This window comes from Somniosus microcephalus, chromosome 27, assembly GCF_052327205.1.
Source record: "Somniosus microcephalus isolate GS21.2 chromosome 27, FLI_Smic_1.0, whole genome shotgun sequence".
NCBI classification, from domain to species: domain Eukaryota; kingdom Metazoa; phylum Chordata; class Chondrichthyes; order Squaliformes; family Somniosidae; genus Somniosus; species Somniosus microcephalus.
The window spans coordinates 49,069,331-49,284,172 of NC_141013.1; the positions used below are offsets into that span (position 1 = coordinate 49,069,331).

The 214,842-nt window shown below is 48.7% G+C and overlaps 1 protein-coding gene across 2 annotated transcripts; it reads left to right on the forward strand.

Moving 5' to 3' along the window:
- The first annotated feature begins 23,866 nt into the window (after nt 1–23,866).
- On the forward strand, nt 23,867–186,359 carry ankdd1a (ankyrin repeat and death domain containing 1A). 2 transcript variants are annotated; one of them, XM_085968937.1, is made up of 15 exons: nt 23,868–24,036; nt 42,322–42,425; nt 45,505–45,603; nt 58,087–58,185; nt 59,134–59,238; nt 60,022–60,120; nt 66,174–66,272; nt 72,038–72,136; nt 74,040–74,138; nt 88,696–88,794; nt 100,745–100,843; nt 118,035–118,130; nt 125,485–125,686; nt 156,675–156,806; nt 185,767–186,359. In XM_085968937.1, the coding sequence occupies exons 1-15, from the start codon at nt 24,003–24,005 to the stop codon at nt 185,826–185,828; spliced, it is 1,527 nt and encodes a 508-aa protein (XP_085825063.1). In that variant the 5' UTR covers nt 23,868–24,002; the 3' UTR covers nt 185,829–186,359. The 2 variants fall into 2 exon arrangements, with proteins under 2 accessions (XP_085825064.1, XP_085825063.1); XM_085968938.1 differs by lacking the exon at nt 100,745–100,843 and having other exon boundaries at nt 23,867–24,036.
- Nucleotides 186,360–214,842: the final 28,483 nt, after the last annotated feature.

The window sequence follows — 214,842 nt, forward strand, 5'->3', positions numbered from 1 at the left end:
CACTCAAATCCAACCAACCTACTCAAATCCATCCAACCCACTCAAAACCATCCAACCCACACAAATCCATCCAACCCACTCAAATCCGACCAACCCACTCAAATCCAACCAACCCACTCAAATCCAGCCATCCTACTCAAATCCATCCAAGCCACTCAAATCCATCCAACCCACTCAAATCCAACCAACCCACGCAAATCCAACCAACCCACTCAATTCCATCCAACCACTCAAATCCATCCAACCTACTCAAATCCAAATAACCCACTCAAATCCAACCAATCCACTCAAATCCAACCAATCCACTCAAACCCATCCAACCCACACAAATCCGTCCAACCCACTCAAATCCGACCAACCCACTCAAATCCAACCAACCCACTCAAATCCAGCCATCCTACTCAAATCCATCCAAGCCACTCAAATCCATCCAACCCACTCAAATCCAACCAACCCACGCAAATCCAACCAACCCACTCAATTCCATCCAACCACTCAAATCCATCCAACCTACTCAAATCCAAATAACCCACTCAAATCCAACCAAACCACTCAAATCCAACCTACTCAAATCTAACCAACCCACTCAAATCCAACCAACCCACTCAAATCCATCCAACCACTCAAATCCATCCAATCTACTCAAATCCAACCAACCCACTCAAATCCAACCAATCCGCTCAAATCCAACCAATCCACTCAAATCCATCCAACCCACTCAAATCCAACCAAACCACTCAAATCCAACCTACTCAAATCCAACCAACCCACTCAAATCCAACCAACCCACTCAAATCCATCCAACCCACTCAAATCCAACCAACCCACTCAAATCCATCCAACCCACTCAAATCCAACCAACCCACTCAAATCCAACCAACCCAGTCAAATCCATCCAACCCACTCAAATCCAACCAACCCATTCAAATCCAACCAACCCACTGAAATCCATCCAACCCACTCAAATCCAACCAACCCACTCAAATCCAAACAACCCACTCAAATCCAAACAACCCACTCAAATCCAAACAACCCACTCAAATCCAACCAACCCACTCAAATCCAACCAACCTGCACAAATCCATCCAACCCGCTCAAAACCATCCAACCCACTCAAATCCGTCCAACCCACTCAAATCCGACCAACCCACTCAAATCCGACCAACCCACTCAAATCCAGCCATCCGACTCAAATCCATCCAAGCCACTCAAATCCATCCAACCCACTCAAATCCAACCAACCCACGCAAATCCAACCAACCCACTCAATTCCATCCAACCTACTCAAATCCAACCAACCCACTCAAATCCAACCAACCCACTCAAATCCAACCAACCACTCAAATCCAACCAAACCACTCAAATCCAACCTACTCAAATCGAACCAACCCACTCAAATCCATCCAACCCACTCAAATCCAACCAACCCACTCAAATCCAACCAACCCACTCAAATCCATCCAACCCACTCAAATCCAACCAACCCACTCAAATCCAACCAACCCAGTCAAATCCATCCAACCCACTCAAATCCAACCAACCCATTCAAATCCAACCAACCCACTGAAATCCATCCAACCCACTCAAATCCAACCAACCCACTCAAATGCAAACAACCCACTCAAATCCAAACAACCCACTCAAATCCAACCAACCCACTCAAATCCATCCAACCCACTCAAATCCAACCAACCCACTCAAATCCAAACAACCTACACAAATCCATCCAACCCGCTCAAAACCATCCAACCCACTCAAATCCGTCCAACCCACTCAAATCCGACCAACCCACTCAAATCCAACCAACCCACTCAAATCCAGCCATCCGACTCAAATCCATCCAAGCCACTCAAATCCATCCAACCCACTCAAATCCAACCAACCCACGCAAATCCAACCAACCCACTCAATTCCATCCAACCTACTCAAATCCAACCAACCCACTCAAATCCAACCAACCCACTCAAATCCATCCAACCTACTCAAATCCAAATAACCCACTCAAATCCAACCAATCCACTCAAATCCAACCAATCCACTCAAACCCATCCAGCCCACTCAAATCCAACCAAACCACTCAAATCCAACCTACTCAAATCGAACCAACCCACTCAAATCCAACCAACCCACTCAAATCCATCCAACCACTCAAATCCATCCAATCTACTCAAATCCAACCAACCCACTCAAATCCAACCAATCCGCTCAAATCCAACCAATCCACTCAAATCCATCCAACCCACTCAAATCCAACCAAACCACTCAAATCCAACCTACTCAAATCCAACCAACCCACTCAAATCCAACCAACCCACTCAAATCCAACCAACCCACTCAAATCCAACCAACCCAGTCAAATCCATCCAACCCACTCAAATCCAACCAACCCACTCAAACCCATCCAACCCACTCAAATCCATCCAACCCTCTCAAATCCAACCAACCCACTCAAATCCAACCAACCCACTCAAATCCAACCAACCCACTCAAATCCAACCAACCCACTCAAATCCATCCAACCCACTCAAATCCAACCAACCCACTCAAATCCAACCAACCCACTCAAATCTATCCAACCCACTCAAATCCGCCCAACCCACTCAAATCCAACCAACCCACTAAAATCCAACCAACTCAATCAAATCCAACCAACCCACTCAAATCCAACCAACCCACTCAAATCCAACCAACCCACTCAAATCCACCCAACCCACTCAAATCCAACCAATCCACTCAAATCCAACCAACCCACTCAAATCCATCCAACCCACTCAAATCCAACCAACCCACTCAAATCCAACCAACCCACTAAAATCCAACCAACCCACTGAAATCCAACCAACCCACTCAAATCCATCCAACCCACTCAAATCCAACCAACCCACTCAAATCCAACCAACCCACTCAAATCCATCCAGCCCACTCAAATCCAACCAACCCACTCAAATCCAACCAACCCACTCAAATCCAACCAACCCACTCAAATCCATCCAACCCACTCAAATCTAACCAAACCACTCAAATACAACCAACCCACTCAAATCCATCCAACCCACTCAAATCCAACCAACCCACTCAAATCCAACCAACCCACTCAAATCCAACCAACCCACTCAAATCCATCCAACCCACTCAAATCCAACCAACCCACTCAAATCCAACCAACCCACTCAAATCCATCCAACCCACTCAAATCCATCCAACCCACTCAAATCCATCCAACCCACTCAAATCCAACCAACCCACTCAAATCCAACCAACCCACTCAAATCCAACCAACCCACTCAAATCCAGCCAACCCACTCAAATCCAACCAACCCACTCAAATCCAACCAACCCACTCAAATCCAACCAACCCACTCAAATCCAACCAACCCACTCAAATCCATCCAACCCACTCAAATCCATCCAACCCACTCAAATCCAACCAACCCACTCAGATCCAACTAACCCACTCAAATCAATCCAACCCACTCAAATCCAACCAACCCACTCAAATCCATCCAACCCACTCAAATCGAACCAACCCACTCAAATCCAACCAACCCACTCAAATCCAACCAACCCACTCAAATCCAACCAACCCACTCAAATCCATCCAACCCACTCAAATCCAACCAACCCACTCAGATCCAACTAACCCACTCAAATCAATCCAACCCACTCAAATCCAACCAACCCACTCAAATCCATCCAACCCACTCAAATCCAACCAACCCACTCAAATCCAACCATCCTACTCAAATCCAACCAACCCACTCAAATCCATCCAACCCACTCAAATCCAACCAACCCACTCAAATCCAACCAACCCACTCAAATCCATCCAACCACTCAAATCCATCCAACCTACTCAAAATCCAACCATCCTACTCAAATCCAACCAACCCACTTAAATCCAACCAACCCACGCAAATCCAACCAACCCACGCAAATCCAACCAACCCACTCAAATCCATCCAACCACTCAAATCCATCCAACCTACTCAAATCCAACCAACCCACTCAAATCCAACCAATCCACTCAAATCCAACCAATCCACTCAAATCCATCCAACCCACTCAAATCCAACCAACCTACTCAAATCCATCCAACCCACTCAAATCCATCCAACCCACTCAAATCCAACCAACCCACTCAAATCTAACCAACCCACTCAAATCCAACGAACCCACTCAAATCCATCCAACCCACTCAAATCCAACCAACCAACTCAAATCCATCCAACAAACTCAAATCCATCCTACCCACTCAAATCCAGCCAACCCACTCAAATCCAACCAACCCACTCAAAACCATCCAACCCACTCAAATCCGACCAACCCACTCAAATCCGACCAACCCACTCAAATCCGACCAACCCACTCAAATCCATCCAACCCACTCAAATCCATCCAACCTGCTCAAATCCATCCAACCCACTCAAATCCGACCAACCCACTCAAATCCGACCAACCCACTCAAATCCATCCAACCCACTCAAATCCATCCAACCTGCTCAAATCCAACCAACCCACTCAAATCCGACCAACCCACGCAAATCCGACCAACCCACTCAAATCCATCCAACCCGCACAAATCCATCCAACCTGCTCAAATCCAACCAACCCACTCAAATCCAACCAATCCACACAAATCCAACCAATCCACTCAAATCCATCCAACCCACTCAAATCCAACCAACCTACTCAAATCCAACCAATCCACTCAAATCCAACCAACCCATTCAAATCCAACCAACCCACTCAAATCCATCCAACCCACTCAAATCCAACCAACGCACTCAAATCCATCCAACGCACTCAAATCAAACCAACCCACTCAAATCCATCCAACCCACTCAAATCCAACCAACCCACTCAAATCCAACCAACCCACTCAAATCCATCCAACCCACTCAAATCCATCCAACCCACTCAAATCCATCCAAACCTCTCAAATCCAACCAACCGACTCAAATCCAACCAACCCACTCAAATCCAACCAACCCACTCAAATCCAACCAATCCACTCAAATCCATCCAACCCACTCAAATCCAACCAAACCACTCAAATCCAACCTACTCAAATCTAACCAACCCACTCAAATCCATCCAACCCTCTCAAATCCATCCAACCCAGTCAAATCCAACCAACCCACTCAAATCTAACCAACCCACTCAATTCCAACGAACCCACTCAAATCCATCCAACCCACTCAAATCCAACCAACCCACTCAAATCCAACCAACCAACTCAAATCCATCCAACAAACTCAAATCCATCCTACCCACGCAAATCCAACCAACCCACTCAAATCCAACCAATCCACTCAAATCCAGCCAACCCACTCAAATCCAACCAACCCACTCAAAACCATCCAACCCACTCAAATCCGACCAACCCACTCAAATCCATCCAACCCACTCAAATCCATCCAACCTGCTCAAATCCATCCAACCCACTCAAATCCGACCAACCCACTCAAATCCGACCAACCCACTCAAATCCATCCAACCCACTCAAATCCATCCAACCTGCTCAAATCCAACCAACCCACTCAAATCCGACCAACCCACTCAAATCCGACCAACCCACTCAAATCCATCCAACCCACACAAATCCATCCAACCTGCTCAAATCCAACCAACCCACTCAAATCCAACCAATCCACACAAATCCAACCAATCCACTCAAATCCATCCAACCCACTCAAATCCAACCAACCTACTCAAATCCAACCAATCCACTCAAATCCAACCAACCCATTCAAATCCAACCAACCCACTCAAATCCATCCAACCCACGCACTCAAATCCATCCAACCCACTCAAATCAAACCAACCCACTCAAATCCATCCAACCCACTCAAATCCGACCAACCCACTCAAATCCAACCAACCCACTCAAATCCATCCAACCCACTCAAATCCATCCAACCCACTCAAATCCATCCAAACCTCTCAAATCCAACCAACCGACTCAAATCCAACCAACCCACTCAAATCCAACCAACCCACTCAAATCCAACCAATCCACTCAAATCCATCCAACCCACTCAAATCCAACCAAACCACTCAAATCCAACCTACTCAAATCTAACCAACCCACTCAAATCCAACCAACCCTCTCAAATCCATCCAACCCAGTCAAATCCAACCAACCCACTCAAATCCAACCAACCCACTCAAATCCATCCAACCCACTCAAATCCAACCAACCCACTCAAATCGAACCAACCCACTCAAATCCATCCAACCCACTCAAATCCAACCAACCCACTCAAATCCATCCAACCCACTCAAATCCAACCAAACTACTCAAATCCATCCAACCCACTCAAATCCAACCAACCCACTCAAATCCATCCAACCCACTCAAATCCAACCAACCCACTCAAATCCAACCAACCGTCTCAAATCCAACCAACCCACTCAAATCCAACCAACCCAGTCAAATCCATCCAACCCACTCAAATCCAACCAACCCATTCAAATCCAACCAACCCACTGAAATCCATCCCACCCACTCAAATCCAACCAACCCACTCAAATCCAATCAACCCACTCAAATCCATCCAACCACTCAAATCCATCCAACCTACTCAAATCCATCCAACCCACTCAAATCCAACCTACTCAAATCCAACCAAGCCACTCAAATCTAACCAACCCACTCAAATCCATCCAACCCACTCAAATCCAACCAACCCACTCAAATCCCACCAACCCACTCAAATCCATCCAACCCACTCAAATCCAACCAACCCACTCAAGTCCAACCAACCCACTCAAATCCAACCAACCCACTCAAATCCATCCAACCCACTCAAATCCGACCAACCCACTCAAATCCAACCAACCCACTCAAATCCAACCAACCCACTCAAATCCATCCAACCCACTCAAATCCATCCAACCCACTCAAATCCATCCAAACCTCTCAAATCCAACCAACCGACTCAAATCCAACCAACCCACTCAAATCCAACCAACCCACTCAAATCCAACCAATCCACTCAAATCCATCCAACCCACTCAAATCCAACCAAACCACTCAAATCCAACCTACTCAAATCTAACCAACCCACTCAAATCCAACCAACCCTCTCAAATCCATCCAACCCAGTCAAATCCAACCAACCCACTCAAATCCAACCAACCCACTCAAATCCATCCAACCCACTCAAATCCAACCAACCCACTCAAATCGAACCAACCCACTCAAATCCATCCAACCCACTCAAATCCAACCAACCCACTCAAATCCATCCAACCCACTCAAATCCAACCAAACTACTCAAATCCATCCAACCCACTCAAATCCAACCAACCCACTCAAATCCATCCAACCCACTCAAATCCAACCAACCCACTCAAATCCAACCAACCGTCTCAAATCCAACCAACCCACTCAAATCCAACCAACCCAGTCAAATCCATCCAACCCACTCAAATCCAACCAACCCATTCAAATCCAACCAACCCACTGAAATCCATCCCACCCACTCAAATCCAACCAACCCACTCAAATCCAATCAACCCACTCAAATCCATCCAACCACTCAAATCCATCCAACCTACTCAAATCCATCCAACCCACTCAAATCCAACCTACTCAAATCCAACCAAGCCACTCAAATCTAACCAACCCACTCAAATCCATCCAACCCACTCAAATCCAACCAACCCACTCAAATCCCACCAACCCACTCAAATCCATCCAACCCACTCAAATCCAACCAACCCACTCAAGTCCAACCAACCCACTCAAATCCAACCAACCCACTCAAATCCATCCAACCCACTCAAATCCAACCAACCCATTCAAATCCAACCAACCCACTCAAATCCATCCAACCCACTCAAATCCAACCAACCCATTCAAATCCAACCAACCCACTCAAATCCAACCAATGCACTCAAATCCATCCAACCCACTCAAATCAAACCAACCCACTCAAATCCATCCAACCCACTCAAATTCAACCAACCCATTGAAATCCAACCAACCCACTCAAATCCATCCAACCCACTCAAATCCAACCAACCCACTCAAATCCAACCAACCCACTCAAATGCAACCAACCCACTCAAATGCAACCAACCCACTCAAATCCGTCCAACCCACTCAAATCCATCCAACCCACTCAAATCCAACCAACCCACTCAAATCCATCCAACCCACTCAAATCCAACCAACCCACTCAAATCCATCCAAGCCACTCAAATCCAACCAACCCACTCAAATCCAACCAACCCACTCAAATCCAACCAACCGTCTCAAATCCAACCAACCGTCTCAAATCGAACCAACCCACTCAAATCCAACCAACCCAGTCAAATCCATCCAACCCACTCAAGTCCAACCAACCCACTCAAATCCAACCAACCCACTCAAATCCATCCAACCCACTCAAATCCAACCAACCCACTCAAATCCAATCAACCCACTCAAATCCATCCAACCACACAAATCCATCCAACCTACTCAAATCCAACCAACCCACTCAAATCCAACCAACCCACGCAAATCCAACCAACCCACTCAAATCCATCCAACCCACTCAAATCCAACCAACCCACTCAAATCCAACCAATCCACTCAAATCCATCCAACCCACTCAAATCCAACCAAACCACTCAAATCCAACCTACTCAAATCCAACCAACCCATTCAAATCCAACCAACCAACTCAAATCCAACCAACCCACTCAAATCCATCCAACCCACTCAAATCCATCCAACGCACTCAAATCCATCCAACCCACTCAAATCAAACCAACCCACTCAAATCCATCCAACCCACTCAAATCCAACCAACCCACTCAAATCCAACAAACCCACTCAAATCCATCCAACCCACTCAAACCCATCCAACCCACTCAAATCCAACCAACCCAATCAAATCCAACCAACCCACTCAAATCCAACCAACCCACTCAAATCCAACCAACCCACTCAAATCCAACCAACCCACTCAAATCCAACCAACCTACTCAAATCCAACCAACCCACTCAAGTCCAACCAACCCACTCAAATCCATCCAACCCACTCAAATCCAACCAACCCACTCAAATCCAACCAACCCACTCAAATCCATCCAACCCACTCAAATCCAACCAACCCACTCAAATCCAACCAACCCACTCAAATCCATCCAACCACTCAAATCCATCCAACCTACTCAAATCCAACCAACCCACTCAAATCCAACCAACCCACGCAAATCCAACCAACCCACTCAAATCCATCCAACCTCTCTAATCCATCCAACCTACTCAAATCCAACCAACCCACTCAAATCCAACCAATCCACTCCAATCCAACCAATCCACTCAAATCCATCCAACCCACTCAAATCCAACCAGCCCACTCACGTCCAACCAGCCTTACTTCTAGCCCACCTATATCTACCCACATCCCGTCTACCTACATTCAGCCCACCCACATCTTTCTCCAGTTGGGGAGGGTGAGGCTGCCGAGACCGTTACCCTAACAACAGCCGCTTTCACCCCTCAACACAAGTCAGCACCTCAGATCTGGGGCTTGGCTGATACGGTAATACTGCAGAGTGTTGCCAATGTTCTAGTTTCCTTTTTGCCACCAGCAAGTGTGAATTTTTTTCCCACCAAACCCTCGGTGGACGCCTATTGTCCCTATTACTGCTGTAGTTTACCATTCTACCAGATCCTCAACAACAACACATGAGATTGCGGAATCTGAGCAGCAGAAGAGTTCAGAGAGATGGCTGAAAGCACGGTTGAAGAATTAAGTTGTCAAGAGACTTTGAACTGGGGATCGATTAGGAACCTTGTCTGCTGGATCAGACACACCTTCACTCTTTAAAATAAAAACCTTCTTTTAATTTCTGCTTCCTCACACATACATCAATACAACCTAGGAATTTGTTAATGCACAAAATATTATTAAACCTTGTTTGACTGCTTTCTTGTTCTTTTTCGTCTCGTTATTTTAAATGCCAGATTACACACACACTCCGTTGTAGCAATGCAGGATCAGGACTTTATCGAAACCTCATACCATCCACAACCAGTATGTGCTTTGTGCGACATACTTCACGATTCCAGTGCGAGCTCACAGGTCTTTTCATACTTCATAAAACCAATGTGAGCGCTCAGGTCTTTCCATACTACACCATTCCAGTATGAGAGCGAGCTTCTAAAACACAGACTCGCTCGCAATCTTATACCATTCTTTACCTTTGATCACTACATTCCATGCATACCACCAATAAATCATAGCACATCAAAGATACATACAAATGCCAAGAGAATAACAACATAAACCCAACAAATATCCACTTAACTGTTCTAATTATTTTTATTGCCATGAAAGCGTCCTAATTGCTGTCATAAACTCTTCCCATCTTTTTATTACCATAATAGACACAATTGACCTGACTTCCAACTTGACAGGCACACAGGTCAGCCCTCTGATCTGTGGAGATACATTTGCCTTAAAATCCCAGTACACAATTTACAACCCATGCTAAGCAGAAAGCTGTTTTAACTTTTAACTCATCGTGTGTGCTGGTCTCACAGGCTGCCCAGAAAGAACATTTGAGGTACCCAGGTAGTGGGAACTTTTGCTCCCACAAACCTCAGGTATGATGTGGAGACACTGAATATAATAAACTCTAAGTAATAAACCTGATTGCTTTTAATCCTTCACTGATCTTTACTGATGTTGGTCTATGTACTCTACAGCAGGGTAAGTGGTATCAATTACACCTTAGCATTCCACGCCCCCTCTCCCTCTCGACTCACATTGGCCTGTAATTTGCAGTCAGCGATGAAGCAAAGGCGCTCACTGCTGGCCTCGAAGAAAGCTGTGGTGTGAAGTTTACCAATCTTGACGTGCAATTGATTGCTGTGCTGTGTAATGGGAAGCCCCAACCCAGAGCTGCAGTGACATCAACAAGCTGTCACAGGCAGCAAACCAGGAAATGAAAAGTAGCTCTTATCCACACCTTTTAAAAATGTTACAGAGAGCGACATAAAGATTGGGACTGTGTGAAGAAGCTGAAATATCACGAACAAACTTTAAAAAATATGTTTTTAAAGTTTTTTAAAATTGTAATTTTTATCATAACTGAGAAATTTGACACGCCACAAATATAGAAATTAGTTTATTGGGGCCAGAACTTTTGTTTATCAGACAATACGCTGTTAAAACCCCAGTGACACCTATTACAACAAACCTGTTAATGGGGTATTTAACGGTGATAGTATCACGGAAAAGTTTTCATCAGTTCCACTGATTTCACAATTGCTAGTATTGGGCGGTGGGTGTCCACAGCGCAGCTGACTGACTGCAACTTTACGATATCTGTGTTTAGTTGCGCAGGTGATAAATCCTGAAGTTATGGTCAGTTTCAGAGGGGTAATGACGCTGTCATTACACACCGCAAATTCAGGGCCATTATTATATCCACTGAGACACTCCAGGACTGCAGGAGACCCTCCCGCTTTTAGTGAGGAGTGGGGTTCAGGCCCCACGGTGTCAGGAGTGGGGTTCAGGCCCCGCGGTGTCAGGAGTGGAGTTCAGGCCCCGCGGGGTCAGGAGTTGAGTTCAGGCCCCGCGGTGTCAGGAGTGGAGTTCAGGCCCCGTGGTGTCAGGAGTGGGGTTCAGGCCCCGCGGGGTCAGGAGTGGGGTTCAGGCCCCACGGTGTCAGGAGTGGGGTTCAGGCCCCGCGCTGTCAGGATTGGGGTTCAGGCCCCACGGTGTCAGGAGTGGAGTTCAGGCCCCACGGGGTCAGGAGTGGAGTTCAGGCCCCGCGGGGTCAGGAGTGGAGTTCAGGCCCCGCGCTGTCAGGAGTGGGGTTCAGGGCCCACGGTGTCAGGAGTGGAGTTCAGGCCCCGCGGGGTCAGGAGTGGGGTTCAGGTCCCGCGGGGTCAGGAGTGGGGTTCAGGCCTCGCAGTGTCAAGAGTGGAGTTCAGGCCCCGCGCTGTCAGGAGTGGGGTTCAGGCCCCGCGGTATCAGGAGTGGGGTTCAGGCCCCGCGGTGTCAGTAGTGGGGTTCAGGCCCCGCGGTATCAGGAGTGGGGTTCAGGCCCCGCGGTATCAGGTGTGGGGTTCAGGCCCCACGGTGTCAGTAGTGGGGTTCAGGCCTCACGGTTTCAGGAGTGGGGTTCAGGCCTCGCGGTGTCAGGAGTGGGGTTCAGGCCCCGCGGTATCAGGTGTGGGGTTCAGGCCCCACGGTGTCAGGAGTGGGGTTCAGGCCCCGCGGTGTCAGGAGTGGGATTCAGGCCCCGCGGTATCAGGAGTGGGGTTCAGGCCCCGCGGTGTCAGGAGTGGGGTTCAGGCCCCGCGGTGTCAGGGGTGGGGTTCAGGCCCGCGGTATCAGGAGTGGGGTTCAGGCCGGCGGTATCAGGAGTGGGGTTCAGGCCTCGCGGTGTCAGGAGTGGAGTTCAGGCCCCGTGGTATCAGGAGTGGGGTTCAGGCCCCGCGGTGTCAGGAGTGGAGTTCAGGCCCCGCGGGGTCAGTAGTGGGGTTCAGGCCTCACGGTTTCAGGAGTGGGGTTCAGGCCCCGCGGTGTCAGGAGTGGGATTCAGGCCCCGCGGTATCAGGAGTGGGGTTCAGGCCCCGCGGTGTCAGGAGTGGGGTTCAGGCCCCACGGTGTCAGTAGTGGGGTTCAGGCCTCACGGTTTCAGGAGTGGGGTTCAGGCCCCGCGGTGTCAGGAGTGGGATTCAGGCCCCGCGGTATCAGGAGTGGGGTTCAGGCCCCGCGGTGTCAGGAGTGGGGTTCAGGCCCCGCGGTGTCAGGAGTGGGATTCAGGCCCCGCGGTATCAGGAGTGGGGTTCAGGCCCCGCGGTGTCAGGAGTGGGGTTCAGGCCCCGCGGTGTCAGGGGTGGGGTTCAGGCCCGCGGTATCAGGAGTGGAGTTCAGGCCTCACGGTGTCAGGATTGGGGTTCAGGCCCCGCGGGGTCAGGAGTGGGGTTCAGGCCCCGCGGTGTCAGGAGTGGAGTTCAGGCCCCGCGGTGTCAGGAGTGGGATTCAGGCCCCGCGGTATCAGGAGTGGGGTTCAGGCCCCGCGGTGTCAGGAGTGGGGTTCAGGCCCCACGGTGTCAGTAGTGGGGTTCAGGCCTCACGGTTTCAGGAGTGGGGTTCAGGCCCCGCGGTGTCAGGAGTGGGATTCAGGCCCCGCGGTATCAGGAGTGGGGTTCAGGCCCCGCGGTGTCAGGAGTGGGGTTCAGGCCCCGCGGTGTCAGGGGTGGGGTTCAGGCCCGCGGTATCAGGAGTGGGGTTCAGGCCGGCGGTATCAGGAGTGGGGTTCAGGCCTCGCGGTGTCAGGAGTGGAGTTCAGGCCCCGTGGTATCAGGAGTGGGGTTCAGGCCCCGCGGTGTCAGGAGTGGAGTTCAGGCCCCGCGGGGTCAGGAGTGGGGTTCAGGCCCCGCGGTGTCAGGAGTGAGGTTCAGGCCCCGCGGGGTCAGGAGTGGAGTTTAGGCCTCGCAGTGTCAGGAGTGGGGTTCAGGCCCCGCGGTGTCAGGAGTGGGATTCAGGCCCCGCGGTATCAGGAGTGGGGTTCAGGCCTCACGGTATCAGGAGTGGGGTTCAGGCCCCGCGGGGTCAGGAGTGGGATTCAGGCCTCACGGTATCAGCAGTGGGGTTCAGGCCCCGCGGTGTCAGGAGTGGGATTCAGGCCCCGCGGTGTCAGGAGTGGGGTTCAGGCCTTGCGGTATCAGGAGTGGGGTTCAGGCCCCACGGTGTCAGGAGTGGGGTTCAGGCCCCGCGGGGTCAGGAGTGGAGTTTAGGCCTCGCAGTGTCAGGAGTGGGGTTCAGGCCCCGCGGGGTCAGGAGTGGAGTTCAGGCCCCGCGGTGTCAGGAGTGGGGTTCAGGCCTCACGGTATCAGGAGTGGGGTTCAGGCCCCGCGGTGTCAGGAGTGGGATTCAGGCCCCGCGGTATCAGGAGTGGGGTTCAGGCCGCGCGGGGTCAGGAGTGGAGTTCAGGCCTTGCGGTGTCAGGAGTGGAGTTCAGGCCCCGCGATGTCAGGAGTGGGGTGCAGGCCCCGCGGGGTCAGGATTGGAGTTCAGGCCCCGCGGTGTCAGGAGTGGGGTTCAGGCCTCACGGTATCAGGAGTGGGGTTCAGGCCCCGCGGTGTCAGGAGTGGGATTCAGGCCCCGCGGTATCAGGAGTGGAGTTCAGGCCCCGCGGTGTCAGGAGTGGGTTTCAGGCCTCACGGTATCAGGAGTGGGGTTCAGGCCCCGCGGTGTCAGGAGTGGGATTCAGGCCCCGCGGTGTCAGGAGTGGGGTTCAGGCCCCGCGGTGTCAGGAGTGGAGTTCAGGCCCCGCGGTGTCAGGAGTGGGATTCAGGCCCCGCGGTATCAGGAGTGGGGTTCAGGCCTCACGGTATCAGGAGTGGGGTTCAGGCCCCGCGGGGTCAGGAGTGGAGTTCAGGCCTCGCGGTGTCAGGAGTGGAGTTCAGGCCTCGCGGTGTCAGGAGTGGAGTTCAGGCCTTGCGGTGTCAGGAGTCGGGTTCAGGCCCCGCGGTGTCAGGAGTGGGATTCAGGCCCCGCGGTGTCAGGAGTGGAGTTCAGGCCCCACGGTGTCAGGAGTGGGGTTCAGGCCCCGCGGGGTCAGGAGTGGGATTCAGGCCCCGCGGTGTCAGGAGTGGAGTTCAGGCCCCGCGGTGTCAGGAGTGGAGTTCAGGCCCCGCGGTGTCAGGAGTCGGGTTCAGGCCCCGCGGTGTCAGGAGTCGGGTTCAGGCCCCACGGTGTCAGGAGTCGGGTTCAGGCCTCGCGGTGTCAGGAGTGGAGTTCAGGCCCCGCGGTGTCAGGAGTCGGGTTCAGGCCCCGCGGTGTCAGGAGTGGGGTTCAGGCCCTGCGGGGTCAGGAGTGGAGTTCAGGCCTCGCGGTGTCAGGAGTGGAGTTCAGGCCCCGCGGTATCAGGAGTCGGGTTCAGGCCCCGCGGTGTCAGGAGTGGGGTTCAGGCCCTGCGGGGTCAGGAGTCGGGTTCAGGCCTCGCGGTGTCAGGAGTGGAGTTCAGGCCCCGCGGTGTCAGGAGTCGGGTTCAGGCCCCGCGGTGTCAGGAGTCGGGTTCAGGCCCCGCGGTGTCAGGAGTCGGGTTCAGGCCCCGCGGTATCAGGAGTGGAGTTCAGGCCCCGCGGTGTCAGGAGTGGGATTCAGGCCCCGCGGTATCAGGAGTGGGGTTCAGGCCTCACGGTATCAGGAGTGGGGTTCAGGCCTCGCGGTGTCAGGAGTGGAGTTCAGGCCCCGCGGGGTCAGGAGTGGAGTTCAGGCCTCGCGGGGTCAGGAGTGGAGTTCAGGCCTCGCGGTGTCAGGAGTGGAGTTCAGGCCCCGCGGTGTCAGGAGTCGGGTTCAGGCCCCGCGGTGTCAGGGGTGGGGTTCAGGCCCGCGGTATCAGGAGTGGGGTTCAGGCCCACGGTATCAGGAGTGGGGTTCAGGCCTCGCGGTGTCAGGAGTGGAGTTCAGGCCCCGCGGTGTCAGGAGTCGGGTTCAGGCCCCGCGGTGTCAGGGGTGGGGTTCAGGCCCGCGGTATCAGGAGTGGGGTTCAGGCCTCGCGGTGTCAGGAGTGGAGTTGAGGCCCCGCGGTGTCAGGAGTGGGGTTCAGGCCCCGCGGTGTCAGGAGTGGGATTCAGGCCCCGCGGTATCAGGAGTGGGGTTCAGGCCTCACGGTATCAGGAGTGGGGTTCAGGCCCCGCGGGGTCAGGAGTGGAGTTCAGGCCTCGCGGTGTCAGGAGTGGAGTTGAGGCCCCGCGGTGTCAGGAGTCGGTTCAGGCCCCGCGGTGTCAGGAGTGGGGTTCAGGCCTCACGGTGTCAGGAGTGGGGTTCAGGCCCCGCGGTGTCAGGAGTGGGGTTCAGGCCTCGCGGTATCAGGAGTGGGGTTCAGGCCCCGCACTGTCAGGAGTGGGGTTCAGGCCCCGCTGTATCAGGAGTGGGGTTCAGGCCCCGCGGTGTCAGGAGTGGGGTTCAGGCCTCACGGTATCAGGAGTGGGGTTCAGGCCTCGCGGTATCAGGAGTGGGGTTCAGGCCCCGCGGTGTCAGGAGACGGGTTCAGGCCTCGCGGTGTCAGGAGTGGGGTTCAGGCCTCGCGGTGTCAGGAGTAGGGTTCAGGCCCGCGGTATCAGGAGTGGGGTTCAGGCCCCGCGGTGTCAGGAGTGGGGTTCAGGCCCCGCGGTATCAGGAGTGGGGTTCAGGCCCGCGGTATCAGGAGTGGGGTTCAGGCCCCGCGGGGTCAGGAGTGGGGTTCAGGACCCGCGGTATCAAGATTCAAGATTCAAGATTCTTTATTTGCCATATGTAACTAGCACAATGGAATGCTTACTCCCCAATCACTCCCACAATAAAGCTGTGGGAGCTCACAGAGACACGTCAGCTATTTTTACAGCGCCGTGTTCAGAAAGTCAATTCTTTGGCATCCAGTGGCAGTGGGAGCACAATGTCCCTCAGCCGCTCCGTCCTCCTCACTGTTGCCGGCGCGGCTCCACGTGTGGTGGCCTGCTTCTCCCGCTCACCCTCTGGCCACCATTCCCGGCTCCCCTCCTCCCAGTCGGACTGCGAGTCGTCGAGTCTGCTGCTGCGTCCTGATGCGCTGTGCTCCTCCGCCCGACTCGCCCAACACATCCTCCGGTCGCCGCGGCCTCCACCTCACCGTCGCCGGCTCCACGGTCCAACGGCCCAGGCCTGCTTCTCCCGCTTCCGGTCCAGCCTCTGGCCGCCATGCTCAGCTCCCCTCCTCCCAGTCGGAATCCCTTCCCGCTGAGGAGCGGCCGGCCGACGTGCCCTAGCGGGTCGACGTGGCTGCTGCTGCTTGCCACGCTGTGCTGCCTCCGCCCGACTCGCCGAACACCTCGCTCCGGTTGTGGGAGCGAGCGGCGAGAGCGGGAGAGCGCGCTAGCACCGGACCGTCTCGGGCGCCATCTTGACAGGAGTGGGGTTCAGGCCCCGCGGTGTCAGGAGTGGGGTTCAGGCCTCGCGGTATCAGGAGTGGGGTTCAGGCTCGCGGTATCAGGAGTGGGGTTCAGGCCCCGTGGGGTCAGGAGTGGGGTTCAGGCCCCGCGGTGTCAGGAGTGGAGTTCAGGCCCCGCGGTGTCAGGAATGGAGCTCAGGCCCCGCGGGGTCAGGAGTGGGGTTCAGGCCCCGCGGTATCAGGAGTGGAGTTCAGGCCCCGCGGGGTCAGGAGTGGGGTACAGGCTCGCGGTATCAGGAGTGGGGTTCAGGCCCCGCGGGATCAGGAGTGGGGTTCAGGCCCCGCGGTATCAGGTGTGGGGTTCAAGCCCCCGCGGTGTCAGGAGTGGAGTTTAGGCCCCGCGGTATCAGGAGTGGGGTTCAGGCCCCGCGGTATCAGGAGTGGGGTTCAGGCCCCGCGGTGTCAGGAGTGGAGTTTAGGCCCCGCGGTATCAGGAGTGGAGTTTAGGCCCCGCGGTGTCAGGAGTGGAGTTTAGGCCCCGCGGTATCAGGAGTGGGGTTCAAGCCCCGGGGTATCAGGAGTGGGGTTCAAGCCCCGGGGTATCAGGAGTGGAGTTTAGGCCCCGGGGTGTTGTATGAACACATTCAAGCATAGTACTAGGCAGACAGGCTTATAACTGCGATGTTCTCTTTATTGGTAAAATGGCTGACTGCAGCTTTCCCAGGTAATTCCCATAATGCAATGCACATTACATTACCATATTGACTGGTGTCAAACTCGCAATCAATACACAACATCCCCCTTTTCCTTGGAAACAAACTTGCAGTTTACAAACAGTTGCTTACAATAACACTGCATAACTTATTTAGTTTATAAACTTTTTACAAACTTGTGTCTTACCACACAACTAAATAATTCTCAGGTTTAAACATTTAACATCTCCCATGCAGTTCTCGCACAGTTTATGTTGTGACATAATCAGACAGTCTTTGGGTTTTCTTTTAACCCTTTGAGGTCTGGCTGTATTGGGTATGTCTGACATGTTGGTGTCAGTGGATATTGCCTGTGTCACAGTGGTATGTGTGTCAGGGTCTACTATACTGTCCTCAGTCCCTTATGTTTCCTCCTGCTCATGGAGTGTCTCCTTTGGTCCATTGGTTCTGTATTTCTTCACAAACGTAGAGTTTCTCGAGTAGCGTACTCCGTCTGGAGATTCTACCACTACTTGATTGCACATTCTCCCCGTGTTTGCGTGGGTTTTCTCCGGGTGCTCCGGTTTCCTCCCACAGTCCAAAGATGTGCGGGTTAGGTTGATTGGCCATGATAAAAATTGGCCCTTAGTGTTAGGGGGGATTAAATACGTGGGGTTACAGGGTTACGGGGATAGGGCTTGGGTGGGATGGCTGTCGGTGTAGGGACCGGGTGCTAGGGTTTGGATGATCAGCCATGATCTCGTTGAATGGCGGAGCAGGCTCGAAGGGCCGAATGGCCTACTCCTGCTCCTATCTTCTATGTTTCTATGTTTCTATGTTTGACTCCCTGTTTTACTCAAAACTTTGTGCGGTGTGGCATTAAAAGGAGTGGTGAACTTGTCCACTTTGTCCTGCCGTACCAGCACCGTCTCGCCAACTTCCACCTCTGAATATTGTGTTCTCCGCTGTTCATCTGCGTACAGTTTGGACTTGCCTTTTTGTCCTGCGTCCCGGTCACGTACTTCCATGTCTGCGTGCGACTCTATGATGTCTGGCAGCTTTCCTCTCATTTTCCGTTTAAAGAGCAGCTCTGCCGGGCTCTTTCCTGTCGTGGCATGGTCAATGCTCCTGCACACAGCCACAATCACGAAGGAGCAGCGCTCCGAAAGCTTGTGATTTCAAATAAAGCTGTTGGACTATAACCTGGTGCTGTGTGACTTCTTACATTTGTCCACCCCAGTCCAACTCCGGCATCTCCACACCATATTTTCTAAGTTCACGTTTCCAATCTAGTCCTTCTGACTGAGCAATTCTGATTCTCTTCATCAGCGATGCATTCTGGCGCTCGACTCCTCCGTTAGCCTGAGCCCATTTTGCTGTCATTTTCAGGTGTTTGATCCCGTTGTTTTCACAGTATTCTTTGAATAATTCAGATCTGAATTGGGGACCATTATCAGATTTGCAGGTGATTGGCAAACCATGACGGCTGAAGATTGACTCTAAACTATCAATAACCTTCTCTGTTGTTGTGGAGGTCATGATGTCATATTCATAGTAGCGACTATAATAATCAACTACCACAAGAATGGAGTGGTTGGATGGTAAGGGTCCCAGTAAGTCTATAGCTACATCCTGCCAGGGGCCCTCCGGTAATGGTGTTGGTCTCAACGGTTCAGGTGGGTCGGGTCTGGCTACTATCTGACAGCCGTGGCATGCTTTACAGTGTTTTTCAGCTGCCTTGTCCATGCCAGGCCACCAAACCTTAGTGCTGAGATGTTGCTTTGTTCCAACTATTCCCAAGTGTCCTTCATGTGCTAACACCAGGGCTCGTGCATGTAACACTGTGGGTAGCACGATACGTGTTCCCCAAAGAACTAGGTACCCCACTACGCACAGCTCGTTTGCAATTGCTGCATAAGCTTTACAGTTCTCAAAATGTCCGTTTGTGATTGCCTTCCGCACCTCAATCAGCTCTGGGTCGGTAGCAGAGGCTTCCTCCACCTCTCTAGTAGTGAGTGCTTTTGGTGTCGCACTCACAGCTACAAATCTCACGTATTCATCTGAGCCATGAGAATGTCTCTCCTGTTTTGCTGTCTCCCCCAGCAATCGTGACAGTGGGTCTGCAATGTTTTGCTTGCCTGGAATGTGTATCACCTTAAAATCGTACGGCTGTAATCTAAGTACCCATCTCTCTATATGGGCACAGGGTTTAGAGTGTGGGCCGTATATCACTTGTAATGGCTTATGGTCAGTTACCAAGTTAAATTTTCGGCCATACACATATGGATGCAGCCTCTCACAAGCCCATACAAGAGCTAAGGCCTCTCTCTCTGTTTGAGAGTATTTCCTCTCACAGTCTGTTAAACTACGACTTACATAGCATATTGGCACCTCTTGTCCCTGTTGGTCCTGAACTAGTACTGCGCCTAAACCTACAGGACTGGCATCTGCTATCACCTTGGTTGGTGCGTCCTTATCAAAATATGCTAAAGTGCCGGCTCTGGCCAACTCTTCCTTGAGTGCACTGAATGACTGTCTCTGTTGTGATCCAAATTTAAATGGTGTGTCTTTTCTCGTCAGGCGTCGCAGTGGCTCTGATAGCGTTGCAAACTGCGGGATGAATCTGCTACTGTACCCAACGAGCCCCAAGAAACTCCTCACCTCTGTAGCATTCTCTGGTTCCCGAGCTTCTGCCACCGCTCGCACTCTCTCTGCTGTTGGTCCGATGCCCTTTTCAGACAACAGGATTCCCATGAAAATCAATCGGTCCATGTTGAATTGGCACTTCTCTGAGTTTAGTGTCAATCCACTTTCCATTAGTCTGGTCATGACAGCGTGCAGGCGTCTATCGTGCATTTCCTGGTCGTGTGCATGCACGATAATGTCGTCTGAGATGTTTTCAACACCCTCTATTCCAGCTAAGGCATTAGCTATCTCGTGCTGGTATTGCTCACTAGCTGAAGATACACCGAATATCAGCCTCTTGTACTTGTATACTCCGTTATGTACTGCAAACATTGTGATTTCTCGTGACTCAGGGGTCAGTTCTAGCTGGTGATAACCCCATTTCAGGTCTAGCTTACTAAACACTGTCGAGCCGTTCATACCTTGGAGTATCTCATCAACGGTGGGGATTGGATATCGTTCCCTCACTATTGCCTGGTTTGCTCGTCTCATGTCTAGGCATAACCTTACATCCTTATCCGCTTTTGGTACAATAACCACAGGATTTACAGATTTACCCATGGGGTAGGACCAGTTACAGGTTCGATAATGTCCATGTCCCTCAATTGTTTTATTTTGGCCTCTACTGCCCCCTTAAGTTGAATGGTATATGCCTGAGTGGCTGGGCCACAGGCTTCACTTGTGGGTCGATATACAAACTGATCTGTTTTGTGTTCAGCCTTCCTACTCCCTGGAACACCTTTGGATACTGCTATTCTAGTAGCTGTCTTACATCTACCACAGCTGAGACATCTGCGCCTATTTTTAAAACTCCCAGTTTCATGGCTGTCTCCCTCCCTAGCAACGGCTCTCCATGCCCTTTAACCACAATGAACTCCGCCTGCTCAGTTCTCTTACCTATTGTAATCCCACATGTGAATACACCTTTAACTGACAGTGGTCGGCTAGAAGCGTAAGAGAATAACTTTCTCTCTGTCTTAGGGACATGTGACTGACACTTAATGTGTTCTGACTTTAATCCTTCCCATGTATTCTCATCTATCACATTATTAGTTGCACCCGAATCAATTAACATTCTCAGGTTTACTCCCCCCACACAAAAGGTAAGTCTCTCTGTGTTGCCTTCCTTTAGGAATTTATGTTAGTTTTCCAGTTAATTCAGGGGTTTGAGTAATTTGGGTCGATTTCCATTGTGTGCTGCCACCTAGTGGATATTTGGTACCTAGCAAGTGCAGTAAAGCGCAGTAAAGTAAACTGTATAGCACAAGACCTGCAGCTCAACACATGGTCTGGCAGTTATTTTCTTGTTACGCTCCGGCCTTGGACGCTATTTGTCTGTAAGTACTTGAGAATGTTATAGATGATTAGTGTACACTATATTTTGCAGAAAATGTTTAGTTTGTTACCTTTCTCTGTAAGCAAACCTCGCTCTCTCTGTCTAGCTGGTTAACTTGTAGCTGTATTTTGATGCACTATGTACAGGGCTAATTTAAAGTGAATGTAAGAGAATGCCTTTCAGTTTGCTAAATGTATATTCACAGTAAGCTGTGTTTCCACGTGTTTTGGTAATTTACATGCCAAATGTACTGTGTTGCTCAGGCTTACCGAAATTTGTGTATGCATATCAGTTATGTGCTTGTGTACTAATGTGTGCTTCCATTTCTGTATTGTATTCCAGTTTCACAATAAGAATCTTTCAGTAAAGTTTACAAGAAAAGTCAAGCCTTGTGATTTTTATGGGAAGATATCAAGTTGTTAGCTACCTGTCTAGCTCTGCATAGGAACGTGCTGCAAGGGCAGAATACTCTCTGTCACGTTATTTCCAGTAACAGCAAATGCAGTTATTTAGTTCCTCTACATTGTTCACATTGTGTTTCTTTGCACCCTTTGTGCGGCACACTTTGGAGAAATGATCCTTTCCCTTGCACTTATGACACGTTTGTCCGCGTGCTGGGCATTTCGGATCTCTGCCCATCTGGTCTGTGTGTCCACATCTGTAACATTTCCTTTCGTTCCTATCGCCATTTCCTTTTGGTTTCTCTGTCGAGCTTTTCGCATAATACCCTCTTTTCTGTGTAACACGACGAACAGTATCTGTCTCCGCCTTCTCTGTACATGACATGGCTGACATCTGCTCCTCGACGTTTTCACATTGTGAGGCCAATTGTAATGTGCGGGCGAGCGTTAGACCATACCCTTCCTCTAGCAATTTCCTCCGCACATAGGCTGACGTGCACCTACTCAGGATAGCGTCTCTTATTTGATTATCCGCATCCCCCCCAAAAGCACAGTCTTTAGCAGCCTGCTGCAAGCGAGTAGCAAATTGTTGCACAGTCTCACCTGCCTTCTGGGGCAACTTATGAAAAGTCTGTCTAGCAAATGCTGCGTTGACCTGGGGCACGAAGTAGTGATTCAAAGCACTAACCGCCGCCGTGTAGTCTGCTGGCTCTCCTGTGTCCGGTAGAGTCGAAAAGATATCCTGGATATCTGGTCCTGCTAGGTGTAGAAGTAGAGCTCTTCTCCTCTGCTTCGTGGCAGCTGTAGAGGTATCGTCGATAATGAGTCCTTTGCCATCGGCATAAAGCTCAAAAGACATTAACCACCTCGTCCATCTTGGACCCAACGTGGCTGGCTCGGCGAAACATGCAAAATTTTGAATGCCGGTCTTCTCCATCCTACCTAACTAAAACTTGGGCAACTACATCTCTAAAAATGATTCCGGTCGTTATCCTCGTCGCCAATGTTGTATCTATGCTTTAATGCGTTCAATCAAGCATGTAGATACGTCGAATTAAATCAGAGTCAGGCAGGCAGGCTTATAATGGTGATCTTTACTTTATTGGTAAAATGGCTGACTGCTGCTTTCCCGGGTAAGTCCCATAATGCAATGCACATTACATTACCGTATTTACTGGTGTTAAACTCGCACATTACATTACCGTATTTACTGGTGTTAAACTCGCACATTACATTACCGTATTGACTGGTGTCAAACTCGCAATCAATACACGACACACAGTCTCAGGAGTGGAGTTTAGGCCTCACAGTATCAGGAGTGGGGTTCAGGCTCCGTGGTGTCAGGAGTGCCAGGGACTTGAGCACATAAATCTAGGCTGACACTCCAGTGCAGTGCTGAGGGAGTGCTGCACTGTCGGAGGTGCCTTCTTTTGAATGAGATGTTAAACTGAGGCCCCGTCTGCTCTCAGGTGAACGTAAAAGATCCCACGGGCACTATTTTGAGGAAGAGCAGGGGGAGTTCTCCCCGGTCTCCTGGGCCAATATTTATCCCTCAATCAACATCACTAAACCAGATGATCTGGTTATTATCATATTGCTGTTTGTGGGAGCTTGCTGTGCGCAAATTGGCTGCCGCGTTTCCCACATTACAACAGTGACTGCACTTCTCACTTCACAAATACTGCATTAGCTGTAAAGCGCTTCGAGACGCGCTGAGGTGGTGAAAGGCGCTGGAGGAATGCAAGTCTGTCTGTCAGGCCCCAGGGTTCAGGAGGAGGTTCAGGCTCGGCGGGGTCGGGGTTTAGGCTCGGCCGGTTGCTGGCTGTATCCCGTGCACTCAGGCGAGGCCCCGGTGCCGGCCTGTAGCTGAGGCCCCGGTGCCGGCCTGTAGCTCCTCCCCGCGTCAGTAGGCCCGCCCGGGAGCCGAGTCGAGTGGAGGCTCCGCCCGCGGTGGGCCGGGCTGGGCGGGAGGCGGGACTGGTGCCGGGACTGGAAAAGGGCTTCGCTCCCGCCATGGAGGACGATTCAGTGACTGAGGGCGACATCTGTGAGTGAGAGAGAGAGAGTGTGTGTGGTCAGTGTGTGTGTGTGGGGGGTGGTCGGGTCAGTGTGGGTGTGTGTGTGTGTGTGTGGGGGGTCAGGTGAGTGTGTGTGGGGGGGGTCAGTGAGAGTGTTTGTGTGTGGGGGGGGTCAGTGAGTGTGTGTTTGTGTGTGGGGGGGGTCAGTGAGTGTGTGTGTGGGGGGGGTCAGTGAGTGTGTGTGGGGGGGTCAGTGAGTGTGTGTGTGGGGGGGGGGTCAGTGTGTGTGTGGGGGGGTCAGTGTGTGTGGGGGGGGTCAGTGTGTGTGGGGGGGTCAGTGTGTGTGTGGGGTCAGTGAGTGTGTGTGTGGGGGGGTCAGTGAGTGTGTGTGTGGGGGGGGTCAGTGAGTGTGTGTGTGGGGGGGGTCAGTGAGTGTGTGTGTGGGGGGGGTCAGTGAGTGTGTGTGTGGGGGGGGTCAGTGAGTGTGTGTGTGGGGGGGGGTCAGTGAGTGTGTGTGTGGGGGGGTCAGTGAGTGTGTGTGTGGGGGGGGGTCAGTGAGTGTGTGTGTGGGGGGGGGTCAGTGAGTGTGTGTGTGGGGGGGGTCAGTGAGTGTGTGTGTGGGGGGGTCAGTGAGTGTGTGTGTGGGGGGGGTCAGTGAGTGTGTGTGTGGGGGGGGTCAGTGAGTGTGTGTGTGGGGGGGGGTCAGTGAGTGTGTGTGTGGGGGGGGTCAGTGAGTGTGTGTGTGGGGGGGGGGTCAGTGAGTGTGTGTGTGGGGGGGGGTCAGTGAGTGTGTGTGTGGGGGGGTCAGTGAGTGTGTGTGTGGGGGGGGTCAGTGAGTGTGTGTGTGGGGGGGGTCAGTGAGTGTGTGTGTGGGGGGGGTCAGTGAGTGTGTGTGTGGGGGGGGGTCAGTGAGTGTGTGTGTGGGGGGGGTCAGTGAGTGTGTGTGTGGGGGGGTCAGTGAGTGTGTGTGTGGGGGGGGTCAGTGAGTGTGTGTGTGGGGGGGGTCAGTGAGTGTGTGTGTGGGGGGGGTCAGTGAGTGTGTGTGTGTGTGGGGGGGGGTCAGTGAGTGTGTGTTGTGGGGGGGGGGGTCAGTGAGTGTGTGTGGGGGGGGTCAGTGAGTGTGTGTGTGGGGGGGGTCAGTGAGTGTGGGGGGGTCAGTGTGTGTGTGTGGGGGGGGGTCAGTGAGTGTGTGTGGGGGGGGTCAGTGTGTGTGGGGGGGTCAGTGTGTGTGTGGGGGGTCAGTGAGTGTGTGTGTGTGGGGGGTCAGTGAGTGTGTGTGGGGGGGGTCAGTGGTGTGTGTGTGTGGGGGGGGTCAGTGAGTGTGTGTGGGGGGGGTCAGTGTGTGTGGGGGGGTCAGTGTGTGTGTGGGGGGTCAGTGTGTGTGTGGGGGGTCAGTGAGTGTGTGTGTGTGGGGGGTCAGTGAGTGTGTGTTTGTGTGTGGGGGGGGTCAGTGAGTGTGTGTTTGTGTGTGGGGGGGGTCAGTGAGTGTGTGTGGGGGGGGTCAGTGAGTGTGTGTGTGGGGGGGGTCAGTGAGTGTGTGTGTGGGGGGGGTCAGTGAGTGTGTGTGTGGGGGGGGTCTGTGTGTGTGGGGGGGGGTCAGTGTGTGTGGGGGGGTCAGTGTGTGGGGGGGGTCAGTGTGTGTGTGTGTGTGGGGGGGTCAGTGAGTGTGTGTGGGGGGGTCAGTGAGTGTGTGTGGGGGGTGTCAGTGTGTGTGTGTGTGGGGGGGGTCAGTGTGTGTGTGTGGGGGGGTCAGTGAGTGTGTGTGGGGGGGGGGTCTGTGTGTGGGGGGGGGTCTGTGTGTGGGGGGGGGTCAGTGTGTGTGTGTGTGGGGGGGGTCAGTGTGTGTGTGTGGGGGGGTCAGTGTGTGTGGGGGGGTCAGTGAGTGTGTGTGTGGGGGGGTCAGTGTGTGTGTGTGGGGGGGGTCAGTGAGTGTGTGTGTGGGGGGGTCAGTGTGTGTGTGTGGGGGGGGGGTCAGTGTGTGTGGGGGGGTCAGTGTGTGTGTGGGGGGGTCAGTGAGTGTGTGTGTGGGGGGGGGGGTCAGTGTGTGTGTGGGGGGGTCAGTGTGTGTGTGGGGGGGGGGTCAGTGAGTGTGTGTGTGGGGGGGGTCAGTGTGTGTGGGGGGTCAGTGTGTGTGTGGGGGGGTCAGTGTGTGTGTGTGTGGGGGGGGTCAGTGAGTGTGTGTGTGGGGGGGGTCAGTGTGTGTGGGGGGGTCAGTGTGTGTGTGGGGGGGGGTCAGTGAGTGTGTGTGTGGGGGGGGTCAGTGTGTGTGGGGGGGGTCAGTGTGTGTGTGGGGGGGGTCAGTGTGTGTGTGTGTGGGGGGGGTCAGTGAGTGTGTGTGTGGGGGGGGTCAGTGTGTGTGGGGGGGTCAGTGTGTGTGTGTGGGGGGGGTCAGTGTGTGTGTGTGTGGGGGGGTCAGTGAGTGTGTGTGTGGGGGGGTCAGTGAGTGTGTGTGTGGGGGGGTCAGTGAGTGTGTGTGTGGGGGGGTCAGTGAGTGTGTGTGGGGGGGGTCAGTGAGTGTGTGTGTGGGGGGGGTCAGTGAGTGTGTGTGTGGGGGGGTCAGTGAGTGTGTGTGTGGGGGGGGTCAGTGAGTGTGTGTGTGTGGGGGTCAGTGAATGTGTGTGTGGGGGGGGTCAGTGTGTGTGTGGGGTCAGTGAGTGTGTGTGTGGGGGGGTCAGTGAGTGTGTGTGTGTGGGGGGGGTCAGTGTGTGTGTGGGGGTCAGTGAGTGTGTGTGTGGGGGGGGTCAGTGAGTGTGTGTGTGTGGGGGGGGGTCAGTGTGTGTGGGGGGGTCAGTGAGTGTGTGTGGGGGGGTCAGTGAGTGTGTGTGTGGGGGGGTCAGTGAGTGTGTGTGTGGGGGGGTCAGTGTGTGTGGGGGGGGTCAGTGAGTGTGTGTGGGGGGGTCAGGTGTGTGTGTGTGGGGGGGTCAGTGAGTGTGTGTGGGGGGGTCAGTGAGTGTGTGTGTGGGGGGGTCAGTGTGTGTGTGTGTGGGGGGGTTCAGTGTGTGTGTGGGGGGGTTCAGTGTGTGTGTGGGGGGGTTCAGTGTGTGTGTGGGGGGGTTCAGTGTGTGTGTGGGGGGGTTCAGTGTGTGTGTGGGGGGGTTCAGTGTGTGTTGTGGGGGGGTTCAGTGTGTGTGTGGGGGGGTTCAGTGTGTGTGTGGGGGGGGTCAGTGTGTGGGGGGGGTCAGTGTGTGGTGGGGGGTCAGTGTGTGTGTGGTGGGTTCAGTGTGTGTGTGGGGGGGTTCAGTGTGTGTGTGGGGGGGGGTTCAGTGTGTGTGTGGGGGGGTTCAGTGTGTGTGGGGGGGGTCAGTGTGTGTGTGTGGGGGGGTCAGTGTGTGTGGGGGGGGTCAGTGTGTGTGTGTGGGGGGTCAGTGTGTGTGTGTGGGGGGTCAGTGTGTGTGTGTGGGGGGGGTCAGTGTGTGTGTGTGGGGGGGGTCAGTGTGTGTGTGTGGGGGGGGTCAGTGTGTGTGGGGGGGGTCAGTGTGTGTGTGTGGGGGGGGTCAGTGTGTGGGGGGGTCAGTGTGTGTGTGGGGGGGTCAGTGTGTGTGTGTGGGGAGCGGTCAGTGTGTGGGGGGCGGTCAGTGTGTGTGGGGGGATCAGTGTGTGTGGGGGTGGATCAGTGTGTGTGGGGGGTGTCTGTGTGGGGGGTGTCTGTGTGGAGGGTGTGTGTGGGGGGGGGTCAGTGTGCGTGTGTGGGGGGGGGTCAGTGTGCGTGTGTGTGTGTGTGGGGTCAGTGTGTGTGTGTGTGTGTGTGGGGGGGGGTCAGTGTGTGTGTGTGGGGGGGGTCAGTGTGTGTGTGTGGGGGGGTCAGTGTGTGTGTGTGTGGGGGGGTCAGTGTGTGTGTGTGGGGGGGGTCAGTGTGTGTGTGTGGGGGGGTCAGTGTGTGTGGGGGGGGGTCAGTGTGTGTGTGTGGGGGGGGTCAGTGTGTGTGTGTGTGGGGGGGGGTCAGTGTGTGTGTGTGGGGGGGGGTCAGTGTGTGTGTGTGGGGGGGGTCAGTGTGTGTGTGGGGGGGGTTCAGTGTGTGGCGGGTTCAGTGTGTGTGTGGGGGGGTCAGTGTGTGTGTGGTGGGGTCAGTGTGTGTGGGGGGGGGTCAGTGTGTGTGTGGGACTTAGCGAACATAGCCTAGCGATCGAAAAAGGCAGACACAGGCAGACCAGGCTGCCAAGAGAAGACAGGATATGCTCTCACTGCAGTCAGGGAGTAGTTGAGACAGAGATGCACTTCCTCACAGCCTGTGGAAAATATCAGGGCATCAGAGAGAATTTCTACCAAAAATTCTCACAAATATGCCCTGAATTCAGAAATCTGACTGACAACCAAAAACTCCCATTCCTACTGGGGGAGGAGAGAAGCTGTGTAACACTGGCGGCACACTATGGTACAGCTTGCCATGAACAGAGGGACAACCAGTAAACTAAGACAAGAGTATATATAAACAAGGCGAATGTATATTTATAAACTCAGGGATATACCTGTTTATACACTGTATGAATGGAACCGCGTTTATGTGTTCAACCATAAATGTATTTTGATGCTTTGGCAACATAAGATGTACCTTATCATGCCAATAAAGCGATTTGTATTGTATTGTGTGTGTGTGGGGGGGGTTCAGTGTGTGTGTGTTGGGGGGTTCAGTGTGTGTGTGTCGGGGGGTTCAGTGTGTGTGCTTGGGGGGGTCAGTGTGTGCTGGGGGGGTCAGTGTGTGCTGGGGGGGTCAGTGTGTGCTGGGGGGGTCAGTGTGTGTGTGGGGGGGTCAGAATGTGTGTGGGGGTCAGTGTGTGTGTGTGTGGGGGTCAGTGTGTGTGTGTGTGGGGGGTCAGTGTGTGTGTGTGTGGGGGTCAGTGTGTGTGTGTGTGGGGGTCAGTGTGTGTGTGTGTGGGGGTCAGTGTGTGTGTGTGTGGGGGTCAGTGTGTGTGTGTGCGGGGGTCAGTGTGTGTGTGTGTGTGCGGGGGTCAGTGTGTGTGTGTGTGTGCGGGGGTCAGTGTGTGTGTGTGTGTGCGGGGGTCAGTGTGTGTGCGGGGGTCAGTGTGTGTGTGTGCGGGGGTCAGTGTGTGTGTGTGCGGGGGTCAGTGTGTGTGTGTGCGGGGGTCAGTGTGTGTGTGTGCGGGGGTCAGTGTGTGTGTGTGCGGGGGTCAGTGTGTGTGTGTGCGGGGGTCAGTGTGTGTGTGTGCGGGGGTCAGTGTGTGTGTGTGCGGGGGTCAGTGTGTGTGTGTGCGGGGGTCAGTGTGTGTGTGTGCGGGGGTCAGTGTGTGTGTGCGCGGGGGTCAGTGTGTGTGTGCGCGGGGGTCAGTGTGTGTGTGCGCGGGGGTCAGTGTGTGTGTGCGCGGGGGTCAGTGTGTGTGTGCGCGGGGGTCAGTGTGTGTGTGCGCGGGGGTCAGTGTGTGTGTGCGCGGGGGTCAGTGTGTGTGTGCGCGGGGGTCAGTGTGTGTGTGCGCGGGGGTCAGTGTGTGTGTGCGCGGGGGTCAGTGTGTGTGTGCGCGGGGGTCAGTGTGTGTGTGCGCGGGGGTCAGTGTGTGTGTGCGCGGGGGTCAGTGTGTGTGTGCGGGGGTCAGTGTGTGTGTGTGCGGGGGTCAGTGTGTGTGTGTGCGGGGGTCAGTGTGTGTGTGCGGGGGTCAGTGTGTGTGTGCGGGGGTCAGTGTGTGTGTGCGGGGGTCAGTGTGTGTGTGCGGGGGTCAGTGTGTGTGTGTGCGGGGGTCAGTGTGTGTGTGTGCGGGGGTCAGTGTGTGTGTGTGCGGGGGTCAGTGTGTGTGTGCGGGGGTCAGTGTGTGTGTGCTGGGGGGTCAGTGTGTGTGCGCTGGGGGGTCAGTGTGTGCTGGGGGGTCAGTGTGTGTGGGGGTCAGTGAGTGTGTGTTGGGTTCAGTGTGTGTGTTGGGTTCAGTGTGTGTGTGTTGGGTTCAGTGTGTGTGTTGGGTTCAGTGTGTGTGTGCGGGGGGGTCAGTGTGTGTGTGGGGGGGGGTCAGTGTGTGTGTGGGGGGGTCAGTGTGAGTGTGTGTGGGTCAGTGTGTGTGTGGGGGGGGGTCAGTGTGTGTGTGGGGGGGGGTCAGTGTGTGTGTCTGGGGGGTCAGTGTGTGTGTCTGGGGGGTCAGTGTGTGTGTCTGGGGGGGTCAGTGTGTGTCTGGGGGGGTCAGTGTGTGTGTCTGGGGGGGTCAGTGTGTGTGTCTGGGGGGGTCAGTGTGTGTGTCTGGGGGGGTCAGTGTGTGTGTCTGGGGGGGGTCAGTGTGTGTGTCTGGGGGGGTCAGTGTGTGTGTCTGGGGGGGTCAGTGTGTGTGTCTGGGGGGGTCAGTGTGTGTGTCTGGGGGGGTCAGTGTGTGTGTCTGGGGGGGTCAGTGTGTGTGTCTGGGGGGGTCAGTGTGTGTGTCTGGGGGGTCTGTGTGTGTGGGGGGGGGTCAGCGTGTGTGTGGGGGGGGTCAGTGTCATAGAGTCATAGAGTTATGCAGCACGGATAGAGGCCCTTCGGCCCATCGTGTCCGCGCCGGCCATCAAGCCCTGTCTAATCTAATCCCATATTCCAGCATTTGGTCCGTAGCCTTGTATGCTATGGCATTTCAAGTGCTCATCCAAATGCTTCTTAAATGTTGTGAGGGTTCCTGCCTCCACAACCCTTTCAGGCAGTGAGTTCCAGACTCCAACCACCCTCTGGGTGAAAAAGTTCTTTCTCAAATCCCCTCTAAACCTCCCGCCCTTTACCTTGAATCTATGCCCCCTAGTTATTGACCCTTCTACTAAGGGAAAAAGCTGCTCAGTATCCATCCTATCTATGCCCCTCATAATTTTGTACACCTCAATCATGTCCCCCCTCAGCCTCCTCTGCTCCAAGGAAAACAAACCCAATCTGCCCAGTCTCTCTTCATAGCTGAAGCGCTCCAGCCCTGGTAGCATCCTGGTGAATCTCCTCTGCACCCTCTCCAAAGCGATCACATCCTTCCTGTAGTGTGGCGACCAGAACTGCATACAATACAATACAATACAAATCGCTTTATTGGCATGATAAGGTACATCTTATGTTGCCAAAGCATCAAAATACATTTATGGTTGAACACATAAACGCGGTTCCATTCATACAGTGTATAAACAGGTATATCCCTGAGTTTATAAATATATTTTCGCCTTGTTTATATATACTCTTGTCTTAGTTTACTGGTTGTCCCTCTGTTCATGGCAAGCTGTAACATAGTGTGCCGCCAGTGTTACACAGCTTCTCTCCTCCCCCAGTAGGAATGGGAGTTTTTGGTTGTCAGTCAGATTTCTGAATTCAGGGCATATTTGTGAGAATTTTTGATAGAAATTCTCTCTGATGCCCTGATATTTTCCACAGGCTGTGAGGAAGTGCATCTCTGTCTCAACTACTCCCTGACTGCAGTGAGAGCATATCCTGTCTTCTCTTGGCAGCCTGGTCTGCCTGTGTCTGCCTTTTTCGATCGCTAGGCTATGTTCGCTAAGTCTGTACCTTGTCAAGGTTCTTCTCAGTTTGTTATCCTTTACCATGGTCAGGTAATCAGCTATGTTGTATTGTCTGTTTAGGGCCAAGTAGCAATTGAGTTTGCTTTGGGTTTTTGTTGTTTCTGCCCAATATGACAGATATTTTTCCTTTTGCTTAGCGACGATTGTGTTGGGTCGAATTCTTTGTGTTACCCTGTCACTGTCCTGGGGCTGGTTATTGTTAGTATTGTTATTAGTTACTTCACTGAGTCCCAGGACTAGTTGACTGAGGGTATTCTTCTTTATGGTCAGCTCTTGGCATTTCAGGGCGTCGTAGTGATAGCATTGGGGGTTGCTCATTTGTAGGTGATTCCAAAATTTGGTGGCTCTTTTTTGGATAGTGATTATTAATGGGTATTGGCCTAGTTCCGCCCTGCATGCGTTGTTTACTGTTTTCCTTTGAGTCCGGAGGATACTTTTACAGAATTCCGCATGTAGGATCTCAATTGGGTGTTTGTCCCATTTTGCAAAATCTTGTTGTGTTAGTGGTCCCCAGACCTCACTGCCATAGAGTGCAATTGGTTCAATTACTGATTTGAAAATTTTGAGCCAAATGCTAATTGGGATTTCTATTTGGATTGATTTTTTGATGGCATAGAAAGCCCTTCTTGCTTTCTCTTTCAGTTCATTCACAGCCAGTTTGAAGTTTCCCGTAGAACTGATTTTTAAGCCCAAGTATGTGTAGTGAGTGGTTTGTTCAATTTTGGTTGTTCCTACTGTGAAATTTATTGTGGGTCCATGTTGTTTGGATCTTTGCTGGAACACAAGGACTTTGGTTTTTTGGGGATTTATTGTCAGGGCCCAAGTCTGGCAGTACGACTCCAGCAGGTCCAGGTTCTGCTGTAGACCCTCCTTAGTTGGTGACAGCAGAACCAGGTCGTCGGCATAGAGGAGGAATTTAACCTTGGATTCATATAGGGTGAGGCCGGGTGCTGTAGATTGTTCAAGTAGTTTTGCCAATCCATTAATGTAAATATTAAAGAGTGTCGGTGAGATTGGCGAGCCCTGCGTCACCCCCCGCCCCTGTGGGAAGTATTTTGTTTGTTTGTCTCCAATTTTAACTGCACATTTATTGTTTGTATACATTGATTTAATTACATCATATGTTTTCCCTCCTACCCCGCTTTCGATAAGTTTCAGGAATAAACCGTCATGCCAGATGGAGTCGAAAGCCTTCTGGAAATCTACAAAGCATGCGTAGATTTTGCTTTTGTTATGGTGAACGTGTTTGTCAATTAGGGTCTGTAGGGTGAAGATATGATCGGATGTTCTATAGTTTGGCAGGAATCCAATTTGGCTTTTACTCAAGACATTGTGCTCTTCAAGGAAGTTTATAAGTCTTTTGTTTATGATGCTACAGAATACCTTCCCCAGGTTACTGTTTACACAGATGCCTCGATAGTTGTTTGGGTCGATTTTGTCCCCACTTTTGTATATGGGTGTTATGAGTCCTTTGTTCCAGATGTCAGGGAAATAACCGACACTCAGAACCAAGTTGAAGAGTTTTAGGATAGCCAGTTTCAGTTTGTCGTCTGCGTGTTTAATCATCTCGTTTAGTATGCCGTCTGTCCCGCAAGCTTTTCCTGGTCGCAGGTCCTTGAGTTTTTCAAGAAGTTCTTTTTCTGTTATTATGGCGTCTAGCGGGTTTTGGTTATCTTTTATGGCCATTTCAAGCTTTTCAAGTTTTTTGCGTATTTGGTGTTGCTCTGGTCCTAGTGTGTTTTTCTGGTATAATTTTTCAAAGTGGTTTACCCATGTGTCCCCATTTTGAATGGACAAATCGTCGTGTTGTTTTTTGTGTAGTGTTTTCAAGTTGTCCCAGAAACAATTCGACTCAATGGATTCCTCCATGGAGCTGAGTGTATTCTTAATAAATTGCTCTTTTTTGGTCCTGAGTGTGTTTCTGTATTGTGTTAGCGTCTGACAATAAGTAAGGCGTAATTCCTCGTTTTCTGGATGTCTGTGTTTTTGGTTTGATAGTTTTCTAAGTTTTTTCCTCATGTTATGGCAATCATGGTCAAACCATTTTTCATAGTTTTTTGTTTTGGGTTTGTTCTTGCGAGCTTTCAAGTTTGCATTTGTTGCCAAATTATCAAAAATATTGTTTAGTTTACTAACTGCCCGGTTTACGCCTTCTTTATTGTGAGTGTATATGTTATCCAGAAAGGTGTCTAAGAGAGCTTGAGTTGATGCATTGCTAATTGTTTTCTGGTATTTTTCCGTGTCGTTTTTGGCCCATCTGTACGATTTTTTGGTGTTGTACAGTTTACTGGGTTGTGTTTCTATGTTGTTTGTTTCTGTCTTTTTGAGAAACATAGTAATTTGACTGTGATCTGACAGTGTTGTTTGTGGTTTGACTGTGAATGCTCTGAAAGAGGATGGGTCCAAGTCTGTAATCATATAGTCTACTGTGCTGCAGCCAAGAGGTGAGCAGTAGGTCGATCTTCCTAGGAGGTCTCCTATGAACCTACCATTGACAATGTACAGACCCAGGTTTCGACAGAGCTGTAGTAGCTGTTTACCGTTGGTATTTGACTGCTTGTCGCAGTTATGCCTGTATGGAAGGGAAGGGATGTCAAAGTGGTTATTCCCGAATACGTAATTGTTTCCCTGATTATTGGTGAAGTCTGGTTCTTCGCCCGTTCTTGAATTGAGGTCCCCACAGATCAACACGTTCCCCTGGGCCTGGTATTGGATAATTTCCCCCTCCATGTTGGAGAAGGTGTCCTCTTTGTAGTACGGGGAATCGATTGGAGGGATATAAAGTGCGCAAATGTAAACATCTTGGGTGTTTGAGATAATCTCCCTCTCAAGTTTGAGCCACATATGGTTTTCGCCCTTTTTTATAAATTTGATGTAATTCTTAAGTTCTGTTTTAAACCAGATCAGTATGCCTCCGGAGTCTCTGCCTTGGGTTACACTTGGTAATTTATTGGAGGGGACCACTAGCTCAGTGTACCCTTGGGGACAGCCGGTGTGTCCTTTTCCTTTATACCAAGTTTCCTGTAAAATGATAATATCTAGATCTTTAGTTTCCTCTATGAACTCTGGGGTCCTACTCTTCACTTCTCGCAGTGAAGAGCGTAGACCTTGGATATTCCAGGTCGAAATATATAAGGATTTCATGTTAAGTTTTATCTTTTTCTATGATAGGTTAAAGAGTGGTACGTGTTTGTCGTGTCTAAGTGTGGGGAAAAAAAAGATCACCCCAGTTGTCTACAAAAGTTAATACAATTTGGTTACAGTTCTTTCTATTAATTAGTCCTTGATCCATAAGGCGGAAGTAGATGCTGCTGCACATCTGCTTATTGTCTCTTAATGGATTGTTTCTGTCTGAGGTATTGCGTACGTCCTGTGCATCTCTCCCTCTGTCTGGCTGGTAGCGGTCCTATTCCCCTGTGGGACAGGAGTGGTGCAGGTCTGATAATGTTGTTTTGCATGGGGATCCTCTCCGGTCTCGGTTGGTGTGGTGGTGGTCTTTGTAGTGTTCCTGATATGTACCCCGCTGATCTCTGGTGGTCGGGGGGGGGGTCCTCTTGGAGTCTGGGTATGGACCCGGTTAAAAGCGACGTCCTTCAGGGCTTTAGCAAAGATCGATATTTTTTGCCTTTGGATGTGGACGTGGTCGTAAAGACATTCCTCATCGAGGGTGGGGTGTTGGGCCAGGTGTACGTTGTGGTTTGATTCGCATTCTGTTGCTATGCTGGCATTTATCTCATGAATTGTGTTGTTGTTGAAGTCTGTTCTCGGCAATATTGTGGAAACAGTGATTCTAGTGTTTGGAAATGTACTGCTTGCCTTCCTAATCATTGCTCTGAGCGATGTTGCTACCTCTTTCTGTTTGGCCTTTAGGTCATTTGTGCCCGTGTGTATTATTATGTGTTGGGGGGAGCCTAATCTGGCTTTGGTCAGCCATCCCATGGCTCTGTCTGTTGTTGGGCACCAAATCTTTTCTACTTTACTTCTAGGGAAGAGCTTTTTCTCCCATAGAAATTTCCCATTTGAGTCTATGAGTATTACGACGTCAGCCTTGTTTGTGTTTACTGTCTGGTGGCTTTCGCCTGGACTCATAGTGTGTGTGCTGGGCTGGGGTGTCTGGTGTGTGCGTACCTCTTGTGAGCGGCTCGCTTGTGGTTCCATGGTGGTGGGGGAAGATTGCGAGTCAGCATGCTGGTCGGTCTGTGTGGCACCCCTTGTATTGTGTGTCTGTTGCTTTTGTTCCGTGTGGGAGTGCAGCCGTTCCGTCCGGCTCTGTCTTGTCTTATCTCTAGTCTCTGGTTGCTGGTCTAATGGTGTTTTCTCTCCTCTATGGCTCTCTTCTTTTTCCTGCAGCTCTTTCACCTGATTCTTAAGTAGATTCACCTGGTTATCAAGTCTATTCAGCTCTCTCTTGTGTCTCTCCCTCTCCTGCTTTTGTTTGTCATTCAATTTGAGGACCTCCTCTCTAAGTTTAACCATCTCTATCTCTAATTGATAAAATTTATCTTTTGGTTGTATCTGGCTGTGTGATCCCGGGGTATGTGTCTGGTCGGCCCTGGAAGGCTCACTCACTTCCTGGCTAAGCTGGTCGGCCCTGGAAGGCTCACTCACTTCCTGGCTATGCTGCTCTTCTCTTGGTGGGCTGGGAATGGTAGGGGAACTATGTGTGGCTTCCTCCGTGGTAGTTATGCTGGGGTTTGTCAGTTGTATCGTGTGGCTGTGGTTCCCCGGGGTTAGTGTCTGGTTTGAACTGTGTGGCTCGTTCATCCCTTGACCATGCAGATTTTCTCCTGGTAAGTTGTCAATGTTGGGGGGAGTGCGGGCCACTCTGGGGCTGTTCATTCCCCTCGTAGTTGATCTTTTCAGTGTCCTGAAGGCCGTTGCAAATTTGTCGAGGTTGCCTTGCACTAATATTGTTCCGGTATTGTACGCGTTGACAGTCGTGATTGAACTGTCTCCTGGTGTGTTAATTTTCATTATGGACCCATTTGCGGTATTTTTTAGCTTAACACTGGTATAGTGTGATTTTATTGCTCTGATCCAAGCCGCTGGCTGATCTGAGTAGAATATGAGGTTACTTTTTGTCCCATTGTTGTAACAGTCAGTAAAGAGAGTTTCTGGTTTTTCTCTCATCTGAGCATGCTTGATCGCTTTTATAGCTTTTTTTGTGGTGTTGGGGGGAATCTGGAAGCGGGGCTGCTGTGGATCTTCTGATTCGTTCATTTTTGGTAAAGTATTGTTGATCTTAGAATAAGCTTTTCTGGGGCCCCGGGTTTGGTGTTACCCTCTCCCTGTTCGCGAACTTTCCCGGTCCCCCTCTCTGACCCCGTGGTCCCTGGGCCTCGGCTCCTGGGTTCACCCTTCTCAGGTCTGAGTCTGTGAGCCACTGTTTCCCGGTGCCTTCGGGCTGTTCCCCTCCCCCTCAGAGGTCTCTGGGCCTCTGTTTCGGCCTGGCTCCTCGGGCCTTTCCCTGGGCCTCCCTCCCTGGGCCCTGTACTCACGGTCTTGGTTGCGAGCCTTCTGGTTGCTCTCCTTCTCCTCAGAGGTCTCTGTGCCTGCTGGCCTGGCTCCTCGGGCCTTTCCCGTGCTGGATTGTTGGGCTGTGGCCCGAGTCCCCTCGGCTGTGCTGATTGCTGGATTTCCGGGCTGCTTTCCGAATCTCCTCGGCTGTGCCGATTTCTGCGATGCGGCCCGAGTCCTCTCCGCTGTGCCGATTGCCGGGCTGCGTTCCGGATCTCCTCGGCTGTGCCGATTTCTGGGATGCGGCCCGAGTCCCCTCGCCTCCTCGAACTCGGTCCCGATGCCGCCGACTCAACCACCGCTGCTGAAGCCCCGTGTGGCTGCCGTTCACTGGTTTGTGTAGTTCTTCTCTTGTTTCTTTTTTTTTTTTTTTTTGCTTTGGCTTTTTTTTTCCTCTATTTTCCTCTGGTTTTTTTTTTTTTTGGTAGTCTTTCTGGCGGTCTTTTCCTTCTCTACTTTGTCGAGACTAATCTAAACTTAAACTAACCTAAACTAAACTAACTTAACTAGAACTAAATTTAATTTTAAAACCTTTTTTAAAAATTGAAATGAAATGAAACTTTTTTTTCCCCACTTTAGACACTAAAAACACTAAAATCTCAGCAGCCCATCTTCAGCATGTGTATTCACTCCGTCTGCAATTCTCTCTCCCCACAGCAGCAGGAGCAGGAGCAGCTGGCAACACAACCTGCTCCTCTCCTAGCATACAGTATTCCAGCTGTGGCCTAACCAGTGTTTTATACAGCTCCATCATAACCTCCTTGCTCTTGCCTTCATTAGCCGAGGCATAGAATATAAGTATCCCATATGCCTTTTTTACCACCTTATCCACCTGTTCCGCCGCCTTCAGGGATCTGTGTACTTGCACACCCAGATCCCTCTGACCCTCCGTCTTGCCTAGGGTCTTACCATTCATTGTGTATTCCCTTGCCTTGTTAGTCCCCCCAAAGTGCATCACCTCGCACTTTTCCGAGTTAAATTCCATTTGCCACTGTTCCGCCCACCTGACCAACCCATCTATATCGTCCTGCAGGCTGAGGCTACCCTCCTCGCTATTTACCACCCTACCAATTTTTGTATCATCCGCGAACTTACTGATCATACCTTTTACATTCATATCCAAATCATTAATGTAGCCCACAAACAGCAAGGGACCCAGCACCGATCCCTGTGGCACCCCACTGGCCACAGGCTTCCAGTCACAAAAACAACCTTCGACCATCACCCTCTGCCTTCTGCCACTAAGCCAGTTTTGTATCCAATGTGCCAAGGCACCCTAGATTCCATGGGCTCTTACCTTCTTGACCAGTCTCCTGTGCGGGACTTTATCCAAGGCCTTACTGAAATCCATGTATACCACATCCACTGCGTTACCCTCATCCACACACCTAGTCACCCCCTCAAAAAATTCAATCAAATTAGTCAGACATGATCTTCCCTTGACAAAGCAATGTTGACTATCCCTGATTAATCCTTGCCTCTCCAAGTGGAGACTAATTTTGTCCCTCAGAATTTTTTCCAATAATTTTCCTACCACTGATGTTAGGCTCACTGGCCTGTAGTTCCCCGGTTTTTCCCTACTTCCCTTCTTGAATAATGGTACTACATTAGCGGTTCTCCAGTCCTCTGGCACATCCCCTGTGGCCAGAGAGGTCCTGAATATATGTGTTAGAGCCCCCGCAATCTCTTCCTTTGCCTCACACAGCAGCCTGGGATACATTTCATCCGGGCCTGGGGATTTATCAATTTTTAGGCCTGCTAAAACCGCCAATACCTCCTCCCTCTCGATGTTAATATGTTCGAGCATATCACAGTCCCCCGCCCTATTTCTATGTCTACATCGTCCTTCTCCATAGTGAAAACAGATGCAAAAAATTCATTTAGAACCCCTCCTACATCTTCCGGCTCCACACACACATTGCCACTTTTGTCCCTAATGGGCCCCATTTTTTCCCTAGTTATCCTCTTACCCTTAAAATACTTATAAAATATCTTAGGATTTTCCTTTATTTTGCTTGCCAGTGTTATTTCATGGCCCCTCCTTGATCTCCTAATTTCTTTTTTAAGTATCCCCCTGCACTTTTTGTACTCCTCTCGGGCTTCCTCCGTCTTTAGCCTTTTGTATCTGCGTGTGTGTGTGTGTGGGGTGGTGGGGGGGGGGGGGTGGTCAGCGTGTGTGTGTGGGTGGGGGTGGTCAGTGTGTGTGTGTGGGGGGTGTCAGTGTGCACGGGGGGGGGTCAGTGTGCGCGGGGGGGTCGGGGGGGTCAGTGTGGGGGGTCTGTGTGTGCGGGGGGGGTCTGTGTGTGCGGGGGGGGTCTGTGTGTGCGGGGGGGGTTCTGTGTGTGCGCGGGGGGGGTTCTGTGTGTGCGGGGGGGCGGTCAGCGAGTGCGCGCGTGGGGGGGGTCAGCGAGTGCGCGCGTGGGGGGGGTCAGCGAGTGCGCGCGTGGGGGGGTCAGCGAGTGCGCGCGGGGGGGGGTCAGTGTGCGCGGGGGGGATCAGTGTGGGGGGGTCAGTGAGTGCGCGTGGGGGGGGTCAGTGAGTGCGCGTGGGGGGGGTCAGTGAGTGCGCGTGGGGGGGGTCAGTGAGTGCGCGTGGGGGGGGTCAGTGAGTGCGCGTGGGGGGGGTCAGTGAGTGCGCGTGGGGGGGGGTCAGTGAGTGCGCGTGGGGGGGGTCAGTGAGTGCGCGTGGGGGGGGTCAGTGCGCGTGGGGGGGTCAGTGAGTGCGCGTGGGGGGGTCAGTGAGTGTGCGTGGGGGGGGTCAGTGTGTGTGTCGCGGGGGTCAGTGTGTGTGTGTGGGGGGGGGGTGTCAGTATGTGTGGGGGATTTGGGATATGAGACATAAGAACATAACATAAGAAATAGGAGCAGGAGTCGGCCATTTGGCCCTTCGAGCCTGCTCCACCATTCAATAAGATCATGGCTGATCTTCTACCTCATCTCCACATTCCTGCACTATCTCCATATCCCTTGATTCCCTTAATATTCAAAAATCTATCGACCTCTGTCTTGAATACACTCAATGACTGAGCCTCCACCGCCCTTCAGACTGTTTGCCACAAGGCCCAAAGGTAGAGAAGCTCTGCTGGAAATTACATCTCAAAATGAGCACAGAATCTCAAATTCAAGCAACAAACCCAGCACAAGATGTCAGAAAGACCCACACCCAGAATGAAGAGCTTCACTTGGATTTTCTACCCAAGACCTCAAAACCCTTTCCCACAAATAGAGGCAAAATCTCAACTTCAGTGTTACAAACACAAACATTGGCCAGTCTGTTTTATGGAGGGAACACTCAGATATGAAGCTGATAGAACTTGCTCGCAGCTACAGGGGACTTTGCTGCTCGACTCAGCAAGTTTGGAGCAGGATTATCTTCGAGACTAAAGAATTGCCAAACTCTCCCGTGCTCACAGTGTCAGCTGTGGCTCAGTGGGCAGCACTCTCTGGGTGGGAGGGGCTAGGAGGGAGCAGGTGCTGCTGGTTGCTTGATTACTGCAGGGAGTTGGAGTGAGTTTGTAAAAAGTTGGTGGTGGTTTTTTTTTCAGGTTTTAGAGTCTTTTTAGTCCATCCTAGGGTACTTAAGGAAGTGGCCCTAGAAATAGTAGATGCATTGCTGGTCATCTTCCAAAGTTCTATAGACTCTGGAACAGTAGCAATGGATTGGAGGGTAGCTAATGTTACCCCACTGCTCAGAAAAGGTGGTAGAGAGAAAACGGGGAATTATAGACCGGTAAGCCTGACATCGGTAGTGGGGAAAATGCTAGAGTCCATTATAAAAGATGTAATAGCAGAGCACTTGGAAAACAGTGACAGGATCGGACAATGTTAACGTGGATTTACAAAAGGTAAATCATGCTTGACTAATCTGGAATTTTTTGAGGATGTAACTGGTAGAATAGGTAAGGGAGAACCAGTGGATGTGGTGTATTTGGACTTTCAGAAGGCTTTCGATAAGGTCCCGCATAACAGATTAGCGTGTAACACATGATATTGGGGGCAAGGTACTGACTTGTATAGAGAACTGGTTGTCAGACAGGAAGCAGAGAGTTGGAATAAACGGGTCTTTTTCTGAGTGGCAGGCAGTAACTAGTGGGGTACCGCAGGGATCGGTGCTAGGACCCCAGCTATTCACAATATATATAAATGATCTAGACCAAGGGAACTAGATGTAATATCTCCAGGTTTGCAGACGACACAAAGCTGGGTGGGCGTGTGTGCTGTGAGGAGGATGCAGAGAAACTCCAGTACGATTTGGGCAGATGCATGGCAAATGCAGTATAATGTGGATAAATGCAGGGTTATCCACTTCGGTGGCAAAAACAGGAAGAAAACGGCAATAGATTGGGAAAAGGGGAGGTGCATCAGTCGCTGAAGGTCAGCATGCAGGTGCAGCAGGCGGTTAAGAAAGCAAATGGTATGTTGGCCTTCATAGCAAGAGGATTTGAGTACAGGATCAAGGATGTCTTGCTGCAGTTGTACAGGGCCTTGGTGAGACCACACCTGGAGTATTGTGTGCAGTTTTGGTCGCCTTCTCTGAGGAAGGATGTTCTTGCCATGGAGGGAGTGCAGCGAAGATTCACCAGACTGATACCTGGGATGGCAGGAATGACTTATTAGGAGAGATTGGGTTGATTAGGCTTATATTCGCTAGAGTTTAGAAGAATGAGAGGGGATCTCATTGAAACTTATAAAATTCTAACAGGACTAGACTGACTAGATGCAGGAAGGATGTTCCCGATGGCAGGGGAGTCCAGAACCAGGGGTCACAGTCTAAGGATAAGGGGTAAGCCATTTAGGACAGAGATGAGGAATTTCTTCACCCAGAGAGTGGTGAACCTGTGGAATTCTCTGCCACACAGGGCAGTTGAGGCCAATTCATTAAATATATTCAAGAAGGAGTTGGATATATTTCTTGAGGTTAAAGGGATCAAGGGATACGGGGAGAAAGCAGGGACAGGGTACTGAATTTGGATGATCAGCCATGATCTCATTGAATGGCGGAGCAGGCTCGAGGGGCCGAATGGCCTACTCCTGCTCCTATCTTCTATGTTTCTATGCCAGAAGACGAAGTAGATAGATCGTGGTCTTTTATCATCTAGCAATTCTTGTGTATCTGAGCACTGTGGGCGCGGAGGGGGGCTCTAGGCACCTGGGTGTGGAGGGCTGCTTTGGGCAAGTGGGCTCTGGGCGTGGAGGGGGTGGGGCTCTGGGCGCGGGGAGTCTCTGGGTGCGCCATACTCTGGGTGTGAAGGAAAAAGCACCAACCACTCCCGATAGCTGTAATATTCTGCTGGAATATTGTAAGTTTGTCTGGTGCTAATATTTGATTTTTTTTTCTTGAAGTACTGCGGACAGAGCAGGACCTCCATGATGCAGCAAAGAGGAATGACCTGTCCAGGATGGAGCAGCTATTGAAGAAAGGAGTGGATATTAATGCCAAAAACAATGTAGGTAAAATATTAAATTTATTTTTCTAAAGCCAGTGATGTAGATCAATAGCCAGGATGAACAGTACCGAAGGACGATGCACCAAGTATTAACAATGCATCGCCCAGGTACTTTCAGAGCACAATGACCATTGCTGAAAGATGCACTCTGCAAACACTGATGTTTAGTGTGAGGGGCTGGAGCCAGCTGCATCACTGCTCAGTCCTGCCAGGCAGAGTCTGTACAAACAGCAAGCTCTTCATTTAGACACAGCTGCTCCTAGCATCAGAAACTGGCAGTGGTCCACAGTCATCACATCACCAGCAGGATTATCAACATGGAGGAGCAAAGGAGTTCTCCCCGCTGTCCTGAGCCAATATATACCCCTCAATCAACATCACTAAAAACAGCTGATCTCATTATCACATTGCTGTTTGTGGGAGCTTGCTGTGTGCAAATTGGCTGCCGCCTTTTCTATATTACAGGAAACTTTGTTATATCCGGCACCGACGGGACCGAGCTGTTGCCGAACTATCAAAACTGCCGGACGTACAAAGTTAATGTTGAAGCATACGGAGGTTTTCATCTCCGTATCTGACAACAAACACTGTTGCTTAGCAACAGCTTGTAAACAGTCGGCCCGTACCTTGGAAGCATCTCTGTAGCTTAGCAACAGCTTCAAAGACTTTCCAGAGCCCGACTGTTGAAAACAAAGCCACGAGAAGAAAAAAAACCTAACAAAACGGCTCCTGATTTCTGCCGGTAGATCAAGGTTTCCGGACATACAACCTCCGGATAAACCAAAGTTTCCTGTATATCAGTGACTACACTTCAAAAGTAGTTCATTGGCTGTAAAGCACTTTGGGCGCCTGAGGTTGTGAAAGGTGCCATATAAATGCAAGTTTTTTTTTAACATTACAAACTGTTTACACATCTACCAAATGGTGCAGGCGGACTGCAGCAGCCAGCGAGGACAAGCAGCTCGTCCTCGGCTGCAGTACGCAACAAATAGAAGTGTAACTGCTGCTGCCAAAATCTGCTTTCCCATAATTATTTTGTTGGATGAAGTAGAATTTCAAAAGAAAAGAATACTATTCGGCAAGGAAATTCTGTTAATCTGTATTTTTGGGGGCAGATTTTCCGGACCTTTGCTACATGGTGAATGCGATTCTCTGGGCTCAAAAGATCAGGAAAAAGTGGGTGGAGACCTATCCTGCTGGGACTCTGCCCCCTGTACTCTGCTCCCTTTACACTGCCCTGGATATCAGGGGGGGTGGGGTGGGGGGTTGGGCGTGCCAGGGGCGCGGCGGGGGGGTTGGGCGTGCCGGGGGCGCGGCGGGGGGGTTGGGCGTGCCGGGGGCGCGGCGGGGGGGTTGGGCGTGCCGGGGGCGCGGCGGGGGGGTTGGGCGTGCCGGGGCTGGGGCGGGGTTTTTTTGGCGTGCCAGGGGTGGGGGTGCGTTGGGCGTGCCGGGGCTGGGGTGGGAGGTTGGGCGTGCCGGGGGCGGGGTGGGGGGGGTTGGGCGTGCCGGGGGCGGGGTGGGGGGGGTTGGGCGTGCCGGGGGCGGGGTGGGGGGTTGGGCGTGCCGGGGGCGGGGTGGGGGGTTGGGCGTGCCGGGGGCGGGGTGGGGGGTTGGGCGTGCTGGGGGCGGGGGTTTTTTGGCGTGCCGGGGGTGGGGGGGTTGGGCGTGCCGGGGGTGGGTGGGTGGTTGGGCGTGCCGGGGGTGGGGTGGGAGGTTGGGCGTGCCGGGGGTGGGGTGGGAGGTTGGGCGTGCCGGGGGTGGGTGGGAGGTTGGGCGTGCCGGGGGTGGGGTGGGAGGTTGGGCGTGCCGGGGGTGGGGTGGGTGGTTGGGCGTGCCGGGGGTGGGTGGGAGGTTGGGCGTGTCGGGGGTGGGGTGGGTGGTTGGGCGTGCCGGGGGTGGGGTGGGAGGTTGGGCGTGCCGGGGGTGGGTGGGAGGTTGGGCGTGCCGGGGGTGGGGTGGGAGGTTGGGCGTGCCGGGGGTGGGGTGGGTGGTTGGGCGTGCCGGGGGTGGGTGGGAGGTTGGGCGTGTCGGGGGTGGGGTGGGTGGTTGGGCGTGCCGGGGGTGGGTGGGAGGTTGGGCGTGCCGGGGGTGGGGTGGGAGGTTGGGCGTGCCGGGGGTGGGGTGGGAGGTTGGGCGTGCCGGGGGTGGGTGGGAGGTTGGGCGTGCCGGGGGTGGGGTGGGAGGTTGGGCGTGCCGGGGGTGGGTGGGAGGTTGGGCGTGCCGGGGGTGGGGTGGGAGGTTGGGCGTGCCGGGGGTGGGGTGGGTGGTTGGGCGTGCCGGGGGTGGGTGGGAGGTTGGGCGTGCCGGGGGTGGGGTGGGTGGTTGGGCGTGCCGGGGGTGGGGTGGGAGGTTGGGCGTGTCGGGGGTGGGGTGGGTGGTTGGGCGTGCCGGGGGTGGGTGGGAGGTTGGGCGTGCCGGGGGTGGGGTGGGAGGTTGGGCGTGCCGGGGGTGGGGTGGGAGGTTGGGCGTGCCGGGGCTGAGGTGGGGGGTTGGGCGGGGTGGGGGGTTGGGCGTGCCGGGGGCGGGGTGGGGGGTTGGGCGTGCCGGGGGCGGGGTGGGGGGTTGGGCGTGCCGGGGGCGGGGTGGGGGGTTGGGCGTGCCGGGGGCGGGGTGGGGGGTTGGGCGTGCCGGGGGCGGGGGTTTTTTGGCGTGCCGGGGGTGGGGGGGTTGGGCGTGCCGGGGGTGGGGTGGGAGGTTGGGCGTGCCGGGGGCGGGGTTTTTTTTGCGTGCTGGGGGTGGGGGGGTTGGGCGTGTCGGGGGTGGGGTGGGTGGTTGGGCGTGCCGGGGGTGGGTGGGAGGTTGGGCGTGCCGGGGGTGGGTGGGAGGTTGGGCGTGCCGGGGGTGGGGTGGGAGGTTGGGCGTGCCGGGGGTGGGGTGGGAGGTTGGGCGTGCCAGGGCTGAGGTGGGGGGTTGGGCGGGGTGGGGGGTTGGGCGTGCCGGGGGTGGGGTGGGGGGGTTTGGGTGGCCTGGACAGATTTGCTGGGATCCTTTTGCTCGTTGTTTGATGGAGGGAGCAGTGATGAGAGTTGTTCTGTAGATTGGAAGCACCAGCCAATCCTCTTCAAATGTTGGTTTACAGATAGACCGCACAGCTCTGCACTGGGCAGCCGGGGCTGGACATGAACAGGCCGTGAAATTCCTTCTGGACCACAATGCCTCAGTGGATGATCAAGACAGTGTAGGTCACTCAAACATTCCTTGTTCACATATGGCAGTTTTGCAATTCCACTTGCAGCGATCTGCTCGCTGGTTTTAATCACAAGCACAACTGGGACACAGACACAGATACTGCAACTGGGCCACAGTGTCGGTGGCGCCAGTGTGATTGGGTCAGATTGTAGATAGAGCCGGTGTAGCTGGGTCAGATTGTCACAGAAGAGAGGGACGATGCAGACATTGTGGTTAAGGAGGAGAAGTGTGAAATATTAGATGGGATAAGCATAGAGAGATAGGAATTATTAAGAGATTTAGCATCTTTGAAAGTCAATAAATCGCCAGGCTCGGATGAATTGTATCCCAGGCTGTTGAGAAGCAAGGGAGGAAATAGCAGAGGCTCTGACCATCATTTTTGAATCTTCTCTGGCTACAGGTGTGGTGCCAGAGGACTGCTAACGTGGTACCATTGTTTAAAAAGGGTGAAATTGATAGACCGAGTAATTACAGGCCAGTCAGCCTAACCTCGGTGGTGGGCAAATTATTGGGAAAAATTCTGAAGGACAGTATTAATCGTCATTTAGAAAGGCACGGATTAATCAAGGACATTTGTTAAGGGAAGATCATGTCTGACTAGCTTGATTGAATTTTTTGAGGAGGTAACGAGAAGGGTCGATGAGGGCAGTGCGTTCGATGTAGTCTACATTGATTTTAGCAAGGCCTTTGATAAGGTCCCACATGGCAGACTAGTCAGAAAAGTAAAAGCCCATGGGATCCAAGGGAAAGTGGCAAGTTGGATCCAAAATTGGCTCAGTGGCAGGAAGCCAAGGGTAATGGTCGACGGGTGTTTTTGTGACTGGAAAACTGTTTCCAGTGGGGTTCTGCAGGGCTCAGTACCAGGTCGCCTGCTTTCTGTGGTATATATCAATGATTTAGACTTCAATGTAAGGGGCATGATTAAGAAGTCTGCAGATGATACAAAAATTGGCCGTGTGGTTGATCGTGAGTAAGAAAGTTGTAGACTGCAGGAAGATATCAATGGACTGGTCAGGTGGGCAGAAAAGTGGCAAATGGAATTCAATCTAGAGAAGAGTGAGGTAAAGCATTTGGGGAGGGCTAACAAGGCAAGGGAATACACAATAAATGGTAGGATACTGAGACGTGTAGAGGAACAGAGGGACCTTGGAGTGCATGTCCACAGATCCCTGAAGGTAGCAGGATAGGTAGATAAATGGTTAAGAAGGCATACGGGATAGAAACATAGAAGATAGGAGCAGGAGTAGGCCATTCGGCCCCTCGAGCCTGCTCCGCCATTCAATGAGATCATGGCTGATCATCCAAATTCAGTACCCTGTCCCTGTCCCTGCTTTCTCCCCATATCCCTTGATCCCTTTAGCCTTAAGAAATATATCCAACTCCTTCTTGAATATATTTAATGAATTGGCCTCAACTGTCTTCTGTGGTAGAGAATTCCACAGGTTCACCACTCTCTGGGTGAAGAAATTCCTCCTCATCTCTGTCCTAAATGGCTTACCCCTTATCCTTAGACTGTGACCCCTGGTTCTGGACACCCCGACCATCGGGAACATCTTTCCTGCATCTAGACTGTCCAGTCCTGTCAGAATTTTATAAGTTTCAATGAGATCCCCTCTCATTCTTCTAAACTCCAGCAAGTATAAGCCCAATCGACCCAATCTCGCCTGATACGCCATTCCTGCCATCCCAGGTATCAGTCTGGTGAACCTTCGCTGCACTCCCTCCATGGCAAGAACATCCTTCCTCAGATAAGGCGACCAAAACTGCACACAGGTGTGGTCTCACCAAGGCCCTGTACAACTGCAGCAAGACATCCTTGTTCCTGTGCTCAAACCCTCTCACTACGAAGACCAACATACCATTTGCCTTCTTAACCGCCTGCTGCACCTGCATGCTTACCTTCAGCGATTGGTGCACAAAGACACCCAGGTCTCGTTGCACTTCCCCTTCTCCCAATCTATTGCCGTTCAGATAATCTGCCTTCCTGTTTTTGCCACCAAAGTGGATAACCTCGCATTTATCCACATTATACTGCATCTACCCAATCACCCCACCTGCCCAAATCATCCAACTTCCTCACAGCGCACACGCCCACCCAGCTTTGTGTCGTCTGCAAACTTGGAGATATTACATCTAGTTCCCTCGTCTAGATCATTAATATATATTGTGAATAGCTTGGGTCCTAGGACCATCCCTGCGGTACCCCACTAGTCACTGCCTGCCACTCGGAAAAAAACCCGTTTATTCCAACTCTTGCTTCCTGTCTGCCAACCAGTTCTCATAGATACATAGATACATAGAGATAGGAACAGGAGTAGGCCATTCGGCCCTTCGAGCCTGCTCCGCCATTCAATGAGATCATGGCTGATCTTACCAGTTCAGTACCCCGTCCCCGCCTTTTCTCCGTAACCCTTAATCCCCTTAGCCTTCAGAAATATATCCAATTCTCTCTTGAAAATATTTATTGAATTAGCCTTCACAGCCCTCTGTGGCAGGGAATTCCACAGGCTCACCACTCTTTGAGTGAAGAAATTCTTCCTCATCTCTGTTTTAAATGATTTGCCCGCTATTTTTAGACTGTGGCCCCTGGTTCTGTGCTCCCCGGCCATTGGAAACATTCTCTCTGAATTCAGCCTGTCCAGGCCTGCCATAATTTTATATGTTTCGATGAGATCCCCTCTCAATCTTCTAAACTCCAGTGAGTACAAGCCCAAACTATTTAATCTCTCTTCGTAGGTCATTCCCGCCATTCCAGGTATCAGCCTGGTGAATCGCCGTTGCACTCTTTCCATGGCAAGAACATCCTTCCGCAGATGGGGCGACCAAAACTGTACACAATACTCCAGATGCGGTCTCACCAGCACCTTGTACAGCTGTAGTAAGGTATCCCTATTCCTATACTCGAACCCCCTTGATATGAAGGCCAACATACCATTTGCCGCCTTAATCGCCTGTTGCACCTGCATGCTCTCCTTCAGTGACTGGTGCACAAGAACACCCAGGTCCCTCTGCACTTCTCCATCTCCCAATCTATTGCCATTTAGATAATAATCTACCCTCCTGTTTTTACCCCCAAAGTGGATAACCTCGCATTTATCCACATTATAGTGCATCTGCCACGTATCCGCCCATTCCCCCAACCTGTCCAAATCGCACTGTAGCCTCCTGACATCCTCATCAGAGCCCACCCCTCCTCCTACTTTAGTGTCGTCAGCGAATTTGGAAATATTGCATCCAATTCCCTGATCCAGATCATTTATATATATTGTGAACAGCTGGGGTCCCAGGACAGATCCTTGCGGCACCCCGCTGGTCACTGCCTGCCACTCCGAAAACGAGCCGTTTATTCCAACTCTCTGTTTTCTATCCGCCAGCCAGTTCTCTATCCACGTTAATACTTTGCCCCCAATTCCATGAGCCTTAATTTTGCATGATAATCTTTTGTGTGGAACCTTATCGAATGCTTTCTGGAAGTCAAGGTACACCACATCCACTGGCTCTCCCCCATCTATTTTACCAGTTACTTCCTCAAAAAATTCCAGCAGATTAGTCAAACACGATTTACCCTTTGTAAATCCATGTTGACTCTGTCCGATCCTTTCCCCATTTGTCAAGTGCTCCGCTATTTTATCCTTAATAATGGACTCCAGCATTTTGCCCACAACCGATGTAAGGCTTACTGGTCTATAATTCCCTGCTTTCTCTCTACCCCCCTTTTTAAATATTGGGGTAACATTAGCTACCCTCCAATCCACGGGCACTGTTCCCGAGTCAATGGAGTTCCGGAAGATGATCCTTAGAGCATCTGCTATCTCCAGGGCCACCTCCTTAAGTACCCTAGGATGTAGTTTATCAGGCCCCGGGGATTTGTCGGCCTTCAGTCCCCTCAACTTACCCAACACCATATCCCTAGAGATACTAATTTCTGTCAGCTCCTCCCTCTCATTAGTCCCCATGTTTGCCGATATTCCTGGGAGGTTATTTGTGTCCTCCTTTGTGAATACAGAACCAAAGTATGAGTTTAATTGGTCTGCCATTTCCTTATTCTCCATTATATATTCTCCCGAATCGGACTGCAAGGGACCGACTTGGGATTTTACCAGTCTTTTCCTCCTGATATACCGATAAAAGCTTTTGCAGTCTGTCTTTATGTTTGCTGCAAGTTTACTTTCGTATTCTATTTTCCCCTTCCTGATTAATCCCTTTGTCCTCTTTTGCTGTATCCTGTACTGCCCCCAATCTTCCGGTCTGGTGCTTTTTTTTGCCAGTTGATATGCCCTTTTTTTTGATTTTATGCTGTCCCTAATTTCCCTCGTTATCCACGGTTGAGTCACCTTTTTAGGTTTATTTTTATGCCAAACCGGTATAAACATGTTCTGGAATTCTTCCATTCTATCTTTGAATGCTTGCCATTGTCTCTCTACTGTCAATCCCCCCAGAAACACCACCCAATCAATCTTACCCAATTCCCGTCTCATACCCTCGTAATTCCCTTTATTTAAGTTCTGGACCTTAGTCTCTGATTCAATTTCCTCACTCTCCATCTCGACTGAGAGCTCGATCATATTATGATCGCTCTGACCCAAGGGGCCTCGTACAAGAAGATTGCTGATAAGTCCCTTCTCATTGCACAATACCCAGTCTAAAATGGCCTGATCTCGAGTCGGCTCCTCGACATATTGGTCCAGATAACCGTCCCGAAAACATTCCAGGAATTCCTCCTCCTCAGAATTTTTACTAATTTGGGTAGTCCAATCAATATGTAAATTAAAGTCACCCATGATGACAGCTGTGCTCTTATCGCACGCTTCTCTAATTTCCCTTTTTATGCCTTCCCTCACCTCCATATTACTATTTGGAGGCCTATATATCACACCCACTAACGTTTTCCTCCCCTTGCTATTTCTCATTTCTACCCATACAGATTCCGTTTCATCCGAGTTAATATCCTTCCTTTCCATTGCATTAATCCCCTCCTTTACCAGCAATGCTACCCCACCTCCCCTACCTTTTTGCCGATCCTTCCTAAATATTGTATATCCCTGGATGTTAAGTTCCCAGCCTTGCCCACCCTGCAGCCACGTTTCTGTAATCCCAATCAAATCATACTTGTTTACCTCTATTTCCACAACTAATTCATCCACCTTGTTCCTAATGCTTCTAGCATTAAGATACAAAGCCTTCAGGCTTGCTTTTTTCACACTCTCATTATGAATTAGTTTGGCCCTTTGTGTTTCTCTCCTTTGCTTATTGCTTCTCACCTTTCTACCATCTATTTCTGACTTCATATGACTTCCCTCTTTTCCACTACCTAGGTTCCCATCCCCCTGCCAAATTAGTTTAAATCCTCCCGAACCGCCCTAGAAAATATTACCCTGAGGACATCGGCTCCCTCACAGTTCAGGTGTAGACCGTCCCCTTGGTACAGGTCCCTCCTCCCCAAGAACTGGTTCCAATGCCTCAAGAATTTAAATCCCTCTCCCTTGCACCACTGCTCAAGCCACGTATTTAGCTTATTTATCTTACTCTCTCTAAACTTATTAGCTCGTGGCACTGGTAGCAATCCAGAGATTACTACCTTTGAGGTCCTACTTTTCAATTTAGCTCCTAACTCCCTAAATTCAGCTTGTAGGACCTCCTCCCTCTTTTTACCTACATCGTTGGTACCTACATGTACCACGACAACTGGCTGATCCCCCTCCCCCTTCAGAATGCTCTGCACCCGCTCCGAGACATCCTTGACCCTTGCACCAGGGAGGCAACATACCATCTTGGAGTCTCGGTCTCGGCCACAGAAACTCCTGTCTATCCCCCTTACAATTGAATCCCCTATCACTATAGCCCTATCCCTCTTTTTCCCGCCCTTCTGTGCAGCAGAGCCAGTCATGGTGCCCTGAACCTGGCTGCTGGTGCCTTCCCCTGATAAGTCATCTCCCCCAACAGTACCCAAAACGGTAAACCTGTTTTGGAGGGAGATGACCGCAGGTGACTCCTGCACTACCTTCCTGCCTTTACCCTGCCTTTTGGTCACCCATTTACTGTCTGAGCTAGCCTTTACCTGCGGTGTGACCAACTCACTGAATGTGCTATCCACAAGATCCTCAGCATCGCGTATGCTCCAGAGTGAGTCCATTCGCAGCTCCAGCGCCGCCATGCGGTCCGCTAGGAGCTGCAGCTGGACACACTTCCTGCACACATAGTTGTCAGGGACAGTGTCCCTGATTTCCCACATGGCACAGGAGGAGCATGACACGGGTCTGAGCTGCCCTTCCATGACTTAACCCTTACAAGACCCTTTTATTTACTACGATTTAGCTTAATTATTGAATTCTACTTAGAATATGTTTGTGAAAGTACTCACCAACCAGTCACCTACCTGTTTTCTGGTGTTGTATTTTCACTGCCGCCTCCTGTCCTGGAACCTTTTCCACCTAGGTTAGGCTCCTGAAATAAAATAAATTGAACCTACCTTTTCAACTTCCCCTAACCCCTAAAAGGTTAGAGGAGGTGGAAGGGTGGGAGACACTACACTGTAGTGTTTCGGGTTTAGCAACAGCTCCACTTATATAAGAGTTACTGGCCTCCTGCTCTCCCGACTGCACCAGCTGCTCCCTGGTGACGTCACACACTGATTACTATTTACCCCTCTCCTCTGCTGTTGATTTGGTACGCCTCGCAACTGCCGCCGGTTTTTAAGCCGGGCTCCTCCTCGCTGCTCTCTGCTGCTCCAAGTGCTCTCGGGCCTCGCGGGTTTTTATACCCGACTGCTCCTCCTCTGCTCCCGCTGCTCCGAGTGCTCTCGGGCCTCGCTGGTCGTGGGTTTTTATACCCGACTGCTCCTCCTCTGCTCCCGCTGCTCCGAGTGCTCTCGGGCCTCGCTGGTCGTGGGTTTTTATACCCGACTGCTCCTCCTCTGCTCCCGCTGCTCCGAGTGCTCTCGGGCCTCGCTGGTCGTGGGTTTTTATACCCGACTGCTCCTCCTCTGCTCCCGCTGCTCCGAGTGCTCTCGGGCCTCGCTGGTCGTGGGTTTTTATACCCGACTGCTCCTCCTCTGCTCCCGCTGCTCCGAGTGCAGAGGAGGTGCATCCAAATACACCACATCCACTGGTTCTCCCTTACCTATTTTACCAGTTACATCCTCAAAAGATTCCAGTAGATTAGTGGCAGCATGGTGGCATAGTGGTTAGCACTGTTGCCTCACAGCGCCAGGGACCCGGGTTCGAATCCGGCCTCGGGCGACTCTCTGTGTGGAGTTTGCACATTCTCTATCCAAGTCAGTACCTTGCCCCCAATCCCATGTGCCTTAACTTTACACGCTAATCTCTTATGCGGGACCTTATCGAAAGCCTTCTGAAAGTCCAAATACACCACATCCACTGGTTCTCCCTTACCTATTTTACCAGTTACATCCTCAAAAAATTCCAGTAGATTAGTGGCAGCACGGTGGCATAGTGGTTAGCACTGTTGCCTCACAGCGCCAGGGACCCGGGTTCGAATCCGGCCTCGGGCGACTCTCTCTGTGGAGTTTGCACATTCTCCCCGTGTTTGCGTGGGTTTTCTCCGGGTGCTCCGGTTTCCTCCCACAGTCCAAAGATGTGCGGGTTAGGTTGATTAGCCATGATAAATTGACCCTTAGTGTTAGGGGGATTAAATAGGTGGGGTTACAGGGATAGGGTGGGATATGTGTTGGGGTTACGGGGATTGGGTGGGATATGTGTCGGTGCAGGCTCGATGGGCTGAAATGGCCTCTATCTGCACTGTGGGGTTTCTGTGATTCTGTGATTAGTCAAGCACGATTTACCTTTTGTAAATCCATGTTGACTTTGTCCGATCCTGTCACTGTTTTCCAAGTGCTCTGCTATTACATCTTTTATAATGGACTCTAGCATTTTCCCCACTACCGATGTCAGGCTTACCGGTCTATAATTCCCCGTTTTCTCTCTACCACCTTTTCTGAGCAGTGGGGTAACATTAGCTACCCTCCAATCCATTGCTACTGTTCCAGAGTCTATAGAATTTTGGAAGATGACCAGCAATGCATCTACTATTTCTAGGGCCACTTCCTTAAGTACCCTAGGATGTAGATTATCAGGCCCTGGGGATTTATCGGCCTTCAATTCCGTCAATTTCCCTAACACCATTTCCCTACAAATACTGATTTCATTCAGTTCCTCGCTCTCATTAGACCCTATGTTCCCCGACATCTCTGGGAGGTTATTTGTGTCCTCCTTTGTGAAGACAGAACCAAAGTATGCATTTAATTGGTCTGCCATTTCTTTGTTCCCCATTATAAATTCCCCTGATTCTGACTGCAAGGGACCTATGCTTGACTTCACCAATCTTTTTCTCTTCACATATCTATAAAAGCTTTTACAATCAGTTTTTATGTTCCCTGCAAGCTTACTCTCATACTCTATATTCCCCCTCTTAATTAATCCCTTTGTCCTCCTTTGCTGAATCCTAAACTGCTCCCAATCCTCAGGTAGACTGCTTTTTCTGGCCAATTTATATGTCCTCTCCTTGGAACTTATGCTATCCCTAATTTCCCTTGTTAGGCACGGTTGAGTCACCTTTTTTTTGCTTTTTTATGCCAAACGGATGAACAAATTCTGTAGTTCATCCATGTGATCTTTAAATGTTTGCCATTGCCTACCCACCATCAACCCTTTGAGTAACATTCCCCAATCAATCCTACCCAACTCGCGCCTCATACCATCGTAGTTTCCTTTATTTAAATTCAGGACCCTAGTCTCTGAGTCAACTACTTCACTCTCCATCTTAATGAAGAATTCGATCATATGATCGCTCCGCCCCAAGGGGCCTCGCACAACAAGATTGCTCTACAGGAAACTCTTTTTTTATCCAGCGTGGTGCCGGTTTATCAAAAAATCCGGATTACAGAGAGCTATAGTAAAAGGTACCAGAGCCCCATACACAGCCACAGATCCAGGCGTCCCCCATAGCAACAGGTGCAGGTACCCCGGTTACACGGCCACTAATATGAAGTAAAACTTATCTGAACCTGCTCCTGAATTTTGCCGGTTAACAGAGGTTTCTGGTTATTAAGGTGCCGGTAAATTGAGAGTTTCCTGTCGTTGGTTTCTTGACACATTGGTCCAGGAAACCATCCCGTATACACTCCAGGAATTCCTCCTCCACGGTATTGTTACTAATTTGGTTAGCCCAATCTATATGTAGATTAAAGTCACCCATGATAACTGCTGTGCCCTTATTGCACGCGTCTCTAATTTCCCGTTTAATGCCATCCCCAACCTCCGCATTACTGTTTGGGGTTCTGTATACCACTCCCACTAATGTTTTCTGCCCCTTGGTATTTCTCAGTTCTACCCATACAGATTCCACATCATCAGAGCTAATATCCTTCCTTACAATTGTGTTAATCCCCTCTTTAACCAGCAATGCTACCCCACCTCCTTTTCGCCTGTCTTTCCTGAAGATTGAATACCCCTGGATGTTGAGTTCCCAGCCTTGGTCACCCTGGAGCCATGTTTCCGTAATCCCAATCATATCATATCCGTTTACCTCTATTTGCGCAGCTAATTCATCCACCTTATTACGAATGCTCCTCGCATTAAGACACAAAGCCTTCATACTTGTTTTTTGAACACTCTTAGACCTTTTAGAATTATTATTTACTGTGGCCATGTTAGATTTAAACCGTTGATTTCTCTGACTACCAGCTTTGCTTTTCTCCTTCCTGTCTTTTGCTTCTATCCTTGTTTCCCTTTCCTCTGTTTCCCTGCTCAGGTTCCCAACCCCCTGCCATTTTAGTTTAAACCCTCCCCTAGGGCACTAGCAAACACCCCCCCCTAGGACATCGGTCCTAGTTCTGCCCAGGTGTAAATCGTCCAGTTTGTATTGGTCCCACCTCCCCCAGAACCGGTTACAATGTCTCAGGAATTTGAATCCCTCCCCCTTGCACCATTCCTCTAGCCACGTATTCATCTGAAATATCCTTCTATTTCTACTCTGACTAGCATGTGGCACTGGTAGCAATCCTGAGATTGCTACCTTTTGAGGTCCTATTTTTTAATTTACCTCCTAACTCCCTATATTCAGCTTTTAGGACCTCATCCTGGTTTTTACCTATATGCACCACGACAATTGGCTGTTCACCCTCCCCTTCCAAAATGTTCTGCAGCCGCTCCGAGACATCCTTGTCCCTTGCACCAGGGAACAACATACCATCCTGGAGTCTCGTTTGCGGCCGCAGAAATGCCTATCTCTTCCCCTTACAATAGAATCCCCTATTACTATAGCTCTACCCCACTTTTTCCTCCCGTCCTGTGCAGCAGAACTATCCATGGTGCCAGGAAGTTGGCTGCTGCTGCCTTCCCCCGATAAGCCATCCTCTCCAACAATATCCAAAGCGATATATCTGTTTGAGAGGGGGATGGTCACAGGGGACCCCTGCACTACCTGCCTGCGCCTACTACTCTGCCTGGCGGTCACCCATTCCCTTCCTGCCTGTGCAGCTTTTACCTGCGGTGTGACCAACTCATTAAACGTGCTTTCCATGATGTCCTCAGCATCGCAAATGCTCCAGTATGTATCCATTCGCAGCTCCAGCGCCGCAATGCGGTCTGCCTGTAGCTGCAGCTGGATACACTTCCTGCACACATGATCGTCAGGGACACAGGAAGTGTCCCTGATTTCCCACATAGTGCAGGAGGAGCATACCACGGCGCCGAGCTGTACTGCCATGACTTACCCTTTTAATTAATTCAAATTAAATTAAATCAAATCAATCCCACCAATTGCACTATAATTAAATGATATACTCAAGGGCCCTTGTTTACCAGCAGTCCCCACTACACAACAGAGACCTTAGAAACTATAAATCACAAAATTTAAGTTTGGAAAAAAGCGAGAAAGAGAGAAATACTCACCAACCAATCACATACCTGCTTTCTGGTGACGTCACACTTCGATTACTTTTTACTTCTCTCTCTCCTCTCGCTGACTCTGTGCCTCTCCCACCTCTCTTCTCGCAGGTCCGTCTCTCCCGCTCTCGGAGCTCGGTTTAAATCAGCCTCTCCCACCTCTCCTCTCGCAGGTCCGCCTCTCCCGCGCTCGGTTTAAATCAGCCTCTCCCACCTCTCCGCTTGCAGGTCTGTGAGACTTTCCTTTATTAGACAAGGCATAGAATATAAGAGCAGGGAGGTTATGCTAGAACTGCATAAAACACTAGTTAGGCCACAGCTAGAGTACTGTGTACAGTTCTGGTCACCACATTACAGAAAAATGTGATTGCACTAGAGAGGCTGCAGAGGTGATTTACGGGGATGTTGCCAGGGTTGGAGAATTTTAGCTATGAGGAAAGATTGGATAGGCTGGAGTTGTTTCCTTTGGAACAGAGGAGGCTGAGGGGAGATTTAATTGATGTGTATAAAATTTTGAGGGGCCTAGATAGAGTGGATAGGAAGGACCTATTTCCATTGGCAGAGAGGTCAATAAACATGAGGTATAGATTTAAAGTAATTGGTAGAAGGATTAGAGGGGAGTTGAGGAGAACTTTTTTTCACCCAGAGGGTGGTGGGGGTCTGGAACTCACTGCCTGAAAGGGTGGTAGAGGCAGAAACCCTCATCACATGTAAACAGTACTTGGATATGCACTTGAAGTGCCGTAACCTACAGGGCCACGGACCAAGAGCTGGAAAGTGGGATTAGGCTGGATAGCTCTTTTTCGGCCGGCACAGACACGATGGGCCGAATGGCCTCCTTCTGTACTGTAATTTTCTATGATTTTATGATTGTAGATTAATCCAGTGTAACTGGGCCAGAGTGTAGATTAATCCAGTGTAACTGGGCCAGAGTGTAGATTAATCCAGTGTAACTGGGCCAGAGTGCAGATTAATCCAGTGTAACTGGGCCAGAGTGTAGATTAATCCAGTGTAACTGGGCCAGAGTGTAGATTAATCCAGTGTAACTGGGCCAGAGCGTAGATTAACCCGGTGTAACTGGGCCAGAGCGCAGATTAACCCGGTGTAACTGGGCCAGAGTGCAGATTAACCCGGTGTAACTGGGCCAGAGTGCAGATTAACCCGGTGTAACTGGGCCAGAGTGCAGATTAACCCGGTGTAACTGGGCCAGAGTGCAGATTAACCCGGTGTAACGGGGCCAGAGTGCAGATTAACCCGGTGTAACTGGGCCAGAGTGCAGATTAACCCGGTGTAACTGGGCCAGAGTGCAGATTAACCCGGTGTAACTGGGCCAGAGTGCAGATTAACCCGGTGTAACTGGGCCAGAGTGCAGATTAACCCGGTGTAACTGGGCCAGAGTGCAGATTAACCCGGTGTAATTGGGCCAGAGTGCAGATTAACCCGGTGCAACTGGGCCAGAGTGCAGATGAACCCGGTGCAACTGGGCCAGAGTGCAGATTAACCCGGTGTAACTGGGTTAGGATGTTGACAGTCCCAGTTGGTTGAGTTCCCTTCATTTGCTCCCACAGTTTGGGATGAACGCTCTCCTTCTGGCCGCCTGGTTTGGTCATCTCCGAGTTCTTCGAACACTGGTCAATGTCGGAGCCAAGCTGTCGTGTGAAAACAAAGTAAGTAAATCTGTAGGTGAAAGGTCACTCTGCCTCAAGGTGGGTTGTGGGGGGGGCGTCACGGTCTCCCAGGAGTTCACTCTGTCCTGGGCAAGGGGGGTGGGGTGGGTGGGGAAGGTGGTGAATCAAATCCCACCACGGCAGCTGGTGAATTTAAATTCAGTTAATTAAATAAATCTGCAATTAAAAAGCTCGTATCAGTAATGGTGACCAAGAAACTACTGGATTGTCGTAAAAACCCATCTGGTTCACTAATGTCCTTTAGCGAAAGAAATCTGCCGTCCTTACCCGGTCTGGCCTATATGTGACTCCAGACCCACAGCAATGTGGTTGACTCTTAACTGCCCTCTGAAATGGCCTAGCGAGCCCCTGAGTTGTATCAAACTACTAGGAAAACACCACATGGGCTGCAGCGGTTCAAGAAGACGTCTCACCACCACCTTCTCGAGGGCAATTAGGGATGGGTAATAAATGCTGGCCTTGCCAGCGATGCCAACATCCTGTGACATAATTTTTAAAAAGTTATGTGACGGTGGCATAGTGGTTAGCACTGTTGCCTCACAGCGCCAGGGACCCGGGTTCGAATCTGGCCTCGGGTGACTGTGTGGAGTTTGCACATTCTCCCCGTGTTTGCGTGGGTTTTCTCCGGGTGCTCCGGTTTCCTCCCACAGTCCAAAGATGTGCGGGTTAGGTTGATTGGCTATGATAAATTGACCCTTAGTGTTAGGGGGATTAAATACATGGGGTTACGGGGATAGGGTGGGATATGTGTTGGTGTAGGGGTTACGGGGATCGGGTGGGATATGTGTCGGTGCAGGCTCGATGGGCCGAAATGGCCTCTATCTGCACTGTGGGGTTTCTGTGATTCTGTGATATAGTTTAGTTAGGGTGCTAGTTATTATGTGAGTATAGTTTAATTGATTTGATTTCCTTATTTTCCTGGATCAGAATGGCTTAAATTTACTGCTCTGCGCTGCCCAGAGAGGCCATATAAAGGTTCTGGAGTTTATTATGGAGGACCTGGAAGATGTCTGGCTGGACAAACCTGACAAGGTAAGTACCCAAGTGTGCAATATTGTCCAATTTTGATTAGGGTTAATTTTATAAAATCGGGTTCATAGAATGCAGCCTCAGCTGACGGGATCCAATATCAGGAATTCAGCCCTGGAATAGCGAAGGATAATGTGCCTCAATTCCCGATATCTGTCTGACTTCCTGCAGCCCTACAATACTCTGAGAGCTCTGTGTTCCCCCAACTCTGGCCTGTTGCGCATCCCCCACTTCCTTCGCCCAACTATTGGTAGCCGTGCCTTCAACTGTCTAAGCCCTCAACTCTGGAATTCCCTATCCAAACCTCTCTGACTCTCCGCCTCGCTCTCTCCTCCTTTAAGATAAAAGGAAATTAGGGATGCGCAAGAGGCCAGAGTTGGAGATATCTCTGGTGGGGGGAGTTGTGGTTGTGGGGCTGGAGGAGGTTACAGAGATAGGGAGGGGCGAGGCCATGGAGGGATTTGAACACCAGGGTGAGAATTTTTAAATCGAGGCTTTGGTGGACCGGGAGCCAGTGTAGGTCAGTGAGCACAGGGGTGATGGGTAAACCGGATTTGGTGAGTGTTAGGACACGGGCAGCTGAGTTTTGGATGAGCTCTTGTTTATGAAGTTAGGAGGTCGGCCAGGAGCGTGTTGGAATAATGGAGTCTGAAGGTAGCAAAAGCATGGAGGAGGATGGACATTCACCCTTTGATTGTGAGCAATCCCCTGCACCAGGAGAATATCCATATTCGTTCCATCTTTATTCTGTAATGCTTATTTCACTCTGTTTCTGCTATTTTACAGATGCAACAAACAGCATTGCATCTTGCAGCAAGTCGTGGCAACCTAGAGGTGGTGGAATTCTTAATTGGCTCCGGCTGTGTCCATGGCTTGAAGGACAAGGTCAGTGTGGCCAAGGTTGAGCTCTCTAAGTTCACAGTCGATGTTAATAGTCAATAGGGTTTTTGTACTCGCCATTATTACAGTAACAACTTCGAATAGCGCCTTTAGCTGAGAAAACCTCCCAAAGCTCTTCACAGGAGCATAATCAGACAAAAATGGGCGCCGAGTCAAAGGAGGAATATCAGGGTGAACATAAGATTGTTCAGAGGTGCATTTTAAGAAGGGTCTTAAAGGTGCGGAGAGACAGAGGGGTTTAGGGAGGGAATTCCAGTGACTGAAAGCTGGTGAAGGTTCTAGAGATAGGGTGGGGTAAGGATTCACACACCAGGATGAGAATATTAAATGAGGTGTTGGAGGATGGTGGTGCGGTCACCTATGTCCAGAGGGATAATGCGCCCAGGTCACTGTCACAGAGAATGTTGGGATGGACAAAACCTGATTGGAGGGATTCAAACAGTGGGAGAGTTGGGCAATATGTTCAAGGACTTTGGAGAGGCCTCAGAGCGTCAGCGGGCGAAATCTCGGTGGGAATCGCGGAGCGGCGGCAGTACAAAAAGCTCCAGAGACCAGGTAGGCCTCAGTTTACCAATCTCCAATCTCAGGGAAAGAAGTAAAAAGTAATCGAAGTGTGACGTCGCCAGAAAGCAGGTAAGTGATTGGTTGGTGAGTATTTCTCTCTTTATAAACTTTAACTCTGTGGTTTATAGTTTCTAAAGTCTCTGGTGTAGCGGGGACTATTTATAAACCAGGGCCCTTAAATATACTATTTAACGGTAGTGTAATTGGTGGGATTGATTTGATTTAATTTAATTGCAATTAAAGGGTAAGTCATGGTATGCTCCTCCTGCACTATGTGGGAACTCGGGGACACTTCCTGTGTCCCTGACAACTATGTGTGCAGGAAGTGTGTCCAGCTGCAGCTACTGGCAGACCGCATTGCGGCGCTGGAGCTGCGATTGGATTCATACTGGACCATTCACGAGGCTGAGAAGGTCGTGAATAGCACGTTTGATCAGTTGGTCACACCGCAGGCAAAGGTTGGACAGGCAGAAAGGGAATGGGTGACCAACAGACAGAGTACTAGATACAGGCAGGTAGTGCAGGGGTCCCCTGTGGACATCCCCCTCTCAAACAGATACACCACTTTTGAGTACTGTTGGAGGGGATGGCTTACCAGAGGAAGGCAGCAGCAGCCAACTTCCTGGCACCAGGGGTGGCTCTGCTGCACAGGACGGGAGGAAAAAGAGGGGGAGAGCTATAGTAATAGGGGATTCTATTGTAAGGGGAATAGATAGGCATTTCTGCGGCCGCAAACGAGACTCCAGGATGGTGTGTTGCCTCCCTGGTGCAAGGGTCAAGGATGTCTCGGAGCGGCTGCAGAACATCTTGGAAGGGGAGGGTGAACAGCCAGTTGTCGTGGTACATGTAGGTACCAACGATATAGGTAAAAAGTGGGATGAGGTCCTAAAAGCAGAATATAGGGAGTTGGGAGGTAAATTAAAAAATAGGACCTCAAAGGTAGTAATCTCAGGATTGCTACCAGTGCCACGTGCTAGTCAGAGTAGAAATAGAAGGATATTTCAGATGAATACGTGGCTAGAGGAATGGTGCAAGGGGGAGGGATTCAAATTCCTGGGACATTGGAACCGGTTCTGGGGGAGGTGGGACCAGTTCAAACCGGACGGTTTGCACCTGGGCAGGGCCGGGACCGATGTCCTAGGGGGAGTGTTTGCTAGTGCTCTGGGGGAGGGTTTAAACTAAAATGGCAGGGGGTTGGGAACCTGAGCAAGGGGATAGAGGAAAGGGAAACGAGGATAAAAGCAAAAGATAGGAAGGAGAAAAACAAAAGTGTCAGTCAGAGAAATCAAGGGTTTAAATCAAACATGGCCACAGTAAATAATAATTCTAATAGGTGCAAGAGCGTTAAAAAAACAAGCCTGAAGGCTTTGTGTCTTAATGCAAGGAGCATTCGTAATAAGGTGGATGAATTAGCTGCGCAAATAGAGGTAAACGAATATGATTTGATTGGGATTACGGAAACATGGCTCCAGGGTGGCCAAGGCTGGGAACTCAACATCCAGGGGTATTCAATAGTCAGGAAAGATAGGCAAAAAGGAAAGGGAGGTGGGGTAGCATTGCTGGTTAAAGAAGGGATTAACACAATTTTAAGGAAGGATATTAGCTCTGATGATGTGGAATCTGTATGGGTAGAACTGAGAAATACCAAGGGGCAGAAAACGTTAGTGGGAGTGGTATATAGACCTCCAAACAGTAATGCGGAGGTTGGGGACGGCATTAAAAGGGAAATTAGAGACGCGTGCAATAAGGGCACCTCAGTCATCATGGGTGACTTTAATCTACATATAGATTGGGCTAACCAAATTAGTAACAATACTGTGGAGGAGGAATTCCTGGAGTGTTTAAGGGATGGTTTCCTGGACCAATATGTCGAGGAACCAACCAGAGATCAGGCCATCTTAGACTGGGTATTATGTAACGAGAAAGGATTAATTAGCAATCTTGTTGTACGAGGCCCCTTGGGTCGGAGCGATCATAATATGATCGAATTCTTCATTAAGATGGAGAATGAAGTAGTCGACTCAGAGACTAGGGTCCTAAATTTAAATAAAGGAAACTACGATGGTCTGAGGCGCGAGTTGGGTAGGATTGATTGGGGAATGTCACGCCAAGGGTTGACGGTGGATAGGCAATGGCAAACATTCAAAGACCGCATGGATGAACTACAGAATTTGTTCATCCCAGTTTGGCATAAAAATAAAACAAAAAAGGTGACTCAACCGTGGCTAACAAGGGAAATTAGGGATAGCATAAGATCCAAGGAGAGGACATATAAATTGGCCAGAAAAAGCAGTAAACCTGAGGATTGGGAGCAGTTTAGGATTTGACAAAGGGATTAATTAAGAAAGGGAAATAGAATATGAGAGTAAGCTTTCAGGAAACATAAAAACTGACTGTAAAAGCTTTTATAGATATGTGAAGAGAAAAAGATTGGTGAAGTCAAGCATAGGTCCCTTGCAGTCAGAATCAGGGGAATTTATAATGGGGAACAAAGAAATGGCTGACCAATTTAAATACATATTTTGGTTCTGTCTTCACAAAGGAGGACACAAATAACCTCCCAGAGATGTCGGGCAACATAGGATCTGATGAAAGGGAGGAACTGAAAGAAATCAGTATTTGTCGGGAAATGGTGTTAGGGAAATTGATGGGATTGAAGGCCATTAAATCCCCAGGGCCTGATAATCTACATCCTAGGGTACTTAAGGAAGTGGCCCTAGAAATAGTAGATGCATTGCTGATCATCTTCCAGCATTTGATGGAATCTGGAACAGTACCCATGGATTGGAGGGTAGCTAATGTTACCCCACTATTCAAAAAAGGTGGTAGAGAGAAAACGGGGAATTACAGACCGGTAAGCCTGACATCGGTAGTGGGGAAAATGCTAGAGTCCATTATAAAAGATGTAATAGCAGAGCACTTGGAAAACAGTGACAGGATTGGACAAAGTCAACATGGATTTACAAAAGGTAAATCGTGCTTGACTAATCTACTGGAATTTTTTGAGGATGTAACTGGTAAAATAGATAAGGGAGAACCAGTGGATGTGGTGTATTTGGACTTTCAGAAGGCTTTTGAAACGGTCCCGCATAAGAGATTAGTGTGTAAAGTTAATGCACATGGGATTGGGGGCAAGGTATTGACTTGGATAGAGAACTGGTTGGCAGACAGAAAGCAGAGTTGGAATAAACGGGTCTTTTTCCGAGTGGCAAGCAGTGACTAGTGGGGTACCGCAGGGATCGGTCCTTGGGCCCCAGCTATTCACAATATATATTAATGATCTAGACAAGAGAACTAGATGTAATATCTCCAAATTTGCAGATGACACAAAGCTGGGTGGGTGTGTGTGCTGTGAGGAGGATGCCGAGAAACTCCAGGATGATTTGGACAGGTTGGGTGATTGGGCAGAAGCATGGCCGATGCAATATAACGTGGATAAATGCGAGGTTATCCACTTTGGTGGCAAAAACAGGCAGGCAGATTATTATCTGAATGGCAATAGATTGGGAGAAGGGGAAGTGCAACGAGATCTGGGTGTCCTTGTGCACCAGTCGCTGAAGGTAAGCATGCAGGTGCAGCAAGCAGTTAAGGCAAATGGCATGTTGGCCTTCGTAGCGAGAGGGTTTGAGTACAGGAACAAGGATGTCTTGCTGCAGTTGTGCAGGGCCTTGGTGAGACCACATCTTGAGTATTGTGTGCAGTTTTGGTCGCCTTATCTGAGGAAGGATGTTCTTGCCATGGAAGGAGTTCAGCGAAGATTCACCAGGCTGATACCTGGGATGGCAGGAATGACGTATGAGGAGAGATTGGGTCGATTGGGCTTGTACTCGCTGGAGTTTAGAAGAATGAGAGGGGATCTCATTGAAACTTATAAAATTCTGACAGGACTGGACAGACTAGATGCAGGAAGGATGTTCCCGATGGTCGGGGAGTCCAGAACCAGCGGTCACAGTCTAAGGATAAGGGGTAGGCCATTTAGGACAGAAATGAGGAGGAATTTCTTCACCGAGAGAGTGGTGAACCTGTGGAATTCTCTACCACAGAAGGCAGCAGAGGCCAATACATTAAATATATTCAAGAAGGAGTTGGATATATTTCTGAAGGCTAAAGGGATCAAGGGATATGGGGAGAAAGCAGGGACCGGGTACTGAATTTGGATGATCAGCCATGATCGCATTGAATGGCGGAGCAGGCTCGAGGGGCCGGATGGCCTACTCCTGCTCCTATCTTCTATGTTTCTATGAAAGAGTGGTTGGAGATTTTGGCTGTAACTTGGAAGTATAGAGGGGTCAAGGATGACTTTTTTAAGGAAGTCGGGGTGATGACGGTGGTTTTGAAAGGAAGGGGGACTGTGTCTGATGAGAAAGAAGCATTTACCATGTCCGCTAGCATGGGGCCAGGAAGGGAAGTTGGGTGATCAGTTTAGTGGGAATAGGATAAAGGAAGCAGGAGGTAGATATTCTGCAGGATATTTATAGCCAGTGTTAGTATTTTGTTGGTTTTGGGTTTCTGCAATCAGTTCAGTGCAGCACTGAGGAAGTGTTGCATTGTCAGAGGTGTCATCTTTCAGATGAAAACTTAAACCGAGTCCCTATCTGCCAATTCTAGTGGATCTAAAAAGGTTCTATGGCACTATGCAAAGAATAGCAAGGAATTCTCAGTGTCCCGACCAATGTATGTCCCTCAACTAATACCACCAAAAGCAGGTTAGCTGCTTCCTATTTGTGGGATCTTGCTGTTCACAAATTGGCAGCTGTATTTGCCTATACAAAACAACACTTACCGCACTTCAAAAAGTAACTCGGAAAGCACTTTGGGACGTCTCTGGTACATGAAGAGGGCAATATAACTGCAAGTTCTTCTTATTGCTGCTGAGCATCGCTAAGGACGACTCGCATTGTATTTTCATTTGTGAGTATCAGAGTTTTCCCACATGGACATCATCCTTCAGAATAAAAATCCATGAGCATCAAATTGGCAGCTGCTGGTAATTGGTAGATGGTGGTTAGGTGATGGTTAGTGGCTGTTTGTGGTAGTTGGTGGATCAACTCCACAGTCCAAACTGCTGGACATGATTAACTTGTTTGTTACAGTTTTTGTAAATTTATGATTTCCCAAATGCTAGTTTCTTTTTGTGCGTATTCTCTGCTGCACTGCTGTTTGCTGCTTAAATGTCATTGGCCTGGAGGTTTGGAAGGTTTATACTTGAAGATGCTGGCTCATTGGCAGTTTGAAACTTTTAGCAACCAATGAAGGAGCAGGTGAAACAGGCGAGGGTGGAGCGGGAATTGCAGTGTTGTGTCGCAGGGCAGACTGAGCCCGTGGCTCCAGTCAGAATATAGACCCTTCCAAATTCCAGAATATCTGATAGAAAAAGGATGTTGAAAGATTAGCAGATCCTGGGCCAACATCACCAACAGTGGTGCAACAACACGAATACTACTGTCTAACTCAGTTCATTGTAAATTCCATAGGAACAGAACACAGCCCTGCATTTGAGTGCAAAAAGTGGGCACACTGAAGTCCTGCAGAGAATAGTAGAAACTGCAGTGGATCTTGATGAGAAAAACCAGGTGAGATTTTTGAACTTTAAGTAAAATATCTAATGGCAATAGTTCCTAGAATGAACATTGGGGTAAATTTCCAGCTTCACTGCACGTGTGGTAATCTGGCTGATCGCCACACTGACCTGTTCTGGAACCGCCCGGTTTTCATTCCATTGATCTCCCTGGGTGCACCAGAGGAGAGGGATGTGGGGAGCTCTGGTAGAGAGCTCACTGAAACCATAAGCACAGTGAGCGGCAGCAGGAGCGAGGTGAATCGCACTTGGGATCCAGTCACAGGCATCAAGCGCAAGTCCCAGTGACTGATAGAGTCTGCACAAGGCACAGGTACCCCACACCTCAAGCACTGGGTACAATCCTGGGCACAGGTACCCCACACCTGGAGCACTGGGTGCAATCCTGGGCACAGGTACCCACACCTGGAGCACTGGGTGCAATCCTGGGCACAGGTACCCACACCTGGAGCACTGGGAACAATCCTGGGCACAGGTACCCACACCTGGAGCACTGGGAACAATCCTGGGCACAGGTCCCCACACCTGGAGCACTGGGTACAATCCTGGGCACAGGTACCCACATCTGGAGCACTGGGTACAATCCTGGGCACAGGTACCCACACCTGGAGCACTGGGTACAATCCTGGGCACAGGTACCCACACCTGGAGCACTGGGTACAATCCTGGGCACAGGTACCCACACCTGGAGCACTGGGTACAATCCTGGGCACAGGTACCCACACCTGGAGCACTGGGTACAATCCTGGGCACTGGTACCCACACCTGGAGCACTGGGTACAATCCTGGGCACAGGTACCCACACCTGGAGCACTGGGTACAATCCTGGGCACTGATAACCACACCTGGAGCACTGGGTACAATCCTGGGCACAGGTACCCCACACCTGGAGCACTGGGTACAATCCTGGGCACGGGTACCCACACCTGGAGCACTGGGAACAATCCTGGGCACAGGTACCCCACACCTGCAGCACTGGGAACAATCCTGGGCACTGATAACCACACCTGGAGCACTGGGAACAATCCTGGGCACAGGTACCCACACCTGCAGCACTGGGAACAATCCTGGGCACTGATAACCACACCTGGTGCACTGGGTACAATCCTGGGCACAGGTACCCACACCTGGAGCACTGGGTACAATCCTGGGTACAGGTACCCACACCTGCAGCACTAGGTACAATCCTGGGCACTGGTACTCACACCTGCAGCACTGGGAACAATCCTGGGCACTGATAACCACACCTGGAGCACTGGGTACAATCCTGGGCACGGGTACCCCACACCTGGAGCACTGGGTACAATCCTGGGCACTGGTACCCCACACCTGGAGCACTGGGTACAATCCTGGGCACTGGTACCCCACACCTGGAGCACTGGGTACAATCCTGGGCACAGGTACCCACACCTGGAGCACTGGGTACAATCCTGGGTACAGGTACCCACACCTGCAGCACTAGGTACAATCCTGGGCACTGGTACTCACACCTGCAGCACTGGGAACAATCCTGGGCACTGATAACCACACCTGGAGCACTGGGTACAATCCTGGGCACTGGTACCCCACACCTGGAGCACTGGGCACAATCCTGGGCACTGGTACCCCACACCTGGAGCACTGGGTACAATCCTGGGCACTGGTACCCCACACCTGGAGCACTGGTATCTGAGCTCTGAGGAGAGGGTGAAGAGCTCTTGGTCACTCCATGAATGGAAGAGACAGTTGTCTCTAAGTTTCTTCTCTTCTTCTGGTGTTCTAAATGTGGGAAGGTGTGGGTGGTAACTGGGGCAGGACCAGGCTGCACTGCGTCAAGCCCTTTCTCTGCCTGTCAGATAGACCGTCTAATGCTGGGCTGGAGTCATTAGGATGCCATGCCAATGAAGGAATTCCATCATCCTATGGGATTCCTCCTGTTTTCACAATGAGCATCACTGGGTGCATGGGATGTTTGTCCATTGTTGCTATGGGCATGCTAGGGATTTAAAATTTAAACAGTTGGGTGTTTCCTTACGACTTGATGAATTGCAGTACATTGGTGTGTTAAAGAAACGGGCACTTCGGAAAGTTCTGACAGGCTATCGTGGGACTTATGCCACAGCGAATTTTGAACTCGTCACCCGAGTCGGGCACCCCACTATCTGTAAATGGTGCCTGCACCCACTGGGAATAATGATATTCCGAGTATGCTGGGGAAAGGGGGTAAGATGCGGGTGCAGCTCCTGGGCCAGGGGACGGTCACTCCAGGAGTAGATGAATAGAGCCCTGAGAACACGCTAAAGATAGACAAATCTCCAGGACCCGATGGTTTGGGGCATGTTTGCCCATAATGACATAGAGGAATAAGCATCCACAGTGCTATTCTACATTAACAGTTGCGTTGAGGTCGTCACGACCCATAAAAATATCAGGACACACCCCAACCAGAAACCCTGGATGAACGGAGAGGTCTGCTCGCTGTTGAACGCACGCGACGCAGCATTTAAATCTGGCGACGCGGCGGCTTACAGTGCAGCTAGGACCAACCTAAAAAAGGGTATCAGGACTGCCAAAAGGAAACGGACACTGCGGATAGAGGATCACTTCCACAACAACTCGGACCCCCGGCGCATGTGGCAAGGCATCCAGTCCATCACTGACTACAAGGGCAAAAACACCAGCCCCCCAGTTAGCGATGCCTCCCTTCCGGAGGAGCTTAACAACTTCTACGCTCGCTTCGACAGGAACAACAGGGAGCCGGCTACCAAAGCCTTGCCACCCCCGGAAGACCAGGTGCTCACTCTGTCGACCTCCGACGTAAGGGGTGTTCTACGCGGAGTGAAAACACGAAAGGCTGCTGGACCGGATAGCATCCCTGGACGGGTACTCAAGGAATGTGCTGATCAGCTGGCTGATGTCTTCACCGCCATCTTCAATCTGTCATTGGCCCAGGCAGTAGTCCCTACATGCTTCAAGACCGCTACCATTATTCCTGTGCCAAAACAAACGGCTGTGATGTGCCTGAACGACACTCGACCTGTCTCACTCACACCCATCATAATGAAGTGTTTCGAGAGACTGGTCCTGGCTCACATCAAAGCCAGTGTTCCCGCCTCTCTTGACCAACACCAGTTTGCCTATCGTGCAGACAGATCAACGGAGGATGCAATCACAACTGCTCTACACTCTGCACTGAATCACTTAGATGGTAAGGAGACCTACATCAGAATGCTGTTCATAGACTACAGCTCAGCATTCAACACTATCGTCCCCAACAAGCTGGCCTCCAAACTCTTGGCCTGAACACTTCCCTCTGCAACTGGACCCTGGACTTCCTAACAAACAGACCCCAGTCTGTCAAATTAGGTAACCACACCTCTTTCCCCCCCTTGACCCTGAACACGGGGGCCCCACAAGGATGTGTGCTGAGCCCCCTCCTCTACTCCCTCTTCACCCACGGCTGTGTGGCTGTTCATGGTTCCAACACCATCATCAAGTTTGCGGATGATACCACGGTAGTAGGCCAGATCACCAACAACGATGAGTCAGCCTACAGGGAGGAGGTCCAGCATCTCGTGAAGTGGTGCGCCGATAACAACCTGGCCCTTAACATCAAGAAAACCAAAGAAATAATTGTGGACTTCAGGAAGTCTAAAGGCAGAAGTCACACCCCCATTCACATCAATGGGGCTGTGGTGGAAAGGGTGGACAGCTTTAAGTTCCTCGGAGTCCACATCATGGAAGACCTCTCCTGGTCCCTCAATACCTCCTCTCTGGTGAAGAAGGCCCAGCAGCGCCTATATTTCCTAAGGAGGCTGAAGGGATGTAACCTGTCACCCCTGATCCTCTCTAACTTTTACCGCTGCACAATAGAGAGCATCCTGACAAACTGTATCACAGTATGGTATGGCAGCTGTAGCTACTATGACCGGAAAGCCCTGCAGCGGGTAGTCAAAACTGCCCAACGCATTACCGGCACCCGGCTACCGACCATAGAGCACATATACCAGAAACGCTGTTTACGGAGGTCATGGTCCATCATCAAAGACCCTACCCACCCCAGCCACAGTCTGTTCACCCTCCTGCCATCTGGGAGACGCTACAGATGCATTCGCACCCGTACGACCAGATTTAGGAACAGCTTCTTTCCCAGGGCTGTCATCCTACTGAACTCCACAAATAAACTCTAAAGCCTGCACATCTGCCAATGCACTTTATTATGGTTATGTATATGTTAATGTATTACAAGCCAAATGTATGTTGAATGTTTAAATGTCTTAATCTAAATGTACACTCTCGGGAGCCGCAAGCCTACATTTCGTTGTAACTGCACTTGTGCACTAACAATGACAATAAAAAGTTGATTTGATTTGTTTCCACCAATGTTCCCGCTAATTCTTTTTGGGATACGTGGCCCCCTAAGGGGCTGCGCGGCCCATTCTAATTACCGTGCATGTGCGAGCTTTGCCATTAGAATGTAATTGAGCCCGCTGCACAGGTCGCTGCACGGCCACGCGGCTTAAAGAAAACATTGGTTTCCACCTCAGGGTATTAAAAGAAGTAGGTGAGGAAATTGTTGATGCTCCAGTCATTGATTCAATACTCTCGATTCAGGAATTGTCCCCTTGGATTGGAAAATTGCCAAAGTCAGTACATTATTGAAGAGTAGGAGAAATAAACGATGAAATTATAGGCCTATTAGTCTAACGTCTGTTGTGGGGAAGTTACTAGAATCTGTTATTAGGGACAGAGTGACTGAGCATTTGGACAAATCTAAGCTGATCAGAGAGAGCCAGTGCAGATTTGTAAAGGGCAAGTCATGTCTACCGAACCTAGGTGAATTTTTTGAGGAGGTAGCTAAAGTGGTAGATAAGGGAGTGTCTATGAATGTTATTTATATGGATTTCCAGAAGGCACTTGACAAGGTTCCACATAAAAGACTGTTAACAAAAATGAGAGTGCATGGAATTGGAGCCAACCTATCGGCTTGGATAGGGAGTTGGTTAGGAGGTAGGAGACAGAGTCGGGATGATGGGTATGTACTCATTATGCAGGTTCACCAGAATATTACCAGGGCTCCAAGGATTAAATTATGAGGAGAGATTACATAAACTGGACTTGTAGTCCCTGGAATATAGAAGGTTAAGGGGTGATTTGATTGAGTTTTTTAGGGTTTTGAAAGTAATTGATAGGGTAGAGAGAGCGACTTTTTCCGCTGGTGGGGGAGTCTAGGACAACGGGACATAACTTTAAGATCAGAGCCAGGCCATTCAGGAGAGAAGTTAGAAAAACACTTCTTCACACAAAGGGTGGTAGAAGTGTGGAACTCTCTCCCACAAAAAGCAGTAGAAGCGGGCTCAATTAGTTATTTTAAAACTGCTAGCCAAGGGTATTGAGGGCTATGGAGACAAGGTGGGTGGATGGAGTTAGGATACAGATCAGCCATGATCTCATTGAATGGCAGAACAGGCTCCTCTTGTTCCTATATGTCCACACACACACTTGTATATTTAAACCCCTGTCTCCGTGCCCTATAATCTCGGTGCTGCCTGTGAACGGGCTGGGTACCTGGACTGTACGTGTGTATTCAGAGTGAGGCACTGACAGGCTGTGGTTGATTGGAACACTCCTGTAGCGATATGAAATATTAAATTGCAGCAAAAGTGTACAAGAGTGACATTCCAATAATTTTTACCATCATCAAAAAAGTACAGGCCATTTGTTTCTCACCTAATCTGCATTTGTCTTTCCTGAGGCTGTCCGTGCTCTGTCTGTTTACAGGAAGGTGAGACTGCGTTGCATTTAGCAGCTGGAGGAGGGCATTCTGACTGTGTGAAAGTCCTGTTCAATGGTGCCTGTGATGTAAACGCTCAAACAAATGTGAGTGAAACTTCCCAATTTAAAACAATAATGTTTCTCTGAAATGTGAAGCATAGGAGGCAGAGACCGGTGATGCCAAGTCCGCTCCTCTTTCACCGTGCCCTGGCTCACTGGTGATGCCAAGTCCGCTCCTCTCTCACCGTGCTCTGGGTCACCGGTGATGCCAAGTCCGCTCCTCTCTCACCGTGCCCTGGCTCACTGGCGATGCCAAGTCCGCTCCTCTCTCACCGTGCCCTGGGTCACCGGGGTTTCCTGGCCCCACAGTTGGCAGGGTAAAGCCTGGAATCCTTGGGATGGGAGGGTTCTGGCTGCAGCTTTCAGCCAGGCCGGCAGCCCTTGCTGCTGCTACAGGAGCAGCTGGTTTGGTGTCAGTTCTGGGCACAGGGCTTGGCCAGGCGGGAGGGCTATGCTGGGGCATGTCATCCATGCCACTGACCTGAACCTACAAATCCAGGCAGGTTCAGCTCAGGCTTCGAGCATTTCACAGGGGCTCTACCAGCTGCAGGTTGGGGGGGATATTGGAACCTTAATATTAGTAAACGTGCTGATCTCATCTACACAGTACCCCTTGGCGACATCATCAGATTCCACCTGTACACTGACGACACCCAGCCCTCCCTCACCACCACCTCTCTCGACCCCTCCACTGTCTCTGATTTGTCACGCTTTTATCCGACTCTGGATGAGCAGAAATTTCCTCCAATTAATTATTTGGAAGTCCAAAGGCATTGCCTTCGGCCCCCGCCACAAACTCCATTCCCCAGCCACCGACTCCATCCCTCTCCCTGATCACTGTGAGGCTGAACCAGACCATCACAACCTATTCGGCACAGACAAGCTGGGCTGGATGACCTCCTGTGCTGGGCTGTGCTGTGGGTGTTTTGTTCCATTGGGCCCACAGAGCACTGAGGTGAGTGAGTCGAAACTTAAATACTGTTTCTGTCATAAAGAGGATTCCCCCACCCCCTGCCCAGTTTTAACCAATCAGAGGTCGGTTTGGTCACCCAGACTCCTTTCTAAGCTGTTACCCAGGTACACAGTCATCTTTGAAATTTGTAACTCAGTCTGTGGGAACTGAAGTAAAACAACAGGCTGTGCTAAGAGTCACAGAGTCCTCACACAATCCCCTCAGTCACAAGGCCATCTAATGACGATGCATGTAGTGATGCACAGCAGTAGGCCCAGCAAGCAGCCACTGCAGACTAGAATATGACCAGCCTTGAGGAGCCATGCATTATTTACTCCCCTGTACCCAACACCTGGGGCCACTTAACCCAAAGAAGAGTTTCTCTTTGTTTGGTGACAACACCTGCTCTTGTTTGTAATGAACGGCATTTGTCTGAAAACTAACAGCGGGAATGCAAAACTATACTGTGCTGTATAGAAAGCCGCCTCATCATGGCTCGAGAGTTAATCGGCTTTCAAAAGAATCCTTGTGCTGTTTGATTTTATCTTAGTTTGCCACAGGGTACTGAATTTGGATGATCAGCCATGATCGCATTGATTGGCGGAGCAGGCTCGAGGGGCTGAATGGCCTACTCCTGCTCCTATCTTCTATGTTTCTATCCACAGTGCACAAGGGAAATGTTTGGTCCTGGGCTGCCAGTGATGTTACTGCATCCAGCATGTTTTAGCAGCAAGTTAACCCACGGGTTACCACTGAAACTTAAGTAACTGTTCAATAACCTGAGGATTCTACATGAGTGGTCAGAACTAGCTTCCTGTTTAAGTGCTGAGAGCAATCGCAGTTACATCCCTTATCAGCATTAAAAACCCGTCTCCACGAGTTAAGTGCAGAACTTAAACCATTCTCTGCACTCTGGACGTTGCCCTCTCAAACGTTAAACATTAGAACAACCTTTGCATTTGCAGATTTTAACTCCATTTAGTGTTTTTCCAACAGAAGGATATGAGCGCTCTCCATTACGCAGCACTGCACGGCCAGGTGAAAGTGGCACAGCTCCTGATTGAAGCAGAGATAAACGTGGACACGCTTAACCATGTGAGTGTGGAAAGTTATGTCTGTAGAGGAGCGAGCTCCTTCAAGGGGCAGAGTTCTGACCTAGTGGGCGCGAGGCTCATCACAGTCAAATTCCAATGGAGGGGGGAATGAGGTTCTTCTTCACCCCCCGACCTCAGTACGGGGCCATATCTGTGACCTTTCCCAGATACACTGGGTTAACTTTGTAACATGAGGCTCTTAAGGAATATGGAGCAAAGGCAGATAAATAGAGTTGAGGTATAGATCAGCAATGATCTAATTGCACGGAGAAGCAGGTTCAAGGGGCTGAATGACCTCCTCCTGTTCCTATGTGAGCCCGAGGGGTGCCTTACTACAACAACAACAACTTGCATTTCTATAGCGCCTTTAACATAGCAAAACGTCTCGAGGCGCTTCACAGGTGTATTATAAGACGAAAAAATTTGACACCGGCCACATAAGTAGAAATTAGGGCAGGTGACCAAAAGCTTGGTCAAAGAGGTCGGTTTTAAGGAGCGTCTTAAAGGAGAAAAGAGAGGTAGCGAGGCGGAGAGGTTTAGGCAGGGAATTCCAGAGCTTAGGGCCCAGGCAACAGAAGGCACGGCCACCAATGGTTGAGCGATTTATAATCAGGGATGCTCAAGAGGGTAGAATTAGAGGAGCGCAGATATCTCTGGGTGGGGGGTTGTGGGGCTGAAGGAGATTACAGAGATAGGGAGGGGCGAGGCCACGGAGGGATTTGAAAACAAGGATGAGAATTTTGAAATCGAGTCACTGCTTAAGCCAATGTAGGTCAGCGAGCACAGGGGTGATGGGTGAACGGGACTTGGTGAGAGTTAGGACACGGGCAGCCGAGTTTTGGATGACCTCAAGTTTACGTAGGGTGGAATGTGGGAGGCCAGCCAGGAGTGTGTTGGAATAGTCAAGTCTAGAGCTAACAAAGGCATGGATGAGGGTTTCAGCAGTGGATGAGCTGAGGCAAGGGCGGAGACGGGCGATGTTACAGAGGTGGAAGTAGGCGGTCTTAGTTAGGCTGCGGATATGTGGTCGGAAGCTCATTTCAGGGTCAAATATGACACCAACGTTGCAAACAGTGTGGTTCAGCCTCAGACAGATGTTAGGGAGAGGGATGGAGTCAGTGGCTGGGGAACGGAGTTTGTGGCAAGGACCGAAAACAATGGCTTCAGTTTTCCCAATATTTAATTGGAGGAAATTGCTGCTCATCGAGAACTGGATGTCGGACAAACAGTCTGACAATTTAGAGACCGTGGAGGGGTCGGGAGAAGTGGTGGTGAGGTAGAGCCGGGTGTCATCAGCGTACCTGTGGGAACTGACGCTGTGTTTTCGGATGATGTCGCCAAGGGGCAACATGTAGATGAGAAATAGGAGGGGGCCAAGGATAGATCCTTGGGGACACCAGAGGTAACGATGTGGGAGTGGGAAGAGAAGCCGTTGCAGGTGATTCTCTGGCTACGATTAGATAGATAAGAATGGAACCAGGCGAGTGCAGTCACACCCAGCTGGATGACGGTGGAAGGCGTTGAAGGATGGAGTGGTCAACCGTGTCAAAGACAGCAGACAAGTCAAGAAGGACGAGGGCTGGGGCTGAACCACACTGTTTGCAACCTTGGTTTCATATTTGACCCCGAGATAAGTTTCCGACCACATATCCGTGCCTTCACTAAGACCGCCTCTTTCCACCTCCGTAACATCGCCTGACTCCGTCCCTGCCTCAGCTCATCCGCTGCTGAAACCCTCATCCATGCCTTTGTTAGCTCTAGACTTGACGATTCCAATGCACCCCTGGCTGGCCTCCCATAAAAATTACAGAGTACATTGCTCTCTACCTCTCTTTCCTCTTTTAAGACTCTTAAAACCTATCTCTGACCAAGCTTTTGGTCACCTGTCCTAATATCTCCTCATGTGGCTCGGTGTCAAATTTTGTCTGATATTCCTCCTGTGAAGCGCCTCGGGATATTTTATTACGTTAAAGGCGCTGTATAAGTCCAAGTTGTTGTTGTTCGCAGCCTCGCGTTCATACTGCATCCTGAGCTGAGCTTCCAACCTCGTATCCTCTCCACCACCAAGACTGCCTACTTCCAACTCCGCATCGCCCCTGCCCCAGCCCATTTGCTGCCGAAACCCTCATCCATGCGTTTACCGTCTCCAGACTCGACTATTCCACGCTCTCCTGGGTGGCCTCCCATCTCCCACCCTACATAAACTGGAGCTCATCCAAAGCTCTGCTGCTGTATCGTAACTTGCATCAACTCCTGCTCGCCCATCTCTCATATGAAGCAATATGGTGCAAAGTTAATGACTACAGTAGACAGGTCCACAGAGCAGTGCAATCAACAACACTACCATCCTGCAAGGAATAAGCCCAAAGGGAGGATGAAGGTTATTCAACTCATTCCGATGTTGCTCCTAAATCGGGTTCCACTTAATATTGGCAAGGCTTCCACATGTAGTAATCCTCACACTTTTACCAAACACTGTCAAGATTCGACCTCCTCTACAATAGTGTCTTTGGCAGATGCAATAAAGCTTCTTCACACAAAGGGGTGTGAGAATGTGGAACACTCCCCAGAGAGGCAGAATCAGTTCAACTTTCAATGGGAAATAGATGTCTATTGTGAATATAGGTATGAACAAAGGGCGGGATTGCAAAGATATAGTTAGTGAAATGGTAGAGCTGGCTCAATGGGCTTACTGCCTTCTCCCCTGTCTCTAGAATGATCCAGTGCCTCCCTTCCTGAATTATGCTGGTGTACTCTGGCCGTATGTGTACAATGCTTAAGTGAAGAGTAAAAAAATAGATTGTTGGATCTTCTTCATTCTTCAAGTAATCTGCACGCTCCACACCTCACAGTCCCACCCAACGATCTCCTCGGGCTCTGCAGAGATGTTGATTTAGGGAAATTGCTAATTAATCAGTTTCAGGTTTAGCTTCATGTCAAAACAAAAATGGATAGAAGGTATTGATCCTGGGCTGCTGTAGTGTGATGGGAACAGGAAATGAGGTGGAACAGGAAACGAGGCGCAACATTCCCAGACTATAACAGTGGGGTGACATTTCCATGTAGTCGGAAGCTGGGGTTAGTCCCACAGTGTGTGGAACGTGCATCTCACGCAAAGAAGAAAGAAGACCCTACAAAATGGGTAGTCTATAAACAGCTGTGATTTTAATCATGATTACAAAACTAACAAGGATCTGACTGGAATCAGAATTCTGCACTGCTGTTTTCATAGAATCATAGAAAGTTACAGCACGGAAGGAGGCCATTCGGCCCATCGTGTCCGCGCCGGCCAACAAAGAGCTATCCAGCCTAATCCCACTTCCCAGCTCTTGGTTCGTAGCCCTGCAGGTTACAGCATCCCAAGTGCACATCCAAGTACTTTTTAAATGTGGTGAGGGTTCCTGCCTCTACCACCCTTTCAGGCAGTGAGTTCCAGACCCCCACCACCCTCTGGGTGAAGAAATTTCCCCTCAAATCCCCTCTAAACCTTCCACCAATTACTTTAAATCTGTGCCCCCTGGTTTTTGACCCATCTGCTAAGGGAAATAGAACCTTCCTATCCACTTTATCTAGGCCCCTCATAGTTTTATTGATGTCTTACAAGACGAAGGACACTATTGCGAGACGGGCGAGGGGTTGTGATGGGCGATATCTGCTCAGCTTCCGATTGAAGTCAACAGAAACAAGAATGGGGGGAGGTAGAAACAGAAAATGCTGGAAACTCTCAGCAGGTCAGGCAGCATCTGTGGAGAGAGAAACAGAGTTAACGTTTCAGGTCGATGACCTTTCATCAGAACTGGAAAAGGTCGAGATGTAACAGGTTTTAAGCAAGTGTGGGGGCAGGGAAAGGGGGGAGGGGAGGAAAGAACAAAAGGGGAAGGTCTGTGATAGGGTGGAAGGCAGGGCACTTAGAAAATAATAATAGGATTGGGCAGAGTCAACACGGATTTATGAAAGGGAAATCGTGTTTGACAAATCTGTTTTTGAGGTTGTAACTAGCAGAATAGATAAGGGGGAACCAGTGGATGTGGTGTATTTGGATTTTCAGAAGGCATTCGATAAGGTGCCACACAAGAGGTTATTAAACAAAATTAGGGCTCATGTGATTGGGGGTAATATACTAGCATGGATTGAGGATTGGTTAACGGACAGAAAACAGAGAGTAGGAATAAACGGATCATTTTTGGGTTGCCAGCTGTAACTAATGGGGTACCGCAAGGATCAGTGCTTGGGCCTCAGCTATTCACAATCTATATCAGTGATTTGGATGAGGGGACCAAATGTAATATATACAAGTTGGCTTGATGATACAAAGCTGGGTGGGAATGTATGTTGTGAGGAGAAAGCAATGAGGCTTCAAGAGGATCTAGACAGGCTAAGTGAGTGGGCAAGAACATGGCAAATGGAATTAATAATGTGGAGAAATGTGAAGTTATCCACTTTGGTAGGAAAAATAGAAAAGCAGAGTATTTTTTAAATGGTGAGAGATTGGGAAATGTTAGTGTTCAGAGGGACCTGGGTGTCCTTGAACACGGATCACTAAAAGTTAATATGCAGGTACAGCAAGCAATTAGGAAAGCAAATGGTATGTTAGCCTTTATTACAAAGGGATTGGAATATGAAAGTAAAGAAGTCTTACACAATTATGTAGCCATGGTGTGGAGATGCCGGAGTTGGACTGGGGTGGACAAATGTAAAAAGTCACACAACACCAGGTTACAGTCCAACAGCTTTATTTGAAATCACAAGCTTTCAGAGCGCTGCTCCTTCTTCAGGTGAAGTGGAGAAATGCATAAAGACACAGCTTATATAGTCAGAGAATCATGTCAGATGTTTACAGGTAACCTTTCCAACTGCCATTAATCACACCTCGGCAGAGAGATAAGGATGCCCCGGAGCATGGTACATCGGCGAGACCATGCAGACACTGCGACAACGGATGAACGGACACCGCGCAACAATCACCAGGCAGGAGTGTTCCCTCCCAGTCGGGGAACACTTCAGCAGTCAAGGACTGCTGGGGGGGGTTTAAACTAACTCGGCAGGGGGATGGGATACAGAGTGGAGCTATAGTAGGGGGTGAGGTACAGCCAAATACGGAGGAAAAAACAAGTCAGCAGGGAAGGCAGAGCAAAGATGTGAAGGCAAAAGGGAATATGGCAGGGCTGGAATGCATTTATTTTAATGCAAGGAGTCTTGCAAATAAGGTGGATGAACTGAAGTTGTTGATGAACACATGGGAGTACGATATTGTGGCTATCACGGAGACATGGTTGAGGGAGGGTCAGGACTGGCAGCTGAATATTCCGGGGTATAGAATCTTCAGGCGAGACAGAGGGGGGGGTAAAAGGGGAGGGGGTGTTGCAATATTAATTAAGGAGTCTATTACTGCTGTAAGGAGGGATGATATATTAGCGGGTTCCTCTAATGAGGCCATATGGGTAGAACTTAAAAACAAAAAGGGGGCAAGCACCTTGCTGGGAGTGTACTATAGGCCCCCAAACAGCCAGGGGGAGATAGAGGAACAGATATGCAGGCAAATCTCAGAGAAGTGCGAAAATAATAGGGTAATAATAGTGGGGGATTTCAACTTCCCCAATATAAATTGGGATAGTCAGAGTGTGAAAGGCTTGGAGGGTGAAAAATTCTTAAAGTGCATTCAGGAAAGCTTTTTGAGCCAACATGTAGAAGGTCCTACAAGAGAGGGAGCGGTGCTGGACCTAATTCTAGGGAATGGAGACGGGCAGGTGGTGGACGTGTCTGTAGGAGAGCATTTTGGCAATAGTGACCACAATTCGGTGAGATTTAAGGTGGTCATGGAAAAAGACAAAGACGGCCCGGAAATAAGGGTTCTAAATTGGGGGAAGGCAGATTTTAATAAGATAAGACAGGATCTGGCCAAAGTGGACTGGGAGCAGCTACTTATAGGAAAATCCACATCAAAACAGTGGGAGGCTTTCAGAAGGGAAATAGAGAGAGTACAACACCAACATGTTCCTGTAAGGGTCAAGGGTGGGACCAACAAGCAATGGGAACCTTGGATGACAAAGGACATACAAAAATGCATTAGGAAAAAAAGGGGGGCTTTTGGCAGTTACAAAAGACAAAAGACGGTGGAAGCCCTAGAGGAGTATAAGAGGTGCAGGGGCATACTTAAAAAGGAAATTAGGAGGGCGAGGAGGGGCCATGAAATAACACTGGCGAGCAAGATAAAGGAAAATCCTAAGATGTTTTATAAGTATATTAAGGGCAAGAGGATAACCAGGGAAAGGGTAGGGCCCATTAGGGACCAAAGTGGCAAGCTGTGTGTAGAGCCAGAAGAAGTAGGTGGGGTTTTAAATGAATTTTTTGCCTCCGTGTTCACTGTGGAGAAAGATGATGTAGGCATAGAAATCGGGCAAGGGGACTGTGACATACTTGAACATATTAGCATCGAGAGGGAGGAGGTACTAGCGGTTTTAGCAGGCCAAAAAGTGGATAAATCCCCAGGCCCGGACGAGATGTATCCCAGGCTGTTGTGTGAGGCAAGGGAGGAGATTGCGGGGGCTCTGACACAAATTTTCAGAACCTCTCTGGCCACAGGGGATGTACCAGAGGACTGGAGAACAGCTAACGTAGTACCATTATTCAAGAAGGGTAGCAGGGATAAACCAGGGAATTACAGGCCAGTGAGCCTAACATCTGTGGTAGGGAAATTATTGGAAAAAATTCTGAGGGACAGAACTAGTCTCCACTTGGAGAGGCAAGGATTAATCGGGGATAGTCAGCATGGCTTTGTCAAGGGTAAATCATGTCTGACCAATCTGATTGAATTTTTCGAGGGGGTGACTAGCTGTGTAGATGAGGGAAATGCTGTGGATGTGGTTTACATGGACTTCAGTAAAGCTTTTGACAAAGTCCCGCATAGGAGACTGGTCAAGAAGGTAAGAGCCCATGGGATCCAGGGGGCCTTGGCGCGTTGGATCCTAAACTGGCTGAGTGGCAGGAGGCAGAGGGTGATGGTCGAAGGTTGCTTTTGTGACTGGAAGCCTGTGTCCAGTGGGGTACCTCAGGGATCGGTGCTGGGTCCCTTGCTGTTTGTGATCTACATTAACGATTTGGATGAGAATGTAAAGGGTATGATCAGTAAGTTCGCGGATGACACGAAAATTGGTGGGGTGGTAAATTGCGAGGAGGAAAGTCTCAGGCTACAGGACGATATTAACGGGTTGGTCAGATGGGCGGAAAAGTGGCAAATGGAATTTAACCCGGAAAAATGCGAGGTGATGCATTTTGGACGGTCAAATAAGGCAAGGGAATACACAATGGGTGGTAGGGCCCTAGGAAGTACAGAGGGTCAGAGGGACCTTGGTGTACATGTACATAGATCCCTGAAGGCAGCGGAGCAGGTAGATAAGGTGGTTAAAAAGGCATATGGGATACTTGCCTTCATTAGCAGAGGCATAGAATATAAGAGTAGGGAGGTTATGATGGAGCTGTACAAAACGCTGGTGAGGCCACAGCTGGAGTACTGTGTGCAGTTCTGGTCGCCTCACTATAGGAAGGATGTGATTGCTCTGGAGAGGGTGCAGAGAAGATTCACCAGGATGTTACCTGGGATGGAGCGCCTTAGCTATGAAGAGAGACTCTACAGGCTGGGGTTGTTTTCCTTGGAGCAAAGGAGGCTGAGGGGGGACCTGATTGAGGTGTACAAAATGATGAGGGGCATAGATAGGGTAGATAAAGAGGAACTTTTCCCCTTAGTAGGGGGGTCAATAACAAGGGGGCACAGATTCAGGGTAAGGGGCAGGAGATTTAGGGGGGATTTGAGGAGGAACTTTTTCACCCAGAGGGTGGTTGGAAGCTGGAACTCACTGCCTGAAAGGGTGGTAGAGGCAGGAACCCTCACAACATTCAAGAAGCATTTGGATGAGCACTTGAAATGCCATTGCATACAAGGCTATGGACCAAATGCTGGAAAATGGGATTAGACTGGACAGGGATGGATGGGCGGCGCAGACACGATGGGCCGAAGGGCCTCTTTCTGTGCTGTAAAACTCTATGACTCTATGACATTCAGCCTCCGATCTTCGGGTAAGCATTCTCCAAGGTGGCCTTCGAGACACACGACAACGCAAAATCGTCGAGCAGAAACTGATAGCCAAGTTCCGCACCCATGAGGACGGCCTCAACAGAGATCTTGGGTTCATGTCACGCTACATGTAACCCCACCTGATGCAGGGTCATCCAGACTCGAGTCGACATTGGCTTGTTCTCTCTACACGGATGCGGCCGGACCTGCTGTGATTTCCAGCCAAGAAAAAAAAAAAAAAAAAGTTTTTTGTCTTTTTTTGTTTTTCATACAGACCCCAGCATCTGCAATATTTGACCCCTTGTGACCCCACCTCATTGTTCTTTGATGTAATGTTTCCCTGACTGACCTGTTTGGACACCATTCACACCTTTGACTGCTGTGATTATCTCTCTGCCGAGGTGTGATTAATGGCAGTTGGAAAGGTTACCTGTAAACATCTGACATGATTCTCTGACTATATAAGCTGTGTCTTTATGCATTTCTCCACTTCACCTGAAGAAGGAGCAGCGCTCTGAAAGCTTGTGATTTCAAATAAAGCTGTTGGACTGTAACCTGGTGTTGTGTGACTTTTTACAATTATGTAGGCCCTTGGTGAGACCACACCTGGAAGACTTTGTACAGTTTTGGTCTCCTTACCTAAGGAAGGTTATACTTGCCATAGAGGGAGTGCAACAAAGGTTCACCAGACTGGTTCCTGGGATGGGGGGATTGTACTATGAGGAGAGATTGAGTAGACTAGGCCTATATTCTCTAGAGTTTAGAAGAATGAGAGGTGATCTCATTGAAACATACAACACTCTTACAGGGCTTGACAGGGTAGATGCAGGGAGGATGTTTCCCTTGGCTGGGGAGTCTAGCACCGGGGGTCACAGCCTCAGAATAAGGGGTCGGCCATTTAGGACTGAGATGGAGAAATTTCTTCACTCAGAGGGCGGTGAATCTTTGGAATTCTCTACCCCAGAGGGCTGTGGAGGCTCAGTCGTTGAGTATATTCAAGACAGAGATCGATAGATTTTTGAATATTAAGGGAATCAAGGGATATGGGGATAGTACAGGAAAGTGGCGATGAGGTAGAAGATCAGCCATGATCTTATTGAATCACAGTGCATATTACTGAGTAATCATAACACAGAGCAAACCGGTGACCAGATCGGTATCGACACACGGTAAAACAGTAACCGGACCCGGTATCGACACACGGTAAAACAGTAAACAGACCCGGTATCGACGCACGGTAAAACAGTAACCAGACCCGGTAACGACACACGGTAAAACCGTAACCAGACCCGGTATCGACGCACAGTAAAACAGTAACCAGGCCTGGTATCGACACACGGCAAAACAGTAATGATATACCTATCAATTCGTCCAATAAAAAGCGACGAGTTAGGAACGTAACTAAAGGTTTTTATTGACTAAATAACAGAGCCCACCCTCGTGGGTGATCGGGTCCAACAAGGAGGAATACCAGCCAGTCGACTACCTTTATACCTGGGCAGGTAGGTGGAGCCATGGGCGGAGTCGGAGGTGGTCAGCCCAGGTATAACAGCGCGACAAGAGGCGACCTCGTATAGTGATACAACAGTGAGAACGGTGATAACAATACAACAGTGATAACTATAGTGTAACGATAGTGAACGATAAAAGTGGTTTACCACATTCACCCCTTGTTTAGATTTGAGTCCGGCGGGGTGAAGTGTACTACCAGTTCTGGTATGTCAGTCTATCCGGAGGCCTCGTAAGCCTCTCCGATCGTCGCAGCGGCGGTGCTGCATTATCCGGTGTTAGTGCTGGTGTCTGCGTGGTCGGCGAAGGCTCGTGGGGTTCCGGCATGCCGTCTACCTGGGCTGGAATTGGGGGGGGTAAAGGTGGTGTCTCCGGAGTGCCCGAGGGTGCGAGGTCTCGTAAGGAGACAGTGTCCTCCCGCCCGTCTGGGTAAGCCACGTAGGCGTACTGGGGGTTGGCGTGCAGGAGGTTCACCCTCTCGACCAGGGGGTCTGTTTTATGGGCCCTCACGTGCTTTCGCAGCAAGACGGGCCCCGGAGAGGTCAGCCAGGTTGGTAGAGTGGTTCCCGTAGTCGACTTCCTGGGGAAAACAAACATTCGTTCATGGGGGGTGGCGTTAACGGCAGTGCAAAGTAGTGACCGGATGGAGTGCAGCGCTGTCGGGAGGACTTCCTGCCAGCGGGAGGTTGGGAGGCCCTTAGACTTTAAGGCTAAGAGGACGGCCTTCCATACCGTCGCGTTCTCTCTTTCCACCTGGCCGTTCCCTCGGGGGTTGTAGCTGGTGGTCCTACTTGCTGCAATACCTCTCGCTAGTAGGAATTGACGGAGTTCCTCACTCATGAAGGAGGAGCCCCGGTCACTATGTATATAGTTCGGGAACCCGAACAAGGCGAAGAGGTCGTTCAGGCACTTGATGACCGTGGTACTGGTCATGTCTGGGCAGGGGAAGGCAAAAGGGAAACGGGAGTACTCATCAACGATGTTGAGGAAGTACACATTGCGGTCAGATGACGGTAGAGGCCCCTTAAAGTCGATGCTCAGGCGCTCGAAGGGGCGGGTGGCCTTGATCAGGCTTGCTCTGTCCGGCCTATAGAAGTGCGGTTTGCACTCGGCGCAGGTCTGGCAGTTCCTGGTCATGACCTCCTCGATGGAGTAGGTCAGGTTGCGGGCCTTAATGAAATGGTAAAGTCTGGTGACCCCGGGGTGGCAGAGGTCGTTGTGGAGGGTCTGAAGTCTATCAATATGCGCGCTGGCGCATGTAATTCGTGAAAGAGCATCAGGGGGTTCGTTCAGCTTACCTGGCCGGTACAAGATATCATAATCGTAGGTGGATAGCTCGATTCTCCACCTCAAGATCTTGTCATTCTTGATTTTGCCCCTCAGCTTGTTATTAAACATGAAAGCAACCGAACGTTGGTCGGTGAGGAGGGTAAATCGTTTGCCTGCCAGGTAATGCCTCCAGCGCCGTACCGCCTCCACAATTGCCTGGGCTTCCTTCTCGACCGACGAGTGTCGGATCTCGGGGCCCTGTAGGGTCCTCGAGAAGAAGGCCACCGGCCTCCCCTCCTGGTTAAGGGTAGCGGCTAGGGCGAAGTCGGATGCATCGCTCTCCACTTGGAAGGGGATGGACTCATCCACTGCGTGCATTGTGGCCTTGGCTATGTCTCCCTTGATGAGGGAGAAGGCCGCGCACGCTTCCTCCGTGAGGGGGAAGGATGTGGACTTCATGAGGGGTCTGGCTTTGTCCGCATAATTGGGCACCCATTGGGCATAGTAGGCGAAGAGCCCCAGGGTTCTCTTAAGTGCCTTAGGGCAGTGGGGGAGTGGTAGCTCCATGAGGGGACGCATCCTTTCGGGGTTGGGGCCGATGAGTCCGTTCTCTACTACACAGCCAAGGATGGCAAGGCGCGAGGTGTTAAACACACATTTCTCCTTATTGTAGGTGAGGTTCAGCCGTTGGGCTGTACGGAGGAATTTCTCCAGATTCACGTCGTGGTCCTGCCGGTCGCGGCCGCAGATGGTGACGTTATCTAGATAGGGGAATGTAGCCTGCAGTCCGTTCTGGTCAACCATCCGGTCCATCTCCCTTTGGAAGACTGAGACCCCGTTGGTGACACCGAAGGGGACCCTAAGGAAGTGGTATAGGCGCCCATTCGCCTCGAAGGCGGTGTACTGGCGGTCCTCGGGGTGGATAGGGAGCTGGTGGTAGGCCGACTTAAGGTCGATGGTCGAGAATACGCGGTATTGTGCAATCTGATTGACCATGTCAGATATGCGGGGAAGGGGGTATGCGTCCAGCTGGGTGTATCTGTTTATGGTCTGGCTGTAGTCGATGACCAGGCGATTTTTATCGCCGGTCTTAACGACCACGACCTGGGCACGCCAGGGGCTGTTGCTCCCCTCGATGATGCCCTCCTTCAGGAGACGCTGCACCTCAGAGCTAATGAAAGCTCTGTCCCCAGCGCTGTACCGCCTGCTCTTGGTAGCGACGGGTTTGCAGTCGGGGGTGAGGTTAGCGAACAGGGAAGGTGGCGGCACCTTGAGGGTGGATAGGCTGCAGGTGTTATGCGGTGGGCGGTTTAACATTCGCTGGTTGTCGACTGTGAGAGGGGGGAGGGGTCCACCGTATGCTAGGGTTACACTTTGGAGGTGGGATTGGAAGTCCAGCCCTAGTAGGACGGCAGCGCAGAGCTGGGGGAGGACGAGGAGTTTAAAATTTTTATACTCTGTACCCTTAACCGACAAGGTCACAGCACAGTAGCCGCTAATGTCCGTGGCGTGGGACCTCGATGCCATCGAGATTCGGTTGCGCGTTGGCAGGACAGGGAGGGAGTAGTGGCTCACCGTGTCTGGGTGGATGAAGCTCTCCGTGCTTCCGCTGTCGAACAGGCAGGTCGTGGCGTGTCCGTTTACTTTGATGTCCATCATCGACTTGGACAGGTGGTGTGGGCGGGCTTGATCCAGAGTGACGGAGGCTAGTGTGTAGGTAAGCGAGTCGTTGTCGTCGGCGGTCGTCAGGTCCGGGGGCTCGGTGGCAGTCGGGCGTGGTGGGTAAAATGGCGTCTCCCACGAGGTAGGACAAAATGGCGGAGAAGATGGCTGCCCCCATAACTCACATGAGGCACTATTGGGGTCGGTTGCCTTGATCAAAGATGGCCACCCCCATGACTCACGTGTGGGGATGCTGGCCTCAGTTGCCGTGAAAGAAGATGGCCGCCCCCACAGTTCGCATGAGGCACTGCTGGCCTCTGAAGATCCGCTCCTGCAGGCCTTAGAGAAGTGGCCTTTCTTCCTGCAGGTTGAGCAGGTAGAGTTCCTGGCTGGGCAGCGCGACCTCGGGTGCTTCTCCTGGCCGCAAAAGAAGCAGCCGGTGGCCCGATCGCGGGTGCCCGATGTCGGAGCTGGTACCGGGAGTGGCGGGCCCGGTCGGGTCGGGGACGCCGACGCTGAGGTAGGTCCCGGGGGCGGCGCTGCGAAGGGTATTGCGGTAGGGGTCGGGCCCGAGTCCCAGGGTCGCGAGCAGTACCTGGAAAACGCCTCCTGGTCCTGATGGGCCACCTCTAGGGAGAGAGCGAGGGCTTCAGCTTTGTCCAGGTTGAGGTCTTTAGCTTCAAGCAGTCTTTGCCGTGAGTAGTCGGACCGTAGGCCTTTCACAAAGGCATCGCGGATATTATCTTCCGTATTTTCAACAGCCGTCACCGCTTTAAAGTCACAGTTCCTGCCGAGTGCTCTTAGCGCCCGTAAAAATTCAGCTACAGACTCTCCTGGCTGTTGCGGGCGGGATCTTAGGAGGTGCCTGGTGTACATGTAATTTACCGGGCTCCGGTACTGCTGTTTCAGTAGGTTGATAGCGGCCTCGTATGTAGTCGTGTCCTGGATGAGTGCGTATACTCTCGGGCTCGCTTGGGCGTTCAGAAGTCTTAGTTTGGATCTCTGCGGGACACCGGATTCTTCCAGGTAGGATTCGAAGCAGTCCAGCCAGTGTTTGAAGTTGAGGGCTGAGTTTGCTGCCTGTGGGTTTAGATCCAGGTACGGTGGTTTGAGGGCTTGCAGCCAAGCCGGCTGGCGTGGCTGGTGTAGCCCGGTGTCTGAAGGCTGCTGTGGCTGTGCTTCTGGGAGGGCTCCTGGCTGGTCAGTAGCAAACATCTTTAAAATTTAGTCAATAAAATTGATATACCTATCAATTCGTCCAATAAAAAGCGACGAGTTAGGAACGTAACTAAAGGTTTTTATTGACTAAATAACAGAGCCCACCCTCGTGGGTGATCGGGTCCAACAAGGAGGAATACCAGCCAGTCGACTACCTTTATACCTGGGCAGGTAGGTGGAGCCATGGGCGGAGTCGGAGGTGGTCAGCCCAGGTATAACAGCGCGACAAGAGGCGACCTCGTATAGTGATACAACAGTGAGAACGGTGATAACAATACAACAGTGATAACTATAGTGTAACGATAGTGAACGATAAAAGTGGTTTACCACAAGTAACCAGACCCGGTATCGACGCACGGTAAAACAGTAACCAGGCCTGGTATCGACACACGGTAAAACAGTAACCGAACCCGGTATCGACACACGGTAAAACAGTAAACAGACCCGGTATCGACGCACGGTAAAACAGTAAACAGACCCGGTATCGACACACGGTAAAACTGTAACCAGGCCCGGTATCGACACACGGTAAAACAGTAACCAGACCCGGTAACGACACACGGTAAAACAGTAACCAGACCCGGTATATCTGTTATTTCATAAGAAGCAGCCTTTTTCTTGCCCGTGAATTTGCTATTTTTCACTGATCGCTGCTCAATATTAGAAGAGACCAAATAACCACTGCCAGCAGGTTGTCTATAAAGAAGCTTGTATATTGGTTAAGAGGGTGACTCTAATTCAGTGAAGATTCTTGTTGATATTTGAATAGCTGTTAGCGCTGGACAATGCTTGTCTCGATTGCTGTCAATTACCTGCCTGTCTTTTCCAGCGAGGGACCGGTGCGATACATCTAGCAGTGCTACACAACCAGGACTCCATCGTCAAGCTGCTCATCCATGCAGAGTGTGAGCTGGATATTGCTGATCATGTAAGAATTTATCCTGCACAAGTCCTTGGGATTGTTAAATCGGGTTTGAACTTACTACTGGAATGCTTGTGTCAAATTGCTCTCTTTTAACCTGAGAGAAGAATTTGATATGAGCATGTAAATCATTTGTGTAGTAACATCAACATTATGGGCAGGGCAGCCTGGGGTTCTGGTACTGGAGGTTCAAGTCCCACCGTGCTCCCTCGTGAAATTCAATTCAATAAGTCTGGTCATTTGTAGGCTGGCACCAGAAAAATGAACATGAAATCTGCTGGATTGTAAAAACCCAACGTGACAGGGACAGGAACCTGCCCTACATGTGACCCCAGTCCCACACTTCCTGGAGACTCTCAGTGCCCTCAGGGATCTGCCTTGCCAGTGTCACCCACATTCCAAGAACAAATTTAAAAAGCAGTAATAATTTCCATCCTTTTTGTCAGTTTTAAAGATTAGGTGAGATTAATTTCAGCCTTTTACCTTCTTAACTCCTCTGAACCTCAAAAATATGAATTTACCTTGTGAAGCTGGTCGCTGTGACATAATTCGCCTGTTCTAATGTTCAGGGCCTAGTGCTTTTTCCCTACAATTAGATATAGGTTGATTCATTCACCGTTAGATCCTAATGTTTGAAATTTACAATGTTTGTAAGCCAGGGTAGGAATTTATTCTTTCTCGTTACGCTGGTAAAACAACATTGATTCATAGTGCAAGTAGAACCAAAACAAGCCAACATTTAATAGGACATTGTTCTCGGATGTTCGAAATGCTGGTTTAAATACAAGCAATAAGCTTGCAGTTTCTGCTGGTGCCACTGATGGATAACCAAAGGCTTGCATCAACTGTCACTTCACCAGCCTTCTTCATATCCTACCTTCCATATCCCACCATAGATAATCATAGAACCCTACAGCACAGGAGGAGGCCATTCGGCCCATCGTGCCGGTGCCGGCTCTTTGAAAGAGCTCTCCAATTAGTTCCACTCTTTCCCCATATCCCTGCAATTTTATCCCCTTCAAGTATTTATCCGATTCCCTTTTGAAAGTTATTATTGAATCTGGCAGCGTATTCCAAATCACAACTTGGTACGCAAATTTTTTTTGCCTCATCTTCCCTCTGGTACTTTTGCCAATTCCCTTCAATCTGTGCCCTCTGGCTACCGACCCTCCTGCCAGTGGAAACGGGTTCTCCTTATTTTCTCGATCAAAACCCCTCATGATTTTGAACACCTCTATTAAATCTCCACTTAACCGTCCCTGCTCTAAGGAGAACAACCCCAGCTTCTCCAGTCTCTCCATGTAACTGAAGTCTTTCATCCCTGGTGCCGTTCTAGTAAATCTCCTCTGCACCCTCTCCAAGGCCTTGACACCCTTCACTATTTATAAAGCCAAGGATCCCGTATGATTTTTTAACAGCCCTCTCAACTTGTCCTGCCACCTTCAAAGATTTGTGTACTTGCACCTCCAGGTGTCTCTGCTCCAGCACCCCCTTTAAAATTATACCATTTAGTTTATATTACACCTCCTCATTCTTTCTTCCAAAATGCATCACTTCACACTTGCATTAAATGTCATCTGCCGTGTGTCTGCCCATTCACCAGCCTGTCTCTGTCCTCCTGAAGTCTGTTACTATCCTCCTCTGTTTACTACATTTCTGAGTTTCATGTTGTCTGCAAAGTTTGAAATGATGCCCTGTATACCCAGTCCAGGTCATTAATATATATATCAAAAAGAACAGTGGTCCCAACACTGACCCCTGGGGGACACCACTGTATACTTCCCTCCAGTCTGACAACATAAGAACATAAGAAATAGGAGCAGGAGTTGGCCATTCAGCCCTTCGAGCCTGCTCCGCCATTCAATAAGGTCATGGCTGATCTTCTGCCTCAACTCCATTCACCGGCCCTATCGCCATATCCCTTGATGCCCTTACTAGTCAGAAATCTATCGACTTCTGTTTTTAATATACCCAATGACTGAACCTCCACCGCCCTCTGGGGTAGAGAATTCCAAAGATTCACCACCCTCTGTGTGAAGAAATTTCTCCTCATCTCAGTCCTGAATGGCCTACCCTTTATCCTGAGGCTGTGGCCTCTGATTTTAGAGTCCCCAGCCAAGGGAAACATTCTCCCAGCATCCACCCTATCAAGCCCTGTAATAATTTTGTATGCTTCAATGAGATCCCCTCTCATTCTTCTGAATTCAAGAGAATACAGGCCTAGTTTACTCAATCTCTTCTCATACGACAGTCCCGCCATCCCAGGAATCAATCTCGTGAACCTTCGTTGCACTCCCTCTATGGCAAGTATATCATTCCTTAGGTAAGGAGACCAAAATTGTACACAGTGCTCCAGGTGTGGTCTCACCAAAGCCCTATATAATTGGAGTAAGACTTCTTTACTCCTGTACTCAAATCCTTTTGTAATGAAGGCCAGCATATCATTTGCCTTCCTAATGGCTTGCTGCACCTGCACATTCACTTTCAGTGACTCATGTACAAGGACACCCAGGTCCCTTTGAGCATCTGCATTCCCCAATCTTTCACCATTTAGGAAATATTCTGCCTTTCTGTTTTTTCTACCAAATTGGATAACTTCACATTTATCCACATTATATTCCATCTGCCATGTTCTCGCCCACTCACTGAGCCTGTCAAGATCCCCTTGAAGACTCTTCACATCCTCTTCACAACTGACACTGCCACCTAGCTTTGTATCATCAAATTTGGAAATGTTACATTTAGTCCCCTCATCCAAATCATTGATATAGGTTGTGAATAGCTGGGGCCCAAGCACCGATCCTTGCGGTACCCCACTAGTCACAGCCTGCCGTCCTGAAAAAGACCCGTTTATCCCTACTCTTTGTTTTCTGTATGTTAACCAATTCTCAATCCATGCTAGTAAATTACCCCCAATCCCATGTGCCCTAATTTTGTTCACCAACCTCTTTTGTGGGACTTTATTGAAGGCCTTCTGAAAATCCAAATACACCACATCTACCGGATCCCCTTTGTCTACTCCACTAGTTACATCCTCAAAGAACTCCAATAGGTTTGTTAAACAGGACTTCCCTTTCATAAATCCATGTTGACTCTGCCCAATCTTACTATTAGTTTCTAAGTGCCCAGTTATTGCATCCTTTATAATAGATTCCAGCATTTTCCCAACTACTGATGAGGTTAACAGCTCTGTAGTTCCCCGTTTTCTCTCTCCCTCCTTTCTTAAATAGCGGGGTTACATTTGCTATCCTCCAATCTGCAGGAACCGGTCCAGAATCTATAGAATTTTGGAAGATGACAACCAATGGATCCACTATTCCAGTGGCCACCTCTTTCATAACCCTAGGATGTAAGTCACCCGGTCCTTGGGATTTATTGACTTTTAGTTCCATTAATTTTGCTAGTACTGTTTTTTTACTAATAATAATTTCTTTAAGTTCCTCATTCTCGCCACACCCTTAGTTTTCTCGTATTTCTGGGAGTTTTTTTGTGTCTTCCTCCGTGAAGACAGAAACAAAGTATTTATTTAATTTCTCTGCTATTTCCTCATTCCCCATTATAAATTCTCCTGTCTCTGAATGTAAAGGAACCACATTTACCTTCGCCAGTCTTTTCCTTTTCACATACCTATAGAAGCTTTTACAATCCGTTTTTATATTTTTCGCTAGTTTGTGCTCATATTCCATTTTCCCTTCCTTTATCAATTTCTTGGTCCCCCTTTGCTGATTTCTAAAAAGATCCCAATCCTCAGACTGACCGTTTTTTCTGGCAACTTTATAAGCTTCCTCCTTTGACTTTAATTTCTTTTGTTAGCCCTGGTGGATCACTTTTCCTTTTGGGTTTTTATGCCCTAGAGGAATATATGTTTGTTGCAAATTATGCATTATTTCCTTGAATGTATGTCCACCTTCATACCTTTTAGTGTAGTCTCCCAATCTACCATGGCCAACTTGTCCCTCATACCCTTGTAGTTTCCTCTTTGATTGAAGATCTTAGTTTCAGATTGGACTACATCACTCTCAAACGTAATGTAAAATTCAATCATATTATGGCCGCTTGTCCCTAAAGGCCCCTTTACCACAAGATTATTGATTAGCCCTTTCTCATTACACAGTACCAGATCCAGAATAGCCTGTTCCCTGGTTGGTTCCTCCACATACTGATCCAGGAAACCATCTCGCATGCATTCCAAGAATTCGCCCTCCACACCATTAGTGGTAATTTGATTTGCCCAGTCAATATGTAGATTAAAGTCCCCCATGATTACCGTATTGCCCTTGTTACATGCACTTCTAATCTCTTGATTGATACTGTGCCCTACATTACCACTACTGTTTGGTGGCCTATACACAACTCCCACCAATGTTTTCCGCTCTTTGCTGTTTCTTAGCTCCACCCAAACTGATTCCAGTTCTACATCATGATCGGCCGAGCCAAGATCTTTCATCTCTACCGTACCGATCTCATCCCTTATTAACAGCGCTACGCCACCTCCTTTTCCTTTTTGTCTGTCCTTCCTAAATGTTGAGTACCCTGGAACATTCAGTTCCCAGCTTTGGTTACCCTGCAACCATGTCTCTGTAATGGCAATTACATCATACCTATTTACTTCTATTAGTGCCATTAATTCATCCACCTTGTTGCGAATGCTATGTGCATTTAGATAAAGTGTCTTCAACTTTGCCTGTTTAATATTTTTCTGCACTTTGACCCTCTTTACTCTTGGCCTTTGTTTCTGCTCCCTACTAGTTTGCTGACTACTTTTCTAACTTGCACTTCCAGCTTTGTTTCTCTCCGTCCTGGGCCCACACTTAGGTTCCCGTTCACCACTACTCTCTGCTTTCTGTCTCTTAGCCAATTTTGTATCCACACAGCCACTGCCCCTTTAATCCCATTGGGTTCAACTTTGCTAACAAGTCTTATTATGTACTTCATCAAACCCCTTTTGAAAATCCATATGCACAACATCAACTGCACTACCCTCATCAACCCTCTCCATTACTTCATCAAAGAACTCATGTTTGTCAGACACGATTTGCCTTTAACAAATCTATGCTGGCTGTCATTGATTAACCCAAGTTTATCCAAGTGACAATTAATTTTTTCCTGGATTATTGTCTTTAAACCTTTCCCCACCACCAACGTTAGGCTGACTGATCTGTAGTTGCCGGATTTATCCCTTTCCCTTTTTTGAACAGGGGTTTAACATTTGCAACCCTCCAGTTCTCTGGCAGTACTCCCATACCAAAGGAGGATTGGAAGATTGTGACCAGAGCCTCTGCTATCTTCACCCTTACTTCCCTCAGTAACCTTGGATGCATCCCATCTGGTCCGGGCAACTTTGCCACTTTGAGCATTGCCAACCTTTAAAGTAGCTTCTCTATTTTTATCCTATCCAATTTCTCTACTTCTCCTTTACTGCTGCACTGGCAGCATCCTCTTCTCCAGTGAAGACCGATGCAAAGTCCTCATTTAGTACCTCAGCCACGTCCTCTGCCTCCACTAGAAGATCTCCTTTTTGGTCCCTAATCGGTCCACCCTTCCTTTGACAACCCTTTTACTATTTATATGTTTATAAAAGATTTTAGTGTTCTCTTTTATGTTACCCACTAATCTATTCTCAAACTCTCTCTTTGCCCCTCGTTTCCTTTTTCAGTTCTCCTTTGCACTTTTTGTATTCTGCCTGATTCTCTACTGAATTATGAATCTGATCTTTATCATAAGCCTCCTTTTTCTGTTTCATTCTAATCTCTATATCTTTGGTCACCCAGGGAGCTCTAGCTTTGGATGCCCTTCCTTGCCCCCTCGTGGGAATGTGTCTACTCTGTACCCGAACTATCTCCTCTAGAAGGCCTCCCATTGTTCATTTACTGCTTTACCTGCTAATCTTTGATTCCAATCCACCTGGGCCAGATCCCCTTTCAACTCACTGAAATTAGCCCTCCTCCAGTTGAGTATCTTCACCGTTGATTGTTCCTTGTTCCTTGTCCCGTTCCATAACTACGCTAAACCTAATGATATTGTGATCACTGTTCCCCAAATGCTCCCCCACTGAAACGTGCTCCACTTCATTCCCCAGAACGAGATCCAGTGCCGCTTCCTTCCTCGTTGGGTGGAAACATACTCAAGAAAATTCTTCTGTACATATTTCAGGAATTCCTCCCGCTCTTTGCCGTTTACACTGTTTTGTTCCCAGTCTATATCTGGATAATTGACATCCCCCATTATCACTATATTGGTTTTACATCTTTCTGCAATTTGTTTGCAGGTTTTCTCCCCTACCTCCTTCCCAATGTTTGGGGCCTGTGGTACACACCAGCAGCATAATGGCTCCTATTCTGTTCCTTAATTCTAACCAAACAGATTCTGTCTTTGAACCGTCAAGCACATCAACCCTTTCTATATCTTTGTTATAACAATATCTTTGATCAATACTGTCACCCCCCCCCCCCCCCCCAATCCTTTATTTCCTTCCCGATTTTTCCAGAATACATTAGCCAGTAATGTTAAGTGCCGAACCTCCATATTTGCGTCAGGTCTCCGTTATTGCCGCTATATCATAATCCCATGTGGTGCTCAAAAGGTGCCTGCAGCTCACCACGCTTATTTACCGCGCTCCATGCATTTACACACATGCACTCCTAACCCATCCTAGTCTGCCTCGCATTGCACCCCCTGTTTGATCGCTCCTCTTTCTGGACTACTCTTTATCCTAATATTGTTTATCTGTTCCAATCCCCTCTGCACCTTGTTTCTCCTCACTAATAACAACAACCACTTGTATATAAATAGTGTCTTTAACGTAGTAAAACATCCCAAGGCACTTCACAGGAAGGTTATCAAACAAAATTTGACACCGAGCCACATAAGTAGATATTAGGGCAGATGACCAAATGCTTGGTCAAAGAGATAGATATTATGGAGCGCCTTAAAAGAGGAAAGAGGCGCGGAGAGGTTTATGGATGGAATTCCAGAGCTTGGGGTCTAGGCAGTTGAAGGCACGGCCACCAAAGGTTGAGCGATTAAAATCAAGGATGCTCAAGAGGCCAGAATTAGAGGAGTGCAGATATCTCGGAGGGTTGTGGGGCTGAAGGAGATTACAAAGATATGGAGGGGCAAGGCCATGGAGGGATTTGAAAGCAAGGATGAAAATTTTTTAATCTAGGTGTTGCTTAACGGGGAGCCATTGTAGGTCAGCGAGCACAGGGGTGATGGGTGAATGGGACTTGGTGCGAGTTAGGACGCGGACAGCGGAGTTTTGGATGCCCTCAAGTTTACGGAGGGTAGAACACTGGAGGCCGGCCAGGAGTGTGTTGGAATAGTCATAGAAACATAGAAGATAGGAGCAGGAGTAGGCTATTCAGCCCCTCGAGCCTGCTCCGCCATTCAATGCAATCATGGCTGATCATCCAAATTCAGTACCCTGTCCCTACTTTCTCTCCATACCCCTTGATCCCTTTAGCCTTAAGAAATATATCCAACTCCTTCTTGAATATATTTAATGTATTGGCCTCTACTGCCTTCTGTGGTAGAGAATTCCACAGGTTTGCCACTCTCTGGGTGAAGAAATTCCTCCTCATTTCTGTCCTAAATGGCCTACCCCTTATCCTTAGACTGTGACCCCTGGTTCTGGACTCCCCGACCATCGGGAACATCCTTCCTGCATCTAGTCTGTCCAGTCCTGTCAGAATCTTATAAGTTTCATTCTTCTAAACTCCAGCGAGTACAAGCCCAATCGACCCAATCTCTCCTCGTACGCCATTCCTGCCATCCCAGGTATCAGCCTGGTGAATCTTCGCTGAACTCCTTCCATGGCAAGAACATCCTTCCTCAGATAAGGCGACCAAAACTGCACACAATACTCCAGATGTGGTCTCACCAAGGCCCTGTACAACTGCAGCAAGACATCCTTGTTCCTGTACTCAAACCCTCTCGCTACGAAGGCCAACATGCCATTTGCCTTCTTAACCGCCTGCTGCACCTGCATGCTTACCTTCAGCGACTGGTGCACAAGGACACCCAGGCCTCGTTACACTTCCCCTTCTCTCAATCTATTGCCATTCAGATAATAATCTGCCTGCCTGTTTTTGCCACCAAAGTGGATAACCTCGCATTTATCCACGTTATATTGCATCTGCCATGCTTTTGCCCAATCACCCAACCTGTCCAAATCATCCTGGAGTTTCTCGGCATCCTCCTCACAGCACACACGCCCACCCAGCTTTGTGTCGTCTGCAAATTTGGAGATATTACATCTAGTTCCCTTGTCTAGATCATTAATATATATTGTGAATAGCTGGGGCCCAAGGACCGATCCCTGCGGTACCCCACTAGTCACTGCTTGCCACTCGGAAAAAGACCCGTTTATTCCAACTCTTCGCTTTCTGTCTGCCAACCAGTTCTCTATCCAAGTCAATACCCTTGCCCCCAATCCCATGTGCCTTATCTTTACACGCTAATCTCTTATGCGGGACCTTATCAAAAGCCTTCTGAAAGTCCAAATACACCACACCCACTGGTTCTCCGTTATCTATTTTACCAGTTACATCCTCAAAAAATTCCAGTAGATTAGTCAAGCACGATTTACCTTTTGTAAGTCTACAGGTACCCTCTCCCCTGTCTCCTCTCCCCTCACCAACAAGTGTGAGCAGCCTCATGGACTTCTTTGCCTCTAAGATTGAGACCATCCAATTAGTTGCCTCTGCCACTTCCCTTCCTTCCCCAAGCCCACTGGGCCAAACTTCCTCTAAGGTTCCCCCCTGCCCTAGCCCTGAATTCACATCTTTCTCCAGTTCCTCGTCGATCTCCCCTCATGACCTCTCTGTGCTCACCTTGTCCAAGAGACCCACTTCCTGCTCCCTCGACCCTATTCCTACCAAACTGCTGACCACTCAACCCTATTCCTACCAAACTGCTGACCACTCAACTTCCTTTTCTGGCTCCCATGTTAGCTGACATTGTTAATGATTCTCCCTCCTCAGGTACTGTCCCCCTCTTCCTCAAATATGCCGTCATCACCCCTCTCCTCACAAAAATCAACCCTTGACCCCCTCCTCCATCCTTGCAAACTGCCACCCCATCTCCAACCTTCCTTTCCTCTCCAAAGTCCTTGAACATGTTGTCGCCTCCCAAATTCATGCCCATCTTTCCCGCAATTACATGTTTGAAACCCTCCAATCAGGTTTCCGCCCTTGCCACAGTACTGAAACTGCTCTCATCAAAGTCACAAATGACATCCTTTGTAACTGTGACAAAGGTAAACTATCCCTCCTCGTCCTTCTTGACTTGTCTGCAGCCTTTGACATGGTTGATCGTTCCACCCTTCTCCAATGCCTCTCCACCATCGCCCAGCTGGGTGGGACTGCACTCGCCTGGTTCCATTCGTATCTATCTAATTGTAGCCAGAGAATCACCTGAAACGGCTTCTCTTCCTGCTCCTGCATCGTTCCCTCTGGTGTCCCCCAAGGATCTATCCTTGGCCCCCTCCTATTTCTCATCTATATGCTGCCCCTCGGCTACATCATCCGAAAACACAGTGTCAGTTTCCACATGTACGCTGACGACACCCAGCTCTACCTCACCACTTCTTCTCTCGACCCCTCCACTGTCTCTAAATTGTCAGACTGTTTGTCCGACATCCAGTACTGGATGAGCAGAAATTTTCTCCACAATTAAATATTGGGAAGACCGAAACCATTGTTTTCGGTCCCCGCCACAAACTCCGTTCCCCAGCCACTGACTCCATCCCTCTCCCTAACATCTGCCTGAGGCTGAACTACACTGTTCACAACCTTGGTGTCATATTTGACCCTGAAATGAGCTTCCGACCACGTATCCATGGCATAACTAAGACCGCCTACTTCCACCTCCATAACATCGCCCGTCTCTGCCCCTGCCTCAGCTCATCCGCTGCTGAAACCCTCATCCATGCCTTTGTTACCTCTAGACTTGACTATTCCAACGCACTCCTGGCTGGCCTCCCACGTTCTATCCTATGTAAACTTGTAGTGATCAAAAACTCGGCTGCCCGTCTCCTAACTCGCACCAAGTACCATTCACCCATCACCCCTGTGCTCGCTGACCTACATTGGCTCCTGGTTAAGCAATTCCTCGTTTTCAAAATTCTCATCCTTGTTTTCAAATCCCTCCATTGCCTCGCCCCTTCCTATCTCTGTAATCTCCTTCAGCCCCACAACTCCCCGAGGTATCTGCACTCCTCTAATTCTGCGCTCCTTGAGCATCCCTGATTATAATCACTCAACCTTTGGTGGCTGTGCCTTCTGTTGCCTGGGCCCTAAGATCTGGAATTCCCTCCCTAAACCTCTCCGCCTCGCTACCTCTCTTTCCTCTTTTAGGACGCTCCTTAAAACCTACCTCTTTGACCAAGCTTTTGGTCACCTACCCTAATTTCTCCTTGTGTGGTTTGGTGTCAAATATTTCGTCTTATAATACACCTGTGAAGTGCCTTGGGACATTTTACTACGCTAAACAAAAGTTGTTGTAACAAAGGCATGGATGAGGGTTTCAGCAGCAGATAAGCTGAGGCAAGGGAGGAGTCGGGTGATGTTACGGAGGTGGAAATAGGTGGTCTTAGTGATGGCACGGATATGTGGTAGGAAGCTCACCTCAGGGTCAGATATAACACCAAGGTTGAAAACAGTTTGGTTCAGCCTCAGACAGTTGCCAAGGAGAGGGATGGACTAGCGAAGGCATGGCCACCAAAGGTGGAGCGAAAGGAGTGGCGGATTCACAAGTGGTCAGAATTGGAGGAACGAGTTCTTGGAGGGTTGTAGGGCTGGAGGAAGTTAAAGAGATGCCCCCGCACCCCAACACACCTGTGCCCCCGCACCCCAACACACCTGTGCCCCCGCACCCCAACACACCTGTGCCCCCGCACCCCAACACACCTGTGCCCCCGCACCCCAACACACCTGTGCCCCCGCACCCCAACACACCTGTGCCCCCGCACCCCAACACACCTGTGCCCCCGCACCCCAACACACCTGTGCCCCCGCACCCCAACACACCTGTGCCCCCGCACCCCAACACACCTGTGCCCCCGCACCCCAACACACCTGTGCCCCCGCACCCCAACACACCTGTGCCCCCGCACCCCAGTGCCCCTCCCGCACCCCATATCCCCCCACAGCTCCCTTGGCCCCACACCATTGTACCCCAGCGCACCCCACCATACCTCAGTTGTAAATCATTACCCCAAGATGTCAATCATTCGGGTGTTAGGAATTGAATGAGACGACTTGATTTATTGACCGGACCCAAATACTTTGAATTGGTTGCTCGATGAGTCATAAGGCTAACAGCTGGCCGCAACTGACTTTAACTCTGTGTGTAACCGGCAATAGAGGGACCAATGCATCATCTAACATGCTTCATTTTTGTCATACTGCCCTTTAATCATCCCATTATCCATTAAGCTAATTCCCTCTAATACCAAGTGCTTTAGTTTTTGTAATATGTTCCTAATGTGGCAACTTATGAAAGGCTGTCTGAATAAAGTTCCCCACAGCCTGTGACATCAATAATATTTAATGCAGCTGTTTCAGCGCAGTCTGTCCTGATTCCCATCAGTCTGTGCCTCTAAGGGTTCACTCATTTCATCCTTTATTATGGATCTTAGAAGTTTACCCACAAATAGGTTAAGACTAATTGGCCTATCATTTCCTGGTTCAACTTTGCCCCTTTTTGAACAGGGTGTAATATTTGTCTCCTCTGATCCTTTGCACAATTCCTTTTTCCAAAGATTCTGGTTTGTGCCGCCTTCCCCTGCCCATGGTTTAAAGCAGAGTTGTTCTGTTCCCCATGAGGAGCACTCTGGATGTGGGAAGTAATACTGCTGTTGGCTCCACACTATTTACACTCGAGTGCCTTGGACCATCACATGAGGAGATAGTTTGTGATGATTTGTATTAATGAGTTGCAAATGATTTTCCCACAGAGGCAGCAGACAGCACTTCACATCGCAGCAGAGAATGGAAGGCAGGCCATTGCCGAAATGATCCTGATAGCAGGTGTAAATTTAAAACTAGCTGATCAGGTGACTGCAGATCTTATTCTCCTTCAGTATTTTCATTTCCTTGTTCACCTCAATATCCTCAATTTTGATTTGACATCTGGGATTTTAGAGGAACATATTTGCTGTAGATTTTCTGACTACAGCTCAGGATTGTGCCTTGTGGTGAATGCATTATTGCCCCCAGCTGGTACTTTGTAGCATTCCAGTCAATCTCGGGAACTGCCATTAGTGAGACCACTAACATTGTGACACTTGGTGAAGAAGGCGGAGAGGTTTTGGGGGGAATTCCAGAGCTTGGGGCTTAAGCAGGTGAAGGCACAGCCACCAATGGTGCGGGGATTAAAATCGGGGATGCACAAGAGGCCAGAATTGGAAGAGCACAGAGATCTCAAGAGGGTTGTAGGCTGGAGGAAGTTACAGAGATAAGGAGGGGCGAGGCCGTGGAGGGATTTGTAAACATGGATGAGAATTTTAAAATTGAGGTGTTGCCAGACCGGGAGCCAATGTAGGTCAGCGAGCACACGGGTGATGGGTGAACGGGACTGGGTGTGAGTTAGGACATGGGGCAGTGAGCACAGGGGTGATGGGTGAACGGGACTGGGTGTGAGTTAGGACACGGGGCAGTGAGCACAGGGGTGATGGGTGAACGGGACTGGGTGTGAGTTAGGACACGGGGCAGTGAGCAGAGGGGGTGATGGGTGAACGGGACTGGGTGTGAGTTAGGACACGGGGCAGTGAGCACAGGGGGTGATGGGTGAACGGGACTGGGTGTGAGTTAGGACACGGGGCAGTGAGCACAGGGGGTGATGGGTGAACGGGACTGGGTGTGAGTTAGGACACTGGGCAGTGAGCACAGGGGGCGATGGGTGAACGGGACTGGGTGTGAGTTAGGACACTGGGCAGTGAGCATGGGGCGATGGGTGAACTGGACTGGGTGTGAGTTAGGACACGGGGCAGTGAGCACGGGGTGATGGGTGAACGGGACTGGGTGTGAGTTAGGACATGGGGCAGTGAGCGCAGGGGTGATGGGTGAACGGGGCTTGGTGTGAGTTAGGACACGGGGCAGTGAGCACAGGGGGTGATGGGTGAACGGGACTGGGTGTGAGTCAGGACACGGGGCAGTGAGCACAGGGGGTGATGGGTGAACGGGACTGGGTGTGAGTCAGGACACGGGGCAGTGAGCACAGGGGGTGATGGGTGAACGGGACTGGGTGTGAGTCAGGACACGGGGCAGTGAGCACAGGGGGTGATGGGTGAACGGGACTGGGTGTGAGTTAGGACACGGGGCAGTGAGCACAGGGGGTGATGGGTGAACGGGACTGGGTGTGAGTTAGGACACGGGGCAGTGAGCACAGGGGGTGATGGGTGAATGGGACTGGGTGTGAGTCAGGACACGGGGCAGTGAGCACAGGGGGTGATGGGTGAACGGGACTGGGTGTGAGTTAGGACACGGGGCAGTGAGCACGGGGCGATGGGTGAACGGGACTGGGTGTGAGTTAGGACACGGGGCAGTGAGCACAGGGCGATGGGTGAACGGGACTGGGTGTGAGTTAGGACACGGGGCAGTGAGCACAGGGGGTGATGGGTGAACGGGACTGGGTGTGAGTTAGGACACTGGGCAGTGAGCACAGGGGGTGATGGGTGAACGGGACTGGGTGTGAGTTAGGACACGGGGCAGTGAGCACAGGGGGTGATGGGTGAATGGGACTGGGTGTGAGTTAGGGCACGGGGCAGTGAGCACAGGGGGTGATGGGTGAACGGGGCTTGGTGTGAGTCAGGACACGGGGCAGTGAGCACAGGTGGTGATGGGTGAACGGGACTGGGTGTGAGTCAGGACACGGGGCAGTGAGCACAGGGGGTGATGGGTGAACGGGGCTTGGTGTGAGTTAGGGCACGGGGCAGTGAGCACAGGGGGTGATGGGTGAACGGGACTGGGTGTGAGTCAGGACACGGGGCAGTGAGCACAGGGGGTGATGGGTGAACGGGGCTTGGTGTGAGTTAGGGCACGGGGCAGTGAGCACAGGGGGTGATGGGTGAACGGGACTGGGTGTGAGTTAGGGCACGGGGCCGTGAGCACAGGGGGTGATGGGTGAACGGGACTGGGCGCGAGCAGAATTTTGGATGAGTTCAAGTTTATGGAGGGTAAAGTTGGGAGGCCGGCCAGGAGTGTGTTGGAATAGTCAGATCTAGAGGTAACAAAGGCATGGATGAGGGTTTCAGCAGCAGATGAGCTGAAGCAAGGGCGGAAGGGTTAGAATACAGGAACAGGGATACCTTGCTGCAGCTGTACAGGGCACTGGTGAGACCACACCTCGAGTACTGTGTACAGTTTTGGTCGCCTCATCTGAGGAAGGATGTTCTTGCCATGGAGGGGGTGCAGCGGCGATTCACCAGGCTGATACCAGGAATGGCGGGAATGACCTATGAGGAGAGACTATGTAGTTTAGGGATGTACACACTGGAGTTTAGAAGATTGAGAGGGGACCTCATAGAAGTGTATAAAATTCTGACAGGTCTAGACAGACTGGATGCAGAAGGAATGTTTCCCTTGGCGGGTGAGAACAGAACTAGAGGACATAATTTAAGGATAAGGGCTAAACCATTTAGGACAGAGATGAGGGGGAATTTCTTCACTCAGAGAGTGGTGAACCTGTGGAACTCATTGCCACAGAGGGCAGTGTACGCCAGCTCATTAAATATATTTAAGAGGGAATTAGATATATTTCTACGGGCAAAAGGGGTTAAGGGTTACGGAGAGAAGGCGGGGACGGGATACTGAATTAAAGGATCAGCCATGATCTCATCGAATGGCGGAGCAGGCACGAAGGGCCGAATGGCCTACTCCTGCTCCTATCTTCTATGTATCTATGTATGTATCTCTGGTCAAATATGACACCAAGGTTGTGAACAGTCTGGTTCAGCCTTACACAGTAGCCAGGGAGAGGGATGGAGTCGGTGGCTGGGGAACGGAGTTTGTGGCAGGGACCGAAGACTATGGTTTAGGTCTTTGCAATATTTAGTTGGAAGAAATTTCTGCTCATCCAGTACTGGAGCAGTCTGACAATTTAGAGACAGTGGAGGGATCGAGAGAGGTGGTAATGCAGTAGAGCTGGGTGTTGTCAGCGTACATGTGGAGTATGATGTGTTTTTGGATGATGTTGTTGCGGGGCAGCATATTAATGAGAAATAGGAGAGGGCCAAGGATAGATCCTTTGGGGACTCCACAGGTAACGATGCGGGAGTGGGAAGTGAAGCCGTTGCAGGTGATTCTCTGGCTATGATTAGATAGATAAGAATGGAACCAGGCGAGGGCAATCCCACCCAGCTGGACGACAGAGGGGAGGCGTTGGAGAAGGATGGAGTGGTCAACCATGTCAAAGGCTGCAGACAAGTCAAGAAAGACGAGGAGGGATAGTTTACCACAGTTACAGTCACATAGGATGGCATTTGTGACTTTTATAAGAGCCGTTTCGGTACTATGGCAGTGGCGTGTACCTGATTGGAGGGATTCAGTCATGGAGTTCCAGGAAGGATGGGCACGGATTTGAGAGGTGACGGTATGTTCAAGGACTTTGGAGAGGAAAGGGAGGTTGGAGTTGGGGCGGTAGTTTGTAAGGACAGAGGGGTCAGTGTTGGATTTTTTGAGGAAGGGGGTGATGACAGCAGATGTGAATGGGAGGGGGACAGTACCTGAGGAGAGAGAACCATTAACAATATCAGCTAACATGGGGCCAGGAAGAGAAGGCGGGTGGTCAACAATTTGGTGGGAATAGGGTTGAGGGAGCAGGAAGTGGGTCTCATGGACAAGATGAGTTCGGAGAGGGCATGAGGGGAGATGGGAGAGAAATGAGAGAAAGATGCAAGTTCAGGGTTAGGGCAGGGAGGAACCTTAGGAAAAGTTTGGCCCGGTGGGCTAGGGGAAGAGGCAGAGAGAAGCGGCAGAAGCAGCTGAATGGAAGGTCTCAATCTTAGTGATAAAGAAGTCCATAACCTGCTTGCACCTCTTGGAGGTGAGGGTGATGGAGGCCGGGGAGAGGAGTTTAAGGAGGCAGTTTGTAGTGGAGAAGAAAAGCCAGGGGTTATCTTTGCATTCCAGGATGTTCCCGGAATAGTGGGCAGTTTTAGCAGAGGAGAGCTTTCCTGCACTATCCCCATATCCCTTGATTCCCTTAATATCCAAAAATCTATCGATCTCTGTCTTGAATATACCCAATGACTGAGTCCCCACAGCCCTCTGGGGTAGAGAATTCCAAAGATGAGTGAAGAAATTTCTCCTCATCTCAGTCCTAAATGGCCGACCCCTTATTCTGAGACTGTGACCCCTGGTTCTAGACTCCCCAGCCAGGGGAAACATCCTCCCTGCATCTACCCTGTCAAGCCCTGTAAGAATTTTGTATGTTTCAATGAGATCACCTCTCATTCTTCTAAAATCTAGAGAATATAGGCCTAGTCTACTCAATCTCTCCTCATAGGACAATCCCCCCATCCCAGGAATCAGTCTGGTGAACCTTCGTTGCACTCCCTCTATGGCAAGTATATCCTTCCTTAGGTAAGGAGACCAAAACTGTACACAATACTCCAGGTGTGGTCTCACCAGGACCCTATATAATTGCTGTAAGACGTCTTTACTCTTATACTCAAATCCTCTTGTGATAAAGGCCTACATAAATGTTGGAGTCCATTATTAAGGAAACAGTAACAGAGCATTTGGATAAACATAATTTAATAGGACAGAGTCAGCATGGTTTTATGAAGGGGAAGTCATGTTTGACAAATTTGCTCGAATTCTTTGAGGACGTAACATACAGGGTGGATAAAGGGGAACCAGTGGATGTAGTGTATTTGGACTTCCAAAAGGCATGTGACAAGGTTCCACACAAAAGATTACTGATCAAGATAAAAAATCACGGGATTGGGGGTAATATACTGGCATGGGTGGAAGATTGGCTACCTAACAGAAAACAGAGAGTTGGGATAAATGGTTCATTCTCGGGCTGGCAATCAGTAACTAGTGGTGTTCCGCAGGGGTCAGTGCTGGGACCCCAACTCTTTACAATCTATATTAATGATTTGGAGGAAGGGACCGAGTGCAACATATCCAAGTTTGCTGACGATACAAAGATGGGAGGGAAAGCACTGAGTGAGGAGGACATAAAAAACCTGCAAAAGGACATAGACAGGCTAAGTGAGTGGGCAGAGATATGGCAGATGGAATATAATATTGGAAAGTGTGAGGTTATGCACTTTGGCAGAAAAAATCAAAGAGCAAGTTATTATCTAAATGGAGAGAAACTGCAAAGTGCTACAGGACAAAGGGACCTGGGGGTCCTGGTGCATGAAACACAAAAAGTTAGTATGCAGGTGCAGCCGGTGATCAGGAAGGCCAATGGAATCTTGGCTTTTATTGCAAGGGGGATGGAGTATAAAAATAGGGAAGTCTTGCTTCAGTTATACAGGGTATTGGTGAGGCCATACCTGGAATACTGCGTGCAGTTTTGGTTTCCATATTTAAGAAAAGATATACTTGCTCTCGAGGCGGTTCAGAGAAGGTTCACTCGGTTGATTCCAGAGATGAGGGGGTTGACGTATGAGGAAAGGTTGAATAGGTTGGGACTCTACTCATTGGAGTTCAGAAGAATGAGAGGCAATCTTATCCAAACATATAAGATTGTGAGGGGGCTTGATCGGGTGGATGCGGTGAGGATGTTTCCACTGATGGATGAGACTAGAACTAGGGGGCATAATCTTAGAATAAGGGGCTGCCCTTTCAAAACTGAGATGAGGAGAAACTTCTTCACTCAGAAGGTGGTAAATCTATGGAATTTGCTACCCCAGAGAGCTGTGGAAGCTGCAACATTAAATAGATTTAAAACGGAGATAGACCGTTTCCTAGCAGATAAGGGAATTAGGAGTTACGGGGAGAGGGCAGGGAAGTGGACGCGAGTCTAGGTTCGGATCAGCCATGATCCTATTGAATGGCGGAGCAGGCCCGAGGGGCCGTATGGCCTACTCCTGCTCCTACTTCTTATGTTCTTATACCATTTGCTTTCCTAATTGCTTGCTGTACCTGCATGTTAACTTTGTGATTTATGTACAAGGACACCCAGGTCCCTCTGAACACCAACATTTCCCAATCTCTCACCATTTAAAAAACACTCTGCTTTTGTATTTTTCCTACCAAAATAATCTGGTTCCAGCCCGGTTTAAGTGGAGCCCGTCCCAACGGAACAGCTCCCTCTTTCCCCCAGTACTGGTGCCAGTGCCCCATGAACTGAAACCCCTTCTTCCCACATCACTCTTTGAGCCACACATTTATACCTCTAATCTGTTTGTCCCTATGCCACTTTGCGCGTGGCTCAGGTAACAATCCAGAGATTGTTACCTTTGAGGTTCTGCTTTTTAATTCTGATCCTAGCTCCTCAAACTCCCTCAGCAGGACCTCATTCCTAGTTCTACCTATGACGCTGGTTCCTACGTGGACCACGACAACTGGATCCGCCCTTCCACTCCAAGTTCTTCTCCAGCCGCGAGGAGATATCCTTAACCCTGGCACCGGGCAGGCAACACAGCCTTCGGTATTCCCTGTCGTGGCTGCAGAGTACAGTATCTATCCCCCTGACTATACTGCCGCCTACCACTACCACATTCCTTTTTACTCCCCCCCCACTTGAATGGCCTCCTATACCATGGTGCCGTGGTCAGTTTGCCCATCCTCCCTCAGTTCTTGTTCTCATCCATACAGGCAGCAAGTACCTTGTACCTTTTGGACAAGGTCAAGGGCTGAGGCTCCTCCATCACTACATCCTGGGTCCCCATACCTTCCTGACTTGCAGTCAAACCCTCCTGTCCCTGACTATTGACTAACTCGAAAGTACTACTTAACCTAAGGGGTGTGACTGCCTCCTGGAACAAAGTGTCCAGGTAACTCTCCCCTTCTCTGATGCATCGCAATGTCTGCACCTCGTACAACTCTGTTCAACAACTCTGAGTGGGGAGCATTTATTAGAATGTATCCAGGACTACCTTCTAGATCAATGGGAGTAGGAGAATAATTGGGAAATAGCAACCACAACACATCAATGTTCGAATAGAAAAGGATAATGAGTTAAAGGCACAGGTGCTGGACTGGAGTGGAAAAGTTCCGTGAGCTGGGAAGGGAACCGGGCAAATTAACCGTTCCGAAATGTTAGCAAACTGATTGACCAATCAGCAGCAGAAAATCTTCAAACAGGAGATGGAGAGAGTGCAAAATAAATATATTCCTATAAGCGAGAAAGGAACTGTTCCATTGGATAAATAGAGAGATTAAAACTAAATTGAAACTTAAAAGGGAGGCATGTGATAAAATTCAGGCTGATGACCTATAATATATTAAAAGGGCCCCAAATTCCACAACATTGGGGGGGGGGGGGGGCTCAGATACACTGGAGAGATAACTGGCTAAATCCCGGTAGAATTGGCTGGTGGCACACGATCTGCAAATGGCAGGGCAACGAGAGTCAAAGGGGCAGCCCCAGAAATGCCAACATTTACAGCAGACTTAAGCTCTTCAAAAAAAAGGGGAAAGTACCTGCAGGACTTGTCAAGACAGGATGTGCTGGAGTCTGGAAAGACTGACGTCAGACTGTACTTCATTGACACAGGAGACGAAAAGCAAGATCTTCTCCATAATAAAGGAAAATTGAAGCCTCTACTGATCGACCCAGTTCTAATTTCAAAGTCAACATCTGGCAAGGCACACAGATAACCAGCAGCAAATGTTGGATATTAAACATTTTTGACCTACATTAAAAGACGTGAATATTTATATCTTCATAACCTATGGCAATATTTCACATGTACAAACATTGCCAACAATGTTATACCCAGTACTGCTAATACTGGTGCTGCTATGAACAGATTCCCGTCAGCTCCTTGGGTTAGCCTTGATCAGTTTCTGGCTGCTGTACTAACTGCCTGCCTCATGGTAACCATGATCAGGATTACTATTGCAGCAACACATCATCAGTAGGGTAAAGCTAACCTGTCTCACGACGGTCTAAACCCAGCTCACTATTAGCGGGTGAACAATCCAATGCTTGGTGAATTCTGCTTCACAATGATAGGAAGAGCCAACATCAAAGGATCAAAAAGCGACGTCACTATGAACGCTTGGCCGCCACAAGTAACCAATATGTTTAAACTCCGTATCAAAGTGCTTTCAATACTAATGGTCTAGAATTCAAGAAATGTTTATAAATAAAACATCAGCTTTGACGGGAGTGATTAGAAACTTTTTTTCCCAGCTGTGGAGCAAGAGCGGATTCTGCGGGTCTCCTTTCAGCAAGTTTCAGGCGGGAAATCTTCTGCTTCACAGCCGTCTGTCATGCAGCCCTCACCATGGGACTCGCTGTGGACATTCCGAGGTATGTCCTTATAATAGAGGCAGAAGGGGAAAAGGGAGATGCACACAGGATTAGGCTGCATATAGGAGAAGCAGAACAACTAGGAGAGACCCTACCACCAGAGTCTACAGACTGCACTGTCCACTTGATGTCTCAAGGGGTCTGGTTAAGAAGCAACGGTTCAGTAGGAGGCAGAGAAAGAATGGTGTGTCTCACTGCAAACTGACCTCCAAACATCCTGTCAAGACAAAACTACAAACAACAGACACCTTTCCTATCACAGTGGTTTTACTGTGCACATGTATAGTTACAGAATGTGCTCTTTTCACCACCTGTGCTGTTCCCAAACCTATCCTGGTGCTAGCCAAGGTGATACCCGAGGGCCATGGAACCCAACAGCTGAGGTATGGGCCTCTTGGGACTGAGGTGGCCCTTGCCTCAGGGCTCTGAGTTGTGGGAGTATTCTCCAGCAGCTTTGTCACCACTGCAGGTAGGTGAGCAGCCTGGGGCTGTATCCTGATACCTACAGCAAGCACCAGAGGGGGGTGGGCAGAAAGGGCACATGAACTGTCACCAGGAGAGAGGAAGTCATCCTGAAGGCGCGGAAGAGGCGGCGGCATAAAGGGAGCAGCGGAGAACATAAGAACATAAGAAATAGGAGCAGGAGTAGGCCAATCGGCCCCTCGAGCCTGCTCCACCATTCAATAAGATCATGGCTGATCTGATCCTAACCTCAAATTTACTATCACTCTCCATCCCACCCGAACCCATGTGATCTCCCGGGAGAGGCGAAAAACCAGATAAAAAAACCCAATGGCCAATTTGGGAGAAAAAATCTGGGAAATTCCTCTCCGACCCATCTAGGCGATCGAAACTCGTCCAGGAGATCACTCTGTCCCTATATTTTCTACAGTACTTACCTTCTATAAAGGCGATCTCCACCCCAGCCAGGAACAGGAATAAAACCATCTCCTGAAATCTAACAGAATTAGAACACAAGAAGTAGGAGCAGAACCAGGCTACACGGCCTGTGGGCCCGCTCCACTACTCACAGGGCCACGACCATTCCGAACCTAGACTCGTCCAATTTCCTGCCCGCGCCCCGTAACCCTTAATTCCCTTTACTTCTAGGAAACTATCTATTTCTGTTTTAAATTTATTTAATGATGTAGCTTCCACAGCTTTCTGGGGCAGTAAATTCCACAAACCTACCACCCTCTGAGTGAAGAAGTTTCTCCTCATCTCAGTTTTGAAAGAGCAGCCCCTTATTCTAAGATTATGCCCCCTAATTCTAGTTTCACCCATCATTGGGAACATTCTCACCGCATCCACCCGATCAAGCCCCTTCACAATCTTATATGTTTCAATAAGATCGCCTCTCATTCTTCTGAACTCCAATGAGTAGAGTCCCAATCTACTCAACCTCTCATATGTCCACCCCCTCATCCCCGGAATTAACCGAGTGAACCTTCTTTGTACTGACTCGAGCGCAAGTATGTCTTTTCTTAAGTATGGACACCAAAACTGTATGCAGTATTCCAGGTGCGGTCTCACCAATACCTTGTACAACTGCAGCAATACCTCCCTGTTTTTATATTCTATCCCCCTAGCAATAAAAGCCAACATTCCATTGGCCTTCTTGATCACTTGCTGCACCTGCATACTAACTTTTTGAGTTTCGTGCACCAGGACCCCCAGATCCCTTTGTACTACAGTACTTTCCAGTTTCTTGCCATTAAGATATTAACTTGCTCTATGATTTTTCCTGCCAAAGTGCATCACCTCACACTTTCCAGTATTGTATTCCATCTGCCAAATCTCTGCCCACTTACTTAGCCTGTCTATGTCCCTTTGCAGGTTTTTTATGTCCTCTCGCTCACTACTTTCCCTCCCATCTTTGTATCATCTGCAAACTTGGATATGTTACACTCGGTCCCCTCCTCCAAATCGTTAATATAGATTGTAAAGAGTTGGGGACCCAGCACTGACCCCTGCGGAACACCACTAGTTACTGATTGCCAGTCTGAGAATGAACCATTTATCCCAACTCTCTACTTTCTGTTAGAGAGCCAATCCTCCACCCACGCCAGAATATTACCCCCAATCCTGTGATTTTTTATCTTGAGCAATAATCTTTTGTGTGGCACCTTGTCAAATGCCTTTTGGAAGTCTAAATACACTACGTCCATTGGTTCCCCTTTATCCACCCTGTATGTTACTTCCTCAAAGAACTCAAGCAAATTTGTCAAACATGACTTCCCCTTCATGAAACCATGCTGACTTTGTCCTATTAAATTATGTTTATCCAAATGTCCCATTACTATCCCCTTAATAATGGACTCTAAAATTTTACCAACCACAGATGTTAGGCTAACAAGTCTATAGTTTCCAGCCTTCTGCCTACTACCCTTTTTAAATAAGGGTGTTACATTAGCAGTTTTCCAATCCGCCGGGACCTTTGCTGAGTCCAGGGAGTTTTGGAAAATGATTACCAATGCATCCACAATCCCTACTGCCACTTCCCTCAAGACCCTAGGATGTAAGCCATCAGGTCCAGGGGATTTATCCGCCTTGAGTCCCATTATTTTACCAAGTACCACTTCCTTAGTGATTTTAATCGTGTTTAGCTCCCCCCCCCCCCTAGAGTCCCCTGTTTGTCCAGTGTTGGGATATTCTTAGTATCCTCTACTGTAAAGACTGATACAAAATATTTGTTCAGCGTTTTTGCCATCTCCATGTTTCCCACCATTAATTTCCCGGTCTCATCCTCTAAGGGACCAACATTTACTTTAGCCACCCTTTTTTCTTTTTATATAACTATAGAAACTTTTGCTATCTGTTTTTATAATTTTTGCTAATTTACTTTCATAATCTATCTTCCCTTTCTTAATCAATCTTTTAGTTATTTTTTGCTGTCTTTTAAAGACTTCCCAATCTTCTAACCTCCCACTAGATTTGGCTACCTTATATGCCCTTGTTTTTAGTCGGATCCTTAATTACTTAGCCACGGATGGCTATCTTTTCTTTTACACCCTTTTTTCCTCAGTGGAATATATATTTTTTGGAAGTTGTAAAATAACTCCTTAAATGTACACCACTGATCATGTACTGTCTTACCCTTTAATCTATTTTCCCAGTCCACTCTAATCAATTCCGCTCTCATACCCTCATAGTCTCCTTTATTCAAGCTCAGCACGCTTGTTTGAGATCCAATCTTCTCACCCTCTAATTGAATATGGTCACTCATTCCAAGGGGATCCTTTACTAGGACATTTTTAATTAATCCTGTCTCATTACACAGGACCAAATCTAAGGTTGCTTGCCCCTTGGTTGGCTTAGTTACATACTGCTCAAGAAACCCATCCCTAATACACTCAATGAACTCATCCTCAAGGCTGCCCTGCCCAATTTGATTTGTCCAGTTAATATGATAGTTAAAATACCTCATAATTATAGCTGTTCCCTTATTACAAGCCTTAACTATTTCCTGATTAATACTCCGTCCAACAGAGTTGCAACTGTTCGGAGGCCAATAGAGTACGCCCACTAGTGTTTTTTTCCCTTTATTATTCCTTATCGCCACCCAAACTGTTTCACTATCCTGCTCCTTTGACCCAATATAATTTCTCTATTATAGTGATTCCTTCCTTTATTAACATAGCCACCCCACCTCCCCTTCCTTCCTGCCTGTCCTTCCTGATTGTTAAATAACCTGGTATGTTTAATTTCCAGTCATGGTAACCCTGCAGCCATGTTTCTGTAATGGCGACAAGATCATACCCATATGTAGTTATTTGTGCCATTAACTCATCCATTTTGTTACGAATGCTACGTGCATTCAGATAAAGAACTTTCAAATATGTTTTGTGACACTTAGTTCCTGTTTTTTCCCCTTTTACTACTTTACCTTTTACGCCATACCTTCTGTCCCTTCCTGACACGTTCTGTTTTTTAATTCCCCCACTGCTACTTAAGTCTATGACCTCTGTTGTCATTTTTATTATTTTCTCTCTAGAAACCTCCCCCCCACTAATTAGTTTAAAGCCCTCTCTACAGCCCTAGTTATATGATCCGCCAGGACTCTAGTCCCAGCACTGGCCAAGTGAAGTCCATCCCAACGGAACAGCTCCCTCTTGTCCCAGTACTGGTGCCAGTGCCCCAAGAAGCAAAACCCATTTTTCCCACACCAGTCTTTGAGCCACGCATTCAACTCTTTAATTTTATTTATCCTAGCCAAATTTGCTCGTGGCTCAGGTAATAGTCCAGAGATCATTACCCTTGAGGTTCTGTTTTTTAATTTGACCCCTAGCTACTCATACTCCTTTAACAGAACCTTCTTCCTTGTCCTATCTACGTCATTTGTACCAACATGGACCACGACAACTGGATCCTCCCCCTCCCACTGCAAGTTTCTTTCCAGCCCAGAAGAGATGTCCTTAACCCTGGCACCGGGCAGGCAACACCGCCTTCGGGACTCCCGCTCTTGACTGCAGAGAACCCTATCTATCCCCCTAATGATACTATCCCCTACCACTACAACATTTCTTTTTACTCCCTCCATTTGAATGGCCCCCTGTTCCACGGTGCTGTGGCCAGGTTGCTCACCCTCCCTGCAGTCCCCGCTCCTGCCCTCACAGGGAGTAAGAACCTCGAACCTGCTTGACAAGAGCAAGGGCTGCGGCTCCTTCAACACTACCTCCTGGATCCCTGTACCTGCCTCACTCGTAGTCACACTGTCCTGTCCCTGACCACGGACTACATCTGCATTAATTAATTTCATAGGTGTGACTACCTCCTGAAACATAGAGTCCAGGAACTTCTCCCCCTCCCTGATGTGTCGCAGTGTCTGAAGCTCGGTCTCGAGCTCTTTAACACGGAGCCTGAGTTCCTCTAGCAGCAAACACTTATCACAAATGTAATCACCGTGAGCCTCAATGGGGTCTGCCAGCTCCCACATTTTGCAACAGTAATACATCACCTGTTCACCCATATCTATGTAATTAAATTTCTTATTATTAGTTATGAAGACCCTCTGCCCCGATATAGATGATAATATTACACCACTATTTAATAGGACTTACCAACTTAAAGGTATAGAAGAGAAGGAAGAGGACCTACCAACCAGCTGATCACCAACCTCCCTTTTGAATGCTGTCTGTGGGGCCTGTCCAGTTGAATTGTCTTGCTGCTCTGCTTCCGCAGTGCTGGATGATTAGCCTGAGAGTGGGAAGCAAAGCAGAGCAAAAACCCCCCCTCACCTCCCACTTGGCCGAACTCTCCCACTTACCAAACTCTGCTTACACTCAATGCACCGCACTCAGCGCTGCCGCACTAAGCCCGCCCCTTTTTATACCCGGATTCTACTTCCGGTTTAAACTCCCCAACAGCTTAATTTACTCTATATAAAAAAAATTTTTTTTTAAATTAAACTTACTTCAAACAATTAACTTTTTCACTCACTAAAATTCAGTAAATACACTTTCATGACTTTTTCTCCCACTTACTAAACTCTGCTTACACTCAATGCACCGCACTCAGAAGGCCCAGGACACAGCGCCGACCTGAGCGGGAGCAGCGGAGAAGGCCCAGGACACAGCGCCGACCTGAGCGGGAGCAGCGGAGAAGGCCCAGGACACAGCGCCGACCTGAGCGGGAGCAGCGGAGAAGGCCCAGGACACAGCGCCGACCTGAGCGGGAACAGCATAAAGGGAGTAGCGGAGAAGGCCCAGGACACAGCGCCGACCTGAGTGGGAGCAGCGGAGATTTAAAAACAAGGAGTGACGTCACAGGACAGCAGGTAGGTGATTGGTTGGTGAGTATTACAGTTCTTTTGCGCTCTTAAGTTAGGTGAGTGGGTTAAATTCAGAACTGGCAGAGTATTAACTACTATAACTTTATTGAATTTATAACACACTAAATTAACTAATTAAAACTAAAAATAAAAACTAAAAATAATCATTCGAATAAAAACTGTAACTAATAATTATATAAATCAAATAAGGTTAGATAGAGATGGCAGGGCAGGTGGTGTGTGGTAACTGCAGCATGTGGGAGTTGGTGGAGACCAACGAGATCCTGAGCAACCACATCTGCGGTAAGTGCCTGCAGCTCGAGGAACTTCGGCTCAGAGTTGTGGAGCTGCAGTATGAAGAGCAGACATTGCGATGCATCAGGGAAGGGGAGAGTTACCTGGACACTTTGTTCCAGGAGGCAGTCACACCCCTTAGGTTAAGTAGTACTTTAGAGTTTGTCAGTGGTCAGGGACAGGAGGGTGTGTCTTTGAGTCGGGAAGGTATGGGGACCCAGGATGTAGTGATGGAGGAGCCTCAGCCCTGGACCTTATCCAAAAGGTACGAGGTACTTGCTGCCTGTATGGATGAGAACGAGGACTGCAGGGAGGATGGGCAAACTGACCACGGCACCATGGTATAGGAGGCCATTCAGGTGAGGGGAGTAAAAAGGAATGTGGTAGTGATAGGCGACAGTATAGTCAGGGGGTGTGGTGATTATTCTTGTTTTATAAGAAGCATTGTAATTGGTTGCCTGTTTTCCTGCCTTGAGATATATGCTGTAAACTTATTGGTGAGTTGATGTCATGTGACCGGTGGTGGCCATCTTAAATTCAGTTCTCCACAGTTTGGTGGAGACTGGGTGTTTAATATGTACTGCTGGTTTTTTAAGGTTAATAAAGCCTAGCTTTTGAAAGGCAACCTACACTTTATTTCAATTTATTAACCTTTTGCTATAATGGAACGATATCTTCGACCGGAACGATTTAATGCTGACCCTAATTCTGCAGGAGTGGATGATCAATGGAAACATTGGTATCGTACATTTAAAAACTTTTTGGGTGTGTTGGATCAGCAATCTCTAAAGTTGGATATACTAATCAACTACATTGCTCCGGATGTGTACAAGTATATTTTGGACTGTGAAACTTATGAATTGGCTATTGCTACGTTGTAAAAAAAATTTGTTAAACCCAAAAATGAGGTATTTGCACGTCATCTTTTATCTGCCCGTAGGCAGCAGGCGGGAGAATCCTTGGATGCTTATTTACAGGCACTCCGGCGCCTTGGTGCTAACTGTAATTATAAGGCCGTGTCGGCAGAAGAACATAAGGAAGAGTCGGTACGGGATGCATTTATTAATGCATTGTGTACTATCACTACACACCATTGTGTACAATCACTATATACCATTGTGTACTATCACTATATACCATTGTGTACTATCACTATATACCATTGTGTACTATCACTACACACCATTGTGTACAATCACTATATACCATTGTGTACTATCACTACATACCATTGTGTACTATCACTACACACCATTGTGTACTATCACTACACACCATTGTGTACAATCACTATATACCATTGTGTACTATCACTATATACCATTGTGTACTATCACTATATACCATTGTGTACAATCACTATATACCATTGTGTACTATCACTATATACCATTGTGTACAATCACTATATACCATTGTGTACTATCACTACACACCATTGTGTACAATCACTATATACCATTGTGTACTATCACTATATACCATTGTGTACTATCACTACACACCATTGTGTACAATCACTACATACCATTGTATACAATCACTACACACCATTGTGTACTATCACTACACACCATTGTGTACTATCACTACACACCATTGTGTACAATCACTATATACCATTGTGTACTATCACTATATACCATTGTATACAATCACTATATACCATTGTGTACAATCACTATATACCATTGTGTACAATCACTATATACCATTGTGTACTAACGCTATATACCATTGTGTACAATCACTATATACCATTGTGTACTATCACTACACACCATTGTGTACTATCACTACACACCATTGTGTACAATCACTATATACCATTGTGTACTATCACTACACACCATTGTGTACTATCACTACACACCATTGTGTACAATCACTATATACCATTGTGTACTATCACTACACACCATTGTGTACTATCACTATATACCATTGTGTACTATCACTATATACCATTGTGTACTATCACTACACACCATTGTGTACTATCACTACACACCATTGTGTACAATCACTATATACCATTGTGTACTATCACTACACACCATTGTGTACTATCACTATATACCATTGTGTACTATCACTATATACCATTGTGTACAATCACTATATACCATTGTGTACTATCACTACACACCATTGTGTACTATCACTATATACCATTGTGTACTATCACTATATACCATTGTGTACTATCACTACACACCACCACTGTGCATCATCACCACATTACTTTATTCATAGAATCAAAATGTTACGCTTACGCTAAATTGTCCAGTGGATCAGGTGGGTTCGAGTCGATGCCCATTGACTTCAATGGTGAGTGAAATGGGACGGGTTATAAAATGAGCGCCAGACCCAAACTGGCCCATTTACTGTCAGAGAGGATAGTTTAAAATCAGGCCTAAAGAATCGCTCAATGACTCAGCAGGAACAGATGAACATTTTCTGTACCTAATTATGGGGTGTTGTTGGTCCAGCACTACTGCTGCATTTGGCCATGTAATAATCACCACTCCCCAAAGGGAACTGATTGTGTGAAGCACTCTTGGCCATTTTGACATTAGATGTGACACTAGTCTCATTTATTCCACGGGCAATAGAATTAGCATTTACAACATACAGTTCCTTGTTTGAATTGATTAAGTATTGTTTGATAGAACTGTTGAATTTTTTTCACTTCAAACATTTTATTTAAGAAATTAATCTGATTTTGCCCCTTTTATTTTAGCAAGGAAAAACGTCCTTAGAGGTAGCAGCCCGTGGGAACCATATCAATGTGGTTGATATGATTATCAAAGCAGACAGATTTTATAAATGGGAAAAGGTGAGTCTTCTTCCACAGGCATATTATCGATCTCAGCCACCATTTCCATTATGTCCCTGATCTTTGTATCAGGGATTATTTTCAAATTTGATTGTTCCTTCTCCTTTTCCATAACTACTCTAAACCTAATAACATTGTGATCACTGTTCCCCAAATGCTCTCCCACTGAAACATCCTCGCCTCACTTCATTCCTCAGATCCAGATCCAGCATGGCTTCTTTCCTCGTTGGGCTGGAAATACACTGATCTAGAAAGTTCTCGTACACATTTCAGAAATTCCTCCCCCTCTTTGCCCTTTACACTGTTATTTTCCTCAGTCTATATTTGGATAATTTGAAGTCCCCCATTATCACTACTCTAAAGTTCTTGCATCTTTCTGCAATTTGCCTGCAAATTTTCTCCTCTATCTCCTTCCTGCTATTTGATGCCCACCTAGCAGTGTAATAGCTCCTCTATTGTTCCTTAATTCTAACCAAATAGATCCTGTCTTTTAACCCTCAAGTACATCAGCTAGTGCTGCAACAGTATCTTTGATCAATACTGCCACTCTCTCCTTTTTTTCCTTCCCTATCTTTCCTGAAAACATTGTAGCCAGGAATATGAAGTGCCCATTCCTCCCCTGGTTTGAGCTAGGTCTCTGTTATTGCCAGGATATCAAAGTCCCATGTGGCTACTTATGCCTGCAGCTCACAGATCTTATTTACCACGCTCGGGGCATTTACACACATGCACTCCTAACCCATCTTAATCTGCCTCGCATTTCCCCAATCTGGTTTTAAAGTAATTGGTTGGAGGTTTAGAGGTGAGTTGCAGTGACCTTTTTTTTCCCAGAGGGTGGTGGGATCTGGAACTCGCAGCCTGAAAGGGTGGTCGAGGAAGAAACCCTCATCACATTTAAAAAGTTCTTGGATATGCTCTTGAAGTGCCGTAACCTACAGGGCTACGGACCAAGAGCTGGAAAGTGGGATTAGGGTGGAGAGCTCTTTCTTGGCCTCCTTCTGTGCCGTAAATTTAAGAATATAAGAAACAGGAGCAGGAGTCAGCCAATCGGCCCCTCGAGCCTGCTCCGCCATTCAATAAGATCATGGCTGATCCAATCTTGGCCTGAACACCACTTTCCCGCTCTCTCCCCGTACCCCTCGACTCCCCTGTAGTTCAAATGTCTGTCAATCTCCGCCTTGAATATATTCAGTGACTCCGCCTCCACGGCTCTCCGGGGTAGAGAATTCCAAAGATTCACGACCCTCTGAGAAGAAATTCCTCCTCATCTCCGTCTTAAATGGGCAACCCCTTATTCTGAAACTATGCCCCCTAGTTCTAGATACCCCCACTAGGGGAAACATCCTCTCTGCATCCACTCTGTCAATTCCCCTCAGAATCTTATATATTTCAATAAGATCCCCTCTCATTCTTCTAAACTCCAATGAGTATAGGCCCAACCTGATCAACCTTTCGTCATACATCAACACCTTCATCCCAGGAATCAACCTAGTGAACCTTCTCTGCACTGCCTCCAATGCAAGTATATCCCTCCTTAAATAAGGAGACCAAAATTACGCAGTACTCCAGGTGCGGTCTCACCAACGCCTTGTAAAGTGGCTTCCCTACTTCTATAATCCATACCCCTTACAATAAAGGCCAATATTGCATTAGCCTTCCTAATTACTTGCTGTACCTGCATGCTAACTTTTTGTGTTTCATGTACGAGGACCCCCAGATCCCTCTGTACTGCAGCATTTTGTAGTCTCTCTCCATTTAAATAATAATTTGCTTTTTCATTCTTGCTTCCAAAGTGGATAACCTCACATTTTCCCACATTGTACGCCATCTGCCAATTTTTTGCCCACTCACTTAACCTGTCCATATCCCTTCGCAGACTCTCTCTGTCCTCCTCACAACTTGCTAACCCACCCATCTTTGTATCAGCAGCAAATTTGGCTACAGTACACTCGGTCCCTTCATCCAGGTCATTAATGTAGATTGTAAATAGTTGAGGCCCCAGCACTGTGGCACCCCACTAGTTACTGATTGCCAACCGGAAAATGACCCATTTATCCCGACTCTGTTTTCTGTTAGTTAGCCAATCCCCTATCCATGCTAATATATTACCCCCAGCCCCATGAGCTCTTATCTTGTGCAGTAACCTTTTATGTGGCACCTTATCGAATGCCTTCTGGAAATCCAAATACACTACATCTACTGGCTCCCCTTTATCCACCCTGTTTGTTACATCCTCAAAGAACTCTAGCAAATTTGTCAAACACCATTTCCCTTTCATAAAACCATGTTGACTCTGCTTGATTGTCTTATGATTTTCTAAATGTCCTGCTATTACCTCCTTAACAATGGATTCCAGCATTTTCCCAATGACAGATGTTAGGCTAACTGGCCGATAGTTTCCTGCTTTCTGTCTCCCGCCTTTCTTGAATAGTGGTGTTACATTTGTGGTTTTCCAATCCGCTGGGACCTCTCCAGAATTCAGGGAATTTTGGTAGATTACAACCAATGCATCCACTGTCTCTGCAGCCACTTCTTTTAAGACCCTAGGATGTAGACCATCAGGTCCAGGGGACTTGTCGGTCTTTAGCCCCATTAGCCTAGTATTTTTCTCTACTGATAGAGATTGTTTTAATTTCCTCCCTCCCTATAGCCCCTTGATTATCTATTATTATTGGGATGTTTATAGTGTCTTCTACTGTGAAGACCGATCAAAAATAATTGTTTAGAGGCTCTGCCATTTCTCTATTTCCCATGATTAATTCCCCAATCTCATCCTCTAAGGGACCAACGTTTACTTTAGCTACTCTCTTCCTTTTTATATAGCTGTAGAGGTTTTTACAGTCTGATTTTATATTATTGCTAGTTACTCTCATACTCTATCTTCCCCCTCTTTATAATGTTTTTAGTCATCCTTTGCTGGTTTCTAAAAATTTCCCAATCCTCTGGCCTCCCACTAATCTTCACAACATTGTCTGCCTTTTCTTTCAATTTAATACCATCCTTAACCTCCCGCTCTCCCCCTCCCCCGCTCTCCCCTCCCCCGCTCTCCCCCTCCCCCGCTCTCCCCTCCCTCCCCGCTCCCTCCCCCCTCCTCCTCTCCTCCTCCCCCTCCCCTGCTCTCCCCCTCCCTCCCCCTCCCCCCGCTCTCCCCTCCCCGCCCTCCCCGCCCTCCCCCTCCCCTCCCCCGCTCTCCCCCTCCCCCGCTCTTCCCTCCCCCGCTCTCCCCTCCCCCTCCCTCCCCCGCCTCCCTCCTCCTCCCCTCCCTCCCTCCTCCCTCCCCCCTCCTCCCCCCCCTCCCTCCTCCCCCCCCGCTCTCCCCCCTCCCCGCTCTCCCCCTCCTCTCCCCCCGCCTCTCCCCTCCCCCCCCCGCTCTCCCCCTCCCCCGCTCTCCCCTCCCTCCCCCCCTCCTCCCCCCTCCTCCCCCCTCCTCCCCTCCCTCCCCCCGCTCTCCCCCTCCCCCGCCCTCCCCTCCCCGCCCTCCCCCTCCCCTCCCCCGCTCTCCCCCGCTCTCCCCCTCCCCCGCTCTTCCCTCCCCCGCTCTCCCCTCCCCCTCCCCCTCCCCGCTCTCCCCTCCCTCCCCCGCTCTCCCCCGCCTCCCTCCTCCTCCCCCTCCCCCCTCCTCCCTCCCCTCCCTCCCTCCCCTCCCCCCCCTCCCTCCTCCCCCGCTCTCCCCCCTCCCGCCTCTCCCCCGCCTCTCCCCCGCCTCTCCCCCCGCCCCCTCCCCCGCTCTCCCCCCTCCCCGCACTCCCCCGCTCTCCCCCCGCCTCTCCCCCCTCCCCGCAGTCCCCTCTCCCCCCTCCCCCGCTCTCCCCCCTCCCCGCTCTCCCCCCTCCCCGCACTCCCCCGCTCTCCCCGCTCCCCCCCGCTCTCCCCCCTCCCCCGCTCCCTCCCCTCCCCGCACTCCCCCCTCCCCGCTCTCCCTCGCTCTCCCCGCTCCCCCCTCCCCGCTCTCCCCCCCTCCCCCCTCCCCGCTCTCCCCCCCTCCCCGCTCTCCCCTCCCCCCCTCCCCGCTCTCCCCCCTCCCCGCTCTCCCCCCTCCCCCCGCTCCCCCGCTCTCCCCCCTCCCCGCTCTCCCCCTCCCCGCACTCCCCCGCTCTCCCCTCCCCGCTCTCCCCCCTCTCCCCCCTCCCCGCTCTCCCCCCTCCTCGCTCTCCCCCTCCCCTCCCCGCTCTCCCCCCTCCCCGCTCTCCCCCTCCCCCCTCCCCGCTCTCCCCCCTCCCCGCTCTCCCCCCTCCCTCTCCTCCCCGCTCTCCCCCCTCCCCCCGCTCCCCCGCTCTCCCCCCTCCCCCCTCCCCGCTCTCCCCCCTCCCCGCACTCCCCCGCTCTCCCCTCCCCGCTCTCCCCCCTCCCCGCTCTCCCCCCTCCTCGCTCTCCCCCTCCCCCCTCCCCGCTCTCCCCCCTCCCCGCTCTCCCCCCTCCCCGCTCTCCCCGCTCTCCCCCCTCCCCGCTCTCACCCCTCCCCCCCCGCTCTCCCCCCTCCCCGCTCTCCCCCCTCCCCGCACTCCCCCGCTCTCCCCCCTCCCCGCACTCCCCCCTCCCGCACTCCCCCGCTCTCCCCCCCTCCCCCCTCTCCCACCTCCCCCCTCTCCTCGCTCTCCCCCCTCCCCGCTCTCCCCCCTCCCGCTCTCCCCCCTCCCCGCTCTCCCCCCTCCCCCTCCCCGCTCTCCCCCCTCCCCGCTCTCCCCCCTTCCCGCTCTCCCGCTCTCCCCCTCCCCGCTCTCCCCCCTCCCCCCTCCCCGCTCTCCCCGCTCTCCCCCTCCCCGCTCTCCCCCCTCCCCGCTCTCCCCCCTCCCCCCTCCCCGCTCTCCCCCCTCTCCCCCCTCCCCGCTCTCTCCCCCCTCTCCCCTCCCCGCTCTCCCGGCTCTCCCCCCTCCCCGCTCTCCCCGCCCTCCCCCCTCCCCGCTCCCCCCTCCCTCCCCCCCCCTCCCCGCTCTCCCCCCCTCCCCGCTCTCCCCCCTCCCCGCTCTCTCCCCCCTCCCCCCTCCCCGCTCTCCCGGCTCTCCCCCCTCCCCGCTCTCCCCGCCCTCCCCCCTCCCCGCTCCCCCCCTCCCTCCCCCCCCTCCCCGCTCTCCCCCCCTCCCCGCTCTCCCCCCTCCCCGCTCTCTCCCCCCTCCCCCCTCCCCGCTCTCCCCCTCCCCGCTCTCCCCCCTCCCCGCTCTCTCCCCCCTCCCCCCTCTCCCCGCTCCCGCCCCGCTCTCCCCCCTCCCCGCTCTCCCCCCCCCTCCCCGCTCCCCGCTCTCCCCCTCCCCCTCCCCGCTCTCCCCGCTCTCCCCTCCCCGCTCTCCCCCCTCTCCCCCTCCCCCTCCCCGCTCTCCCGGCTCTCCCCCCTCCCCGCTCTCCCCGCCCTCCCCCCTCTCCCCCTCCCCGCTCTCTCCCCCCTCCCCGCTCTCTCCCCCCTCCCCGCTCTCTCCCCCCTCCCCCCTCCCGCTCTCCCCCCTCCCCGCTCTCTCCCCCCTCCCCCCTCCCCGCTCTCCCCCCTCCCCCTCCCCGCTCTCTCCCCCTCCCCCCTCTCCCCTCCCCGCTCCCCGCTCTCCTCCCCCCCCCCCTCCCGCTCTCCCCCCTCCCCGCTCTCCCCCCTCTCCCCCCCCTCCCCGCTCTCTCCCCCCTCCCCGCTCTCTCCCCCCTCCCCCCTCCCCGCTCTCCCCCCTCCCCGCTCTCCCCCTCCCCGCTCTCCCCCTCCCCCTCCCCTCTCCCCCTTTCCCGCTCTCCCCGCTCTCCCCCCTTCCCGCTCTCCCCGCTCTCCCCCCTCCCCGCTCTCCCCCCTCCCCGCTCCCCGCTCTCTCCCCCTCCCCCTCTCCCCCTCTCCCCCCCTCCCCCCTCCCCGCTCTCTCCCCCTCCCCCCTCTCCCCCCTCCCCGCTCTCCCCCCTCCCCCTCCCCGCTCTCCCCCCTCCCCCTCCCGCTCTCCCCTCCCCGCTCCCCCCCCTCCCCGCTCCCCGCTCTCCCCCCTTCCCGCTCTCCCCGCTCTCCCCCTCCCCCCTCTCCCCCCTCCCCGCTCTCTCCCCCCCCCTCTCCCCCCTCCCCCTCCCCGCTCTCCCCCCTCCCCGCTCTCCCCCCTCCCCCTCCCCGCTCTCCCCTCCCCGCTCTCCCCCCTCCCCGCTCTCCCCTCCCCGCTCTCCCCCCTCCCCGCTCTCCCCGCTCTCCCCCCTCCCCTCCCTCCCCCTCCCCGCTCTCCCCCCCTCCCCCTCCCCGCTCTCCCCTCCCCGCTCTCCCCTCCCCGCTCTCCCCCCTCCCCCTCCCCGCTCTCCCCCCTCCCCCTCCCCGCTCTCCCCTCCCCGCTCTCCCCTCCCCGCTCTCCCCCCTCCCCTCCCTCCCCCTCCCCGCTCTCCCCGCTCTCCCCTCCCCGCTCTCCCCTCCCCGCTCTCCGCACTCCCCCGCTCTCCCCCCTCTCCCCCCCGTCCCCGCTCTCCCCCCTCCCCGCTCTCCCCCGCTCTCCCCCCTCCCCGCTCTCCCCCCTCCCCGCTCTCCCCGCTCTCCCCTCCCCGCTCTCCCCGCTCTCCCCTCCCCGCTCTCCCCTCCCCGCTCTCCGCACTCCCCCCGCTCTCCCCCCTCTCCCCCCCGTCCCCGCTCTCCCCCCTCCCCCGCTCTCCCCCCCCCCGCTCTCCCTCCCCGCTCTCCCCTCCCCGCTCTCCCCTCCCCGCTCTCCCCGCTCTCCCTCCCGCTCTCCCGCTCTCCCCTCCCCGCTCTCCCCTCCCCGCTCTCCGCACTCCCCCCGCTCTCCCCCCCTCTCCCCCCGTCCCCGCTCTCCCCCCTCCCCCGCCCTCCCCCCTCTCCGCTCTCCCCGCACTCCCCCGCTCTCCCCCCTCCCCCGCTCTCCCCGCACTCCCCCGCTCTCCCCCGCTCCCCGCACTCCCCACTCCCCGGCTCTCCCCCCTCCCTGCACTCCCCCGCTCTCCCCCCTCCCCGCACTCCGCACTCCCCCTCCCCCCTCCCCGCTCTCCCCGCACTCCCCCGCTCTCCCCCCCTCCCCCGCACTCCCCTCCCCGCACTCCCCCCGCTCTTCCCCCCCCGCTCTCTCTCCCTCTCCCCGCTCTCCCCCCCCCGCTCTCCCCCCTCCCCCCTGCTGCTGTGATTTCTAACATCTCCTATTGAGTACATATACAGGTTCAAATGCACTGAAAAAACTTTACCTCTTAAGTGTTGCAATTTGAAAAGTACTTTGGGCTCAGACGTAAAAATGTTTAATTTAAAGACGTCTGAAACTTAACAAGCAACAAGACATTTTGCTTTCTATCTGTTTACATCAGTAACTTTAGGATTTGGGCAAGAATAGGTTGGAACTTCTTTTGCACAAATGAATCGCAACCCTTGGGGAGTTGGAGAGAAACACAAAATGAAATAAAACTTTCATTTCAGGATAACCCAAACAGTGATTCAGAATCCTGTGTTGGAACGCACGTGACTTTCAAACAAGACCACAGAGCAGAAACCCAGCACGTTCGCTCGGTAATATGGAGACTCGCAACAAAATACCTCAAACCAAATGAGTGGAAGAAACTTGCTCATTTCTGGAAGTTTACCGAAGCACATATTAAGGCCATTGAACAGCAGTGGGCAGGTAGGGAATAGCAGCACCTTTCAGTGGACGGTGTGAATATTCGGGCACCCTCCCACTGGAAACTATGCATCGTGCAAATTTTAACCTTCCCTACTCAACTGTATATTTCAAAATCGGGTGTCTAGCAGGCACAATATCCGACTCCGCCCCGTATCCTGCACCTCCCCGTATCCTGCACCTCCCCGTATCCGGCTCCGCCCCGTATCCGGCACCTCCCCGTATCCGGCACCTCCCCGTATCCGGCACCTCCCCGTATCCGGCACCTCCCCGTATCTAACAGATGCATTCCTCCAATCCGGATCTCTTGCGCGTCCCCCACATCCTTCGTTCCACCTTTGGCGGCCGTGCCTTCAATTGCCTAGACCCTAAACTCTGCAATTCTCTCCCTAAACCTCTCCGCCTCTCTACCCCTTTCCTCCTTTAAGACGCTCCTTAAAATCCACCTCTTTGACCAAGCTTTTGGTCACCTTTGTCTCTTTATATGGATGATGTCAAACTATGTTTGTTAACGCTCCTGTGAAGCGCCTTAGGATGTTTTACTACGTTAAAGACGCTATATAAATGCAAGTTGTTGCTGTTGGTCTCTTTGTCCTGATGGATTAATACTCTGTCTAGTTTCTGCCACACTCTGATATTAGAACCCAGCTTCTCAGGTATGAGAAATGAATGGTTTTAATTGTCTGTAACAGGCTCTGAACCTTTCCTTTTACTTGTTTTTATCATGGAATTATTGAAGCGGAATATTAATGGCTGCAATAAGAACATTGATGTGACTCTTGATAAAGGAAGCAAGTATGGCCATCTGTGAGGGAAGGTGAATTGGAGGGATCCAGGTCAATGACTGACTGGAGCTGGGATCCAGGTCACATAGAAGATAGGAGCAGGAGTAGGCCATTCGGCCCCTCGAGCCTGCTCCGCCATTCAATGCAATCATGGCTGATCATCCAAATTCAGTACCCTGTCCCTGCCTTCTCCCCATACCCCTTGATCCCTTTAGCCTTAAGAAATATATCCAACTCCTTCTTGAATATATTTAATGAATTGGCCTCCACTGCCTTCTGTGGTAAATTCCACAGGTTCACCACTCTCTGGGTGAAGAAATTCCTCCTCATCTCTGCCCTAAATGGCTTACCCCTTATCCTTAGACTGTGACCCCTGGTTCTGGACTCCCCCGCCATCGGGAGCAGCCTTCCTGCATCTAGTCTGTCTAATCCTGTTAGAATTTTATAAGTTTCAATGAGATCCCCTCTCATTCTTCTAAACTCTAGCGAATATAAGCCTAATCGACCCAATCTCTCTTCATACGGCATTCCTGCCATCCCAGGTATAGTCTGGTGAATCTTTGCTGCACTTCCTCCATGGCAAGAACGTCCTTCCTCAGGTAAGGCGACCAAAACTGCACACAATACTCAAGGTGTGGTCTCACCAAGGCCCTGTACAACTGCAGCAAGACATCCTTGCTCCTGTACTCAAATCCTCTCGCTATGAAGGCCAACATACCATTTGCCTTCTTAACCGCCTGCTACACCTGCATGCTTACCTTCAGCGACTGGTGCACAAGGACACCCAGGTCTAGTTGCACTTCCCCTTTTCCCAATCTATTGCCGTTCAGATAATAATCTGTCTTCCTGTTTTTGCCACCAAAGTGGATAACCTCGCATTTATCCACATTATACTACATCTGCTATGCATCTCCCCAATCACCCAACCTGTCCAAATCATACTGGAGTTTCTCTGCATCCTCCTCACAGCACACACGCCCACCCAGCTTTGTGTCGTCTGCAAACTTGGAGATATTACATCTAGTTCCCTCGTCTAGATCATTAATATATATTGTGAATAGCTGATGTCCTAGCTCTGATCCCTGCGGTACCCCACTAGTCACTGCCTGCCACTCGGAAAAAGAGCCGTTTATTCCAATTCTTTGCTTCCTGTCTGCCAACCAGTTCTCTATCCAAGTCAGCACCTTACCCCCAATCCCATGTGCTTTAACTTTGTGGGACCTTATCGAAACCCTTCTGAAAGTCCAAATACACCACATCCACTGGTTCTCCCTTATCTATTCTACCAGTTACATCCTCAAAAAATTTCATTAGATTAGTCAAGCATGATTTACCTTTTGTGAATCCATGTTGACTTTGTCCGATCCTGTCACTGTTTTCCAAGTGCTCTGTTATTACATCTTTTATAATGGACTCTAGCATTTTCCCCACTACTGATGTCAGGCTTACCAGTCTATAATTCTCTGTTTTCTCTCTACCACCTTTTTTAAATAGTGGGGTTACATTAGCTATCCTCCAATCCATGGGAAGTGTTCCAGAGTCTATCGAATTTTGGAAGATGACCAGCAATGCATCTACTATTTCTAGAGCCACTTCCTTAAGTACCCTAGGATGTAGATTATCAGGCCTTGGGGATTTATCGGCCGTCAATGCCGTCAATTTCCCTAACACCATTTCCCTACAAATACTGATTTCTATCAGTTCCTCCCTTTCGTTAGACCCCATGTTCCCCGACATCTCTGGGAGGTTATTTGTGTCCTCCTTTGTGAAGACAGAACCAAAGTATGTATTTAATTGGCCTGCCATTTCTTTGTTCCCCATTATAAATTTCCCTGATTCTGACTGCAAGGGACCTACGCTGGACTTCACCAATCTTTTTCTCTTCACATATCTATAAAAGCTTTTACAGTCAGTTTTTATGTTCCCTGCAAGCTTACTCTCATACTCTATTTTCCCCCTCTTAATTAATCCCTTTGTCCTCCTTTGTTGAATCCTAAACTGCTCCCAATCCTCAGGTTTACTGCTTTTTCTGGCCAATTTATATGTCCTCTCCTTGGATCTTATGCTATCTCTAATTTCCCTTGTGAGTCACCTTTTTTGTTTTATTTTTATGCCAAACTGGGATGAACAAATTCTATAGTTCATCCATGCGATCTTTGAATGTTTGCCATTGCCATTGCCACCCTTTGAGTGACATTCCCCAATCAATCCTACCCAACTCGCACCTCATACCATCATAGTTTCCTTTATTTAAATTCAGGACCCTAGTCTCTGAGTCAACTACTTCAGTCTCCATCTTAATGAAGAATTCTATCATATTATGATCGCTCTGACCCAAGGGGCCTCTCACAACAAGATTGCTAATTAATCCTTTCTCATTACATAATACCCAGTCTAAGACGGTCACAGACTGACTGGAGCTGGGATCCAGGTCACAGACTGTTGTGTATTTTGAATGTGTATTAGAATTGTCCCACATGGGATACTGTAGTGGTGATTTGCAATGCACTATGGGAAATGTAGTGCGTTGAGTGAAGAAGCACATTGTAAATAAAATGGCCGTTAACTAAACTCTCCACCCCGGAGTCGCTCTTAATTGTTATATAGGTAAGGGTATAAAACCCCTTGAGACACAACAAAACTGGCGACAAGGACGACGGACTTGCGCATCACTTTGCACTGGAATCGGCGATGTTTAAAGTAAGAAGTTCCTGTCTTTTCTTAATGGCGCGCCCGCAGTTTAGTGCTGATGCAATCGCCTCGTAAAGGTGGCGGTTCGTGTGTTACACAAATAAGAAGGGGGAGAGTGACGATACAGTGAAATGAAGTGGAGGAAAAGGACTGTAAAGAAAAAAAAAACAAAATGGCTATGCTAACCGAAGCGTTTGGACCATTTGATGAAACGGCGGAGCAATGGAGTGCTTATACAGAGCGTTTCGGATTTTTCGTGACTGCAAATGGCATTAAAGATGACGTGAAAGTGGCGACGTTCCTCAGCGTGATCGGAGCAAAAACATTTGGCTTGTTACGGAGTATGATGCACCCGGATAAGCCCGGCGCTAAGACATATGATCAGATTGTGGAAGTTTTGGAAACACATTTCGCACCCAAGCCGCTGCTGATTGCCGAGAGGTTCGGGTTTCACAAACGAAACCAAGGGGAGGGTGAGTCCATAGCCGAATATGTTGCAGTGCTAAAGAAGCTAACTGAGCATTGTGAGTTTGGTGAAACTCTAAATGACACTGTCCGTGATAGGTTTGTGTGTGGATTAAGATGTGAAGCAACACAGAAGCGCTTGCTCACGACTGACAAACTGACGCTTAAATCAGCAGTGAAGCTCGCTGTGTCTATGGATTTAGCAGCTAAAGATGCACAGCTGTTGGGGGCTGCAACAAGAGTGCACAGGGTAGCAGCTACACCGGATAAGCATGCAAGGGGCACCAGAGAGTGTTACAGATGTGGAAGGTCAGATCATCAGCCATCTGACTGCTGGTGTAAAGACCTGACCTGTCGGAAATGTGAAAAGAAAGGACACATTGAACGTGTGTGTAAAGGGCAAAGCAAACAATCCTACACAGAGACACACAAAAACAAACAAGGAAACACATCCAACTGGTGTTCTAAAAAGAAAAACCTACACATGGTGAAACAAGAACAGGAAGACAGTGACACAGACTCTGATGGGGAGCTGAAGCTCCATGTGTTAACGGTGAATGGAGGCTCATCAGGCTATGGAGTCACTCCACTACTAGAGGGAATACCGGTCAAAATGGAGCTGGATACGGGGGCCGCTGTCTCCTTGATTTCAGAGAAGCTATTCAAAGAAAAACTGAACCACCTATCACTGACGCCGACCAAGCTCATCCTAAAGACCTACACTGGGGAAACAGTCCCAATGCTGGGTAAGACAGAGGTCAAGGTGGAGCTTAATGGGCAAACCGTGATGCTGCCAGTTTACGTGGTCAAGGGTGACTATCCATCCCTGATGGGCAGGCCATGGTTGGAGAAAATTCATCTGGATTGGAAAAAGTGAATGCGGTGTCAGTCGAAGAGGCGGGGCTAGCGGCAGTGTTGGCAAAGCATGCGGCTGTCTTTGACGGAGAATTGGGGCGTATGAAGGGAATTACGGTCAAACTCAAGGTGAAGCCTGACAGCCAGCCACGATTCCTGAAGGCCAGGAACATTCCCTACGCTCTCAGACCAAAGGTGGAGGCTGACCTGGAGCGTCTGGTCAAGATAGGGGTCCTGGTGCCGGTTTCGCACAGAGTGGGCCACGCCCGTGGTACCAGTGATGAAGAGTGACGGCGCGGTTCGCTTATGTGGAGATTTCAAAGTAACAGTGAATCCTGTGCTCTCAGCTGAACAGTACCCCCTCCCCATCATTGAAGATCTTTTCGCAGGTCTAGCAGGCGGTCAGAAGTTTAGCAAGATTGATCTATGCCAAGCCTACTTGCAGATGCATGTAGAAGAGGACTCACAGAAGTACCTCACCATCACCACCCACAAGGGCCTCTACAGGTACTGCCGCCTACCCTTTGGTATAACGTCAGCACCAGCATTGTTTCAGCGGGCTATGGACTAGATCTTAAGCGGCAGAACCTGACGAAGACACTGGGAAGACTTGAAGAATATGGCTTACGCGTTCGCAAGGACAAATGCGAATTTTTCAAGCCATCAGTGGAGTACCTAGGCCATGTCATCGACGCGGACGGCCTACACACAGCACCGTCGAAAGTGAAAGCCATTGTCGACGCTCCTGCACCTACAAATGTCGGCCAGCTGCAGTCATTCTTAGGTCTCCTGAACTATTACGGAAAGTTTATTCCACAGCTGGCATCACTGTTGAAGCCATTACATGAGTTGCTGTGTCAGGGCAAGGCCTGGGCGTGGACGAAGGAGTGCGAAGCTGCATTCAAGAAAGCCAAAGCAGCTTTGACTGACCCCAGAGTGTTGACGCACTTTGACCCGTCGTTGCAGATTCAGCTGGCCTGTGACGCGTCGCCTTATGGCGTCGGCGCGGTCGTGTCCCACATCTTTCCCTCAGGCGAAGAGAAGCCGATTGCATTCGCGTCAAGGTCCCTGAGCAAGGCGGAGGCGAAATACCCGCAGATCGAAAAAGAGGCTTTGGGCATCATCTTTGGTTTATATGCATTTTCAAAAAAGTATTTAATATGGTCCCACATAAAGGCCTAGAAATTCATGTTCGCCACATAGGTTGCCGGTGTCTCTGGCAACTGAAGTTAATGCCTGCTAAAAATGGCTGCGACACTAAGGAGAATAAATTCATCTGGGGGGCTGTAGATTGGTAGTGCAGCGCTTCAGTGCAATGCCCCCCCCCGGAGACCTCCAAGGCAACGTTCCCATCCTGGAGCGGCATTGGAGCTTCGCAAGGAATTGTGGGCAATTAAAAGGGCTATGCACACAGAACTAATTCAAATGAAAATGCAGTGAAACAATGCAGTTTTCAGCCCTTACTGCCTTCTGGAAAAAAATTGAACGTTAAAAAGAATTCCCAAATGTGATTATTCAGCTCTTAAAGCTGAATTCCCTTCCAAGCCTCAAAAAATAGGAAAAGTGCTCAGCAAGCCAGGGAAGGTGCTCCCAGAGCCTCGCACACAGCACTCCAGCTTTGTGCAGGGGGTCAACACTGCAAGAGAGGTCCTCTACCCACAGTGGCCAGAAGGCCCTCCAGAAAGAACGATGTTGGGACTACATCACCGAGGCTGTCACTGCAGTGTCGTCCCCACCACCTGCCTCCAGTGCCCAAAGAAGCTCAGACCACTGGTCAAGGTCAATGAATGCATCTTCAAAAGCCATCTCCTACCAACTGCATCACTAGCCTCACACATTGCTCAATGCATGACCCCTACCCCCCAATCACTCACCCACCACCAATCACGACCCCTACCCCCCAATCACTCACCCACCACCAATCACAAGGCACATCTCCCATTCCTAATCTCACTTCACCCCCTTGGAGGAGATGGTGCAGGCCATTCTTGGCAGGGGCATGGCTGAGCCCTTGGCCAGCGGTGGGGCTGAAAGGATACAAGATGCTGGTATCCTCGCATGTTATCCTCCTCCTGGCATGAACCTCTTACTTTCCCGTCCTCCCCTCACCACGCCACCCTTATGCCTTCCTCATTTCACACACCCAAGTGGTTGACCAAGAAATGCAGCCTACCCAGCCAGTGGTTGACCAAGAAGAGGGAGAGGAGAGTGAAGAAGAAGACGACGAAGTACCATCGTTTGATTTGACTCTCCCAGCCACCAGCTCCTCAAGGTCGACCAACAAGACCATTTGCAGTGTCCCACACTGAAAGTCAGCAGCCTTCCACCAGCTATGCTGCAACCACTGGGGCAGCACTGCGTGACATCAGTAGGATAGGCAAAGGCACACACAAGACAGTCACTAAGGAATGCATAAGGGTGGTGAGTTGATTGCTTGATGTCATATTGGATGGATAGGTGTATTGGATTGAAAGGTTTGCTTTGTGGCCAAGAGGATGCTGTGATGGTCAGTAACAGAGGGAAGGTAAGGTGTGGAACAAATGTTGAAAGGGGAATTGGGGTTGTGGCCACTGGTACCACAGGCGGATGATTCCATCCCTGATATCCCAGCCAGAAAGGGGCTGTCTGGGTTGCATCCTTCCTTCGGCTTCCACCACTTTGGCTTTTTCCTCTTCTCTGTCTTCCTCTTACCTCTGCGAGCGGATGCTGCAAATGTGAAATGACAGCATAAAATGTTGGAAATACTCAGCTGGTCAGACAGCATCTCGACCTGAGATGTGAACTCTGTTTCTCTCTCGGACCTGCTGAGTATTTGCAGCATTTTCTGTCATCACAGAGGCCTTCCTTTACCATCCGAGGACTTGCAAGCATCCAGCAGCACTCCCTACACACTTAAAAAAAACTTTAAACATCTATTGCAGCAAGCCACTACTTCAATAAAATCAAAAAACCCAGTCCAAAAGCTTAAATCCAAACTTAGCTGAAAGATGTGTGTGTCCCTTTAAGAGGTGCTGATGCCGCCACTGTCAGCCTGCCTGCTCACCAGGCGTGCTTAGGACCCAGCGCTGAATTCCACGCTAGGGTCGTAGTTCGGAGTGGTGACAGCTCAAAAGGGAGGGAGGAAAATGGCGGCCGCCACAGGACCCGCCACCAGCTGGCCATTTCATGGCATTACAGAGTGGCAGTAAGTAGATAAATTTCTAGCCCAAAGAGACTTAAGGCAAAGATGTGCATGGAATTAGAGAATGTTGCCACATAATGGAGGGTTTCTTAGACTGGAACGATGCAGTGAGTGGTAAGAGGGGGCTGGCTTGGTGCTACTCTTATTCACCATGTACAGAAATGACTGGACTTAGCAATTGAGGGAAGAATTTGAAAATTTAATGATGAATGTAAATTGAGGGGTGTGGCAAATTGTGATGAGGAAAGTGGGAAAATTTGATATCATCTGCAAATTTCAACATCATACATCCAATTTCTGAGTCTGTCATTTCAGTGTATGGTAAACAAGTGTGTTCCCAGCACAGATCCCTGTGGAACGCCACTTCTCACTTTCTGCCTCCGAGATACTGGCCTTCACTCCTACAGCAGCTGTGGCTCAGTGGGTAGCACGCTCGCCCCGGAGTTAGAAGGTTGTGGGTGAAAGCTAGGCTGATTCTCCAGTGCAGTACTGAGGGAGTGCTGTGCGGTCGGAGGTGCCGTCTTTTGGATGAGACGTTAAACCGAGGCCCCGTCTGCTCTCTCAGGTGGACATAAAAGATCCCGTGGCACTATTTCAAAGAAGAGCAGGGGAGTTACCCCCCCCCGGTGTCCTGGCCAATATTTATCCCTCAACCAACATAACAAAAACAGATTATCTGGTCATTATCACATTACTGCTTGTGGGAGCTTGCTGGGCGCACATTTGGCTGCTGCGTTTCCCACATTACAACAGTGACTACACTTCAAAAATACTTCATTCATCTGTCAATCCATTCTGCTACCTGACCCCTGATTCCACAGGCCCTGACCTTTGTCATCAGTCTTTTATGTGGCACCTTATCAAAGGCCTTCTGAAAGTCCATGTGTACTACATCCACTGCAGTGCCCTTGTCTACTCTGTTACCTCATCAAAGAATACAGAAAACAGAGGTTAGGGGTTAAGGGTAGTTACTCAGACTGCGGGATGTGGGAAGTGGTGTTCCACAGGGACCGGTGCTGGAACCGCTGTTGTTCACCATTTACATAAACAATTTGGACTTGGGAATCAGAAGTACAATTTCAAAATTTGCGGGTAAAAGCAATTTGGGGGTGTAGTTAATGCAGAGGAGGACGACAACAAAATACAGGAAGACTTTAATAAACTTGCAGAATGGGCGTGTAAATGGCAAATGAATTTCAATATAGATAAGTGTGAGGTGGTGCATGTTGGTAGGAAGAATAAGGAGGTCACATACTTCTGGGAAAATAAGAGTCTAACTGGGGTGGTGGAGCAAAGGGATCAAAGGATACAGACTCACAAAATCACTAAAAGTAGTGACGCAGGTTAATAAGGCCATAAAAAAAGCAAAACAAAGCACTGGGTTCATTTCTAGAGAAATAGAATTGAAAAGCACTGAAGCTATGTTAAATTTGTATCAAACCTTGGTTAGACTGCACTAGGAGTACTGTGAACAGTTCCGGTCTCCATATTACAAAAAGGATATAGAGGCACTAGAGAAGGTACAAAAAAGATTCAGAAGGATCATATCAGAACTGAGAGTGTAAGCGAGGAAAATCTGGAAGGTAAAATAGAACTAACAGACTCAGGTGTTACCCAGATCAATAGTTTTATTACGAGTGCAATTGGGAGAACTATCTCAGCTACCCTTAGCTAGAGACATCGTTCTCAAGGGAAAAAGTGGCAATACAGCTTAGTTTATACAGTTTATTAGACAACACCCACTTATTACTAATGGGGATGTATACATGAGAATATTGATGCTTCATTGGTTTACATGATTAATCAATCAACTATTAGGCCTGTCCTTTGAACTCGAGTACCCTCTGGATATGTCAGTAAAAAGCTTATCGACTGTAGAGGCTTCATATTCATGAGCTATCTCTTACTCTTGTTATCGGTGTAATGATATCAGCAAAGTGATGGTATTTGCCTGTTTGATTATTTATGCCTTACCAGCATATTTGCCTGATTGATTATTTATGCCTGACCAACAGAGGGCATGTGAGAGACAAGCAGTTTAGTTTTAGTTGGATCTCTAAGATGGTGTCTCCTGTAATGCTGTTAACTGAGTTGAACATACTTTAGATAAAAAGTCATTCTCTTTCATGAATGTGTCGTCAATGAACCCACATACAAATCAATACATGGTGTCAGAAGTGATTGAAAGAGATGAAGAGGAAAAATCAGCTCTCCACATATTAGCAAGCCAAAAGAGAACATCGTTACTTACCATTGGAGAATAGCTAACGAAGTGAAAAAATGGTAGGATTACACCCACCGGCAAAGCTTCAGTTGACAGGTAATGTGGCTGAAAATTGGAGAAGGTTCAAACAACGTTTGGAGTTGTATGCATCAGCAATCGGAGCGGACGAGAAAAGTGATAAAATGAAAGCGTCAGTGTTCTTACATGTCGTGGGTGATGAAGCGCTGGAGGTGTATAATAACTTCACATTCGCTGCTGATGGAGACAAAATGAAGCTAGATAAAATAATGGAACAGTTTGAGGCATACTGTATACCTAAACGTAACGTGACGTTTGAGAGGCACAGATTTTTCACGTGTACAGAAAACGGGAGAGTCCATTGATCAGTATGTGACTGAACTGAGAAACAGAAGCAAATCGTGTGAATTTGGGGGACTGACAGACTCGCTGATAAGACAGACTGGTGTGTGGTATTCCAGATAATGGTCTAAGGGAAAGACTGCTAAGAGAGCAAAATCTAGACCTAGGAAAAGCCATAGCACTGTGTAGGGTTACAGAGACTGTGAAGTCGCAGGCAAAGGAGCTGTTCAGTGACAGTAGCTGCAACGTGGATGCAGTGAGAATGAACGGACACAAACCGTTTAACAAAAAGAGCGCCAATGTGAAAAAAGAGGCGTGGCCAGCGAACAAAAATGAAAGGGACAATCGAAAGTCATGTAGTCGATGCGGTACACAGCATCCACCAAAAAAGTGTCCAGCATATGGTAAAACATGCAATAGTTGCAACAAAAACAACCATTATGCCCGTTGCTGTAAGAACCAAGCGCAACAAAGCAAGGTCCATACAGTAGATGAAAGCGAGATAGAGGAGTTATGTAGATGTTGTGTCTGAAAACAAAAAAGAAAAAAAGAGACTGGATGTTGACACTAAAAGTGAATGACATACACATTCCATTTAAATTGGATACTGGAGCACAAGTTAATGTGATATCAGAGACTGACTAAGAAAATTAGACCCAGACCAAAGATACATGGAATAAAAGTGACAGGATACTCAGGTACTGATATACCAGTGAAAGGAAGATGCATTGTCAAAGTGACACACAAGGACAGAGAGCACACGCTAGCATTAATCGTGGTGCCAAAGGATGTGCAAGCCATACTAGGTTTAAAAGCCTGAGAGAGACTGAACCTGGTAAAGAGAGTCCTCGTTGTGGAAAGCGAAGGAGAGACAGTCTATGATGAACTCATGAAAGAGTACAACGACCTATTTCAGGGTCTAGGCTGCCTTCCAGGAGAACACACGATCAGAGTAGATAAAAGTATGCCAACGGTCATACATCCATGCAGAAAAGTTCCGTTTGCTCTTCAAAAGCAACTGAAGGCAGAGTTGGACAGGATGGAAAGCCTGAACGTGATTCAGAAGATAGATGAGCCAACTGAGTGGGTGAGTTCCCTCGTCGTTGTGGACAAAGAATGGAAAGCTCAGAATTTGCCTGGATCCAAGAGATCTAAACAGAGCAATAAAGAGAGAGCACTTCAAGCTTCCTACACGTGAGAAAATCATGTCACAGTTTGCAAATGCAAAGTATTTCAGCAAGTTAGATGCATCATCAGGATTTTGGCAGATGAAATTGGACGAGGCAAGTTCAAGACTGTGCACGTTCAACAGTCCATTTGGCAGATACAGATTCCTAAGGTTACCATTTGGCATTGCCTCAGCTCCTGAAGTGTATCACAAAACTATCCATATGATCTATCAGCACCTGGAAGGAGTTGATACATCAATGGATGACATAGTATGGGGAACCACGAGAACTGAGCATAACGAGAGACTGAAAAAAGTGCTGGAAGCAACAAGGAAAACAAACCTGAAGCTGAATAGAGAGAAGTGCCAGCTCAGGGTGACAGAACGGACATTCGTGGGAGATATCCTTAGCAGTGAGGGCATCAGACCAGATCCCAGAAAGGTGTCCGCCATTGAGAATATGCCAAAGCCACAATGCAAAAAGGACGTGCAGAGGTTTAATGGAATGATCAACTACATGGGTAAATTCATATCCAACCTCTCAGAAAAGATGGTGCCACTGAGACGACTAACTGAAAAGAACATAGAATGGGAATGGAATCATGAGCATGAGAAGTCATGGAGCGATCTAAAGAAACTGCTCAGAGGAACCAGTTCTGAGGTTTTATGACCCAGCGAGACCCATCAAGATATCATCAGATGCACCACAGAGTGGGCTCGGTGCCGTTCTTCTGCAAAAATATGATTACTGGCAACCTATTGCATATGCATCGCACTCAATGACAGACGCGGAGATGCGATATGCTCAAATAGAAGAGCTGTTCAGCATCACATATGCCTGTGAAAGATTTCACCAGTTTGTGGCAGGACAAGCAATCAGTGTAGAGACGGACCATAAGCCCGTGATTGCATTGTTCCAAAAGCCACTAAATAGCTGTCCGCTTAGAATACAAAGAATGATGATCAGGCTGCAACGCTATACACTGAATGTTGCGTACACACTGGGTAAGCTGATGTATACAGCAGACATGTTGTCCAGAGCTGTTGACCCAAGTGAGCCCGCAAACACCAAAATGGATGAAAAAGTGAACGCCTACGTGGACATGATCACAAGTGCACTGCCCATAGCAGATGCAAAAATGGAGCTCATAAAGACTGAGACAAACAAAGATGAAACAATGAGACGACTGAGGAAAAGCATCTTGGATGGATGGCCCAACATGAAGCAAGACTGCTCACCTGACATGGCAGAGTACTGGAACTGCAGGGTGGAACTATCAGTGGTCGAAGACATCATCTACAAAGGAAGTAAAATAGTTATCCCAAAGAGTCTGAGAAAAGAGATGCTAAAAAGGATCCATGGAGGACATCTGGGAATCGAAAAGTGTAAGAAAAGAGCACGAGAGGTGATGTACTGGCCACGAATCAACCAAGATGTGACAATGAGGTGTCAAACTGCACAATACGTATGCCTGAAATATCGAGCAAGCAATCCGGTAGAACCACTAAAGCCACACCCAGCGCCAGACAGACCTTACCAGAAGGTAGGCGCTGACCTATTCGTATGTCAAGGGAAGGACTATCTTGTAGTCACAGACTATTACTCCCTGTATCCAGAGGTTTGTAGACTGTACACCACCACTGCAGATGCTGTGATAACATGTATGAAAGCCATATTCTCCAGACATGGCGTGGCAAGCGAGGTCTTCCCAGACAACGGACCCCAGTTTTACAATGCAAGTTTCCGACACTTTGCCAAAGAGTGGGACTTTGTCCACACAACGTCAAGTCCTCACTTTCCACAGTCCAATGGACTAGTGGAAAAATCAGTCCAGACAGTGAAAAGACTGATGTACAAGGCAAAAGACAGTGGAACGGACTTCTACCAGAGCATGCTTGTATACCGCACAACGCCGCTCGAGTGTGGTATGTCACCAGCCCAACTCCTTATGGGACGTCTGCCAAGGTCAAACCTACCCATCCCGGAGAACCTCCTGAAAACAAAAGAGGGGGAGAAAGTGAGGAAGTTCAAAGAGCAACAGAAAGAAAAGCAAAAGTACTACTATGACAGAGGAACACAAAACCTACCTGAACTCCACACTGGTGACCAAGTAAGGTTCAAAGACAAAACAAACATATGGACTCGGAAGGGAACTGTCCTGAGTGAAGTTCAACCAAGATCATACACCATTCAGACAGATGAGGGTGCTGTTCTGCGAAGAAATCGTCGAGATCTTCTCATGGGACCAGCCACAGCAAGTCAAAAGACTGATACTGTTGAACAACTTGATCACACAGCAGGTCAAAAGACTGATACTGTTGAACAACCTGATCACACAGCTGAGAAACCATCATCTGAGGCAACAACTCAGATTCAAGGACAATCAATCAGAAAATCCTCAAGACACGTGAAGCCTCCTGAGAGACTCATTGAGCAAATTTAAGGACTCTTGTTATAGAAGGAAGTAATGTTATCTTATTCTCTCTTCAAGTTCTAGGTATTTACATATTTCATGTGAACACACAAAACAAGGTTAAAAAACCTTGATCATGATAATGTAAGTTCATTAAGTGTTAGTTAAAATGCAGAGGAATACAAAGAAAACATGTTGTTAGATAAAAGTAAAATACTTTTGTTTTAAGAAAGGGAGATGTAATGATATCAGCAAATTTGCCTGTTTGATTATTTATGCCTTACCAGCACATTTGCTTGATTAATTATTTATGCCTGACCAGCAGAGGGCATGAGAGAGACAAGCAGTTTAGCTTTAGTTTTCGTTTTAGATGGATCTCTAAGATGGTGTCTCCTGTAATGCTGTTAACTGAGTTGAATATACTTTAGATAAAAAGTCATTCTCTTTCATGAATGTGTCGTCAATGAACCCACATACAAATCAATACAATCGGTGTGGGAGGTATTTTCAGCAGAGACATGGCTGGATGAATACAAAGCCACCTTGAATTATGCAGCTGGCTGACTACTCGTCAAGGCCTTATTTGCTGCTACTCCTTAATCGTGCCTTTGTACTCTTATCTCTTCCAAGAACAGGCTCTTTCTAAACAGTTACCACCAAGTTGTAATTACAAGCAACACTTCAGAATGTCTTTGGTCAGCTAAATTTATGTTAGTTTAAAAAGGGTTAATATAGCCAAGTATCCCATGGTGCTTTGCGTTTGTTTTCCAGCCCAACAAGACATATTATACCGGTCAAATATTGAGGCCCACCCCTTTATATCCCCTAAACCAAATTTTATCCTAACAATCCCCCCTTTTGGCCCTTGGCTAAGCCCAAGGTAGCCAACCCTTATCTGTCACCCATGGTTGCCCATAGGTATGCCCTGCTTGGTGTTGCCCTCTTGCAAACACCTAAGCATCCCCTGGATAGTTACATATGCAAGATGCTGTACCTCATCTTAACCAGGTTCCCTTCGTGGTGGCCACCAGTCTGGATGGAAGAGAGGCAGAACATCTGATGGTTCTATCAAACTATGATTGTCTTCCCTTCTATATGCACCTTACCCCATTAGATACTCCTCCCGGTACCACTCAGACGTGTTCTTTGTTGAGATCAAAGAGACACTGGGGACATTCTCACCCAGGCTCTGTTTTACTGCCTTTGCCAACTTTTTCATCCTCTGCCTATGACATTTATGACAGGTCATGAAAATCAAGAAGCACATTACAGCAAACTACACTACTACTAATACATGAGAGATTAATCTAATCCAAGGATGGATCTGTATATTCAGTCCCCAACTCCAGAGGTCATCCCACCAAGTGGTGACTTTAATTTGGTCAATGTCATACTTAATGTTTTTATTGCTCTGTTGTAGGTTATAATAAACCTTCTGGGAGAGGCGTATCTCCATTCGCAATACTTTAAAGTGTTCAGGCAACGGGGGTATCGGATACCCAAATGTGTTCTGATAGTCCTTTAAGTCTTTCTTGATATCTTCAGAAACTTGTAAGGTGGTGAGGTTATGCTGGTGTATCTCCACCAATTCCTCGTGTCCAATCCGTACCGGGATTTCAGGAGTGAAGCAGAACTCTGAACTTGGAATATCACAAGTTAGATTGGCATATTTAAACATTTTCAAATTAGTTGTAACGCAATATTCACCCTTTCCAGCATATGCCACTTGAGTGGGTTTTAAATCCGCCTCTAGGGCCTCCACGGTACAGTTAATATCCTGATTGGTACCAGTATTGTTAAACCCACACTGTGCTTCTGGACTGTGTCCAATACCATGTCTAGTAACACATCCCTCCAATTTCGTTCCAGCCAAATTCCCTTTAATCTTTACAGCATATGGTAACATATTGTGATGGGATATGTGCATTCCGTCCTTCTACCCCAATATTCTGGATTTGGTACACCTCTCGTCCTTGGGCTTCGGGTGCCATCGCCGGTATTACCAATACCAACCCTAGGAGCCCTCCCCCATCAGGTTTACACTCGACTTGTGTGGGGTACACCTGAACCATTGCTCTAAACTGGCAATCCGTCAAGCTCCTGCCTGCTACTGCCCGTTTAGAGGTACCGTCCCCCTTGTGCCCACCGGTCAGGTTCGCCCTCAATTGTTGATTCGTTATCCATAAGGGTACTTCCCCTGCCTGTATCTGGGCCAGGTTTTCTCTGGTTTGTTCCACAGTCCAGTTACCATATGTGCTACATATGTCATTAGCAGCCACCTGCTGAGATGCATTGTACTCTTAATTTATTAACGGTTTGGGCGTGTGTTTCTAGCACTGTAGCTATCCTTTGCAAATGTATGGTCAATGTTTGATCCTCAGATAATTCCTTATCCGTATTCTCATTTGTTTTTTGTAATACAGCTTTAATGCGAGATCCTAGGTCTCACCTTTTGATGGAGTGTCGCCAAATCAACAGTATTAACAACTGAGGCACCCACATTAAAGGCAGTTGCTGCGTCATTTATCACAGACCTTACACGTCTCCATAGCTGTCTATCCCTTTTACTGTGCCCACCTCCACTCCATCTCACACCTTGTTTTAACACTTGAGTTAGAAGGTGTTAATATAATTATTGAGTATTCTTAGAACACCATGTAGGTAAGGCCGTATCTGTCAAATCTAGCACTACTGGTACAAGCTCATGTTGTACATGATCATACAATTAGTTTACAAGATAACTTCTAGAGTCCATTATAAAAGATGTAATAGCAGAGCACTTGGAAAACAGTGACAGGGTCAGACAAAGTCAACATGGATTTACAAAAGTTAAATTGTGCTTGACTAACCTACTGGAATTTTTTGAGGATGTAACTGGTAAAATAGATAAGGGAGAAGCAGTGGATGTGGTGTATTTGGACTTTCAGAAGGCTTTCGATAAGGTCCTGCATAAGAGATTAGCGTGTAAAGTTAAGGCACATGGGATTGGGGGCAAGGTATTGACTTGGATAAAGAACTGGTTGGCGGACAGAGAGCAAAGAGTTGGAATAAACGGGTCGTTTTTCCGAGTGGCAGGCAGTGACTAGTGGGGTACCGCAGGGATCGGTCCTTGGACCCCAGCTATTCACAATATATATTAATGATCTAGACAAGGGAACTAGATGTAATATCTCCAAATTTGCAGACGACACAAAGCTGGGTGGGCGTGTGTGCTGTGAGGAGGATGCCGAGAAACTCCAGGATGATTTGGACAGGTTGGATGATTGGGCAGAAGCATGGCAGATGCAATAGAACGTGGATAAATGCGAGGTTATCCACTTGGTAGCAAAAACAGGAAGGCAGATTATTATCTGAATGGCAATAGATTGGGAGAAGGGGAAGTGCAACGAGACCTGGGTGTCCTTGTGCACCAGTCGCTGAAGGTATGCATGCAGGTGCAGCAGGCGGTTAAGAAGGCAAATGGTATGTTGGCCTTCGTAGCAAGAGGGTTTGAGTACAGGAACAAGGATGTCTTGCTGCAGTTGTACAGGGCCTTGGTGAGACCACATCTGGAGTATTGTGTGCAGTTTTGGTCGCCTTATCTGAGGAAGGATGTTCTTGCCATGGAAGGAGTCCAGCGAAGATTCACCAGGCTGATACCTGGGATGGCAGGAATGACGTATGAGGAGAGATTGGATCGATTGGGCTTGTACTCGCTGGAATTTAGAAGAATGAGGGGATCTCATTGAAACTTATAAAATTCTGACAGGACTGGACAGACTAGATGCAGGGTGAATGTTCCCGATGGTCGGGGAGTCCAGAACCAGGGGTCACAGTCTAAGGATAAGGGGTAGGCCATTTAGGACAGATGAGGAGGAATTTCTTCACCCAGAGAGTGGTGAACCTGTGGAATTCTCTACCACAGAAGGCAGTAGAGGCCAATTCATTAAATATATTCAAGAAGGAGTTGGATATATTTCTCAAGGCTAAAGGGATCAAGGTGTATGGGGATGATCAGCCATGATCGCATTGAATGGCGGAGCAGGCTTGAGGGGCCGAATGGCCTACTCCTGCTCCTGTGTTCTATGTTTCCATTTATCAAATCATAATTTTCCTTCTATCACTGTGGGGAAATATTAACTTAACATTACGAAACTTAAATTTAATAATGTCCAATATCTTTAAATTTCATACTAAAGTTGTTGCTTGGTGAACTTATACAGCTGACAGTGGAAAGGGTTAACTCCTTTGCAGGCTTTTGAATGTGGAGCAAAACATTAACAGCCTCATGCAATTGCGTCACTTCACGTAAATAAAAAAAAATTCGCAATTGAAAAAGACAGTTGTGTTTTCACACTTTAACTAAACACGAACACTTGGGCTTCATTGGTCAGAGTCCCTTTCTCAGCTGCCCGCTTGGCTGCCTCGTCTGCCTATGCATTGCCCTGTTTCTTGAATTGCTTTAATCAGAGCATGCTTTAATATACGGTTCATGCATTCCACCATGCCCGAACTTTGCGGACGATAGGGTATGTAGAGCTTTTGTTTAATTCCCATTAGTTTACACAGATCCTTCATTATTTTGCCTGTGAAGTGCGTTCCTTGGTCGGAATCTATTTGTAAGGGTACCCCCCATCTAGGTATGACCTCCACCAGGATCCGCGCTACTGTCCCTGCGGAACAATCTCGGGTAGCAAAGGCTAGTAAACTGATCAATGATTACAAGGCAATATTTCTTCCCTTGTGATTGAGTCAATGGTCCTGTAAAATCAATCTGCAGTTTCTCCCACAGTCCCTTTGGCCATAGTTGATGGCGCATTTTTATTTTAATGGTTCCTCCTGGGTTACACAGCGCACACACCATACAGTCGTGGCAATGTTTATCAATGGCATTATTCAGTCCTTGCCACCACCAGCATCGTTCTATCATGTGCTGCATGGTTTTGGATCTTGCGTGATCAATGCCATGGTACAGTTGCAAAAGGGTTTCCTGTATACATTTGGGGGCGATAACTTTCCCATGGTTCCATCACAGTCCATCTATATAACTTTCTTTACCCCCTTTTGCTCTCCACCCTTGCTTTTCTTCCTGAGGTGTCTTGGTGCAGCTGATACAAATTAACCTCATCTATGGGGGTGCAGGTGGCCATTGGACATTTGTCACATTGGCATATTTCTTTATAACATAGGGGTGTTTCCTCATCATCCGGTTCTGCGGCGGCCCGTGCCGCTGCATCCGCCCTTGCATTCCCCCGCTGCTCCTTATTTGCCATCTTCTGGTGCGCTTTGATTTTAATTACGGAGGCTGCAGTAGGTGCCTCAGCGGCTTCTACTAACGTTCGTACTATTACTTCATTCTGGATGGTATCTCCTCCAGAGGTCATGCAACCCCTTCTACTCCAGGGTCCTGCATAATCCTGTACTACCCCGAATGCATATCTACTATCGGTGTAGATGTTCACCCGTTTCCCTTTTGCATAATTTAGTGCCTCTGCTAATGCTACTAATTCTGTCACTTTGCAGATATGTGACCTGCCAATTTGCCTCTCTGGACTAATGTCCCGTCTCCATTTACTACTGCCCAACCTGTACGTGCTACTCCATCAGTTACTTTCCTTGACCCATCTACATACAGGGTTAAATCTACTTGCTCCATTGGTTCTTCCCCAATTCGTCCTATATTTTTATTTTCTTCCGTAACCGCACACCCTTCTCCCTCAGTGACCACCCATTCGGCCGGATTGGTCTTCATGTCCCTAACTACTTTTACGGATTTATCCTTGGGCAGTAATACTGTTTCCCATTTGGCCCTTCTCCCGTCCGAGAGAGTTTTCAGTCTTCCTGTATTTAGCAGCTCTATGATGGTGTGGGGAGTATGTAGTACTACTTCCCGCATCATAGTAATAGGTTCACTGATTCTGATTGCCCATGCTGAGCAATCAAGGGCTTGCAGGCAATGGCTAAAGCCAGCTGCTACTGGGACTATTTTAGCAGAATAGTATGCTACCGGTCTTTGCTTATCCCCATTGTCCGGTGTTACCACCGCTGTGTAATGCCCCCCATGGTTGTGGCAATAGACGTGAAAAGGTTTCCTCATATCTGGCAATCCTAATGCGGGTGCCGACGTGAGGGCTTGTTTCACTTTACAAAACCTGTTTCATGGCTGGGGCCCCAGTCCACCAGCTCCTGGGATGGTTTCCCCCCTTTGATCAAATCCTGCATAGGCTGGGCCATTTCTGCATATTCTGGGATAAAGTTCCGGCAATAATTAAATAGCCCTAATACCTGCTTGACCCCCTCCCCTCTCTGGCGCGGTCCCTTCCTGCTGCCATCTCTAGCTGCTTGTAAGTACGGGACTGAGAAATCAAAGCACACAGCCAGTGGTTGCGTGCTGCTTCTGCTAGCTTTCCTCTTGGTCCTAGTGCCCCTCCCATCTGTCTTCGGGCATTTGTCTCTTCCCTTGTGTTATTATGTATCCTAGGTAGATTACTTCATCCTTCCCTACCTGTACCTTTCTAGGGTTTACCTTTAGTCCCGCATTCTGTAGGGCTCCCAGTACCGTAGTCAATCAAATATTGTAGAAGGACCTGCCACTATCGGATGTTCTTGCGGAGCGGAGTTATCTTATTCAATTCGGACTACACCAATTTACGCCACAATGAAATAGGTTAATCTACCTCATAACTCCAATTTAATCCAGATCAATTTTTTTTTTTTTAAACTAACCAGTATCACTTGGAAAAGAAAGAAGGAAGCCATTTTAACAAAGAAACAATCACTCATGCCTTGTAAACATTCACATTCAAATTCATTTTCTTCCAGGTACACTGGCGACTGTAACGTCAAGGCCGAAGCTTATCTTTTGTATCAATAATGAACAGACAAAACAAAATAGCACATTCTTGCAGAAAACAGTAAATTATGTCGTATTTCTTACTTTCTTCAGATGTCTTTCCAAAATACTATAAAAACATTGAATATAACTGAAGAAAAATTAGTTTTTCAACATTTTAAACAAATCAAATCAAACTGCTTTGGAAGATTTCACCATAGCAACCACAACTCCAAGGTTAAATCTTAGACTGAAACTTAATCTTTTGTTAAACAAATTGTTTTTGTTCTTCCCAGTTTTTTTTTTTTTTTGGGACAGACTTTCAGACAAAGGAATATTGTAACTTCTTAAACATTCATAGTCAGGAAAACATTCACACTTTAACACACAATTTCATACAACCTGAAATTCCAGCATATTTTTAAGGTTCCTTTCACTCAGCAAATCTTGTGTTTTATTTGTCTCGGCACAGATGTTAGAGTCATAGAGTTATACAGCACAGAAAGAGGCCCTTCGGCCCATCGTGTCTGCGCCGTGCATCAAGCCCTGTCTAATCTAATCCCATTTTCCAGCATTTGGTCCATAGCCTTGTATGCAATGGCATTTCAAGTGCTCATCCAAATGCTTCTTGAATGTTGAGGGTTCCTGCCTCTACCACCCTTTCAGGCAGTGAGTTCCAGACTCCAACCACCCTCTGGGTGAAAAAGTTCCTCCTCAAATCCCCTCTAAACCTCCTGCCCTTACCTTGAATCTATGCCCCCTTGTTATTGACCCCCGTACTAAGGGGAAAAGTTCCTCTTTATCTACCCTATCTATGCCCCTCATCATTTTGTACACCTCAATCAGTTCCCCCTCAGCCTTCTTTGCTCCAAGGAAAACAACCCCAGCCTGTTTAGTCTTTCTTCATAGCTGAGGCACTCCATCCCAGGTAACATCCTGGTGAATCTTCTCTGCACCCTCTCCAAAACAATCACATCCTTCCTATAGTGAGGCGACCAGAACTGCACACAGTACTCCAGCTGTGGCCTTACTAGCGTTTTGTACAGCTCCATCATAACCTCCCTGCTCTTATATTCTATGCCTCGGCTAATGAAGGCAAGTATCCCATATGCCTTTTTAACCACCTTATCTACCTGCTCCGCTGCCTTCAGGGATCTATGTACATGTACACCAAGGTCCCTCTGACCCCCTGCTTCCTAGGGCCCTACCACTCATTGTGTATTCCCTTGCAATATTTGTCCGTCCAAAATGCATCACCTCGCACTTTTCAGGGTTAAATTCCATTTGCCACTTTTCCGCCCATCTGACCAACCCGTTTATATCGTCCTGTAGCCGGAGGCTTTCCTCCTTGCAATTTACCACCCCACCAATTTTTGTGTCATCTGCAAACTTACTGATCATACCTTTTACATTCTCATCCAAATCATTTATGTAGATCACAAACAGCAAGGGACCCAGCACCGATCCCTGAGGTACCCCACTGGACACAGGCTTCCAGTCACAAAAGCAACCTTCGACCATCACCCTCTGCCTCCTGCCACTCAGCCAGTTTAGGATCCAACGTGCCCTGGATCCCATGGGCTCTTACCTTCTTGACCAGTCTCCTATGCGGGACTTTGTCAAAAGCCTTACTGAAGTCCATGTATACCACATCCACAGCATTTCCCTCATCCACACACCTAGTCACCCCCTCGAAAAATTCAATCAGATTGGTCAGACATGATTTACCCTTGACAAAGCTATGCTGACTATCCCCGATTAATCCTTGCCTCTCCAAGTGGAGACTAATTTTGTCCCTCAGAATTTTTTCCAATAATTTCCCTACCACAGATGTTAGGCTCACTGGCCTGTAATTCCCTGGTTTATCCCTGCTACCCTTCTTGAATAATGGTACTACGTTAGCTGTTCTCCAGTCCTCTGGTACATCCCCAGTGGCCAGAGAGGTTCTGAAAATTTGTGTCAGAGCCCCTGCAATCTCCTCCTTTGCCTCACACAGCAGCCTGGGATACATCTCGTCCGGGCCTGGGGATTTATCCACTTTTTGGCCTGCTAAAACCGCTAGTACCTCCTCCCTCTCGATGCTAATATGTTCAAGTATATCACAGTCCCCTTGCCCGATTTCTATGTCTACATCGTCTTCCTCCATAGTGAACACAGATGCAAAAAATTCATTTAAAACCCCGCCCACATCATCTGGCTCTACACAGATTGCCGGTCCCTAATGGGCCCTACCCTTTCCCTGGTTATCCTCTTGCCCTTAATATACTTATAAAACATCTTAGGATTTTCCTTTATTTTGCTCGCCAGTGTTATTTCATGGCCCCTCCTCGCTCTCCTAATTTCTTTTTTAAGTATGCCCCTGCACTTTTTATACTCCTCTAGGGCTTCCTCCATCTTTAGTAACTGCCAAAAGCCCCCCTTTTTTTCCCTAATGCATTTTTGTATATCCCAAGGTTCCCTTTGCTTGTTGGTGCCACCCTTAACCTTTACGGGAACATGTTGGCGTTGTACTCTATTTCCCTTCTGAAAGTCTCCCACTGCTTTGATGTGGATTTTCCTATAAGTAGCTGCTCCCAGTCCACTTTGGCCAGATCCTGCCTTATCATATTAAAATCGGCCTTCCCCAATTTAGAACCCTTATTTCCGGGCCGTGTTTGTCTTTTTCCATGACCACCTTAAATCTCACCGAATTATGGTCACTGTCGCCAAAATGCTCTCCTACTGACACTTCCACCACTTGCCCGGCTACATTCCCTAGAATTAGGTCCAGTACCACCCCCTCTCTTGTAGGACTTTCTACATGCTGGATCAAAAAGCTCTCCTGGATGCACTTTAAGAATTCTGCACCCTCTAAGCCTTTCACACTCTGACTAGCCCAATTAATATTGGGGAAGTTGAAATCCCCCACTATTATTACCCTATTATTTTCACACTTCTGAGATTTGCCTACATATCTGTTCCTCTATCTCCCCCTGACTGTTTGGGGGCCTATAGTACACTCCCAGCAAAGTGCTTGCCCCCTTTTTGTTTTTAAGTTCTACCCATATGGCCTCATTAGAGGAACCCGCTAATATATCATCCCTCCTTACAGCAGTAATTGACTCCTTAATTAATATTGCAACACCCCCTCCCCTTTTGCACCCCCCTGTCTCGCCTGAAGATTCTATACCCCGGAATATTGAGCTGCCAGTCCTGACCCTCCCTCAACCATGTCTCTGTGATAGCAACAATATCGTACTCCATGTGTTCAACAACAACTTCAGTTCATCCACCTTATTTGCAAGACTCCTTGCATTAAAATAAATGCCTTCCAGCCTTGCCATATTCCCTTTTGCCTTCACATATTTGCTCTGCCTTCCCAGCTGACTTGTTTTTTTCCTCTGTATTTGGCTGTAAATCACCCCCTACTATAGTTCCACTCTGTATCCCATCCCCCTGCCAAGTTAGTTTAAACCCCCCCCAGCAGTGCTAGCAAACCTCCCCGCAAGGATATTGGTCCCCCTCTGGTTCAGGTGTAAACCGTCCTACTTGTACAAGTCCCACCTTTCCCAGAAGCAGACCCAGTGATCCAGGAAACTAAAGCCCTCCCTCCTACACCAACTCTTTAGCCACGCATTCATCTGTTCTATCTTCCTATTCCTATACTCACTGGCACCGGGAGTAATCCAGAGATTACAACCTTTGAGGTCCTGCTCTTTAATCTACTACCTAGCTCCCTAAAGTCTTGCTGCAGGACCTCATCCCTCTTTTTACCTATGTCATTGGTACCAATGTGGACCACAACCTCTGGCTGTTCGCCCTCCCTCTCCAGAATGCCCTGCAGCCGCTCAGTGACATCCTTGACCCTGGCACCAGGGAGGCAACAAACCATCCTGGATTCACGTCTACGGCCACAGAAACGCCTATCTGTTCCCTAAACTATAGAATCCCCTACCACTATTGCTCTCCCACTGTTTTTTCTCCCTTCCTGGGCAGCAGGAGCACCCCCAGTGCCAGGAAGTTGGCTGCTGCTGCCTTCCTCTGGTAAGCCATCCCCCTCAACAGTATCCAAAGCGGTATACCTGGTTGAAAGGGGGATGGCCACAGGGGTCTCCTGCACTACCTGCCTGCTTCTATTGTTCCGCCTGGTGGTCACCCATTTCCCTTCTGCCTGTGCAGCCCTACCCTGCGGTGTGACCAACTCACTGTACGAGTAATTCGCGACCCTCTCAGCATCGTGAATGCTCCACAACCCATCCACCCGCAGCTCCAGCGCCGCAAGACGGCCCGTTAGTAGCTGCAGCTGGATGCATTTCTGGCACACATGTTGGTCAGGGACACTGGCAGCGTACCTGAATTCCCACATAGAGCAAGAGGAGCACATCACGGGGCTGGCCTCTCCTGGCATGGCCTACCCCTTTAATCAATTTAAGTTAACTTAGTGCAATACCACCAGTAAAGTAAGCCTTACCTGGTCTCTGGAGCCCTTTGTCGGCCCGCTCTGCCGCCGAAGCACTCGCCGAAGCTCTGAGGCCTTGCCTCACCTAACTTTCAGCACTCTGTTGAAAATCGCACTTCAAAGCCTGTTTTTATAGGCCCTGAAACAAAGACTTGCTGAGCTGAGCCCAGCTACAGCAGAACCAGGTTAACCAGATTACTCCAGTTTCCCTTGTTAACTGCCTTCAGCTGCTCTGAGTTGTAGGACTTGTTTAATCCCTTTTTAACCCTGCTTAAAGCTGGGAAATTTAGATTTTAAACAGTACACAGTAAATGTGGAACAAACAAAAGTTTGATTTCAGCAACCAGTTAAGACTCCCTGACTCACCCAACTCTCAGCACTCTGTTGAAAATCCACGTTAGTAAAGCTTTAAGTTTTTTTTTTCCTTTTTAAATCAGTGACTCAGCAGCTTTTCCTGGCTTTCCAAATCCATGTTTTTTTTTTCCTTCCTTTGCTGAGTTTTCAAATTGGTTAGCCTGCAAATTAGATCTTTTTCCTTCTTTATCTCTCCCTTCTGTTTCGATTCCTTACATTGTTTCTGGTAACAAGCTAAGATGACCATTCCCCCTTTTCCCTCTTTATCTTTGGTTTGTCCCCTCCACCAAGCTCTTTGGCTCTCGGCACTGTCTTCGGGATCCCATCCTTTCTTTTTCATAGTTTCGATAAGTTTTTGATCTTTGTCCGCTAAATAGCGGGTGACGGAGTCGGGATCTCCCCAAGGGGTAGTCCGTCCCTCCTTTATTTCTGCATCCTTTTTAGGCATTCTAGATAACTTCCGACTTACTTCTCAATGGCTCTTATGTTTCTCTATCATTCACCCACACACTTATTTTGCGCACACTCACTCGTCACGGGATCACGATCCTGTGGTGTTTATAGTTCCCGACACCTACTTGATCCTGGCCGTCACGTGGGACGACGTCCTCTTAACTCAGGCTCAGGCTAGGCGTTTGAGATAGACAACCACCCTTGTCCGTGTCGATCACCCCTTGACTCTCAAGGATCCAATCTTATACTTTATCGGAACAACAACACAAAACTTATACTCTAAACAGACAAACACTTATACTCTAAACACCCTTTAACTTGAATCCCTCCGGATCGTCACCCGGTATTTCCGTATTCTGGGTTTCTAAACCCTTTAGCGCTTTCCCACCTGGGTTTTTAGACCCTTTAGCGCTTTCCCACCTGGGTTTTTAGACCCTTTAGTGCTTTCCCACCTGGGTTTCTAGACCCTTTAGCGCTTTCCCACCTGGGTTTCTAAACCCTTTAGCGCTTTCCCACCTGGGTTTCTAAACCCTTTAGCGCTTTCCCACCTGGGTTTCTAGACCCTTTAGTGCTTTCCCACCTGGGTTTCTAAACCCTTTAGCGCTTTCCCACCTGGGTTTTTAGACCCTTTAGTGCTTTCCCACCTGGGTTTCTAGACCCTTTAGCGCTTTCCCACCTGGGTTTCTAAACCCTTTAGCGCTTTCCCACCTGGGTTTTTAGACCCTTTAGCGCTTTCCCACCTGGGTTTTTAGACCCTTTAGTGCTTTCCCACCTGGGTTTCTAGACCCTTTAGCGCTTTCCCACCTGGGTTTCTAAACCCTTTAGCGCTTTCCCACCTGGGTTTTTAGACCCTTTAGCGCTTTCCCACCTGGGTTTCTAGACCCTTTAGCGCTTTCCCACCTGGGTTTCTAGACCCTTTAGCGCTTTCCCACCTGGGTTTCTAAACCCTTTAGTGCTTTCCCACCTGGGTTTCTAAACCCTTTAGTGCTTTCCCACCTGGGTTTCTAAACCCTTTAGTGCTTTCCCACCTGGGTTTCTAAACCCTTTAGTGCTTTCCCACCTGGGTTTCTAAACCCTTTAGTGCTTTCCCACCTGGGTTTCTAAACCCTTTATACCTTAAAACGCATCCTCTTGGTCCACCCCTGAAGCCTGTTGCTCCTTCACTCGCTGTTCTTTATACCACCGCTACCCCGATCCGCCTCGCTGACCTCCACGTTAAGGGTGAATATTGCTACTCACCTTTCCGTTTATGTCGTTGTGGAGGATCGATCAGCAGTCCGGCGGTGTCCCACTTCTGACAAGGAAAATCTGGAAGGCAAAATAGAACTAACAGACTCAGGTGTTACCCAGATCAATAGTTTTATTACGAGTGCACACAGGAGAACTATCTCAGCTACCCTTAGCTAGAGACATTGTTCTCAAGGGGAAAAAGTGGCAATACAGCTTAGTTTATACAGTTTATTAGACAACACCCACTTATTACTAATGGGGGTGTATACATGAGAATATTGATGCTTCATTGGTTTACATGATTAATCAATCAACTATTAGGCCTGTCCTTTGAACTCGAGTACCCTCTGGATATGTCAGTAAAAAGCTTATCGACTGTAGAGGCTTCATATTCATGAGCTATCTCTTACTCTTGTTATCGGTGTTGGAGGTATTTTCAGCAGAGACATGGCTGGATGAATACAAAGCCACGTTGAATTATGCAGCTGGCTGACTACTCGTCAAGGCCTTAATCGTGCCTTTGTACTCTTATCTCTTCCAAGAACAGGCTCTTTCTAAACAGTTACTACCAAGTTGTAATTACAAGCAACACTTCAGAATGTCTTTGGTCAGCTAAATGTATTTATGTTAGTTTAAAAAGGGTTAATATAGCCAAGTATCCCATGGTGCTTTGCGTTTGTTTTCCAGCCTAACAAGACTGAATGGCACCTTTCAGACATATTATACCGGTCAAATATTGAGGCCCACCCCTTTATATCCCCTAAACCAAATTTTATCCTAACAATTGGTGTGACAAAAAGGATATAGAGGCACTAGAGAAGGTACAAAAAAGATTCAGAAGGATCATATCAGAACTGAGAGGTTATAACCATCAGGAAAGACTGAACAGGCTGGAGCTCTATTCTCTAGAATAGAGAAGGCTGAGGGGTGACCTGATAGAGGTCTTTAAGATTATGAAGATGTTTCCACTTTAATTATCCTAATATAGACTGGCATAGTAACAGTGAAATTGGCAAAGAGGGAGAGGAATTTCTGAAATGTGTGCAGGAGAACTTTTTTGATCAGTAAATTTCCAGCCCAACGAGGAAGGAAGCGGCACTGGATCTCGTTCTGGGGAATGAAGTGGAGCATGTTTCAGTGGGGGAGCATTTGGGGAACAGTGATCACAATATCATTAGGTTTAGCGTAGTTATGGAACGGAACAAGGAACAATCAACGGTGAAGATACTCAATTGGAGGAGGGCTAATTTCAGTGAGTTGAAAGGGGATCTGGCCCAGGTGGATTGGAATCAAAGATTAGCAGGTAAAGCAGTAAATGAGCAATGGGAGGCCTTCAAGGAGGAGATAGTTCGGGTACAGAGTAGACATATTCCCACGAGGGGGCAAGGAAGGGCATCCAAAGCTAGAGCTCCCTGGGTGACCAAAGATATAGAGATTAGAATGAAACCGAAAAAGGAGGCTTATGATAAATGTTGGTTTTATAATACAGTAGAGAATCAGGCAGAATACAGGAAGTACAGAGGAGAACTGAGAAAGGAAATAAGAGGGGAAAAGAGAGAGTTTGAGAATAGATTAGCGGGTAACATAAAAGGGAACACTAAGGTCTTTTATAAATATGCAAATAGCAAAAGGGTTGTCAAAGGAAGGGTGGGGCCGATTAGGGACCAAAAAGGAGATCTTCTAGTGGAGGCAGAGGGCATGGCTGAGGTACTAAATGAGGACTTTGCATCTGTCTTCACTGGAGAAGAGGATGCTGCCAATGTAGCAGTAAAGAAGAAGTAGAGAAATTGGATAGGATAAACCTAGATAAAGAGAAGCTACTTGAGCAGTGCTCAAAGTAGAAAAGTCCAGGTAGGATACATTCTAGGTTGCCGAGGGAAGTACAGCGGAATTTCTGGCCATTCAATTCTCCTTGGATATGGAAATGGTGCCAGAAGGCTGGAGGATTGCAAATAGGGGAGAGCGATAAACCCTGTAATTACAGGCCAGTCAGCCTAATTCGGGGGTGGGGATTCTTTGAGACAATCATCCAGGACAAAATTAATTGGCACTTGGAAAAATATGGGTTAATAAATGACAGCCAGCATAGATTTGTTAGAGGCAAATCGTGTCTGACAAACTTACTCAAGTTCTTTGATGAAGTAATGGAGAGGTTGATGAGGATAGTGCGGTTGATGTGTATAAGAACTTTCAGAAGCACTTGGGATTAAAGGGGCAGCGTGACTACGAAATCTGAGTTTGGTGTCATCTGTAAACTTTGAAATGATGTCCTGTATACCCAAGTCCAGGTCACTAATATATACCAAAAAGAGCAGTGGTCCCAATACCGACCCCTGGGGGACACCACTGTACACTTCCCTCCAGTCCGATAAACAACCCTTAACCACTGCTCTCTGCTTTCTGTCCCTAAGCCAATTTTGTATCCGAATGGCCCCCTTCTGTGCTGTATCATTCTATGATTGTGGGGGAGTCCAAAACTACAGGGGCCATATATACAAGCTAGCCACCAATAATCCATTCAGGAATTCAGGAGAAATTTCTTTACCCAGAGAGTGGATAGATTGTAGAACTCGCAACCATGGGGAGTAGTTGAAGCGAATAAGCACAGATACATTTAAGAGGAAACCAGTTAAATACATAAGGGAGTAATTCTATGTAATCAAACATTACCTTCTCTTTAGAAATCGATGCTGACTATATTTTATTATACTCTCTGTCTCTAGATGTTTTGTTATCTCATCTTTTAGCAAAGATTCCATTATCTTTCCTCCCACTGACACTATGTAAACTGGTCTATAGTTTTATCTCCCTGTTTGAATATAGGAATTATATTTGTTCTTTGCCAGTCCTCTGGCACTATTCCTTTTCTATTGAATATTTATATATGGATACTAATGTCTCTGCTATCTCCTCCCTAATTTCACTGAGTATGCACGGTTGCAATTATTGGAAGCTGTGGTTTTGTCCTGTAACTGTTGCAATACCCCGCTGTCATTTCCTCTTTGTTAGCCGCTACCGAGAAAACATCTTTGTGTTATTAGCATGTGATTTGAATATGCCCGCCCATATTTGGCCTGGTGTAGTTTGTGAAATAACAACAGAAAATGCTGGAAAAACTCAGCAGGCCAGGCAACATCCGTGGAGAGAAAATAGAGTCAACATTTCGGGTCAAACCCTTTGCCAAGACATCATCACTGAGGCGGGTCGTGTAGAACTGATCCAACATCTCCGCTGGCAGCAACACACACCGGCCTAGAGTGACAGTGACTTGGAAACCCCCCGGGAGAGCTCCCCCTCCCCCGAGAGAGATCCCCCCCCGGGTGTGATTCCCCTCCCCCCGGGTGTGATTTTCCTCAGGGTTCACATTCCTCAAAATAACAAGTATCAAGTTCAGCCCCTCCCCCTCACTAAAGCAGCTCTTCAGTCACTGAGCGGATGAAGAATCAGCCAATGTTGTTTGTAGATTTGTCAAATAGTCCATTATTTTTGAAATAATGCAGCTGGTTTAATCTGCCCGAGGACACATTGTCAGTGTGTAATATTTGCACTTTTTTATCAACAGGTTCTAAAAGTTACAAGGAGCACGGACACCGAATGCTGCTGAATTGGCTGCCCGGTGTGATCACATCAGGAGAAAACCCAATTAAAGGGCTGTATGAAGGCCTAGTGGCAATAGGCAGGAGGGACCTGGCCGGTAATTGAGAATAAATTGATCTATTATCAGAAGAACGGCTTCAGAGGGCGGCTGCTTTGCCCAATGTGACACTTGGGTTGAGAGACTGTGATGAATTTCTTCAGTTCTCTGCTGACTTTGTCAGCGATACTGGAACGCTGCACCAGTATCAAAGACAGACTGATCAGCAGCAGGTCTGATAAAATGTGTTCAGTACAGGATATATCAGACTATATAGCGAATTGAAGAGGGATCTGGCCTGGGTAAATTGGTGTCAAAGATTGTTAGGCAAAAATGTAATCGAACAATGGGCTGACTTTAAAGAGGAGATGGTTCAGGTACAGTCGAGGTACATTCCCACACGGGGAAAGGGAGGGCAAACAAACCCAGAGCCCCCTGGATGATGAAGGAGTTAGAGAGTAGGATGAAGCAGAAAAAGGGGGCGTAGGACAGATGTCAGCTTGATAATACAAGGGAGAATCAGGCTGAATATAAAAAGTACAGAGGAGAAGTGAAAGGAAATAAGGGGTAAAGAGACAGTATGAGAATGGACTGGGGCTAACATAAACGGGAATCCAAGGGCCTTCAATAGACATATTAACAGTAAAAGGGTTGTCTGATGAGGCCGATTAGGGACCGAAATGGCGATCTATTGGTGGAGGCAGAAGGCATGGCTGAGGTACTAAATTAGTATTTTGCATTGGTGTTTACCAAGGAAGAGGACTTTGCCAAAGCTACGGTAAACAAGGAGGTTGCTGGAATACTGGATGAGATAAAAACAAAGATGAGGTACTAGACAGGCTGGCAGTAATTAAAGTGGATAAGTCTCCCGGTCCGGATGGGATGCATCCTAAGTTACTGAGTAAGGGTCGAAATTGCGGAGGTGCTGGCCACAATCTCCCAATCCTCCTTAGATACAGGGGTAGTGCCAGAGGACTGGAGGAATGCAAATGTTACATCCTTGTTCAAAAAAGGGGAGAAGGATAAACCTGGCAATTACAGGCCAGTCAGTTTAACATCGGTGGTGGAGAAGCTTTTAGAAACAATAATCCGGGAGAAAATTAACAGCCACTTGGACAAGCATGGACTTGTTAAGGACAAATCGTGTTTGACTAACTTGATTGAGTTTTTTGATGCGGTAACAGAGCGGGTGGATGAGGGCAGTGCAGTTGATGTTGTGTATTTGACAAAGTACCACAAAGTCTTGTTAGCAACATTGAAGCCCATGGGATAAATGGAGCGGTCGCAGCACGGATACAACATTGGCTGAGGGTTAGAAAACAGAGTCGTGGTGAATGGCGGTTTTTGGGACTGGAGGGAGGTATACAGTGGAGTTCCCCAAGGTTCAGTACTAGGACCACTGCTGCTTTTGATATACATTAATAACTTGGACTTGGGGGTACAGAGCACAATTTTGAAATTTGCTGGTGACCCGAAACTTGAAAATGTAGTCAACAGTGACGAAGATAGTGCTAGACTTCAGGAGGACATGGACAGGCTGGTGGAATGGGCAGACACGTGGCAGATGAAATTCAACGCAGAAAAGTGTGAGGTGATACGTTTGGGTAGGAAGAATGAAGAGAGACAAAACAAGCTAAATGGTACAATTTTAAAGGGGGTGAAAAGAGAGATCTCGGGGTGTTTGGGCACAAATCTCTGAAGGTGGCAGGACAGGCTAATACAGCAGTTACTAAAGCAAATGGGACCCTGGGCTTTAGAAATAGAGGCAGAGCAAACGAAAGCCAGGACGTTATGCTAAACCTTTATAAAACACTAGTTCGGCCCCAGCTGGAGTATTGTGTCCAATTCTGGGCTCCACACTTTAGGAAGGACATGAAGGCTTTGAAGAGGTTACAGAAGAGATTGACAAGAATGGTACCAGGGATGAGGGGTTACAGTTATGTTGATAGACTGGAGAATCTGGGGTTGTTCTCCTTGGAGCAGAGAAGGCTAAGAGGAGATAGATTTAGATAGAGTCTTTTTCTTCTCCTTCTTCTTAGGCAGTCCCTCGGAACCGAGGATGACTTGCTTCCACACTAAAAATGAGTTCTCAGGTGACTGATGAGTCCAATGCGGGACCTGCAGTCTCTGTCACAGGTGGGGAAGACGGTGGTTGAAGGGGTGGATGGGTGGGGTACTTGGGTTGACGTGTGCTCCTTCCGCTGTTTGCGCTTGGCTTCCGCTTGCTCCCAGCGAAGAGGCTCGAGGTGTTCGGCACCTTCCCGGATGCTTCTCCTCCACTTTGTGCGGTCTTGGGCCAGGGATTCCCAGGTGTCGGTGGGGATGTTGCACTTTTTCAAGGAGGCTTTGAGGGTGTCCTTGAAGCATTTCCTCTGCCCACCTGGGGATCTCTTGCCGTGTCGGAGCTCCGAGTAGTGCGCTTGTTTTGGGAGTCTCATATCGGGCATGCAGACGATGTGGCCCACCCATCGGAGCTGATCGAGCGTGGTCAAAGCTTCGATGCTGGGGATGTTGGCCTGAGTGAGAACACTGACGTTGGTGCACCTATCCTGCCGATGGATTTGCAGGATCTTGCGGAGGCAGCATTGGTGGTACCTCTCCAGTGCTTTGAGGTCCCTGCTGTACATGGTCCATGTCTCTGAAGCATACAGCAGGGCGGATATCACTACTGCTCTAGACCATGAGCTTGGTGCTGGGTTTGAGGTCCTGGTCTTCAAACACACTCTTCCTCAGGTGGCCGAAGGTGGCACTGGCACACTGAAGGCAGTGTTGGACTTCGTCATAGATAGAGTAAGTAAAGAGACACTGTTTCCAATGGCCGAAAGGTCGATAACGAGATGGCACAGATTTAAGGTGACTGTCAAAAGAACCAGAGGCGACATGAAGGAATACTTGTTTACACAATGAGTGGTTAGGATTTGGAATGCACTACTTGATAGGGTGGTGGATACAGATTCAAAAGGGAATTGGATAAATACTTGAAGGAGAAAAAATTTGCAGGAATAGGAGCGGGGCAGTGGGAGTAACCGGATTGCTCTTCGAAAGAGCCAGTGCAGATTCGATGGGCCGAATGGCCTCCTTATGTGCAGTACTACTCTATGGTTCTGTGACTGCAAAAAGCACTTAGTGTAAAAAGTTTAGTGTAAGCTATATAAGTGTTTTATAAAAGTTTAACTTAACTTCCTTGCTTTTGTGCTCTATTCCTCTATTTATGAAGCCCAGGATCCCATATGCTTTTTTAACAGCTTTCTCAACTTGTTCTGCCACTTTCAAAGTGTAAATATATCCTCAGGCCTCTCTGTTCCTGCGCCCCCTTTAGAACTGCACCATTTAGTTTATATCGGAGCGTAAAAAGCACTGGAATCAAGGAATCATTCAGCACAGAAGGAGGCCATTCGGCCCATCATGCCTGTGCCGGCTCTTTGAGAAGAGCTCTCCAATTAGTCCCACTCCCCTGCTCATTCCCAGTAGCCCTGTAAATTTTTCCCTTTCAAGTATTATCCTATTCCCTCTTGAATGTCACTTATTGAATCTGCTTCCACCACCCTTTCAGAGTGCATGCTTTGGTGGCTGTGCCTTCTGTTGCTGAGGCCCTAAGCTCTGGAATTCCCTGCCTAAACCTCTCTGCCTCGCTACCTCTCTTTCCTCCTTTAAGATGCTCCTTAAAACTGACCTAGTCAGAGTGGAAATAGAAGGATCTTTCAGATGAATACGTGGCTAGCGGAATGGTGCAACGGGGAGGGATTCAAATTCCTGGGACATTGGAACCGGTTCTGGGGGAGCTGGGACCAGTTCAAACCGGACGGTTTGCACCTGGGCAGGACTGGGACCGATGTCCCAGGGGGAGTGTTTGCTAGTGCTCTGGGGGAGGATTTAAACTAAAATGGCAGGGGGTTGGGAACTTGAGCAGGGAGACAGAGGAAAGGGAAACAAGGATAAAAGCAAAAGATAGGAAGGAGAACAACAAAAGTGGCAGTCAGAGAAATCAACGGTTTAAATCAAACGTGGCCACAGTATAAATAATAATTCTAATAATTCAAAAAAAACAAGCCTGAAGGCTTTGTGTCTTAATGCGAGGAGCATTCATAATAAGGTGGATGAATTGGCTGCGCAAATAGAGGTAAACGAATATGATTTGGTTGGGATTACGGAAACATGGCTCAAGGATGGCCAAGGCTGGGAACTCAACATCCAGGGGTATTTGATATTCAGGAAAGATAGGCAAAAAGGAAAGGGAAGTGGGGTAGCATTCCTGGTTAAAGAAGGGATTAACACAATTGTAAGGAAGGATATTAACTCTGATGATGTGGAATCTGTATGGGTAGAATTGAGAAATACCATGGGGCAGAAAACGTTAGTGGGAGTGGTATATAGACCTCCAAACAGTAATGCAGAGGTTGGGGGTGGCATTAAAAGGGAAATTAAAGAAGCGTGCAATAAGGGCACGACAGTCATCATGGGTGACTTTAATCTACATATAGATTGGGCCAACCAAATTAGTAACAATACTGTGGAGGAGGAATTCCTGGAGTGTTTACGGGATGGTTTCCTGGACCAATATGTCGAGGAACCAACCAGAGATCAGGCCATCTTAGACTGGGTATTATGTAACGAGAAAGGATTAATTAGCAATCTTGTTGTACGGGGCTCCTTGGGTCGGAGCGATCATAATATGATCGAATTCTTCATTAAGATGGGGAATGAAGTAGTTGACTCAGAGACTAGGGTCCTAAATTTAAATAAAGGAAACTACGATGGTCTGAGGCGCGAGTTGGGTAGGATTGATTGGGGAATGGCACTCAAAGGGTTGACGGTGGATAGGCAATGGCAAACATTCAAAGACCGCATGGATGAACTACAGAATTTGTTCATCCCAGTTTGGCATAAAAAAAAACAAAAAAGGTGACTCAACCGTGGCTAACAAGGGAAATTAGGGATAGCATAAGATCCAAGGAGAGGACATATAAATTGGCCAGAAAAAGCAATAATCCTGAGGATTGGGAGCAGTTTAGGATTCAACAAAGGAGGACAAAGGGATTAATTAAGAAGGGGAAAATAGAATATGAGAATAAGCTTGCAGGGAACATAAAAACTGACTGTAAAAGCTTTTATAGATATGTGAAGAAAAAAAGATTGGTGAAGTCAAGCGTAGGTCCCTTGCAGTCAGAATCAGGGGAACAAAGAAATGGCAGACCAACTAAATACATATTTTGGTTCTGTCTTCACAAAGGAGGACACAAATAACCTCCCAGAGATGCCGGGGAACATAGGGTCTGATGAAAGGGTGGAAATGAAAAAAATCAGTATTTGTAGGGAAATGGTGTTAGGGAAATTGATGGGACTGAAGGCCGATAAATCCCCAGGGCCTGATAATCTACATCCTAGGGTACTTAAGGAAGTGGCCCTAGAAATAGTAGATGCATTGCTGATCATCTTCCAACATTCGATGGAATCTGGAACAGATTGGAGGGTAGCTAATGTTACCCCACTATTCAAAAAAGGTGGTAGAGAGAAAACGGGGAATTACAGACCGGTAAGCCTGACATCGGTAGTGGGGAAAATGCTAGAGTCCATTATAAAAGATGAAATAGCAGAGCACTTGGAAAACAGTGACAGGATCGGACAACGTCAACATGGATTCACAAAAGGTAAATCGTGCTTGACTAATCTACTGGAATTTTTTGAGGATGTAACTGGTAAAATAGATACGGGAGAACCAGTGGATGTGGTGTATCTGGACTTTCAGAAGGCCTTCGATAAGGTCCCGCATAGGAGATTAGCGTGTAAAGTTAAGGCACATGGGATTGGGGACAAGGTATTGACTTGGATAGAAAACTGGTTGGCAGACAGAAAGCAGAGAGTTGGAATAAACGGGTCTTTTTCCGAGTGGCAGGCAGTGACTAGTGGGGTACCGCAGGGATCGGTCCTAGGACCCCAGCTATTCACAATATATATAAATGATCTGGACAAGGGAACTAGATGTAATATCTCCAAATTTCCAGACGACACAAAGCTGGGTGGGCGTGTGTGCTGTGAGGAGGATGTCGAGAAACTTCAGGATGATTTGGACATGTTGGGTGATTGGGCAGAAACATGGCAGATGCAATATAACGTGGATAAATGTGAGGTTATCCACTTTGGTGGCAAAAACCGGAAGGCAGATTATTATCTAAATTTCAATTTCAATTTTCAATTTCAATTTTAGTTTTATTTGTCACATAACCAAATACAACAAGTGAAATCCAGTCAGTGAAATGCTTTTTCCTTAACGAGCCGAGCGCACCAAGCAGCAAAGGACACTTAGCTGCCTGGTACGCACGGAGCCCGCAAGGACGGCAGCCATCTTCATCGGCGCCATCACAATAGGGTCCGCTCTCGCCTCGCTCCGCCTTTCCCGCACTTCTGCCCGACAGTCTTCAGCCGCCGTGGTACCGACGCCATCTACTGCACCGATAGCGACTCTTTAATGTCCTCTCCATGGCGCTGGTGACTCTAATAGCCTGCGTGTCTCCTCCACACACCTGGCCTGCACATTGCCCCTGGCTGTCCTACTTGGCGTCCTGGTAACCGGGTTCCGCTCCAGCTCTCGCTCCTTCAAACTGCCCTCTCCAGCTCTCGCTCCTTCAAACTGCCCTCTCCAGCTCTCGCTCCTTCAAACTTCTCTCTCCAGCTCTCGCTCCTTCAAACTATCCTCTCCAGCTCTCGCTCCTTCAAACTGTCCTCTCCAGCTCTCGCTCCTTCAAACTGTCCTCTCCAGCTCTCGCTCCTTCAAACTGCCCTCTCCAGCTCTCGCTCCTTCAAACTGCCCTCTCCAGCTCTCGCTCCTTCAAACTGCTCTCTCCAGCTCTCGCTCCTTCAAACTGCTCTCTCCAGCTCTCGCTCCTTCAAACTGTCCGCTCCAGCTCTCGCTCCTTCAAACTGCTCTCTCTCCAGCTCTCGCTCCTTCAAACTGTCTCTCCAGCTCTCGCTCCTTCAAACTGTCCTCTCCAGTGGCAATAGATTGGGAGAAGGGGAAGTGCAACGAGACCTGGGTGCCCTTGTGCACCAGTCGCTGAAGGTAAGCATGCAGGTGCAGCAGGCGGTTAAGAAGGCAAATGGTATGTTGGCCTTCGTAGCGAGAGGGTTTGAGTACAGGAACAAAGATGTCTTGCTGCAGTTGTACAGGGCCTTGGTGAGACCACATCTGGAGTATTGTGTGCAGTTTTGGTCGCCTTATCTGAGGAAGGATGTTCTTGCCATGGAAGGAGTTCAACGAAGATTCACCAGGCTGATACCTGGGATGGCAGGAATGACGTATGAGGAGAGATTGGGTCGATTGGACTTGTACTCGCTGGAGTTTAGAAGAATGAGAGGTGATCTCATTGAAACTTATAAAATTCTGACAGGACTGGACAGACTAGATGCAGGAAGGATGTTCCCGATGGTCGGGGAGTCCAGAACCAGAGGACACAGTCTAAGGATAAAGGGGTAGGCCATTTAAGACAGAAATGAGGAGGAATTTCTTCACCCAGAGAGTGGTGAACCTGTGGAACTCTCTACCACAGAAGGCGGTGGAGGCCAGTTCATTAAATATATTCAAGAAGGAGTTGGATATATTTCTGAAGGCTAAAGGGATCAAGGGGTATGGGGAGAAAGCAGGGACCGTGTACTGAATTTGGATGATCAGCCATGATCGCATTGAATGGCGGAGCAGGCTCGAGGGGCCGAATGGCTTACTCCTGCATCTTCTATGTTTCTATGACCTCTTTGACCAAGCTTTTGGTCACCTTCTTAGGCAGTCCCTCGGAACCGAGGATGACTTGCTTTCACATTAAAAATGAGTTCTCAGGTGAATGATGAGTCCAATGCGGGACCTACAGTCTCTGTCACAGGTGGGGCAGACGGTGGTTGAAGGGGAAGCGTCTGAGCTCCCGGGCAACGATAGCAGTACGGCGTTCCGGTCTGTCACTGTTGGGGTTGTCTATGAGGGTCCTGACGTTCCAGGTCCCGAACTTCATTTTAAAGGGTGGAGGATGCCTGTGTGTGAATTCTTTTAACGTGGGGTGGCCGTTGCACACCAGCTACCACACGGGCTTGACAGAGCAAGGTCTTGGTCCAATGGCAAGGGGATCCGCGACGATTGGAGACCAGGCTCTGCTACAGCGGCCTAGCGCACACAAACATATTCCTACTGTCCTCCTCCCTCCTTCCCGCAGGTCCTCTCTGCTTGGGTTTCGTAGGATGCATTGTGGTCCTCCCGACCTCGCTGTTGGCCCGTGCCGCACCTTCCCTGGGCCCCGACCCCGCTGTTGGTCCACGCTGCGCCACTCCTGCGCCTTGACCGCACTGCTGGTCTCGTCCTCGTTCCTGGGTCCCGGCCTCTGACATGAATGATGTTGTCTCTTACAGGATCAAATTAGCACTGATATTCTCGCGATCCCTGGTCCCGAGCTCCACTCGCGATCCACTAGTCACTAGTCTAGTGGAGAAGCTTAGTCCTGCCCTAATTTGTCCTTATGTGGATCGGTGTCAAATTCTTTTGTCTGAAAATACTCCTGTGCAGCGCCTTGGGACGTTTTACTACGTTAAAGGTGCTATATAAATACAAGTTGTTGTTGTTGCATTACCGATCTCACATACAGTGTAAAAAATGTTTCCTCATGTCGTCTCTGGTTCTTTTGCCAATCACCTTCAATCTGTCCTCTGGTTACCGACCCTTCTGCCACCGGAAACAGTTTCTCCTTATTTACTCTATCAGAACCATTCATGATTTTGAACACCTCTATCAAATACCCCCTTAACCTTCTCTGCGTGAAGGAGAACAACGCCAGCTTCTCCAGTCTATCCACATAACCGAAGCCCCTCATTCTAGTAAATCTCCTCTGCACTCTTTCGAAGGCCTTGCCATGCTTCCTAAAGTGTGGTATCCAGAATTGGCCACAACACTCCAGCTGGGGCTTAACTAGTGTTCTATAAAGGTTTAGTATAACTTCCTTGCTTTTGCACTCTATGGGGTTAAATTGGAGAACCCCAAAAACAGGTGTGGGGATTGCGGTGCGCGATTAACCTGCGCCCGTTCATGCAATGCAGGCAACACGGTAAATTGGTGCTGTCTGCTGCTTTAAATGATTTCTGTGTGCAGCCAGCGGTACCCGCACTGTTCATTGGCTGCACGTATCAGCAGAGGGTCCGATATTGCCAGTGGCTGGTGCATCTTAAAGGCAGCCTGCACCTCTTAAAGGGGAGGTGCACTGTGGCTGCAAGAAGTGGTGGGAGTTTTTCAGAAGGCAATCTGGGCTGTGATACTTTGAGCAATGGCTGAACATGTGAGAGCGCGAGCACCAGGGTTTTCAGACAATGCACTGGAGGTCTTGGTGGAAGAGATGGAGAAGGAGAGATGTCCTGTATCCACAGGGGGCAGGAGGCCCTCTAGACACATGCTCAGGAGGCAGTGGGAAGAAGTAGCGGCGAAGGTCAATGCCAAGAGTGTTGCTCCAAGAAGATGGATGCAGTGCAGGAAGAAGTTTAACAAACTCATATGGGTTGTCAAGGCGAGTGAGTTCATCTTCAAATGGGATATCCTAACAAATGCACCACTAGCCTCATCAACTGCTTAATTCACTACACCCTCACCCCCACCTTTATTTTTATTTGTTCATGGGATGTGGGTGTCACTGGCAAGGCCCAGCATTTATTGTCCATCCCTAGTTGCCCTTGAGAAGGTGGCAATGAGCCACTGCCTTGAACCACTGCAGTCCGTGCAGTGAAGGTGCTCCTACAGTGCTGTTAGGGAGGGAGTTCCAGGATTTTGACCCAGCGACGATGAAGGAACGGCGATATACTTCCAAGTCAGGATGGAGGGGAACTTGCAGGTGGTGGTGTTCCCATGCACCTGCTGCCCTTGTCCTTCTAGGTGGTAGAGGACGCGGTTTTGGGAGGTGCTGCCGAAGAAGCCTTGGCGAGTTGCTGCAGTGCATCTTGTAGATGGTACACACTGCAGCCACGGTACGCCGGTGGTGGAGGGAGTGAATGTTTAAGGCGGTGGATGGGGTGCCAATCCAAGCGGGCTGCTTTGTCCTGGATGGTGTCGAGCTTCTTGAGTGTTGTTGGAGTTGCACTCATCCAGGCAAGTGGAGAGTATTCCATCACACTCCTTGTGCCTTGTAGATGGTGGAAAGGCTTTGGGGAGTCAGGAGGTGGGACACTCACCGTAGAACACCCAGCCTCTGACCTGCTCTTGTTGCCACAGTATTTATGTGGCTGGTCCAGTTAAGTTTCTGGTCAATGGTGACCCCCCCCCGCCCCGACCCCCCTCCCAGGATATTGATGTTGGGGGATTCAGCGATGTAATGCCGTTGAATGTCAATGGGCAGTGGTTAGACTCTTGTTTGTTGGAGATAGTCATTGCCTGGCACTTGTGTGGCGTGAAAGTTACCTGCCACTTATCAGCCCAAGCCTGAATGTTGTCCAGGTCTTGCTGCATGAGGGCATGGACAGCTTCATTATCTGAGGAGTTGCGAATGGCACTGAACACTGCAGTCATCAGCGAACATCCCCACTTCTGACCTTATGATGAAGGAAAGGTCATTGATGAAGTAAATGAAGATGGTGGGCCTGGGACACTGCCCTGAGGAACTCCTGCAGTGATGTCCTGGGGCTGAGATGATTGACCTCCAACCACCACAACCATCTTCCTTTGTGCTAGGTATGACTCCAGCCAGTGGAGCGTTTTCCCCCCCGATTCCCATTGACTTCAGTTTTACTAGGGCTTCTTGATGCCACACTCGGTCAAATGCTGCCTTGATGTCAAGGGCAGTCACTCGCACCTCACCTCTGGAACTCAGCTCTTTTGTCTATGTTTGGACCAAGGCTGTAATGAGTCATAACGGCATAGAAGGAGGCCATTCGGCCCATCGAGTCTGTGCCGGCTCTCTGTAGAGCAATCCAGTCAGTCCCATTCCCCCGCTCTATCCCCGTAGCCCTGCAAGTTTATTTCCCTCAAGTGCCTATCCAGTCTCCCCTTGAAAACATTGAGTGTCTCCGCTTCCACCACTTCCGTCGGCAGCGAGTTCCAGGTCATCACTGCTGCGTAAAAAAGTTTTTCCTCACCTCCCCCCTGTATCTCTTGCCCAAAACCGTAAATCTGTGTCCCCTAGTCCTTGTACCATCAACTAGTGGGAACAGCCTTTTCCCATCTAACCTATCCAAACCCGTCATAATCTTGTACACCTCTATCAAATCACCCCTCAATCTCCTTTGCTCTAATGAAAACAAACCAGCTTCTCCAACCTGTCCTTGTAGCTAAGATTCCTCATCCCCGGAACCATTCTGGTAAATCTTCTCTGCACCCTCTCAAGTGCCTTCACATTCTTCCTAAAGTGTGGTGACCAGAACTGGACGCAATACTCCAGTTGTGGTCAAACCAGCGCTTTATAAAGGTTCAGCATAACTTCTCTACTTTTGTACTCAATACCTCTATTTGTGAAGCCCAAGATCCCATATGCTTTGCTAACCAGTCTCAATATGTCCCGCCACCTTCAGGGACTCATGCACATTAACTCCCAGGTCCCTCGGTCCCTGCACACTCTTTAAAACTGTGCCATTAAGTGTATATTGCCTCTCCCTGTTCCTTCTGCCAAAATGCATCACCTCACACTTCTCTGTATTAAATTCCATCTGCCACTTGTCTGCCCATTCTGCTAACCTTTCTATGTCCTGTTGCAGTCGATTGGTATCACCCTCACTGTTTGCCACACCCCCAAGTTTGGTGTCATCGGCAAATTTAGAAATTCTACTCTGTATTCCAATATCCAGGTCATTTATATATATTAAAAAAAAGTGACCCCAGCACTGACCCTTGGGGGACACCACTGTCTACCATCCTCCACAGTCTGAAAAACAGCCATTTACCACAACTCGCTGTTTTCTGCCCTTAAGCCAATTCCTTCTCCAAGCTGCCACTGACCCACCTATTCCATGAGCCTCAATTTTGTTAACCGGTCTGGAGCCGAGTGGTCCTGGTGGAACCCAAACTGGGCATCAATGAGCAGGTTATTGGTGAGTAAATGCTGATTGATAGCACTGTCGACGACACCTTCCATCACTGTGCTGATGATTGAGAGTAGACTGATGCAACGGTAATTGGCTGGATTGGATTTGTCCTGCTTTTTGTGGACAGGACATACCTAGGCAGTTTTCCATATTGTCGGATCGATGCCAGTGTTGTAGCTGTACTGGAACAGCTTGGCTAGAGGCGCGGCTAGTTCTGGAGCACAAGTCTTCAGTACGATAGCCGGGATGTTGTCGGGGCCCATAGTCTTTGCTATATCCAGTGCGCTCAGCCATTTCTTGATATCACGTGGAGTGAATCGAATTGGCTGAAGACTGGCTTCTGTGGTGGTGGGGACCTCAGGAGGAAGCTGATATGGATCATCCACTTGGCACTTTTGGCTGAAAATGGTTGCAAACGCTTCAGCTTCGTCTTTTGCACTCACGTGCTCGGCTCCACCATCATTGAGGATGGGGATATTCATTGAGCCTCCTCCTCCCATTAGTTGTTTAATGGTCCACCACCATTTACGGCTGGACTGCAGAGCTTTAATCTGATCTGTTGATTGTGGGATTGCTTAGCTCTGTCTATAGCATGCTGCTTCCGCTTTTTAGCATGCATATAGTCCTGTGTTGCGGATTCCCCAGGTTGGCACCTCATTTTTAGGTACGCCTGGTGCTGCTCCTGGCATGCTCTTCTACACTCCTTATTGAACCAGGGTTGGTCCCCTGGCTTGATGGTAATGGTAGAGTGAGGGATATGTCGGGCCATGAGGTTACAGATTGTGGTGGATTACAATTCTGCTGCTGCTGATGGCCCACAGCGCCTCATGGATGCCCAGTTTTGAGCTGCTAGATCTGTTCTGTAACTATCCCATTTAGCACAGTGGTAGTGCCACATAACACAATGGAGTGTGTCCTCAGTGTGAAGACGGGACTTTGTCTCCACAATGACTGTGCAGTGATCACTGCTACCAATGCCGTCATGAACCGATGCATCTGCGACAGGTAGATTGGTGAGGACGAGGTCAAGTAGGTTTTTCCCTCATGTTGGTTCTCTCATCACCTGTCGCAGGCCCAGACTGGCAGTTATGTCCTTCAGGACTCAGCCAGCTCGGTCAGTAGTGGTGCTACCGAGCCACTCTTGGTGATGGACATTGAAGTCCCTCACCCAGAGTACATTCTGTGCCCTTGCTACTCTCAGTGCTTCTTCCAAGTGGTGTTCAACATGGAGGAGTACTGATTCATCAGCTGAGGGAGGGTGGTAGGTGGTAATCAGCAGGAGGTTTCCTTGCTCATGCTTGACCTGAAGCCATGAGACTTCATGGGGTCCAGAGTCAATGTTGGGAACACCCAGGGCCACTCCTTCCCGACTGTATACCACTGTGCCGCCACCCCAGGGATGGTGATGGAGGAGTTCGGGACATTGGCTGAAAGGTATGATTCTGTGAGTATGATTATGTCAGGCTGTTGCTTGTCTAGTCTGTGGGACAGCTCTCCCAAATTTGGCACAAGTCCCCGGATGTTGGTGAGGAGGACTTTGCAGGGTTGACTGGGCTGGGTGTGCCGTTGTTGTGTCCGCAGCCGGTGCCGAGGCCGATGCCGGGTAGTCCGTCCGGTTTTATTCTTATTGTTTTTCGTAACGGTTTTTTACAACTGAGTGACTTGCTGGGCCATTTCAGAGGGCAGTTAAGAGTCAACCAGATTGCTGTGGGTCTGGAGTCACATACAGGCCAGACCGGGTAAGGACGGCAGATTTATTTCGCTAAAGGACATTAGTGAACCAGTTGGGTTTTTACGACAATCCGATAGTTTCGTGGTCACCATTACTGATACGAGCTTTTTAATTTCAGATTTATTTAATTAACTGAATTTAAATTCCCCAGCTGCCGTGATGGGATTTGAACTCATGTCTCGGGATCATTATTCCAGGCCTCGGGATTATTAGCCCACTTTGATACTATTCCCACCTACTAACAATCTCTCATCAATCAGGACTCAACCCTACCATTCATATGCTTTATCTCACCCTCACACACTTCACACTGTTGCAAGCCTAGCACACAATTCACAGCTCTCACACAGCTATTCAACCATGACAGCTACATCACCCAAACATATTGCAGGACACTCGCTGACACACTTCCCGCTTTCTTGCAGGAGAAGGTGGCGCACAACCAAAGGCAGCAGGAAAGAACAGGAGGAGGGCAACCGCACCTGCATGGAGGAGGCAGTGCTGGCCATCATGGGAAGGGGCATCGCTGAGGCCGCAGCCACTAGCGGGGCTGGAGGGATCGATGATGAGGGTATCCTCCTTCTTTCATCCCACTTCTCCCTCATCCCACAGTCTATTCTGACTCCCAAGCTGCAGATGGTGTAAGCATGCACTTCTTACTTTCTCCTCTCCCCTCATCACAACCCAACCCTTGTCCCTTTTTCATTTCAGATACTCAGGAACTGGAACTTTCCCAGTCAGAGGAGAAAGAGGAAGAAGACAGTAAAGATAAAGAGACACCATCACTCAATCTCACAGTCACAGCCACCAGCTCAGATACGGACACTGCGCGTAGATTAGAGGATAGGCTGGAGCCCCCTGGATGTCTAGGGACACACAGGGTAGGATAAAGAAAAAAGGGAGGCGTATGACAGATACCGAGGGCTAAATACTCCAGAATCTTTAGAGGAGTACAGAAAGTGCAGGGGTGCAATTAAAAATTATATTAGGAAAGCAAAGAGAGAGCATGAAAAATTCTTGGCAAGTAAAATCAAAGAAAACCCAAAGATGTTTTATAAATATATTAAGAGTAAGAGAATAACTAAAGAAAGAGTAGGACCTATTAGAGATCATGATAGTCATCTGTGTGTGGAGGCGGGAGACGTTGGTAGGGTTCTTAATGAATACTTTGCATCTGTTTTCACAAAGGAGAAGGGCGAAGCAGACATTGCTATCGGGGGGGGAGGAGTGTGAAATATTAGATGAAATAAACATAGTGAGAGAGGAAGTATTAAGGGGTTTAGCAGCTTTAAAAGTGGATAAATCCCCAGGCCCGGATGAAATGTATCGCAGGCTGTTAAGCGAAGCAAAAGAGGAAATAGCAGAGGCCCTGACCATCACTTTTCAATCCTCTCTGGCTTCAGGTGTGGTGCCGGAGGACTGGAGGACTGCTAATGTGGTACCCTTGTTTAAAAAGGGAGAAAAGGATAGACTGAGTAATTACAGGCCAGTCAGCCTAACCTCGGTGGTGGGAAAATTATTTGAACGAATTCTGAAGGACAGGATAAATCTTCATTTAGAAAGACACGGATTAATCAAGGATAGTCAGCACGGATTTGTTAAGGGAAGGTCGTGTCTGACAAACTTGATTGAATTTTTTGAGGAGGTAACAAGGAGAGTAGATGAGGGTAGTGCATTTGATGTAGTGTATATGGACTTTAGCAAGGCTTTTGATAAGGTTCCACACGGCAGACTGGTCACGAAGTTAAAAGCCCATGGGATCCAGGGCAAAGTGTCAAGTTGGATTCAAAACTGGCTCAGAGACAGGAAGCAGAGGGTAATGGTTGATGGGTGTTTTTGTGACTGGAAGGCTGTTTCCAGTGGGGTTCCGCAGGGCTCAGTACTAGGTCCTTTGCTTTTTGTGGTATATATCAACGATCTTGACTTGAATATAGAGGGTATGGTTAAGAAGTTTGCAGATGATACTAAAATCGGCTGTGTGGTTGATGCTGAAGAAGGAAGCTGTAGACTGCAGGAAGATATCAATAAATTGGTCAGGTGGGCAGAACAGTGGCAAATGGAATTCAATCCGGAGAAGTGTGAGGTAATGTATTTGGGGAGGGCTAACAAGGGAATACACATTAAATGGTAGGACACTGAGTAATGTAGAGGAACAAAGGGACCTTGGAGTGCATGTCCACAGATCCCTGAAGGTAGCAGGCCAGGTAGATAACGTGGTTAAGAAGGTATACGGAATGCTTGCCTTTATTAGCTGTGGCATAGAATATAAGAGCAGGGGGGTTATGCTTCAACTGTATAAAACACTAGTTAGGCCTCAGCTAGAGTACTGCGTGCAGTTCTGGTCACCACATTACAGGAAAGATGTGATTGCACTAGAGAGGGTACAGAGGAGATTTACAAGGATGTTGCTGGGAGTAGAGAATCTTTGCTATGAGGAAAGACTGGATAGGCTGGGTCTGTTTTCCTTGGAACAGAGGAGGCTGAGGGGAGACCTTATTGAGGTGTATAAAATTATAAAGTGGATAGAAAGGACCTGTTTCCCTTAGCAGAGGGGTCAAAAACCAGGGGGCACAGATTTAAAGTAATTGGGGGAAGGTTTAGAGGGGATTTGATGGGAAATGTCTTCACCCAGAGGGTTGTGGGGGTCTGGAACTCACTGCCTGAAAGGGTGGTAGAGGCAGGAACCCTCATCACATTTAAAAAGTACTTGGATGTGCACTTGGGATGCTCTAACCTGCAGGTGTACAGACCAAGGGCTGGGAAATGGGATTAGGCTGGATAGCTCTTTGTTGGCCGGTGTGGACATGATGGGCCGAAATGGCCTCCTTCCGTGCTGAAAAAAAAAAACAGGATCTGCACATGTGTGCAGGAGCCAGGGCAGGGAGAAAGGATAGCGCAGGTGCAGCTCACTGGAGGGCGTGTTTACACTACTTCTGCTGCCAAGGATTCAGATGAGGACTTCAATGGGCCAGGCTACAGAAGAAGGCTGATGAGAAGGAGATGTCATGAGTGGATAACCCTTGTCACCCAGTAGCTGCCTTTGACTTGCCGCGGTGGGATTGCCGCAGAATGAAGGAATCGTGACTGCTGCCAGGATACCGGGCATTCACCTGCATGGTGTGCTGCCCGAGGTCACACACCAGCTGCACATTGAGGAAGCAAAATCCCTTTCAGTTCATGAAATCGGCCGAGTTTTCATGAGGTGCACGCAAGGCAATATGTTTGCAGTCAATGGCATCCTGCATCATTGAGAAGCTTGCAATCTGTGCAAACTCTCGTGCTTGCTCTGCCTGCTTGTCTTTGGCAGGAGGGAATGAGATGAAAATGTTTCTCTGTCTATAGAGGCCTCAGAGACCTCCCTTTTGCAGCAGGGCACTGCAAACTGCGAGATGTAGCCTGGAAGGAGCCTTATGCATAAAAGTTAAGAGCCACGGTCAGCTTGACAGCCACAGGCAGTGAATGTGGTCCTTGACAGCCACAGGCAGTGAATGTGGTCCTCGACAGCCACAGGCAGTGAATGTGGTCCTTGACAGCCACAGGCAGTGAATGCTGTCCTTGACAGCCACAGGCAGTGAATGCTGTCCTTGACAGCCACAGGCAGTGAATGCTGTCCTTGACAGCCACAGGCAGTGAATGTGGTCCTTGTCCTGCTCTGAAGTTGCACTTGTGGCTGCAGCAGTTGGCAGATTTCAGTCACCACCTCTTTAGTGAAGTAAAGACGTCTCGAGCATTGGTCCTTGCTGAAGTTGAGGTAAGAGAATTACTCCCTAAAGACCCTCGGCGGATATGGCCTCCTGCTGATAGCCCTTCTCCCCCCCCCCCCCCTCCTCCTCCTCCCTCATCTATCAGCTTGGCCTGCTGTGTGAGGCTTCTGCTCATTCTCCCAGTCCTGCTCATTCTCCCAGTCCTGCTCGTTCTCCCAGCCCTGCTCGTTCTCCCAGCCCTGCTCGTTCTCCCAGCCCTGCTCGTTCTCCCAGCCCTGCTCGTTCTCCCAGCGCTGCTCCTTCTCCCAGCGCTGCTCCTTCTCCCAGCGCTGCTCCTTCTCCCAGCCCTGCTCCTTCTCCCAGCCCTGCTCCTTCTCCCAGCGCTGCTCGTTCTCCCAGCGCTGCTCGTTCTCCCAGCGCTGCTCGTTCTCCCAGCGCTGCTCGTTCTCCCAGTCCTGCTCGTTGCCAAGAGGAAGCCCTACCAGGCCACTCATGTCTGGAAGCAACTTGTTTCAACACAAGCTTTTATATGAACTCCAGCACCAGCCAGACCACACCCTGTAGAATATTCAGAGCTTACCCAAGTATAGGAAAGCTCCAAAAATACGTAGAATTGCACCAACAGCCAGAAGAAATAATCCAGCAACTAACCTTAAAGTAGTTCATGATCCCTTTATATAGTGCTGGTGGGTGTTCTTCATTCCATTTAATGTCATGTTCAGCTGTGCAAATTTAAGAGGGTGTTGGCTGTAACGTGGCATTTAAAAATGGCAGTGCTGGCATCAAATCAGCAGTGCGCACTGATTGGTGACATGATCGGCCTGCTCTGCATGCTGCCAGCGGTCGTTAGTGTTATGTTCATTAATAAATAGACATTCTTATTATGAACACAGCTAGCTTTTGCTAGACCTTTTATTGAGCACATGTGGACTAGGTACAGTATCTGTAGAGGCTTCCATCTTGACTGCTGCCTTGTGGGTAGCCTAGTGCCTCATGGGTAATGTCATCTTAATATATATACAGCTGGGTAGTGTAGTCTTAAACATACAGCTATGTACAGCCCTATGGCTCCACCTAGTGTCCACTATAGAATGACATGTTATTGATCATTACATCCCCCTTTCTTTGAGGTTTCACAAAATCAATATCAATCAACTTTCAAGAAAACAATAAAGATAATATCAGTAACACTTTTGTTAGTGCTCTATAAACAAACATTTTCAAAACAGTCAACACATTTTCAAAGCTTTACATTGTACTCAAAGATTAAGTCTATCAGGCTCTTTTACTACACGGGTAAGTCTGATGTGTCTTCATGAGATTGTTCTGGCGGTGAATGACAAGATGCAGTTGCGGCATTGTCATCAATCTGCTCTTGAATAGTCTCTTGTGTTTTTAGGAGGGAACGGCGGTTCCTCCTGAGCATCTGTCCTTCCTCAGTTCTAACAGTGTATGACCTTGGTCCTACTTCCTCAAGAACTGTAGCTTTCTTGTTCCATGCATCTGGATCCTCAATCCTGACAACATCATCCCTTGTCAATGGTTTTAGAGTTTTGGATGACTTGTCATAGTATGATTTCTGTTTCAGCTTTAGCAGTTGACGTCTCTGTCTCAGTTCCTCACTTTGCTGTTCTTTTGCACAGCAGGATAGCGTGGTGCGCAACTTGCGACCCATTAGTAGTTCAGCAGGTGAAGAACCACAGTCTAAAGGTGAGGCTCGGCAGCTCAGCAGGACGAGATAAGGATCAGACTTGTTTTCTGTCGCTTTCTTCAGTAGCTGCTTGAGAACTTGAACACCTTTCTCTGCCTTACCATTTGACTGAGCATACAAAGGACTGGATGTGATGTGCTGAAAGTCATACTGTGCTGCAAACTGTTGCCACTCCTTACAGTTGAAGCACGGACCATTGTCGTTAACGGCAATCCTGGGAATTCCATGTCTGGCGAAGATGGATTTCACATGCATTATGACACTGCTTGCTGTGGTGCTTGAGAGCAGCGCCATCTCAGGATAGTTAGAATAGTAGTCAATCACTATTAGATAGTCTACCATTTAAATGAAAAAGGTCCATACCAACCTTTTGCCATGGTGCTGTTGGTATGTCAGCTACTATCATCGGTTCCTTTGCTTGTTTGTTTTGGTGTTTCTGACATGTCTCACATTTGCCTATCATCTTCTCAATGTCCTTATTTATGCCAGGCCAATAAACAGTGTCTCTTGTCCTCCTTTTGCATTTTTCAATTCCGAGGTGTCCCTCATGAATCCTTTTGAGCATGTCTTGACGTAGAGCCTGTGGAATGACTATTCTGTTCTGTTTTAGTAATAGTCCACTTGCGACACTCAATTCTGACCTTATGTGAAAATATTTTGGACAGGAACCTTTAGGCCAACCATGATGAATGTTCTCTATTACTGTTTGTAATACTGTATCTTTTACTGTTTCTTCTGCTATTTGCTTTGATTTTGTGTCTGACACTGGCAGCGCAGCAGTGACCATACTCACATGGACATCCACGTCTTCTTCAGTAGAGCTCACATGACTCATTGTGGGTGCTCGGGATAGTGCATCTGCTAACACTATGTATTTGCCTGGTGTGTAGATCAGTTCAAAGTCATATCTTTGCAGCTTCATCATGAGTCGTTGAATCCTTGGAGACATCTCATTCCGGTTTTTTTTTATGATGGCAACCAGAGGGCTGTGGTCTGTCTCAACTGTGAAGGTGGGAAGTCCATATATGTAGCCATGAAACTTTTCTAGTCCAACTACCAAGCCTAGACATTCCTTTTCAATCTGGGTGTATCGACACTCGGTATCAGTCATAGACCTGGAGGCATAGGCAACAGGCTTCCAATCTTCACCCTCTGCTTGTAGCAAGACCACACCTAGGCCATCTTTTGATGCATCCGTTGACACTTTGATTCTTTTTGTTGGGTCAAAGAAGGTGAGTACAGGTGTGGTTGTCAGCACTGTTTTGAGGTTTATCCACTCTTGTTCATGTCTTTCTGTCCATGCGAACTCATTTGTTTTATGTAGCAGGTCTCGCAGACAGGCTGTCTTGGCTGACAAGTTAGGAATGAACTTTCCAATGAAGTTTATCATCCCCATGATGCGTAGCACTCCTTTTTTGTCAGTGGTTCGGGGCATGTTGAGTATGGCGTTTACTTTTTCCATATCTGGCTCTATTTCTTTACCAGATAGATTATCTCCTAGGAAAGTGACTTCCTGGACGCCAAACTGACACTTGGCTTTGTTGAGCTTCAGTCCATTCCGGCGTATGCTCTGTAGCACTTTAGTCAGTCTCTCATTGTGTTCTTTCAGTGTGGAGCCCCAGATGATGATGTCATCAACATAGACCCGAACTCCTTCCAGACCTTCAATTATGTGTTCCATCGCTCTATGAAAGATTTCAGATGCAGATATTATCCCGAAAGGCATTCTGAGGAAACAATACCTGCCAAATGGAGTGTTGAAGGTACAGTATTTGGTGCTCTCTTCATCCAGTTTTAGTTGCCAAAATCCTTGTGAGGCATCGAGCTTTGTAAAGTATCTGGCACCTGACATTTCACTGGTGATTTCTTCTCGCTTGGGAATCTGGTAGTGTTCACGTTTTATGTTTGCATTTAAGTCCTTTGGATCCATGCATATTCTTAGATCATTGTTTTTCTTTACACATACCATGGAGTTAACCCAGTCTGTTGGCTCTTCGACTTTCCTGATGACTCCTAGTGTGGTCATTCTGTCCAGTTCATTCTTGAGCCGGTCACGCAGGGGTGCTGGAACTCTTCATGGAGCATGTACCACTGGCTGAGCATCCTGCTTTAGCTGGATCTTGTAAGTGAATGGTAGAACTCCAAATCCTTTGAACACATCCTGGAAATTATTCACTACAGAATCCACCGAGTCATCTGGTCTGCTTATGGCACAGTTTATACGGTAGACTCTCTTGACCAGTTCTAAGTCCTCACAAGCTTTGTCACCTAGTAGAGAATCAAGTCTTTCAGCCACAACAGAAAACATGAGATGATGCACTTTGTCTTTGACTGTCACTTTAAGTCTGCATACACCTAAGCTATCTATTTTCGGTCCATTATAGTCCTTCAGTAGTACTGACTTTTTCTGTATTTTGGGCTTTTCTTTCATATTGTTAATGTCACTCATACTGATTAAGTTTGCTTTTGCCCCAGTGTCTAGTTTCAAGGTAACTAATGCTCCATTTACCTGCAGTGGGATCATCCATTTGTCCTCTTTTACTGCATTAACTTTATGTTCAGCATTGTCCATTTCTGAGGGCTGCACATTTTCTGTATCCTTTTTGATATTGTCACATGATACCATTCGTACAAAAAATGTCTCACTTAAATCAGTGTCCTCAATTACATTAACTCGTTGCCCATTCTTAGTTTTTACTTTTGAAAAGCATTGTTTGGCAAAGTGATTCTTTCCATTACACTTTGTGCACATTTTTCCAAACGCTGGGCATTGTTTTAACTGGTGTTTGTAACCACAGCGTTTACAATTAAAAATTTCATCCTCCGATTGCTTTTCATTTCTGTTCTGCCTACGTTTCTTCCCCTTGTAGGACACAGCACCGACAGCAGCATTATCACTCATTACAATCGCATCATTATTGATTTCACTGAAAGTCTTCGCGTGCTTTCGAGCTAGCTCGCTGGCTTGGCATATTTTCACCGCATTTTCCAAATTTAGTTTGGTTTCTCTCAACAGACGTTCCCTGACTTTTTTATCATGAATACCAAACACAATCTGGTCACGAATCATGGATGCTTTGAGCTCAGAGAAATTACATGTCTGTGCTTTCAGTTTCAGATCAGTTATAAAGCTATCAAAAGTCTCATTTTGTTGCTGTGTCCGAGAACGGAAGATGTATCTTTCATACGTCTCATTCTTTTTGGGAGAACAATGTGCATCAAATTTCTGTAGCACATCGTCTAATTTGTCTCTGTTCTCCGCTGGATTAAATACAAATGTATTAAATACCTCTATCGCCTGTGGGCCTGCAACCGTAAGCAGCAACGCTATCTTCCTTGCGTCTGGCTTCGTACCGAATCCGATGGCTGCAATGTAGAGTTCGAATTGTTGTTTAAGAGTCTGCCAATTGTAGTCGATGTTTCCTGTGAGTTTCAAACGCTCTGGTGGCTTCAAATTCTCCATTTCGCTTTTCACAATTTTCAGCAGATCTTCACCATCCTGGTACCATGTTATGTGCATTAATAAATAGACATTATTATGAACACAGCTAGCTTTTGCTAGACCTTTTATTGAGCACATGTGGACTAGGTACAGTATATGTAGAGGCTTCCATCTTGACTGCTGCCTTGTGGGTAGCCTAGTGCCTCATGGGTAATGTAGTCTTAATATATATACAGCTGGGTAGTGTAGTCTTATATATATACAGCTATACACAGCTCTACGGCTCCACCTAGTGTCCACTATAGAATGACATGTTATTGATCATTACAGTTAGGCGCGCACAAACCCCTTTCCCAAGATGTCGTGGCCCAGTGTGCACCTTGGACCTCATGTCCGAGTGTAAAAAGCACTGAGTGCAGCACGAGTCCGAGTGACGAGTCCGAGTGTAAAAAGCACTGAGTGCAGCACGAGTCCGAGTGTAAAAAGCACTGAGTGCAGCACGAGTCCGAGTGTAAAAAGCACTGAGTGCAGCACGAGTCCGAGTGACGAGTCCGAGTGTAAAAAGCACCGAGTGCAGCACGAGTCCGAGTGTAAAAAGCACCGAGTGCAGCACAGCTCATTGGAGGCGGTATCAGCGGCGGCAGTACACAAAAGCAACTACTGCAAAACAGCTATAGTGACTTCACAACCAAGGAAGGAGCTGATTGGTGAGTAGCTGGTAAGTGTTTCTAGTTAATAGTCTGTAAAGTAAAGGCATGACAGGGCAGCTCAGTCCTGGGGAGTGCACATCCTGTGCCATGTGGGAAATCCTGGACGCTTCTCGTGGCCTGGGTGACCACGTGTGCGGGAAGTGTGCTCGAGCTCTGGGTTTCGGAGCTTGAGCGGCGGCAGGAGTCACTGCAGTGTATCCGCGAGGCTGAGAGTTACGTGGATAGCACGTTTCTGGAGGTGGTCACCCTGAAGCTTAAGAGTGTGCAGGCAGAGAGGGAATGGGTGACCGCCAGACAGAAGAGGAGGACCAGGCAGGTAGGGCAGGAATGCCCTGAGTGCATCTCGCTTGCTAACCAGTTTCCGGCTCTGAACACTGGTGCAGCCAGAGCCAAGTCCACCGCTCAGCTGCACAGGGGGGAGAAAGAAGAGTGGAAGAGCAATAGTGGTAGGGGATTCGATAGTTAGCGGAGCAGACAGGCATTTCTGTGGCTGCAGACGTGACTCCAAGATGGTATGTTGCCTCCCTGGTGCCAGGGTCAAGGATGTCACTGCGGCTGCAGGACATTCTGAGGGGGGAGGGTGAACAGCCGGAGGTCGTTGTCCATATCGGTACCAATGACATAGGTAGAAAGAGGGATGAGGTCCTGAGGCAGATTTTAGCGAGCTAGGAAAGAGATGAAAAAGCAGGACCTCAAGATAGTAATCTCCGGACTACTCCCGGTGCCACGAGCTAGTGAATATAGAAATAGGAGGATAGAGCAGATGAATGCGTTGCTGGGGAGATGGTGCAGGAGGGAGGGCTTTAGACTCCTGAGGCATTGGGACCGTTTCTGGGGGAGGTGGGACCTGTACAAACCGGACGGGTTCCACCTCAAGAGGACCGGGACCAATATCCTCGCAGCAGGGTTTGCTAGTGCTGTTGGGGAGGGTTTAAACTAGCTTGGCAGGGGGATGGGCACCTGAGAGTGGATTCAGAAGGGAGAGAAGCAAAGCTGGAAATGGAAGGCAGAAAATTACTAAGCGAGTTTGGTAGGCAGAGGATACAAAGGCTAGAAAATAGACAACAAGGGAGTTTGGCAGTGCTAAATGGTATATACTTCAACTGAGGGCACAGATAGACACGTATCTATGATATAGAGTATGATATAGCTATTACTGAGACATGGCTGAAAGAAGGGTAGCTCAACATTCCTGGTTACAGGGTTTTTGGATGAGATAGAGAAGGGGACAAAAAAGGAGGGGGGTCATAATATTGATTAAAGAAACAATTACAGCTGTGAGGAGGGATGATATCTTAAGAAGGATCATCCAATGTAGGGATAAACGGATCTTTTTCAGATTGGCAGGCTGTAACTAGTGGGGTGCCGCAAGGATCAGTGTTGGGGCCTCAGCTATTTACAATCTATATTAATGACCTAGATGAAGGGACCGAGTGTAATGTATCCAAGTTTGCTGGTGATACAAAGCTAGGTGGGACAGTAAGCTGTGAGGAGAACACAAAGGGTCTGCAAAGGGATATAGATAGACTGAGTGAGTGGGCAGCAAGGTGGCAGATGGAGTAAAATGTAGGGAAATGTGAAGTTATTCACTTTGGTAGGAAGAATAGAAAAACAATATTATTTAAATAGTGAGAAACTTTCAAATGTTGGTGTTCAGAGAGATTTGGGTGTCCTCGTGCAAGAAACACAGAAAGCTAGCATGCAGGTACAGCAAGCAATAAGGAAGGCAAATGGCATGTTGGCCTTTATTGCAAGGTGGTTGGAGTATAAGAGTGAGGAAGTCTTGCTACAATTGTACAGGGCCTTGGTGAGACCACACCTGGAGCACTGGGCACAGTTTTGGTCTCCTTATCTAAGGAAGGATATACTTGCCTTGGAGGCGGTGCAATGAAGGTTCACTAGATTGATTCCTGGGATGAGGGGGCTGTCCTATGATGAGAGATTGTGTAGAATGGGTCTATACTCTCGACTTTAGAAGAATGAGCGGTGATCTCACTGAAACATACAAGATTCTGAAGGGGATTGACAGGGTAGATGCTGAGAGGTTGTTTCCCCTGGCTGGAGTGTCTAGAACTAGGGGGCATAGTCTCAGGATAAGGGGTAGGCCATTTAAGACCGAGATGAGAAGGAATTTCTTCACTCAGGGGGTTTCTATATCCTGTTGGAATTCTCTGCCTCAGAAGGCTGTGAATGCTGAGTCTTTGAGTATATTCAAGGCTGAGATCGATAGATTTTTGGACTCTAGGGGAATCAAGGGATATGGAGATCGGGCGGGAAAGTGGAGTTGAGGTCGATGATCAGTCATGATCTTATTGAATGGCGGAGCAGGCTCGAGGGGCCGTGTGGCCGACTCCTGCTCCTATTTCTTATGTTCTTATACAGGGTAGGATAAAGAAAAAAAGGGAAGCTTATGACAGATACCAAGGGCTCGATACTGCAGAAACCCTAGAGGAGTATAGAAAGTGCAGGGTTGAAATTAAAAAGGAAATTAGGAAAGCAAAGAGGCATGAAAAAATATTGGCAAGTAAAATCCAATGTTTTATAAATACATTAAGAGCAAGAGGATAACTAAAGTAAGAGTAGGGCCTATTAGGGACAATAAAGCTAACCTGTGTGTGGAGGCAGAAGACATGGGTCATAGAGTCATACGGCACAGAAGGAGGCCATTCGGCCCATCGAGTCTGTGCTGGCTCTCTGTAGAGCAATCCAGTCAGTCCCATTCCCCCGCTCTATCCCCGTAGCCCTGCAAGTTTATTTCCCTCAAGTGCCTATCCAGTCTCCCCTTGAAAACATTGAGTGTCTCCGCTTCCACCACTTCCGTCGGCAGCGAATTCCAGGTCATCACCACTCGCTGCATAAAAAAGTTTTCCCTCACATCCCCCCTGTATCTCTTGCCCAAAACCTTAAATCTGTGTCCCCTAGTCCTTGTACCATCAGCTAGTGGGAACAGCCTTACTCTGTCTAGCCTATCCAAACCCGTCATAATCTTGTACACCTCTATCAAATCACCCCTCAACCTCCTTTGCTCTAATGAAAACAAATCCAGCTTCTCCAACCTGTCACTGAATCCTCACAGTACAGATAGAGGCCATTTCGGCCCATCGAGCCTGCACCGACACATATCCCACCCGATCCCCGTAACCCCTACACCAACATGTATCCCACCCTATCCCCATGTATTTAATCCCCCTAACACTAAGGGTCAATTTTTATCATAGCCAATCAACCTAACCTGCACATCTTTGGACTGTGGGAGGAAACTGGAGCACCCGGAGATAAACCCACGCAAACACGGGGAGAATGTGCAAACTCCACACAGACAGTCACCCGAGGCCGGATTCGAACCCGGGTCCCTGGCGCTGTGAGGCAACAGTGCTAACCGCTATGCCACCGTGCTGCCCTTGTAGCTAAGATCCCCCATCCCCGGAACCATTCTGGTAAATCTCCTCTGCACCCTCTCAAGAGCCTTCACATCCTTCCTAAAGTGTGGTGACCAGAACTGGACACAATACTCCAGTTGTGGCCTAACCAGCGCTTTATAAAGATTCAGCATAACTTCTCTACTTTTGTACTCAGTATCTCTATTTATGAATCACAAGATCCCATATGCTTTATTAACCACTCTCTCAATATGTCCTGCCACCTTCAGGGGCATATGCACATTAACACCCAGGTCCCTCTGTCCCTGCACACTCTTTAAAACTGTGCCATTAAGCGTATATTGCCTCTCCCTGTTCCTTCTGCCAAAATGCATCACCTCACACTTCTCTATTAAATTCCAAAATAACAACAGAAAATGCTGGAAAAACTCAGCAGGCCAGGCAACATCCATGGAGAGAAATTAGAGTTGATGTTTCGGGTGAACCCTTTTTCAAAGCTGGAAAGGAAGTGAAATAGATCGAAGGCAGGGCTGCGATAGAACAAAAGAAGTAAAGAGACATTAAGAGGTATTCAAAACCAGACAAGATGGTAATAGGACAGTGGAGACAAAAGACGTCTCAGATTAGGTGTGAAGTGTACTGGCAGGATAGGAGACAGCTGCCATGTGGGAGAGAGAAAAAAAAAAGGAAATTAAATTCCATCTGTCTGCCCATTCTGCTAGCCTTTCTATGTCCTGTTGCAGTCGATTGATATCACCATCACTGTTGATTCTTCATGAATACTTTCCGTCTGTTTTCACAAAAGAGGGACAATGCAGACATTGCAATCAGGGAGGAGTAGTGTGAAATATTAGATGAAATAAACAGTGAAAGAGGAAGTATTAAGGGGATTAGCAGCTTTGAAAGTGGATAAATCCCCAAGCCTGGATGAAATGTATCCCGGACTGTTAAGAGAAGTAAGAGAGGAACTAGCGGAGGCTCTGACCATCATTTTTCAATCTTCTCTGGCTACAGGTGTGGTGCTGGAGGACTGCTAATGTGGTACCCTTGTTTAGAAAGGGAGAAAGGGATAGACCGAGTAATTACAGGCCAGTCAGCCTAACCTCTGTGGTGGAAAAATTATTGGAAAAATTCTGAGGGACAAGATAAATCTTCATTTAGAAAGACACAGATTAATCAGGGACAGTCAGCATGGATTTGTTAAGGGAAGGTCGTGTCTGACTAATTTGATTTAATTTTTTGAGGAGGTAACAAGGAGGGTCGATGAGGGTAGTGCGTTTCATGTAGTCTATATGGATTTCCAGTTGATACAAAAATTGGCCGTGTGGTTGATGATGAAGAAGGAAGCTGTAGACTGCAGGAGGATATCAATAAATTAGTCAGGTGGGCAGAACAGTGGCAAATGGAATTCAATCTGGAAAAGTGTGGGGTATTGCATTTGGGGAGGGCTAACGAGGCAAGGGAATACACTATAAATGGTAGGACACTGAGAAGTGCAGAGGATCAGAGGGACCTTGGAGTGCATGTCCACAGATCCCTGAAGGTAGCAGGACAGGTAGATCAGGTGGTTAAGAAGGCATACGGGATACTTGTCTTTATTAGCCGAGGTATAGAATATAAGAGAAGGGAGGTTATGCTTGAACTGTATAAAACACTAGTTAGGCCACAGGTAGAGTACTGCGTGCAGTTCTGGTCACCACATTACAGGAAAGATGTGATTGCACTAGAGAGGATGCAGAGGAGATTTACGAGGATGTTGCCTGGGCTGGGGAATTTTAGCTATGAGGAAAGATTGGATAGGCTGGAGTTGTTTTGTTTGGAACAGAGGAGGCTGAGGGGAGACCTAATTGAGGTGTATAAAATTATGAGGGGCCTAGATAGAGTGGATAGAAAGGATCTATTTCCCTTAGCAGAGGGGTCGATAAACAGTGGCACAGATTTAAAGTAATTGGTAGAAGGTTTAGAGGGGTTTTGAGGAGAAATGTTTTCACCCAGAGGGTGGTGGGGGTCTGGAACTCACCTGAAAGGGGGGTAGAGGCAGAAACCCTAACCACATTTAAAAAGTACTTGGATATGCACCTGAAGTGCCGTAACCCACAGGGCTACAGACCAAGAGCTGGAAAGTGGGATTAGGCTGGATAGCTCTTTTTCGGCCGGCTCAGACACGATGGGCCGAATGGCCTCCTTCTGTGCCGTAACTTTCTATGATTCTATGATGTCCGAGTGCAAAAAGCACTTAGCGCAGGATGTAGCTGGAAATTACATTTCCGTAATTATTTCTCGTGTTAATTATATTTACATTAATTTGCAGAAAGTATCCGAAGAAAAGCAAATGCTGACTGCAGTTCTCCCAGGAAGTGTACAGTGATGTGATGTCTGAGGAACTGCGTCCTCTGAAGATTTGGAGTCGCTGCAGAACTTCGTTACCATGAACAGGAGACAGGGTCGATGTAGCCCCGAGTGGGATCGGCAGTGTACAAAGCACGAACTGAGTGTGGGGGCAACCTGGCTTTACTGATGAACTACTTGATCTCAACGCATCAACTGTGCGAATAATATCAAAGGGCGAAGTCACATCACAAGTGATAATCACAACCAGGCAAACCAGATAGCAATTATAGATCTTTATTGTTTCTGTTAAACTACTCAAAATATTGAAATAATATAGAAAGCCAAAGTGACGAGAAAGGACTGCTGATATTTTAAGGCGGAACGGTCAGGTTTGCGGGAACCTTTGATCATTTGTTTAAGTTCCATTGTAACCTCGCGAAGCCTTGCTTCACAAAAAGATCAGACAGAAAAGGCTGAACCTTTGTATTTTTCTTCTTTTCAAACACACGGGTTTGGTGCCTGTGTACTGCCCTTTCCATCGGGGAAGTAAATCCAAACAACCCATTCTGTTCACAGTGGCTGCGATGTGTTTGCTTTTATAGTCGTCTTCTTCTTAGGCAGTCCCTCGGAACCGAGGATGACTTGCTTCCACATTAAAAATGAGTTCTCAGGTGACTGATGAGTCCAATGCGGGACCTACAGTCTGTCACAGGTGGGGCAGACGGTGGTTGAAGGGGTGGGTGGGTGGGGTGCTTGGGTTGACGTGCGCTCCTTGCACTTGCTCCCGGCGAAGAGACTCGAGGTGTTCGGCACCTTCCCGGATGCTTTTCCTCCACATTGTGCGGTCTTGGGCCAGGGATTCCCAGCTGTCGGTGGGATGTTACACTTTTTCAAGGAGGCTTTGAGGGTGTCCTCTGCCCACCTGGGGCTCTCTTGCTGTGCCGGAGCTCCGAGTAGAGCGCTTGTTTTGGGAGTCTCGTATCGGGCATACGGACGATGTGGCCCGTCCATCGGAGCTGGTTGAGCATAGTCAAAGCTTCGATGCTGGGGATGTTGGCCTGAGCAAGAACGCTGACGTTGGTGCACCTATCCTGCCAATGGATTTGCAGGATCTTGCAGAGGCAGCGTTGGTGGTACCTCTCCAGTGCTTTGAGGTGCCTGCTGTACATGGTCCATGTCTCTAAGGCATACAGCAGGGCAGGTATCACTGCTGCTCTGTAGACCATGTGCTGAGTTTGAGGTCCTGGTCTTCAAACACTCTCTTCCTCAGGCGACCGAAGGCTGCACTGGCACACTGAAGGCGGTGTTGGACTTCGTCGTCGACGTCTGCCCTTGTTGACATTAGGCTCCCGAGGTATGGAAAGTGGTCCCCGTTGTCCAAGGCCTTGTCCTGGATTTTGATAATCGGGGGGCGGTACTGTGTGGTGGGGACAGGTTGGTAGAGGACCTTTGTCTTACGGATGTTTAGCCCATGCTCTTGTACGCTTCGGTGAAGGTGTTGGCATGGCCTTCTTTGATCTCACAAAGGCCTTCGACACTGTCAACTGTGAGGGATTATGGAGTGTCCTCAAATTCGGCTGCCCTCAAAAGTTTGTCACCATCCTCCACCTGCTTCAGGACGACATGCAAGCCGTGATCCTGACCAACGGTTCCACCACAGACCCAATTCACGTACGAACCGGGGTCAAGCAAGGCTGTGTCATTGCACCAACGCTCTTGATCTTCCTTGCTGCAATGCTCCATCTCACCCTCAGTAAGCTCCCCACTGGAGTGGAGCTAATTTACAGAACAAACGGGAAACTGTTCAACCTCCGTCGCCTCCAGTCCCGATCCAAGGTCGTCGAATTACAGTATGCAGACGACGCTTGCGCCTGCGCTCACTTGGAGGTCGAACTCCAAACCATCGTCAACACCTTCACCGAAGCTTTTATAGTAAGAGAACATTATCGCTGTTGGCTGTGCCCCAGGGTCAGAGGCGCTCAGTGTGGGCTCCTCATTTTATTGCACATATTCCTGGTACACCTGCAATATGTCGTGAATTGTGAATGCCCGTCAAAGAGCAGTTCTAGCATTTAATGAGGGTGTTCCCTCCCCAGACCGAGTGATGGCCAGCGGGAGAGGATTGGAGGAATTTGCGGCAGTAACCGATGTTACACATTCCAATGAAAAGGATTCCTCAAGCAGGAACATTAACACTATTTTTCAATATTCTTCACTTTGAATCAATCCATTCTGTATACAAGTAAATTACATTCCTGCTCATTGTTTATAAAAAATAAAATGCCATGACCCCACCCCCCAATGTCTCATGTCCAGCCTGGACCTGTTGATGGCCACCTTGACTGCCCAGACCTGTTAATAGCCAGCTAGGACAGGCCCAGGAGCAGACCCACGAGGAGGCCCTTTGACCTGCCCGCTCCCCTCCGCACCGGGTGACCAAAGATCAGGAGCATGGGATGGAAGTGCAGCCTGAAATTGAGGAGCAGCCCCTTCAAATAGTGGAAGAGGGGCTGCAACCTCTCACACCCCGTGTGCACATGGAACATGGACTCGCCTGGGAGTCTATCAAAAGGCTTAAAATCCTATTAGATGGGATTGCGCCATGCAACACTACCCATTCCAGATCCCAAATGGAAGAGGGGAGGACTCCCGTGTAGAGAGCCCTCCACTGGGGAGGCCCGCCTCCACTCGACGGCTATATGGAACGTCAGGGAGTGTCTGGATGGTGAGACGGAATGTCAGGGAGAGTCCAGATGGTGAGACGGAATGTCAGGGAGAGTCCGAATGGTGAGATGGAATGTCAGGGAGTGTCCGGATGGTGAGATGGAATGTCAGGGAGTGTCCGGATGGTGAGATGGAATGTCGGAGTGTCCGGATGGTGAGATGGAATGTCAGGGAGTGTCCGGATGGTGAGATGGAATATCAGGGAGTGTCCAGATGGTGAGATGGAATGTCAGGGAGTGTCCAGATGGTGAGATGGAATGTCAGGGAGTGTCCGGATGGTGAGATGGAATGTCAGGGAGTGTCCGGATGGTGAGATGGAATGTCAGGGAGTGTCCGGATGGTGAGATGGAATGTCAGGGAGTGTCCGGATGGTGAGATGGAATGTCAGGGAGAGTCCGGATAGTGACATGGAATGTCAGGGAGAGTCTGGATGGTGAGATGGAATGTCAGGGAGTGTCCGGATGGTGAGATGCAATGTCAGGGAGAGTCCAGTTGGTGAGATGGAATGTCGGGGAGTGTCCGGATGGTGAGATGGAAACATAGAAGATAGGAGCAGGAGTAGGCCATTCGGCCCCTCGAGCCTGCTCCGCCATTCAATGAGATCATGGCTGATCATCCAAATTCAGTACCCTGTCCCTGCCTTCTCCCCATATCCCTTGATCCCTTTAGCCTTAAGAAATATATCCAACTCCTTCTTGAATATATTTAATGTATTGGCCTCTACTGCCTTCTGTGGTAGAGAATTCCACAGGTTCACTGGGTGAAGAAATTCCTCCTCATTTCTGTCCTAAATGGCCTACCCCTTATCCTTAGACTATGACCCCTGGTTCTGGACTCCCTGACCATCGGGAACATCCTTCCTGCATCTAGTCTGTCCAGTCATGTCAGAATTTTTATAAGTTTAAATGAGATCCCCTCTCATTCTTCTAAACTCCAGATAATACAAGCCCAATCGACCCAATCTCTCCTCATACGTCATTCCTGCCATCCCAGGTATCAGCCTGGTGAATCTTCGCTGAACTCCTTCCATGGCAAGAACATCCTCAGATAAGGCGACCAAAACTGCGCACAATACTCAAGATGTGGTCTCACCAAGGCCCTGTATAACTGCAGCAAGACATCCTTGTTCCTGTACTCAAACCCTCTCGCTACGAAGGCCAACATACCATTTGCCTTCTTAACTGCCTGCTGCACCTGCATGCTTACCTTCAGCGACTGGTGCACAAGGACACCCAGGTCTCGTTGCACTTCCCCTTCTCCCAATCTATTGCCATTCAGATAATAATCTGCCTTCCTGTTTTTGCCACCAAAGTGGATAACCTCACATTTGTCCACATTATATTGCATCTGCCATGCTTTTGCCCAATCACCCAACCTGTCCAAATCATCCTGGAGTTTCTCGGCATCCTCCTCACAGCACACATGCCCACCCAGCTTTGTGTCGTCTGCAAATTTGGAGATATTACATCTAGTTCCCTTGTCTAGATCATTAATATATATTGTGAATAGCTGGGGTCCAAGGACCGATCCCTGCGGTACCCCACTAGTCACTACCTGCCACTCGGAAAAAGAGCCGTTTATTCCAACTCTTTGCTTTCTGTCTGCCAACCAGTTCTCTATCCAAGTCAATACTATTACGTCCGTGAATGATTGAGACACGGACAGCAGGAGTTGAACAAAATAAGTCTTTACTGATGGAAGTCAATAGTGAAACTGAAAACAACAGAGGCTCACTAGCGCCTTTTATACAGGGGTGGTCACTGCCGGTACTGCAGTCTGAGACCAGTTATTCTCTTAAAGGTACATACACAACAAATACCTTACCCCCAATCCCATGTGCCTTAACTTTACACGCTAATCTCTTATGCGGGACCTTATCGAAAGCCTTCTGAAAGTCCAAATACACCACATCCACTGGTTCTCCATTATCTATTTTACCAGTTACATCCTCAAAAAATTCCAGTAGGTTAGTCAAGCATGATTTACCTTTTGTAAATCCATGTTGACTTTGTCCGATCCTGTCACTGTTTTCCAAGTGCTCTACTATTACATCTTTTATAATGGACTCTAGCATTTTCCCCACTACCGATGTCAGGGTTACCGGTCTGTAATTCCCCGTTTTCTCTCTACCACCTTTCTTGAATAGTGGGGTAACATTAGCTACCCTCCAATGTAAGATTCGCAAAAATCCATGAAATACAGTATACGGGTAGGGCCCCTGAAGTGGCCACATTGTGAGAACACAGAATGGAGTTGGCAGTTCTCATGGCCCAGTTCAAAAGGACACACACACAGTACCTTAAAGCAGTCTGAGTCATCATCGATTAGAAGAATCCAGAACCTTACTGTTTTTGATATTGTAATGTGGTTACAGCAGTAAACAAAACTATTAGCACCTGGAGGTGCGCTAATCGCTGGCAGAGCGGTAACCGATCTCAGAAACCGCTGAGCACACACAAACGGAGGGACACGAATCGGATTCCCATTATGGCAAAGCGGGAACCGATCTCAGAAACCGCTGAGCACACACAAACGAAGGGACACTAATCAGATTCCCATTAGTTCGATTTGCGAGCAGTTAAAATTAATGTGCTTGCTTTTGTTAAAGCAACCTTAACAAAGGAAAACGGTTGATTTGGCGCCAAGATTAGGGCCAGAAAAGAGTATAACCGTTCAGGTAAATCGTCAGCAAGCCAGTCTAAGATTCGACCAGAGTAAGGAAGACTCCTCCGGAGACGGTTCACACCGTGAAGTCCAAGTCCAGTTACCATCAGGAGTTCGAGGACCGTGCGGAACAGAAAACGGCTCGAGGATTTCGGAGGACTTCCAAAGTTTGTACAGGAGAGCGAGTCCAGGAGCCAGTCCCATAAGGAAGGTCGGAGGTCCCGGACGACACCAAGTAACAGGGTCCAGGAGCCGGTCCCATAAGGAAGATCGGAAATTCCAGACGTAACAAGAAGTACCAAGGTCCAGAAGGGTTTTGAAATTCTGGTGAGCATAAAGGCCCAACTCTGCCTAACTGACATAATTGAGGTATATTCAGTAACGGGAGGGTTTGTAACGTTAAGGGTATTTGTAAGTCAGGAGTGTGGTTTATCCCTCGATGTGTCCGTGCGCTTCCCTCACCCCCGCTTTTAGCTTATCGCTATTTTAGAACTGTTTATATGCTTTAAAGTTATTTTTCTCAGTGTATAATTTAGTCCTCTGTGAGAAACGTTATTTTTTGTCTGCATTTATTCTTGCCATTTTTCTCTGTGTACATTCTCTTTCAAAAATAAAGATCGTTTTGATTTAATGTCTCATCTGACCATTTGTCTTCCGAGTCCCGAGTTGGGCCAACACACAAAGGTTGTCTGGCAATAAGCCCAGTGTGTAGAACCATGAGGGGGGAGCGCTTCGAAACCGCTCACGAGTAGTGCGAAAATCATAACCGATTTGGCACACCATAACCTCGTTAAAACGACCCCTTACACCAATCCATGGGTACTGTTCCAGATTCCATCGAATACTGGAAGATGATCAGCAAAGCATCAACTATTTCTAGGGCCACTTCGTTAAGTACCCTAGGATGTAGATTATCAGGCCCTGGGGATTTATCGGCCTTCAATCCCATCAATTTCCCTAACACCATTTCCCTACAAATACTGATTTCTTTCAGTTCCTCCCTTTCATCAGACCCTATGTTCCCCGACATCTCTGGGAGGTTATTTGTGTCCTCCTTTGTGAAGACAGAACCAAAATATGTATTTAATTGGTCTGCCATTTCTTTGTTCCCCATTATAAATTCTCCTGATTCAAGGGACCTACGCTTGAATTCACCAATCTTTTTCTCTTCACATATCTATAAAAGCTTTTACAGTCAGTTTTTATGTTCCCTACAAGCTTACTCTCATATTCTATTTTCCCTTTCTTAATTAATCCCTTTGTCCTCCTTTGTTGAATCCTAAACTGCTCCCAATCCTCAGGTTTACTGCTTTTTCTGGCCAATTTATATGTCCTCTCCTTGGATCTTATGCTATCCCTAATTTCCCTTGTTAGGCACGGTTGAGTCACCTTTTTTGTCAGGGAGAGTCCGGATGGTGAGATGGAATGTCAGGGAGAGTCTGGATGGTGAGATGGAATGTCAGGGAGTCCGGATGGTGAGATGGAATGTCAGGGAGAGTCCGGATGGTGAAATGGAATGTCAGGGAGAGTCCAGAGGGTGAGATGGAATGTCAGGGAGAGTCCAGATGGTAAGATGGAATGTCAGGGAGAGTCCGGATGGTGAGATGGAATGTCAGGGAGTGTCCAGATGGTGAGATGGAATGTCAGGGAGTGTCCGGATGGTGAGATGGAATGTCAGGGAGAGTCCGGATGGTGAGATGGAATGTCAGGGAGTGTCCGGATGGTGAGATGGAATGTCAGGGAGAGTCCGGATGGTGAAATGGAATGTCAGGGAGAGTCCAGAGGGTGAGATGGAATGTCAGGGAGAGTCCAGATGGTAAGATGGAATGTCAGGGAGAGTCCGGATGGTGAGATGGAATGTCAGGGAGTGTCCAGATGGTGAGATGGAATGTCAGGGAGTGTCCGGATGGTGAGATGGAATGTCAGGGAGTGCCCGGATGGTGAGATGGAATTTCAGGGAGAGTCCAGATGGGAGACTAGGACAAGAAAGTGGAGAGTGTGCAGGAGCAGCCCATACAGGAAATCCCGCTACACAGAGTGGAATGGGAAGGAGGGGATTTCCGAGAGATGGCGTCAAGTTGTGAGGCGGAGGTACCTGAGCAGGGATTCAGAGCCTCGCACCCACGAGAAATTTGGTCTGATTGGGGCTAAGATCGGACAGGATTGCTCCACATGCTCAAGCCTCCATGCCACACCTGGTGGAGTCAGGGCCAAATGCGTCTTTTAATGCCTCGGCATTGGCCGCGAGCCGGATATGATGCCAGGATGTCCGATGTACCAACACTTCTGCACCATCCAGTATGTCTCCGACTATGGTCACCTTGGCAGTCAGGGCCCGCTCCTCCAGCCACATGAACCCACGCTGGTGGAGGTGCGGATTCCTGAGCAGCAGCTCCCAGGGCATCGCCACCACTCCTGATGGGAGAGCTGCGGCTGGAGGCGACCATGTTCCAGATCCCGAACAATTCCTGGTGAAAGACAGGCAGCTCCTGCAAGGTGGCGCGGTTGCCCCCAAATTAACGAACAGGAGCTGCGTGCTGTAGTTCAGGCCATGCAGCTGGCAGAAGAAATATGTTGCCAGTGCACGAACAGGAAGGAATGTTGGAGAGGGGTCATAAACCTCGCTCTGCTGTCTAGGCCACGGGCAAAGTTTATAGTTCCATCTAACTATTGAGGCACAACACCCAATTGTGGGTAGAAAACATACTAAACTGGAACTGTTAGTTACAAAAGGGAAGGTATGGCATGGGCCAACAGTGAGGTCGGGAGGACCACAATGCATCCTACGAAACCCAGGCAGAGCGCGCCTGCAGGTCATTTGGGGGCAACCGCACCTCCTTGAATTGATCGGGACCTGGAACATGGTCGCCTCCATGACATGCGTGAATTCTTTAGCACAGTCAAGACCACCGAGGGCCCAAGGTCCTACCCCACTGCGGGCCAAGAACGGAGAGGTACTCATCAAGGACAGGGAGGCAGTCAATGTCCGCTGGAAGAGCACTTCGAAGATCTCCTTAACCGAGTCTCTGTCTTCGACGCGAGTGTCCTCAACTCCATCCCGCAGCATGTTACCTACCTACCTCAGCACAACCCCAGCCCGGCAAGAGGTTGAAAAGGCCATCCGACAACTGAAGAACAAGGCCTCAGGAGCAGATGGAATCCCTGACGAGGCATTAAAGCATGGTGGGAAAGCACTACTGGCGCGAATTAATTTCTCTTATCTGGAAGGAGGAGAGCATGCCAGGGGATCTCAGAGATGCCAAAATTCTATAGATTCTGGAACAGTTCCCATGGATTGGAGGGTAGCTAATGTAACCCCACTATTCAAAAAAGGTAGTAGAGAGAAAACGGGGAATTATAGACCGGTAAGCCTGACATCGGTAGTGGGGAAAATGCTAGAGTCCATTATAAAAGATGTAATAGCAGAGCACTTAGAAAACAGTGACAGGATCAGACAAAGTCAACACGGATTTACAAAAGGTAAATCATGCTTGACTAATTTACTGGAATTTTTTGAGGATGTAACTGGTAGAATAAATAAGGGAGAACCAGTGGATGTGGTGTATTTGGATTTCAGAAGGCTTTCGATAAGGTCCCACATAAGAGATTAGCATGTAAAGTTAAAGCACATGGGATTGGGGGTAAGGTACTGCCTTGGATAGAGAACTGGTTGGCAGACAGGAAGCAAAGAGTTGGAATAAACAGCTCTTTTTCCGAGTGGCAGGCAGTGACTAGTGGGGTACTGCAGGGGTTGGTGCTAGGACCCCAGCTATTCACAATATATATTAATGATCTAGACGAGGGGATTAGATGTAAAATCTCCAAGTTTGCAGACAACACAAAGCTGGTTGGGCGTGTGTGCTGTGAGGAGGAAGCAGAGAAACTCCAGTATGATTTGGACAGGTTGGGTAATTGGGCAGATGCAGTATAATGTGAATAAATGCAAGGTTATCCACTTTGGTGGCAAAAACAGGAAGGCAGATTATTATCTGAACAGCAATAGCTTGGGAGAAGGGGAAGTGCAATGAGACCTGGGTGTCCTTGTGCACCAGTCGCTGAAGGTAAGCATGCAGGTGCAGCAGGCGGTTAAGAAGGCAAAAGGTATGTTGGCCTTCGTAGCGAGAGGGTTCGAGTACAGGAACAAGGATGTCTTGCTGCAGCTGTACAGGGCCTTGGTGAGACCACACCTTGAGTATTGTGTGCAGTTTTGGTCGGCTTACCTGAGGAAGGATGTTCTTGCCATGGAGGGAGTGCAGTGAAGATTCACCAGACTGATACCTGGGATGGCAGGAATGATGTATGAGGAGAGATTGGGTCGATTGGGCTTATACTCGCTGCAGTTTAGAAGAATGAGAGGGGATCTCATTGAAACTTATAAAATTCTAACAGGACTAGACCGACTAGATGCAGGAAGGATGTTCCCGATGGCGGGGGAGTCCAGAACCAGGGGTCACAGTCTAAGGATAAGGGGTAAGCCATTTAGGACAGAGATGAGGATGAATTTCTTCACCCAGAGAGTGGTGAACCTGTGGAATTCTCTACCACAGAAGGCAGTTGAGGCCAATTCATTGAATATATTCAAGAAGGAGTTAGATATATTTCTTAAAGCTAAAGGGATCAAGGGATATGGGGAGAAAGCAGGGACAGGGTACTGAATTTGGATGATCAGCCATAATCTCATTAAATGGCGGAGCAGGCTCGAGGGGCCGAATGGCCTACTCCTGCTCCTATCTTCTATGTTTCTATGTTTCTACGCTGTAATTGAGACCATCTTCAAGGAAGGTGACAAGTCCGATTGCGGTAATTACAGAGGAGTTTCCCTGCTGTCTGCCACAGGGAAAGTCATCACAAGAATCCTCCTCAATTGCCTTCTCCCAGTGGCTGAAGAGCTCCTCCCAGAGTCGCAATGTGGATTCCGCCCACTAAGGGGCACAATGGACATGATCTTCACCGCGCCTCAATTACAAGAGAAATGCAGGGAAAAGCACCAACCGCTGTACATGGCCTTCTTTGACCTCACAAAGCCCTTTGACACTGTCAACCATGAGGGATTATGGACTGTCCTCCTCAAATTCGGCTGCCCTCAAAAGTTTGTCACCATCCTCCGCCTGCTTCACGACAACATGCAAGCCGTGATCCTGACCAACGGTTCCACCATAGACCCAATTCACATACAGACTGGGGTCAAGTAAGGCTGTGTCATCGCACCAACGCTCTTCTCGATCTTCCTTGCTGCAATGCTCCATCTCACCCTCAGTAAAATCCCCACTGTAGTGGAGTGAATTTACAAAACAAATGGGAAACTGTTCAACCTCCGTCGCCTCCAGTCCAGGTCCAAGGTCGTCCCATCCTCTGTCGTCAAATTACAATATGCAGACAACGCTTGCGTCTGCACACACTCGGAGGTCGAACTCCAAACCATTGTCAACACCTTTACCGAAGCGTACGAGAGCATAAACCTTACACTAAACATCCATAAGACAAAGGTCCTCTGCCAACCTGCCCCCACCACACAGTACCGCCCCCCCCGATTATCAAAATCCACGACAAGGCCTTGGACAACGTGGACATAGAAAGATAGGAGCAGGAGTAGGCCATTCGGCCCCTTGAGCCTGCTCCGCCATTCAATGAGATCATGGCTGATCGTCCAAATTCAGTACCCTGTCCCTGCCTTCTCCCCATATCCCTTTAGCCTTAAGAAATATATCCAACTCCTTCTTGAATATATTTAATGAATTGGCCTCTACTGTCTTCTTTGGTAGAGAATTCCACAGGTTCACCACTCTCTGGGTGAAGAAATTCATCCTCATCTCTGTCCTAAATGGCTTACCCCTTATCCTTAGACTGTGACCCCTGGTTCTGGACTCCCCGACCATCGGGAACATCCTTCCAGCATCTAGTCTGTCTAGTCCTGTTAGAATTTTATAAGTTTCTATGAGATCCCCTCTCATTCTTCTAAACTCCAGCGAGTACAAGTCCAATCGACCCAATCTCTCCTCATACGTCATTCCTGCCATCCCAGGTATCAGCCTGGTGAATCTTCGCTGCACTCCTTCCATGGCTAGAACATCCTTCCTCAGATAAGGCGACCAAAGCTGCACACAATACTCCAGATGTGGTCTCACCAAGGCCCTGTACAACTGCAGCAAGACATCCTTGTTCCTGTACTCAAACCCTCTCGCTACGGAGGCCAACATACCATTTGCCTTCTTAACCGCCTGCTGCACCTGCATGCATACTTTCAGCGATTGGTGAACAAGGACGCCCAGGTCTCGTTGCACTTCCCCTTCTCCCAATCTATTGCCATTCAGATAATAATCTGCCTTCCTGTTTTTGACACCAAAGTGGATAACCTCGCATTTATCCATGTTATATTGCATCTGCCATGCTTCTGCCCAATCACCCAACCTGTCCAAATCATACTGGAGTTTCTCGGTATCCTCCTCACAGCACACACGCCCACCCAGCTTTGCGTCATCTGCAAATTTGGAGTTATTACATCTAGTTCTCTCATCCAGATCATTAATATATATTGTGAATAGCTGGGGTCCAAGGACCGATCCCTGCGGTACCCCACTAGTCACTGCCTGCCACTCGGAAAAAGAGCCATTTATTCCAACTCTTTGCTTTCTGTCTGCCAACCAGTTCTCTATCCAAGTCAATACCTTGCCCCCAATCCCATGTGCCTTAATTTTACACGCTAATCTCTTATGTGAGACCTTAGCAAAAGCCTTTTGAAAATCCAAATACACCACATCCACTGGTTCTCCCTTATCTATCTATTACCAGTTACATCCTCAAAAAATTCCAGTAGATTAGTCAAGCACGATTTGCCTTTTGTAAATCCATGTTGACTTTGTCCAATCCGGTCACTTTTTTCCAAGTGTTCTGCTATTACATCCTTCATAATGGACTCTAGCATTTTCCCCACTACCGATGTCAGGCTTACCGGTCTGTAATTCCCCGTTTTCTCTCTACCACCCTTTTTGAACAGTGGGGTAACATTAGCTACCCGCCAATCCATGGGTACTGTTCCAGAGTCTATTGAATTTTGGAAGATGACCCGCAATGCATCTACTATTTATAGGGCCACTTCCTTAAATACCCTAGGATGTAGATTATCAGGCCCTGGGGATTTATCAGCCCTCAATCCCATCAATTTCCCTAACACCATTTCCCTACAAATACTGATTTCTATCAGTTCCTCCCTGTCATTAGTCCCTATGTTCCCCGACATCTTTGGGAGGTTATTTGTGTCCTCCTTTGTGAAGACAGAACCAAAGTATGTATTTAATTGGTTGCCATTTCTTTGTTCCCCATTATAAATTCCCCTGATTCTGACTGCAAGGGACTTCACCAATCTTTTTCTCTTCACATATCTATAAAAGCTTTTACAGTCAGTTTTTATGTTCCCTGAAAGCTTACTCTCATACTCTATTTTCCCCCTTTTAATTAATCCCTTTGTCCTCCTTTGTTCAATCCTTAACTGCTCCCAATCCTCAGGTTTACTGCCTTTTCTGTCCAATTTATGTGTCCTCTCCTTGGATCTTATGCTATCCCTAATTTCCCTTGTTAGCCACGGTTGAGTCACCTTTTTTGTTGTATTTTTATGCTAAATTGGGATGAACAAATTTTGTAGTTCACCCATGCGATCTTTGAATGCTTGCCATTGCCCATCCACCGTTAACCCTTTGAGTGTCATTCCCCAATCAATCCTACCCAACTCGCGCCTCATACCATCGTCGTCTCCCTTATTTAAATTCAGGACCCTAGTCTCCGAGTCAACTATTTCACTCTCCATCTTAATGAAGAATGCTATCATATTATGATCGCTCTGACCCAAGGGGCCTCGCACAACAAGATTGCTAAATAATCCTTTCTCATTACATAATACCCAGTCTAAGATGGCCTGATCTCCAGTTGGTTCCTCGACATATTGGTCCAGGAAACCATCCCGTATACACTCCAGGAATTCCTCCTCCACAGTATTGTTACTAATTCGGTTAGCCCAATCTATATGTAGATTAAAGTCACCCATGATAACTGCTGTGCCCTTATTGCACTCTTCTCTAATTTCCCGTTTGATGCCATCCCTGTCCTCCGCATTACTGTTTGGAGGTCTATATACTACTCCCACTAATGTTTTCTGCCCCTTGGTATTTTTCAGTTCTACCCATACAGATTCCACATCATCAGAGCTAATATCCTTCCTTTCAATTGTGTTAATCCCCTCTTTAAGCAGCAATGCTACCCCACCTCCTTTTCCTTTTTGTCTATCTCTCCTGAATATTGAATATCCCGGGCTGGCACGGTGGCATAGTGGTTAGCACTGTTGCCTCACAGCGCCAGGGACCCGGGTTCGAATCCGGCCTCGGGCGACTGTCTGTGTGGAGTTTGCACATTCTCCCCGTGTTTGCGTGGGTTTCCTCCGGGTGCTCCGGTTTCCTCCCACAGTCCAAAGATGTGCGAGTTAGGTTGATTGGCTATGATAAATTGACCCTTAGTGTTAGGGGGATTAAATACATGGGGTTACGGGGATCGGGTGGGATATGTGTCGGTGCAGGCTCGATGGGCCGAAATGGCCTCTATCTGCACTGTGGGGTTTCTGTGATTTCTGTGATTGAGTTCCCAGCCTTGGCCACCCTGGAGCCATGTTTCCGTAATCCCAATCATATCATATTCGTTTACCTCTATTTGCGCAGCTAATTCATCCACCTTATTACGAATGCTCCTCGCATTAAGACACAAAGCCTTCAGGCTTGTTTTTTTAACGCTCTTAGATCTTTTAGAATTAATATTTACTGTGGCCATGTTTGATTTAAACCCTTGATTTCTCTGCCTGCCACTTTTGTTTTTCTCCTTCCTGTCTTTTACTTTTATCCTTGTTTCCCTTTCCTCTGTCTCTCTGCTCAGGTTCCCAACCCCCTGCCATTTTAGTTTAAACCCTCCCCCGGAGCACTAGCAAACAGTCCCCCCAGGACATTGGTCCCGGCCCTGCCCAGGTGCAAACCGTCCGTTTTTTACTGGTCCCACCTCCCCCAGAACCGCTTCCAATGTCCCAGGAATTTGAATCCCTCCCCCTTGCACCATTCCTCTAGCCACGTATTCATCTGAAATATCTTTCTATTTCTGCTCTGACTAGCACGTGGCACTGGTAGCAATCCTGAGATTACTACCTTTGAGGTCCTATTTTTTAAATTTACCTCCTAACTCCCTATATTCAGCTTTTAGGACCTCATCCCGGTTTTTACCTATATCGTTGGTACCTATATGCACCACGACAACTGACTGTTCACCCTCCCCTTCCAAAATGTTCTGCAGCCGCTCTGAGACATCCTTGACCCTTGCACCAGGGAGGCAACATACCATCCTGGAGTCTCGTTTGCTGCCGCAGAAATGCCTATCTATTCCCCTTACAATAGAATCCCCTATCACTATAGCTCTCCCAGTCTTTTTCCTCCCATCCTGTGCAGCAGAACCACCCCTGGTGCCAGGAAGTTGGCTGCTGCTGCTGCCTTCCCATGGTAAGCCATTCCCCCCATCAGTATCCAAAGCGGTATATCTGTTTGAGAGGGGTATGGCCACAGGGGACCCCTGCACTACCTGCCTGCACCTACTACTCTGCCTGTTGGTCACCCGTTCCCTCTCTTCCTGTGCCAACTTTACCTGCGGTGTGACCAACTGATCAAACGTGCTATTCTCGACGTCCTCAGCATCGCGAATGGTCCAGTATGTATCCAATCGCTGCTCCAGCACCGTAATGCGGTCTGCCAGTAGCTGCACTTTCCATACCTCGGGAGCCTACTGTCAACAATGGCAGATGTCGATGGCGAAGTCTAACACAGTGTGCCAGTACAGCCTTCGGTCACCTGAGGAAGAGAGTGTTTGAAGACCAGGACCTCCAACCCAGCACCAAATTCATGGTATACAGAGCGGTAGTGATACCCGCCCTCCTGTATGCTTCAGAGACATGGTCCATGTACAGCAGGCACCTCAAAGCACTGAAGAGGTACCACCAACGCTGCCTCCGCAAGGTCCTGCAAATCCATTGGCAGGGTAGGTGCACCAACATCAGTGTTCTCGCTCAGGCCAACATCCCCCGCATCGAAGCTTTGACCACGCTTGATCAGCTCCGATGGATGGGTCACATAGTCCGCATACCCGATACGAGACTCCCAAAACAAGTGCTCTACTCGGAACTCCGACACAGCAAGAGAGCCCCAGGTGGGCAGAGGAAACGCTTCAAGGACACCCTCAAAGCCTCCTTGAAAAAGTGTAACATCCCACCGACACCTGGGAATCCCTGGCCCAAGACCGCACATAGTGGAGGAGAAGCATCCGGGAAGGCGCCGAACACCTCGAGTCTCTTCGCTGGGAGCAAGCAGAAGGAGTGCACTGCAACCCAAGCACCCCACCCACCCACCTGCCCCTTCAACCACCGTCTGCCCCACCTGTGACAGAGACTGTCGGTCCCCCATTGTACTCATCAGTCACCTGAGAACTCATTTTTAATGTGGAAGCAAGTCATCCTCGGTTCCGAGGGACTGCCTAAGAAGAGTTACAGAATCAATTCTACAAGCCTATGTATGTGGAAGGTCGAGATAGATTGAACACATCTGTGAAAGAAATGCAGCTGGGTGATAAGGAAGGAAGAATTCTTACAGTTTGATAGAGGGCCTTTGTTAGTTCATTACTTGTTAGTTTAGTTTGAGGTTGTTCTGTAACTTGATTTCAACATGTACATCATTAATATATTTCAAAAAGAGCAGTGGTCCTAATACCGCCCCCTGGGGACCACCACTGTATACTTCCCTCCAGTCTGAAACACAACCGTTCACCACTACTCTCTGCTTTCGGTCCTTCAGCCAATTTTGTATCCATACTACCACTGCCCCTTTAATTCCATGGGCTTCTATTATCACATATTTCTCAAGGTACCTCATTATTCCCTCCAGTATTTTACCAACAATACTCATAAGGTTATTAGCCTATAGTTCATAGCTCTTTTATAAATTGGCTTTCAAAATATAGTGGCCTTGAAATTCAATGGTGCTAGATGGACACCTAAGTCTCCAATATGGCATGCAGGAAGCACGTGCTCTTTAGGAGATGGAAGTAGCATATTGGTGTAGGCAACAAAAGAGTTGTCCATATAAGATGGAGAGCGGAAACAGAAGCAAAGGTAAAACCAAGAAAAGTATTGAATGTACTTGGAGAAGCTGGGTTTGTTCCCTTTAGAGCAGAGATTAAGGGGAGATTTAATAATCATGAAAGGTTTTGATCGAGTAAATAAGGAAAAACTGTTGCACAGGCAGGAGGGTCGGTAAACAGAGGACACAGTCAGAGAGTCGAACCGGCACAGAAGGAGGCCATTCGGCCCATCAAGTCTGTGCCGGCTCTCTGTAGAGCAATCCAGTCAGTCCCATTCCCTCGTTCTATCTCCGTAGCCCTGCAAGTCTATTTCCCTCAAGTGCCTATCCAGTCTCCCCTTGAAAACATTGAGGGGGAGAAATTCAGTAGGTTGCACCACCCGTTAGCGCCTTAAGAGGGCGCTAAGTGGGTCACAAGCCAACTGGCGCCCGGGCGCGGCACTGCCCACGCCTCCCGCTAAATTCCGCGGATCGTTAGTGGTGGCACTAACCGTTAGCGCTGTGCCGCTGCCGATGACGTCATCCACTCAATTTCCGGTGCGGGGGCGCGAATGTTTCCGGGGCGCTACTTTTAGCGCCCTGGCGAGGCTGGCGCCCCAAACGGGGCTTTACTCAATTTTTCCCCGAGTGTCTCCGCTTCCACCACTTCCGTCAGCAGTGAATTCCTGCCCATCACCACTCACTGTGTAAAAAAGATTTTCTTCACATCCCCCCTGTATCTCTTAGCCAAAACCTTAATTCTGTGCCCCTAGTCCCTGTACCATCAACCTTGTACCATCAGGGAACAGCCTTTCCCTGTCTAGCCTATCCAAACCCGTCATAATCTTGTACACCTCTATCAAATCACCCCTCAACCTCCTTTGCTCGAATTAAAACAAATCCAGCTTCTCCAACCTGTCCTTGGAGCTAAGATCCCCCATCCCCGGTACGATTCTGGTAAATCTTCTCTGCACCCTCTCAAGGGCCTTCACATCCTTCCTAAAGTGTGATGACCAGAACTGGACACACTACTCTATTTGTGCCCTAACCAGTGTTTTATAAAGGTACAGCATAACTTCTCTACTTTTGTACTCAATAACTCTATTTATGAAGCCCAAGATCCCATAAGCTTTGTTAACCACTCTCTCAATATGTCCTGCCACCTTCAGGGACCTATGCCTATTAACTCCCAGGTCCCTCTGGCCCTGCACACTCTTTAAAACTGTGCCATTAAGTGTATATTGCCTCTCCCTGTTCCTTCTGCCAAAATGCATCACCTCACACTTCTCTGTATTAAATTCCATCTGCCAGTTGTCTGCCCATTCTGCTAGCCTTTCTATGTCCTGTTACAGTCGATTGGTATCATCCTCACTGTTTGCCACACCCCCAAGTTTGGTATCATCGGCAAATTTAGAAATACTACTCTGTATTCCAATATCCAGGTCATTTATATATATCAAAAAAAGCAGTGGCCCCAGCACTGACCCTTGGGGAACACCACTGTCTACCATGCTCCAGTCTGAAACCATGCATTGTTTTCTGTCCTTAAGCCAGTTCCTTATCCAAGCTGCCACTGACCCACCTATTCCATGAGCCTCAATTGTGTTAACCAGCCTTCTATGTGGTAGTTTGTCAAACGCCTTCCGAAAATCTATGTAGATAACATCCATTGCATTCCCTTCATCAATCCTGTTACTTCATCAAAAAATTCAAATAGATTAGTCAAACATGATTTCCCCTGTGGCCATCCCCCTTTCAAACAGATATACCACTTTGGATATTGTTGAGGGAGATGGCTTATCAGAGGAAGTCAGCAGCAGCCAACTTCCTGGCACCATGGGTGGTCCTGCTGCACAGGACAGGAGGAAAAAGAGCGAGAGAGCTATAGTGATAGGGGATTCTATTGTAAGGGGAATAGATAGGCGTTTCTGCGGCTGCAAATGAGACTCCAGGATGGTATGTTGCCTCCCTGGTGCAAGGGTCAAGGATGTCTCGGGGCGGCTGCAGGGCATTCTGGAGGGGGAGGGTGAACAGCCAGTTGTCATAGGTACCAACGATATAGGTAAAAACGGGATGAGGTCCTAAAAGCTGAATATAGGGAGTTAGGAGGTAAATTAAAAAATAGGACCTCAGAGGTAGTAATCTCAGGATTGCTACCAGTGCCATGTGCTAGTCAGAGTAGAAATAGAAGGACATTTCAGCTGAATACTTGGCTAGAGGAATGGTGCAAGGGGGAGGGATTCAAATTCCTGGGACATTGGAACGGTTCTGGGGGAGGTGGGACTAGTACAAACTGGACGGTTTGCACCTGGGCGGGATTGGAACCGATGTGGAACAGCTAGTGCTGTTGGGGAGGGTTTAAACTAAAATGGCAGGGGGTTGGGAACCTGTGCAAGGAGACAGAGGAAATGGAAGCAAGGATAGAAACAAAAGACAGGAAGGAGAAAAGCAAAAGTGGAAGGCAGAGAAATCAAGGGTGTAAATCAAACAGGGCCACAGTAAATAAGAATTCTAAAAGGACTAAGAGTGTTAAAAAATCAAGCCTGAAGGCTTTGTGTCTTAATGCGAGGAGCATTCGTAATAAGGTAGATGAATTAGCTGTGCAAATAGATGTAAATGGATATGATATAATTGGGATTACAGAGACATGGCTCCAGGGTGGCCAAGACTGGGAATTCAACATCCAGGGGTATTCAATATTCAGGAAGGACAGGAAAAAAGGAAAAAGAGGTGGGGTAGCATTGCTGGTTAAAGAGGAGATTAACACAATAGTAAGGAAGGATATTAGCTCTGATGATGTGGAATCTGTATGGGCAGAGCTGAGAAATACCAAGGGGTAGAAAACATTAGTGGGAGTTGTATACAGACCCCAAACAGTAATGCTGAGGTTGGGGATGGCATTAAACAGGAAATTAGAGATGCATGCAATAAGGGCACAGCAGTTCTCATGGGTGACTTTAATCTACATATACTGGGCTAACCAAATTAGTAACAATACTGTGGAGGAGGAATTCCTAGAGTGTATACAGGATGGTTTCCTGGACCAATATGTCGACGAACCAACTAGAGATCAGGCCATCTTAGACTGGGTATTATGTAACGAGAAAGGATTAATTAGCAATCTTGTTGTGCGAAACCCCTTGGGGAGGAGCGATCATAATATGATAGAATTCTTCATTAAAATGGAGAGTGAAGTGGTTGACTCAGAGATGAGGGTCCTGAATTTAAATAAAGGAAACTATGATGGTATGAGGCACGAGTTGGCTAGGATGGATTGGGGAACATTACTTAAAGGCTTGGCGGTGGATAGGCAATGGCAAACATTTAAAGATTGCATGGATGAACTACAGAATATGTTCATCGCTGTTTGGCATAAAAATAAAACAAAAATGGTGACTCAACTGTGGCTAACAAGGGAAATTAGGGATAGCATAAGATCCAAAGAGAGGACATATAATTTGGCCAGAAAAAGCAGCAAACCTGAGGATTGGGAGCAGTTTAGGATTCAGCAAAGGAGGACAAAGGGATTAATTAAGAGGGGGAAATAGATTATGAGAGTAAGCTTTCAGGGAACGTAAAAACTGACTGTAAAAGCTTCTATAGATATGCGAAGAGAAAAAGATTGGTGAAGTCAAGCGTAGGTCCCTTGCAGTCAGGATCAGGGGAATTTATAATGGGGAAGAAATGGCAGACCAATTAAATACATACTTTGGTTCTGTCTTCACAAAGGAGGACACAAATAACCTCCCAAAGATGTCGGGGAACATAGGGTCTAATAAGGGAGGAATTGAATGAAATCAGTATTTGTAGGGAAATGGTGTTAGGGAAATTGACGGGATTAAAGGCTGATAAATCCCCAGGGCCTGATAATCTACATCCTAGGGTACTTAAGGAAGTGGCCCTAGAAATAGTCGATGCTTTGCTGGTCATCTTCCAAAATTCTATAGACACTGGAACAGTTCCTATGCATTGGAGGGTAGCTAATGTAACCCCACTATTTTAAGAAGGATGGTAGAGAAAAAAACGGGGAATTACAGACCAGTAAGACCGGTAGTGGGGAAAATGCTGGAGTCTATTATAAAAGATGTAATAGCAGAGCACTTGGAAAACAGTGACCGGATCAGACAAAGTCAACATGGATTTACAAAAGGTAAATCATGCTTGACTAAACTACTGGAATTGTTTGAGGATGTAACTGGTAGAATAGATAAAGGAGAACCAGTGGATGTGGTGCATTTGGACTTTCAGAAGGCTTTCGATATGGTCCCACATAAGAGATTAGCGTGCAAAGTTAATGCACATGGGATTGGGGGTAAGGTACTGCCTTGGATAGAGAACTGGTTGGCAGACAGGAAGCAAAGAGTTGGAATAAACAGGTCTTTTTCCGAGTGGCAGGCAGTGAATAGTGGGGTACCGCAGGGATCGGTGCTAGGACCCCAGCTATTCACAATATATATTAATGATCTAGACGAGGGAACTAGATGTAATATCTCCAAGTTTGCAGATGACACAAACCTGCGTGGGCATGTGTGCTGTAAGGAGGATGCCGAGAAACTCCAGTACAATTTGGACAGGTTGGGTGATTGGCCAGATGCATGGCAGATGCAGTATAATGTGGATAAATGCGAGGTTATCCACTTTGGTGGCAAAAACAGGAAGATTATTAGCTGAATGGCAATAGATTGGGAAAAGGGGAAGTGCAACAGTCCTTGTGCAGCAGTCGCTGAAGGTAAGCATGCACGTGCAGCAGACGGTTAAGGAGGCAAATGTTGGCCTTCATAGCCAGAAGATTTGAGTACAGGAGCAAGGATATCTTGCTGCAGTTGTACAGGGCCTTGGTGAGACCACACCTTGAATATTGTGTGCAGTTTTGGTCGCCTTATCTGAGGAGGGATGTTCTTGCCACGTAGAGAGTGCAGCGAAAATTCACCAGACTGATACCTGGGATGGCAGGAATGACGTATGAAGAGAGATTGAGTCGATTAGGCTTATATTCGCTAGTTTAGAAGAATGAGAGGGGATCTCATTGAAACTTATAAAATTCTAACAGATTTAGACAGACTAGATGCAGGAAGGATGTTCCCGATGGCGGGGAGTCCAGAACCAGTGGTCACAGTCGAAGGATAAGGGGTAAGTCATTTAGGACTGAGATGAGGAGGAATTTCTTCACCCAGAGAGTGGTGAACCTGTGGAATTCTCTGCCACACAGGGCAGTTGAGGCCAATTCATTAAATATATTCAAGAAGGAGTTGGATATATTTCTTGAGGTTAAAGGGATCAAGGGATATGGGGAGAAAGCAGGGACGGAACTGAATTTGGATGATCAGCCATGATCTCATTAAATGGCAGAGCAGGCTCGAGGGGCCGAATGGCCTACTCCTGCTCCTATCTTTTATGTTTACCAACCCATGTTGGCTTTCCTTAATCAGCTTAAACCTCTCCAAGTGCACATTAATTTTTTCCTTGATTATTGTTTCTAAAACTTTACCCACCACTGATGTTAAACTGACCAGCCTGTAGTTACTAAGATTGTCCTTACACCCTTTCTTGTACAATGTCATATTTGCCACTTTCCAATCCTCAGGCACCTCCCCCGCATCTAGGGAAAATTATGGCAAGCCCTTCTGCTATCTCCTCCCCCAATTCCCTTAGCAACCTGGGATGCAAACCATCTGGACCAGGCGACTTATCCACTCTAAGCATACCCAGCCTTTCTAGTACATCCTGTCTATCAATTTTCACCCCTTCCATTGCTTCTACCTTTTCCCCTTCTACCGATATTTTGTCAGCATCCACCTCCTTAGTAAACGCCGATACTGTTAGATCTGTGTATCTTGATGTTGTGTTTCCTTCAATAATGAGACAAGAGACTGCAGGGAACAATCAACAGGCGTTTAGTGGATGAGGGTTGCTCTAAAACTAACTGTACAGATCCCTACTCAGGGTTTATATACAGGTGTGGTCACTGCCGGTACTACAGCATACAGGAGCAGTAAAAAGTAGTTCTCCCCTTAAAGGTACATACACTACAATTCCTCCCCTTTTAGATTAACAGTACCATAACATTCATTTAACAATTAAATGTCAACTAATTACAATTAACACTTTTAACATGCAACATTAACTGAAAATAGTCTATTTATAAATTCAGTCTTTGGGGAGGCTTCCTGATCCTTTCTGGATAGCGCCTTTCCTGAGTGTCTTGCTCTTGGTGCGGAGGCGATTCTGGCCCCCTGTCGTCGGTTGGTTCATCAGCTCCCGAAGCTACTGTTTCTGGGGTAGATGCTACCGGTATGTCGGGTTCATCACCAGGTACGTATGGGCGAGGCATGGGGTTGACTCGTTCCTGTGACTCTAGGATCTGGTCAACATGATGTCTCTCAATGTTCTCCCCAACATCCACTGTGTACATTAGTGGCCCCTGCCGTGTGCATATCGTTCCTGGTTGCCATTTCTCTGTTCAGTAGTCGCGGGCCAAGACTGGTTGCCCTACATTGAAGCTCCTTGTCGGCTTCTCATTGATGTGCTGGAATTGCTTATGCTCAACATCTTTTCGTACATTTGGTTTGAGCAAATCCATACGAGATCTCAACCTTCGGTTAAAGAATATCATGGCCGGGGTCTGGTTGGTGACTGCATGTGTCGCATTTCTGTAGGCTAACAGGAAATTGTCCACCTTATGCTGCAGTGGAATGTCGTCATCGCACATGGCCCTTACTGCTTTCTTAAAGGTTTGTATGAACCTCTCAGCCAATCCATTTGTGGCTAGATGATACGGGGCGGATGTGTAATCCTTTACCCCATTCCTTTTCATAAATCTTCGAAACTCCTCGGACACAAACTGTGGTCCGTTATCAGAGCAAATCTGCTCTGGCAAGCCGTTCCTGGCAAATATGGTCCGTAGGACTGCAATAGTTTTCTCCGTGGTGGTGGAGGACATTTTGATCACCTCAGGCCATTTCGAGTGCACATTCACGGCTATTAAAAACATTGAGTCCATGAATGGACCAGCAAAATCAATATGTACCTGTTGCCATGGAGATGAGGGCCACTCCCATGGGTGCAGAGGGGCATGTGGTGGTGCATATTGGACCTTCTGGCATCCTGAGCAGCTCTTTGTCAGGTCCTCGATTTGCTGATCGATCCCCAGCCACCACACATAAGCCCTCGCAAGGCTTTTCATTTTCAACCCTGCCAGATGGCCTTCGTGAAGCTCACTGAGCACTCTCTCCCTTAACTTGGTGGAATTACCACTCGGGATCCACACATCAAGGTCCCCTGGCATACTGACAGCTGTTCTCTTCTGGATGAGAATGCTGGCAACAGTGATTCGCCATGTGTTGGCCATCCCTTCACCGTCAAGTCATATACCCGAGACAGTGTCGGGTCATTTCGGGTCTCCTTCTCTATATCAGCGTTAGTTACAGGCAAGCATTCAATTATAGTCGAATGAAATATTTCGACAGGGTCCACTGCTGGTGCTTCCTCTGCAGTAGGCAGTGGCAGGCGTGATAGCCCATCAGCGTTTCCATGCTGTTTCGTGCCCTTATACTCGATTTCATATTGGTTCGCCCCTAGAAAAAGGGACCATCTTTGTAGCCATTGCGCAGTCATCACCGGAACACCCTTCTTTGGATTAAAGATGGAGACAAGTGGTTGGTGGTCAGTCAGCAAGGTGAACTTCTGCCCACGCAGATAGTGGTTGAACTTTTTCACTCCCCACACTAGGCTGAGGGCCTCCCTGTCAATCTGGGCGTAGTTACGCTCGGCTGAGGTTAGTGATCGTGACGCAAAGGCTATTGGCCTCTCTGAGCCATCCGAGAATTTGTGCAACAGCAGCGCTCCAATGCCATAGGGTGATGCATCACACGCCAACCGAATTGGTAGTGCTGGGTTGAAATGAGCCAACACCTCTTTTGATGTGATCAATTCTTTGCTCTTCTGGAAAGCTCGTTTACATTCGTCATTCCACTTCCATGGTACCCCCATTTGCAGTAGGGTGTTCAGTGGGTGTAGTACGGTAGACAAATTTGGCAAGAACTTATGGTAGTAGTTCACCAGCCCGAGGAACGACCTCAGTTGTGACACATTTTCCGGTGCTGGAGCCTTGACTACTGCCTCAATCTTTTCAGGAGACTTATGCAACCCCTCTTCATCAATAACGTGGCCACAATACGAGATTTGCTTCTGGAAAAACTCGCATTTGTGGCGATTAGCTCGGAGCCCATATTCCTTCAATCTAGTGAGCACCTGCTCCAGGTTGGCGAGGTGATCACTGTCAGTTTCGCCCGTGACCAGGATGTCATCCAAATAACATTGGGTCCCTGGAATCCCTTGCAGGACTTGATCCATTGTCCTTTGCCAAATAGCCGGAGCTGATGCTACCCCAAACACCAGCCAGTTGTATTGGTAGAGACCTTTATGAGTGTTGATCGTGAGGTACTGTTTCGAGGCTTCTTCTACCTCCATTTGCAGGTACGCCTGGGCCAGATCAATCTTACTGAAGCGTTTCCCTCCAGATAGTGAGGCGAAAATATCTTCAATCCGCAGAAGCGGATATTGTACCATGTGAAGGACTGGGTTCACTGTCACCTTAAAGTCCCCACAGATGCGAACCTTCTTTGGTTCCCCAGGCGTATTACTCAATGACCTCTTCATTACAGGAATGATGGGTGTAGCCCACTTGCTCCAGTCCACTTTGGACTGTACTCCTGAACGTTCCAAACCTTCCAGCTCTGCTTCGACGGCTGGGTGGATCGCATAAGGCACCGGTCTGGCCTTAAAAAAAACTTTGGCCTTGCATTTTCCTCTATTTTGATTGTCGCTGTTATGCCTTTTAGTATGCCGAGTTCCTTCTGGAACACTTCTTGTGCATCAGTTAGCATTTTTGACAGTCGTCCAGGTGTGACGTCGTCATCCTTTTTGGCATCTACAGTCAGTGCTTGTATGGAATGCCAATCTAGCTGTATCTTCCGGATCCATTCACATCCTAGTAGTGGTGGTCCTCCATCTGGCAATACATATAGGTCCATTTTTGGCGTTTCCTTGCTGTTATATATAACGTTCACCCTTATTTTTCCTTTGGGGTAGACTTTTTGCCCCGTGTACGTCTTCAAGACGATCTCTGTATCTCTCAAGGGTATATGTGAGAATAGCCGCTTGTAGTCCCTTCGGTTTATGACTGTTAGGGCTGATCCAGTGTCCAATTCCATTTTCACTTGGACTCCGGCTATCTTGAGCGTGACCCAGATAGTTTGGTGATCCTCCGTTTTGATCACATTATGTAGTTTCAGACAACCCAGCTCCTTGCTTCCGGAGTCTGTATCACTTTTCTGTTCGTCTGAACTACTCTCCATCACCTTATGTACCTTCTTGTACTTCTCCTGTGGAGATTTCTTGCTGCTGATTTTCTTTTCCGACCTATGTGTCCTACTTTTCCACACTGTCTGCACACTTGGTCCTTGAACCAGCAATCCTTATGGTCATGCGTTGTTCAGCCGCAGCGATAGCACTTCACTGTTCCGTATGACATTTCATTTGTGCCATATTCTTGCAGTCTCCGTTGTATCTCTGCCGCGCCCCGTGCTGCTGCTTCGTGTGATACTGCTATGCTGAAAGCCTTGTCCAGCATAAGATCCTTTTCTGATAGAAGCCATTTCTGGGTTCCTTCACTTTGAAGCCCACACACAAACTTGTCCCTTAAAGTATCTGCTACTCCCGTTCCAAACTGGCAGTGTTTCGATAGCTTACGCAGTTCCGTTAAATACTCAGCATTACTTTCATCTTTATGCTGGTTCCTTTTGTAAAACTTAAATCTTTCTGCTATCAGCAGCGGTGTGGGGTTTAAGTGGTCCTGTAGGATTGACACTATGTTTTCAAAATTCTTTTCCACTGGTTTCTCTGGGGTTACTAAGTTTTGCAGTAAGCCATACATTTTTGCACCCATTGAATTCAACAATACCAGCGCTTTCTTGTCATCTGGCACTTTATTCGCCTTGCAGTATACTTCAATGCGTTCGACATATGTCGTCCAATCTTCGACTTCATTGTCGAACGCTGTGATACTGCCACTCTTTGGCATTTTTGGGTGTGGTTAGACTGGCTCAAAATGGCGTCTCCCGCGCTCTCCCTTCTTCTCCGCTGCGGCTCGGCCCTTGAACACCGGCTGCGCTGTGCGCGTTTTCCTGCGTGCCTCTCTCTCTCTTATTGCCGCTGCTCGGCCCTTGAACACCGGCTGCGCTCTGTGCGCTCTACCCTCTCTCTTCTCCCGTCGACGCCGCTCGGTCCTGAACACCGGCTGCGCCCTGTGCGCTCTACCCTCTCTTCTCCTGTTGACGCTGCTCGGCCTTTTCTGTGCCGTCGGTCGGCTCTAGCCACCGCTGTCCGGGAAGGGTCTGCGCCATACCTGTTGCCAGCCCGTTTCGCTGGACCACCGTGACTGGAGAACCAAGCCCAGCTCTCAACAGCCTCCCCTGCGATGCTCAAATCTCTGCTGGATGGTCGACGCCTGTGCTTCTGGAGTCGGCCGCCTTCTTTCACCGTTCTCCAGGAGCGAATCCCTGGGAGGTGATGTAGAGTTGCAGGTAGGTTTGAATCTTCTCGTCGCCAATGTTAGATCCGTGTATCTTGATGTTGTGTTTCCTTCAATAATGAGACAAGAGACTGCAGGGAACAATCAACAGGTGTTTACTGGATGAGGGTTACTCTAAAACTAACTGTACAGATCCCTACTCAGGGTTTATATACAGGTGTGGTCACTGCCGGTACTACAGTATACAGGAGCTGTAAAAAGTAGTTCTCCCCTTAAAGGTACATACACTACAGATACAAAGTACTCATTGAGTATTCTAGCCTTGCCCTGTGCCTCTGAGCATATATCACCACCTTTGTCTCTAGTAGGTCCCACCCCGCCTCTTACTACCCGCTTACTGTTAATATGCCGGTAGAAGATTTTCGGGTTCCATTTTATGTTAACCGCCATTCTACTCTCATTCTCTTTGCCAATCTTATTTTCATCTTCATAATCCCCTCTCAACTTATTGTATTTGGTCTGGTTCTCCCTTGAAGAATTCACCTGACATTTATCATACACCCTCTTTTTTTCATCATCTTCTTGATCTCCCTCATCATCCAAGGAGCCCTTGCTTTGATTCCTTTACTCTTTTCTCTTGTTGGAATATACCTAGCCTGTACTTGGAACATTTCCTCCTTAAAGATCACCCATTGTTCCATAATAGTTTTTCGTCAGTCTTTGGTTCCATTTTACCCTGGCTAGATCCTTTCGCATCCCATTGAAGTTAGCCCTATTCCAGTTTAGAAGTTCCACTCTAGATTCTTTGTTCCACTCCATTGCTAATCTAAATCTTGATACGATGATCACTCGTACCCAAGTGTTCTCCCACAGATACTTGGTCAACCTGGCTCACCTCATTCCCCAGCACCAGATCCAGCAATGCCTCCTTCCTAGTTGGGCCAAGAACATATTGGTCAAGGAAATTCTCCTGAACACATCTCAGAAATTCCTCCCCCTCCACCCTCGCATTATCCCAATCGATATTTGGGTAATTAAAGTCCCCCAATATCACCACTCTATAGCTCTTGCATATCTCTGTGATTTCCCTGCAGATTTGCTCCTCTACCTCCCTCTCACTATTTGGAGGCCCATAGAATACCCCCAATAGTGTGATCATACCCTTTTTGCTCAACTCTCACCAAATGGATTCTGTCCTTGTCCCCTCAAGAACATCCTCTTTCCAACACTACAATGTCTTCCTTTATCAGCACTGCCACCCCACCTCGCTTTATTCCTTCCCTATCTTTTCTGAACACCTTGAATATTAAGTGCCCAGTCCTCACCATTTTTAAGCCAGACACAGATTGAATGTAATTGGCAAAAGGACCAGAGGGGAGTTGAGGAAATTTTTTTTCACAGTGAGTTGTTGTGATCCGGAATGCGCTGCCTGAAACGGTGGTGGAGGCAGATTCAATAATAACTTTCAAAAGATTATTGGATAAACACTTGAAGGGGAGAAAATTGCAGGCTATGGGGAAAGAGCAGGGGAATGGGATGAATTGATAGTTCTTTCAAAGAGCCTCCTTCTGAGCTGTACCATTCTATGTAAAATTACTGAGTAAGAATAAATGTTCAAAATATCTGCATTAAATAAAGGGTGAGAATGCTGATCTAGTTAAAAATGATACTGGCAGTGGGAAGACCAGGGACAAAGAATTTATCACATCCTTCCTTACTCAAACAGGAGGGAAATCAGATTCCCAGGATGAGCAAAGGGTCAACAAATAAGGTGACATCACTGAAAGGTTCTACTTTACTGAAAGCAACAGGAGTGATGTTGAGGGCTAAATATTGGCCATGACGCCCCTGCTCGTCTTCAAAATAGTGCCATGGGATCTTTAACATCCACCCGAGGGCCGAATGGCCTCCCTCTGTCGTAAATTTCTGATTCTATTGCTTCACTCTCCACCCTCCCAAATTCCTGAAGTCTCAGCCTAGGTTGTGTGCTCAAACCTGGGGACTGATA

What these genes read in the sequence shown, in the direction of transcription:
- ankdd1a (XM_085968937.1), top strand. Translation starts at nt 24,003, where the DNA reads ATGGAGGACGATTCAGTGACTGAGGGCGACATCT. An exon ending in ATGTAAACGCTCAAACAAAT is followed by an intron (nt 72,137 to 74,039) that starts GTGAGTGAAACT and finishes TTTTTCCAACAG; the next exon opens with AAGGATATGAGCGCTCTCCA. An exon ending in AGGCAGGAGGGACCTGGCCG is followed by an intron (nt 156,807 to 185,766) that starts GTAATTGAGAAT and finishes ATTAATTTGCAG; the next exon opens with AAAGTATCCGAAGAAAAGCA.